Source organism: Natrix helvetica (genome assembly GCF_964273705.1).
Source record: "Natrix helvetica genome assembly, chromosome: 2".
In the NCBI taxonomy this organism is placed as follows: domain Eukaryota; kingdom Metazoa; phylum Chordata; class Lepidosauria; order Squamata; family Natricidae; genus Natrix; species Natrix helvetica.
In genome coordinates, this window is record NC_138552.1 from 152,851,240 (window position 1) to 153,139,597 (window position 288,358).

Here is a 288,358-nt window from a genome sequence, read left to right on the forward strand (position 1 = left end):
TGTTATGGCGCTAGGAGTTGTGTTCTCCATGCTTTCCCTATCTTGTTAATTTGTAAAAATACCTCTGGAGCCTATGAGAGTTTCACAAACCTTCTTAGAAGTAAAGATCACTCGAGAGGCTGCTTTTTTTTTTGGCATAATTGTTTTTATTTAATTAAACAACAAAAAATAACTGTTAGATGTGCCCAGAAGGCTTTCTGGCACCAAGAAAGTGAGTAGTACAGTAGTATCTGATATATTGTCTGTTAGTGAGAAGACACTTTAATTGGCTGAGCGGAAAAGCTTCTGCTACTTCCAGTGCTATTGGGATGAGCCATGGGAAAATAGATATGAAGAAGGAATGGAAACATCTCCGCTGTAAAAGCAGGGGTTTACTGAGCATATTAATTTAGGTGAAATGTTAAAATACCTAGCAAAGTCCGTGTGTGTTCTGCCATACACTAAATAAATAATTGAGCATCACTTTGGAGCTTTCACTGCGGAAAAACAAAATCAAATCTGAAAGGAAACTTGTACAATTAGAAAAAGAAGCTATAAACAAGATGTTAGAAAGACAGGAAGAACAGGAAGCAGAGGAAGCCCTGTATCTCAGTTGACCTCAAAAAATATTGCTGAGACTGAGCCCTAAAATTTAAGAATACTTCTCTTTCTTCCCCAAAAGAAAAGCACTCAGATCAGATAAAGGCAGCATCCATACTAATTGCTTATAATATCATGATATGTCATGGGACATCACAGGATGCAATCGAGTTTGACACCTGTGATTTATAACATTACAAGTAGTCTTCCATTTACAACCATTCATTTTGTAAACATTCAAAGCTATAATAGGTGGTTATTTGCGGGATCGTATCCTGCCCCATACATCCCTGCGACCAATTCGCTCTCACAGAGAGGGACTCCTCCGGGTGCCGTCCACTAAGCAATGCCAGAGGGCGGCGCCGAGGGGTAGGGCCTTCTCTGTGATGGGCCCAGCCCTCTGGAATGACCTCCCCCCCGACATTAGGATAACTACTGATCTCCGCTCCTTCCGCACGAAACTCAAGACCCACCTGTTCCAACTAGCCGGCCTGGCCTGAATTATAACTACATTCTCTAATCCCCCTGGACAATTTTAAACTTTAAATTCATTCTGAATTTTTGGGTATTTTAATTGTTTTAATCTTACCGTGTAGTTTTAACTCATGATTATTTATTATGTATTGTATAATGTTTTTGTATATACCTCCTCCTCGTCATTTGTTTGTATATTGAATTGTACGCCGCCCCGAGTCCCTTTGTGGAGAGGGAGCGGCCTATAAATTGAATTAATAAATAAATAAATAATAAAATAGTGCTGAAAAATGTGACTTGCAACCAGTCCTCATGCTTATGACCATCACATCCCTGGGGGTCATCTGATCAAAATTTGGGTGCTTGACAACTTGCGTATATTTACAATGGTTGCAGCATCCCAGGACCATGGGATGGCCACTTGCAACCCTCCCAGCTGGTTTCCAACAATTTGGAATTGGATTTGATTAATGACTACATTATTCATTTAACAATCACAGTAAACAGGTTTATAAAATTGGGCAAGACTCACTTTACCACCTCCTTGCTTAGCAATGGAAGTTCCAGTCTCAACTCTTTAATTTGAGGACTACTTGTACTAAAGTCATCCAGACCATTTTTATGCTGATATAACATTGGTGGTATGTAATGAGGAGTCCTATAATGTGGATATTCTTTGTATGCCTCAGGTAGTGGATGGGTGATGCTAGAAGGCACCCTGAGATGGAAAATGGTCAAGATTTCTAAATCCTAAGTGAAAACATCAATACTAGGACATAAATCATCATCATCATCTCCTTTTAATGACATAATCCCTTGTGGGGTGGAGCCTGGGCAACTGAATGGAGCTGAGGGCTTACTGGCCAGATGCCTTTCCTGTTGCCAATGCAGAGTTTTATTCAGCAGATATATTCTCATTGTTCCCAGACAGAAATATCTGCCTCTACTGAGGATTGAACTCACAGCCTCCTGATTGTGAGGCTCCACCTCTAGGCCACCGCACCACTCAGTGCTATAACATAAGTGATAATGATAATCTCATGATTTTTACTGGATTGGGGGATTTGAACAAAATTATATTACAGAGTGAAAAGGTGTTGAATTTCCTTTAATGGACGTGCCCTTTGAATAATTATAAACATTTTAGTATTGCTAAGGATGTTCTTTAGTCCCTTTAGTGAAAAAAGGGTGGTTAATTAAATTGTGATAATGCCTTGCCAGATGATTTAACATCAACATGATTACTGCCCAAGTGTAATTATGGAGGTGTTTTTTTTATTTGTTTGATATAATTATAATGCCATTGACCAATCAACTCAAAGATATAGATATGAACTGCATAAGTACAAACTTCACAGTTTGATCTCACAAGATTGATGTGAAAGTGCTTCATTTTAGAAAATAATTTCCCCAGACTGTTCATTTATTTGTGGTAGTATAACAAACAAATACTTCAGGATAAGTCTCTAAAAGTTTTCTTCTTTGGTGATGTCATGCACCAAAGCATGATATCACCAAAGACGCCATTTCCTTGAATTTTGTTCCAGGTAAAATCAAAATAGAATTTCAAGATAACTGTTTCTTTCAAGGTATAGAATAAATGAAACCTTGAAGGTTTTTTTTTAAATAAAGCTATTTACTCTACTGCATGGGTGTCAAACTCGATCGTTGTTCTGCCTTCCCTACATGTTAATCTGTGTGCAGCTCAACATGCAGCTAAACCCACCTATCCCCCAATAAAACAAACCGTGTGCATAGACCTGAACGAACAGGATATGGAGAAAATGGGGAAAATAAGGATACATACAGTGAGAACCAAATACAAGATAGACAGTATTGAGTTACTGCTGAACACAACAATTAATAAATGCAAGCAATTTAAAGCAATGGTATATGTGTGGGATGTAGGTTTGTCCTTGGATGACCATGTGCCACAGATTAAGATGGATTCTTCTTTGTGCTTCTGCCTTTTCCAAATCCTAAAGGAAATGGAGTCTGGCTTCCCAATGTGCACTTGTTTTGAGAGTGTGGGCTGATGGGTAAATGGGTGGATCAGCTTCAAACAATATACTTGGTATTTGTCTCTCCGGTCACTAGATGGGGCTAGAGAGCAACAACAATATATAAAGATTGTATGTTGGTGCATATTTATCCCTCCAGCCACTAGATGGGGCTAGCGAGCAACAACAGTATAGAAAGGTTATGTGCTGGGACATGACAATTGTGTAACGTGACATCATGTGATGTATCACAACGCATCCGGCCTGCAGGTTACCAGTTTGACACCCCTGCTTGGTATCCAGGTAGATTCTGCACACCTTTCCCCAATCAGATGATCATGCCTATTGAAGATTACTTCCTAATAGGAGTCATGAAAGTAGAGGATTTATTGACAGGTGATGGCCCTTCTCCTTAGGAGTAGCTTTCCCCCAGGTGAAGATGGCTCTTATTTTTACGGCCTCCTAAAAATAAAAAACCTTAGCTTTTTTCAAAAGACCTTCAGGAACTGATCGTGTACTATCATTGGTTCTAGAATGTTTATTCTTTAATATGTTCAGTTTAGCACGTATAAATTTTTACATCTGTTGTAAGAAATCTAATTCGAAGAGAAAAAAATGGAAATTTACAATAGTTGGGTTATTGTTGTAGTTGTTATAAGTTTTGTGTTTTCTCACTTCCTGCTTCCTGTTCAGTTTGGACATTTGCCTTTCCCATGCTGTCCTTGTCTTCGGTGGATTCCCCCTGACACACACACACACATTTCAAATAATTACCAAAGCATGTAAATTCAAAGCCATTCTGCTTTCTCTTTAATATTGCTAGATGGCTTTTATATTTTATCATATTTCAAAATAACAGCTCGTGTATTTTTTTTAAATGCTCATTGTCAACAATTTGAATGACAAAGAAAGTAATAAAGAATGCCAAAAGCAAAGAAGTGTGCAATACAATATTCCATTTTGCAGAGGGACTTTATAATGTTACATATAACAAAGGAGTCTGGCATAAGTGACTTATAAAACAATGGCAATTGAACACATTATATAGCATTTATCAATAGTTAATAGGTATTCATTCTAACTGAAAGATATTGCAACATTTGATTTGTACTTTTTTCCCTTTGTAAGCACAGCCAATCCTGTTTGACCCATATTCATTTTGGACACAGAGATTTGATTCAAGAGCTCTTCCCCTAAAGTAGGAGCATCTTTCCTATGGTGAAACTCTGCTGTAACAATGATATAAAAGGTTTATGCGGGATTCTGCGTGCAAAAAATATTTCAGTATGGATTGGTTCATTAAAAAATGTAATTAAAAGGTGGTATGAAATCTGTTAAATCAGCTGCTATAAAATGAAATTCAAGAAAGCAGTGGTGAAATCCACTTAACTTTGCTGCTGGTTAGGTAACAATGTGAGCACGCATGCGCTCTCGCTTTGCTCGCGTGAGCCGTATCCGTGCATGCGCAGGACCTTCTGTGCATGCATAGAGCATCAAAATGATGTCTGAGCGGGTGGACAGAGCCTGCTACCGAGCGTGCCTGCAAAGGTGAGTGAACAGCGAGGGGGAGAATCCACTTTGCCATGCGATTTAGATTAGCTAGAAAGCAGTAAATCCTACTTTCTAGCTAATATAAATTGGGCATCACAGCTGATCGTTGGAAAAAACTGTTCACCCAAACCAGTAGCATTTTTTTTACTACTGGTTAGGGCAAACCAGTCCAAACCGGGAGCATTTCAGCCCTGCAAGAAATATATATTTAAACTGATGTCCTCATAGAGGATAATCCTCAGATTACTATTGGTGGCATATTTTTAGATTAAGTCATTAGTGAAATTGAACGATCACAAGATAGGCAATGGCCAAAGTTAACTGAATGGCAAGGAAAATCAACAGATGCACAACATAGGTTACCTGAAATAAGTTCACATCTTGCAAAGCAGAATAGCCAAATTAATACAGCTATAGAACTCAGATTAATGATATTTTACAAACCCTTGATCACCCCAAGATACTTACAGGCAGTTTTTCCACACTTTCTGTCCACAAAGGAAGTTATTCGTATATTTTCCAATAGTATTCTGCCTTGTGTTAAAAATCAAGACTTTTATGTGGAAAGAAATCATAATGAGAGATATCCCAAAAGGAAATTCGGGTTAGTATTTGGATAGTGCAGGTAGTCCTTTTTCAGCTACTTGCCTCATTTAGTGTCTGGAGGCCTTGTAACAATGCAGTAAATTACCACGACATAAACGTCTGGGTCAAAATAACAGACAAAAGGGGAGATAGAGGTAGGAGTAACAAGTATCGTGAAGATATGTTTTCCAGTCTTTTTACAAAGTACAAAAATTCCTGGGGATACTGGGATGGGGGAAAGTTTGTCATTAATGCCATGTTTTCCCAAAAATAAGACAGGGTCTTATTTTCTTTTGACCCCCGAAATAAGTGCTTGGTCTTATTTTTAGGGAGGTCTTATTATTTTTGAGGTGCAGGAGGTGGCAAGCCTGGTCACCTTATGGCTGCTGCTATGTTGCATTATTTTCAGGGAGGGCTTATTTTCGGGGGAGGACTTATTTTAGTGCATGCGCTCAAAAGCCTGATTGGGCTTATTATCCGGGGAGGCCTTATTTTCATGGAAATAGGGTATACTTTTATATTTTCTAGCCACCTTCCTCTTTACTGTGAAAGTCTTTCAAACAACATGTCGGCTTCAAGTAGAAATCTCTGGTGTTAAATCGTATGATTTAAAGATTTCCATTCATTCCATCCATTGTTTTTTTAAGTTATTGTGATTTGACTTACAAAATCCCAAAAATGTTGGGAAGAGGCTGTAGCAAAGAGATTTCTTCTCCACCCAATTCTCTGTTAAGAGAATTCTAAACTGATAGGATACAGATAAAATATGAGTATCACTAATAAACAGCAGCTGCACAATATGGGAAGTTGGAACCTTCCACAAAATATCTTTTAAGATGCTTTTGGCAGAGAGTTCAGGATTGCCTTGACCAACACTTTCCCAGATGTACTGGATTATGGGCTCTCTCTGTTAGAGGTTCTCAAAATAATGCTTCACATTCACAACCACACCTGGCTTGAATATTACAATCAGCTCCATTTTATTTTGATTTCTCTCTCTCTTTCTCTCTCTGTCTCTCTCTATCTGTCTCGCTGTCCATGTGTATCATTTTCCTGCCTCGTTCATTTTCATTTCTCTAGCCGCCTTCTACTCTCCCTGCCTTTTTATCACTTAATACGTTTTCCTCATTATTGGCATTTGGGCTACGTGCTCCATCACAAACACCAAAAGACCAAATCAAGATGAAAAACAACAACGGCAACAAAAAAGCGAGCAAAAATATTCCCATTTCAGATGGAAGAGCAGATGGCGCTCTTGGCACTTCAGAGGGTTTTAAACTGACCCTGTGCACCAAGCCCGAGAAAGACAGACTGTCACCACTGACTGTGAAGCACTAAAGAGACCTGATTTTCCTATGCAATGTACAATAGCATTTTGCAACTTCTTCTGCCCAAATTGTGCACTGCAATGAAAATGAGAAATATCCACTCACACCAGACCAGAGGTGGGTTGCTACCGGTTCGCATTGGTTCAGGCGAACCGGTAGTGGAAATGGCGACTGGGTCGCTGAACCAGTAGGGACGGCAGACACACCACGCCCCTGAACCGGTTCACTGGTCACCACGGCATGTTTTTTTTTACATTTTTAACATTCTGTGCATGCACAGAACTATTTAAAGGCAACTGCGCATGTGCACACATCCCACCCCTGCACCAGACCATGCTAATCCTGAATCCTTGACATAACTGCCCAAATAATTTTTCTTCAGAAGCCTATAAATGTGTCTGTGAGACAGGATTTGTTGTATAGTGCAATAAGGTTTTCTCCATCTAAGAAATCAATGCATATACTTAGCAGTGTATTGTCTACAGTTTCACAGTTTCTACTAAAAACTCAGAGGAGCAGCTTCTGGGTTAGGGGAATGATGTATCATATAATATTCACTCTTCACGGCATTCAAACACACATTTCTTTGCGAACAACCTCCGTTGAACTTAATGGAGTTTCTTCCAAAGAGGCATAAATAGGATTGCAGCTATGGTTGATAGAGCACACTCAGTAGTTTGATTGCTTCAGTTCTAGTAAAATAAGAAAATTAAAATTTGTCGCTATGTTTTGTAAATCATAATTAGGGGAACCCAACCTTGTGTGATTTATTCAAGAAGCCATGTTAAGCAAATAATAGATTATTGCAGATTTCTATCAGCTCAAGGGCCACTGAATGGGCTTTTATGGGGTATAATGGGTGTCTTAAGACCCTGCAAGGCATTCTCATGTTTCTTTTTTTTTCTTTCTTTCTTTCTTTCTTTCTTTCTTTCTTTCTTTCTTTCTTTCTTTCCTTTTTTTATTCCTTCCTTCCTTCCTTCCTTCTTCCTTCTTCCTTCCTATCTATCTATCTATCTATCTATCTATCTATCATCTATCTATCTATCTATCTATCTATCTATCTATCTATCTATCTATCTATTTATTTATTTATTTCTTAGATTTTTAGACCGCTCCCTCTCCCAAAAAGGGACTCTATCCATCTATCTATCTATCTATCTATCTATCTATCTATCTATCTATCTATCTATCTATCTATCTATCTATCTATCAGCTATCTATCTATCTATCTATCTATCTATCTATCTATCTATCTATCTATCTATCTATCTATCTATCAGCTATCTAGCTATCATTATCTATACATACAGTGGTGGGCTTCAAAAATTTTTAGAACCTCTTCTGTAGGTGTGGCCTGATTTGTGGGAGTGGCTGGCCAGCCATGTGACTGGGTGGGAATGGCTTGCCAGCCATGTGACTGGGTGGGTGTGGCCAACTTGTAAAATGTGGTGAAACTCACTTAACAGCGCTCTTGCTTAGCAACCAAAATGTTGGCTCAAAAACTCTGGTATTTGAAGCACGCAAGTCTTAAAGCTGTCAAGTTGCAAGATCCTTGCACCCTAACCCTTTAGAAAAAAAAACCCAGGGGTGTTCAAACTTGACAGCTTTAAGACTTGTGGACTTCTCTTGTGGAGAATTCCTCCTCTCGCTCTTCATCTTGATGATGTGCAGACGGGCGGGGGGAGGGAGCTGGAACCGGTTCTAAACGGCACTGTAGATTTGTGGAACCTCTTCTATAGAAGAGGTTAGAACTAGCAGCAACCCACCCCTGATACATGCATGCATGCATGCATGCATGCATGCATACATACATACATACAGTATATTCTTCTGGGGAAGCTCTGAGGCAAAAAATATTGTCCATCTCCCTGTGGTACCTCAACCACAGTTTTTGTCTTCCTGGGTTAATGTAGTCTTAGAACTCAGACTAAGTTTCAAATTTTTGAATGAGATATATTATAATGTATGGCTGGATTGAACCTGACAGGGTTAATATTTTTATGTGCAGTTTGATTTCTTTCTTAAGGCTAGCTGTGTATCACTCAATATACAGAAACATAAAACCCAAGAAAGTTTCTCCGTCCCCTGTGAGAAAAATGGCGGAAGGACAGAGAAGGGAATTAAAGATAATAGAGAAGCCACCACGGAAACTGTGGTGTGTTAGATGGTGTGCCACTCACTAATGAGCTCTTTATCCATCATGGTTGCTGAAATTATTGAATTCATGCTGGCAATGGATGATTTATCTGCTTTGTTGCCACTTAAGGCTCATTATACCTGCCCGTAGGGTCAGACTGCTTAAAAATGTAGCATCTCTTCATGACTCCACAATTAATTTTGCTACCCAAGTAAAACCTTCTACTTCAGAAGGTGTCAACATCCCTCTTCATCTCTTGAGAGCCTGATAACATCGAAAGCCTGTGCTGATATTTGGGTGATTAATCTTGGAACTCAAGACACAATTCAATGTTCAGTTCAAGTGCCCTCATTGATTACAGATTACAGACAGTCCAGGAACTACTTTCAAATTACTCAACACATATAGGAAAAGATGGGCAAACAAAATGTAAAACACAGTATACTTATGGTTGTTAAGCCTGGATTTTAGTCTGTCCTTTTCAACCTAGTGACTCTGGGTAACCACAGTATAGAAAACATAAAATAAGAACAATAAAAAATAATTCAGAACAAGATAACCAACACTCCAGAATCTCTACGTTTTATGTAGACAAACTAGGGTGCAATATTAACTTTGTATTTGACTTACACATCCTACTGAGACTTAAGATGGTTGGCCTTTATTTATCCTATGGTATGAATGCAGACATTGTTGTTTGTTGACCAGGTGATGGCTTTGATTTGTGGAAAATTCAAGTTTAAGCTCTCGCATGACAACTGGATTCCTGTATGATATTGCACCAATCGGTTTTTTAACCCAATCTATCTCAGTAAGCTCTATGAAAACATAGATATTATAAGTGCAATAAGTCAACAAAAGGGCAGTTAGGTGTGCCTTTGGGTGATGCATGAACTCAGTCCAGAGTTTGGGATAGAGCCTGCTTTTCCCCAGAATGGAGTTGGTCTGAAGATGCTGTAGCTTTAAGGTTTACAGAGATCAAAAGAGAAGGAGAATCCACAAAGATTTCCTTCTTCCCTATTCCTCCAATGGAAAATGTATGTGGGATTAGAACCAGGAAGACTCTGGATCCAAGCCATCACATGCATATCTGAACATTACTCTTGTGTTATGGTTAGAAAATGAGCAGTCGGTATAATGGTATTTAAAAATAGGCAACCCTTGTTAGAAAAGAACAGACACGTTCAAAGTTTCACTTTCAGCCTCATTTTGTGCCACTTTTTGGCAAAGTTACGGAAATTTAACACACAATGTTCCTAAAATGCCAAACAATACTTTTTTCCCCTTCATCCTGTTTATTTGTTTCTGTTAAGCTTGTTCCCTATGGCTGGGAATATGATTTTTTCTTTTTGCATATTGCCATTCAGACCAGCTGCTGTAAAATTGCTATAAAAATACTCCCCATACAGATCTTGACCGTAGATCACTGCACCTAGACCCAGCTGCAGATGGATGGAGCAGCTGGTCCAAAGAGGTGCTGTTGCTCTCTCCCCTTGTGTGAATGCTCTCATACACACACCATCCACCACACACAAACACACACACATACACAGAGGCTTGTGTTGCATGAAGCAGCCCAGTTGTTTCCTACCCTCAATTCCTGTTCCAGCACAGCTTTCGTAAGTAATGAGCCAATGAATAGAAAAGAAGAAAAGAAAGCAGACCGAGAAGAATCCATTTGGTGTATATTTAACAAACATTCACAAATACTTCTTGACTGTACAGTAACGTTATCTGGACTTTGAGAAGCTAATGCCTTTTACAAAGAATTAAGATGACTAACACTTAGGAATAAACTGTTATGTGATGAGGCCTTTATATGAAAGGGAAAGGAAAGGGAAGATATTACTTTCTCTCTCCTTCGTGTACTTTCTCTCTGCACCTCTGTTTTTATCTCCTTTTTCAATATCTCACTGTTATGGGTTCTCTTTAAACTATACCCAATTTAATTGACTCAGTCTCAAAAGATCCATCAAAAGCACTGACCCTTAGACAATTGGGTCTAATAATAAAGGTTAGGGAGTTATTTTATTTTGAAAAATCTAAGCTTCCAAAGCAAAATATATAAAGGGTGAGTTCTTTCTGTCTATTGTCTTATGCTACTTATCTATTTCTACTTACAGTTATACAATGTTCGATATACCATATTCAATTATACTGTACTATTATCCACATTTCTGTGCTATAGTATGTACCATTTCTACTTCTGAGATTCTGTTATATAACTGCTATTATTTTACTACTACCAGAATACAACAGTGTTTTATTCTTACAGATCCTGGTCATCTTTAAGTCCTCTATCTCCGGGACTTCTACTACTGTTATTTTCTTCTTTATTAATGGGCCACAGTATTAGTGGCACTTCCGTAGCATCAGGCTTGGCTTGGCTTGACCTCCTCTTTTTTTCCCGGACTCTTCCATCTCTGCAAAGAAAAACCTTTTTTTCACTGCTTTGTGTTTGTTGTTGTTCTTTTGCTGTTCTGAGAATAAAACACACACAGAGACACAGAGAGAGAGACAGACAGACAGACAGAGACAGAGATTGGGGAAAGTGTGTGTGTGTGACAGAGAGAGGGGGGGGACTGGAGAGAGAGAAAGGGAGAGAGAGAGAGACTAGGGAGAGGGAGACTGGGAAGAAAGAGACTGGAGAGAGGAAGGCAAGGGGAGAGAGACTGGGTGCTATGTCCTCGACTTACGACCTGGCAGTCAGCAACAGCCAAGCCGCACCTGATTGGTTAAGACACAGCTTGGCTAAACGCGGGCTGCTTAGGTCTTTCCTATTGGCTGCCCTGCTTGACAGCTCCGTATAAATAGCTATCAAGCAGGGAAGGTGCTGAATCGCGTGTATATAGTTCCTACTGTTGTTTGTTGCCAATAAACGCTGTTCAATTACCTCAGCTGCCTCTCGCCTCATCCATTCGTCTAATCTTCTAAACTGGGGAGAGAGAGAGGGACTGGAGAGGGAGGGGGGAGAGAGAGAGACCCTGCCCAGCTGACATTGGAGGGCAGACTCAAATAGAATGGGCAAGAGGCAGCACAGGTGCCTGCCATTTTCTTAGGGGCCTGCTCTTCCCCACTCCCAAGCACTCCTTCAGTTGAAGGAGTGCTTGGTTGATTGGTCTGCTACTTCATCAAGGTCCCATCACTTCAACACTCAATTATCACTACTCAGAATATTTTCTCTCTCTTTTTTTTATTAGTGGGAAATTTTCATTTTTGGAGTTTTATGTCTGAAGTACAGTAATATGGTTCAGCCGCAGATCTGTTTTTAAGGCATGAGGTAATATAGCTCATCCCACAGATTCTCACAGGAAGCCAGAATTCAGCAAGCTTCGGTGCCATGGTGACCAAACAGAGCAAAGTTGTCAGTGAAAAGCACTCAAGTTGCTCTCAGGCGTCTTGTTGACATCAGAGAAAACACAGGTCCCTGGGGCCTTGAGGCAGACAGTTTTTTTATCATATATTTTTCCAAAACTGGCATTTGTCTAGCGCCAAGGGCGCTTCCTTCAAGCCCACTGTTCTTTTTACTGCTGAATCTCCACGATAAAATAGCCCGATTTACATTATATTTGTGTACAACACACTCCTCTAAAGAGCCCAATTCTATATGTGGTTTTCTGTCCAATATATCCCCTTTAGGTAGAAAGAAAAAAGCAAAATAAAGCACTCGTAGAAGGTGAATTTGTTCCTGAATTTGCCAAATAAGGCACTCTTGCCTGAAGCAATCTTTTGTGATACTTATGTAACCCAGTTTTGTCTTGTATCGTGTGCCATTTTTTTTAGAACATTTGATGATTGGGCATTAGAACTGTCACCCAAAGGTTAGTATTCTAAGGCACCACTTTCTGGTTCATATTCTAAATGTGTGAGGCTGAAGACCTTTGGGAGAGGTGGATTAAAGACTGGATCTGAGAAACGCTGGAAGAGGTGGTATACGGCCAATTCTGACAGGTTCTGGAGAACCAGTAGTGGAAATTTTGAGTAGTTCGGAGAATCTACGCCTGTGCTGCCTCCCAGCCTCCCAGCTGATCTTCTTTTGTTGCCCTGAACAGGAGAAGAGAGCTGGAAAGCAGGTTAGTGGGGTGGGGAGGGAATGGGGGATTTTGCAGTAACCTTCCCCTGCCACGTGCACCAAGCCATGCCCACCAAGCTAGGCCCACAGAACCAATAGTAAAAAAATTTGAATCCCACCACTGAAGCCCTCACCTGAGGATACTCTCCAACTATCAGAGTGACTAGTTTGGGAATGCATCTCTTGTGTCTGGGAAGACAACTATTACCAGCTTACAAATATTTTGCACAATATATGTTACTAGAAGTCATATTGCTATGAAAGTTGAAGGAAGACCTCAAGGAAATTAACTCAAGTTGTAATCTTAATAGGACTGGTTTACAACCCTTTGAATTTGATTGGTTACACACATTTTATTAAAATATATATATATATATATATATATATATATATATATATATATATATATATATATATATATATATATATATATATATATATATATATATAATATTATAAAAACAAACTGCAAGCCACTCCATGGAGAAGCCACTCTATGTGTGGTTTGTGTTCTACCAAACCACATCACCTCACTTCATCTATTTTTGTCCTTATAAAAATTGAATATATAAGCCATATTAAATGTTTAAAGGGGGGGGGGAGATAGATGAAGTGAGGTGAACATAACCCACGTATAAAGTGGCTTGTATATATTATTATGTAAAAGTACAAAAGTTGAGGTTGTATGTGATTATCTTACTCTACTGTACCAAAAAGAGCCAATGCTCTTCTTTTTCTTCTAATAATAAAATATTAGAACTATTAAATAAAATATTTCAACTCATAAACTATGAAACCTTTAAAAATGATAGCGCTGGGAAAAGATTGACTAATGGTACATTATTTAAGGTTGACTTGGCATTGGGTTTTAATATTTTAACCTGTTTAGTTTTAAGTTTTAATTTGATTTTATATGTTGTTTTAACTTTTGCTTGAGAGCAACCTAAGGTTTCTATTTAAATGTTTTTTTAAAAAATGAATGAATGAATGAATGAATGAATGAAGGAAGGAAGGAAGGAAGGAAGGAAGGAAGGAAGGAAGGAAGGAAGGAAGGAAGGAAGGAAAAGCCAGGTGAAAAACATAAGAAAAACTAAAGATAAAAATATATGCTATATAAAACTGAGTAAGAATTTCAAAGAAACACTAGATATAAAATTGATCAAAACTGTTATTAAGATCGAATCAAGAATGAACATAAGTATAATAAGAATTACAAATAATAGTAAACAATTTACAGCAGTTTATCTGAGCTAAAAAGTTTTATCTTTACCTAACAAGAGAGGCAACAGATCTTATATTAAAATCTCTCTCTCTCTCTCTCTCTCTCTCTCTCTCTCTCTCTCTCTCTCTCTCTCTCTCTCTCTCTCATGCCTATCTCAATAAGAGAACAGGTCTTCAAGGCCTTACGAAAAGCCAACAGGATCAGAATGATGTTCCAATTATGATGTTCCAATTATCCTGGGGGCAAGGGACCACAATAGAAAAGACTCTTCAAGGGTCCAATCAGATGGCATTCATAATGGACAGAAACTAAGCATTATGTTAAGAGAAATCAGAATTTTAATACAAGTCCATGGTAGGATTATAGCAAATGAATTGTTTCTAAGTTGAATTCAACTTGCAACTGCCTTATTTTTCAAATATAAAGTTATTCTTGACATTATTGCATACTCCCATAATTTAGTTTGCCATTTTTCCTAATGAGGTAATTACATGTCATCAAGGCATAAAATGTCCTGGCAGTTGTTGTCATATACAGCGCCAACTCCATTTACTTACTTTTAGGAATATAAGATTTAGTGATGTTTAACATAAAAACACTAGTAGAAAAGACAATTCCATTTTAAGATTTGTTTTGCTTTATAACAGCTCATCTCACAGAATTGTCTTTCATTAACTTTGTTATTGTTATATATGCAACAATGGTTGTTCTGGTTGGGTTCTGCATCTGTTTAATCTTACAGACTATAATTTGTTCAGTTTCTGAACTATATTTCAATTATATATATTATATATACATATAATTTCAACTCTGGAAAAAAAGCACTGTGGGGATAAGACACCCCTAACACCCCTTGGGGGGGGGGGTGTTCTGTTAAGATACAGCCTGTTGTGCCTTAAAATGGCTGTCATCCTTGCAGTCATATTCTTATTTTAGGATCTTTGGCCTGCCACACTTTCTATTATTTCACTATGCTGTTTCATTAGTGTAGTAGTTGGGAAGGGGGAACAGAAAGGAGTAGAATTGTGGAATGTGTTGTTGTCATTCTTTTCTAGAAGCCCAAGGACATCTTTTGTCTCCGCACCTCTGCACCTAACCAGAACCAGCTGGGTGGAGATGCCAGCGTAGCCGAAGAAGATTGGACAATGTGATGGACTTATGGTGTGGGGAAAAGATCATGAACTTTAAACTGGGTGGAATCCCAGGAAGTTTTCAGATTAGGGATTCCACAGTTCGTTGCCAACATGTCTGACTTATTAAATTGGAACTTTAAGGATAGCTCTGCCTTGGACTCTGATTTAATTCTGCATGATATTTGGAACGCTGACAATGGCTTTTACTGCACTGCTGTAAAAGGCCTTCTACTATACAGCGCAGTGGAGTTGCCATGGTAACAGCTTCACAGTATTCCACAAGGGAGCTCCCTCTGGTAAGGGGGAAAATCCAACATTAGAAATTACATTTGGTCTGGACATTTTCCCCCTATAAATAAATACCTGGACAATGCCGGGTTATCAGCTAATTTATTAATAAACTCCAGGATATTTTTTTAAATTCAAACATCCTTAAATCTTTCATCTGTCTCTATTTACAAGAGGAAAACAAAAAGATGTCCAAAACAGGTGTGGGATTGGGATTGGCAGCAAAACCAGTGGAGGTCCTGGTAGATTATTGGATGTGCCATAGAACAGAAGAGATAACATAGAGGCTTCCTCTAATTATAACTTCACATCCTTATGCACTAGATTTGTATTGAGTCAGCTGGAGAATTGAATCTTGGTCTCTTTTGCCTTAATCTAACTTTTAACGATGATCATTGCTATGTTTCGGATTATAATGGTATAAAAACAAATAGCTTTCTAAAGTTAAGAACACAAAAATTAATTTTCAGTCTCAATTCAAAGCTTGAGAAAAAGGACATGACTCAGGTCAAATTACTTTTGAATTGATTTTTCATTGCTTTAATAATAATAATAATAATAATAATAATAATAATAATAATAATAATAATAATAATTTATTAAATTTCTAGACCGCCCCCTCTCCCCGGAGGGACTCGGGGCGGTGTACAGGAATAAATTTAAAAACATACAAACATATATATAGCTAAAAGTCAAATTAAACAACCCCTGTACGAATTTATAAAAATTAAAAACATTAAAAGCAGACCCTAAAACCAATCCTAAAAATTTAGAAATAAAACTGAGGTGGGAAAGATGGAATTAGGCCAAGCCGGCTAGCTGGAATAGGTGGGTTTTAAGTTTCTGACGGAAGGAACGGAGATCCGTCGTTATCCTGATATCTGGGGGGAGGTCATTCCAGAGGGCTGGGCCCATCACAGAGAAGGCCCTACTCCTGGGTGCCGCCCTCTGGCATTGCCTAGTGGACGGCACCCGGAGGAGTCCCTCTCTGTGAGAGCGGATTGGTCGCAGGGATGTATGGGGCAGGATACGATCCTGCAAATAACTAGGTCCTGTGCCATGGAGCGCCTTAAAAATGATGGTCAACACCTTGAAACGCACCTTGAAAAGCCACAGGCAGCCAGTGTAGCCGCGCAGGAGAGGTGTTACGTGGGAGTAGCCAGAGACTCCAGAGACTGCCCGCGCGGCCGCATTCTGAACCAGCTGCAGCCTTCGGGTGCATCTCAAGGGGAGCTCCATGTAGAGAAAAGCTGTCTATGTTTATTATAGGCGGATTTTTTTTTTTACCTTTTGTAAATTTTAAATTTTGTGAAGGTTTGCCATTATGTGTCTGAACAAGTGTCAGTCTTCCTTTCATTCTCAAAACCAATATTTGATGAGAAAATTGATGTTGGACATATAAAGCAAAGGTCCATAGACATTTTGAAAGACAAATAATTGCCTGCTTTATATAAGCATATAAACCTTAATTAGTCACTTTCAATGAAAGAGTTAAAAAGCTGCAGGTAGGTGGATGTATGGTCTGAGTACATGCCAGTACACTGAACATATTTCCAGTCCATGGGATGTAGAAAGCTGGTGTTGATGTGCAACTTAGGCTCTCCAATCTAAAAGTTATCTTGTATATAATAATGTGAGCCCCGCCTGGAGTAAAACTGGCTTGGTTACATTGGTAATTTACCGTTAGCAAGGAATACTGCATTTGATAGAGAAACAACTGAGCATGGTAATCTAACTTATGCTTTCTCTATCTATGTGATAGAGAATTGATCAAAGCCATGATAGGTAATGGGGTCGATATTTATAGTTCCGTTTGTTGCTGACCATAGTATATGGAAGATTGTGACTCACAATGGAAGAGGGATTAATGATAAACATATGAAATAATGAATAAAATGAAAGAAAAATAGATGACATTTGCCTGGCCATGTGGAATTAATGTATACAAACAACATGGATATGAAGTTATGAGTTTAACTATGAACAAAAGGGCTAATGTGCATGTCAAAAACAAAAATTGGTACCTTCTAGATTGCATGTGTTGGAAACTGAGACTTCACAAGTTGTTGATAATTGTATGTTACACCCCAGTACATTACAATGATGGAAAAACCAGGGATATGTTTTTGGGACAATTACACAACATTCTGAATTAATGCAGTCCAGCGAAAGGGAACATATTCTGTTAAGTGAAATGGGTGGGAACGATAAAAGTTGTTCAACTATTTGAAAACCCAAGGAGGAATTAGAATGGCAATTATTGGGTAAGTATTTGCTTAGAAAAAGGCCTCTTTGCTTTGACCTTGCAAGCTTTTTGATGTGCACACATGGGAAAGGAATTAATCAAAAGCGCCGTTGATTTAATTGTGATGAAAGAGAGAATTATTCAAAGGTACAAGGCTGGTGAGAGAAAAAGGTATAGAGCATTAGTTATTAGATTCAAAAAAGAGGACATGGAAGAGAAGGAAAGAATCAAGAGGGAAAGTAAAATTAGTTCAGGAAGATAACATGCAATGCATATATGAAAATATATTAGATGTCTCTCCCAACAGAATGTATGCAAAAAGGACATATGGAAAAGCTATAGTAAAAACTACATTTAACAGAGTGGAATAAATATACTGCAAAATGAAGCTTCTCTCCTTAAGTCCTGCTACATTCTTCATCATGGGGACAATGAGATAATTCCAGGAGAGATGTCTCTGGAGATTTTTAGTCATCCAGGTCATGGTTGTCCGAAAGGTGCTTTTTTCAAAAGGCAACTCTCTTTGTTTTTCCTTGAAGATGTTTTGCTTCTCACCCAAGAAGCTTCTTCAGTTCCGAAGAAACTTCTTGGATGAGAAGCATAACGTCTTCAAGGAAAAAACAAAGTAAGTCCGGTTGCCTTTTGAAAAAAGCACCTTTGGAACTGCCAAGAAGGATGAGCAAAGAACACCCACCAGGTGTGCATCCCAATAGAATAGATCCTTAGCAGGGTCACCCAAAATATGAAAATCATCCCAGCAACAGGTGTTCTTGTAAGATACAGGTATGTGTTCTCTGGAGCCAATGAGAAGCCAGGACTTAGTCAAGATTGTTGTTACAACAGTTCCTGAATTCCTACAGGAAAAGTGGCAAGATGCTTTGACTCCAAAAAAAAAAGCTTCCTCTCTTTGGGAAGCATTAATATCAAGACATGTTGAAGCAAATCAGAATGATTTTGGACTGGTAGCTTTATGACTTCACCTAGCGGCAAGAGGCAACTGGACTTTCTGGTTTTTCTTTGAAGTTGTTTCCCTTCTCAGGGATACAACATCATCTATCTCCAATCCACCTCAAAGTCCTTCAAATTCCAAGAAGGCTCGACATCCATTTGCACCACTCAGGTGACCCTGATGACACAAATAAATCTCCAGGTGACCTTAAAGACTCGCTAAAAGAATGCAAATGACCAGCTGTCTGCAAGTAGTATAAATCCTTCCATTCCCCACCATCCAATCAGAGCTGAAGAAGCTTCTTAGATGAGAAGCGAAATGTCTTCAAAGAAAAACCAGAAAGTCTCTCGAGTTGCCTCTCGAGAAAGCATCTTTGGGACAATCATGGGCTCCAGGTAGTCAATAGTTGTTCTTGATAGTTGAAAACTGGGACTTATATTTATTATTATCCACAGTGGTATGCCCAACAGTTTCCCCCCGATCCCTTGTGGTCAATCAGTTCCCTAATCCTAGCTACTAATTCTTAGTATGATGTGGCAAATTTTAGCAGCGAATCAATCTTAACTGACCTCAGAAGCTATGTAGGCCCCAACCTTGGTTAGTACTTGGATGGAGGTCTGCTTGATGGTCCTACTATTTTTTTTTATTGTTATACTACTGGTAGGAAGTTAAAAATATCAAGAAATCAACAATGGCAAACCATGTTATAATACTGCAAACAAAATCACACAGATGCTGTCACTAGGTGTTAAATATTACTTATGGATATTTTCACTTTTTTTGCACCTATAAGAAATATTCATTCAGTTTGCATTTACAAAATCCACACTTCTAAAGCCATACAGAAATCAAAACTTATTCCACATTTTGACATTCCATTTCTTTCCTAAATGTTTAGCGCAGGGACTGTAGGGATGAATCTGTACAAAAATGCATGCATTCATGGAATAATTTAAGCACTGCATAATTTGATAGGAAGTACTAATAATAGGAAAAATATGTTGGGCAAAAATGCAGAACAAGTTCATATATTTAGAGAAATGTTCAACTATACTAATTTTAAAAACGCATGTATAATTGTATGTTTTCTTTCTCATTTTGTATACTTTTATACTACATTAAAAAATAATAATATTTTTCTCATTTCTTGCTGTTTCCTTCTTACCTTCCTCTTCTATTGCACCTTAATCCCACATTGCATCACTGAGACAAGTGTTGAAAACACCACAACACTGAAAATTAGAAACATAACAGGTGATTCCACAAAAGTAGGGAGACAGTTTGCTGTGATCTGTTCCTGTACTGATTCCTTTAGCCTCAAATAACTTTTCAGGTCTTTAAGACAGTGAGTGAGTGAGTGAGTGAGTGAGTGAGTGAGAGAGAGAGAGAGAGAGAGAGAGAGAGAGAGAGAGAGAGAGAGAGAGAGAGAGAGAGAGAGAGAGAGAGAGAGAGAGAGAGAGAGATGATCCAACATAACATGTAAAAATGAAGCAAAAGAAACTTTCCTCATTATTTATCACTATATCAGAAAGTATAACATACTTTTGCATAACAGGCTGCCCTTAAACACAAGGCCAATAAAACTAACAAACAAAGCATCCCACTTTGTACTTCCAAAATCATCCCCCTTAAGAAAAATGTGGGATCACTGAATACATGACAATCCTTCATGCCAAAACTTTTAACAGAAATCCTGTCCAGCTAAACTCACCTCAGAGACAACAGGCTCCTGCCTGCTGCAGGCTGGTTCTGTGAAACATACAACTAGGCAACAACAGGGGAGAAAAGGGAATTGATCTGAGCAAATAGCCATTTCCCACACAGTCCTTTTTTTGGGGTGGGGTGGATTGTGCACTAAAATATTTGGATTAGAATTAAAATATGGATCTTAAGAACAATTAAGAACAAGCTCAGGTTTCATACTTCTTCCCCCCCCCCCCCTTTTATTCTACGCAATATACTGTGGAAATGGACCAAAGCAGATGAATAATAAATACCTCCCAAAGGGAAATGGATTGGAAGGAGGCTGATTTATCCACCTATCCTAATTTAGTCCATGCCTTTTCTAATACACTGTACTGCTTTTTATATTCCATGCTTTCTTTAATCGGGAGGTTTGTCAATAATTCATTGTAGTCTCTGTGGGCCTTGTTTAAGCTCAGTGTTTAAGAAGAGTCCAAACTAATTTATTCTTGGAAAGAAGGTTACCAGAATCTAAAAGCTAATATGACACTGACGTTGAAAAGAAATCAATGGGCTAAAAACAACTGGAGAAATCTTTATAGAGCCTGGCCTAGAAATCAGGTGAGCCCCAGACCTCCCTTAGGCATGGAAGCTGCTGGGTGACTTTGGACCAGTCTCCATGACTCGCCTCACAGGGTTTTTGTTGTGGGAAAAACAGGAGGTGGGAGCATTAGGGGTTTGCCACCAGGCATGATAAAAATCTAATAATCATTATAATAATGTCAAGCCAAGTCCCTGTTGTTTCCAAGAAAATATATGGACATCATCACACACAATCCTTTCCCCCAGGTTAAGTCCACCTACTGTAAACTTGTAGAATGGGTTAGGGTTGCCCTATATGAATATTGTTGAGCAGATAGTTGAATGAGGGGATGCCCAGTTTAAATCTAGCACATTAATTAATGCATTATACTACATCATTAATAACTATTGTAAATTATTTAATTAAAATTAATAATTAATTTGAAAATAATTGCATTGCATGGATCATTAAAGAGATGTCTCATGATACAGAAAATGTTTAGGAATGTGTCGTGTGCTGGAATGATGGGAACTATAGTCAAAAAACGTTCAGAGAGCATCTGGCTAGGAAAAAAAACCATTGCTTGTGCCTGCTGCTCTGAAATGCATGAAAAAGTTCTATGCTGCCACCTCCTGGACAAAGTGTATTGATACAGCACTACTATGTACGCAGCACCAAGATCTAAACAAAAGTTGGCTGGCTGATTCAATTGTTCTTTGCAGATATTGGAGCCTAAGGTTCAAAAAGTCCCTTATGCAAAAGGATTTCTCTTTGATAATAATAAATTTGAGAAAAAGTAAAGGAAGAAAGTTTGCTTTCTGAGGAACCTGGATCTTGTACCCAATTATGAGTTCTGGCATCTCTGGTTTTATTGCTTATTTATTTCTATTTCTATTTTCTATCAATCAACCTGTTGTAGGGCATCCCCCAGTTACTAAATTCTTCTGAACTTTTTTTTCTTGCTTTCTTTCTTTCTTGCTTGCTTCCTTCCTTCTTCCTCCTTTCTTACTTTCTCTCCCTCCCTCTTTTTTCTCCCTTCCTTCCTTCCTTCCTCCTTTCTTTCTTTCTCTCCCTCTCCCTCTCCCTCCCTCTTTTTTCTCTCTCTTTCTTCCTTCCTTCCTTTCTTTCTCTCCCTCTCCCTCCCCCATTCTTTCATTCTTCTTCCTTCTTCCTTTCTTTTCCTTCCTTCCTTCCTTCCTTCCTTTCTCTCCCTCTCCCTCCCTCATTCTTTCTTCCTTTCTTCCTCCTTTCTTTGATCCTTTTCTTTGTTTGTTTCTTTCTTTCTTTCTCTTTGTCTCCCTCTCCATCCATCTATCTATCTATCTATCTATCTATCTATCTATCTATCTTTCCCCTCCTTCCCGTCTTCCTTTCTGTTTCCTCCCATTATAAAGAAAAGGAACAATGAGATTCAGGTCTGTTAGATCCAAAACCTGCTTTAATCTGCTCTGACCTATTACTGGAACATCTCCTTTGTTCACCAGAACATTGGTGGAGCAACCATGGAGGTAGAATTTCTCTACTGCAGATTGACAGGGCTCGTCCACAGTGTGGGCCTAACCAGGTGGGTGTCACATACTGTAAAAATTGTTTTGCCCAGAACACGAAAATGTGAGCATGCACAGCAGCAAACACACAGCTATGATATAGGACGGGATAGTGCCAGGGCAGGCAGCCGATGGCCAGATCTACCTGTTTGCCCAAACTGGTCCACATGGGCAGCAGCCCACCTCTGGGCCTAACTGTTCTTGAAACCCATCCAAGAGGCTATACAGCCTTAATAATCGCAAAATCCATACTAATTATGGCACTATAATAGGATACATCAGGCACTATCTTGCCAAAATTAATAGACTTTTGACTTTGTTGTAACCTAATTCTGGATTGAGTTAGATTTATAAATGTTATAAAATAATAAAAGCAGCAACATCCAAAGCTATGTTTTGAAAAGAAATCGAAAAATATGGCACAGGTTAAAGAATGGAGTCTAAAAGGCCTCGAGAAACTTTATAAAAATATATTTACTTAGTCATGCATTGACATTGAGATGGATTCCAGGGTAACTCTTTGGGCAAGTTATTGCATGAATCAATTTTTTTAAAAAATGAAGAAGAGCCATTGACTCCCAACCTAAAGGAAAAATAAATTTGGGTGAGCATGAAAGGTGGGGTTTTGGCTACCTTCATCATATAGATATTTCTGATGTATGACAAGAATATTCTCCTCATTGGCAACTCATTTACCTTACCTTTTACCTTTATTTCAATTTTTTTATACCGCCCCCTCTCCCCAAAGGGACTCGGGGAGGTGTACAGTCAAATGAAATAGATAAAATGGACTACAAACATGCAAACATAAAAACATAGAAGAGGAGGCAATACAACACTGTACAGGTAAAGCAGATAAAAACAATATATAAACAATCCTAAAAAATACCCAATTAAAATTACCCAATTAAAATATATCTGCCAAGAGGTATAATGAGGTTATAAATGGTCCAGGCCGGCTAAACGGAACAGGTGAGTCTTCAGTTTTCGTCGAAAGGAGAGAAAGTCGGTGGTGGTTCTGATATCAGGGGGGAGGTCATTCCAGAGGGTTGGGCCCATCACAGAGAAGGTTCTATTGGCACTGCCTAGTGGACGGCACCCGGAGGAGCCCCTCCCTGTGAGAGCGAATCGGTCACAGGGAAGTGTGTGGTAGGATGCGATCCCGCAAGTACCTAGGTCCTGAGCCATGGAGCGCTTTAAAGATGGTGATTAACACCTTGAAACGCACCCGAAAGACCACAGGCAGCCAGTGCAGCTCGCGCAGGAGCGGTGTTACATGGGAGTACCTAGTACTCCCAAAAATAGCCCGTGCGGCTGCGTTCTGGACTAGCTGCAGTCTTCGAGCACGTCCCAAGGGAAGCCCCATGTAGAGGGCATTGCAGTAGTCCAGCCGAGGCGTTACAAGCAGGCGGTGGCTCAGTGGCTAAGACTCTGAGCTTGTGGATCAGAAAGGTTGGCAGTTCAGCGGTTTGAATCCCTACTGCTGCATAACGGAGTGAGCTCCTGTTATTTGTCCCAGCTTCTGCCAACCTAGCAGTTCAAAAGCACGTAAAAATGCAAGTAGAAAAATAGGAACCACTTTTGGTGGGAAGGTAACCGTTCCGTGCACCTTTGGCATTAAGTCATGCCGGCCACATGACCACAGAAACGTCTTCAGACAGCGCTGGCTCTTCTGCTTTGAAACGGAGATGAGCACCGCCCCCTAGAGTCAGGAACGACTAGCACATATGTGCGAGGGGAACCTTTACCTTTATTCTCTTCCCACAATTGAAGCCTGCCTAAAAGGAAACTGCATTTATATTTATGTTAAGGAGGACAAGGTACTCAGAGACCCAGCACCAACATGGGCACAAGCTTGATGTAAAACTGAAACAAGGCCAGGCTAACTACGTGGTTTCACTTCAGGGAGCAGAAGCAGGGAGGAAGACTGCTTATAGACTGATTTTTCTTTTGACTATAAATAGACACAAATTCATCCTTTACCATCACCTCTACTAGCCAGCTGAGGGATCTCAGAAGCCTGCTTACCTTTGGAAGGGAGAAGGGAAAGAGCTTTTAGGCAACCAATAAGCAACCACCCAATAAACCGTTCACTAACCTACTCTGTTTCCTGTACAAAATACAAGGCCTGATCTTCCTGTCTAAAGGGAGCGTTTTCAATATACAAGGATCCTCACTAGCTATACATAAACCTGCAAAATGAAGTTAGTGGAGATGGCAGAGATGTCCTAGGCTACTATACATGACATCACTCCCCTCTACGCACACTACATACAGTAGGTATATCCATATAGTAGAGTGGTTAGAGAGCTTAATAAACAGCGAGGTCCAAGTTAAAAGCTTCACTGAGTTCTGAAGTTCCCTAGGAATTTCATTTTAATCCCTACCAGTATCTCTCAGCTTTGCTTAGTTCCCAAATATATGAGATGGACATTTGGCAAAGATATGGAAGAAGATAACAAATGTAAGAAGGTAACAGTTAATAGTGTTGTGTAAGAAGAATTTGCTGCCTAAAGTGACCCCAAATGAGCGGAAGGGGTTATAAATTATGAAGGGTCCTTGGTACTCTCTCAGCTTTGTTGTTTTCTTGCAGACGTTTCATTACCCAAACTAGGTAACATCATCAGTATGAATGAAGGCAAATGTATGGGCTCCAGGATAATGTTGCAGGATCGAATCTGAGTCGGTCAGGCACTCCAGCATGAGCCAAAAGCTTAAAGGATTAAAATTCTGGTCCCAGTGACTGACCAAATAGAGACAAGGTAAGGTAAGGTAAGGTAAGGCAAGGCAAGGCAAGGCAAGGCAAGGCAAGAGAAGAGAAGAGAAGAGAAGAGAAGAGAAGAGAAGAGAAGAGAAGAGAAGAGAAGAGAAGAGAAGAGAAGAGAAGATAGATCTTTCAGTCTATATTTCAAAGAAAGGTACACAACTAAATCATCCAGTGAGTTACTCAGCCAGGTGTCCCATGACCACCATCAATTGTTTGTAACACTGAAACTGAGATTAAGGTTAATACAAAAATGATGCAATTTCTGGTTAAATGGATAGAGACCTGGTTTGTTTCACCTAATAGTAAATCTGCCTCTGAAGAAGAACATTTGAATATCTATCATGACAGAGTTGGGTTTTGCTACAAAAAATAATAAGTTCCTTGACTGGGAACTTTAATTAACTGCAGTGCATTCCATCCTTACAACACGGAATTAGAAATAAGTAGGAGTACACTGTGCATATTTATTGTACATTACAGCAATTGCCTCAAACGATAAATCAATTGATTCCTCCATCAACTCAATGAAACACTTTCTTTTAAAAAAAAGTATCTTATTTTGGCAAATTTTTTTAAAAATGAAGAATTCTTCATATGAGCAAGTGGTCTCCATATTACTTATCTGGGAATATTTTTTTCCTGGAAAATCTAAAAAAAAAACACCCGGGGAGGGGTATAAAGCATTTCAGAGTTGAAATTGCAACATATCCATGACTAATTGTGATTCACATGTCTGCACCGTTATAGACTGTACTTTTAGGTGATTTTCAGTCAAATTCCTGCGGAAGGCATTTTTGAACCTCTGCACATTGTATATATCAAAACCACCTGGACAGATGTGTCTTCGGCCATTGCTATTACTTCGTGACAATCAAAATTGCATTCTTTAAATCATTCTAATACCTATCATGAAGGCAATGAGTTATGTCTGGATGCACATCACACTGAAGGGCAAGACACAGAAAAATAGAAATTGTCCCCTTGGATTTCCGGTTGTCTGGTGCGTAGTCACATAAAAGCTACGAAAACTGGAGGTTTGAATTTCACAATGAGCTGCCGTTTACACGCCAGGCCATTTTAGTCTTAGAAAAAGACGAAATACAATTATCATGCCTTTGGTTTCACAATAGTGTTGGAATCAGTTTTAATTCCAGGGAAATATATGAATAACAATGATTACTTGAAGAATGATGATAGTGATACTTACCAATAGTACATTTGTATGACAGATTATGTTCATATATGTTTTGCTACTGCAGGAATGCGCTTGGATCGATACAAAACACATGTATAAAGGCTGCTGTACCTTGAGCTAACCGTAGATCATAGAAGAAGAAGAAATACTGAGCGTACATCCTTTTACAGATGTTTATGATTACAGTGCGCAATCTCTGAAAAATATCTTTAAGTCTTCTGCAATGTGTTTTGCAATACTCTGTAATAGCTTCCAGTGGGATGTCTGTTCATCAAAATTGCTTTTGTATGGCTTTTGAGCTGTCCTATAAACAACTATAAAACAGGAGATTGATTGTTCAATATTTTGGGGAATGCAAAAGAATCACTAAGTTGAGTTTTGTAAGTCATTGCTTCTCATAGTAGCTTACTCTTACAGATTGGAGAATTGGGATGACTTCTCCTCATAAATAGATCTCAGGGGTTCTCAATTGTGACAGGAAGGGAAAAGGACTTACCTATGTAGCTGGAGTTTTCTTCTGCTGTCTGTTCAGCTCTAAGAAACTACAGGGGGAGAAAGGGGGCTTTGGATTCGTGTGACTGTATAGTCTTGCACAAGAGAAAGATTTTGTGACCTTTGTTCTTAAGCAATATAATCAAATGACTCAGATATGATTTTAAAAATTGTCTGGATAAATGGAAAAAAAAACCATGTAGAATAAAGGTAGATGAGCCATGGTGGTGCAGTGGTTAGAATGCAGTATTGCAGGCTACTTCTGCTGACTGCCGGCTGACTGCAATTTGGCAGTTCTAATCTCACTAGGCTCAAGGTTGACTCAGCCTTCCATCTTTCCGAGGTGGGTAAAATGAGGACCCAGATTGTTGGGGAGCAATAGGCTGACTCTGTAACAGAAAGCTGTAAAGCACTGTAAAACATTTATAAGTCTAAATGCTATTGCTATTGCTAGATAACAATCAAGTACATAGATTGCCAATTCCAAATAAAATTGGTAAAATTAATCTGAACGACATAATTAATTACCTGCTGGAGTAAAAGTCATTTTGAAACACATGCTGAGTTCATTGCAAAGAAAATTATATATGGAACAGTTGTGGGGTATTCTGCTTAGATATTGATAGGTAGGCTTATCTTTCTGACAAGAATTTGAGATAGGGAGAGAAAAACTGGTTTCTTCTTTTAGTTTTATTTATTTTGGTGTGGGTGTCCCACCCCCACCATCTTCCATATTTCATGCACTACTTTGAGTGCTGTCAGCTGTGGTCACACACTATCTGTAGCACTGAAGCCTACTTTTCACACCTCTCATTACTAATAATAATTGCTAGCTTTATTCCATCATGCATCATGGCCACCATACAAGTGATATTTTGTTGTGGTTGCTTTGGGGTGGAAAAAGCTAGCCTGCTCCCCTTAATCAGTTAACCTTGTGCCTGCTCATTCTTTCTGCCTCCCTCCTTCTCGTCTCCCCTTTCTTCTTTAAGATGAGAAGTGCAATTACATATGTTCCATATTGCTTTATTTGACCACAGAGAGGGCCACCAGATCAGAGTAGCTACACAGAAAGTTCTAATTTTTTGGCATCTCAGATATGGTACTGCTATTTAACATATGGCAACCATATATTGTTTTCTACAATTATATCACCTGGATAACAGGATAAAAAGTGCAAATAATTGATGCTCCTAGATGTGAACTGCATCAATACTGCACAAACTCAGTAAAGAGATATACTAGCCTAACAAACTGAACCAACACATCTGTTTTGTCTATGCTTTCACCAAGAATTCATGTCAACAATCCATGTCAGGCTTATCTTTCTGACAAGAATTTGAGATAGGGAGAGAAAAACTGGTTTCTTCTTTTAGTTTTATTTATTTAGGTGTGGGTGTCCCACCCCCACCATCTTCCATATTTCATGCACTACTTTGAGTGCTGTCAGCTGTGGTCACATACTATCTGTAGCACTGAAGCCTACTTTTCACACCTCTCATTACTAATAATAATTGCTACCTTTATTCCATCATGCATAATCATGTAAATAGAGCTGCCCACTAAATCGTGGTTTGTTTCTGAACGTTCTATGTATATCCCTTTGAAGTGACCTGATTTGGGGGTGAGTAGATTTTCTTGTTTAGCTGAGTTTGACCTTCATTCATTAATTGATTGGTTCCACTGATGTACAAATATTGGGAAATGATTAACCTCCAAGATAAAATGTGTCCATTTTACATATTTTGATTAGATGAATTACAAACCAGGTGATAAAAGTGCTGGTTGGATAAAGTTTTCAACATATTTCACAATAAAGATTTATACACAAGCTTGTATATTTGCCTACAAGGGAGGGAGGTGTCCAATGACCATGGTGCCTTGTAACTTCTCGACAAAGTACGATAGAACAATGAAAATGGTACCACATGGAAGTCTATATATTTATCTTCACTTTGAGAACAGCAAGGCAGATGGCTATAAAAAAAAACAAGTGGAAAATTTGCTTAGGTCCTATAAAGTACTTGGTGAAGACATGTCCCTGAAAATTCACTCCTTACACTCGCATTTAGACTATTTCCCTTTGGACTGTGGGGCAGTGAGGGATGAGCATGGGGAGAGATTCCACCAGTATATTGCAGGCATGGAGAAAAGATACCAAGGGAAATGGAGTCCGTCCATGCTTGCCAATTACTGCTGGAATCCAATGACGTGCAGTCAGGGGAGGCAGGGGAGGCAGAGCCTCACCGCTCTCATCATGAAAAGAAAAAAAATGTAAAAGGGAAAAGGCGAGTGCTGAGGTGAGGCTTAAAAAAGCCTCTAAAAAAGGGAGGACTGTGACAACTTTGATCTTTGCAAACATGCAAGCAAAATACCCCAAGTTCACGGTGGCGGGGACAGCAACTCCTTCCGCTGCGCTACGGAGAAGAGCCATGCTGTGCAGGAGGCTCCTCAGCACTAGCCTCAGATCAGCGCGAGCTGCGGTCCCCTTCATGTTGGCTCAGGAAGGAGGGGAATGGGACCGCAGCTCGCACTGATCTGAGGCTAGTGCTGAGGAGCCTCCTGCACACGCGGTCCCATTCACCTCCTTCCTGAGCCAACATGAAGGGGACCGCAGCTCGCGCTTATCTGAGGCTAGTGCTGAGGAGCCTCCTGCACAGGGTGGCTCTTCTCTGCAGCGCAGTGGAAGGAGTTGCTGTCCCTGCCACCGTGATCCGGGGATATTTCACTTGCACACTTGCAAAGATCAAAGTTGTCACAGTCCTCCCTTCATGATGATCATTTGATGACGTCAGTGCCTCACCAGCCATAAATCTCACCGCACATCACTGCTGGAATCTCCCCAGGAATGATCCTACTGCAGTTCACAAGAGAAAAGCCAAAAAGTGCAGTTTAGATACTGAATAAAGATGGAACCTTGTTGTTTAATCTGATTTTAGAGCTTGTCAATTTTTCATACAAAAAGCATGGAAATGTTATATGAAAAACTAATACATGAATGGAAAGTTATATTATTGGTATTAATAAAAAGATAAATTTATAATGATTGGTGTGGCACCACTCTCATTGCTATATCACATTTTGCAGAAAAGTTATGGAGCATAATCGCATATTCCCCTTGTAAGTTTGAATTATTTTGATGCAATTTTGACCTGAAGTTGTATCTTGGAAACTGGAGCCAATTAATACTCAGGACTTAATTTTCCTTTTTTAGTGACTCAATTCTGGTAAAATTAAGCTGCTTTCATTTCCAAGGCTTTCTCCTTGTAGACCAGTGTTCTCTTTGGCCCACAAGCAGTTTTACAGTATGGCTGTTTCTGATGATAAGCAGCACAAAGTACTCTCCATTTTTCCCAAACCAGGAAATCAAAGAGGGAATCAAAGCACCTTGGAAAATATGAACGCATGGAACACTAAATTATTGTTTATATTTATATCTGAGATAATCCAGTTTAAATTTCCAGGTGCTTTTGATAAATGGATATTTACACTGCCCCTTCATGCAGGACACGTTGTCTTCCAAATACTTTCAGCAATATGATTGGCATGAATACAAATCTTAAAATAGTTGTGTGGAAAAAAATGGATTCATTTTGCTTCAACTGTAAGCCATTTTATATTTATTTTTTTAAATAAAAATATATGTATTGTTATGTATTATTTTCATAAATAACTCAAGGCTGCAAACATAGCGAATAGTTTTTCCTACTCCTATTTTCCCCACAAAAATAAACCTGTGAGGTGGATTGAGCTGAGAGAATGACTGGCTCAAAGTCACTCAGCTGGCTTTCATGCCTGAGGCAGGACTAGAACTCATACACACCATAATGGGCAACCTTCAAAAACCATGGTTGCCTCTTTGATTTTCTCTGTGTATCGATACAATTTCTAGTCTGCATTAGTGCAAAGTTACAAAATGAAAAACAGACTGTTTAGGTCAATGATGGCTAACCTTTTTGACACCGCATGCCAAAAGCAGGGGGAGCGCAGGTGGGTCATGCCCCGTTCCCAAACATCCGGGTTGCCCGTAGGCCATTTTTCTCCCTCTGGAGGGAGAAAAACGGTCCAACGTGCAAAACGGAAGTCTGTTCCCGAACTTCTGGTTTGTGCTTTGGATTGTTTTTTGCCCTCCGGAGGCTTCAGGGAAGCCTCCGGAGGACAAAAAATGGCCGAAAATGAAAGCTGAAATCAGCTGGCCAGCACATGCATGCGCGTTGGAGCTGACAGGGCAATGCTTTGCATGCCCTATGAAATGGCTCCGCATGCCACCTGTGGCACACATGCCATAGGTTCACCATCATGGGTTTAGGTCATACCAACTTCCATCAGACATTCTCCCTGAATAGAGATCTGTCATGAAGCTTTGTTGTGGACAATGACTGCTTGCCACTGTAACAAGAAGGTAGACCTCATTGCCCTTTCCCACATTACTATTGTGGATAGGTGGCAAGAAATGCAGATCCGATGAAGGACTCCATACTTCAGAGCCAAGCAGTAGACTCCAGAGTTGCTCCTCTTGATCACTATTGCAAATGTGCAATCTGATCTGGGTCTTCTAATATTCCTTTAGTGGTCCAAAAAGGCCCTGTACTTTGAGAGCTCAGGTATTATTAAGCTGAGATTTGCCTCAATGCACAGCTCCTAATCATTTGTCCAGAACAGGACCAAAGATCAGGCTTTCATCTCACCATTAACAAAAATGGGATTTTATGCAAGAATAAAAAAGATTATCTGTGCCCATGACTTCCAAATCAGGAGATGCTAAATGTACATATTGCAACCATGTGTGAGCCATTGGTATTTCAAAGATCTAAGCGTTTCAAAAAAAAAACTTTGCCTATTACATGACTGACACCCCCTCCCCATTTCTTTGAGGAGAATGCAATATATTGTAAGTATGCCTGTAGCTATATAAAAGAGAAGAAATGAAATGAATTATGCACACATAAGAGAGGTTTTTTTTTAAAATGTAAGTAACATACACTGGAGATCATCATAAATTCAGTTTATAGTCTCTGTGGTCCACCTGAAAAGTCTTCTTTTTCTCTTGCTCGTGCGCTCTTTGAGACAATGGCAGCTTAGCAATAGTTCAAATCCTGACAAACAAGCTGTCTTTGACAGATATTTGTTTCTCTCCCTTGAGGATACATCAGGCGGTGGTTTTTCCGTGGCTTTATTTTAGCGAGAAAAGCCTTTGCACGAGTGCTATTAGAATACACAGGTGCTTGTAGTTTTTATGACTCTGGTGCGGGAGTTCACGTAATTAAATCTAATCTTCTTCCTGTAAAGAACTGGAGGAAAATACATTTCTAAAAACTTACAGCCACTCCAAAACAGCTCTGCATAAAAATAACCAGCAGATATTTGAGCAGCTATGCACCAAGCCCATGGGAGGAATTCCATCATTCTGTTTGACCAGCACTAAGCGACAGATTTCCATGGAAAATCAACTGGTCAAGTTGAGTGAAACAAAATTCCATTTACTGTATGTTCTAATCATTCCTACTTTCCTTTCTCAATGCAGCCCAGCCCCATATATTTTCACACATATTTCTGGTGGATGAGTGTCCTAACAGATTTAATAGTCTTTATTAGTGCCATACAGAAATATTATCCTACTTTTTTCCTCTACTGCATGTTAAAAGAGAAATGCTTTTCATGGTTTTTCCTTCCCAAGAGAGGATTATGTTGGTGAAATCTTCATGCCAAATTCTTGCATATTTAGGGATGAGGTGGCCAAGGGGATTGTATGAATGCCCTGTCCTATATTTACAGTAACCAAGGAGGTCTAGTGGTGCATTGGTTAGAATTCAGTATTACAGTCAAACTCTGCCCACAGCTTGAAATTCGATCCTGGTCAACCTCAAGGTTGACTCAGCCTTCCAAACTTCCAAGGATGGTAAAATGAGGACCCAGATTGTTGGGGGCAATAGACTGACATTGTAAACTGCTCAAAGAGGGCTGTGAAGCACTGTGAAGTGGTATATAAGTATGTGCAATCTCTCCAAATGTTTGAGTTTTTCTAACTTCCGATTATAGTTCAATTAAATCCCAAGGAGAGACATAATGAGAATGTTCTATCCATGGGTTTTCTTAGAAGGCAAATTTTAAGTAGACAGAAATGTCCAGAGTGATGGAAATACATGTAGCAGAAAGCAAGAACACCAACAGTAACATTTGCTACTACCTCCTACAGTAAATTCAAAAATACCATCGGAAGAAATGTGAAAGAAATTATCTAGGCTACTTAGCTCGAGCAGCAAAAGATAGAAAAACAGAAGGCAAGAAAATGTTTGAACAGTTGCAAGGCAAATGCAATGCAGTTAATAGATTTTACGAATTTACGAATTTGATGTAGAATATTGAGCTTCATGAGACTTGCATAATCAACCATTATTGATATGTTTTGGACTTGGATATTATTTAGTTGTTCATAATTTAATGTGGATTATCAAAGAATCATAGATTTAGAAGACTCTATAGTGCTTGTTCAAAGATATATAATAAAAATGATAGCTTTTGCTAAGTCATAGTAGATATTAGCATGACAAGCCAAATATCCATAGTTCTATTTGGAAATGCATTTCTCCTCATGGCATATTTGATATAAACACTAGCACCATCGATGGTGTGTTAAGTCATTTTTCTTTGGCCTTAATAGAGTTATATTTGACCCTGCAAGCACTTCTAAAAGTCAGCATGTTTTATTTCCAATTACTTTATTAATGTTAACTATAGTAAGAACTGGCTGTGCTGCCTTTGGGGTAGATGTAAGTCACTACGGTCCTCGTTTTAGGTAGCTCACTGAATCCTTTTTACTTGGCCATGCTTGATAGAAGCTGGTAGGAACTAAAGTCTAACACTTCAAGGGACATGTTTATCATTCTGTAGAATGGGGCAGTTTTCCTTGGTCCCCAAAGTCTTGCAGTGATGGACCATTGATTTCCAGCTTTTCACTTCTAGAGAAGCAATTGTAGTTTCAAGAAGATGATCTAGATCCACATCATGGCTAAATGGGACAAGATTAATTAAAAGATTAATCTTCTGTTCAAATAAACTCTCTCAAAATTTCAAAATACCACTTGTTGGCAAACATTCTTTGCACATGGCAGGGGTGGGTAGGAATCCAACCTCTGCACAATATCCTTATTCAGGAGCCTTTGACATCTGACTGTATAGGTTCAAATCCGGTCACAGATGGATAGAATGAATGGAACGTATTCAAGGTCTCGTTTCTATTCTCTACCTCCAGGATAACAACAGGGATTCAAAACAGCTTGTTCCTCTGCCATATTCTCCACTTTACAAGAGGGTTAGAAAGCACTTCTGGAGGGATCACCATCCAGGACAAGCTAAAATAGCTTTCTGCCACCTCTCTAATTTCAGATTTGCCATCAGGATCTGAGCTTTTATTTGAGTTTTATTTCCAACATTCCAACTCAACTTCCGATGTAACAACTTTTGCATTTATTTTTATTGTTGCTGCACAGAAATGTGAAACTAACACAGGAGAGAGACAAAACAACAGTTGCAAATTCAGCACAAGGAAGAAAATCCAATTATCATGTCTAAATTTGTTCAAGTTATTCAGAAACCTCACATTTTTAAAAAAAGGTACAAATTGTCACGGTCAAACCAAACTGTCTTCTCTGGTACAAATTCTTGCCAGGCAAAATAAATTTTAAAATATACAAGTCTAGATTTTATCAGTGTAGATCAACATGGACAAATCTACGATTACCATTTTACTGTAATGTGATTTTCAATCTGGTAGCACTAGTACAACTAGGAATACATCTTTGGTCCAAAAGTTATATAGCAAGTGTTCTGCCTTTCCCTTCCAAGTGAATTTTTCCCCCAGAAAGAAAAAACTCTGAGTGTGAGAATCCACATCTCCCCAGATGCCTTGGTGAATAAGAATGAGGTATGAGCCTTCCATTGAGGACCTATATACTGCAGGAGTCAAAAAGAGGGCTGTGGAACTATCTACAGATCCCTCCCATCCTGGACATAAATTGTTTCAACTTCTACCCTCAAAGTGACGCTATGGGGCTCTGCACACCGGAAGAACAAGACACAAGGACAGTTTTTCCCCGAATGCCATCACTCTGCTAAACAACTAATTCCCACAACAATGTCAAATAATTTACTAAGATGGTATTACTATTATTCTTCTCTTCCTTCCTAGTATCTATCTCTTCCCACTTATGACTATAACCATGTTGCTTGTATCTTTCAATTTATATTGTTTTTATTTGTTTTCTAGTATGATTTAATAGCTTATTAGTAATGTTGACTATCACTAAGTATTGAATCTTTTGATTCTTGATGAATGTATTTTATTCTCTTTATGTACACTGAGAGCATATGCACCAAAGACAAACTCCTTGTCTGTCCAATCACACTTGGCCAATAGAGAATTCTATTCTATTCAAGCCTCATCTGGACCAGTCCAACCTTTCTGGTATTCTGATATTTTAAAGTTCAGCAGAGTGAAAATGAGAATATTTACCTATCTTCAGTTCTTCCGAGGCCTTTTTTTTTAAAGCTCCCTGGCAAACAAATGGAGCAAAATTGTTCAGTGCAGACAAATGACTGTCTTAAACTTTGCCTTTGATTTGGCTTTTTTGGGGTCAGGATTTCCAACATCCTGTCTGCCTGTCTATTTCTCTGTCTGTCTCAGAGATCAATACCCTTTTCCAACCTTTCATAAGCATCAGATGCCTCTTATAATCATTATTACCTCACCTATAAAAGAGCATATGGCAATCGCTAAGAACAAAGCATCTAGAAAACTGTCTTACATCAAAATAGATTATTAGAACTTCTCCTAGAAAGTCTCAAACCAAACTAGTCTTTATGAGCTGCAATTAAAGTCATGTCTGTGCCTCAAAGAAGATGACACTGCCATTTGCCTACATGTCTATATTGTCAAATAGCAAATATTGTCAAATAGCAAATGTTTTTCCATTTTCACATAGCAACATTTTTCGACATTTTCACATGCTACAGATGCATCGAAACATTAACTTCCAGAATTCCAAAGGCCAAACTGAATGGGAATTTAAAGAGCTATTCTTAAAACAAAATTCACATGTAATACATCAAATAAAAATGATTACTAAACAGCATGGAAGGAGGTGGGGGAATCATTGATGGGTGACCCAAAAACTGAAAGTAAATATATAGCTGCTTCTAATTGAATGAAAAAAAAGAATTACAACAACAACAACAACAACAACAACAACAACAACAACAACAGATGATTGGACCAGGGAGAGGAAGGGTGAAAGGAGTTACCAGAGGGGTTGAGGGAGAGAAGAGAGAAAATGTTTCGAAAACCGAAACATACAATTTATTGACATTACGATACCTGGAGATGCCAGAGTCAAAGAAAAAGAAGTGGGAAAAAATTATGAAATATCACGACCTGGCTATCAAAACTATGCAATTATGGATGAAACATGTAATGGTGATACCCATTGTCATTGGGGCACTTAGTACCATGTCCGAGAATTTTATAAGATACATCAAGAAATTGCAGCTTTCTGCAATAACACCAGCGGAACTGCAAAAAACTGTGCTACTCGAAACATCTTATATTTTAAGAAGGTACTTGGTTGATACCTAGGACATTGGCAGCAACCAGTATCAACCATTAGCACCAGTCAATGGTATTTGAATTTTCAGTTGGCTGAGTTTCATGTTTAATGAATAAAGTAACTACTACTACTACTACTAATAATAATAATAATAATAATAATAATAATAATAATAATAATAATAATAATAATAATAATAATAATAGGATGATTTGACCAGGTGGAGGAAGGGTAAAAAAGAGTAACCAGAGGGGTTGAGGGAGAGAAGAGAGAAAATGTTCTCATGAGCGACACTTTCCATGTTTGTTGTGCAGCTGGGTAGCACCTGCCTAACATTTATACCGGATAGCTTTTATTCGTTTCATGGGATAGTCATCAAAAACATAGTTGAGAGATGGAGAAAATTCCAAGTATGTGTCATCACTTTCCTGGCTGGTGCAGCTGTTTCCTTAGGCACACAATGATGTTGTGTCATGAAGGAAATACACTGTCACTGCGGCGGACGGATAACACATTTGGTTTTATTGAGCCACTCTACAATAATGAAGGGAAATAATAGGCCCCAATATACTGTTCATTCAGTGGCAATGAGCTCTCACTTCAGCCTCTCAAAAACCCAGCAAGGAAGCAAACAACCACACACCAGCATAACTCTCCCCCCCCCCCCGAGAGAGAGAGAGAGAGAGAGAGAGAGAGAGAGAGAGAGAGAGAGAGAGAGAGAGAGAGAGAGAGAGAGAGAGAGAGAGAGATCATTCCAAATCACTTTCCTTCTGGACAACTTGCCCACTAAAAACTCTTATCCAGGATTTGCTGATGCAGCAGACATTTTTCAGCTGATCTCTGCCACAGAATTCGGTGTCAGTATCAGTGTTGCTCTTGGTAGATCTGGAGGAACTTAGAACTACACCGCCTTCAGTCTGACCTGAGCATAGTACACAAAATTTATCTGTTACAATGTCCTACCTGTCAATGACTACTTCAGCTTCAACCACAACAATACACAAGCACACAATAAATACAAACTTAACGTAAACCGCTCCAAACTCAATTGCAAAAAATACAACTTCAGCAACAGAGTGGTCAATGCCCGGAATGCTCTACCTGACACTGTGGTTTCTTCCCCAAACCCCCAAAACTTTAACCTTAGACTGTCTACTGTCAACCTCACCCAATTCCTAAGAGATCTCTAAGAGATGTTCATAAGCACACCATATGCCTACTGTCCCTGTCCTAATGTCCCCATTTATTCGTATCCATTTCATGTATTCAAAATCATGTTTATACTTATATATGTTATCTAATACATGCTTAAAGAAATAAATAAAATGAAAAATAAAGTGTTGCTCTTCATAGATCTTGCAAATGAATGCTAACATCTTTAATATATTGGGACTGTGATCCTGGGGATCGTGCCCAAGAACCTGGGCAAATTATCTGCAAATAAATATAGAACAGGTCTTTCGTAATCTCGCGCAAAAGTGCGAGATCTGAGAACAGTGAATATAGGAGTACACAGAAATTTTTGGTGTCATTGGAAATAGGCTCAGGGTTTTTTATGCTGTTCTACTTTTCAGCCAAATGGAGCAGATGTTTGGGTGGAGTTTAAATAGTTGGGAGGTAGATGAGAATGAGATAAGTTGGGATTCAGTGAAGCTCCGTTGTTCTTGAGATATTTGATCCAGGCTGTCAGCTCTGCCATCATGAAAGCTAGTTTGAAGGTGAAGCTGGGAATCTAAGGACCCACTGAAAATGCTGATGACTGTACACCTCCTTCTCAATGCAAGCAAAACAAAACAAAACCCTATGCATAGACTCATTGCGTCTCCTTTTTTTATCTCCCTTATAGCCCATCTCAAATTAGCCTTATAGCAAATAATAGCACCAAACTATGAGAAGCACGAAAATTTCATTCACTTTCTTTTTGGTAAGAACTTTCCAAGATACAGATTTTTTTTTTAAAAAAATGCAATGTTAGTAGTTTGATCATTTTTAGTTTGTTTTCTTCACTTTATGTGTATGTGAGAGCTATGCAGAAGGAAAAAAAATGAGAGATTTCTTTATTCAGGGGAAATGCACATGACTATAGTGTTATGGATGAATATATCTTCTTGATGTTTATCATATTTGGACCTGAGGGTAAAGGTTCATTCTCCAGGCTTGTGGGTTGGTTTCTGAAAGTTTTGTTACCAAGCTAGGTAATATCTTCAGTGGAGTTTAGGCAGGGGTGGGCTTCAAAAATTGTAGCAACAGGTTTGCTGCCCCGTTGCTGGGTGAGCGTGGCCTTGGTAGGCGTGGCCTAGTCAGCCTCTTGCAACACAGAGGGGGCGTGTTTTTCACCCTCCCCAGGTTGCGGAGGCTTTCCTCGAGCCTCTGGGAGGTCAAAAACTGCTTCCCCCCGTCTCCGGAGGCTCTCTGGAGACAGGAAAGTGGCCCATTTCCAGCCCTCCAACGGAACTTCTGGTAGGCCTGCTTTTTGCCCTCCTTGGGCTCTGGAGGCTTTTCTCGAACCTCCGGGAGGGCAAAAACTGCTTCCCCCGGGCTTCGGAGGGAAGCCCATTTCTGTACTTCCAGAACCTCCGATAGGCCCATTTTCCTCTCTCCCTGAGCCTCCGTGCGGGCCCTGCACTAACCTGCCATGATGAATGGGCCATGTAGAGATTCCTGGGAAGGGAGGAGCATGGTGGTACAGGCCAACCAGAGGTTGTATTTGGGAGTTCACCAAACTGGGCAGAATCCTAGCTAGAGGATCACCCAAACCCGTGCGAACCCCCAGCAGCCGAGCCCTGAGTTTAGGGGATTTCAATGTCAGTGTTCTGTTGATAAGAGCTTCAGGTTTAGGTGTGTCAAGTGAGGGTCTTGCGAGAGGTCTTGTGATGGGTCAGCTGTGAGTCACAAGGGAGTCTTGTGATGAGTCAAGTGATAAAGAGCTTATCTCAGGTCAAGGTCGTTGGGAGGTGAACTGCTGGTGGGGGAGAATTGCGTGGGTTGGTTGAGGATCAATGCTATCTGGTTTGTTGTATGGTTGATTTGGATTCTGAGGGGTTCGTAGCCTGGTTGTAGGTCAATATGTCTGTTGATGGAATTGCTTGTGGAGTGCCAGGCTTCAATGAACTCATGAGCATGGTGAGTGGTAGCATGACCGATGATTTTTGTGTTGCTCCAATCGAACTGGTTCCGTTCAGGGTCTGTGTGGGTAGAGATTAATGATTTGGGATCGTGGCATTTGACTGCCAGCTGGTATTCATGGATCCTGGTTTTTAATTGATGTGATGTTTGTCGCACGTAGTATTGGCTGCATCGGTTACAGTTGATTTTGTAGATTACATTGTTTCTTTCATCCGTCTGGCAGAGTGTGGCTGTAGCAGTGGTGAAATTTAAATTTGTTTACTACCGGTTCTGTGGGCGTGGTTTGGTGGGCATGGCAGGGGAAGGATACTGCAAAATCTCCACTCCCTCCCCACCTGGCGCCAGCCAGAGGTGGCATTTTCTGGTTCTCCGAATTACTCAAACTTTCCACTACCTCTTCACCAGAACCTGCTGAATTTCACCCCTCGGTTGTAGGTTTGTGGCTACTGTTATTCCTAGAGGTTGGAGGATTCTGGCTGTCATTTCTGACACCCCTTTTTTGTATGGTAGGGTTAGTTTGGGACCTATTGAATTTAATTGGCACAGAGAGGGCTCTGTTTGTTTTTATTGCTCTGCCTGTTTCTCATTCTCTCCTCCCCCCCCTCTTTTTAGAGTTAATAAAATTGGCATATTTCTTTTTTGAAAAATAGAAAAAAAATGGAATTGAGTGTGGGAGAAAGTAAATTGGAGAGATTTATCCATTGCTAGGATGTTATGGGACTTGAAGAGGATGTATAAATAGATGCAACAAGTGATCCCAGGCTAAAGTGAGAAAGTTGCCTTTGAAACCAAGCTTTCAAGAATGGAAATCTCTCCTCCTGTCCCCTTTCAAATTCTTTCATTGGGATCCCTTTGACAACAGATGCTTTTAAAGATTGTGTTTTGTGTCTTTTCCTATTGTCATATTGTGAGAGAGGGAGAGAGGGGGAGAGAGGGAGAATAGATAGAGATAATGATTTGCAATCATCTGCTCTAAAACAAATCCCTGTTAAAAGGGCACCACAACTTCTGGGGGAAATGAAACATATAAAGGATAGAGTGTGCTTGTCAAAGATCATAATGGACCTTTGTAGCAGAGCTGGGAAGCAAAGCCAGATGTCCATAGTCTTGGATTTCCTGTACATCAATGAACACATTGAGGTTTAAAAATAAGGCAAAGAAGAAGGGAAAACTGCCATCTCTAGATCCTTAGGGGGACAGTTGTAGGTTTTAATGTGCTGCAAGATGTTTATGGAAAGAAAAGCTATCCCTGTTGTAAATCTGCCTGTCATACCTCTTATGCATGAATGAATTCAAAAGAAAGAGGTGGAGTGATAACGGCAATAAATATAAAGTCATTTTAATTCAGTTTGCAGGGGGGTGGAATTTACACATTCAATCATAAGTGTGCTATCATTCCTTAGTTCTATGTGTGAGAGAGAAAGAGAAAAGGAGAAAGACATGGGGAAAAAATGTGTGCTGTATCAGCATTCCATTTTTAATGCTAGAATATAGAGCTATAATGTAAGCTCTCTGCTGCTTTGTAACATAAAGTAGTACAATATTTATTTGTTGCCCTACAATTTGGGGAAAAAAAGCTTCATTCAATTTGGTACAGAAAAAAATATTTCACATTCGCCTGGTTCCTTCCCCCTCCCCCTGAGGAATTTTGGAAATGTTTGGAGCATTTTAGGGAGCATTTATTTGAGTGGGATGGAAATGTTTCTCCAGTTATTAGGACACAAGGTGGCTCAGGTGTGCATGTGTGATCATAAATCCCTTTCTTTTGTTGTACAATCATTTCAGCAATGGTCAGAAGCCATCTTGGCTTCTTTGCTTTAATTAATTGCCAAGGAAAACACTGAGAAGCAACACTTTTTTATATATAATCATTTGTATTAAAGTTCTAAACTACAAAGATAAAAATGAATACTAAAAAAAATATAAAGGAAAAGAAAAGGACAACGTGCAGAGGAAAAAAAGAGGTGCAGAGGAAAAAATATTAGGAAAAGAAATACATAAAGAACTGACTTCTCTTTTCATCACGTCAACTGGAAATAATTTCAGTTATCACCTTATTTAACATTTCAACCAAGGTTCCAAAGGTGCTTTTTTTCAAGAGACTGAACTTTCTGGTTTTCCTTTGAAGATGTTTCGCTTCTCATCCAAGGAGCTTCTTCAGGTCTGTAGCTCCCGCATTCAGCTTCTTCTTCACAGTTGAAGAAGCTTCTTGGATGAAAAGTAAAATGTCTTCAAAGAAAAACCAGAACATCCAGTTGCCTCTTGAAAAAAGGCACCTTTGGGACAACTATGTCCTAGATGATTGAGAATCTCCATAGATATTTAGTTATCCATTTCAGCCAAAGACCTTTTCACCCAAATCTCATCTTTGAGAAGTAGAACTTAATTAGATCAGAAACTAGTTCAGCTAGGGAAGATTAGCAATAGCACTTAGACTTATATACTGCTTCATAGTGCTTTTACAGCCCCCTTTAAGTGGTTTACAGAGTCAGCCTATTGCCCCCCCCCCCCAAACAATCTGGGTCCTCACTTTACCCACCTCGGAAGGATGGGGAGCTGAGTCAACTTTGATCCTGGTGGGATTCGAACTGCTGAACTGCAGCTAGAGGTCAGCTGAAGTAGCCTTCAGTAGTGCACTCTAGCCACTGTGCCACTTCGGCTTTTCTAGAGTGGTGCTAGTGTGGTGTGCAATGGAAAGAAAAACACACAAAAGTACAATAATTCCACCAAAAGAAATTCCAAAGCATTTTGATACTAAGCTCAGCAATGAAAAGAAACTTCTAGGGGAAAAGAACATTGTCAAATATCAGCCCAGTATTCAGAAGAAAATGACCTGGGGGGCAGCTGTATGTTGCCTATCCCACTCTGTAACAGATAGTATGACTTCCCTCACAAGCTCACATTATTCTTCACCATGTCCTTGGACACCATCCATATATCAAGGCAGTCTAGGTAACTCTCCAGTAAGGATTGTGCTCAGGGGTGAGTTCCGGCTGCCACTATTGCCGGTTCGCTCAGGGACGCCCCACGTGCCCACATGCGCAGTGCAACAAAAATTGCTCTGCGCATGCACAAAAGGCAAAAACAAGATGGCACAGCCTGTGGTGCCACCAAGAGAACCGCATTGGGGGGGCATGGCAGGCCTGGGTCGCTGCCAGTTCCAGCAACCCAGACGGCCAACTTACTACCGGTTTGGCCGAACTGGTCCGAACTGGTAGGAACCCAACTCTGATTGTGCTACTGTCTGAACAGAGGGTAAGAAAGATTGAGAATGAGACTTTTACTTTGGACAGGCAGCTGCCTGGACTACTTCTAACCCAGTGATGGCAAATCTTTTGGCTTGGTGGGATGTCAGAAACTCAGAAAATGTCTAACCTAACCTACTGATGTGTCTCACATACACACATAACCAAATAAAAGAGAAACAGTTCTCTTTCCATTCTCCCCATCTAGGCCACCCTGAATAGCCGCACCCAAGTCTGGGCCTGAAGCCTGGGCCTGAATCTCAACTTCCATTGCCTCTCAATACGGCCACATTGCACCATTCCCCAAGGCGTGCAACACAATTGCTCCAGCAACCCCATTGACTCAGCCTTCCTTCCTTCCGAGATTGGTTTAATAGGGACCCAGATTGGGGGGGGGGGGCTATATGCTGATTCTTTAAACTGCTTAGAGAAGGTTGTAAAGCACTGTAAATAGATTCAGCCTGTTTGGACCGGTTCGGCAGTGGAAATTGCAGGCAGGCCCGCTCACCCACCCCGGCTCTATGCCGTCCTATTTAGGCACATTTTTGAGGCTGGGCATATGCGCAAAAGGGGCACACATGAGCAAAGTGCATGCACAGAAGGCCAGGTGCATGTGTGAAATGGGCACGTGCGCCTGAAGTGAGCATCCATGCGGACAGCAAACCAGTGGTAACAACATGTGAAACCCACTGCTGACTGTGAAGAAGTATATAAGTCTAAGGGCTATTGCTATTATTTGTATGTTACTTGTAGGTGACTGCAATGGCAGGCACATATCAAGTATCAAAGTAGTTAAGTAATGCTGAATGAAGCAACAGAAAGGAATGGAGAGAAGACTACCCTATAGGACCGGGATGGTGAACCTACGGCACGCATGCCACAGGTAGCATGTGGAGCCACTTGTCAGGGCACACGAGGTGTTGACCTGTCAGCTGGCCAGTGCGCATGCGCGCACTGGCCAGCTGAGTTCAGCCTTTTTTAAAGCCATTTTTCGCCCTCCCCAGGCTCCAGAGGCTTTATAGGAGCCTGGGGTGGGTGAAAAGAGCCTCCCTCCCCCAGAGACCCTCCGGAGGCTTCAGGAGCTTCCCTGAAGCCTCCGGAGCGCAAAAAAAACGGCCCTATGGGCAAACCGGAAGCTCAGGAACAGACTTCCAAGTCACTTCCGGTTTGCTCGTAGGGTCCTTTTTAGTTCTCCGGAGGCTTCAGGGAAGCCTCCTGAAGGGCCTTGAAGACTCTGGAGGGCTTAAACCGACCTATGAGCAAACTGGAAGTGGCAAAAAAGGCGCGCCATTGCTGATATAGGAGCTTCTGAGAAATTCCATATTCCAAACTTTAGTGTCATTTTTCAATGCTCAGTTGTGGTTTAGCTTAGTCTCCTTCACTCAAACTGAAATTAAGGGAGACAAGTGGTTATTTGGGCAAGCTCTCTCTCTCTCTCTCTCTCTCTCTCTCTCTCTCTCTCTCTCTCTCTCTGTGTGTGTGTGTGTGCAAGCAAATTGGGTGTGACCTAGTAAGTTGAAGAAACCCAGTGCTATATATAGTACTTGTACAAACTCAGAATTCAGTAATTAGGTTTAACTTGTTCTGTAATGCAATACATCCCTATCAGTTTTTTTATACATCTGTGCATATGCGTCTCCAATTTAGGTTTCAAGAAATGTTACTTTAAATTTTGCAATATTTCTTTTTAATATTCAAAGGATGAAAATGTCATGGTTCATATTCCAAGTATGGTTTTATATAGAAAGAAAGAAAAATCTTCAATTCACCAAAAAGGCCTTCCCGTTTCTTTGTTTTTCCCCAGTCTAAATATAAACAATAACACCAAAACAAGTCTTTTCTTTTCATATGACTTCTAGCATCTTTTTTAAAAAAATCAGAAAGATTTTTCATGATTAAATATATTCCTGGTTATTTATATATTATGATCCTGCCTTTAGTGGGAAACAAATGCTATTGTGTAGATTGCAGTTATGCTATGCCCATATTCTTTTCATGGTGCAATCCAGCTTGGACGAATGTTTTATTTCAAAGGTAGGACTTGTAAAAGAAAATAGCTTAAATAATAAATAGAGATAGGATTTGGGTTTGTTCCTCCAACAGATATGTCAGATGCCTTTTGCTTTTCTCTCCCGCAATATGTTAATTTGGCTCCTGCATTGACAATTTTAAAAAAAAAAAAAAAAAGAAGAAGAAGAGTGCCGGGGAAATGAAAATGCAGCTGACACGCTTTTCCTTTGAAACTTCCCACTTCAATGAGCAGGTCCTGATCTGCTCCTTTTGTGAGGAAAACTTCAGGTCCAGCTGGTTCATAAAGGCATTGGAGCAGGGAGCATTCTCAGAACGGATAAGCTACTGGCTTATCTGGCCCTCCAGAGTAGGCATTGTAAGGTTGGATAATTACCCCTCACTCGCCCAGAGCCCCTGAGAAGCAGAAGAGAAGCAAAAAAGCACACCTGGAAGAGAGGGCCTTGCCAATCATACAATCAGACAGAGGCTATTTTGGCTTTGATCTCACCCAGCAGCCCTGAAGCAAGAAAGCACTCTGGGTGCTCTGAGGAGATTGTCTCAAGCGTCACAGCGTGGTGTGATTTTGAAAGACTCCCTCCCTCTACACCTTCTTCTCTGAAAGACAAGCGGGAAAAAGATTTCTTCCCTCTACACAATGATCTGAAATAATTATGCTCCCCCCCCCCTCCAAAAGCAGCCTTAAATCTGACAGTGCAGGTGAACAAGCATTCACAGGATGGATCTTAGAGAGGAACAAAGGGACCATATTTTGATCCCTTGTTTCATCTAAGAAAACCTTCCTTCCTTCCTTCCTTCCTTCCTTCCTTCCTTCCTTCCTTCCTTCCTTCCTTCCTTCTTCTTTCTTCTTTCTTTTTCTTTCTTTCTTTCTTTCTTTCTTTCTTTCTTTCTTTCTTTCTTTCTTTCTTTCTTTCTTTCTTTCTGTCACCATAACTATCTCTCTATCTTATTGTATGTCTGTATGTTGGACAAGGTTGTTTTGTATCTGATACATGCCATGCTATCTCTTCCCATGGCTGATGCTTTCTATAAAATTTACCTATATTAATATGCATGTCTGACAAACACCAGGATTTTATATGGCTCAACAGTGCCCCCAAGAGCATTTATTATGTTGACCCCAGCTGGGAAATCTGAATAAATTAGAATTCATCCTTTCTATCCCAATATTCCTCTCCAGCAATCATTTTCGTACAATGCCTTCACTGGTTTCAAACAAAAACAAAAGCCAGCTAAAACCGTTATCGTTCAACAAAGAGCTTTAGGCAACTAGGTTCATCAATCTGATTTACTACTTAGGTATCTTATATGAGGAGGGGGGGGCAAATAACTCTACCCCCTATAGAAATGTAAAAAAAAATCTGTGGGGATTTCTTTTAAAGAAAGACCAAGAAGAAAACTAATAGCATTCTAGCTGGAGGCTAAGAAGCTTCTGCTTAAGTAATGTTTTTATACAGGTTTTAAAACCCATGATCCTATTAAAATAAGTAATTTGTAATTAGGTTAATTGACTGTTGTTTTTGCTTAGAACTCTGTATAATTGTCTTTTTTTCTTTGTCCTCCCCCCCTAAATTTCTTTTAATATTTGCATATTTGTCTATATGAATGGAGGGCTTCTCATCAAAAGTTGCATTATATGTAGTACTACCCAGTTCAACAACAATAACAAAAACCCATTTCAAGATCTGCCCAAGGTTGCTAAGTTCCATATTCAGTAGAATTTCCTATTGGGAAGATAAGAACCTTTTTGTTCTTTTTATTGTTCTTCCTCTGAACAATTGAAAGAAGAGATCCACTAGTCGGAAAATATTCCAATCCACCCCAATTTCAGCAAGAACGTGATTCTGCAATGTTTTTCTTCTGCATCTTTATAATATCACCTTTATCTCATCATTTCCATCTTAAAGAGTCCTTAGCTGTCCCCATTTTAAAGAAGTGTTTTCCCACTTTTGATGCAATTTTGGAGAAGGATACAATTTAGTGTGCTTCACTAATAAACACAGACAAGAATTGGGATCTGCCCAGCTCCTATTAGCCCTTTTAAATGAATACAAGCATGCCCCGGCCCTCCCTTTTGATCACTATGGATTGCTCTTTGTGGACCTGTTGGTTAGAGCTGCAGGAGAGGCACAGCCTAGAAACTGCGAGACTGTGAGTTCTAGTCCTGTCTTAGCCAAGAATGGCAGCTGGGTGACGTTGAACACGTCACTCTCTCTCAGCCCAACGAGAGGTGGTATTCAGCCAGCTTGGACCAGTTCGGGCGAACTGGTAGTGGTGACTTGCGGGTGGGCTGCCCACCTGCCCCAGGTCTATGCCGTCCTATTTAGCCATGTTTTTGAAGCCATGCGCATGAGCAAAGCACATGTGTGGAAGGCCAAACACCTGCGCAGAAGGTACGCACGCTCACAAAGCGAAACCCACCTCTGAACTCAACCCACCTCAGAAGGTTGCTGTCGTGGGGAAAACAGAAGGAGGGCGATTTGTAACAAACAAACATCTAACTTCTACACAGACATCTGACTGGTATTTTCCAAACAATTGTCAGATTGTGCAGAGGATCTTCAGTGCTTCTATGAAAAATGCTAGACTTATCTCTTTTTTTAACTCTGTGTTTAAAAACATATAGTTTTTGCAAGAGACCACTAACAGGGTCAGTTTAAACCTGGAAAGAGTTGAATTCTGCCAGCTAAGCATTGCCAGTCCTGTCATCATAGAGGAAAAGTTTTCCACTACTTCTGCCAACAAAGGATTTCATGTGGCTGTTTCCTTATTTCTTGTTCCAGCTTTGGTGGCACTAAATGCCCTGGTGATGACAGCTGTCTGTTGACTGTCTACTTCCAGGTGCTGCCGACTACAATGCCAGAACGAGTGAAGGACAAAGTGTGCTCATTATCGATATATATCTCTGCTTTACCTTCACCCCTTCTCTGTCCTTGTTACTTGTCGGCTGGGCTATGTTTTAAACATGGGCTTGAATTCTTTTAGAAGAGTAGAAATTATCTTCTTCCTCTTCTCAGAACTAGCCTAATAAGCAGAGGTGCAGACAGGTGGTTGGATTGGACAGGAGCATCCCCTCCTACCTCACCCACCACCCTGTTCTGCACCTGCAACCGGTTGGGCACCTGGATGGGTGACTCAAGCTGCTATTCTAGGATGCTGGCACCCCAGGTAAATGGCCATTATCAACGATTGCTTGCCTGACAATGCATGGAATGAAAAAGGAAGCCGGGAGACATCTTCTCTTTGACGTGCCCATTATGGCTGTGTAAAGATAACATCCTTCATCAGCCTAGTGCAGTGTTTCCCAACCTTGGCCACTTGTGTAGACTTCAATTCCCCGAATTTCCTAGCTAGCCATGCTGGGGAATTCTGGGAGTTGAAGTCCACAGCTCTTCAAGAGGTCAAGGCTGGGAAACACTGGCCTAATTTTTGTTGCAAGAATGGGCAATGGGGGGGGGGGAGAGATGTCAGCACAATGTATGCTGGCATACTTTTCTGCTAGCTCAAGAAGTGGTGAATAGCTCTTGAACACAGCCATGGGAAAGAGCCCTCAGAATGTAGAATCTCTACATGGTATGACAAGAACTAAGTAGATGTCACCAGGGACGTGCGGTCAGGGGAGGCAGGGGAGGCAGAGCCTCACCTCACTTCATTAAATAATAGTATATAATATTATAATATTATAATATTATAATATTATATACATCCATCCGGCCGCGCCCAGGAGCTGTGGAGGCAGAAAGCGACTGGGTTCCAGTCGCTTTCATGCCTTCGTCATCCGGGAGCGCCGACAGCATTTCTGCCTCCGCAGCTCCCGGGCGTGGCTGGATGGAGGTAGCCAGAATGGCGCCGAGGCAGTCCGGTGGGCGAGCGACCGAGGATCAGGCTGCTCGCTTGCTCTTTCGTCCGCCCGGACTGCCTGGGCGTCGCTGTGGCTACATCCGTCCGGCCGCGCCCGGGAGCCGCGGAGGCAGAAATGTTGTCGGCGCTCCCGGATGACGAAGCCACGAAAGCGACTGGGGAACGACGAGAACCTTCCTGCCTCTGCTGGATTTCGCGCGCTCCTCGCAACTGCAATATGCAGTCGCGAGGAGCGCACAAAGTCCAGCAGAGGCAGGAAGGTTCTCGTCGTTCCCCAGTCGCTTTCGAGGACTGCGGAGCGCGAGCCGGCGGAGCACGCTCAGGAAGGCGGGGAATGGGATCACGTGTGCTGGAGGCTGAGGCAGCCTGAGCCTCCAGCACACGTGGTCCCATTCCCCGCCTTCCTGATGACGTCACCAGCCTCACCAGCCATAAACCTCACCGCACGTCACTGGATGTCACCATCCTGACTTAACAGTGAGGAGCTGTCTTCACTTGACTACGGTGAGAAATACCTGCTCTACCTCTGAGCCTTGCATTCAACGTGCAGGTTTTGAAATTATATTGACATTCTTTTCCCTCGAGTTTTTTTCCCTAGCTGTCCTAATTCTCAAAGACCTCGTCCCAGGCATGCTTTGCATGGCAGACAGAGGCAGAAAGCGAAATATGAGAATAAGCGGGGGATGTAGCCAGAAAGACCTTGGAGAGGGAGCGCTTGCCAAAAACATGTTAATGCTGACAGTGTGCTCATCCACTCCCCGTATGCTAATAAAATACCAGCTCAGCCTGTGGAAATGTTCAGGAAGAGATAAGCGCTGGTCATAATTCTTAGAGAGGCACCAGACAGAAAGAATTATCATCAGCACAACCTGAAGCACAAGGCTATCGTCAAATTTCCTCATCTTGATGCTCAGACTGGATCCATGATTTTTACATTTAACTTGATGGATTGTTCCAAAACTATTCAAGAGTAGCCAGAACTCAGAGAACAAAGGGCCGAAGGCGCTCGTCTTCCATGTACAAGATTACAGCCATATGGCTTTCTTTTATATCACCAGGTTGAGACATTGGCACAGACCCACAGATAGGATTAGGCAAGAGATAGAGGTATATCAACTGCCATCAATATAAGCTTCAGAAATCCCCTCCCCCCCAAAAAAACAAATATGTGTTGCATGTTTTGCACATTTGGATTTCATCCCGAGCTGGGAGGGGCAGAGAGAAAGAACTTCATCAGTTTTGCTATGGGAGATTAATATAGCCATCCCTCTGGGAAAATGTTGAAGGGAAAGAAGTAGAGAAAATGGAAACTGATACGGATGAACAGATGAATATTGGTTTAACATGGAAAGATTGGTTTTTATTCATCAACTAGCTGATAACCTGGCATTACCCAGATATTTATTTATAGGGGGAAAATGTCCGGACCAAACATAATTTCTTCTAATGTTGGATTTTCCCTCTTACCAGAGGGATCCCTCTTGTGGAGTACTGTGAAGCCATTACCATGGCAACTCCACTGTGCTGTACAGTAGAAGCCATTTTAGGGCACAACAGGCTGTATCTTAACAGAACACACAGCCTGAGGGGTGTTAGCACTGTCTTACCCACACAGTGTTTTTTTTTTCCAGAGAGTAAGTCATCTGTGTTCCAAATTTGGTTTAAATTGGCATTCCAGAGTTATGCTGGAACATACACATGAACAGAGAGAGGTATGTATGTATGTATAAGGTTTGAGGATAGGAATGTTTTCACTTTCTATCTCTTCCCATTCTTTTTTCTCATATTGTGTTCCAGATGCTCTCCCCCAAAGAAAAGACGGATAAAGTTGGATCCAGAGAGTTAGCCCTGCAGATGCCGAGGGCCCTTAACATGAGAAGCTGAGGCATAAAATCAGAGAACTGTACGGGTAATCTTCAATTTACGACCACAATTGAGCCCAACATTTCTGTGGCTAAGTGAGACATTGGTTAAGGTAGTTTTGCCCCATTTTACGACCTTTCTTGCCATGGTTCTTAAGTGAATCACTGCAGTTGTTAAGAAGTAACAGGGTTGTTAAATGAATCTGGCTTCCCCATTGACTTGGCGTGTCAGAAGGTCGCAAAAAGTGATCACATGACAGCGGGGCATTGCAACCGTCATAAATATGAGTCGGTTGCCAAGTGTTTCAATTTTGATCAACTGACCATGAGGATGCTGCATTAGTCATAGTGTGAAAAATGGTCATCTCACTTTTTTCATTGCCATTTGAACTGAGAATGGTCATTTAATGAACTATTGTATGTTGGGGACTACCTGTTTTACACAAGGCACAAAATGTTACTTGCACTGTAGAAAAACAAACTATTTATACCACAGTTGGGGCCATTAGGTACTACTGAATCACAAGAGTAAGAAATCAGAATAAAGGAGAGGGGAAACAAGGAGCTGTTAAGCATACTTTCCCTCCCACCAATAAAAGCTACAGATATTGCAGACACGGGCTTCAATTTAGAATTTACAATTTTCAAACTACAGAAATTTGGAGTTCCGCTCCTTCGTGGCCCCATCATCAATTCTATCCTTGTCTTCATCATGAGTTCCATTACTGGTTCGATCATTGACTCAAATCATTAACTTCATTGCTGGTGGCAACTTCATCACTGGTTCCATCATTGGTGTAGACACTGGTTGTGATCCCATCATTGACTCTGTACCCTTTTCTATTTTCCCCATCATCCTTTCCTCATCCTTTCACTCCTCCATCAGTCTTATTCCACCACATCTTCTGGCTCATCTCATCTGATCTCATTTCATCCTATCTCCATTGGAGCATTTTATTTAATTTGTCATTTTATTTCAAATTTTATATAGGGGCCCATCTTGTGTAACATAACTCAGTTCATGAACAGTTTTAAAACCTATAAAAATGATTTTTAAAAACCATAGAACCAACAGAGAAACTCATAGCACCTCCCCATGCAACATATCGCTCACACAGCCTCACCATACCCCAAGGCTGGTGGGAAAATCCAGGTTTTCAAGGATTTTTGGAAGATTAGGAGTCTGCCATATCTCAGGGGAAGAATGCCTTAAAGCCGGGATGCCAACAAGAAGAGGAAATAATTAGGAAAATCCTGACTTGCGTTGAAATGGATAAATTGACGGGGAACTGAAGAATAAAGACGAATCAGAATATTATAAGATCTGGGAGAAATTTTATCGATGGTTGGAACAAAAAAAAAAAAGGAAAGACCCAAAATAGGCAATGACCAAGATTTATAGAATGGAGATTGGAACTATGTATGAAACTTTAACAGTGAAAATGTGTAAGATAAAAACAAAGTAACATGGTTGGAAATACAATATTTTTATATTTGTACATACAGAATAGACCAAATGTAAATAAGCATGGTGGTTATAATGTATAACTTTATATCTTAGTATGTATGGCAAAGACTTTGCCAGGATGGTTACACTGTGTCCAATGTTTTAATTTGTGTTCAATAAAAAAACTTTTTTAAAAAGCAGGGATGGCAAACTTGCAACGACACCTTATCGTCACGTGACGTATCACAACTTTTTTTCCCCTTTGCTAAACGAGGGTTGGACACGGCCAGCGTGTGGGGCATCCGGCCCGTGGACCACGAGGTTGACACCCTTGCCCTAAACGAAAGAAGCTGCTATTGCCTAGATCCCATTAGATGGCAACATGTAAGGGATCTTGAGAATTCCCAGCTTCTACTACCTAGTGGAAAGGTTGATTCTTTCAAGGAGAAACCGTCCTAAAAATCATGTGGCCTTGTGCCAGGTCATTTTTCTCTGTGTATAGTTAAGAAGTCTAAGTAGCGCCTGACTGGTTCTCTGAATCAGCTGCTCAGTGCAAAAATCGAAGAGCCACGGAGGGAAGTCATGAGAAATCAGAGGAGAGGGGCGTAATATAGCCATGATGGTGAACCTATGGCACATGTGCCAGAGGTGGCACGGAGAGCCCTCTCTGCTGGCTCGTGTGCCGTTGCCCCAGGTCAGATCTCTGTGGCGTTTCTTTCATGAGCTTCTGTTTCCCTGCAAACAATGAAACAGAAGCTCACAAAAGAAAAAGTTCTTACCTCTTGCCATGCTGCCAGTGTTGGGATGCCCCGCCTCCCGCCAGCCAGCTGGTCATCGGATCTCTGCTGCTCATGCACGCATGTCCTCCCACATTGTCCTCGTGCATGTCCTCGCATGTGCACATTCACACGTTTGTGCACGCACACACCTTTCAGTTTGGGCAAGCACACGCAGTTTGGGCACTCGATCCCTAGAAGGTTCACCATCACTGTACTATAGCAACCCAAGGCCACCAACAGGAGCTCCACAAGTCCCAGGCCATTCCATGTTGTTACCCTGCTCACTGCCAAAGCACCCCAAGAAGTCTGTTGATCAAGTTTTGTGCTGGGAGAAAGTGGGGAGGGAAATAGAGAAACCATTTTAACATCAGATCTGATTGGGGAAAAAAAAGTTGAAGCTAAGAGCTTCAGTTATGATCTGAGGATGAGACAAAGGCTGCATGTAGGGAGGGACCTATCCTTAAAGAAAGCTTAGACAGTAATCCCACCCTCTGGGAATTTGCTCTCTAAAGCTACATTGACCCCAAACCCTCCTTGCATCTTGCAAGGCTCTTTCAATGTGGCCTTGGGACTTATTGTGACTGCAGGCAGCTATCAGCTGTTTTGTGGTGTGGCGTGGCATGGTATTTAATTGAGATTCATATTCGTTTTCTTGTTTATTCTTTTATTATGCACTAGCAAGAGCCAGGTAATTGTGTTGGGGTGTGCATGTGTGGATTTTTGTTTTAAATTTGATTGCCAAAGGCTGTAATAAAAATATTCATCCAGTCAGATTTATTTTATATTATAGCTTTTTAATTAGTTTTTATGTTACATTTCAATTAATGGCTGGCTGGGTTTTTTAAAAACTGTTACTTGTGTCTACTTGAAAAACTATGAAAGGGAACAGAAGAGATCATGGTCTGGTATTTCCCCCCAAAATATTTGGTTTCAATCATTTTTTTTTAAATCTTATGTTTATGTTTTGTTTTGTTTTCTTAAACTAAGAGTAACAATAGAAAACACTTCACTGTTTTTTTGTTTTGTTGCTTTCTGTAAAGAAAGCAAATATTCTTGGAAAAAAGTTTTAAATTACCATTATTTAGCATGTAAAACACTATTAACTAGTAAAGAAAATATATATCCATAATGCACCCAATCACCATAAATGATCACTCTTACATACAAATGCATTGCTCTACGTACCAGTACTATACATATATTTGTACGTTGCCTGTTAAATATTTCAGTAGGAAAGCCATTTAATATCCTTTTATATTGTGTGCAAAGGCTGCACCCTGCTGGTTTTCAATAAAATAAAGTGGAAGTATGAGGGCTGCTTTGTTTTTTAAGTTGCTTGTAAAAGAAATAGGATATATAGCACAATTTTAAAAAATCCGTTGGGATCCTAGCCATTTGGATTACCAAATAAATTATAAAATAACTAAAATTTATTGAAGAATTAAATACATACCTAAAGGGCCTTTGGTTGGAAATATTACCATGTTTCCCTGAAAATTTTCTTTTGACCCCTAAAATAAGCGCTTGACCTTATTTTCGGGGAGGTCTTATTATTTTTGAAGTGCAAAAATGGTCACCTCATGGCTGCTGCTGTGTTGCAATATTTTCAGGGAGGGCTTATTTTGGGGGAGGGTTTATTTTCAGGGGAGGGCTTATTTTAGCGCATGTGCTCAAAAACCCGATTGGGCTTATTATCCGGGGAGATCTTATTCTCAGGGAAACAGGGTAGCATATCAATTCCCATTCAGAATATTTATATGACCCACCTCCCATCGTGTTGAAATAATAACTGAGAATTATATCCCAGGCTTGGCTTTCTCCTATGGCTGATACAAACATGGCCACATCTTCTCAGCAGACATTAAAACAATTTCTTTTTCAGCTTCCTTCAACTCAATAATGAGCCGGAGGAGGGAGAATAGGTGAAATTAAATCCAGACAAAGAGATGATATTGTAAAAAGCAATTGGACTTGGGGGTGGGGAGGGGAAAAGGTGAGGCCTGTTTGGGATGGAGTTGCACTCTTGTGTAAAGGACAGATTTGCAGTTTGGGGATGCTTTTACACACCCAGTTTTCCCTGGATTTGATTAAGATTGTGTTTGCAAAGCCAACAGTGACCTTTTCCCAGTGGTGGGATTCAGTTTTTTTTTTACTATTGGTTCTGAGAGGATGGCTAAGTGGTCATGGCTAGGTGACCATGTGACTGGGTGAGCATGGCTAGGTGGTCATGTGACTGGGTATGGTAGGATGGGCATGGTTGGTCGTGCGACTGGGTGGACGTGGCCAACTTGAGGGTGATTCTGGCTGGCACCAGCTAGAATTTTTACTACCAGTTCGCCCGAACCGGATGGGACCGGCTGAATCCCACCACTGTCTTTTCCTAAACTGGCTGGACTTCTCTATGGTTATCCCCGCTTGGTTACATTTTGTCTTGACAAGGGCCCTACATGCTATGTGCAGACAGCTTTATGAAGGGATCAGAATCGTCTTTTGTGTAAATTGCAATGGCCAGGCTTGTTGACCAATCCTAAGTACAGGGATATGATGTTCAACAGAGGATCATTATTGAAGGGACTGGATCCCCTGCTATGTTGTTACCGGCCCGGTTTCCAAGGTCTGTAGGACAGGAAACTTTGAATACTTTCCCTGTCAAAATCTCAGCTATCTAATACAGGGAGCCCTCGTTTGGCAACCACAACTGGGACCATGAACTTGGTCATTAAGCAAAGCCATCACTAAGTGAAATTGTGACTGGGCTTATGATCTGACTTCAGATTTCCTTCACTGTACAGACCTGCAAAGGTCATGAATGTGAGGCTTTGCCATAAAGTTTACTGTTTCACTACCCTCATAAACTGCAAATGGTTGCTAAATGAAGCCGTCACTAACAAAGGCTATCTGTATGCAGAAGATGACCATCTCCTCAGTCTCACTCTGGTTCATCTCTTGGGGTTTAGAGAAATGGCAGAAAGTTTTTTTTTTCACTATGCTTTTAATTGTTAGCAGAACTGATTTGATTTTAATAGGTATTGATTTATTTCTGGCTTAATTTTAATTGCGCTTTTATGCCTAACATTTTCTAATTTGCTAATGTTAATGATTGCAAACTCTCCTGATAATGTAAATGATAATGTAACATAAGTTATGAATTTCATAAAGAAAGTGCAAAATGAATAAATAAATCTGTGCTGACATTGCAGGGAAGATACCCAGTGTAGTACTCATACTTTTTTTTTTTTAAAAAAAGAGCTGACTGAAAACTGACAAATTATGTTTGAGCCAGAAGTAAATGCAAAATAGGCCAATGCAAAATGTTTGGCTACGTCAACAGAAATGTGACTTCTGCTCCTGCTTTGGTAAGAACTTGTTTTGAGTACTCTTGTCTGTTTCTCGCTTTACACTGTAAAAATAATTTGGAGAAACTGAAAACAGATTCAGCAACTGGAGATGATCAGGGGACTAGGACTTAAGGAAACTTGAAGGAGTCTTAAGGGGGAAAAAAACCTGAAGTGGAAAGGAATATGATTTCCATACTCAAATGTGAAAGTGGTATGAGATCAATTCCAGAGTGCAGAACTCAGAATGAAGGGTTTAAAGTTACATGAAGAGAGACCCCAATGGAATGCTAGCAAAAGCTGAGAACAATTCAACAATGGAACCAGCAACCCACAAGACAATGGATTCCCCTTGCTTGGATGTATCGGTAGTCCTCAAGATACGACCTATGTACCTGCCTTTGTTTGTTTGTTTGTTTTTGTTTGTTTGTTTTTATTGGATTTATATGCCGCCCATCTCCCAAAGGACTCAGGGCGACGCACAACATTAAAAAATGCACATCCCAAAAGTTAAAAAGAAATTAAATACATATCCCCCCCCCCAAAAAAACCCCAAATTTATAGTACAATACATTTAAAAATGAGTTAAAATTAACAGGCCAGGCCGGCTTGCTGGAAAAGCCAACTTTTTAGGGCGCGTCGGAAGGACCGGAGGTCAGGGATTATGCGAAGCTCCGGGGGCAGCTCATCCCAGAGGGAAGGCGCTCCCACAGAGAAGGTGTCCCCCTGGGGGTCACCTGCCGACCCTGTCTGGCCGACGGCACCCTGAGGCGCCCAACTCTGTGGGATCGTACTGGACGGTGGGAGGCTACTGGTGGCAGTAGGTGGTCTTGTAGGTACCCTGGGCCTAAGCCATGGAGCGCTTTAAAGGTCATAATTAATACCTTGAATCGCACCCGGAAAACAACCGGTAACCAGTGCAGGCCGCCTAAAAGGGGTGTAACATGGGAGCACCTAGGTACCCCCATGACAACCCACACGGCCGCATTCTGGACCAGCTGAAGCCTCCGGGTGCTCTTCAAGGGCAGCCCCATGTAGAGAGCATTGCAGTAGTCCAGGCGAGAAAGGACGAGGGCATGAGTGACTGTGCACAGAGCATCCCAATCCAGGAAGGGGCGCAACTGATGTACCAGGTGAACCTGGTAAAAGCCCCCCCTGATCACGGCCGTCAGGTGTTCTTCTAAACTAAGCCGTGCATACAGGAGGACTCCCAGGTTGCGAGCCTTCTCTGAGGGGGCTAAAATTTCTCCCCCTATCGTCAAAGATGGAACAAGATGTACAAATCGGGATGACGGAAACCACAGCCACTCAGTCTTGGAGGGATTGAGCTTGCGCCTGTTCCTCCCCATCCAGATCCGCACAGCGTCCAGGCATCCGGACATCACGTCGAGGGCAACATTTGGGTGGTTTGGGGTAGAGATGAAAAGTTGGGTATCATCAGCATATTGATGATACCGTACCCCAAAACCATGGATGATCTCGCCCAGCGGTTTCATGTATATGTTGAACAGGAGGGGTGAGAGAACCGACCCCTGGGGCACCCCACAAGTGACGCGCCTGGGGGTTGATCTCTGCCCTCCAGTCAACACAAACTGTGACCGATCAGGATGACATCATGGGGAGATGGAACGAGATGACATGTCCACAGGGGGAGGGCAGCCGGCAGTGTTCAAGGGGGTGACAGGAAGCTTATATCCATCATAAAAATAGTCGGTGTTGGGGACAATATGTAAGGGTAATGGACAGCTGTCCAAAATCGCTGCCAAGATCTCCAGGACAGGCCCATGAATATCACCCCTGACAAAACCTGTTAAAAGAGATACTCCTCCTTTAGTGATTGTAAATGGGACTGGCAACCTGATTGTTAAGCAAAGAATTGAGTTGTGTTTTTTTTTTTATGATAAACCTTTACTAAGTTAATCATTCAAAACTGAAACGTGCCACAAAACACTGTAGATCATACTAGTCAACATTCCTTCCTCTTATTAGAGAGCAGTGCTGGCAAAGAAGTTAATTGTCCTCTTTCACTCCTTTTAATAATTGTCATTTTACAAATGACAGTAGAAACATGGTGGCTGTGATCGCCAAATAAGGTCAGAGCCTTTGAAGCAGTTCTTCTGTCCACCGTTAAAAGTTATTTCCCTGAATTGTGAGAGGAAATGACACAGAAATGTGCATATTGATTAAGACCCTCCCCTGAGGTAACACAAGCTAGGGAGAGGGCTGCCGGTTACTTCATCTCCATTATGAATGTGTTCCCTGCATATCCAAACAAGCACATACATGGACCTCCATGCATGCAAGCTGATGTCACACAGTTCATGTCCTTAGATGAGGACAATGCAGGGAAAGCTCATTTCAGTTGAAGAGAAGCAAAACACTGGATTGGCCAAGGAAACCTTCACTCTTGCTCCCGACTGTTGGGTAGATTAGAAGCCACCTTAAGGAGCCAACCTTCATTGCTAAACCATTCTTGGTTTATTTTTCCTGGAAGCAAGCAGACAAAGTGCAGTTTGTGATAGAAGGTCAAGCTAAAAGGTAAGGTAAAGGGTCGCCTTGCACATATGTGCTAGTTGTTCCTGACTCTAGGGGGCGGTGCTCATCTCCATTTCAAAGCCAAAGAGTCAGCGCTGTCCAAAGACGTCTCCATGATCAGGTGCCCGGCATGACTAGACATCAAAGGCACACGAAACACTGTTACCTTCCCACCAACGGTGGTCCCTATTTTTCTACTTGCATTTTTACATGCTTTTAAACTGCTAAATTGGCAGAAGCTGGGACAAGTAATGGGAGCTCACTCTGTTACACGGCACTAGGGTTTCGAACTGCCAAATTGCTGACCTCTCTGATCAACAAGCTCAGCGTCTTAGCCACTGAGCCACCTGGTCAAGCTACAATGGAATAAATTGATAGCTTTCTGGTTTATGAGCTTTCTCTGGCAACAGAATGGGAGTCTAATCTGGGGGGGGGGGGAACTCCACCTTTTCATAATCCAGAGAGGGGAAAAGTCACAGAATGTTTATTTCTCCCCATTTCAGAAAGCTATTGGTGGCCTTATGCCAGTTGAATGATATCTTTTTGGGCAAGACAAGGTGCTGAGAAGCTAGAGAAGGTAGCGGAAAGTGAGAGCAGAATCACTATATCTTTGGGGGCGTCTGTAAACAGGGAACACTGTCCATTACCAATGATATCACTATCCCTTAAGAATATGAAGTGACATCACTGGCCACCACCACTTGACTAGGGAAAGTAGTGGTTAACTCTGGTTGCACGTAAGTACAGCTCCAGAGTAGAGTAAGTCAAGGGCTGGGGGAAAAACCCAAACAGACAGAAGAGAGATTCATTTAAAATATCTATTGAAATTACAAATAAAACTCTTTGATATGATTCCAAAGTACAAAACAACATTCAAAGGCATTCAACAGCTCTTTTATACATCACAGTGTTAGTGGCACAAAATGTAGTTACATTTCAAATACAGGAACAAAATGTATTTCTTTTACTGTAAGTCAACATCATTTATCGATATGTAGGACTCTTCCATGCTTCTCTATACAAGATTTAAAAAAAATAATCATGGTTCAATGAGCAGGGATGATTCAACTGTATGGCACATACCTAGATCTAATATTTTTGGACTCCAATAAAACAGGATTACATGTGTAACAAAGCAGGAACCAGCAGGGGACTTTAGACACAAAAGACGAGTTTTGTCATTTGCAGAATGCATTAGCAAGCACGATGGTTAAAAATCCCTTAATGCCACTATTTCCATTACACTTTGTTTAGGACAAAACCCTTTGTAAAACTAGTTTGCAGGGTATTTTGCATATGCACAAATTTACAATGGCTCTCAAATTTGCTCATGCTTCACCTTTGGAGGGCCCCCGGCATTCCTGCAAAATGATTCAAAGAGAAGCTACTGCAAATGCCTTGTTTCTTTACATAGGTGTCAGGAGGAGTGAGGACAAGAGCTGTTGCAATGGCCTTTGTGAGCTTGTACCGTGATATCCTGACACACATTTCATCGTTTGACCTCACTGCAGGTAGGAATGGATGCCTACCGCTTGTTGGTTTGCTTCGGTTGCCTAAAACAATTCTTTTTTAATTTATGCTAAATGTCAAGAACGTGGACGAGGTGCAAAGATTCCAGTTAGGATCACAATAAGGATATTTCATCTCTCCAATTCCCACTACTATTTTGAAAGGATTGCTGTGTCTTGGATGCCAATTATGGCTAGGGTTTTCCACTGGTGCCAGAGACAAATGTCACTCTTTACCTCTGCTAATCATCTAAAAAAATGATAAACGGGAAAACGAGAAGTGATTTCATTTTTGTTACTAGCAAAAAAAAGAGAGAAAAGATTAAGACAATGCAACCAATGGATTACATTTTTGTTACGGGAGGACAGAAATGGCCAGAATTGCATTAGATAACGAGTACAAACCCTCAGCCCAATGGTTATGTCCTTATTGTGCCACAAAATATTTTCTCTTTCAATTGTCTTACATAGGTATTAAATATTTTTTTCATTTCCGGGTTTCAGTTGATTATAGAACATTTTGAGCTAATGCTTTCCTCCTAATTTAATATCTACACTTTATAGTTTTCACCCAAAACAAAGTAATCAATGGTGAGTTATCAACTGTAGCCAGATATCCATTTTATGGCCTTTCAGAAGAGAATATTAGTCAAAATATAAGGAAAGGGATCTAAAGAAGATGAACTTCAGGGTGAACAAAAGAAACAGGTAAATGAGACAAGTGATGTTTCCTGTCATCAGAATGGCCTGATTCCTTAAAGATGAAAATTAGTTCTGCTTCTTTCATGGGTCCCAAAGCAGAGTCCATGTGGGAAATGATGGTGAGTGTTATGACTTCAGACCTACTGCCGAAAGAGAAATCATAAGCCTCAGACTTTCCTGAAATTTAGAACACGCTTGGCTTCTACAAAGTATTTTTTTCCTAGTTATGTAAAAGGATACCAGATTAGAGCAGCTCTATTTACATGTAGCAAATAGGTAATAAACAATAGGTATAAACAAATCTAGGTAGGAAACGAAAGGCACAGTTGGACCAGGCTGGCAATCAGGGCATGGTGCATATCCCTGCCTTCCTCAACTTGGCATCTCCCAAAGTGGCATATCCTATTGGCCAGCCCCCAATCATCCCAGCCCCTTCCCCTTCTCTTCTCCCCTGCTATTCCTCTACTGCCATGGTGCCAATTCCCAGCCTGGCATATTCCTGTTCTAACAGATTTTGTCTCTTAAATCTGAAGTCCTCTAAACTGAGATCTGTTAAATTAAGGATTTAATATCACCTTGATGTTTAAAAGAGTCTTGATTATGTAACAGTTCTGGGCCATATAACTCAACCATAAAACGTTAAAATCCTCCCTCCCAACCCTCAAGCAAATTTAAATTAAAAAAAGCAAAATGCAGACATATCCACCTATTCAGCTTACATAGATTTTCAAATACTAGTAGGCAGAAATGGCACCTTTTAGTCTTGAAAATCTAAGGCCTGGGGCACCTATCTGGATGCCATTATTTTGTGTCAGGAGGAGAATGGGCACTGGAGATGAGACAAGAATGCTTAGACGTTTCCCAATTGCAAATATTAAGAAATTGATTTTAATAAACAGATATTGGAAGTCACATCTAAAATTAACATATTATAATTGGTAACGGGTTTGCAAAAACCACCTTTGCCATGGGTAAGAACCTCTCCAGTTTAATGTGAATAGATACGTGAAGATTTTCATCTGGGTAGTGTCACTCAGTTCCAGAGAATGCTGTCCTCCAGAGAAGAAGGAATGACTCAGATCATTGATGCACATACTTCCAATGTTCAGCTTGTTTTCTGCCAGTCCTTAAACTGTTACCCATAATCTGACTGGTGGATAGGAAACTCTGGTATCAGTAGTTCCTAGAATTCTGGTGCCTCACCTCTCATTCAAAGTGGAATAAGGCAAGACGCTAACAAGATTAAGTGCAAAAGGGTGGGGGGTGGGGTTAGGAAATCGACAGCGATGATGAGTAGGTCCCGTCTTCATTCTCTCTAAGTAGGCAGAGGGTCATCGTCTCCTTTACTACACTTGCATTTGCAGCAGAGGACAAATGGAGTCGCGAGGAGAAGAAAGGGCGATGCCACTAGTAACAGCAGGCCGAATCCTGCAAAAATCCCCACAACCTGCATTAGGAAAAGAAAAAAGTAACACAGGTGAAAAATGTTCTTCTATTCTGCTTAACAGGATGAGAATTGATAGAGCCCTATTAACTGTTCGGCCCACTATGTTTTCATCTTTTGGTGGAGGACCACATAAGAATAAGAGTTAACTGGAAAATCTGGTTTCCAATTGGAGGGTGCTCCCATTTCTTCCTCTGTCAGTGAAGGTAGAGATAGAGGAAGACTAATCATATGTGGGGAAGGAAGCTTTGGGGCGAGAGGAAACAATTATTTCTGATATTCAGACACCGTCAGTAGAAATGCAAGAGGAAAGACTGGTAAATGTTTTGAGATTCCTTTACACAAGAAAAACATCTCCTTTTCCCTTTCATTATTCCCTTTTGGAACAGAAATTGTTTCCACTAGTTATGCACATTTCCAGGGCTCCCCCAAATCCCTGGACTTCTTGTGGACAAATGAAAAGGCATTCTGTGAATCCAAATTGACAACCCAACTGGCCCTTGAGTCTTATACTGCATGAATCAAAAAGAGGGCTATGAAAATATTTACAGACCCCTTGCATCCTGGACATAAATTGTTTAAACTCCTACCCTCAAAACGATGCTATAGAATACTGCATACCAAGACAACCAGACACAAGAACAGTTTTTCCCCGCACGCTATCACTCTGCTAAACAAATAATTCCCTCACCACTGCCAAACTATTCAGTAAGTCTGCATTAGTCTTCTCATCGTTCCTATCACCCATCTCCTCTCACTTATGACTGCATGACTATAACTTTGTTGCTTGTATCCTTACGATTTATAGTGATATTGTTTCCTGATTGCTTATTTGTACCCTATGACTATCTTTAAGTGCTGTACCTTAAGATTCTTGACAAATGTATCTTTTCTTTTATGTACACTGAGAGCATATGCACCAAAGACAAATTTCTTGTGTGTCCAATCCTACTTGGCCAACATAGAATTCTATTCTATTCTAAGAGCTTTGGAGAGTTCTGCTGTTTCAGATCACCCTCAACGGGGCACATGGCTTCTCCATCCATGCAAACAGTGGAGGCTGCATCCAACAGCACTTACAATTCTGCAGCCAATAAATGCTCCTTCTACTGAAGGAAAAGTATATAGTGATTCTAGCACTAAGACTAGGGACAGGTTGGGTTCCACAAGTCTCAGAACAGAGACATGTTTGGAGTCACCATCTGATCTAACAAGACACAAAGTGCAAGAATAAGGATAAGGACTAAAGAATTGCAGGGCAAATTTGGCATTAGGCAGATTAAAGGCAGTAGAGATAGAAAGGAGCAGCAAGGTCGTCCCTCATTTCTGAAGTATTTTAGCTTATGTTGATTCTGTGAGGTTGAATGAAAGCATCACAGATTTTGAATTTGGCAAGATATTAGATATGAATCTTGATCCTACTTAATGCAAGACTCAAACCTTCTGCTGAGCTCACCAAGAGTTTCTTAAGCAAAAGAATGGAAAGTAAAATTTTCTTGGTTTTACAAGGGACAACCTAAATGTTAGCACAGCAGAGTGAGAGCTCAAACAGATTCCCCCATAGGTGTTGAAATAATCTAGTCATATTTATTTTAAAGTCTATTTTCAGATTTTTTCCTTTCTCAAGGAAAAATTGAATCTATGTTAACTACTTAATAATATTTAGAGTTTACTATTTTTCATCAGGAAGTGAAAGTCCTTTTTTTGGTCACCAGATGGCAGGGTTGAACAACATTCACTTCTGGAGATTTAAAGCATGTTATGTAACTGCATACTTGGAAGTCCTATGCGGTTGCAAAAAATCCACATTATTTTAATTTTTCTAACAATTCATTTTGCAGAGGGGTGAATTTATGACTGCTTCACTTCATGAAAAATATTATGGCTTCCTCCTTCACAGCTGGCTGTGTTACTTTATCCATAATAACTATAGCAGCCATCCCTCTCCCTTAGGTTGTTGCAATGCTTCCAGGAGTATTTTAATTCCTTTCCAAAAGAAACCAGAGCACAATCCTAACCACTTTTCCTCCCTTCCGAACCACAAGGGAAGATGTTAAGACATGTTGAAATATTCTCTGGAAGCTCCCAGAGTCCAGCGGCAAAGGAGCAGCTGGATTCAGGCAGGTGAAACGATTAGAAGTACTCCTCTAGAACAGGGGTCTCCAACCTTGGCGACTTTAAGATTGGCGGACTTCAACTCCCAGAATTCTGGGAGTTGAAGTCCTCCAGGCTTAAATTTGCCAAGTTGGAGATCCCTGTTCTAGAAAGTCCTCAGGAGAAAGGACAAAGATATTCAAGAGAAGAAGCCCAAGGAAAACATTCCTCAACTCTTTCCATCCTGATAATCTTAGCAAGTATAGTTGGGAGGAGATAGTCTCTTCCCATACTCTCTGCTGTAAGTTAGGATTGCACTCTGTGATTCTTTGTGCCTTTGAGTCAGTGTTGTTTCCTAGTAACTGCCTGGATTTAACTCTGAAGTTTTCCTGCAAGGTTTTTTTTAGAAGTGGTTTGCCATTGCCTCCTTCCTAAGGCTGAGAGGGAGTCAAGTAACTCAAGGTTACCCAGCTGGCTGTGTGCCTAAAGCAGGACTGAAATTCAGAGTTTCCCAGTTTCTAGCCTGGTGCCTTAACCACTCCACAAATTGTGATCACTCTTGTGATTTTGCAACAAAGTTTATCAACAACAAAACTGACTGTAAAAAGTACAGTGACTGTGCAAAAGTAGTTAGCTAAGATCATTTTTTAAAAAAAAAACTATTTCCTATTTTCTTTGACTCATTTCTTTTATGAGCAATTACTCCATAAATATGGAATTATTTCATAATTTTTGAGCCAGAATTCTTTAAATTCACTTAAACTCTGCACAGTAAAGATAGAGAATCACCTACCTGTGTTCTGTGCCAAATAACCGATGCCCTTGAATGACCTAACTTGTTTCGGCAAGGTCCTTTGTCATAATGTATAAGGAGAAAGTCATCCTAGAAAAGAGTAGAAAAAAAGACTTTTTGGAGGTTTGGATGCTGAATCATGGCAAACGTTCATAAAGCTTCTCCTAAGAAAGGCTGGCAATATTCATGTCTACACTCATTAGGCACCAGCCCAAAATAGGCAAAGTGAAGTGAAAAGGTCACTCACTCCAAATGATGCAGATGCCCATAATGGCATAGCAATCATCAGCAACATCATTGTTCTTATTATCCTTGATTGTCTTTTGCAAATATGGGTGGAACATCAATACAGTTGTTCTGTAAATTGGTCTTTGATACTTGACATATTTCTTCAACATTGTGATTCTCTAATGACAATAATGTCATATGCTGTATATACTGTACTGTATAGTATATATGTTCTGTCCCGAGATATGCAGACACAGGCTTGGCTGTCTGTCATGACTAATTACGGAGATAAAGCCACCCCTTGGCTAGGAGCCTAGAACGCTATCTTCAAGAAACCAAGATTAGACTTACGGAATGCTTTCTCAACAGCTAGTAAAATGGACTGTTGTTTCCTGCAAAGATTCCCCTCCCGTCGCTCCACCTATAAACTCTTTGGGAGGGGCCACAACGGTAACCAGCTGTCCCTATTTCCTTCTATGACGTCTTCTCCACAGATGCTCCCTTCTCCTCTCAGCTCTACGCACACGCACATCAGGGACAACCTCCCTCTGTTCCTCCTCACTGCTCCCTGACTCAGATGCCACCTGGTGGCCAACAGGCTTCTCTAGTTCCTGCTCTGATTCCAAACACCCTCTAGAGTCTTCCTCATCCTCCAGAGCAGACCCATAATGGTCATCGCTGTCAGAGTCCACCAACAGCTCAGCCGGCCGCTGCTGGGCCACAACAATGTACAAATCCCAAATGTTAGCTTTTCAACTATTGCTGTCTTCCTGAAATGGTATTACATACCATAAATTCCTTGTGTGTCCAATCACACTTGGCCAATAAAGAATTCTATTCTATTCTATTCTGTTCTTTTCTGTTCCATTCGTTCCATTTCATTTCTATTCCAATGAATATGTATACAATAAATTGTTACTTCTACAAATGTAACATAATAATAAAGAATTTAATATTTAAATGGTTAACTTATCAATGTTGGTCTATTCATTTGTCGAATTTGGAATATCCTATAAAAAGGGTGTTGGTACTTACCTGATACGCTTCTTCTAATAAAGGGGAGATAGCATCCATGTAGGGGTTGACACTGTCCGTACTCTGATTGGACTGAGTCTGATTACTAATTAATTAGCAAGCCTTATAACCCCATCCTGGTGTGACTCAACCCAGTTTTTTGATGAAGGAAATAAATACAGACGCAACGATGTTATCCAACAATGGCTTTAGTAAGAAATTATAAACGGTACAAATAGTCTTGAACTTTTAAGGAGGTCAGATTATATACAACACTGAGGCACAGCTAGAACCAGTACCAGATGGGAGGGGCTGGATGCTATCTCCCCCTTGTTAGAAGAAGCATATCAGGTAAGTACCAACGCCCTTTCTCAATAAGGGGGAGATAGCATCCATGTATGGGACATACCCAAGCCCAGCCGTTCTCAAGGGAGGGAAGTAGACCATTCTAGCTGGTGACTCTCTGACCTGACCGCTTGCAGGATCCTACAGCCAAAAGCCACGTCCGCAGAAGCGAACTTATCTAGTTTATAGTGCCTGATAAAGGGCGAAGGGGACACCCATGCCACTGCCCTGCAGATCTCGTCCAAGGAAGCCTGAGCAGCCCACGCCATGGTGGAGGTGGCGCTCCTCGTGGAATGAGCGGTGATGTCCCTCGGAACCGTCTCCCCTTGCGATTCATATGCCATCACAATGCAACGCCTGACCCACCTGCCAATGCAAGCTACAGATACTTTCTGCCCCTGGGATGCGGGACAAAAAGAGACAAAAAGCGTCTCCATCTTACGTAATGGAGACGTACGATCTATATAAATTTGAAGGGCTCAGCATACGTCGAGAGTACGCCAAAGCTTCTCTAACGGATGCTCAGGCGCGGGGCAGAACTCAGGTAAGACAAGCTACTGGGCTTGGTAAAACCAGGATCCCCCCTTTGAGATGAATGTAGGGTCCAGGCGTAGTACGACCCTGTCTTGATAGAACTTACACAGGTCCTCCTGAACGGATAGGGCATGTATCACCGAGATCCTTCGGGCTGATGTTATCGCCACCAGAAAGACCAGAGTATCTGTAGGGAGACCTTGCGTAGAGGTTCAAAAGGCGGCTTGGTAAGGGCCTCGAGTACCTTGGTAAGTCCCAAGTGGAGTACCTGTGTACTAGGGGAGGTCACAGCTGTGTAGCCCCCTTCAGGAACCTCTTGACTGTGGGGTGTTGCGAAAGGGTTTGCCCCCCTCCCCAGGTAAGTACGGTGCCTAAGGCCGCCACCTGGTGTCCAATGGTGTTAGGTGAGAGTCCCCTGTCCAGCCCCTCCTGCAAGAACTCCAGCACCTGGGGAACGGACAAGCTCTCTGGAATGATACGCTTACTGGAACACCAATTAAAGAAAATCTTCCATGCGGCATTGTATATGTGTGTCATGGACGGCCGACTGGAGGCTTGAATCGTGTTAATGACTCTGTCTGAGTACTCGCCCCCTCTCAGAGCGAGCCGCTCAACCGCTAGGTGGTCAACTGGAGCCTCCGGGTGTTCCAGCGAACCCTGGGTGAGCACTATCTGTTCCGAAGGAATCCTCCAGGGCCGCTCTGACGACAACGACTGGAGGTGGGCAAACCATGGTCGCCGTGGCCAAAAGGGGGTTATCAGGATGACCTCTGCCCGGAGATTGATGACTCTGCGGATCACCCTGGGGAGGAGGGGAGGAGGTGGGAAGGCATAAAGCAGACCCCTTGGCCAGGGGCTGCGAAGAGAGTCCATCCCTTCCGCTTCCGGTGTGTGGAATCTTGAGTAGATCCTGGGAAGTTGTGTTTTGGAAGGGGTGGCAAATAAGTCACAATCGGCATGCCAAAATGTCTCGAAATCTCCTGAAAAAGAGAAGGGTGCAATCGCCATTCTGCTTGGTCTACCCTGGTCCTGCTAATCCAGTCAGTCTAACATTATCCACCCTGGAGATATGTTCAGCTGCTATTGACAAGAGCTCGGCGTCCCTAATCTCCCCTTCTTCAGAGGTGGGGGAAGGGCTGCGGATAAGGTCCGCCAGAGGCAACTGAGTAAGCAATTCTGTAGGCGTCCCTGCTCGTGAGACCCTGTCACCCAGCATAGCTCGGGTGCCCCCTGACTGTGCCCCTTGGGATCTCTCCTGGAGGCCCGCCGTGATGCCCTGCCTGATGGCCTCTGTGAGGAAGTCTTGGATACCTGAAGCCATTGGTGGGATGGCCGGCACTGGACAGGCTGTCGGCGGTGTGATCCATTGTCCCTCGGGCCGCAGTCGGGGTAAAGGTGGCCTCCGCTGGCCTGTGTTGTGGCCTGTGTATTGCGCTGCCCCAGAGGTATCCATAGGGAGCATCGGACTGAAAGGCCCCTGGCTGATCTCCAGCTCTAGAGGTGGCAGTGGGCTAGGCCGGCCCCCTGGGGCAGGAAAGGCATCAGCGTGTTGCTGTGTAGGCTCCAAGTCCTCCCTATGGGAGATTTTGGAGCTCAACTTCGATGACTTCTTGGCCTTGGACCCCTTATGAGATGAGGAGGATGAGGTCTTACTGGGCGCTTTTCCTCTTGAGGGGGCCTGAGGTGACAAACGTGAGGGGGGAGAGGGCATCTGTTGCCCTATTGCGAGAAGGCCCTGATCGATTTCAGCAGTGCTTCTGACGGCGCCTGCCACAAGGCCCTGTCTGTTGCTGTCAGCCATTGAGGTAGTCACCCAATTGAGGTGTTGAAAATGGCGGCCACGACTGATCTGGGCTCCGCCCCCAGTCAAAATGGCATTTGTGTGCTTTTTGGTTGATCCGGGGCCGCTAGGCCCACCAGAGGCTGCATAGGCCTCGCGGTTCCGGACGGTTTGCACAGGGTGCACGAGCTCCAGGAGTGAAACTGTTTTGCTCCCAATCTCTCCGGCGCTCAGAAGTAGCATCGCGCTGCTGCGTGTGCATCTGGACGATGGGAGAAGGCGCGCGTAGCGTGGAAATGGCTAAGACAAATGGCTGCTCCTTTCCCCTCAATTAGACAGTCACGACGTGACAAGAGTCACCGAGGTAGGAGATAATCGGGACGCACACAAACCTGTGGGCCGAGGCCCCTTGGCTATGAACTATGGCCTGGAATGGTTGGGCCAGAAATACTCACGGCCCCAAACCTCAGCGCAGCATTCAGCCACTTGTCGTAGAATGTTCAAAGTCACAATTATGAGAGAAAGTTGGATAACCCGATCGTCCCAGAGTGGACTGAGTCGGAAAACTGGGTGGAGTCACATCAGGATGGGGTTATAAGGCTTGCTAATTTATTAGTAATCAGACTCAGTCCAATCAGAGTACGGACATACATGGATGCTATCTCCCCCTTATTGAGAATGGCATTTAAAGGGTCTACTTTTTGGGTCCTGATTGCAGTAGTTTTAATGAACAATAATATTCTCATCTTAAAACAAAAACTTACATCAAGTGATTCCAGACAATACCAGCAGAAGGCATGCTTACAATTTTTACACATCATTTGGGCACAGCCTTCATCCCTTTCAATATAAACTTTGCATTTTGGGCAGCGCTTGATTGGAGCATCATCTTCTTCCATTTTATAAACAGAGCTGGAAGAAACAGATTGATTATATTAGTGAACAAATACTCTTTCAGTACGGGTCACTTTCAAATTGAAATTATTTCTGTGTGGCCCAATGGTGAAGACTGCCACCTCCCACTTGGAAGGTTGAGAGTTCAAACCTAGTTATTGGCAGATGTTTCTCTCTCCTAGTTTGCAAAGAAAAAATATTTGCTCCGAACCCTATGTAGGCATTAAGAAGGGCACCCAGCCAGTAAATGCTCAACTCTATATAGTCGTCCAAACTCTACCCTGAATAGGGACCCCAGGGTCGTAAAAAGGGAGATATACAACCATATTCAAAGACAGATTCTAAGACCATCCTTTAGTTTTGTTATTCAATCTAACTGGATAATGCTAAAAAGTAATATCTGCACAGTAACACAGGGCAAGATTTTCATTTTTGGAGCATGCTTATAATGCTACATTGCCTATAAAAGAAGAGAGGGTTTGCCCTGCAACATCATGATGTTACTTCTTACTTGCATCACTCTGAGCCCCATGTCCTCTGCTGTGGTTGTTACTGATACTAAGGTTAAAAAAAATCCAGTAAACTAACAACAAGCCACCTGAGACAATAGCGATGAAACCAGCCTTGTGAAAGCTAAGTGAAAAAGCTGCTAATAATATGTTGGGAATACAGGCACCTCACTCAGTAGCTTTGTACCTTGTTTCCCCTGGAAGGAAGCTGACTGGCATATTCTCTTGGCATCCTTGTCCTGGATGCCAGTTAGATTTGCATGCTGAGCAAAACTCTATGTCACAGACTTTGCACTGCACCAACTGGGGGCTCTGAGGTCCTGATTCCTGAAGCTGGCAAACTGCTTGGCAGGAAGAAGACGGGCACCAAGTCCGACAGGGATCCAAAAGCACTTCTGTTAAGGAGATAAGGCACAGTTGAAAAAAGCTGTAATTTAAAAGCAGAATTAATAAATTTAATCTCTATGGAGGACTGGGATAATATATTAGATATCAATAATCTGGTATAAGGCAGTTGCTTAAATCCCAATGACAAAGGTGAAGACTTGGAATTGTGGAACACAATGAGGAATGTCCAGTGTCTGATAACACTGCATTCTAAAGTTTTCACTAATATAGAACATGCAGGGAACAATGCAAAGATTTTATTTTCAAATACAATGAGAAAGCAAAAAAAACCACGAGCTATTCCTGCCTCTGTTTCCTTCCCACAGTTTCTACAACACCCCATGCACAGTAGTTTCTTGGAAGAAGAACCTACATTCATCAGAATTTGGTTTCCCTTAATAAAATAATGTTACATATGGTAAAAAAAAAAACCTTTCCCACACCACCCTCACAAAAGAAAAACAAACTGCTTAATCACCTTATCCCCAGGAGTCCTTGGTGAGAAAAAAAGAGTAATTGAAAAACTCTTTGCAACAACACCTCTCTTCTCGTAGCCATGAAAACATTGCTTGAACCTAGTCTATCATCTTGATTTTTAATAACACAATACCAAAGATACTATAATGATCTCTTATATAAATCTTCTTTGCCATGCCTGTGGGGTGACTTTGTTTTAACTATTTTTATCTCCCCAAATTAGAGCCAACCAAATTTTGTATGGGCATGAAATGTCGGTGAGTTTGGGGTAGTGGTTAAGACATAGGAACAAAATTCAGAACATGATGAGTTGTAGTCTGCCTTAGCCATGAAAGATGCCAGTCATTCTCTCTCAGGGTGTTTGTTGTGGAGAAAATAGGAGGCAGGAGTATTATGGATGCCTTCCTTGAGTTGTACAAAATAAAGGCAAGATATAAATCTAATGAAAAATTAAATAAAAATCACCTCAAAACACTCCCCGTGAATTATATAACAAGAAACAGAAATATTCCAGAAAACACTGAACAAAGCAGAATAAAGAAACTTGGAAAAAAATGGAACCAAATTATTTCCCTAGTTTGGGGCGAACTATGGATTCTAGATTGTAAGCACATACGATACCTCTTTCAAATTGTAGTTTTTTGTATCTCTGCATGATTTCTGATGCAACCATACACTCAATCTGTTGAGGAGAGAAGAAGAGAGAAATAGTATTTAACATAACTATATTGTAACATCAGATAAAAAGGAACGTAATAAAAAAAATCATGATTTATAATTAGAAGGGAGAGTGACTATAATGTAAAATAAAGATGTAGAGGGAACGTACTTCATTTTCTTGTAAATGCCCTCGTTTTGGGCAAGCAGCATCAGGACAGCTAATTGCTGTTTCAAGACCTTCCTTGATCAAAAGCTCCACATACTGTTTCAGGCACTGCGAAAAGTCAGGGAAAAGAACTATAAATGCCACACAGTGACTGGAAGATATATACAGTAGAATACTGAATACTTTTTCAGATAATGAAGTCAACCTAAGCCTTAGGAGTTAATTCACAGGAGTAGCCTAATTACGGTACATCTGAGCCCTTTTTGTGCCATTATCTGCAAAATTCGTTCCAATAATTCTTTGTTAACAAAGATACAAGGTTTGCTGAGTGAATGCTTCACTCAGCAGGTAAGTCTAAGGAACTTGAATGGTTCCAAATTGGATATCATGGTCAACCTATAATTTGAAGTCAGAAATACCCATACTTAGTCTTTCCTTATATCCGAGTTCCACTTCAGTTTCTTGTTTTAGGTTAGTTTAGTTTTAGTCACTTGGTCATTTCCCTTCCCTTCACTTTCCTGATTCCTTTCCCCTTTCCTTTTCCAAACCACAATTGGAACAGTTTGCTTTGGTCTACATTGATGCAGCTTTCCTCTTCTTGTCTTTGCTTGAAGAAGAAGAGTTGCACGCAAATGAGATAATACCACCTACTAGCAGAACCAATCCAACAGCAAAATTTGGTCTACTGTGTTATCATCTAGTTATTAGCTGTTCAATACTTCAAAGGAAACCATAAAGGTCACCAGAGACAGCAGGGTCTTACATGGTCCATGTTTTTTGCAGGCAGTATAATATCAAACATACTGTTCCTGCAGCTCATAAATGTCACTCGTTTCCTTACTTTCCCTCTGAATAAAAAAAGATAGGCAAAAACTTGGAGAAGGAAGCAGTTGTTGTCCTCTGATTATGTGCTAGGAAAAAGAACATGGGTGCAGAATCACATATTGAGTGAGGACCATAATGACTAATTTAAGGAGAACTATACTGTATTATGGCATCTTATCTTAACAGCTGGAGTTGCTCCAGGTGCATTTCATAAGCAGAATTTTGAAGAAATTGCTTGTTACATTTATGAACAAAACCAAAATATGAAATATGATTCCATTCTGTGAAATGTGTGGCTGAATGGATCATCTTTTTTATGAGCTGCATTTAGTAAACATTAGTTTTCAAACTTTCAATGAATTCCCATCTCCCCATTCGTGTCAATGGAATCCCCAAATGTGCACTGTACATTTCTAATTCTCCTAATAGGAAATGAACTTCTACATCCCCTGGACTTCCGTAATGTCTTCTTCTGACTGGGAATGACTGTCTTGTGCACAGAATGTGCAGTTCATTGCATAGGAGCCAGATGGGAACTAATGATAATTACTTCCCAGAGTGAGACACCTGTGTAATTATTATGCCCCTAGATGGTAAAAGTTTTCTGTTTATATTGTAACATCCTATGAGATATTCATTTATAAAAGTTAAGAATGTTGAAATACTTCTGATTAAACAATGTATTGCCTGATGAGGATATTCCTTTGTGATTAACTACTATAGTACACAATGTCAGCCCTGGAAGCCATCTTTTTTGTTGGAGCTTCGGGGCTTGCACATTTAGTGGCTGGGAAAGTGGGAGGGGGGATAGCAAGGAGTGGGGGAGGATTAGCCATAACAACATTCCTTTCTCTGGGAGTCAAGGGCATTCAGCCTGCGCCTGGATGGGAGTGACTGGGGATTGTCTACGGTTTGGACAGTGAATTGATTGGACCATGTGATGGACCTGTGGGTGCAGGAGTTGGATCTTTGACTTTCTTTTGGGTGGGGAAAACTCAGAACGCTCAGATTTGGGTTTTCCCAGATGTGACAATATGACATCGCTAATAAAATGGAACTTTGAGGAACTTCAAGCCTCGGAGACTTCTTTCGTTCGATGTGTTACTTGGAACCCTGACACACGAGTTCTCATAACAAAAACTATTATTTGACCATTCAAGATCAGTAATAAAACAATAATCTTAAAACATTACACACACACACACACACACACACAGAGTCTATTGTTATAGAAATTAAGCTTTTGGTGATGCGGAAATTTTAGGAGCCTCAATATTTGCTGCAAAATTTTGAAGGTTCATATGAAAATTGTATGGATAACAGTGTGAATCAAGAAAAAAAACTGGTAGCTGCTATCCTAGTCAAAAGGTCAAAGAATGGATTAGGAGTACATGTTTTCTATCACTTGTAAGGATGAATTTACAAGTCACAAATCCAAAGAATGGGGAAACATGATAAAGTTAAAAGAACTCTTAGTCCACCTTCTCTTTATTTTCTCTATAGCAGAATAGTACAGCTCAATACAATCAGGACACTGCAAAATTCTGCCTAACCCCACAGCAGGCAGTCATTGTTTCATTCATGCAACCTCAGTACTATGCTAATCATGGTACTGGCTGGCCAGAAGAAATTTCTTGCAAGCGTCACCACATTATCTAATGCAGTGGCATAATCTGTAGGGGATGGATGGCAAAAGAGTTTTTCTCTTCTCACAAGAGCTCTACTGGATTTCAAACTGGATCAGTTGATCAGATTTATTGTCTGTTTAACTGAATAGCATTTTCTGTGTGGAAATGCACTTGTTAAAAGTAAAATATTTCACGGCTTCCAAGAAACAACTTAGATGTGGATAGAGAGATGAATGGCTGAGAAACTAGATGGAATTATGGGCCAGTTTTTAGGGCTGTTACTGAGTGTTGCTGAAAATATTTAGAAAATACGCTTCTCGACTTTTAAGCTGTATTTGAAGAACTCACTTAAGACTGTCTGCATCTGATTCAGACATTTATTCTTATAATTTTAGGTAAGGGTGAAGGAGAAACTACCCATGTTGGCCCCATTCTTCCATCATGACCTTTTAGCTCTGTTCTTGTCAACTGGCAGCTTTCATCTAAGACAATGTGGCTTGCACAATACGCATAGCAGCCCTAGAGAAAATGTGCACAATGTGCAATACTTATTTAGATTCCTAAACCTCTAAAAACATAACCAAATTGTATGTTGCAATTTGAGAGAAAGGAAAAAATAAGTAGTGTATTTTATCAATTCACTGCTTTTCATTCATTTCAGTGAATTAATTGTAATTTAACATTCAATCCAGTTTAGGATTCTTGCTGTTGTTTCAACACCACACATACAAATGCCAATCCTCTAGATCCATTCCACCTTAATGCCAAATCACCCCTTGGCCTGGAAAATGTTGTTTACTCTACGGTGTAAATCAGAATAAGCCTGGAGCAGGCTGAGAGATAAATCATAAGAGAAAACGCAAGAGCCAAGAACAGTCTGTGCTATGCAGACAATCTATCCCCTCCCCCATTTCCATTCATTGCCACAAGGGAATACGTAGAAAGCAAGGTTTTGTATGTTAATTGTTCAGGAGTACACTAATTGATCAAACGTGTTTGATAATTATTATCCTCTGAAAAGACCGCTTCCTGCAAATGCTCATGAATTTCAATCCCCAATCTCAAAGTAATTCATGTCCTTTAAAGCAGGATCTGAATCTGGCAGTAAACATCAAAAATGACCCACTATGTAAGTATAGAATAAATAGAAGTATAATCTTTATTGTCATTGTACTTAAATACAACAACATTGGGTTTTAATCTCAAAATTATAACAGAAACGAAAAAAGAAAGAAAAAGAAAAAAAACCTAGCGTGTGCATGGAGTGATTGTGGTTGTATTTAAAAGTCTCACAGCCCAAGGATAGAAACTATCTTTAAACCTGTTTATTCGGCTGGCTATACTGTGATGTCTTTTCTTGATGGTAGAAGTGCAAAGACTGAACAGAGTGTGAATCATCTCTGAGTATCTTCCTTACTCTGCTAAAGCAGCGAGATCTGGCGATGTCATCCAGTGGTGTCAGAGGGCAACCAATGGTTTCTTGTGCCGAATTGATCACTCTCTATATAGTGCCTTCCTGTCCGCAGCTGTTAAACCAGCGTACCATACTGTAATACAATATGTGAGGACACTTTCTATGGTGGACCGATATTGTCGATATTGTTCCAGAATAAAGTTAACCACAATCTACTTCCTGTTCCAAAGTGACACTATTGTGCTAATGTGAGAATTAGACTATTCTTTAAGAGGTTTTTATAATGGCTTTCCAAATATTGCCAAGGGAGTGAATTTTTTATATTTGTCATCGACTGCCTTCCCAAAGGAAAGCAGCCTTGAAAGCTTCACACGCACTACAGTTCTCACCCCACGGGCTAAGAAACATGACAGCGTTGGGTAACTCTCATATATGCATACATGCAGTTCTATACAAAGTTAGTGGGGGGGGGGAAAATCTGAATTATCTCAATTTTAAAAATGTCCTAGGACAGATGTTTCTGCATCACTATGTCAAGGTAGAATCAAGTTCAGCTCTCTGGAAAGGGTGGAGAGGAGAAAGATTAGAATGCTCTAAGTCAGTGATGGCGAACCGTTTTTGCCTCGGGTGCCAAAAGCGTGTGTGTGTGAGAGCAATAGCATGTGCATGCATACTGACACCCATGATTCATTGCCTCCTCGCAGCAGCCCCCCCATGCACATGTGAACCTCCACGCTCCCTCCGCCCCTGCATACACCCCACACCCCATTTTGGTGCTATCAGGCTTCACTGAAGCCTCTTAGAATCAAAACGGCATGTGGGGGGCTGCCCCCCACCGCACATGGTGCACTTTTCCCAGCAGAGACCCAAAAATTAGTTGGGCCATGGGAGGCGCGCACTCAAGCACAGTGGAACTGACCTGAGTGATGTTTCGCGTGTCTGCAGAGTTGGCTCTGTGTGCCACCTGTGGCACGGGTGCCATAGATTCGCCATCACGGCTCTAGGGGCAAATGCGTGCCACTTCCGCTCACAAAACTGTAAACCACCATTTATGGTTTGTTTTCCAGAGGCCAAGTTAGGCTGTAATATTTTTTTCTGTTTGGAATAATCCATAAAGAGGATTTATTTACAATCCCCCTCCCCCCCCCATCTTATGACCAGAGGTATACTTTGCACTAAATTAATGCAACGTAGCAGTTAAAAACAAATCAGCAATTTGGGCTGACAGCAGATGGTAGATCAAAAAAAGAGAAAGAAAATAGAGGACAACCAGTTTGTAATTGAGTTTTTGTGTGATATGAAGACAAAAGCATATAGTATATTTGGCCACATATGGTCACTCCAGAGCAATTTTCTTACAGGACCACTTAAGACACGTGTAGCAATCAATGCAAATGAGATCCTATGCAATTTGTCAAACTTGGCACTCTGACGTTCCATCTGTGCTTAAATTGTACTAAACACATAAACAGATTGATTATCGTTGCAGTTGTCTGAAGCCAAAAAATTTACAGAAACAGGAAGAGACGGGAGAAAATATGCCTAACATAATTCTTATTTTCATTGCTAATATTTGGAAAATACTTCAAAATAATTGGGGAGATGGTGGAGGGAGATTGGCTGATTCAATGCAAATCCTGCATGGTTGCCTAGGCAACACCAGAATGCTTTCTTGCCTTCCGTTGCTGACTCTGCAGCAAAGAAAAGGTCATTTGACTATGCCAGGGGCACTAGCATATATGAACCTAGTTAGACGCTGCAAGGGGAATAGCACCCCATAGCTATCCCTGAATGTTCAGCTGCCATTTGTTTTATCTAAGTACTTTGGGAGAAAGGGGCGGGGGGGAGGGGGAAGACTGCCTGGCTAGCCCAGTGCAGTGTTTCTCGGACTTGGCAGCTTTAAGAGGCATGGGGAATTCTGGGAGTTGAAGTCCACGCCTCTTAAAGCTGTCAAGATTGAGAAACACTGGCCCAGTGTGTGGCTCCCTTATTAGATGAGGGCAAAGATTCTGTGCTTGAAGCCAATTCGTTACTTCCACTACAAATAATACTGAAGCAACCTTTTTTTTTTAATTGGATGGATACAGTTCAACCCCCGCATGTTTTCCCATCGCTGTTGCTGTCAATACATTTATGTGTTTAATCCAGATGGATTTTCTGTTCTCTGGCATGTCATTCTTTGAAACCCAGATGTCAGAGCTGCAGGCAGTTGTTTAACAGATTGTCTTTTGCTTCTCTGCCTAAGAAGATCATGTAATTTGCTTTATCTTCTTTTTTTCTTTCACATGTGTGGGCATATTTAGCTAAGACAGGCATGCAGGTTAATTAACACCACTCACCAAATCAATGAATAAATGATATGCCACCCCCCCAAAAAAACCACAGAGACTTTCAAAATGCAGGTCTTAGACTCAGGCTCATATAAACATATGCCTGTCCTGTTCTTATCTATCACATCACCTTTCTTGAAAAATACTCACGAAGGTAAATGTGGGAATAGGAGATTGTGTCAGCCTCTATATTGCTTGTTTACTATCGGCTGCCATAGTAACAGGGAGGGAGGGGTTTTTCGGTATTTGGGAGGGGAATCGTGCCCGAGGTGATATCTCGATGAAGGAGTTTTGTTCTCACCATCTTCTGTGCATGCCGACTGGTCAAGCCAACCGTCTTCAGCATACCAGCTGGATGAGGCCACCTAAAGTTGCACCCCACATGACACACCTTGGGGGCTGGAGATTGGCCATTTAGCTCAGGGTTGTTGGGGGGAGGGATTTGGGTAAACTTTTGATATGTACGAGTTCACGCCATTTAGCCTCAGATCTTGCTTTACTTTCGCTGTTTTCACTTCATATCCAGTAAAAGTACCTTTACTCTAAACCAATGGTTCCCAAACTTTTTCAGTCCACTGCCCCCTTGGTGCTACAAACTGATCCTCAGTGCCCCCCACCCAGTGGTGGAATTCAATTTTTTTTACTACCGGTTTTGTGAGCGTGGCTTGGTGGGCGTGACTGGGCGGTTTGCACGACAGAAGGAAGATAGTAACAGTAAAATTCAGTAAAACGCATTGACATATATATCATTAATGCAGTTTCCTATCTCTTCCATTGACATAATTAACACCTTTTCATAAGTAAAGTTCAGTTGTCTCTCTCTCACCTCTCTTCCTCCCTCTTTTCCCCTTCTCTCTCCCTCTTTCTTCTTTCCTCTCTTCCTCTCTTTCTCTTCCTCCTTCCTTCCCCCTTCTCTCCCTATCTCCTTCCCACTCTCCTTTCATACTCTCCTCTCTCTCCATCTTTCTCCCTCTCACTTTCTTTCTCCCTCCTCCCCTCTTTCTTTCCTCTTTCCCTCTCACTTCCTTCCTCCTTTTCATCCTCTCTCTCTGACTTCCTCCCTTCCTCTCTCCTTCTCTTTCTCTCTCTCCCTCTCTGCCTCCCTCACTCCCTCCTCCTCTCCTTGTGAAAAAAGAAATAGCTTGAAAAAAAGAAAAACTTTTCCCCTCCTTCTGGCTGCTCTGTTGCCCCCCTCCCCCGCCCAGGATTTTAAACTGAATGCTAGGCTCAGCTCTGCAAGGGAGAGCCCAGACAGAGGGAAATAGTTTAGAAAAAAAGAAAAACTTTTTCCCTCCTCCTGGCTGCTCTGTTGCCCCCTTCCCCTGCCCTGGATTTTAAACTGAATGCTAGGCTCAGCTCTGCAAGGGAGAGCCCAGACGGAGGGAAATAGCTTGGCTGGGGCGTGGGGGAGGTAGCTAGAATAGAAGCAAAGGAAGACTCTCACAGGGCAGAGATCTGCTGGGCTGCGTGGTTGAGATAAGTGAGGGAACCAGGGAGCAGCAGCAACAGCATCTGTGCCTCTAGGCAGACGAGGTACGAAAAGGAGTGAGTGGGAGGGGCGGGAGGTGAGGGTGGAGCCAGTCAGTGGTGCATTTTACCGGTTCTCCAAACTGCCCATAATTTGTCCTACCGTTCAGGAGAACCGGTCAGAACCGGCTGAATTTCACCCCTGCCGGAAGTGCTCAACTGACTGGCGACCAACAGAGCCCCAGGCAGAATTGCGCCCTGCGAGGGGGCCACCTCCAGCACTCCTCTGCCACCTCCCTTGCCTCTTAGTGCCCCCCTGCCATTGCCCCTTGCCTCTTAGCACCCCCCTAACTCATCCCACCACCCCCCAAGTGGCAGTACCGCCCACTTTGGGAACCACTGCTCTAAACAAATGGAGTTGGGGGTTTCCTTTCTTGGTTATTGAATGAGGGACGCGTGACAGGTTTTATCTTCCCCAACTTCTTTGTGAGATAATTGACAGAAAATGGCTTATGCCTCACAGTATGGTTGAATAGGGAACTAATTTTTCCATCAACATTGCTTTTGCATAACTTTAAATTTTTATACCACTCGTCATCTTCTGTGATGAACTGTGATGTTAAATTCCCTTCCCCCCCCCCTCCAGTAACTCTATGAAGTCTATTATGCTAAGAGGTCAAGACTGGGTGACTCAAGTTCACTCAATAAAATTTTTCATTAATTCGGAGGAACTGATTCAAGTCTCTTATGATTCCAAGCAGGGAGAGAAAATCTTTCTGTAGTTTTTTTTCCCCGTGACCTGGAGGGGAAAAAAATCAGCTTCAAAAGTTAGCCAACTAGAAATTTGTGCAACAAAATGGAGGACATTGGGGTTTTGCAAGCTTTAACTTTATCTGACTAGTTTAGACACTTATAACTTGCAAAGACCTGGGGTCATCCATTTGGTTAGTCGGCTAACTTTTGAAGATTCCTGCCCCCCTCCAGTTTAAGGAGAAAAGCTGCAGAACGATTTTCTGTCCTTGCTTTCTTGGTTCCGCTACTCTCCAGCCTGCAATCAAGGTAAGGGATAAAGACAGCAGAGGGTGAAAGAGTTTAGTTTTGGCACCTAATTGGGGTGGGATTGGGGAAATCAATAAGTCTGTCCTTCCCAGCTTCTTTTTTTAAAAAAATTGTTTGTTGAACAAATGTGGCTTTCTAGGAGAGGGGAAAGAGGAGAAGCAGGGAAAAATTTTTCGGAAGCTCGTCATGAAACTGCCACCTTTTATCCAGGCCTGGCAGAAGAGCTTTGCAGCCTCCCAAAGCTCCCAAGCTGATCAGCAACCAGCTGACTGGTGCAGAAAGCTCCGAGAGGCTTTCATTTTGCCCCCAGAAAAGCAGAGTTCCCTTGGCAGGAGGAATGGCAGGGGCAGAATTAGGAAAGGCAGGCATGCCCAGTACTTTCCTTCTCCATTGTTTCTCAATGGCAAGACAAAATATCTGTGCGGTAGCTGGCATTGCAAGGCACCCAAGGGACGGGAAGTGGAGCATGGGGTATCTCAGGGGAGGGAGGCCTCGAGAGTCCTGAAGCAGGTGGGCTTGTGCCTGCACTAGGCCTCCCAGGATCTCCCCACCCTTAAGCTCCACTTAACGACCCATGCATTCGTTTAACACATGGGTGTCAAACTCAATTGCATCATGTGCCATATTGTGACATATCACAACATTTCTCTCTTTTGCGGAGCTGGGGTGGCTGTGGCCTGCGTGGGACGCATCCAGCCCGTGGGCCACCAGTTTGACAGGACTGGTTTAACAAACGCACTGGAGAAATCAGGGCTGGCTGGTTATTATTGAGGCGGTTCATTTAACATGGTTCCAAATTCTGACCTAATCGGCAGGCTCCATTATAATTGTAACTCGATAACTACAACCATGTATGTAACGTGTTTCCCCGAAAATAAGACAGGGTCTTATTTTCTTTTGACCCGCAAAATAAGGGCTTGACCTTATTTTCGGGGAGGTCTTATTATTTTTGAGGTGCAGGAGGTGGCAAGCGTAGTCACCTCATGGCTGCTGCTGTGTTTCAATATTTTCGGGGGAGGGCTTATTTTAGCGCATGCGCTCAAAAGCCCAATTGGGCTTATTATCCAGGGAGGTCTTATTTTCAGGGAAACAGGGTGCTCATAGTTGAACTGCGGAGTCCTGGGTGCACTTTGAGCTTGGTCTGCAAACAAACAACCAAGCTCAGAGAGCACCAAAGACTACACAACGATTAACAATATCTCACAGAAACATCTAACCTGGTGAACAGCCAGGGCTTAAGGGACTTCTAAAAGGTTATCATGGATGAGGCCAATCTAATCTTGGAAGGGAATGGTGTTCCAAAGGGCAGGTGCAGTGATGGAAAAGGTTTAAGGCCTTGTGTAAGAAAGACATTTCTTGGCAACACACTGAAAACTATGTGATATTACAACTGGTATTCTTCCATGTTTAGAAAAACCTAGAACTAAACATTGGTATCTGATCCAGGAAGCTTTCAGTATTAGCCTTAGGAGAATTATGTATTTCCTGTTGGTAAATAATATCAATCTTTTCTTGTTTATAGTAAATAATGACTTTTGATTGTTTAACTGATTACCTAAACTTTAAAAATAATTGGTAGACGTTCTCAAATTAGCATAAGAGATGTATAATTTAATGACATCTACCTCAATTTATATTTTATTCTTCTTATCCAGTGTACTTTTTAAAATTTACTCTTTCGTAGATAATATTTCGAGCATAGTATTTTTAAGAGAATGAAAAGAACAACATCTAAACAAAAATAAAATCCATTAAAGAGACAAAAAGCCTTCACTAAGAGGGCTCTGTGGGATCATATTTTCCAGATTTCATCTCCTTAGGTTGTGTAACTAAAGAAAAAATTGTGCTGACTTTGGTGGGAAATGAAAGAAAGCAAAGGAATTAAGCTTATAGTATGTTTAATGCAACTATAAATTTAAAATATGCCTCTCAAACAATGCCCCAAAGAATAAAACATGGCCCTAATATTGCCTCCCACTCTTCTCTGACTTCTTGATTTTACTGCCTAACCTGCTTCGATCTTCAGGAACTTAAAAAATAAAACAGCAATAACAATGAAATATGTTCTCTTCCCCAGCTGTAAAAATCACCCTTCCTTGTTCTAACCAGTACCAGTTTTTAAAAAACAAGGAGTGTGGTTGTACAAACTGCTTCGGTAATGCTGCCAAAGAGCTTGAAACATTTTCTAGAAAAAATGTTTTTATTTAAATCCTATCTTCTCAGTGTAGACTTAATAAATAAACCTGACCAATGACAAAGTTTTGGGTCCTCCCCAGATAGAATCCTCATTCTCTTTTCTAATTTGTTTGTCTAGAGATGAACAAAAGTATATATAGGAAATATATTGCCTATGTCCAGGACAATATAGCACTTATACTTGTCTAAAAATGTATACTTTTGTGTGTGCTCATCATAAATGCTGCTCCTCCAACTACAGTACAGGTAATCCTTGACTTATTCATTTAGTGACCATATGAAGGCACTGAAATAAGTAACATGACCATTTTTCACACTTATGACCATCTGCATCATCCCCGTGGTCACCTGATCAAAAGTCAGATGCTTGGCAACTGGTTCATATTTATGACGGTTGCAATGTCCCGGGGTGATGCGATCCCCTTTTGTGACCTTCTGACAAGCAAAACCAATGGGGAAACAAGATTCACGTAACAACTGTGTTACTAATTTAACAATCACAGTGATTCACTTAACAAATGTGGCAAGAAAACCCGTAACATAGGGTGAAACTCACTTAATAAATGTCTCTTAGCAACATGAATTGTGGGCTCGATTATGGTCATAAGTTGAGGACTACCTATATTACAATTTTGCCTACACTTATACAAACATGACTCTTGATTACTTTGATGGCAGTTTAGATGGATGTGGGCACAGAATTCTTTGACGTTCACTAACCAGTGTACAGAAGATGCATTGGCATTGTGCTATTGTTGTCATCTGCTCCACAGGATACTCCCCAAGGCAGAGTTTACACAACACAAGAGGATCAAGCACCAAATCCCAAGTAGGTCTGTATCTGGCTGTAGTCATTGCAGAATAATCTGAAAAGGGAAGGGAACAGTATATCAATTTTTAAAAAATCTGTCACAATTTCACATTTCCGTTATTCTGAATATAGTAAAATGTTGTCCAAACAATTTTTCAAGCAGACATGAGCAGCATGAAGGTCATAGATAGCCCTGTCAACATCCTTTTATTTGTCACTCTGAGTTTCCCGACTTTGTACTGCCAAAATAATAACCTTTTTTTTTTTAAAAAAAGGCAAAATATACTTTGATGAATTTAACACACATATTTTATTATTTTCCATCATTCCCAAATGTTGCTGTTGATGTCAGTCTGTGGGCTTTGGCCTGGGCCTGTCCTACAGGAAGACTAATTTTACTCAACAATGGGAAAGGTGGATCAAACGAATAAATTGCCCTAAATATATCCATTCACAATGGATGAAGTCAAGGGAAAACCTATTTGTTGCTTACTCTAAATGCCAGTTTGGTACCCTGATTGTGCACCTAAAGTGTTTTAACCAATCAGAATATTAATCACATCCATCACAACACTATGAAGCCCATCAAAATTTCTGTTTTAAATAGCATTTTGGATGTAAACATTCAAAGAAGTTCTAATGCCTTTTTTCATATCACTACTGATTGTAGGCAGAAGCCTTCAAGCATTACACAATCACTTTTGTGATTCCTCTACTTGCTAAGGAAACAAGAACTATTATTCAATTCTTGGCCACCAAGAGGTATGGGGCTTGTTTTTTTTCATTACCATTGGCAACAACTAGATAGAAAACAAGACAGAAAAGTGGGGGAAAGGTCAAGCAATCTTATTTTCTGGGGTGTTGTGGCTCATTTCTTCTTGAATTTTGTTCCAAAGGGGGGAAAAAAAGAAATAAAAAGTCATTGAACAGATACTAGCTTCAACTTGAAAATCCACTGTGATTATGTGAAGTTGTGTGAAAGTGTACTGTGTTTGTACAGGAAGGAGGAGAGGGAGAGGGAGGGACAAGAGAGAGGAAGAGGGAATAATTATATGTATATTAAACCACAAGCTCTTAGTTTTCTCCTTCTTCTCCTCCATAGTTGTAGGGCTTAGGATAATCTGAGTTTGAGTCAAGGAGACACTAAAGTGACAGCAACAAATATAGCAAAGATAACCATGGTGGAACTAAAGCAAACTTGGTGCTTTAAATGGGATAGTGTGTACATCTATTTTTGTTTTATTCATTCTTGACTGTATCCCTTTCCATTTTACCACATTTCTTAAGTAAGCCGTTCCTATTGCACTTCAGTTTATTATTGTATATGGTAGTCTTTTGCTTCTTTTTCAACTATCATTCATTCCAGGCAATAGCCCACGTTCTCTCTACAACCTTTCTTTCAAAATCTGAAGGTCTTAAAATGTTCCCATTTCCTCTTATAACGAGATTATGTTTTCTAACAGGTCCTCTTTTTTTCAACAGTATGAAACCCCACATGTAACATACATTTCTGAATTACAAAATCATACGGGAAATTGCAAATGTGAGGAAAGTCTCATCCATTTCTACTCAAATAATTACCTTACAGTAACTTACAGTGAGTTACTATAGTATTACCCAGTATGGTCTGTTATTAATGCTGAATTAGATATGTAAAACTCAAATCGATTTCCCATTGAGTCAGTGAGATTAATGGATAACATTCCTCTTGAAAAACACTGAAATGGGGACAGATCACCAACTAACAACCTCAGATCATTCTAGATTTTTTTTTTGTATAAAAACCTCCTGTGATGGAGTACTCATGTCTTCAAGAGGCAGGTTGTTCCACTGCTTAATAGTAATCACAATCAGGAAATTCCATATTTTGAGTTTGGATCTCTCTCAGTTAAGCTTCTATTCATTGGATCCTGTTCTACCCTTGGGCACTGGAGAATAAATCCATATCGGTTTCCCTATGACAGGGGTCCACCCAACCCCCACTTCGTTTACTGGCACTGGGCCACACATGGCATGCCAACAACTGGAGTGAAGCCCCATCCGAGGGATGCAAGCAGCTCACAAAACCATGCCCACTCTGGTCCGCAGAAAAATGTCTCTCCATGGAACCGGTCCGTGGTGCCCAAAAGGTTGGGGGCCACTGCCCTATGACATCCCCTCAAGCATCAGAAGATTGCTCTCATGTCTCCCCTTAGTCTTTTCTTCTTCAGGCTAAATATGCTGGTACTTTTAACTCATCTTCATAGGATTTAACCTCCAAGCCCCTTGTAACTTAAAGGAGAAAGTAGCTACTTTATACGTATGTAATTTTACAATTCATGGGATGCCACTGTATTTTCTACTTCACTACTATTACAGCTAAGCATAAAATGCACACAGGTTGCTGCAAAAAGGAGATTTGTTGTTTGTTGGTAAGAAAAAAAAATGTTTCATGTAATGCAGGTAACAAAGAAATCCGTATACCTGTCAAGAGCCAAGAGGTAATGGAACACACAGTATTTTCAAATCTAGGGTTGTGTTATTTCCTGTTGAAAGTACTACAGCAATAGCTTTGTGCATTGCCATGTAACTGTTAAGGGCAGAGATTTTTCATTAGGAAAAAGAACACTTGCCTTTCCCTTTTTCTATTGTTAAAGAAGGTCCATAGGAAATAGCAAAACATAACAAAAATTGATTTATGTCTTTCTCATATTTTCAAGACAGTGGGGAAAACAAAGCACACAGTGTGGGCTTGTACTTGGAATTTTAAAATTATTTAAGAGCTGCTTCATTTCTTCTTTCTTGCTTGTCCACTAAAATCAATCCTCTAATTCTGACAATCACTCCCTTTTTGTAAGCAGAAGTATTACTCTGGCCTTTTGAACAACTAGCTGTCACTGGCTGCAAATCCGAAGATAACTACTAAACTAAATATTGCAGGTATGCTATTCTAAAACCTGTTTTTCTGTTGTTAATTATGAGTAGAGAATCCTGCAAAAGATTATCAAGAAAGTATCACAAGTATTCCAAGTAAGCCTTCAGTTAAGACACTCTGCCTTCTTTCCTACTGCAAGCTATTCCTTCCCAGAGAAGTTTTACAAGAGAAATAATATTTGAGCTAACTTTACATATGGCTGTCATTTATTTAATAAATGTGAGCCATCCCAGGGACAGTAGCTAAAAGGAGATAGAAACATAGAAAAAAACGATACATAAATAAATATTCCAATGACCAAACCAATGCAGAACTGCACATCCTTAGAAACTAAATACTAAAGTAAATTACCATTTACTTTAATTAATACTGTCATATAAAATGGGTGATTCAATAATATTTCTGATGCAAATTTGTGGCAAGAGTTTCAGAACTTTAGAATATAAATATTTTACTCTTTGTCTCTAGAATTGAACCACTGATTTCTTATTTGCGAATGGTTCAACCAAATCCGCTCGCTGGTTATAATGCATGAACAACTAATATACAAGCTCTGCATGTTTATTTTTTCAGTGGTTGAATAAGAAAATATTGTTTGAGAGAGAAAATAGATTTCAATAAGTATTGCATATACATATAAATTTAAGATTCAAAGTAGTTATCTACTGTATGTTGTATTACTAAGATTAAAGAAATGAATTAAAAATGAGGAAACATTCAGCCACTAACACATAATCTACAAAACTCATATAGGGGAATTAAAAACAGGAAAGTAGATGGCCTTTAATAAACAAATCCTCAGTGACAGTGTCTATGCCTCCATCCCAGGCCTTTATCTACTGGAATATTGTGACTGTAATTCGGGGCATCCATAGTGATAGTGAACAACATGGGAGCCTAAGTAGGAAATGATGTCTCACCCCCATTTTAACATGCACTGCACATATCACACATATATAAAAGGAGGCAAATCTTCCATCTTCTGTTTGTGGCACCATTTTGATGCTGTTGACCATTAATGTAGCTGAATTAACTAATGTGGGAGAGGGGGCGAGGGAAAGAGGGAGGGGAGGAAGGGAGGGCGAGAGAGAGGGAGGGCGAGAGAGAGATGACACCAACAGATAAACCATAAAATTGTAGTCTGTTGTTCATGTTTTTCTCTCTCCCTATTTTTGCCTGCCTATTGTCTCATTTTTTGCTAGTTATTTTTTTTAATGCTTGCTGATCTTTACAGGTGCAAACTAAACTGGAAATTACTCCCAGTAATTATCCAAGATGTCTGAAATGTTGCATTTACAGAGCTTCTGTTGCTTAAAACTTTCCAGCTCTGATTCCAATGGCCTATTTACCTGGGAAAGTCCAAGCAAAGGCCCTCCTGCTTCCAGGTGCAAGGTCCTTTAGCGTCACAGTTTGGAATGTCTAAATGGATAGTTATTTGAAAATTTTCCAGTGTAATAAACTCATAACTGTACTTTTCAAGTTTTATAATTTGGGAATTATGCATAAATTGCTACAGTCTGATTCTTTAAAAACAACATTACTTGGGTCTGGGTTAAACATTGCCCTATTAAATGCAAATGTTTCAGTTACATCAATTTAAACAAAATGAACGACAAATGGGGCTTAAACCCAAATATCTAGGATTTTTAGCATGAATTACAGGAAAGCGTCTAAAATTATTTCCTCCAAATAAAAAACACAGAACCTTCATGAGAACTAAATGTAACCATGGAAAGACAATGTCATTTCTACTGAAGGACTCTGTGATATGAGAAGGTATCTCACAAAACATTGCTGACCCTCCTAGAAACACTGCCCATAGGAAAGGGGGGGAAATAGTGAGAGTATTCTAAACGAACTCAAAAAGGAACTATTCATGGTATCTCAGCTGGAAGGAAAATCATAGCAGACCAATTTGTATTCCCAAAAAATCAATCCACTGAAATGACTACTTTTGGTAATTTAAATTGCCATGCATTAGCATCTAAATTGCCACCTTAGAAGGAGGCGAAGGTGAAAGGCCTTACCCACCTGAGAATCCCATGGCCATTTGCAGGAGCAGCAGCTCATGACAGTTTCACAGTAAAGCTGAAACTTAACATAAACCAAATAGAACCTGGGCCTCAAGATTGCCTAATGACAGCATGTGTGTGATGTCACTGCATATATTTTGGTGTCACTGGGCTTACTGCAGTTGATACTCAGTTCTGATTAGACTCTTCCTGCCAGTTTAACCATTTGTAGGCAAAAATCATATCCACTCTATATTCAGGGTAGCCTTATTGATATTGATGGGATCAATTTTAAGCATGCTGCAGCCTTATTTTAAGATCAAGTGTAGTTACTTTTTTCTGAGTGCCTCTTCTTCAATTAACAAAAAGTCCAAACTCCTCAAAAGTCAGATGACTTTTTTTTTAATCCTTATTCTAGTACCACACCTTCTGTCCAAACAGAATTAAAACATTTGGAAGTATCAGAAGTGGCAGGGCTTTTATAGGTTTCTGCACACAAGCTACAAAAATATCACACATTAGAATGGCCAGGAATCAGTGATGCCCACATCTTGAAACCCTGCCCAACTTCAGTTCATTTGCTCAACCTTCCCTTTGGACAGTGTGGCCACTGGCATTGGTACTGGATGCACCAAAAAGGCAACACATCATGCCACCCTGTGCTGGCCATGCTCTGCAAAGCAGGACAAGTTGTCCTGCCAAGAAATTATTCTGGGAAGAATTTTCCTTTAAGGCTGTTTTACCTTTGCTAGCCTACCTATGTCAATGGTAATATTTGGGACTGAGGGAAGGGTGCCAACACAGGGCCTTCCTTATTAAGCCACTCTGCTTATTATAAAGCACATGCTTGTGTGTTTCATAGTTCTGCATTCCAAGGAATGAAGGGCCTGTGGTAGACCATCAAATGAAATCCTCCTTTGACCGTGTCCCGATGTGACATCCAACATGCCCGTACTTGAGCCTCAGTTAGCCACAGGTTTTTATTTTAACGAGAAAACAGATTGTGTTACTATTATTACTTCTTTTGGATTCCATCACCTGAGGGATTGGGGGGGGGAAGGTAAAAATACTCAGTTATTTTAGCTGTTTACCATTCAATCTTATTCAGTTCAATTGGGAAGAGCATAAAAGACCACAACTTTAAAATATCAGCAGCTGGCATCCTTTTTTTTTCCTTCCAGGAAAAAAAAAGGTTGTTGAATTTCTATTTATTTCAGAACCTTAACCTTGGGTAAGCTAGGCCAATTAAGGTTGAACCACAAAGAATGGTAGCAATGTATAGGATAAAAGCATGCAGGAAAAATTCTACTTGCCTCCTAACAAAACAAAGAGGCCCATTGTGACAAATGATTTTATGTCTCATTGTTGTAGGTTTAGGTTTATTGGCTACTGTGAATGCTATGTGCAGGGAAGGGATCAGAGTAGTATTTTTTAGCCTCAGCAACTTTAAGATGTATGGACTTCAGCTCTCAGAATTTCCCAGCCAGCATGAAAAACACTGAGTTAAATAAATGCATTCGTGCAGCTGGGAAAGTCAATAAGAATTAACAAATCTCGTCTTTTCTGACCTCACCATAGCGATTTTGGGGAGTGCCTAGAAGAGGTTGGCTTCAAGCCCCACTCACCCCCCAACAGATTTTGGAGATGTTACAGTTGTCAGGCCTGGAAGCCATCTTTTGCATTGGGCCTTCAGCCCTGCCACATTTTCTACTGTGGGAAAATGGGAGGGGGGATTGTATGGAGTATGGGAGATATATGGTCTAAATAAAATTCCTTTCTCAGAGAGTCAAGGATATCTTGCCCTGCACCTGGAGTGGTGTGATTGGGAGCCATCTTCAGTTGGGAAAGTGTCTGATTGGGCCATGTGACAGACATGTGGGTGCTGGGCAGGGTCTTGAACTTTCATTTGGGTGGGCAAAACCTGGAAACTTTCAGATTCAGGTTTTCCCAGATGTGCCAATATGACATCTCTAATAAAATGGAACTTTGAGGAAACTCAAGCCTCGGAATCTTCCTTCCTTAGGGATGTTACTTGGAACTCTGACATTAATTCTGAAATTCTGAAAATTTCCAGTTGTAAATAAGATCTGATTCAGGTACTATTTTGAAGCCTGCTTTCTAAAAGAGACCATCAGGGCCATGCTTTAAATGCTTGCCTTTTTCTAACACACATAAAACAGGAGTGGTTGTCAATCAGCAGGTATTATTTCAGGAAGAAGGAAGACAAAAACTTTTAAATAAACATTTCATTGGAAATTATTAAGAGGCCACAGCTTCAACAAAACCAAAAAGCACAGTCTAAAAGACAGCATTTGAGGTGGCGATTTAAAACTCAAAATTCAGTTTACGCTCTCCGAGGTCAATCTAAAAACCAAAACCCACAATGCCCTGCCCTCTCTTCTGAGAAGACCACAGATGGAGAAAGATCCCAGTAACCCCTTTGAGTCATGTGGTAAAACAATTTCAGCTCTGGGGGTATACTCAACTATTTAAAGCAATCACGTTTTGCCAACAATGAATCTTTTTCTGGGGCACACTTTTTCATTATTGCCTTTTCCTATTTACTTTAATGACTACTGTTTCCTTAAGGACAGCTTTATGGCACAGAATTACCATCCCCAATGTAAAAATAGACCTTGGCTTCCAAGAGGGCACCACCTCAAGTTTTCTGTTTCTAAAACTGTACAACCTAAATTACACTGGACTGCTTAAGTTAGCATTTTCAAGTTTCCCCCCTCCCTGCAAACCTTCTCACTAAAAGACACCGATATGTCAATGAGAACAAGGATGGTAAGACACTACTGCCTCAGTTCTGCCAGTCATCAACAAGTATGATCAATGCTATTCACTATTATGTCCCAGTCTAAACCCTGTCCGAAAAGGAACCACCAAATAATCCATTTCCTCTGAAACCACAGCCTGATTACCATTTCCCTAAAATTTGAGGAAAAATGTTGAGAGTTGTTAGGGCCAGCAATGAAAATCGTCCATGGCTATTGGATCATTCAAGACAGGCAAGACCATCCCCTCTGACAAGAAGGCTATCACTACAGTTTATTCTCATATTGTTCTCTACAGCAGTGGCCTCCAGCCTTTTGGGCACCAGGGACCAGTGTCAGGCCTGGCAGCCATCTGCAGGAAGTCCAGCATTGGGCCTCCAGGCCTGTCACATTCAATGCTGTGGGAAAATGGGAGGGGGGATTATATGGAGTATGGGATATATATATATATATATAGTCATAACAACATTCCTTTCTCAGAGAGTCAAGGACATCTTGCCTTGCACCTGGAGTGGTGTGACTGGGAGCATCTCCAATTTTGGATGGTGCTTGATTGGGTCATGTGATGGACATGTGGGTGCTGGGCAGGGACTTGAACTTTCACTTCGGTGGGGAGAAGGACGGTTGGTCTTACCTGAACGGTAGTTCTCTGTGCACTGTGGGAGACTCTATACATGGGTTATAACTTCTGCCTATTAGCCCCGATACTGAATTTGAAGTGTTTAGACACACTTCCTAGCCTTGATTGGATCTCAGTTCTTAACGAAGGTGTAGGTCATCTTAAGTCTTTAGAATCTGATGTGGATCCTGGACCGTCTCCTCAGGGAGGGAATGGAGTCTCCCGCAGTGCAGAGAGAACTACCGTTCAGGTAAGACCAACCATCCATCTCCTGTGCACTGTTTGGAGACTCTATGCATGGGATGTACCCAAGCATAGATATTTAAGACTGCTTGATAAAGGGTGATGGTGAGGGCCCAGGTTATAGCCCTGCGAATGTCCTCCACTGACGCCTGAGTTGTCCAGGCGGAAGTAGTGGGGGCACTACATGTCGAATGCAGTGAGATACGGCTCTGGAATGCTGCTCACAAACTAGGGCTATGCCAGCCCTCAACCACCTACCAATCGTAGCTGGTGAGACTTTCCTGCTCATTGTGGCAGGCTGGAAAGACACGAAGAGACTCTCAGTGTGCCGGAATTCAACTGTTCGTTTTATGTAATGATGAACTGCTCGTCTCACATCTAACTTGTGCCATCTCTTTTCTGTCAGATGGAATGAAAAGTCTGGCAGGATGACCTCCTGTGCTCTGTGAAATCACATATTCACCTTCAGGAGAAAGGGCGGGTCCAGTCTTAGAACAATCCTGTCCAGTCGGATGAGGCACAGATCTGGATGGACGAAAAGAGCTGCTAGCTCTGAAATTCTCCTGACCGATGTTATGGCCATGAGAAAGACTACCTTGATGGTAAGGAGCCTGAGAGACACGGATTTTAATGGTTCAAAGGGAGGGCCCGTAAGGGCTTGAAGGACAAGGGAAATGTCCGAGGAGGGATACCTCTAAACTACAGGTGGGTGTAGGTTGATAGCCCCCGAGAAAACTTTGTACCTTAGATGGTGTGATAGGGAACCGGAGCCCCTGACAGGTAGAACAGTAGCAATGGTGGCCACTTGCCTCTGGAGCGTACTGGGTGCCAGGCCCTTAGATAGTCCACGTTGCAAAAAGTCCAACATGTGTGGGACGGTAGCCAAAGTAGCGTTGATGTGTGCCCCTATGCACCAGTTGCTAAATGCTTGCCACAAGGCCTCATAGATTCAGGTGCTCGAAGCATGTCTTGAGACCTGGATGGTAGAGATGACATCCTTGGAGAAATGGCGCCTTGCTAAGAGATCCTCTCAAGCCCCAGGCGGTTAAGTGGAACTCCAGTTCCCCCTGGCTGAGAGAGATTCTGGGCTCTGGTATCCTCCATGGGGGAAGGATGGACAGGTTGAGCAAGTCCACGAACCACGGTTGTCGCAGCCATTGTGGGGCGACGAGGATGAGATCTGCTCTTTCAGCAATTACCTTCCTGATGACCCTTGATAAAAGGGGAGGGGAGGGAAGGCATACAGAAGGCCAGGCAGCTGGTGACTGTGGAGAGCATCTGTGGCCTCTGCCCCTGGGGTCCGAAACTGCCAAAAGAAGCGTGTCTTGGTGGCAACGTTGTCTGTCATCAAGAGGACATGGCAGCCGGCTATGCAGTAATGGAACCATCAGAGATCCAGGTGTGTGGCTCTGAGCTCCAGCCAATTGATGCTGTTCTCCAGCTCGCCTTGAGACCAATGGTCCTGGGCCAGCTGAGTCTGGAGATGAGCCCCCCAGCCGAAGAGGCTGGAGTCCAATGTGACAGTGACCCGATTGGGTTCCCTGAACAGGTTTCCCTTTTGGATGGCCTGGGACTTCCACCACCATAGGGATCTGAGGACTCTGTGTGGCACTCTGATTGTTGCTAGAGACATGGCAGCTCCCACTCTCTGGTACAGGAGAAGAAGCCATTGCAACGGGCATGTGTGAAGGCGAGGCAATGGCACTATATCTATGCAAGATATTAGCTTCCCTAAAAGACGGGACAGCACATACTTGTGTCGAGAGGTGGCAGTGTCCACAAGAATCCTTATGCTGGTGCAATGGTCCTGGGAAAGGATGACCATGGACAAGTTGGTATCGATCACTGCGTTCAGATGGAGAAAGTGGGAGCTGAGAAGTAGGTGACTTTTCTCCATCTTTACAGAGAAGCCGTGACTCACCAGGGACCAGAGAAAAATGTGTAGGTCTCGATGTACTTGGCAGAGAGAGGATGATTGGATCAAAATGTCGTCCAGATAACATAGCAGGCGAATGGGAATTGACCTGAGTTGGGCTGCCACAACTGCCAGGATCTTGGTAAATGTCCTGGGGGCTGAGAAAAGGGCAAAGGGAAGAGCCCTGTATTGGTAATGGTGGTTGCTGTAACAAAACCTGAGGAATCTCCTGTGGAAAGGTCTGATGGGAACATGAAGGTAGGCCTCCTTGAGGTCAATGGATGTCAGGAGGTCTCCCTTTTGAATACAAGCGAGGATAGACCACAGAGATTGCATCTTGAATCACCTGTAAGCTGCATATCTGTTGAGCCCTTTCAGATCCAAGATCTGAAGTCTAGTGTCCCCGGGAGGAATCCTGTCTAAGATTTGGTGTAGTCACATCAGGGATGCTCTATTAAAGTATGATGCGGCAGTGATCACCCTAATCACCCAGGAAGAGGACAGATGGGCCTTTCGAAATGAAGCTTCCACCTTTTTGTCCTCCACCTTGAGCCCTTCAGCCTCATCAGACGGAACGAGAGCTGAGGACATGAGTGAGGCCACTGGGGCATCCACTTTCAGCCACTGGACAAGAGTCTCTAATTCTGGAGCTGAAGAATAGAAACTCTTATCCGTGCCACTGAGAGCTAGAGTTTGGTACCTTCTATAGGGGTTGAGCCTTCCCAAATAATTCATAAACAATAGTAACCAATCCACAAGAGCATAACAATATCTTCAAGTGAACTACATCTGCCTTTTGGCCCTTTGGCTGCCCAAAGGCTTTGCACATACAAGGTAAGCTGAAGTTGGGATGGTTGGGGCATCTTTATTGCCCCTCGTTGTCAGGACAACTTATCATTAGAGTTCAAAAGATTTGGGAGGTCGGGTCTGGGCTAGCTGACCTCTTTCTCAATCAAGTTTCCCCTTAAGGAGTAAGGATTGGAATCTGCATCAGGTTTCTCTTTCTTTGTTAGGCCACATGTTTGGCCTTAACAACAGCAGATCAGATTACATAGGTTGGGAAAGGGTGGGGTTGCTTTATCATGCGATTCCTGGATCCCTTCCCCTGGAGCTCAATTAGATGGAAACAAGGTCGATCTTGCTTTCAAACAAGGGGAGAGAGGAAACATGCTTTTCTAACTTTGCAGGATCTGCTTTCTCAGTGTATCAGAGAAGAACAAAAACAGGCTTTTCAGAGCAGATTGAATCAGCTAGATGGTAGACGCGGCATTTCTCATGGAACTCTTGGCCCCTTTTTAACATATTTTCTTAATCACAACAGAGTCCTTCATCTCAGGAGAGATAATCAGCCTTTCTCACTGAAACGGGATGTTTCTCTTTGTTCCAAGAGAGGGAAATCCCGGCAGCTGACTTCAGTTAGACTGCAAAGAGTTTGGGATTCAACTTCAATGTCCCTTTTACTCAAGGGGAGCTCAAAATAACCTCATCTTTACACTGTTCTGCATCGGGTGGTTGCCACCCCCATGCCTGCAGAGGTAGAAGGGAGGCTTGAGGAGAATGCCCCGTAGTGAGGGGGACTGCCATCCCCGGATAGAGCCCCAGATGCCTGAGGTATCAATGGGAATCCTTACTTACTAGGAGGGATCCTCCTCTGTGATCGCATCAGGCTCCAGACCAGGAGCTGATGGCCTTATGGCAGATGCGCCCTAGGGCTTTATGCCCCTACCTTTCATATTTAGAGGCAGGTTTGGGAGGCTTGGAGCCGGAGCTTGCTTCTTTAGCCGCCCTGGAGGAGGTGTGCTTTATTTTGCTCTTTGCCTTGCCGCCCCCACCCTTGGATGGACCTTCAGGGGTAATCTCTAACTTGTTTGTAGGCTCTTCTGCCGCTCCAGTGAGGTTGCTGGCTTTAGAAGCGAGGACTTGATTCCTGCCTGTGTCTTCCGAGTTGCAGGAGGCCACCATCTTGGGCCATGTGCGGACTCTCCTCCCCCTTCTTTTCAAAGGGCACTGCACAGCAAATACAACAGCCCTGCCGGTCAGGGCTTTGAAAAAGTGGCTTGTGCTACTAAGAGCTGCTCTCTCCTGTGGCCTCCTGCTGTTTACAGCAGCTCACTGAGGGTGTTGCCACCCCCTCCTCCAGCTGCTTTCCTTTTTCTTTCTTAAAGGGAAAGTTTTTTCTTAAAGGGAAGACCTTCTTTAAAGGGAAAGCCTCAGCAGCGATCTGAGCCTCGTTGCCCTGTTTGGGCTTCTCCGGCTAGTCAGGCACTCAGAAAAGGATTGAATAGGGCTTGCATAAATTGTGATAGCAAGGTTGCCAGAACACAGGATGACAAAGCCCGAGGTGTCGAAGGGAATCCTCACCTGGAGGGAGGGGTCCCCTTCTGCAGCCCTGCCAGGTGAAGAGAAACCTAGTAATCTTTCCTCAGATTCCAGGCCAGGGGGAGGGGGTTCTTCCTGCTGCTGGCCTTGTGGCTGATGAGCTCCAAGGCTTAGTATCTCTGCCTTTCATACTTGGAGTTAGGCTTGGGGGTTTTGGATCCACAGCCTGCCTTTTTAGCCCCCTTGGTGGAGATATGCTTCCTTTTTGGCCTCTGCCTTCCCTCCCCCATCTTTGGCTGATGCCTCCAAGATGGTTTCTAACCTTTTTAAGGGCTCCTTAGTGCCTCCGGTGGTTGCTGGCTGCAGGGCTGAGTGCTTGGCTCCTGCCGGCCTCCTCTGAGCTGCTGAGGGCTGCCATCTTGGACCACGTGGTTTCAAAATGGCTCCCGGCTCCAAATTCAAAAAGCTCCTCTTTGCTGGAGCACGTGGAAGCGGCTTGTGCCTTTGCAGGCTGCCACGCGGCTTCTGCTGCCGCTGGGGGCTCTCTCTCACCTTCCCCTGCCTCCCGCAGCTCTTTCTGAGCCTCTCCGGCTCTCACCTTGTTCTCTGGCAATTGCTGCCACCGCGGGCGCTCCAGGGCGTTTTAAAACGCCGCGGTTCGTCGCTCAACCCGAGGGAAGCGGTGGAGTGCTCCGGCACCCTTAAAGCCTCCTTGCGTGTCGCCCTGGCTGCAGAGTCCTCTGCAGAGCTCGCATGCCTGTCTTTGATGAGAGTCCTCACTTAGTGCCCTGGGTCTTGCTCTGTGACCTGGGCTGTGCGCCGCCTTAGCGGTTGCTGCGCCGGCTTTCTACCCCCGCTGGGGGTTTTCTCGGCCTCTAGTGATTGATCAGGCAGCATGGAGGCAATTTCCATCACTTTTGCAGCAATTTAAAATTTTTCCTTTAAGTGTCTTCAGGATCTCAGGATGAACACAGCCGTCCATTGATGGACTGAGTCTATAACTGGGTTGAGCCTGGTGTCCAGGATGTGGCTAAAAGAGCTTATCTGACTAAGTCCAATCAAGAGAGGACAAGGTCAACCCATCCTGGATACTCCTCCCCTCGCTATGGAGAATGATCTTGCTCTGCATGTTCCTGAATATCTTGCAGGTCTTCTTCTGTCCCAACTTCTAGTGCGTGAAATGTAGCCCAGCAAGCACCAGTCATCAAAAATCAAAGAAAAAGTAGATAAGAAGACGTTGCCTTTCCTTCTCTCAGTGAAATCCACTCCACACAGTTATTCTCAACATGCAGCATTTCTCCACCACATTTCAACCTCTTATCTGTCTTTTCATCAGCCTTCAGGAGGCAAAGAAAGAACTAAAATTTAGTTGGTTTACATAATACGCTTACCTTGTCGTAAAATGAAGAAGCAAAGCCAGACACCTCCATGCAGATAAAGTATATATTTATTTATTGACCATCCAACTTGCAAAACCTGACTTTAGGCAACCCACAGTGGCTTAGAAACATAAAAACAAAGGAACTAAAAAAAAAAACACAGCACAGCAAACATCTAGTATAACTATGATTAACCATCACATCTTCCTTACCAAGTCTTTCTTTTCTGAACTGGTTCAGCTAAAGCCTTGGCTCAATGCCTAGGATAAGAATCAGGTTGTCATGGCTTTATGGAAAGTTTAATAGAGTCCGGGCCATCTGAATCCTAGGGGAATACTGCGCCATAGAACAGGTGCTACAAAAGGGAAAGCATACTCCTGGGTCTTGCCAGGTTACCTTGTTTTGTAGAAGGAACTAAAGCATGACTAGTTTGCTGTATCTCATGGGGCGATTTGAGTTAATGGGAAACAGATGGTCCCAGAAATAAGTTGGCTCTATGCCATTTAGTGCTTTATAGACAATAGTCAGTGTTAGATTCGTAGTGAGGAGACTGAGGCAGCGGTCAGTTCAACGTAGGTTTATTAAGGAACAGGCTAACTGACAACGGACAAAACGCGAGCCGGCTGACAGCTATTTATACTTACAGCTGTCAGCCGGTAGAACCAATAGGAAACCTTGAATTCTCCCGCCGGCTGGAGCGCGCGCCTTGGCCAATCAGAGGGCTTCCTCCGAACGCCCTCTGCTGGCCAGGCTCCTCAGTACTCAACACCCCTTTCCCCCGGATTGCGCATGCGTAATCTTCCAAATATCTTGGTCGTCTGCGCACGCGCTGGGAACGCCTTGGCATAGTTGGTGTGGCGTTCGAGGAGGAAGGAGTGTCGGCCCCGCCCGTGTGACGAGGCTCTGGAGGAGTGGCCGCGACAGGCCCAACCCTAGGAGATGGATGCGTCAGAACAGGTAAGGAACCAAACGCACCGGGGGCAACCTGTGACGGCTCGGAGCTAGAGTTTTTTGTACGGTTGGGCCGGCAGGCGGCGTTGTTAGGGCCTGGCTGTTTCTGTCCGCTGGCTGCAATTCCGGGAACTTCTGCCGGTCGTCGCCGCAACAGGTCTACATGGCGCCTCCAAGATCTCCCATCGTTGAGGAGGACCCTGTAAGAGCAGGGCCCTGTTACATCTGAGATCTTTCCAGGCACCCATTTGGGTTCCCCCGCATAATTCCGGGCGAAAACTTCCTCCCCCACTAGAAAGGATCTCGGGGAGGTGGAAGGGTGAAAGGGGGGGGAAGAACAGAGAGGATGCAGGCGGTCTAAAGTAGACCTGAGGCGACGACCCATGAGTAGCTCGGAGGGGGCTTTGCCCGTGGAGGAACAAGGGGTGGTGTGTTGGGTACGGAGGTACGTGTGAATGCGGTCAGGCCAGGGTAGTGCTGCCATACGGGCAAAGGCATCTTTTGCAGAACGGACCGCACGTTCCGCCAGGCCATTGCTGGCCGGGTGATATGGTGAAATTGGGGCATGGCGGATGCCCAGGGAGGTGAGAAAGGATAAGAATTCGGAGGAGGCGAATTGGGGCCCGTTATCGGAAACGATAACATCGGGCAGCCCATGGGTTGTAAAAAGTGAATTGAGAACGCGGATAGTGGCCGCGGAGGTGGTAGAGGTCATGGGGAATAGCTCAACCCATTTGGACCATGCATCTACCACGACTAGGAAGGAATGGCCATCAAGGGGACCCATGAAGTCGACGTGCAGTCGACTCCATGGGCCGAAAGGTTGTTCCCACTCGCGGGGAGGTGCGGTGGGGGGGGCAGCCTGCACTCGCTGGCAGGCAGAACAACCTTGAACGTAGGAAGAGATGTCCGCATCCATAGACGGCCACCAGACATATCCGCGGCCAAGGGCCTTCATTCGGACAATGCCTGGGTGGCCGTCATGGAGGCGAGACAGCACAGAGGCGCGCAAGGAAGAGGGAATAACGACGCGGGAGCCCCAGAGGAGGCAATCCTGCATCACTGAAAGCTCGCAGCGGCGGCGGAAAAAAGGCAAGAGGAGGGGGTCCGTAGAGTAAGCCGCCCATCCTCGAGTTACGGCGGTCATAACTCGGATAATGACAGGATCGGTTGCAGACGCCGCAGCTATGTCCGAGACGGACATAGGAAGGGACAAGTCACCGATTAGGGAGACCTGAATCGTAGGAGCCGGGTCACTAATGGGCAGTGGCAAGGGGCAGCGGCTTAAAGCGTCTGCGTGGGCTATATGACCGCCAGGGCGATAGGCAAGATTATAGGAATAGGCCGAGAGGAATTCAAGCCACCGTAACATGCGCGGGGAGAGGATGGGAGGAGTGGGTCGATCCCCGGCAATGATACCCAGAAGGGGCTTGTGATCAGTAATGAGGGAGAAGTGACGACCGTATAGGTAGTGATGGAAGCGCTTTACTCCCGCAACGGCAGCCAGCGCCTCCTTATCAAGCTGGCTGTAATTGCGCTCAGGCCTTGATAAGGTGCGGGAGTAAAACGCTATGGGCCGCTCCGAGCCATCAGGAAAGGAATGGCTAAGAACAGCGCCCACCCCAAAAGGAGAGGCGTCACAAACTAAAGTCAGTGGAAGGGACTCGTCATACTGGGCGAGGACTGGAGGAGTAGTGAGGGATTGCTTGACAGCCGCGAGCGCTTGCGCTTCGCGGCTGCTCCAGCTCCAAGGGACTTTGGTGTCCAGGAGGCGGTGAAGGGGCTCGGCCAGGGAAGCTTTGTGGGGAATGAAAGAAGCATAAAAATTAAGAAGCCCCAGGAAAGCTTGTAGCTCTGCTTTAGATTGGGGTGGGGGGGCAGCTAGGATGGCGTTAAGTTTTTGTGGATCGGGGTGGATGCCCGCGGCATCGATGCGGTAACCTAGGAAGGTTACAGCAGAGACCCCCAGTTGGCATTTTTCGGGCTTTAAGTGGAGTCCCGCAGCGCGGAAGCGCTGTAGGACAGTGCGCAGCGTCTGCACGAGGCTCGCAGTGTCGGGAGCTGCAATTAAGACATCATCGAAGTACGGGGTGACCCCGGGAATGGCATGGAGTAGGCGCTCCATTAATCCTTGGAAAATTCCCGGGGCCACGCTGACTCCGAATTGCAGCCTCCGACATTTGAAAGCCCCGCGGTGGGTTACTATGGTTTGCGCAAGCGCGGTGGGTTCGTCAACGGGCAGCTGCTGATACGCCTGCGCGAGGTCTAATTTAGCGAAAATGCGCCCGTTGCCTAATGTGTGCAGAACATGCTGCACCACGGGCACAGGATAGGGGTGCGCTTGCAGGGCTTTATTTAATGTAGATTTAAAGTCCGCGCAGATCCTCACGGATCCGTCGGACTTAAGGGGAACTACTATTGGAGTTTCCCATGGAGAAAAATCCACGGGTTCCAATATGCCTTGGCGGATAAGTTTATCTAGTTCCGCGTCTACCTTGGCTTTAAGAGCCAGCGGCAGACGGCGAGCCTTCAAGCGTATGGGGGCTATAGTAGGGTCGAGGTTCAGGGAAATGGGGGAACCTGTATAGCAACCCAGGGAGGGGCTGAAAACGTCAGCGAATTCAGTTAGGAGAGCAGAGAGAGAATTAGAAGAGGGAAGAGGAGAGGGAAGTAAGGAATGCACCCCCGCTATAGAGAGCCCTAGTGCCCTAAACCAATCTAGGCCCAGCAAAGAGGATAGAGGGTTTTTTACTATGAGGAGCGGAAGCCTGGCGTGGCGGGAGCCATAGTTAACATTAAATCTGCCCCAACCCATCAATTCAATGGGGTTTCCCTGATAGTCTCGTAGTCGACAGTCTGGGGAAAATAGGCTTGAGCGCCGGATTTTAGGTAGTAAATTGTGAAGTGTGTCCCAAGACATGATAGATTTAGCTGAGCCCGTGTCCACTTCCATGGAAGTGGTTACCCCCTCTAAGGTTATTGGGAGGTACAGCTTACCTCGGCCCTCCGCAGAGGAAGAGGCCGAGTCCACCAGCCATTCAGGAAAAGCAGTGGCCGGGTCGCCAACGGTGAGGGAATTTTGGCGACGGCCAGGTAAATTGGCTGGAGAACGGGAATTTTGAGGAGGTTGGTGCGGGAACCGTCTGTCAGGAGGCACGGAGCGGCAGACGGCGGCCAGGTGGCCTTTTCGGCCGCAGTTGTGGCAAAGCGACTGACGGAACCGACATTGAGATCGTTGGTGGCGGCCGCCACAACTCAGGCACTGACGTCCGTCTCTTGTGGCGAGTGACTGTAGGCGGTCGACGGCCTGATCGACCTCATTCTGGAAGGTAGATGCTGAGGATTGCGCGTAGGAGGCGGTGGAAGCCGAGTACGGAGAAGGCGGTACACCAACAGCATGAGGGTGCTGGCTGAGGTGGCTGAAATCCGGGGTGGATTGGTCAGCCATCTCATAGGCTCTGGCATCATCGACCGCGATTTTTAGTGTTAGTTCCGGTCGTGCGAGGATGCGGCGATGTAATTTTACGTCGCGGAGTCCATAGATAAACTGCTCCAACAGCGCTTCTTCTAAATCGCTGAACTCGCACAGACTCGCCTCAGCCCGCAGAGCAGCAACGTACTGGGCAATGGTTTGGCCGTCTTTTTGTATGCACCGTCGAAAGTACTGTCGCCGGGCGAAACGAGATGGTGCGGGCTCGTAGTGATGTTTGAGGCGAGCCATCAGGTCTTCCCATGGCAGCGAGTTTGCTGGTTCTGGGGCAGCGAGAGCCCTAGCAGTGGCGAACATCTCCGCGCCACAATAATTTAGGAAGATGCCGCGTTTTCTTTCCTGAGAGAGATTAATGAGGTCATGGGCTATGAGGAAGCAGTCAAACCTCTCTAGAAACGCTTCCCAAGCCTCAGCCTCTGGCCTGAAAGGCGAAAAAGCGGCGGAGGTAGCCATTGGTGGCACGATGAAGGGGTCCGTGTCGCCCGTCCTCGTCGCCAGTGTTAGATTCGTAGTGAGGAGACTGAGGCAGCGGTCAGTTCAACGTAGGTTTATTAAGGAACAGGCTAACTGACAACGGACAAAACGCGAGCCGGCTGACAGCTATTTATACTTACAGCTGTCAGCCGGTAGAACCAATAGGAAACCTTGAATTCTCCCGCCGGCTGGAGCGCGCGCCTTGGCCAATCAGAGGGCTTCCTCCGAACGCCCTCTGCTGGCCAGGCTCCTCAGTACTCAACACCCAGTATCTTGAATTGTACCTGGAAACTTACTGTGGGCCAAAGTAATGGTGTTACATGAGTGTAACAAAGTGGACCCATAACTACTTGGGGTTGCTGCATTTTGGACCAGTTGCAGCTTCTAGATGCTCTTCAAGGGCAGCCCCTTGCACACTGCATTCTAACAGTCTAACTGACAGGTGACCAAGTCATGAATGACTGTTAGTTGGAAACCCGCAAACCAGCAATAGGCACAATTAGCACACAAGATATACCTATGAAAAGAAATTCTTGGCCACAGATGCCATTTGTTTTTTAGCAGGCATTGAGAATCCAAGAAGACCCTCAATGGCTCAGAAGCGCATTTAGAGAGCACTTCTTTTCAGGACTGGTGGGTGAAGGATGAGCTTCTGATATATATTTTTTTCTGTAGCAGGGGATTTTCCGCAATAATTGCCATATGGAAAACTTTACGCTACTAGAAAACTTTATTTTTTTAGTTAAAATGCAGTACCGAACAACTTCACTTTAAAAATAGTATATTGTCAGGCCTGCAGTTATGTTCCTTTCAGGATTTTTGGGTGGAGATGCCAGCGTGGCCGAAGAAGATTGGACCATGTGATGGACTTATGGGTGTGGGAATAAGATCATGAACTTTCAACTGGGTGGAATCCCAGGAAGTTTTCAGATTTGGGATTACACAGGCGTTGCCAACATGTCTCTCTTATTAAATTGGAACTTTAAGGATAGCTCTGCCTTGGACTCTGATTTAATTCTGCATGATAATTAATTAATTAATTCTCTTTAGATTGAATATAAACGAAACTAGATGAAAAAAAAGTAATTTTCAACTATAAACTTATCCTAGTGTGTGGGAAAGTTTTTCAATTACAAAAAACATAAGGACAGGGGAAAAATTCTTTGGAAAAAAAAAATCATCACTAAAAGCCATTCTTTTTTCTGCATTTAGCAACCTTCAGGGTTGGGGGGGGGGAGGGGTGTTGGATAGCATTCCTCCAAATGATGTTTTGCTTAGTACAAGTCCAATCATTTGTACAGTGTTTCCCCAAAAAGAAGACAGGGTGCAGGAGGCCACTTTACCTCAGCCCGTGAACCAGCTGATCCAGAGAGGGCCGGAAGTTTTGTCTCTATTTCTGGCACATTCTTGCCAGCCCTAGCATCGCTGGGCCTGCCACTCTTTTTGTGGTTGCCACTAAGAGGAAGGGCATGGTAGCTGGGGTTTGTGGGAGTGGCCTCTGTGTGGCCGTTCTGCGTGGATGGTAGGTGCATGTGGAGCACGTGGGGCATGTTTCCCCTTTCCCCCGTAGGAAATGGCAGGGACCAGTTGCGCATGCATTTAAATATTTTTGGGGAGGGCTTATTTTCACTGAAGGGCTTATTTTAGCACATGCGCCCAAAACCCCAATTAGGCTTATTATCCAGGGGGGGTCTTATTTTCAGAGAAACAGAGTAATAAAGCCAACATTATTTCAGTTAGTCTTTTTTTTCCAAAGAATTATACATATTCAAGTCAGGAATAGACAATCAATTGCCAGGCCAGATTAATAGATGTTCAATTTTATGTCAATCCTTGTTTTTAACAGTATTGTTTTTACTGTATTTTTAAACTCAAAAAAGTCATACTTAAAATGATATTATATACATTTTGTTTCCAAAATTCATGTCTTGTCCTTATAAAACACACTTTGTGTCACTAAATTGTATCACTAAATTTAGAAAAAAGTGAATTGAAAGTTCCAATTAACATATGAGTCTTTAGGAAGTGAACTAAAAATACTTTAGCATCATTAAAGACAGTATTTATACACAAAACAACCAAGAATTGAAACAAAATGTAAAATCTGATTCCAAAACCTTAAGAGTTGTTGTCTAAATGGAAATTACTGTGCTATGTCTTCATACCAACCATACAACTCTCCCTGGTATTTTTTAATCAGTGAGAGAACTTATGAAGCCAGTTCTAAATGTGTTCATTCTAGACCACACAGCACAATTAAAATCTACTTTAGCTTTCACCACAATTCAGTGATAGATTTCTTCCTTCCCTTTAGAGGCAATTTAAAGGTGGGGGATGACCTGTGTAGGCAAGGTTATAGTTATACTAGTAGGAAACTGTTACTGCAGTTATACTTCCAGGATTACAAGAAATGGCTCCACTTTTCTAGGTGCAACTATAATACTAGAAGGAGCTGTAACTAACTTGTATGAGGCACATCCTTTCACCGAATGTATAGCTCTAAGAACATTAATGAAAAGTTTTGAGGTGCGGAAAGCTTTCTTCCCCAATGGATGTCATTTTTTTATTTTAAACATCAATGCTATATATTAGAAATCACAATTGAAATTTTCCTGTCCCCAAATTAGCTTAGTATGGCCTGGTGAAGGTCACACCTGAAATGGGATAGGCAATGTCATTGAGTCACTGCAGATTATGTCTTAACCCAGGCTGTTTGTTTGTTTGTTTACTTGTTTATTATCACATATATATAACTACTCATTGAATACTCTGGACATTGTACACAATAAAAAAAATCCAAATAGTGATGATAGATGTTGATGCACTATTAATATTACCTAGTTGGGTAATGAAATGTCTGTATAAAACTTTAATAATTAATATTATTAATGGTGGATAGCTAATTAAGATGTAAGGGAATTATACCAACATTATTAATTGTGGATAATTAATTAAGTTAAATGGTTTTTATTTAAAAAAATTGAATTTGATGATGTATGTTGCATACAGCAAAACAGACCAACAAATGAAATGTGAAATGGCAATTTGGTTTAACTTTGAAGACATTTTAAATGAAGAGACGAAGATGAAATGTTAAAGAGTGGGATGGGGAATTTGAGAAACATATTTAGCAATGGAGTTGATGTTATTGTAAGAGATTAGAAATTAAGAGTGATTAGTGATATTGTTTATGTATTAAGAAGAAAATAAGTTTAAGATAAAAAATATGGAAAGAGAATAATATGGTGAAATTGGAAACAGATCTGATGTAAAATGGATTATGTATATGAGAGGATGTACAAGAAAAGATCCGGACAACACTTTGTTCATAAAATATGTAAAAAAAATTGCAACAAAAAAGAAATGTATGTATAAAACAATCAACCTCAGAGAGCAACATGGATCCCATGATCCAAATACAACGGCTTTAAATGTAAAAAGTGCATTAGGTTTTGGGGACAGCCTAGCCCAGGTACAGCAGATTTATACAAGGCAAATGGATTGGGGGGGGGGGGGAGAAGTAATGTGCCCAATTCATTTTCTCTTATTGTGTAGGTAATATAAATGATAAGTTAGGCATTTTGAGTGCATTTGAGAGACTTCCGAAAGTTTATTTATTATTTATTTTATTTGATTTCTAGACCACCCCCTCTCCCTGGAGGGACTCGGGGCGGTGTACAGGTACCAAATGAAAACCATACAACCAATAATAAATATAATTAAAATCGAATTAAACTTTAGACCCCTGTACAAGTTTATAAAAATTAAAAAATTAAAAAACTTAGCCTTAAGACCAACCTGTGAAATTTAAAAATACAGACTGAGGTGGGAGAGCTGGAATTAGGCCAGGCCGGCTAGATTAAACAGGTTTTTAGCTTCTGGCGGAAGGAGCGGAGGTCCGTGCTTGTTCTAATATCAGGGGCAATGTCATTCCAGAGGGTCGGGCCCATCACAGAGAAGGCCCTTCCCCTGGGCGTCGCCCGCTGGCACAGCCTAGTGGACGGCACCCGGAGGAGTCCCTCTCTGTGTGAGCGGATCGGCCGAAGGGATGTGTGGGGCAGGATACGATCCCGCAAATAACTAGATCCTGTGCCATGGAGCGCTTTAAAGATGATAATCAGCACCTTGAAACGCACCCGAAAAGCTACAGGTAGCCAGTGCAGCCCGCGCAGGAGAGGTGTTGCATTGTCTTATGCACTGCTTCAGTTATTCATTCAGCTCATATTCTTAAATTTAAAAAAGCTTAAAGATGAATGGAGAAATCTGCATGTTAATCAATAAGTCACAGAACTGAGACTGGGCTCGGGAGTTATTATTGCAGTTAAAACTCCCATCTAAAGAATATCATTTTTTTCATCAATCAGGCTGAACAGCCAAATATGAGGTATTTTTCACATTTGATGTTTGCTTGGTTAGGCTACACGGGACAAGAAACAGCACTTTAATTCAACTTGTTGCACACTTATTCTGTACAAGTCAATTCAATACAGCTAAACTGAAATGCAAAAAAGTCAAGTTTTCATCTGGAAATTCATTCAGGCATCATCCCAGCTAATTAGAAATAAAGAGTCAGAAAAAGCTGTAATTTTCTAAGAACAGAGTTTGAAAATTACTGGTCTAAGAAACGAATAATTAGCAAAATGTCATCACTGTACGATTTGTATTATATAAGATTACACAATACATAAAAGCTCTCTCAGCTGGTAACAAAAAATTAGCAATTTGCTTCATTAATTCATTCTGTGGATAGCAACACATTTAGTGGTATTTAAAAAATGGGATTTCTGGTGTAAAAGTAAAATATTATTATGCTGACAGAACGTAACAAAGCAATTATAGTTTTACATGAAAATTGTATCTGCTAAGAGATAAAGGCTCAAACTAATGTGCCTAAGGAAGAGCCCTGTTGGATCAGTTCAAGGCCCATTTTTGGACTGGCATTTTGCTTCTCATCGAGGCCAACCAGCAGCATTAGGGTTGCTTGCAAAGAAAGCAAGAGAGACACTCTCTTCTATTCATTCTTCTGCCCCCACCCTGCACACTCAATCTTCAAGCCAAGTAAACCTGGGATAGACCTACTATCCTCCATGACTTTATTAAATCTGCTTTCAAAGGCAATCAAGGCAATAGACATCACATCACATTGTAATGAATATTGCAAATTAATACTTTGCTTGCTTTCGTCTGTCTTAAAACTTTTCCTGATAAACATCATTGGACAGTTACCAGGCCTAACGTTTTGAGAGAGGAAGAAAATATCACATTACTTTCTCATCACTTTTTCTGTATTATGCATGATTTCATATATTTTAATGATCCCCTCCCACCTCCCTTTTGCCTTTTCCCAAAGCTAAAGAATCTCATGTGTTCTCGTCTGTCCTCTCAGGAATATTGTTCGGAGCCTCTGATCATTTTAGTGATCATTTATGCTTGCCTATCGCCATAATAAAGATTTGATTTAATTTGTTGCCCTCTTCTACAATTTTTCAACTCTATTCCAATATATACATAATTCAGTGGACTTTGACCTAAAATTTCCCAGAATTCCTTTTTAAAAACTGTTGTCACATTAGCTACTTTTCAGGACACTGAGGCTAAACCTGAATATTGTACCCTTTCCATATTATTGCTAGAATATTAATAATTGCTAGCAATAATACTATTGCTAGAATTTCACACTGAGTTTTATGAATTTTGGGTGGATGCCCCAATTTATTATTATATAGTTTTTCAAGATATGCTTTCTGCTTTTTGAGTTTCCTTTCTCTCCTAAGAAAAATCAGAGCAGGTCCAGACATATGCCTTGTATCTTATATAGTGTGGGAATTTAAAGACAAATGCAGAATTTAAAGAATTCGTTGTCTTTCAACAAATTTCCAAATTCCATCTACAATTCCAATGTCCATCCACCTTCAACATTTCTTTCACTTCTTCATCCATTTCTTGAAGTGAGTTTTCTTTTCTTTTACAGCTTCCTTAACACTATTAGAAAGCCATGCCAGCTCATCCCTGACTTAACTAAGCTTTTCTTACATCCTGATTGAACATCAAATATTTTAATAACCTCTGGGCATTATGAAGAGATTTGGCATTTTGCTACTTCCTTTCAGTATTTTTTTTTAAAACCCAGGCCTCGCAAGTTTTTTGAAAATTCCCTCTTACTTAAATTACTACATTGAGCTCAGCTGGCAGTTTTCTATTTTGCACAGTTACATCTCATGCCAGATCACATTCACTCCATGGGATTAAGTATAGAGTTACCTCTCCAAAACTGTTCAGAATAGGCATCCGTTGCTAATCATCAGACAGTTAAAATGAAGTTGTTGTGATGTCAGGCAAAAATATTTAAGGAGTGGAATTTGCATTGTGATGCCTGTTTTGTCATTTGTCCACCCACCCACTATGACACATATGGTTCTAACACATAGTCATTTAGTCTGGGTATGTTCAAATTTATTGAATTTATCAGAATAAATTTGAACATACCCAGACTATGCTACAGTATTGCAACAATCTCTCTTGTATATCTTTCTCTTTTGTATGCCTTTCCGATTTGGCCCATTATTTTAACTGGAGTTTCCATTTCAAGATTTCTTGGATACATGAAGCAGTATAAAGTACTGTGGATTAAATAAATGCCTGTAAAATGTAGAACTGGTAATCACTGCAGTGTTGATCTCTGAAACTGCTCTCTACAAAGCACTTTTATACTACTGACCCAAATTAAAACAGTATTGGATGGAATACAGTCTACAATTTGTTAAGCAACAGTTTCATTAGTCTCTCCCAGAGTTGTTAAATGCAAACATGGCAAATATAGATTTAAACTAGTTGGATCTGTTGCAGTTACAATTTGGTTCTGATACACCATCACAGTGTGGCAAACACTGATTTGCACATAAAATAAAGCATGTGGTAGAGATGTTGCAGGACTGTAACTTTCCAACTACCACCGAGGAAGTAAAATGACTGAGTCTGTACTTATTTAAAGCATTTGTTTGCAAGCAAGTAGTTATATATATCAAAGGAGCCTTCCAAATTGTCTTTCCTATTTTTTTTCTTTTTTGTAAGTACACAAGAACAGCTTCTCTAAATTATATTTTACCTTCATATATGCTAGTTAGAAATAGTTTATCATATGATTACAGCTTACGGAGAGTATACTGTGTCAAATTTCCTGGCCTAGAAATTCAGCTTGCTCCTAGAAAAAAATGTGCTTCTATGTTATCTTACAGCACAGTCCAATCCCGTCCCAGAAGTCCCGCCACGTTCAATTTTGTTCACTTCCAGAAATACAACATGACAAAGTTAAAATTATTATTAGGCACATTCTAATGGCTCAGTGTTACAAAAAGAAAGATGTCTGGATAAGTGTAATGCCAATGCCCCAAAGTTAGCAATGCTATATTAGATGCTGCAGAAACTTGGGGACGGGACAGATGGTAATAACTTCAGCCATTTACTTAATGCATTTAATCAGCTTGTAAATTGCTGCAAACATGCAGGAAATTCTGAGTGGAACAAATATTTGGCACTCTACTCACTATTATGAGAATTCACTCCTGTTTCAGAGCAAAAGTAATTTATCTCACTAAAAGATTTCCCAATGCACAAGCCTGGCATGTTATTTTTGTTCCTCTTTTAAGAATTCAGCACTCTTGGAGATGTGACTGTGTTGGTGCCACGTACTACCATATTTGGTGGACTTGTAAAAAAGTTAAAGCATTTTGGATAAAAATATGGTGGGTTATTCAAAATATTTTGAAAAAGAGGATAAAGTTCACACCCCAGTTGTTTTTGTTAGGCATAGTTTCAGACTGTACTGTCATAGAGACTAATCTGATCTTGAACCTAACAACGGCAGCAAGATTGTTGGTGGCGCAATACTGGAAGAAGGAAGAGTTGCCCACTATCCAAGAATGGACGTTAAAAGTAGTAAACTTAGCAGAGATGGCCAAAATTTCAGTGCATTTGAAGGATCACTCAGATGAGAAGTACAAGCTGGACTGGAGAAGATGGATTGACTATATTCAAAACAAATACCGGACTAAAAAATTTCAATTAGCTTATGAATGAAGGCATAAAGAATGTTACAATTTATTCAAAGTTATTTTAATAAAGGGGGAGTTAAAGCACAAGAATAGTAACATGTTAAAATTAGTTAGCTTATGTTAGCGTATGGTTGTTAAATGTTTATACCCTGTATTTTGCTCTAGGGGGTCGGGGGAGGGAGGGGGGAAGAGGGGACGGTAAGGGGGGTGATAATTGTAAAATGTATTAAACATTTTAATAAAAAAAAAGAATTCAGCACTCTATGGCAAGCTGGGCAGCTAACAGGGGTGCCCCTATCCAGGGATGAAATCCTCCCAGTTCGGCCAAACAGGTAGGAACGATTGTCCTTGTTTCTGTGAACCGGTATTAAAAAAAAAACAGCTTCAGACATTTTTCGGGTGAACTGGCAGAGAAAAAAATGTTTTAAAAATCTAAAAAAATAGCTTCCGACGATCACGCAGCTTACAACTGAGCTTTTTTTCACTGAAAGTGAAAAAAAAGTTGGCCACGCCCACCCAGTCACATGATCCTACCAAGCCACGGCCACAGAACCGGTGGGGGTGGGGAAATAGATTTCACTACTGCCTTTACCACTACAGTCTCTTGGCATGCAATAAATCTATAGAGTCTTGGCACAGAGGAGAAGGAGTGAAGGTTGGAGGCAGAGGGCCACTGACTTAGATTTCTCCACACAGCAAGCACTGAGTCTGCCTGGATGCGTTCAATGAAGCAGCTTTAATGTCTTACAACTGCTCCAGAATTTATATCATCAACACCTAGGGAGATCTTTCTCCTTTCCAATCTCAGTAAAATTTGCAGTGCTTGGTCAATTGTGTGAGGGAAAACAATCAGCTCTAATAGATCAATTCATTGTTTCCATTATCTCTCTCTTTTTCTCCCTCTCTCTATTTCCAAGCTAGATCTCGAACTGGGCTTGGTTATTGAGTCATTTTTTAAAAAAAGGAGAAATAGCACGGGATCAATTTTCCTTATGACTATTCCGTTGCCTCTGGGGCAGCAGGAAAATAAAATGTCACCAACATCGCAGCTTGAACACAGACATTCAGAGGTTTATTTTAAGTGCATGTTTTTCTTAAGGGCGTTCTATTTATATAACAAATCAAATCTTTATATTCAACTTAAAGCCCGTGGATTTTCAGATTTACATTAGATGCTAAAATTCTTAGTGGGCCTGAAAGAAGTTATAAAACTAACTTGCTTATGTGAGTCATTTGCCAGAAGACCCACTCTCTTTTCCAAAAGAGTGCAGAGAGGAAGAGTGAAAGTCTGATATTTGTATTCTTTACCCTGCCCTAAAACTGAGTTCTTATCCAAGGAAGTGGGAAACCTAGCCACAGATTAAGAATACAAGAACAGTATTTTCATTTTGTACTCTGATAAGAATTTATAAAATCTACTCTTATCAATTGGGTAATGCAATGAGAATACAGTTGGCTTTTTTTTAATTTTTGTGTTTTGTCAGTGTTTTTTTTTTTTACACTCTGAGGAAGCAATAAGAGCAAAGAATTAATGCTGTTTCGGTGCTCTTATCGCAGAGGTGGTATTCAGCAGGTTCTGACCAGTTCTGGATAACCGGTAGTGGAAATTTTAAGTGGTTCAGAGAACCGGCAAATACCACCTATGACTGGCCCCACCCCCATCTATTCTCTGCCTCCTGAGTCCCAGCTGATCAGGAGGAAACCTGTGATTTCACATGAACTTTTGAAAAACAGTAGGAAAGAAGTCTGAATAACAAATGTGCATAATGTATGTATAATTGCAACAGAATGGTATATTAGTTGGTAAATTCCTCCCACGGATGAGCTTTAGCATAGACCATCCTAAAACTGTGCTGTATGTTAGCTAGGGGAATTATTTGTAACAAGCAGCTGCCAAAGCGATATACAATTTTGCTCTACATTTAATTGAACATTACTATGTCTTGCTTTATTGTCTTGCCTGTATTTTCTGCCTATATTAAGTTTAACAGTTAACATTATTTTTGCTATTTGCTTTACTTAATAAACCCTTTCGGCTTACAAGCTTCCTGCCCACATTTTAATGTGGCAAAACAATGACAGAAAGCCAAACACAATGTTAAAAGAAAACCAGAAGGGCTTTGACCTGGATAAGAAGAGGAATATTCATATTAAAAAAATGAAAGAAATGGAATAATTTTTGGGCAGTTCTGATTTTTCAATCATTTTATTTAATAACCTAATACAAGCATGTCTCTTTCAGATAGTGAACCCATTACACAAAGTGAGGTTTGATGTTATTATCTTATTTTCCGGCACCAAAGGGAGTTGGAAGTCAACATTTTTTCTTTCTTTTTTTCCCCTTTCCCTCTTATTTTCCTACTGTTTTCTTTTGTATTCTTGTATTTCATATAATAAACTAATTAAAAAAAAATAAAGGGAACTGAGGAGAAAGCACTCTTCTCCTAGGCTCAAACAAGACTTTAAATCATGTGAATGGAAATTAACCTGCATGATTATTGATGCCATATCATAATTCTGCCTATATCTCATCAACTGTGCTTGAATACTCCATATGCTCATCATACCCAAGGGGTACAAGTCAGAACTGCAAAATAAAATTCTGTATAGTGATGGCCAGTTCAGATACAGAGAAGAAGCTGCTTGAAATGCCCTGGGCAAACACTAGGGGAGACTGGCAATTTGGCACCCGAGGCTGGCATGGATGAGAAACATTCAAGTCAACTGGAAGAAGCAGAAGATAAGAGGCTGAATCCAGGTCCTTTTCCCAGCCCTAGAACAGGTAGGGCTTTGGGCAGAGGAGATCTCGAGAGCTTTGAACATGATAAGGGCATTCCATTGAAGATCCAGCAAGTCTCTCTTGGGGGAAACTGCTCCATTTGCTAGAACACATTTGCCTCCTGAACATAATGCCCAAGAAAGATTTTTTTCTTAGAACCCAGACAGCTCATAGTCCACATTTGGACTACTTAAGTTTTAGACCATGTCCTCTGCGCATTTCTGTGCACACTTCCCCTCCCCCCAACTCCGCCACTTTGGACTCTGACTACTCATTACATGTTGACTGTTTAGGGATTTGGAGCTTTTCTGCTCTGTATATTTGCACACAGGCCCTATCTACCACTGCTTGTATTTATTAAATCATAAGTAAAGCTTCTTGTAATTACTCATCATTGTATGTCTGACCGGACAAGTATTCATTTTCTGATTAAAACCTTCCCTATTAGACTATTCCAATCAATATTTGGACAAGATAAATCCTACATCTGCAAATGGAAATTGATTTTAATTAAAATCCAGTTATTTAACACCCAAGTTAATCCAAAAGGCAAAGATGAAATTGGGTGAAATACATATAAAAAAAGAAGACTTATCAATGCTGGTATCACATTCCCTTAAAATCCAATACTTCTCACATAGGTTACATATCCCTTGCCTATGGCTGCAACTTTTTTAAAAAAAAAGCTTTGAGACTTAAATTTGATGGCATATTTTTGTACTTTAGCTCTCAGATAATGCAATTTCTTAAATATGTATTTCATGGCAATTTCTTAAATATGTATTCACAGATAGTGCTGCCATCAAATCTTCTATCAACAGCCTCTCTCTTTCTCTCTCTTTCCAGAGATTTTGACCTAAATAAAGAGGCTATAAATACATTCTACAAGAAGTTGGTAGTCTCATAAGAAAAAAAGCATGCCTAACCCAACAATCAATAATAAAAATTAAATATGTATTTCAAGTTTATAAAGCAGAGTTATTTTTCAAATATAGGTAATCACACTAAAGATGGGGGAAGCAGAAGAAAGTGTACTTTAAAAAAGAAACATTCTGATAGTTAAAACTTCCAACGTACGTATGCAGTTTAAAATATTGAATAAGGATGTAATCAGGACTAATACAGGATCAAAAATAAGAAACAAGACCAAAGTGTTAAATTATATTCAAAACTGTGAACTGGAATTCTTTAACTAATATGTAAAGTGGCTGGAAAAAATATTTAACACCCGCAGACACTTTAGACACTTTGCAAGAAATAATTTAAGTGGCTTCATTTACAAGCCTTTGGAATATTTTGTCAAAGCTTCTTTTGAAGATAACCCACTAATTTGTGCTGTAGTTAAAATTTCAAAATTTAGATTAAAAACTGGAAGGTTTAGTTTAGTTCCTTCCTGCCTGCAGCCTCTGCATAGTAGAGAATAAGTGGTAGCTGCTCTCTGAGGTTAAAGCAGAGGGTGCACTTTGGCCCTGACAAAACAGCTTTAATTTGCTAAGAAAGATGGGATGACTCAAGCACATAAATAATACCTCTGAGATAAAAAAAGTAGGCCTTCCTGTGAAACAGGAGGAAGAAAGAAAAATCCAGCTGTTTCTGTACTGCTGTGACCAAGGAGAAAACTATCATAGAACATTCTTAATCCTGAAGGATTCCCTGACTGTGATACAACTGATAATTTTATCTACATGGGTAGGAAAAAGGCAATAACGTCCTCCCATCTTTTTTTTTTAATTACTTGAGGAATTGGTAGGAGGGGAGCTTGTTCGTTCTTCATTAGAATTATCGGAGCATCCCGTCAAAATCTTTCAGACACCGGGTAGTTTCGTTGTGTAGCTACTGCCAAGTGTGAGAACAGAAGTCTTAATCCCAGCAAATCATCACCTCTTCGTATTACTGACCTGAACATGCCCCAGCTATTTTTAGATTGTGAAGTCTTGGAATCAGAAAATGGCTTTCTCTTGGCATAAGCAAATGTTTCCTCATCACTGGATGAAAACCATGTTAAAAGCCCTCAATCTACCACTCACTATTCATTTTTAGCACAGGGAATCTTATGGTTTCCAAATCCCCACTACCACTCCAAAGCTACAAGATGTATCAACCACAGGCTGGCATCAGAATCTAATAGCAACTCACGTGCTCTTTTGGTGCCCTATTTTCAGGTCTACCACCACCATGAACAATGCTAATGGACAGATTTACATCAGTGGAGTGCACCTTCTCTGCTCCTGAAGAGTTTAATTTTACGCTCTCTCTTTTCTCATTTGTTTGCCTGCCAGTATATCAATATACCAAAGCTATCCAATTCAGTTAGTTGTGTGCCCTTTAATGTTTTTGAGGGTTAGTTACAGGGGTGGGATTCAGTTGGTTCGGACTGTTTCGTGCGAACCGGTAGCGCCAGTAATCAGTTGGCCCTGCTCTATTCTGTCCTATATTTCCTTGAAGCCCAGCTGATTGCCACGTCTCAGCTGTTTTACTCACCGGGGCTGCAGGAAAAGGTAAGATTTACTGATTTGAAATGCAATGTCCGCATGCACAGCACGCGTTTGGGGCGCGCGCATGCAAAGCAAACCAGTTGTTACACCGGTTGAATCGCACCACTAGTTAGTTAGTACTTGCCAGCCTACTTACCTTGCCTTGGAAGAACAAGGAAATTCAAGGAGTCAAGGAAACTTACAAGGTGGCAGTGAGAATTAACCAGATTTTTCAAGTGACAAAATTTGGATGGAACACTAAATAGATTTCCAGATGCCTTACTTAGTTCAAGGAGGATATGACCATATTCCTGAGGTACAATATTAAACTTTCCTGAAAAATAACCATCTGAAATCCAGTGTTACTCCAATAATGATGCCATTAAAACGTGTGCATGTTTCTAAGTAATTTATATATTTGTCACAAAGTAGAAGGTAGAAAGGCACTGCTTTTACTTTGCCATAGGTGTGTGGTTAATTTGGAAAATAGTTCAAGAACACAAGCAAACAGGGCTCATCCCCTACTGTGAGAGAGAAACCAGAAGCAATGAACATAAGTATATGAAATGAAATGAAAGTAAATAATTTCCCATAGCATAGAAATCATGGCAAAGAGGAAAATAGAATCCGTGGAGCACAACCGTAGAATGACTGTGTTTATTGTAACCAAATCAAGGGGCAATTTCGTGGACAAACTTGTCTGGGCTTGGAAGCTAAGCAGAGGCAAGCCTGTTAGTACTCAGATGGGAGATTACCAAGGGATTTTGGGGTTGTAGGCTACTCTAGGACATCAAAAGTCATCCCCCGGGAAAAGCAATGGCAAACCACTTCTATAGTTTTGCCAAGAAAACTGCATTTGAACATGTCCATGATCTGGAGTTCAACAAAACTCAAAATGACTTTTTTACACAATTGTCATTCCTAAATTAAGTATGTGAGGCAGCGGTGGGTTGTGCATTTAATTACCACTGGTTCGCCATGTGCATGCCCGTTTCGCAGGCACGTGAAGTGGGCGCACATGTGCCTTCCACGCATCACCCGGCTTTCCGTGCATGCACCCGGACTCAAAAATATGCCTAAAAAATATTATATACACAATTCGAAACATGTTATCTGGTCCATCTTAAAGCAAAATGGGGAATGGCTTTGTATTTATCCATAGTCCTATTATATTTTATACATTAAAGGCTTCCAGGCACAATTGGAAAACAGGGAGAGAAATCATTTCAACTCTGACAAATGGACATTCAGGGATAATAGTAATTTAAAAACGGCAGGTAAAACTATTCTTTCTGTTTTGAAATTGTAGGCAAGTTCAGTTATTATACTTTAGAACAGTTTACAGTTGGTTAAGTTTTTAAAACTATTTCATTGCACAAGGGTTTTGGAATGCCTAGAATTGTGAAATCTTACTGTATTAAGTCAAAACGTCTCCTTTTTCCACAATTTGGTTTAGATGCATTAATGGTGTTTAAAAGTCCCAAACTGTCAGTTTTAGAATGTATCCTAGATTATTCTAACTGTACAGTATTTTCAAAAACAACTATTGTAAAGCAATGCATTAGACTAGATGTTAATTGTTTGTAAGAACCCTGGAATAAAGAGATAGAATATTCATTTATTAATATATTAGTAGCCAAAATTCTTAAATATTATTAAATTTACAGGTGAAACTCAAAAAATTAGAATATCGTGCAAAAGTTCATTTATTTCAGTAATGCAACTTAAAAGGTGAAACGAATATAAGAGATAAGACTCATTACATGCAAAGCAAGATAGTTCAAGCCGTGATTTGTCATAATTGTGATGATTATGGTTTACAGCTCATGAAAACCCCAAATCCACAATATCAGAAAATTAGAATATTGTGAAAAGGTGCAATATTCTAGGCTCAAAGTGTCCCTATCTAATCAGCTAATTAAGCCATAACACCTGCAAAGGGTTCCTGAGACTTTAAATGGTCTCTCAGTCTGGTTCAGTAGGAATCACAATCATGGGAAAGACTGCTGACCTGACAGTTGTGCAGAAAACCATCACTGACACCCTCCATAAGGAGGGAAAGCCTCAAAAGGTAATTGCAAAAGAAGTTGGATGTTCCCAAAGTGCTGTATCAAAGCACATTAATAGAAAGTTATATGGAAGGGAAAAGTGTGGAAGAAAAAGGTGCACAAGCAGCAGGGATGACCTCAGCCTGGAGAGGATTGTCAGGAAAAGGCCATTCAAAAGTGTTGGGGACTTTCACAAGGAGTGGAGTGAGGCTAGAGTCAGTGCATCAAGAGCCACCACACACAGACGGATCCTGGACATGGACTTCAAATGCCACATTCCTCTTGTCAAGCTGCTCCTGAACAACAAACATCAGCAGCGTATTACCTGGGCTAAAGAAAAACAGACCTGGTCTGTTGCTCAGTGGTCCAAAGTCCTCTTTTCTGATGAGAGCAACTTTTGCATCTCATTTGGAAACCAAGGACCCAGAGTATGGAGGAAATATGGAGAGACACACACTGCAAGATGCTTGAAGTCCAGTGTAAAGTTTCCACAGTCTGTGTTGATTTGGGGAGCCATGTCATCTGCTGGTGTTGGTCCACTGTGCTTCATTAAGTCCAGGGTCAACGCAGCCATCTACCAGAAGATTTTAGAGCACTTCATGCTTCCTTCCTCAGACGAGTTCTATGGGGATGCTGACTTCATTTTCCAGCAGGACTTGGCACCTGCCCACACTGCCAAAAGCATCAAAACCTGGTTTAATGACCGTGGGATTAGTGTGCTACCAGGAAACTCGCCTGACGTGAACCCCATAGAGAATCTATGGGGCATTGCCAAGAGAAAGATGAGACACATGAGACCGAACAATGCAGAAAAACTGAAGGCTGCTATCGAAGCATCCTGGTCTTCCATAACACCTCAGCAGTGCCACAAGCTGATAGCTTCCATGCCACACCGCATTGAGGCAGTAATTGCTGCAAAAGGGGCCCAAGCCAAGTACTGAGTACATATGCATGCTTATACTTTTCAGAGGTCCAATATTGTTCTATGTACAATCCTTGTTTTATTGATTGCATGTAATATTCTAATTTTCTGAGATGGTGGATTTGGGGTTTTTATGAGCTGTAAGCCATAATCATCACAATTATGACAAATCACGGCTTGCACTACCTTGCTTTGTATGCAATGAGTCTATCTCATATATTAGTTTCACCTTTTAAGTTGCATTACTGAAATAAGTGAACTTTTGCATTATATTCTAATTTTTTGAGTTTTACCTGTATCTTATTATTGTAAAATGAATTCTTAAAAAAATACTCAGTAAAGGGTTAGGTTCTTTTATTTTTATTGAACATTCTGGACTGAAAACATTTTTTAAAATTGGTTAATCATTATGTTGGAAATAGCAATAGCACTTAAACTTATATCCCGCTTCACAGTGCTTTACAGCCCTCTCTAAGCGGTTTACAGAGTCAGCCTACTGCCCCCAACAATCTGGGTCCCCATTTTACCCACCTCAGAAGGATGGAAGGCTGAGTCAACCTTGAGCCTGGTGAGATTTGAACTGCTGAATTGAAGCTAGCAGTCAGCTGAAGTAGCCTGCCACTCTAACCATTGCGCCACCTCGGAAATATAAAATAAGGAAGATGAATATGACTGTACCTCTCAATTATATATGCCAAACTTGGGATTTATCACTGTATGAAAAATGATGCAATTATCAACAGAGAAAACAAAAAGATTGTTGGAAAAATAGGTCCCAAATTTATAGTCCTGGATCACCACCACTTTATGAATGGGCTCTCTATCAATGTAATATACTGATCAATATTATTCCATTTAGCCAAGAGTTAATAGTGTACCTAGGGGTAAATAATCACCTCTGAATGTAATATCATTTTCCTGTGTGTGTGTGTGTGTGTGTGTATGCGCGTGCGCATACACTTTATGACAGCTTTTAAAATTTCTTTTCTCTACAAAACAAAAATAATAATAAAAATACAACCCCCCAAAATATGTTTGGTAGTACCAAATACCACCAAAAATCAAAACTCTTCATGACAAAGCAAGAAATCAAACTGAAAAGCATGTGCTTGTAACCTCAATTAATTCTTAAGAGATGCCCCAGCCTCACCAATTCTTAGGTTAAAATCTCACACGGATTAGAGTAAATCAATTTTCAATGGGTTTCCTCATGACCCAGAGTGAGTCGACAATCATTCTCACTTAGCTGTAATGTCAGACACAAGGTGCTGACTAGCTCTTGACCTCCAGATTTCGCTTCTTCAGATTGGGAGATTTAAGATCTGCTCTGTGTTTAAAGACAACCAATGATGGGTGCTTTCCCCTGATTTGAATAACAAGTACCAATACAGAGATATTTCAATAAAGCAATAATTCACCAGGCAAATAAATAGGATTGAAAAATGTAATGTAAATATGTAGAAGTAAAACATGGCCTGCTCCAACCGTGATCCTGATTCTGTTTACTTTGTAATATGGCTATTTTGTTCTTAAAATATTACACTCCTGGAAAATTATGCTAATGACATTTGTATTTTCTCTTACCAATGGTCAGAGGAGCTGACCACCATAGTATATAGCGGTGATCAAAATCTCTGTCAGATTTTATATTTTCATTGAATCCAAATTATATTTAAAAGTTTTGCATAGCACAAAAGCAGTCTAATAGTGAGTGCATCGTTTTGTGCCAGACATGTGACTACACCCAAGGTTTTATGGTCTTCTCTCACTGAAACATGTCATCAGCACCTAACAGTAAATGTTCCAGGACACTTCAGAATCCATTCATCCCATGGTAATAAGGAACAGCCCAAGAGCACATTAGGTCTAAAATACTTAGAAGAATTACTCATGTTGGCCAGAAGAGTTGATACAAATAAAGATAGTTGCATGAAAACTATAAAATGGAAATTCCCGTAGTATTTCTTTGCACATTTACTGCCATGTTTAGAATGCTTTCCTAAATTGTGTTGACATGCCAAATTTCCAACGGAAATGTGGAGGAATTACTGAAACTGAAAGTGTAAAATAATCCTGACTCATATCCTTAACATCTGAAAGCAAAGAAAGCAATGTCTCCATAATCACCGTAGCCTAACTGATGTGTATTTCCCTTTTGTTTTTCCCATTCCTCTGAACAACTAACACAGAAATTTGGCATTTCAACAAAGGCTAGGAAAGTATTCTAGACATGGCAGTAAATGTGCAAAATTGGATTTCACATCTTGTGGGCTAGTGGAGAGACAAGGTGTGCTTATTTTCCTCCTACCTAAAAAAAAACTGTGACCATAATAAAGAATGCTTCCATATTCTATCTGCTTATTCCTTTCTCTATCCCTAGAGTTACAAGAGAAGACTGTGATGCATTCTCAGCATGAGGAAGGTTTGATGTCCTCAAAAGCAGGGTGGGAGAGTTAATGAACTGTTGATTTACAATAATTATGATTAGGCTGATGTGCTCATGGCCAAAGCTTTGGTCCCAGGTTTCTGGGAGGGTACAGGCCCAGTTGAGTCACAGTTCCCAATAGCAGTAGCAACAGCACTTAGACTTATATACCTCTTCATAGTGCCTTATAGCCCTAAGTGGTTTAGAGTCAGCATATTGCCCCCAACAATCTGGGTCCTCATTTTACCAACCTCAGAAGGATGGAAAGCTGAGTCAACCTTGAGCCGGTCAGGATCGAACTGCCGAACTACTGGCAATCGGCAGTCAGCAGAATTAGCCTGCAATGCTGCATTGTAACGGCTGCGCCATCATGGCTCTATACTTGAAACGTGCAAGAAAGGAAGCTTTGGTTGACAGGTTACAGCTTCTATCTTTTCCCAATAATCTGGGAGTTGGTCTACCTCATATTCCATCAGCCTGGCCCCTCCCTGAATTTATTGGAGACTGACTGACTCACTGCCTTGACCATCTTCACTCCAGATTGCTTTCACAAGGAAAGAGGAAGGGCAAGTAGGCAAAAGCCAACTCAGAAATCTGTTCATTTGGACTCTCTTCCTTTTCCACAGTAACATTACCAACAAAAGTCCTGTAGGAAAGAGCCTAGATATCAGAGGTGGGTTCCTACCAGTTCGGACCAGTTCGGCCAAATAGGTAGTAACTCGGCCAGACACATGACCGAACCTGTTCTATCCTTGGTGGCGCCATCTTGATTTTCTGTTCTGCACATGCGCAGAACAATCTTCATTGAAAACATTTTTAAATGTTGTACACATGCGCAGACCTTTTTAAGTGCAAATGTGCACACATTTTTCGGGCACTGAGCCAGTAATAATGCCTTCAGGAAGCCACCCCTGCTAGAAATATATTTGTTTTAAAATATTAAAGAAAGATTGCTAGAAATATTTACAGCAATCCCAATTGCCAGTGGCAGATAAAATCAACCGTTTTGATATTTCTCATCTCTCAACATATATGTGAGTGTGTGTATAACTGCCAAACACCACTCTCTAAAAAAAGGGGCAGCACCAGGACAAAAAGAATTATATTAATTGAATTAATAACTGCAGGTGAAAAAATATAATATACCACTTAGAACATTACAGTAATTGTACATACTAACCACTTTCTTGCCTACATGGAAATGTCTTAGTACACACAGACACCTCCTCCCTTCTTCCAGCATAAACAGGCAAAAGAAAATGCATTATTTATTAACATTTGTTAAACCTGCCTACTCTAGCACAGGTAGTCCTTGACTTAAAACCATCATTGACTTTGGAATTATAGCTGTAGGTTGCACCCATCATTAAACAGGCCATCACATGATAGCATATAATTTTACCACCTTTTTTGTGGTGGTGGTGAAGTGTTGATTTCCAGTTTTTTTAAAAAACACTGTCACAGTCATGTGACCATGATACATTGCAAATGGCCATAAGTGCCAAGCACCCAAAATGTGATCACATGATCATGGGGGAGGGGGGCAGCTATCAGAACTCCAACCCTAGGTCATAAGTAGTTCTGGAGAAGTCCACTGTAACTTCAAATAGTTGCTAAGGAACTGATTGTAAATTGAGGAATACCAATAGATTCTGGGGCTTGGGTGGGGGAAACATAAGTAAAGAAAAATAAAGACGTGCTATTTTCAGAGACAGACGGTCATAATTCACTAAATAAGTAGTTCCTCTGATTTGTAGCCCATTCTTCAAGGGCATTGATGGCATACTGTTTTGTCCATCTTGTATTCCAGTGGTAAAGCTTCCCCTCCTCTGGAAACTTCATTTAGTGCAACCACGTTAAAGTAGAATAAAATATGGATTAAAATATAAGAATGAAGACGTGGCATAAAAGGAACAGTTAGAAGCTTGCTTAAAGGGACAGGGAAATGTCATCAGCCTTCAACCACAACATGTTCCAGCAAATGTCCCTATGTCAAAAGTCCAAAACCACAAGGTTCAATTAAAGTTCGTTAATGGCACGTAGTCCATACCTGTAACAAAAGGAGAAGTAAGACCCCCATCTCCTTATAAGGCTTTTTCCTCAAGGTAACCAATAAGAAATGAGTAAAGTGTTTCCGTGTTACACTGTCTTTGGGAATGTATAAGAATGCGTGCATCAATAATAAAGATTGTTCAGAATTTGCAATGTTAGTCATGGGCTAACGTTTCTGAATCTGGCTGCCAAATAAACGTTTCCTGTATCCTGAGAAGTCTAAGCCTGTCATTTTCTGCAACAACGTCACATTGCAAATCATGAGTGGGGAATAACACTTTTAGAACTTACATTACAAAGGGAGCTTTGTGACTTGTGGTGCAATTGCATTATCAAGCCATTACATGTGCACTATATATTATCATCACAACAATGTTTACTCTGCTCCCTATTTGTAAATATAATTCTATTTACAGTGTAATTATTTACAATTGCTTCCAACGTTTGTAAGCCATCTGGGGGAGGTTTATTATCCTGAAAGGTGTGACATAAATAACTGTCACTAATAAATGATAGAAATAATTGTCACTAATAAATGATAGAAATCATATTCAAAGAGAGACAGTTTTGTGTAGTGGTAGACACCAGGCTAAAAACTGGGAGATTGTGAATTGTCATCTTAGGCATGAAGCCAGCTGGATGATCTTGGGCCAGTCACTCCCCCTCAGCCCTAGAATGGAAACTGTGGTAAACCACTTCTGAAAAACCTTGCTAATAAAACCACAAGGACTTGGACAGGAGTCGCCCAGAGACAAATAATACTCAGTCAAGTGGAACCTTAGGAAAAGGGACAACACAGAGGTCACCTGGACACCCGCACATCAAGCCTACCTGGACTGACTGCAACATGGACTGCAAGAGCACTACCTCCTCTGCATAGCTTGTTTGGGCAACATGAGTGATGTGCACACACACACACACACACACAAAGAAAACACTGATGAGGACACCCTTTCTGTATTCCAGAAATGGGAAACTATGGCCCCTTTATGACTTGTGGACTTCAACTCCCAGAATTCTCAAGAATTCTGGGAGTTGAAGTCCACAAGTCATAAAGGGGCCATAGTTCCCCAGCCCTGCTGTATACAAATGTAACCTTGAAGGGACTGAAAGCCGAACAGTTCGGCCTTCTTGCTTTCCCATACGAAGCACTAGGTAAACGCCATTCCCTCTTCTTGAATAATGATTCTCAATTACGCCGTACCCCGCTGTGCGCTAATGCTGAATCACAGGCAACGCTCAGAAGACATTCAGGTGCCAGGAACCGAGACATTAATAGGTCAAATAACAACAGCTTGGGAACAGAGCGGATTATATTGGGGGTCTATGCCAAAACTGAAAAAGGGGAATTTATCTATCATTTTTTTTATGGCCAGGCCAAGTATGTTACTATTTCCTCAGTCACATTTCCAGCCTCTAAGAGCTTTGCCATCTAGGAATGCCCAAGAAGGGCAGGGCCTGTGCGTGGCCTGAAAGAAATTCATTTTCCTGGGAAAAGTAATTGACATTACAGCTCTGAGGCTTTTTGGCTCTGTGTAAACACACAAGTTTGTTTACACAGAGCCAAAAATTTCTGGATCTAATCCTGATAGTTCCTGGCACTGTGATTATAAAGGACAATCCAGCAGAGCAGTCTAACCAAAGTTTTCCAAATCCATACACTGAGGAAGAACCAGAATGTCCTGAGTAAAAACAATTAAAATCCATTGGTCGGTGCCTTTCATTAAAGAAATAATCACACATATACATATATACATACATACATACATACATACATACATACATACATACATACATACATACATACTTTGTTGCAGCCAAGTAATGAAGAGAAGTAGTAACATTAGCAGAAACCAAGGTGATGCCAAATTCACATCATCACATAAATGCCATAGATTTTTAAGACATCATCAAATGTTTCTTCATTTGCCCCCACATGCTTTCTCAATACCCATGGAGAAGAAAACTGGAAAAAGGGCTATACATGCATTGTAAGACTGGTTCAACCGTGCATATTCAGCATTTAGTAACTCAAACATTAAATTATTGAGTTCTATCAGCCTTTTCCAATCTCGATACCTCTCAGTGGGGAATTTTGAGAGTTAAACCTTGAAGGAGCCCCATTTGAAGTGGCTTCAATGTACCAGAATCCCATTGTGGAAGGCAAGAAAGTCTGATCATCACTAATATGGGTAGTCCTTGGCTTATAGCCATATTTGGGACCAGAATTTCTATTGCTAAACAAGGTGGTTGTTAAGTGATTTGCATCTGATTTTATCACCTTTTTGCCATGGTTGCTAAGTGAATCAGGCTTCCCCCATTGACTCTGCTTGTTGAAAGCCAGCTGGCTTTCGAATCTCACCAGGCTCAAGGTTGACTCAGCCTTCCATCCTTCCGAGGTGGGTAAAATGAGGATCCAGATTGTTGGAGGCAATAGGCTGACACTCTAAACCACTTAAAGAGGAAAAAGCACTTTGAAGCGGTATATAAGTGCTAGTGCTAAGTGCTTAATACATGCCACATGTCAAGTGCCTGAATTTAGATCATGTGACCTTGACGATGCTGTGATGGTTCTGAGGGCTGATTACAAGTCATTTTTTTCAGCACCATTGTAACTTCAAAACTTCGCTAAATGAATGGCTGTAAGTCTACAGGACTACCTGTAACCTGATTTTCAATGGAATGAATTCACAGAGTTAGCGGCCATCTAACCAGAGATTCAAAGAAAAATTAAGAGATGTATGGAAATCATGTGTGGAAAAAAGCTTCATATGAGAATTTTCCAGCTTCAGTTCAGGAAGCTCTAGCACATATAACATTTATAAAGTTGGAGCAAAAACAAAATGCAAAACCTCAGTTTTGGAAAATAGCTTTCTGTTTGTAGCTCATAAATTCCTATGTTTCCAAAGCTGTGCCATCTGGTCCTTGTTCCCAAACATGATTTAAATTTTAAAGTTCAAATCGGGCTAGAATTCTCATTCTCCAAAAGTCCAGACCTGAAAAAGAGGCACCATTCTGACATATCACTCCTCAAAACTCAGTAGAGTTGCTAATGTCACCACCCTTTCCTTCCTTTAAAATCCTTTGTGGAGAACAGCACGGTGATTATATAAGGAAACAACTCTTATGTGAGGCAAAAATTAGTGATGTTTAATGTTGTAGTGATGCCATTTATGGTTACGCTTGTTCTAAAAATGTCCAGAACAAACTTCCCCGAAGAACCTAAATAGAAAACAAAGACTCTTTATACTGTATTCCTTCTTTAAAAAAATATTGAGAATTATACTACGGTTTTCTGTACTGTAGGATCTGACAAGGAATACTATTAGAAGCACTTATTTTAGGACATCTTAGATACATGGTGGTGCAAAGTGTTTTTTGAAAAGGTACTTCAAAGTATTCCCTTGTAAAGGAGAAAGCCCAAAGCCGCCAGAAGATACAAAATTTATTCTGCTTGGAACAATATAGCAGCATTAGTAAAACAGTACATCAGTGTATTCAGAAGCATAAATCTGTCCTCCCTGCTGCGTTGCAGAGCCTGGCCTTCACACATAATAATCAATCTGGAAGCATAGATAGCTGAAACAAAGATAGATGGCTGTTTTATATTACATGGAATTGAATTCAGCTCATAGAGCAATCTGAGACAAATGGATAATCAGTTGCATTTTTTTTAAAAAAAGGTACAACATAAACCTCAAACAAATTTCCCTCTTCAGAACTCAAAGGGAGAAGGAAACTATCTACAAGTTTACGCTGCAAAATAGGATTTCTCCTCAGCCTTTCAATACACTGTCACATGCAGGGAATTCTTACCCCTTAGTTTGCATAACTGACTGCAGACAGCTATAAATTACTACCACCGGCAGTTTTCGCCCTGGGGGCAGACATCGAGAGTCAGCCTTCTCTTAAAGTTGAGTTGAAGCCTTTCCACCGTTCTAATGGAAGCGGGAGGACATCTGGTGACATGATGATGTCACTGGAAGGAGACAGTCCTTTGGGGCAGTGGTTACCAAATAGTGGTCCGCGAGAAAATTTTGATGCTTCGCAGAAAAAAATATTTGCATTTTTTATATTTACTAAATAGTATTTATCTTTTTTTTAAAAAAAAGTCATAATAGTAGTCCGCGGGATTTTGAATTATGAATTTAGTGGTCCCTGAGGTCCGAAAGATTGGTGACCCCTGCTTTGGGGGATGAACAGGTAAAAACAAAAGCAGCAGGACTTTGAGAGGCAAAGAATTCCAATCCTTAGCATCCTCCAAGCTTGGGGGGGGGGGGGGACCCATACAGATAGTCCTCGATTTATGACATATTTGAGCCCAGAATTATGATGGCAAGTCATGTCGGTTGTTATCACGTGACCAGGCCTGATTTTATGACTTTTGTGGTGGTTGTTCAACAAATCACCATGGTCATTAAGCCACGGTTGTAAGGAGAACGCTATGGTCATTAAACAAACCCATTGCCTGGAAATTCACTTTGCTGGAAATTGGAAGTAAATGTCAGTTTCCAGCAAAATACATCATAAATCATGGGCATATAACCGTGGCACAAGGCAGGCTAAATGGCAAGCGCCAGATGTAGAAGGGATGGGGGGGGGGTTGTTGGAATTTTGAATTTGAACTGTAAGTACTTGTGTTTGGATCCACTGTAATTTTGAACAGTTGCTAAACGACTAATGGTACATCAAGAACTACCTGTGTCTGTGTTTTTCATAACCTTAATAACAGGTAAAAAATACAGGTGGTTCACCCACAAGGAGTTTTCTGATCTTAATTCCATCCTTAATTTTGACTTCAGGGGAATAAAAATATAGCCGTTGAAAATTATTAGTTCTGCAGCCATGTTTCAGCAGTGGGAACTCAAAAGGTCTGGACCTCAGTAGTCTGTGCTCTATCCACCCCTGTCCCAAAGTACGTTAAATCACACACGCATCTGATGTTAATGTTGTATCTGAATACACCTGGAGCTTAGCAATATTATGGCAAAATGCTCTCTTTTTAATGAGATACTCCAGATAGCACTGGCCTACTACACCTTACACTCAGTTACAAAAAAACGAGACCAGCATTGGATGATATTTTCACTGGATATTTTCAAGAATCGCACGAACCTGCCCTAAACTTGATCTGCTTCTGCCATACTCTTACAAGAAGCAGCAATCTCTTTCTCCTCTCCCACTGGGGTGTGCATGTGGCAGTGCTGGGATTCAAAAAAATTTACTACCGGTTCTGTGGGCTTGCTGGGCATGGCTTGTGGGAATGGCAAGGGAAGGATACTGTAAAATCTCCATTCCCTCCCAATCTGCTGGGATTCTGGAGGCAGAGAATAGATGGGGACAGGGCCAGTCAGAGGTGGTATTTACTGGTTCTCTGAACTAGTCAAAATTTCCGCTACCGGTTCTCCAGAACTGGTCAGAACCTGGTAGATACCACCTCTGATATGTGGGATAAGCACAATATGTAAAAAAGCAACACTACAATCACCAATTAACTAATTTAAGATCTAAGATGAAGCTGTATACAGAAGAACACCTGAAATATGTGTGGTGCTAAGTGTGGAGAAACCTTGGCCCTATCCCTTCATCTCATTTTTCTTACTCATTCCTTCGCTCCTCTTTGGCTTGCTGGTGTATTTGTTTGTGGGGAAATGAGTGCTAGATATCTGCAGTGAAGAACTTCTCATACAATTTGCCATCTGAGGTTTTTTTTAAAAAAAAACTCCAATTCGCAATTCTCAACATTTTATGTCAGCAATTTCAATGTAATTAGATGGCCAGATGTGGTCCCAACATGAAACTTCATTATGGAGACACATACTTGAGGATGTGAGGGCTTCTTGCCATTCGAAAGTACAAAGTGTGCATTTGTGGGTTAGTGCACTAAATCTGAAGATATAATTTACCAAGCCCACAGTCCCACTTTGAAATAAAAAGGTGGGGAGGGATAAACTATACACTAAAAATAGTTAGTGAATCAGCAGCCATGTGAAGAGCAATTATTGGTCGTCGTCCCCCCCCCCCCCAAAAAAAAACTAAGATTGCTAACTTTTTTTCCTGGCAGACTCCTGTGCCCTCACCGCCTACCTGGCATGCAGAAATGAAGCAGATGGTGCTTCCTCCATAGGTTTGCTCCCATGCCTAAAACTGAAAAAAGCTGCTTTTCAGGCAGCTGTTAAAAGCAAAAGAATTTGCCAAAAAGGACTGGACGTTCTTCTATCAGATTACAGGATGTCTTGTATCTAAGAATTGTTTCATCTCCCACACTGCAATATATAAATATCTCAATATTTTTCAGAGAGTCACTGTAGTAATAATCTCTGTATCTCAAAGGAGCCCAGGCAATTCTCTATAGAGTTTCCTTTTTGCAGAGATTTAGCTCTATTGTGCTGTAAATATCTCCAGCAGTGCACCTTCACATTTGTAACAAAGGAAAAGGAAGAAATCTAACTACTTTTAGCAGCAAAAAGGGAAAATGGTTCCTACATAATAAGGCTATGACTTAGCGCTACTAAGAGAACAGCGGAGAATTGGAGGAAGAATTTTTCAAAGAATGTTAGGGCTCCAAACTCCAAATGGAAGAATCATAAAGATAAAAAGTTTGTTGGAATAAAAGAGAGTTATAATAAAACTAGATTTTTAAAAACGGTAACCCAAAATGTTGATCAAATGCAAGTTCTATATAAACCAAGGTGAAAAAAAACCCAAAAGGGAGGGTGGTGAATTAGATGGCAAGCCGTCATGCCACTTTAACTACTAAGCAGACATATTTCTGAATTTCACTTTCATTCATCTAGGACAGTGGTGGGCAACCTTTTTTTTCAACTGAGCCAAATCTCGCCAAAACCACGATTGAAATTTATTTTGAGAGCCACATTTTTAAAACCGAAAATATATAGGATGGTACACTGTTTTTAGTTTCAATAAACTCTGGCATTTGAAGCATGCAAGTTTTAAAGCTGTCAAGTTACAAGATCCTTGCATCCCTAACCCTTTAGGAAAAAAACCCCAAGGGGTCTTCAAACCTGACAGCTTGAAGACTTGTGGACTTCAACTCCCAGAATTCTGAGAATTGAAGTCCACCAAGGGCATCAATCATATTAGCCCAGGGATCTGCAAAATTGGCTCTTAAGACTGGTGGACTTCAACTCACAGAATTCTGAGAATTGAAGTCCACCAGTCTTAAAACAGCCAACTTTGCAGACCTCTGTGTTAGCCCAAAGCCTGGCGCTGGGCGGGCCTTGCTCCCCCATTGGTGGAGCCCCAAGAAGCGAGGAGGGAGAAAAAGAGATGGAGGCCAAGGAGCTTCCCCCCCGCCCCCTCCCAGCAAAAATCTAACCGGGGAGCTGGGCGGGCAGTAGCAAATTAGCTGATCACGCCGTGTGGGCAGTAGCAAATTAACCAATCATGCGGCGTGATTGGCTAATTTGCTACTGCCCGCCCGGCTCCCCGGTTAGATTTTTGCTGGGAGGGGGCGGGGGGAAGCTCCTTAGCCTCCGTTTCTTTTTCTGCCTCCTCGCTTCTCGTTCCCGCCCGACTTCAGGATCCTCCCTAATCATTGTGGGTCGAAAAGAAAAAAGGGAAAGGGGCGCTTGTTTTGAAGTGCCTGAGAGGAGGGAGGGGAGCAGGCGCCCGGCACACAGAAGAGCCGCATTAAAATGTGTAAAGAGCCGCATGTGGCTCGCGAGCCGCGGCTTGCCGACCACTGATCTAGGACAATGGCCCCCAACCTTTTGGGCACCAACTTTCCCATGGAGAAAAGTTTTTTCCCAGACCGGAGGGGGGGCGTCGTTTTCCATCCTGCATCCCACAGATGGGGCTTCACTTGTTCCTGTGGACTGGTTTGCTGGCATGCTGTGGACCGGTACCAGTCCACAGACTGGGGATTGGGGAGCCCAATCTAAGTTACAGAATCTACATTAGCACAAGGAACAGACTGCTGTTCTGGGTCACATGCAAAGTCAGGAACTATCTGCTAAAGAGGAAAAGATTTTGCCTTTGAAAAGACAGGCGGGGAATCCCAGGAGAAAAGGAACCAGAAGCTATATGCTGAGGTTGGTAAAAGACAAGGAATCTCTTTAGTCTCTGTTAAAAATAAAGAGTCAGTAAAAACCTGGATGGAGAAGCTTGGGTAAAAATGCTCAGGAAAGGAATCAGGAACCCTACTTGCATGCATGAAGTCTTCCAACAGCACAGGTAACATTTTTTAGATGAGCTAGAAATAATGCATAATGTTGCTTTTTACCAATGTTCCTTCCTATTGATCCTTTAACAAGCCACCTTTCTATGCAAACTGGCGCCTTTTCATGTCAGAGTTGCTTTTATATTAGTGGCAGATCTATCATCCTTTGAACTACTAAGAGTTTTATGTTCTCCTGCATATTCTTTTTAATTGGACATTCTTTTCAGGTGTCTGTGTTTTGAACCATTCTGTATTCTTATCCCCTCTACCACATCTAACTACTTAAAAATTAAAAAGGGGCCACCATATTCTCCCTTTTCTTGTTTCAAATGAAGTTTATTCTCTTTATTCCTTGTGGTATTGGTCTCATCCTACATGGGAGAAGGGTTTGGTTTTCATAATCGTGTTTCAATGCTACAAGGCCAGGAAATGCTTGTGCTAAAGAATTTCCCTTTTATTATCCTCCCCCCCCCTCTTTTTTTAAGGGGAAAAAGCATACTGCGAGGGCTAGAGTTGGAAGGGATGACATCAGGTAAAGACATACCTAGGAAAATAGATAGAGGCAGCATTAATGCTGCACCCAAAACAAGCAGTACAGCTAGAGGGGATAGAGAACTTCTGGGAAGCGAGACCACCAGCCTTCCACATGATGGGTATGATTTTGCTAGTACAAGGAGTAATACTGCAGTAATACTGACAGATGTAGATTAAAGGGCAACATCTAAAAGAGTTTTCACACACCCTATCTAACGTGGCTTGTAGATTCTTGAAAGGTCTTTATATTGTAAAAAATGGGAAGATAGAACAATACCGCCTAGTTTTAACAATAAACTAAAGGTCTGAGTTTCTTCTATATTAATATTAGATGGGTCATTTAAATAATGATTTCTACTTAGTTTATTTTAACCATGGTTTTATACATGTATATGTTGTATTATTTTTATTCTTAGTTTGGTTGTTGTATGTTTGTTTTTATATATTTATGTTGTTGTTGTATTTCATCAAATGAAGAAAGCATTTAAAAGCAAAGGGTGTGTTCTTCAGAATAAGCCATTCAACTAACAGTACAATATTATGCACGTTTACTTAGTAACATGTCTCTTTCATTTCTATGAAACCAATCCCCAGGAAAGTTTGTTTAAGGTTGATGCCTAGTTTACCAAGCATAGCTACTCAGACATTAAGCCTCCAAGTCTCATGTAGTTCAAACATGAAGTAATATGTAGACTTTACTCCAGCATACAGTTAGCATACTTAACCTCATTTAAATCACAGCCTGTCAGTTCCAAGTGCCATTTAAAACATACTTTTGTCTCTCAAATTCTTACCGCTGAACATTTCATATGAAGAAACCTGCATAACCAAATCTGCAGGCTCAGCACTGATACCATCAAAGCATAACTGAGGATGGATTTTCTTTTTCAGATGTTCCCTTAACTATCTTCTTCCAGTTTCCCTGCAGCCAACCATGAATATCTCCTTGCTTGATTTGAGTGGGCTTCTGCAAGCTGTTTCAGCAAAGCTGCTTTTAAAATATGTATGTGTCTATTCATGCTGAAGAATTAGAGGAACTAGAGATTGGTTAATCTTTGCATTGGAGGACGCAAGGTTTTCAATAATTTTTTTGAGTTCCGGTTCCGGCGACGGCGGCGACGGGCAGCTCTTTGCCCGCTCCGGCTCCCCGGTGGGCTTCCCCACTCCTTGGAGGGCACAGGACACCCCGCAGAGGGGTCCTGCCGGAGGGGCGGCATCGCGGAGGACTCCTGCAGTGGCGGCAGGCGGCGGGAGGTCTCTCGCGCGCCCAAGGCACCGGGGAGCAAGCTCGGAGGGCGCTTCGCGTTCCTGCGCCTCGCGCCTCGCTATAAGCCAACCGGAGAATGCAACAATTGAAGGAAGCAGCTGCGGTGCGGTGAGGTTGCTTCTCTCTTCATCCCTTATTCTGCATGAAGAATTACTCAGCTTTTTAAAACTTTAAAATAACTTTCGGAGCATTTTGGAGGTGCGGCTGGAGGGAGGGGGTTTCCCCCCCCCCTTGGACAAGCGGCGAGGAACAATTTTGCTCTCAGCCCCCGGGGAAGGAGGAGGGGGGAGAGCCAACGAATGAAGCCTCACTCAGGCTGAGATGATTTTCTTTTCAATTTAATCCTATATATTACAGTGATTTGAGGACTTTTGGAACTTTTTAAAACTTTGTTATGCCTCTGTGCCCAAAACTGGCAGGGCAAGATGGCACACTTCCGTTGTCTTTATGAACTGTGAAACCTGACTCCACCTTTAAAATTCAGGCTTCCGGTCTTTGTCTCCGTGTCTCCCAGAGGAATCTCTTGTGGATTGGTATTTTTTAAACTTTCTAGGGGAAATTTTCTATCTATTGCCAGACTTATTGGAGAGATTCTCTTCTGCCTGGTTCTTCTGCTCCCGGATTCACCTGGCTACCCTTCTTTTCTAACTGTTTATTTCATACTTGGACTGAACTTCTAACGTTATAAAGGATGGCACCCAAAAGACCCCCTCCTGGAAAACCTGGTTTTGCCACTTCTGCTCCAACATCCGCAACATCCAGTCCAGCCACACAGTCAAAGATAACAGAACTGATGCAACATAAGACTACAGAGATGGACTTTCAACAAATGCTTCAACAAATTTTACAGGGCTAGGAGGAAATCAAGAAACAGCTAAGGGAAATGAAAGATGAAATTAAAGAAAATCAAGCCCAAATATATAAGAACTCACAAAGACTGAATCTTGTGGAAGGGGGGGTGGAGGAGGTGAGGGGGGTGGGGTAGAAGCTGTGCAGAAAGGGAACAAAGATCTTGACATCCAACAGATGAAAATAGAATTTGAGAGAATGTCCTATTACCTTAGATTTCAAAATGTTATAGAAGAAGATGGGGAAAACATAAGGGACATCATGATAAACATCCTGGCTGACTATACACACAAAGAAAAACAACAGATGGGGTGGGATATAGACCTGGTTTATAGAGTGAACTCAGCTTATGCTAGAACTCACAATGTACCCAGGGAGGTTCACATTAAATTTCTTAGAAAAAGCACAAGAGATGAAATTCTGGGTGTACAAAGGGGGCAAGCATTGACATACCATGATATGGAGATAACCATTCTGAAGCAGATCCCTAAGAAGATTAGAGAAAAAAGGAAGAATTATTCGCAATTAGCGAATAAATTATACCAGAAAGGGGTGTGGTTTAGATGGTTGATGCCTGAAGGTATGCTGATATTCTGGGAGGAGACAAGAATTAGAATCAATTCACCCATAGAGGCGCAGGCCTTTATGGGAAAAAACAGAACACTCCTAGAAAAAACACGAGACACTACAGCGGACACGCAGGACACGGGAGGGGCCAGAGCTCTGCCAGTGGAGGGAGATGGGGCAATAGCAAGAAGACTCAGATCACAAAAATAAACAAGAAAATCATATTATTATAAACTGACCGAAAGTGATAATGGAATTATATCTGGATTTTATACTGTAATGTCTAATCTGATTGAATTTAGTAATAGAACTAATATGCTGATTGTAATTAATTATATACCAATGCATTATATATAAATGTATACTATGAGTATGGAGAGAGGGGCGCCTGTCACACTTTGCAACTGCCATAATTTGTATACCTGTCCATTTACCCTTTTCCCTATAAATGTTGAAAAACCAATAAAAAATTTTGTTAAAAAAAAAAAATAATAATAATTTTTAAGGCACTTCCACATATTTAATAGCCAGAAAGGAGCAGGGTGTAATATACAGTCCCTCCCAAGATCCTTTCTAGGCTAAGTTTAAATTCTTATCATCTTCAACCATCATTGCAGGAACAAACTTCGGGAGCAGATTAGGAGTTGGGCAATCACCACCCAGTTAATTCAAATAACTGATAGAGAAAGGTGGGAGGGGAAGGGATTCTACCGTAACCATCTCCCCTATTATCACAGAATTTTGTATAAGCATTTATAAGGAAAGAAAAAAAAAGATGGAAAATATCCTCCCAAAGCATATATGATTTCACAGAACCAGAGTCCCACTTCTTTAAAGAGACAGTGGAATCTATTTATGAATCCAGACAATTTTTACTAAATGACCCCTCCTTATACAGCCATGTAGGTTGGTCATTTTTCTTTCTCCACCCCTTCAACTTGTCTTGCCAGAAACTGACAGCTGCTTCAGCCAGTACAACTGAAGATTTCTAATGGGAGGGATGCACGTTCCCCTTTATTTCATCCATCCTTCCACCTGTTCACACCCACTCCAAGCTCTCCTTTAACCAGAGGTCAGGGAGTAGGAACTGGTGGCCTCTAGTTATTCCTAAATAACAACTCTTAATAGTACACCACTATGATCAATGTGAAGGATACTGACAGAGGATCGGGACCAGTGCTTCTCAACCTTAGCCACAAAAGTCAAAACTTCCATTTCCTCCATCAGTATGAAGTCGGAGGACTTGGTTTTTTTCTTATTTCTGCATATTAAGACATTGCTTATATAAGTAAGATTGAAGATTATACTCCTGCAACTTGGTGCCTTCTAGATATATTAAACAACCCCAGCCAACATGAATGACAAAATATTATCAACCTTAGCAAGTCAGAAAATCTACAAGGGGAGGTTTCCTGTCATTATAACTCTTACTCCAATCTCAATGTCTTGAAAGTTAATTAAATATTTCTATATTCTATATTTCTTTCTATTCCATTAGCTCTCCCCAAACAATAATGTATAGCCAAGATTTATCAAACCTAGTGTCGTTTTTTTTCTCCCTACAGAAATTCTGTTGGTAGAGAGGATTAAGTTAGGAGATTGCTCTTGCAGATTCTTCCCAGCAAAGAAGTGCCAAACAATCCAAGAATTAAAGTAAATGAGAGTATAGATGCTGGCAGTAGTATGTGCTATCATCATGTCGTCTCAACTCGCCTCCATTGCTCATTCTAGAAATGGGTTGAAAAATATTTAATTTTTAAAAAAACATATTAGGATGGCAGCCAATTAGAATTATGCAAGCCAAATGGAGTTATGCATTAATTGCAAGAAAAAAGGTCCAAAATGACATTAAAGTCTATACGTACATATGCGCTAATACAAATAGTCCTCACTTAGCAACTCTCCTGTTTAGCAACCGTTTAAGTTGCAACAGTGCTGAAAAAATAACTTTAAAACAGGTCCTCACATTTATGACCATCACAGGGGCCCCAAAGTTACGTTGAGATTCAGGCCCTTCACAACTGGCGCACATGTATGACCATCACAGATCCCACAGTCACATTAACTGCCATTTGCACACTTCACTGCTGACTTGTGACAAGCAGAGACAATGGAGGAGCCAGAAATAAAAATCCGCAAGTCCCAGTCAACTGATGTCTCTCTCTCAGAGGCCACATCGCTTAGCGATGGATGTGCCAGTCCCAATTTTAAGCCTGTACATGTAACATACCTGTACACAGAGTGAGAATGGACACACCACACCATTCTATAATAAAGTTCTTTCCTTATTGAGTTCTGATTAATAGCACGGCCCAAACTGTGCAAGCAATCCCAAATGCCAATTCTGGGCATCTGTGATCTTAGCACTAATTTGGGAGCAAGTCTCTCTGAATTCCAGGGAAGTTGCTTTCCTCAGGGAATTCAGCAAATGTTAGCGTAGCACTTCGTCTATGATAGATAGATAGATAGATAGATAGATAGATAGATAGATAGATAGATGATAGATAGATAGATAGATAGATAGATAGATAGATAGATAGATGATAGATAGATGATAGATAGATAGATAGATAGATAGATAGATAGATAGATAGATAGATAGATAGATAGATAGATAGATAGATAGATAGATAGATAGAATGGATAGATAGATAGAATGGATGGAGAGATGGCAGTTTGGGGAGGAGGATGCCATTCTCCATCATCCTAACAAAATAAAGTAAGGGACAAACTCCCCACTGCCTCCAATAAGAAGACCCCAGTGGTCCAGGTTAGCGGGGGGGGGGGGGGCTTACTACGCCGCTAAGACTCCAGCTCCATCATGTTTTACCAACGTTCTTGTAAGTAGCGAGCCCGCTCCACGGATGACAGCGGAGCAAAGCTCGCCTCTAGCGCGGCCGCCTTTTGCAAATCGACGCCGCGCCCGGGGGCGAGCTTTGCTCCATCTCTTCGCCGGCCGCGGCAAACCCTTCCGCCGCCGCCCCGGAGAGGAGGGCGGCCTACCCAAAGGGATGCCGCCCGCAAGGAGCTCCCAACTAGCCCAGCGACGGCGACGCCTCACCCTTCTTCTCCTCCTCCTGCTGCTGCTGCTGCCGCCGCCGCCGTCCTCGGAAACGGAAAAGCCCGCCGCCTCGGCCGCTTCTGCCTAGCGGGCGCCTCCTGGGCTCTGCTGCAGCTCCCGCCAGGGTTTGCATGGACCACGCGCTGTGCGCCGCCCGCTCCTCAGGGGCGCGAGCAGCCTGGCCGGGGTGTGGGCGCCTCGCGCATTCTGCCGCTACTGGGCTGGCTTGCTTCCTTGCCCGAGGCGGGTTCTGCGCGCTTCCCTCACCGCAGCGGCTGCCGGCTGCTTTCTGCTCGTCTTGGCCCCCTCTCTCCTCCTCCTCCTCTCCTCCTCCTTCTGTCCCTTGAGAAAGGAAGGAGGTTGGGGGGGGGGCGGGGGGAGGTTGGGAAAGGGAATAGCTAATCTGAGCACAAGGGCGCCATTAAGCTTCTGTGGCTTTGCAGCCGGAGTGGGGCTGCTTTGAAGCGACCGCGAAATTGGGTGCGCCGCGAATGCCCACCGCGCGCCCCCTGCCGGCTCGCGGGGCGCAAGACAAAAGGGCAGAGGCTTCCCTTCAGGCAAGCTCAAGGGTCGGATCGCTATTGCCTGACTTCAGGCTCGGGCGGGCGGTGGGCGCATTGATGATCGGCTCGCTTTTGCGGGCTCCTTTCGATGATAGCCATCAGCAATCAATCGATCAATCGGAATAGAGCTGGAAGGGACCTTGAAGGTCTTTCTAATCCAGCCCCCCTGCTCAAGCAGGAGGCTCTGTACCAGAGATGTCAAACTCGATTTCATTGAGGGCAGCATCAGGATTGTGTGGCCAGGGTGGGCATGGCCAGCTTCACTTCACTGGGGGGGGGGGGCAATTGTGGTGGCCCGCGCTCTGCCAGAGAAAATGGGCTCCTGAGCTTCATTCATGGCTGGCACGGCCACCTGCAACCCTGTGCCAGTGAAAATGGAGCTCGGGAGCCCATTTTCGTTGGCAAAATCACCACGAGCCACTCCTTTATTGTTTCCAGGGTGGCCCCATAGGCTAATTCTAAGTACCCCATGGGCCGGATTCGACCACGGGGTCTTGAATTTGACACCCCCGCTCTATACATTCCAGACTGGTGGTTTGCTCTCCAGTCTTTCTTAAAAACCTTGTGTGGTGAGCACCTACAAATTAGGAAAGAAAGCCACTTCCACTGGTTAATTGTCTTCACTGTTAGGAAGTTTCTTCTTAATTGCTTCTCTCCTTGATTAGTTTCCATCCATTGTTTCCTGTCCTGCCCTCAGGTGCTTTGGAAAATAGGTTGACCCCGCTCTTCTTTGTGGCAGCCCCTCAAATACTGGAATACTCCTATCATGTCTTCCCTGGTCCTCCTTTTCTCTAGACTGGCCATACATGGAGAAATAAAAGGGCTTCCTTCTGAGCCAATCCCTTGTGTTTGGGAACAGTCAAGGTTTTGCCCTAGGAAAATGTATTGTGCTTGCTCCCTGGCTCAGCCATGGGATTTTATGAGAATTTTCATTGGAAAATGTAAAGAAAAAGGTGGATCACTTATTTTCCTGTACTCTTCTAACACTCCTCTCCTCCTTTTTTCAAATTCAGACTGTCTCAATGATTAACCAGAGCATTCAGTTGTAACCTAAAATGGACAAATGCTAAAAGACAAGACAAGGCTGAACTGTAAACTTTAACACTCAACCATCATTTTCTCTACATTGTCCCACATCCCCGCACTTGTTGCTCGTGACTGAGATATATTAAAAATCAGTAATCAGGGCAATCTACATTCCTGCCCACTCATGGACTAGAGGAATGTTTTTTTAATGGTAGCCATCTGAGTGTATCCTAGTTCAGGGATCTCCAACCTTGGCAACTTTGAATCTGGTGGACTCAACTCCCAGAATTCCCCATTCTGGGAGTTGAAATCCACTAGGCTTAAAGTTGCCAAGGTTGGAGACCCCTGCCCCTAGTTAGTTTTATAACAGGATTCATCAGATTCATCATTCTTAGTCTGAAGACTAAGAATCACTCTCCAATGTGGGCATTTGAAATTGACCAATGGACTCTGCAGAGGGTGTCAAGAGGAGGCAGGGGTGGACGGGAGAGAGAAATGGCAGAAGCTCTTCCTTTGGATACAGATTGCCTCCTTCGTATAGTATGTCCATTGTGATGTTACACATACCAAAGGAGTGAAGCTTGTGTCAGGACAGCATGATGCCACTGTCCTCACTTTTGATGAAAGCACTGGGTCCTTCAGACACCTCTCTATGTAAGAGAGAATGTTAAATGAGAAGAAATCTTTACTTGATCTTTAAAGTAAGAAACCTGAATATCTGTACGGCACCTGTAGTCTGTCTGTAGAGATTCTCAGTCATCCAAGTCATGTCCGAAAGGTGTTTTTTCAGGAGGCAACTGGACTTTCTTGTTTTTTTTCTTTTGAAGACATTTAACTTGTCCTCTTTTTCTTCAAAAGAAAAAACAAGAAAGTCCAGTTGCCTCCTGAAAAAACACCTTTTGGACTACACGTAGCCTGATTTACAACGCTTCATTTAGCAATGGTTCAAAGTTATGATGCCGCACAAAAAAGTGACTTATGACTTATGCTTGCATTTGACAACTATCACAGCATCTCCAAGTCATGTCACCAAAACTTGGGTTCTTGGCAACCAGCATGTATTTATGAGAATTCCAGCATTTCAGGGTCACATGTTCACCATTTACCAGCTCACTTCCAACAAGCAAAATCAAGGGGAAGGCAGACAATGTTACTTAATAACTAGGATGATTCATTTAACAACCCTGGCAAAATAGGTCGTAAAATTGAACGCAATTCACTTAACCGCCATATAGTATTTAGCAATGGAAGTTCCAGCCTCAATTGCAATTGTAAGTTGAGGACTACTTGTATATGATTTTTGATTGGTAGTGTTAAGAACTTTCTGTCTCTCTGGAAGTGTTGGTGTTACATTAGAACTGGAACTCTTGTCAACTCTTATGGCTACAGCTCCCAGAATTCCTGTGCCCCATAATTCTATAAGACCAAAATACATTCATTTGCCAATTTCCAAAATTACAGGTGAATAGCATGTAGCATTATAACATTGGCACATCACTGGATGTGGTAGTGGAATAGCATTCAGAGTGTTTGCATTCATATTTGCTTCTGGACTTCTTGCTCGAAACTGGAAAAAAAATGAAACTGACTTTATAGTCATGTGAAAAAGTAGGAACATTCTCTCTGAGTTCTGTAGTTTTATGTATCATGGCATAGTAAGAATCATCTGGTCCTTAGCAGTTCTTAAAAGTAAATACAACCTCAGGTTGTACAACAACACATGACATATTACACTAAGTCATCATTTATTTTACAAAAAAGAAAGCCAAAATGGGGAAGCCATGTGTGGAGAAACTAAGCACACCTCATGATTCAATAGCTTGCAGAATCCCTTTAGCAGCAATAATTATAAGTAATTTTCTGTATGGCATTATCAGTCCGTCACATTGCTGTGGCGGAATGTTGGCCCACTCTTCTTTACAACATTGCTTCAATTCATTGAGGTTTGTGGGCATTTGTTGATGCACAGCTCTCTTGAGGTCCCACCATAGCATTTTAGTTGAGGTCTGGACTTTGACTGGGTCATTGCAACACCTTGATTCTTTTTCAGCCATTCAGTTGTAGATTTGCTGGTGTGCTAGGGATCATTGTCCTGTTGCATGACCCAAGGTCAGCCCCACTTTAGCTGTCGGTCAGGTGATGGCCTCACATTTGACACTTTGATGTACAGAAGAGTTCATGGTTGACTCAATGACTGCAAGGGCCCAAGTCCTGTGGCTGCAAAACAAGCCCAAGTCATCACCATGCTTGACGATTGGTATGAGATGTTTGTGCTGTGTGCACCATAAGTGCACTGAACATTATGACCAAACATCTCTACTTTGGTCCTGTCTGTTCAAAGGACAGTGTTTCAGGAGTCTTGTGATTTCAGTCAATCAGAATAGAGCTAGAAGGGACTTTGGAGGTCTTCTAGTCCAGCCTTCTGTTCCAGCAGTAGACCCTATATTATTTCAGACAGGTGACTGTCCAGTCTTTTCTTAAAAACCTCCAGTGATGAAGCACCAACAGCTTTTGAAGGCAACCTGTTCCACTGGTTAATTGTTCTCACTGTTAGGAAGTTTCTCCTTAATTCCAGGTGGCTTCTCTCCTTGATTAGTTTCCATCCATTGTTTCTAGTGTTTTGGAAAATAAATTGACTCCCTTATCTTTGTGGCGGCCCCTCAAATATAGGAATTCTGCTATCATGTCACTGTTAGTCCTCCTTTTCTGTAGACTACCCATTCCCAATTCCTGCAACCATTCTTCATACATTTTTGTCTCCAAGCTTTTAATCATCTTAGTTACTCTTCTTTGCAACTTTTCCAAAGTCTCAACATCTTTTTTGTAATGTGGTGACCAAAACTGGATGCAGTATTCCAAGTATAATCTTACTAAGGCTCTATAAAGCGGTACTAATACTTCATGTGCTTTTGATTCTATCCCTCTGTTTATACATCCAAGGATTGTATTAGCTTTTTTGGTTACTGCCACATATTGCTGCTCATATTTAAGTGATAATCCACTAGGACCCCAAGGTTACAGTTACTGTTTTAAAACCAAGTTTCACCTAATTTGCCCTTGTACCTTTTCATTCCTAGACGTAAAACATGTTTTGCATTTGTTTGGTTGCAACTGTGCACACCTAAGTCATGCTGCCATGTTCCATTTATAGAGAAGAGGTTTTCTCCTGGCAACCCTTCCAAAAAAACCATACCTGTTCAGTCTAATTTTTCTAATTGTACTGTCATGAACTTTAACATAAAACTGTTAACTGTGGCCTTTAGAATCTGAGATGTAACACTTGGATATTTTGTAATTTCTCTGAGCATTGGACAGTCTGACCTTGGGGTGAGTTTGCTGAGATTTCCACTCCTAGGAAGATTGGCTACTGTGTTGAATGCTTTCCACTTGTGAATAATCTTCCTCACTTTAGAATGATGGGCTTTGAATTGTTTGGAAGTGGCCTTATAACCCTTCCCAGGCACTAACAATAGCTTCTCTAAGATTATTGTTGATGTCTTTATTCTTTGGCATTGTGTTAACACACACTTCAGTGCTGGAGCCCAGCAAATGCCTAAAACTTCTACTTTTAAAGAGGTAGCAACACTTGCTGAGGATCAATTGATCAAGGATGCTTGATCAGCAGCACCTGGTGGCTACTTAGACTCTTCATACTTATGGAAGCAGTAAAGATGTGCTAAGATTTTCACACACGGCTTCTCCATTTTGGCTTTTGATGATGTTGTTGTTGAACGAATGATGATTTTTTGTTGTTGAATGAATGATGACGAGGTTGAATTCGCCTACTTTTAAGAACTGTTAAGGGCCGCGGTGGTTCAGTAGCTAAGATGCTGAGCTTGTCGATAAGAAAAGTCGGCAGCTCAGCGGTTCGAATCCCTAGCACTGCGTAACTGAGTGATCTCCCGTTACTTGTCCCAGCTTCTGCCAACCTAGCAGTTCGAAAGCATGTAAAAATGCAAGTAGAAAAATAGGGACCATTTTGGTGGGAAGGTAAGGACGCTCCATGCGCCTTCGGCATTTAGACATGCCAGTCACATGACCACCGAGACGACTTCGGACAGCGTTGGCTCTTTGGCTTAGAAATGGAGATGAACACCGCCCCCTAGAGGTGGGAACCACTAGCACATATGTGCGAGGGGAACCTTTACCTTTACCTTAAGAACTGCTAAGGGCCAGATCATTTTTACTATGTCTTGATCGGTAAAACCACAGAACTCAGAGGACTTATTTTTTCACATGACTGTAGTTTTTGATGTTAAAAATGATTTTGTCATTATAGAAATGCCTTGAAATGTAAAGCAAAACAGATGTCGATGTTGTATTATTTTTTGTAATCTATTGGCTGTTGTATCATTTTTGTAATCTATTGCACTGAAGAAAGTCAAAGTCATTACTTTTCTTTCTCCCTTTGCTTTGCTTTCTCTTTTTCTAACTTTTGTTTCTTCTATATTTTTTATCTTATAAAGGAACTTACTAAAAAGTATTAATTGGAATGCTTGCATTCATGCATATTGATTGCTCCAAGGTTTTAAGTCATGAAGGTAATGTGGTTTGGGTGTGGACTTTCAGGCTTTATTTAAACAACATTGTATCTGAAGAAGGGCAATTTTTACTAAACTGCTGTGGAATGAAGTTCCATAATTGCTTCTGTGGTATTTTACATATTTGGGGGGAGGTGCACTTATGCAAGAAATCTACATGCATGAAATGGAAGAATGCTGGGCGCATTTTAGTCCCACTAGAGTTGAATATGATTATGGTTAGTGCAATAAAAATAAAGATTAAGAGAATTGCAACTTACGAAACCTTTTCAGTTATTTTTTCCTCAGTGGTGTACAGTATTAAATCTATACATAGAAACTGTGGCTTTGGTCTAAATTTGTGCCTGGCAGCTGTACATGGTTATCAAAAACAGTTTAAAAATGCCATATTTCAAACATTACCATGCTATTTAAGAGTAAATAAAATTACTAGCGATTATAAGGATTATAGTCAAGTTAGGTTTGAACATTTCAATTAATATTCAATCAATTAATGCTGAACATTATTGGACTACCCTCCCCCCCCATAAAAGCTTAAAGCAGTAATTAAAGAGATAATTCATACATTTGTGTTTATTACGTTTACATTAAGTTGCAGGTCTGGAGAGACTGTGACAGTTTGTTGCTGACTTATAATTCCCACCAGCTGCTGCCAGCATTCGTTGGATAGCAGCAGATTGTTTGTTTTTTTTACCGTTAGGAAAGCATGAGAAATATTTTTGCTTTATATATTAATGCAAGTAGTTCTAACTGCCCAAATCAGAATGTGAAATGCAGCTACTCTTTTCCTCCCCATGGTTTTATAATTTTAATCACGAAAAAACGCATAAATTACAGCAGTGGTTTTCAACCTCAGCAACTTTAAGCCATGTAGACTTCAACTCCCAGAATTCCCCAGCCAGCCATGCTAGCTGGGAAATTGCAGGACGCGAAGTCCACAAAACTTAAAGTCACTGAGGTTGAGCAATACTGCACTATGGGAATCTGCCCTACCCCTTCCAAGATAGATAGGCTGATATTAAGGGCAGGGGGGGAGTGCATGTGTGTGTGGGGGGGGGCATTAGGATATTTGAGAATCCAAACAAGTTCTGAACAGCAGTAAGAATTACACCGAGCGTGATTATCTTTTAACCGTTTTCTGTTGTTGGAAGAAATACCCATCTGTTCCAAGTGGGGAGAAAGACACTGGAAACATGGAGGCTGATTGGAAAGATGGTTGAATGGAGTAGAACAATCAAGCACATGGTCCTGGTGCAGCTGAACACATGGAGTGGACAGTGAAGGTTATTTATACTCTCTCTTGGTCCTTGCCCTAGAGCTTCCTGTTTCTGTGGCAAGGGCATGTATTTTATTGGTTTCTATCAGACTCCCATGGGGCTATGCAAGGGTCATAGCTGATTTTGTAGGTTATCTGAGTCAAGCTTGATTGAAGCTTGGGCTGATGCAATGAAGGGGCTTTGTTGTGCAGTTTCTATTGTGGCTGAATGGCTTTGCCCTGAAGGATAATCCCATCATCCTGGAGCTGAAGGTCTTTTGTTTTGTAGATAGGCTGGCCCAGTCCTTCTCAATGGGCACCAAATATCTGCTGGGAGCAGGGGAGATGAAGCTCTGAACTTCTGTCTTTAGAAACATGTTTCTCCTTTAGGGAAAATATAATATTCTGCCTTTTTGATATTTCCTAAAATATTTCATTATTCCAAGAGGAGCAGGTTCTAACTTTCTACACGATATATTTATGTGTCAGAAGAACAACGTGTTCTCCTCATCTGATCCTCCAAAACATGGGTGTCAAATTCGATCATGTGGTGTATCACAACGTTGTTTGCCTTTATGGAGCCAGGGTAGGCGTGGCCTGTGTGTGATGTATCCGGCCCACGGGCCGCCAGTTTGACACACCTGCTCCAAAACAATTTAGCTTAAGATTAATAGGTGATAAGGTAAGGTAAGGTAAGATTACCTTTATTATCATTTTTTACTGTGAGCACACTGGCCCACATTAAAAATGAAATTCTGTTGTCTGCTCTCAAAAGAAATTATATATCTACCCATACACATACATAACCCACATATATGCATTATATATACCCTGTGCAAACTGCTCAAGCATCGCTTACATGCTATGTCCTAGACAAAGGAAGTAATCTACCAATCATCTTTTCTTCCACCCTCACTACTCTCTTGGTAATGCTTCCAAACCAGACAGTAATGCAATATGACAGGATGCTCTCGATCGTCCCTCTATAGAGGAACAGGGAAGGAAGATGTACTCTTTTCATGCGATGCAAAAAATGCAGGCCCGGTTGTGCCTCCTTCACTAGTGTCTCACTTTTGAGCGACCAAGCTAGCCTGCTTGTTAGCTCCACACCCAGAAACTTGAAGCCGTTCAGCATCTCCACAGGTGAATCATTAATACACAGAGGTGTGTGGCTGTGCCTGCCTTTTCTGAAATCGACAATGATCTCTCTTTACTCTCTAATAGGCAAAAGGTTTGTTAGTGCAGCAGCCAAAATGGTTAAACATAGACATGAAAGGTTTTCAGCCTTACCTGTGAACATAACTGTCAGCGTTCCAAATATCATGCAGAATTAAATCATTGTCCAAGGCAAAGTGATCCTTAAAACTCCAATTTAATAAGACAGGCATGTTGGCATTATGCTGTTGAATTTCAACTCTAACGTACATCCGGTGAATTCACCCAGTTAAAAGTTCATCATCTATCCCCACACCCCATAATTCATCACATGGTCCAATCTTCATCTTCCACGCTGGCATGTACACCCCTCTTCTTCCGGCCAGGTGTCGAGGTGCGGACACAAAAGACGACCTTGAGCTTCTAAGAAATCCATAACAATACATTCCACAATCCTACTCCTTTCTATTCCCCCCTCCCAACTACTATACCAATGAACCAGCATAATATATATATATGTTTTAAATATGTGGCAGGCCAAAGATCCTAAAAGGAACAGAATTACAGGCCTGACAATAACAGGAGTAAGAAAACCAATTTGGGATTGTGGTTAAGGTGTTGGCCTAGAAAATAAGAGACTGTGTTTTAGTCCTGCCTTAGGCAAGGAAGTCAGCTGAGGGATTTGGGCCAGTCACTCTCTCAGTCCAATCCACCTCATAGGTTGTGGGGACAATAGAAGGAAGGAGAATTAAGTATGTTTGCTGCCTGAGGTTATATATAAAAACAGATGGCGTAATTATCTAATAATAGTACCACTGCAAATATTTTAAGCATCAGAGTCTAGAGCCATGATGGTGAACCTATGGCACGCATGCCAGAGGTGGCATGCACAGCCCTCAATGCGGGCACACAAGCCGTCACCCAGCTCAGCTCCGTCACACATGCGCACGTGCCTCCCATCGGCCAGTTCATTTTTGGGTCTGCCACGCATGCGGGAAACGCACATGCATGCGCAGGGGTGGGGGGCAGCTCATGAGGTACAGCACCCCCTGTGCCCCATTTTTGGTCCCAAGAGGCTTCAGGGAGGCCTGCTAGGCCCAAAACGGGCTGTGGGGGAGGAGTGTCGTGCACGCATGCATGGGGGTGTGTGTGTGAGGCACCTGGGGGTGTGACATACCCATTGCATTATGGGTGCAAAAAGATTAGCTATCACTGGTCCAGAGCATATTACTTCATTTCTGAAATGGGACCCTTTTCCCTCTTTAAGACTAAATATTAAATGGATAGACCACATTTATGACAATATAAATCAATATAAATAAGTCTTTCCCCCCCTTCCAAATAGAGATCAAACATTTAAGTTGACCAAAAAATATGTAAGAAATAAGTAAGTTTGATGTAGAGGTTTAAGTATATCAGGCTAGAAACTAGGAGACTGTGAGTTCTAGTCCTGCTTAGGCATGAAAGCTGGCTGGGTGACTTTGAGCCAGTCACTCTTGCGTCAGCCCTGGGAAGTAGACAAGGGCAAACCATTTCTGAAAATCTTGCCAAGAAAACTGTGGAGTAGTCCAGGCAGTTGCCAGGAATCAGCACCAACTCAAAAGGCGCATACAAAAACATTACATTATAAATTCCTCTAACAGATTGAAGTTTTTTTTTTCAACAGGGATGTAGCTTACCAGTAAGCATTATTGGTATATATCAGTGATAGCTAACCTTTTTGCTGTTGAGTGCCAAAAGTGTGCTCGCGCATGTGTGACAGCGCTTTCCCACGCCCTCACCCATAATGCAATATGCGTGAACCCCCCACTCCCTCTGTGCTGTACATGCACTCTGTCCATGCACGCGCAACCCCCATCCATACACATGACTCCCCCGTGCTCCCCCCACCCATACACCCCACCCCGCCTTGCCCATTTTTGGCTTCCAGGTTGGTGCAGGAGGCTTTCCAGTCCAAAATGGGTCTTGGGGGAGGGGGCTCGCATGCTGCCCCCTGCCCCATTTTGGGGCCTGAAAGGCTTCCTGCACCAACCTGGAAGCCAAAAATGGGTGAGGGAGGTGGGGCGCATGTGTGAGGCCCCAAAATGGAATGCGAATGCCCCCCATACATGCGCAGCAGAGACCTGAAGACCAGCTGGCCAGCAGGAGGTAGGCATGCATGAACAGTGGAGCTGGGCTGGTATATATTATCACTGGTAAATAAATGTTGCAATCGCTATAATTGAATGAATAGGGTAAACTGGAATTGTCAAATTTTACTCTCTCCTGCTTTGAAAATAATGTAAAATCTATCCCAAAATGCAAAGTAAGGATAAATATGAACGTTCCCTTCAGTCAAGTTTGATTAGTGGTGACATGCATATGTGAAAAATGGAACTCATTTACCATTGCCAGAACTACGTTTTACTAGGAATTTTGTTGACTTTTCTGTCTAGACTGAAATTCTGGCTTTTCCTACTCATCTCCCATCCAAGTTCTAATCAATTCAGCCCTGTGTGATTTTTCCAAGATCAGCCAAGTAAATGATAGGAAATTACTTTTTTTAATTACTTTTTTGGTGGTGGGGGATGTATCCTATGCTAATGCACAGCAGCTGGGACTAGAAAGGATTCCTTCTTTCGCTGATGGTGCCCAAATCAACTCTGGAAGGTGGGGATCAACAGATATAGATCTGAAGGGGCCATTAGATGCAGGTAAGACACACCATCCCCTTATATGCATAGCCAAAGCAGCATTCTGCATAGCAACAGAAATGTCTCCACAAAAGCAGCAGTATGGGAATAAACAAACAAGAGGCAGCTTTTAAAACCTGTGTTAGAAATGAACTTCTTTATTACTATAGGAAGTTAGCATCCAACCCCCTCCTATAAAAATGAAATATTTTAGAAAATATTAAAAAGAGCAGATTTCCTCTAAAAGGGAGGCAGAAACTCAGCGTCCCATCTTTGTCAATGGACCATTAAGGCCTGAGCCAGTCTATTCTACATAACAAAGATCTACCTCCTTCAGGCAGAGCCATAATAGGAATTGCCCAAAGACCCTTCATTACATCATCACCCAGGCAAAGGCTCAACCAAGCCTGGGACTCAGGACACCTTACAGAGTTGCCCTTGCATGGCCCCATGGGAGCCTGACAACCAATCAGATTACAAGCTCATATTCAAAAGCCCAGAGAAGGCATAAAACCCAGGCACGCTCAGCATCTCTTCCCTTTTTTTGCCCAGGACCTCAAACCACATGGTCCTGTCCACCATTAAACCATCTTTCCGAGCAGTCTCCAGGTTTCCAGTGTCTTTTTCCCCACTTGGAACTGAACCCAGAAGGACATTTCTTTGAACATTACCAATGAACTGATCAGCTGAATTCTAGCATCCTGCAAAAGGAAATCTATGAATATAGACTGGATGAATAAATCAGAATGAATGAGTGAGTGAGTGAATTGAGTTTGCAGGAAAAATTACTCAAATGACATACATTTAAAATCATGTTTATTGAATTTATATAGCTACTAGCCTCCATATATGATTCCCGGGAGCTCACAAAGAGTTAAAAACAATATTAAAACAGAAACATTATATATATATATATATATATATATATATATATATATATATATATATATATATATATATATATATATATATATATATATATATATATATATATATATATATATATATATATATATATATATATATATATATATATATATATATATATATATATATATATATATATATATATATATATATATATATATATATATATATATATATATATATATATATATATATATATATATATATATATATATATATATATATATATATATATATATAAAAAAAAAAAAATGAAAACAATATGAACCATAAAACTGTATCACAAAATAAAACATATCTTCTTTTATTTTTCATAGATTACTCCAAAAATATATTGACCGTCATTAGTCATAAGAAAATTCTGTTAAAAAAACGATGAGTGGAAATACAATAAGAGCCCTTGGAACCTCTCATTTCACTTCCTCAATTTGCAAACGAAGATGCAGGAGCCAGTGCTATACTTTTACATAGTATTTTGAGGTAAGAAACACAGAAGGGGCCTCAAATTGGTTTTCTGCAGTATTGCAAACAAAACTCACACCCCACACCCCCAAACAACAGTACCTTAGAAAAATGCAAATAATACTGACCCCGGATAGTCCTACTCACGTTGGCCTTTATTTTATCTTCCCACTCTCATGCTTCTCCTAGAAACATTAAAGTCACTTGAAAATTCACAACTCAATTTGAAAATTGTATTGATTTCATTTTCAGTAACGCACTTGGGATAACCATGGCAACTTAAGAGTTCTGCTGTACCTTCTTTTTGCTGATAATTTGTCCCCAACATCTTAGTTTAATTATCCTGACCTTACATAGGTAAATTGGTATCGATGCATTTGTGTGTTGAAAAAAGAAAATCACAAATCTTTTTTAAAAAAATTATTTTATATAGAAGCAGCCTACTGGCATTAAATATTTCAAAATTCATCTCTGCAATCCTACAACACGGCAGCAGCAAACCACTTGTCTCCCAGTATTCCATGTTTGACTATTGGACAAGTGTCTTTCTAAAGCCAACATGTTCTGTGTGCTGGTACAATTCATTGTTTGTGAACAAAACTATTACTTTTTCTTTTTTTGCATAAAGCAACATTGATATAGCGCCATCTACCTAGAGTAGCTAGAATGCAGGGCAGTTTCTTTCTATTTAAAAAAAACAACCACCATTGAGCATCTTTGTCCGAAGAGGAGAGTAAAATAAGTACACTTTGTGTTTGCAGATGTTTCCAGCAAATAATACGTTGGATCACCACTGCAGTGCCATATCTGCTTTGCTCCAGACATATTTGCCTCCTCGCTTGAAAAACATATTTTCATCAAAGCCACTGCATTGTATAGCATTTTTTACCCCTACATCCAGGATGGACCGAGAAGGCTCTTTCCGGCCATTTACGCAGTTGAGAAAACGCATCTGGGAAAAACACAAAGAAAAGAATTATAGCAGAAGAGAATTAACATCTGTGTACAGCTGTTCTACCAACCCACCAAATCGCTTGAAGTTAGTGCCTAATTCCAATCCTGCAAATGACTTCACGTAATTATATTAATGGGAATGTGATTAATATTTAAGGCTCTGAATGATACCAAAACCCATAATGTATTTGTTTTTAGCTCACATGTAAAGATTTCACAACAGATCATAATTCCCTTCCTTCAGTGCCATCGTAATTTTGTACAGTCACTGAGTGAACAGTTGTTTGTTGGGGAATAGAAATGAAACAACAAAAACAGCAACATAGACCAAATTTGTTAGGAATGTAAGCTAACAGTTGGGTCAGCAATATATAAGCCATGATAATAGTATTGTTTCTTTAAGTACTTCTGTAAATGTGATTGGTTGCTGTTACCTCAAGCGGCCATAAGATGGAGCCAGAATGACTGTTAGCTCTCTGTTAGATGCTGATCAGTGGATACTGAAAAGTCTTCTCAGAAACCTTTTATACTGAAATTTAGAGGAGTCTACAGCCATGATGGCGAACCTATGGCACACATGCCACAGGTGGCATGCAGAACCATATTTGCCGGCACGGCAGCCTTCAGCTCCAGCGTGCATGTGTGCGCCAGCCAGTTGATTTTCAACCTTCCAGAGGGTTGGGGGGAGGCTGTTTTCACCCTCCCCAGGCTTCAGGAATGCTTCAGGAAAGCTTTCCTGAACTTCCGGTTGGGTAATTTTTCGCCCTCCTCAGGCTTCAGGAAAGCCTCCGGAGCCTAGAGAAAGCGAAAAAACATGCCCAACAGGTCAAACGGAAGTTCATTTCCAAACTTCCGGTTGTCCTGTTGGGCCTGTTTTTCACCCCCTCCAGGGTCCAGAGGCTTTCCTAAAGCCTAGGGAGGGCAAAAAGGGCCTCCCCTGGCTCCACGGAGAGCTGGGGGAGGCTGTTTTCTCCCTCCCTAGGCTTCAGAAAAGCTTCCGGAGTCTGGGCATGGTAAAAATCCCCCCCATGCAGGGGTTGCTCGCGTATGCATAATGGGGGGGGGGGTTATCACTCATGCATGCCCAGGTGGGGGGGGGTCACCCGCGCATGCCCAGCTGGGTGGGCACACGCGCGCAATAGCGTGCACACACTCAATTTTGGCACACTTTTAGAAAAAGGTTAGCCCTCACTGGTCTATAGTTTCCCAGGCCAATACATGTTTGCAGATATCAATCAATTTGGTCTTTGCAAAAACTAATACCTCAGTCAAGATATGGAGTGGACAAATCTTGATCTCAAGACAAACTGCAGAAATTATTAAAAGAAGAGTTTCATCTGGAGGTATAGTCTCCCACCAAAGCAGGGGAGTTAGGCCAAATCAATGTATACTCCAAGTTGTAGAAAGAAATGAATTTATTTGAACTTCAAAATTTGCTTCAACCTATCCAGTTGTCTGTAACCAGGAATTAAAGATGGCCATCAAAGGACTCAGAGAAATGCTTACATATGCAGTATCTCGATATTGTACTGACTGTCAAAAATGTTTCCCTTTTCTTTTAGCTTATTTATCTCAACATCTCAATTAAAGTGCCTGAGTTTTACGTATGTGCATAAAATGTACAGTGTACTGCACATATGTGCACTGCTCTACTTTTGTAAACACTACAGAATGCACTTTTATTCCAGTGCAGTGGGTTGCACTGAATGCAGTGGACTTACTTTTGAATAAACACATAGAGGATTTTTTATTTAATGGACTTGGAATGGGGGGGGGGAGTTAGGAAGAGAGTCCATTAGTTTGTGAATCTATTTTAAATTAAAGAACATATTGAGGGGTCCTTGGTGCTCTCTGAGCTTGTTTTTTTTTTTCTTGCAGATATTTCTTTACCAAACTAGGTAACATCATCAGTGCTAGTCTAGCAGTGATGATATTATAGTTTGGGTAATGAAATGTCTGCAGGAAAAACAGCAGAATTCAGAGAGCACCAAGGACTCCTCATTTGAACTCTGAGTTACACATTTTCTCCTTTATTGAAAGAATACACTATTCACAGCAGCACTATCATATAAGTGATGTAAATGACATTATTGCATCACATTGACGATCTTGCCCAAATCATATAAAACGATGTAAACACAATGGAAATTTCCATCTGTTGTATCCAAAATCAATGGCTCCAAGGTCCACCAAATCAGGTTTTCCCCGTATAAGGGAGATTTATACCTGAGGACTAATATTTGATTAGCTCTGTTTAATACTAAACTGCAATATGCTTTGTTGATTTCAGCGGATTATACTTCCAAGAAGTATAAATTGCGATCCCCCTATGTCAAGGACTGGAATAAAGCTCTTGATTTCAGAAACAGGAAAAAACAAAAACAAAATACAGAGCAAATAAAATGACAAGCAAAATGACTTACATATTCATCCAGAATTAAGTAGGAATCTCTCATCTGTGAAAAGATGGGAAAGCAACAACTTTAATTTACCATAATGTATAACTATATATTTAGTGGGCCCACGCCCCACAGGGGGGCAATTTGATTTTAAATGGGGGCAATTTGAACCTTGTTTAAACCAAGTTAAGGGTCTTTTAGGCTTCTTCCGCGTGAATAGAGTTCACTTTTTGAGTAAAGTAAGAATTACATGTCACCGGGGGGGGGGGGGAGTATCAGGATTTTAAAGATGCTTAGGTGGGGCATGGCCAAAAAAAGGTTGGGAAACACTGATTTAGAGAGTGAGGCATAAAAACAGGCTGGGTGACTTTGGGCCAGTCTCTCTCTCCTAGCTCAACCCATCTCATAGCAGGGGTGAAATCCAGCAGGTTCTGGATAACCGGTAGCGGAAATTTTGAGTAGTTCAGAGAACCGGCAAATGCGACTTCTGGCTGGCCCCAGAGTGGGGTGGGAATGGAGATTTTGCACTATCCTTCCCCTGCCACACCACGCCCACCAAGCCACGCCCACAGAACCGGTAGTAAAAAAAAAATGAATTTCACCCTGCCTCACAGAGTTGTGGAGAAAATAGGAGGAGAAAGGTATGTAGGATATGTTTGCCATCTTGCATTATTTGTAAAGTAATAAAGGTGAGATAAAAATCTAATGAAAAAATTAAAAAAAAACAATACCACATTTCATTTACAGGTAGTCCTCAACTTAGTAACATGATTGAGCCCAAAGCTTGTTGTTAAGTGAGTTTTGCCCCATTTTACAACCTTTCTTGCCCCAGTTTATAAGTGAAACACCACAGTAGATAAGTTAGCAACCCGTTTGTTAAGTGAATCTGGCTTTCCCATTGACTTTGCTCATCAGAAGGTTGCCAAAGGTGACCCTGGAACATAGCAACGGTCATAAATATGAACCAAACACCTGAATTTTGATCATAGGGCCATGGGGATTCTGCAAAGGTCATAATCGTGAAAAACAGTCATAAGTCACTTCTTTCAGTGCCAATGTCATTTCAAACGGTCACTAAATGAACTGTTGTAAGTCGACATCTATGTGCTTCATAGAGCTTACAGTATTTTTTTTTTTAATTTTGAGCTGTTATTTCAAAATAGGGCAAACTAAGTCCTTAATGTAGACTGTGCAAATTAAAAGCTACCTGTGCATAGAGAATTAAATTAGCAGAGAGAAAGAGCCTGTCATGGAAACCTGATGTGACATAACATCATTTCGTGCTATGATTGCCCACACCTATAACTACTATATTTCCAGGAAAGAGAGACCGTAGAATTCTGATGGTTTAAGCAAGTTCCTCAAAAGAAGAACGCGGCAAAACTCAACATTTAAACATGAAATTGTTCACATGGTATAAAATGATGAGTGTAGAGCTTTGGAAGGAGTATAGGTATTCTTAATTTATGACCACAGTTGAACTCAGAGTCTTGGTCATCAAATAAAGCTCTCATTAAGTGAGACATCATACAACTGCTTCGTCAACAACTCAATCCTTGTGCATCTAACTGATCATTTAGAGAAAATCTGGGCCATGAAGTGTATAGGGTCCAAGGTAAAGAATGGAGGGTCCTGGGTGGGAAGGGGACCCACACTTGGAACCTAAAAATCCTCCCTATCAAAATCTAAATAGAGCCATGGCGCTGAAGGAGTTAGAATGCAGTATTACGGTTGTAATTAAGCAGGTTGTACCGTGACAGGTGATTTTATTTAAAGAAAATTAAATTTTTTGTTAAGCCGTTAAGTGAATCACTATAGTTATTGAATGAATTCATTGCCTACAATAGGTGTTGTTTTCCTGGAAATTGGAAGTAAATGCTGGTTTCTGGCACACAAAAAAAGGTCATAATTTGCAATCATCTGACTGTAGAATGCAGCCATAAATAAGGGCCCTTAGACTGTGATCTGTGGGGGAAGGGACAATAATCAAAACTTTGAATCGAGGTTGAAAGTACTTTTCTGGGTTCATTTTAACTTCAAACAGACATTCAATGACCAGTCATAAATCAAGGACTATCTGTATAATAAACAACTCAAGGCAGCAAACATACCTAATACTGCTTCCTCCATTTAATCTACTGAGTTATAAAAGAACAAATAATTTTTAAAAATATAATCCAAATTGGGGGGGGGGAGGGAAATCAAAGGATGGGGAAAAGAGTTGTTTTCATTCCTTTAATAAGTCTAAAATGAAACAAACTGAGATCCTAGAAAAGATACAATTCTGTTGAACCCAGCATTAATTTGTGGTTTTGCAAACTCTAAATTTTTCCTCATGAATGTCCCTATTGAGACTATTCACAACCAACAGTTATGTGATGCATTAGAATATTACCCTGTTTCCCTGAAAATAAGACCTCCCCGGATAATAAGCCCAATCAGGCTTTTGAGTGCATGTCCTAAAATAAGCCCTCCCCCCAAAATAAGCCCTCCCCGAAAATATTGCAACACAGCAGCAGCCATGAGGTGACCACGCTCGCCACCTCCTGCACCTCAAAAATAATAAGACCACCTCAAAAATAAGGCCAACTGCTTCTTTCTGGGGTCAAAAGAAAATAAGACCCTGTCTTATTTTCGGGAAAACACGGTATTACTGTACCATGGTACATTAATAGTGGAGTTTTATATGTCTAATTATTATAGTGGACCAGTGCTTAAGAAATGATTAAGTCATGACTGTTAATTTCTGATGCAATTGCTTGCAACAGTGTAAATAAGAAATGTGCAGCAATTCTCCTTGTTATAGTACTGGGCATTGAGACTCCCAACAATACAGATCCAAAACTACAAGCATTTTAACAAATCCCCATTAAAAAAAAGCTTTCCTGTAGCAAAAGAAAAAAGAACCTAGTTAATTGCACTTTTGCTGTAAGCCATCAGCATTAAGACTTCTAATGCCAAACAATAAATATATTGCTTTCAAAGTGTATGAACAATCAGAATGATTACCTTTTGATTAGATTCAGGGACTAAGCATGGGAGATCTTTATGACGATGCACAAATCGTTCAAAATCTTCATAGCTGATGATGAATCTTTCAGCTTCTCTAAGAGATTCTTCCCCTGTATTTTCTCCTTCGATGAGCAAGCACTGAAATATCTAGAAAGCATCAAGTATATGATGATTAAGAGAGAACTCTTGCTGGTCACAATTGCTGTGCAATAGAACAATACTACCAAGAAAATTTAATGAAAGCTTTTAATTGTGTAAACCAGTTGTCGGGCAGCATATACATGTATTGTTATTATACAGTATGGGTAATTTGCAATTATATCTATAGCCAAAGACTGGTGAAAAGTTCAGCTTCTGGATTTTGTGCTTGAGATAGAAGTGTAGGAAGTTAGCACCCACCCCAGTTACCTGCGGGATCGCATCCTGCCCCATACATCCCTGCGACCAATCCGCTCGCACAGAGAGGGACTTCTCCAGGTGCCGTCCACTAAACAGTGTCGGAGGGCGACGCCTAGGAGCAGAGCCTTCTCTGTGATGGGCCCAGCCCTGTGGAATGACCTCCCCCTTGACATCAGGATTACCTCCGATCTCCGCTCCTTCCGTGTAAAGCTCAAGACCCACCTTTTCCATTTAGCTGGCCTGGCTCAACCATAGTTTTATCCCATTGCTCCTGACAGTCTTTTTTAAATTTGTAATTTTAACTGAGGGTATTTTAATTGTTAATTTTAATTCTATTATTACTATTGTATGCATTCAACGATTGTTACCTCCTCCATGTACATGTACGTGTATGTGTTTGTATGTATTTGTATATGTATTGTATGTATATGTATATTTGTATGGGTTTTTATTGTACGTTGCCCCGAGTCCTTTTTGGAGAGGGAGCGGCTAACAAATTAAATTTATTCTATTTATTCTATTCTATTCCTAGAAAAATGAAATATTTTAGGAAATATTAAAAGGGCAGAATATTTCCCCTAAAAGGGAGGCAGAAACTCAGCCCCTCCCCCCTCCTTTTGTCAATGGGCCCTTAAGGCCTGGGCCAGACTATTCTACATAACAAAGATCTGCCTCCTTCAGGCATAGCCATAATAGGAATCCCAAAGCTCTTTCATTACATCATCACCCAGCAAGGCTCAACCAAGCTTGGGACTCAGGACAGTTTAGAGTTGCCCCTACCTAGCCCCATGGGAGTCTCACAACCAAACAGAATACAAGCTCAAATTCAAAGCCCAATAGAGGGTATAAATCTCTCTCATCCCTGCGCCTTTTGCCCAGGACGTCAAACCATGTGATCCTGTCCACCATTAAACCATCTTTCCAACCAGTCTCCATGTTTCAAGTGTCTTTCTCCCCACTTGGAACTGAATCCAGATGGACATTTCTTCCAACAGAAGAAAATAAAACTTTTGATTCTGAGTTTTGCTGATTAGATAAGTTTGCTGTTATAGAAATGGCCAATGCATATTAGGTATATAAAAATAAAAAGTTGGGGCTGAAATGTTAGTATTTTAGTCTGTTGTGCTAAAAAGAATCGGAAGTCAAAGCTTTTGTTTCATTTTCTACCTTTAACCTACATGTCTTTCTCTTCTCTTTCCCCTCTCTCATTTTTTTATTTTCATTTTGTTTTTTATTTTATAACTCGATAAGCTTATAAAATTATTAAAGAAGACTGATGAAAAGTATTAAGTCTAAGCATGAATTATTGGTTAGGGCAGTGTTTCTCAACCTTGGCAACTTTAAAATATATGGACTTTAACTTCCACAATGCTAGCTGGGGAATTCTGGGAGTTGAAGTCCACACACCTTAAAGTTGCCAAGGTTGAGGAACACACTGGGTGTTGGTTGGTGTGCAAAATGCTTCAGACTTGAATTGTTCTGAATTGAACTCAAAACATATTGTTCCAAATCCAGAGTTTCTTGTGTCTGTACAAGAACACTATTCTGAGTATGGATCAGCTCTTTTGAGTTCTTTAGAAGCATGAATCAGCTTGAAACAACTTTGGTATAGTGGGAACCAGTGCCCTGATTACACAAAACATCCAATTTTTAATGTTTAAAATTTTCTGTACAACCCTGATATCGGGCTCATCTTTCCGCTTAATGAAATATTCAGATTAAAGTTATGGAATACTGTAGCAATAATTATATTAGTCTCAAGCAAAGCTAATTTGGGTGGCTATCCTGTTTCATAGGGTGCTCAGCGGTTACAGTCCCCTCTGAGATGACTGTATTGAGATCAGAGATTTATATTAGGAAGTGCAGATGGTAAAAAAAAAAACATTTAAAATTTTGAGTTTCAGATAGAACTCCATTTTGATTACAATATAAATCAGAAAAGAAAAAGGAAGAAGAATGAGTTATGTTATATTTGGAATAAGTAAATATTTCTATGTATGTTCAGCAAAAGATGAAAGAATGGTTTTCAAAAGAGGCAGATCCTTATAGTCAACTAACTTACTGCCATCTAATGGATGCTGAAGACATTGTGATATATACACCATGAATGGGGATTTCTAAAGACCCTTCGCCAAAATGTCAAGGGCAAATAACCCTTAAATGCAAAATAATTAAAAAATTCCTACTTTAGGACTCTGCAGATTGCAGCGGCCAAGGTATCATAGATCAACACCATCACTATAGTTTTGATGATGGTTTATATTAACCTAAGTTGAAGCAATTTAATAAAGATATGATTGGCAGTAAATTGATGTCTAATGGTAAATTTCCAAGTGATGTACAGCAGATTCTGACTCTTAATATTTTAGCAATAGTAACCATAAAATTATTTCCTTCATCAGGCCAAATTAGAAAACTGAAAGCAAAATGAAGAATGCTGGGAGTGATAAAAAAAATGCATGGATGGATGTGTCTACATGTATATCCATACATGTGTCCTTAGCTTCTTTTGAAGAAACTGGTGGATTGCAAATCCTTTAATTTAAATTATATTACTTTGCATCAAGTCGAGATTCCTTTAAGGGACTGAAGTTAACTTTTCCAAGAGGTCAGAAAAACAATGGACAGGAGGGCAAAAAATGAACCAGGTCCATGCCACACCCACCCACCCACACACATGGACAGCTTTTTTAGAATATGAAGGTGTTGTTTTCTTGGCTTTAAAATATTTTAGGGGTCCTACCCATTATAGCTAATATTTCCCACTTCACAATACTAAAACTTATGCTGTCTCTTTTCTGCTCTTACCTTCCAGCGGACAGGATTTAGAGCTTTGATCTTCTCATTCATGTCTTCTTCCACATTGAAACGATTGATCACGGAATTTATCTTGAAAGCAACATTGTACTTTTGGCACCACATCTTCAGTTTTTCAAGGTTTTCAACATGATTTTTCTTTCCTTGCCCTCGGCCAATTAAAACATTGACTTCTTCATTGAAGCTATCACAAGATACAGCAAGAATATCTAGATATTCTCCTAAAACAGATAGAGTTCACTAGTATTTAATACCATCAGCCAATTGTCATCTAAATGTATCAAGTTCTAGTTGTGCGATGGCGAACCTATGGCATGTGTGGCATAGGTAGCACACGGAGCCATATCTGCCAGCACGCGAGGTATCAGCTCCAGCATGCATCGAACAGCTGATTTTGGCCTTCCGGAGGGCTGGGGGAGGCCGTTTTAAACCTCCCCAGGCTTCAGGAAAGCCTCCAGAGCCTGGGGAGAGTGAAAACAGGTGGCAAGGAAAGCCTCCAGAGCCTGGGGTTGCGTGCACAGGTGGCAAGGGCACATTGCATTGTGGTGTGGGCACGTGCACATGCACTATCACACACACGCGGACAATTCTGGCACACATTTACAAAAAGGTTTGCCACCACTGTTCTAGGTGAATAACCATTACTGTGATTATAAATATAACCATAATTTATTATGCTATGTTTAAACTGCTGTCTTACTGAGAATTACAGTAGAACATAACCTAAAAAATTAAAACTCTTCTCCTCTGCATCCTCTTTTATCACTTCAGGTGTCAAGGGAACCAGAAATACTAACATTATTTATTTGAAATTACCCTGTTACAAATAAGTGCTTTCATATTTTGTTATTTATATCTCAGTAAACCAAACCGGATTTAGAATATGGAAATCAACATGAGATTTGTAAAATGGAAGTTAAAATATATCTGTCGATGGTAAACCCCCAAATCCTCAAATGACAAAAGTAACCACTGTTAAAATACTACAGGGAAGAAACCATGAAACAGCATTTGGTGGGTTAGATTCAGTCTGTTATGTGAATCCAGCAGTAGCTAGAAATCATAATCCATGGCTGAACATGCTGTGCAAGCATTATGCGAACCAAGTGAAGATCTCGGAATGGTATAAGCATAAAATTCTCAAACAGAGAGATACAGATGTGAGATTATGCCATGCCCTCCTATATGTAATTTTAAATGATTTCGGCCACCATCACATTAGAGGGTAGTATATCATTTACTGCCAAGAAAATAAAAGATGCTTGTTCCTAGGGAGGAAAGTTATGGAAAATCTAGACAGCATATTAAAAAGCAGAGACATCACCTGCCAACAAAAATGCATATAGTCAAGGCTATGCTTTTCCCAGTTGCAATGTATGGCTGTGAAGGTTGGACCATAAGGAAGGCTGAGCGCCAAAGAATTGAGGCCTTTGAACTATGGTGCTGGAGAAGACTCCTGCGAGTCTCTCGGACTGCAAGGCCATCAAACCAGTCAGTCCTAGAGGAGATAAACCCTGACTGCTCTTTAGAAGGCCAAATCCTGAAGATGAAACACAAATACTTTGGCCACTTAATGAGAAGGAAGGACTCACTGGAGAAGAGCCTAATACTGGGAAAGATTGAGGGCAAAAGAAGAAGGGAACGACATAGAATGAGGTGGCTGGATGGAGTCACCAAAGCAGTAGGCATGAGCTTAAATGGACTCCGGGGGATGGTAGAGGACAGGAAGGCATGGAGAAACGTTGTCCATGGGGTTGCTATTGGTTGGACATGACTAACAACAACAGTATCATTATGAGAACTTCTATATATACCCTCTCCTTGCAAGTGATGAACACCAGGACATGAACAGGTCCTAAAAATCTAACACCTTAAATATAATCATCTAAAGTGCAAAGGTCTCGAAGTTCAGATTTTAGTAGAGGATTTGAACCAGTGGTGTGATTCAATTTTTTTTTTACTACCGGTTCTGTGGCTGTGGCTTGGTGGGCATGGCATGGCTTGGTGAGCGTGGCAAGGGAAGGTTACTACAAAATCCCCATTTCCTCCCAATCAGCTGGGACTTGGGAGGCAGAGAATAGATGGGGGTGGGGCCAGTCAGAGGTGGTATTTACTGGTTCTCCGAACTACTCAAAATTTCATGCTACCAGTTCTCCAGTCCTACCACTTCTGGTTTGAACCCCACATAATAATTTCTGGCTACTAACATCTGTCAATTTCTTAACAGAATGAAATCAGTCATGTTGTGCTTCCTGATAGTCAGTGTCAATGTGAAAGTAGTGAGTAATTAATAAACAAACAAACACACTTTTAAAAATTTCATTGGAAGCTGTCTAATTCCAAGTCACACAATTGGTCTATTAAGTACAATATTGATTGTAGTAACTGAAAGCAGCTCTCCCAATTTTGAAACCTCAGATTTTCCAAGGGCAAGAAACAGCTTTTTTTTTTGGCTGACCTAACTTGGGTTCTCTTAAATAAGAAACAAATATTCTATCTCTGAGCTATTATCTTTCCCCCATACTGCCAGTGATAACATTTATATTAAGCATTGTACATTTGGCAGTTTGAGGCAAAGAATGAAAACAGACAAAAAGCAATGTTTTAGGAGCCTTATTTTGTTATTGATTTTTCTAGGGGTGGACAAATTTCAAAAACTAAACTGATCATTTTACCTCCCCGACTGGAAAGATTTTTGCTCTGCTGCCAAGTTCAACCCAGCGCATTTTATTGGAATCACAGCATACCAGTTCAAAATGCCACCCACTGAGCTGTGCTCCTACCAGAATATTCCATTCAATGTTGCATCCTCTCTTTCACATCAGACAATCAGAGAAAGCTCTTTGCTCATTAAATTGGGTTGGGGATGGGCCAGTGGTGGGTTCTGAATCCCATTGCAACCAGTACAGTGCAATGGGCCGGGCGCCCACCACACACACAGCGCGTGCATGCATACTTGCTGCCCATGATGTTCCGTGATGCCTCCGCAATGCTCCAGCTGCTCAGCGGAGCATTGCGCAGGCATCGTGTGCTCGGTACGCCTGCGCGGAAGCCCCCAAAACCTCAAATACCGGTAAAGAGCATGGGCGGATGGGCCCTCCGGAGCACTGTACCAGAACGATACCTGGTGCTCCCAGCGGGCACTGGTATGCCCAGGCATACCCATCATATCCCACCACTGGGATGGGCGAATAAAGAAGTTTATTTCTTAATATTTTATGAGGTTTTGGATAGCCAAGACTATTCTCTTTTTGATGGTTACATTCCTTTTATTTTTTCATCCAGTTAATCAGCATAACAAATATATTATGAGCCGGGGTGGCACAGTGGTTTGAATGCAGTTCTGCAGGCTGTTTCTGCTGATCACCAGCTGCCAGCAATTTGACAGTTTTGAATCTCACCAGGCTCAAGGTTGACTCAGCCTTCCATCCTTCCAAGGTCAATAAAATAAGGACCTAGATTGTTGGGGACAATAGGCTGAATGTGTAAACCTCTTAGAGAGGGCTGTAAATGAAGTGGTATATATGTATTTTTTGGACTATAAGACGCAAAACATGGCCCGTTTTTTGCTCATTTTTGCCCCCCCTCCCCAGCCCTCAGGATCACTTTGCAGACCTCCCAAACCCTCTGCATGTCCATTTTTGAGAAGTGGGCAGGGTTTTTGGAGGCCAAAAAATGCTGTATTCAGTGTATAAGACGCAACCAGATTTTCACCCTCTTTTGGGGGGGGGGGGGAAAGGTGACCACTATTACTATTTTATAATGCTAAAAGAGTTGCTTATAATTTCTCTTACCATAATATTTGAACCATTTCTCTTTAACCATACTTCCATTGGTCACAATGCTAACACTCGGCAACTTTAGCTCTTCCTTGCAAAATTGGACCAACTTTCCGACAAACTCGCCTCGCTCATGCAGAAACGGTTCACCACCTGAGAAGTTTATTTTCTCCATACCTGGGATGTGCCAGAAAGAACAAGAAAGTGATAGGAACATTCAAGCAGTACACCCACTGCAAGAATTATTATTATTATTATTATTATTATTATTATTATTATTATTATTATTATTATTATTATTATTATTATTATTATTATTATTAACTCACTAGGTTTTTAAAACTATTTTTCTCCTACACATGTACACAGAATGTTAAGTTGGATGGTTTACATAGCTCAGTATCATTAATATGCTGTTTTCTTCACCGTGGTCTCCCTTTAAATATCTTTTGTGGCCATGAACCGTGGCCATGGTCCTCTCCCAAGACTTAACTCAAAATTTAAATATAACATTTTTTTTCAAGCCTTTGTGGACATCCTGTGACAACATCGTGGTCTCCCAAGGCTCCACGGAGCACAGGCTGAGGACCAGTGATGTAGAGTTTAAATGAGGCATTTTCTCAACCCAGCCAAAAGATCCCAGACATTAGAGGTGAAGCCACTGGCACGTCAAATATGTGTCCCATCACTGAGCTTATTTCGTGTATCTCTTGCTCTCTTAAGAACTCTATCCATTTCCCCTGAATTATATCGATGTCTCCTGGCTCCCAGAGGTATCACCATACACAATGGGAAGAAAATAAAAACAAATCCAATAGAATCTGGAACAAAAACACCAAATTCAATAGATCACAGTTGTTAAACATTACAAAGGATCAAAAGTGCAAAATATATGCAAAAATAGCCATTAAATTATCTGGAGCTTGATTTTCAGTACAGTTACAGAGAACAAATAAAAGCAAAGACTTCCTTGAGTCAATTTCTCATGACTAATGAAACAAACAAAATGTGTAAAAGTTATGATATTTACTTACACAAGCCCATTTAAATTATCTCAAAGTAAGCAAAATATCTTTGCAATCCTTAGGGCATGTGACAACTTTTGAGCACCCTTAATGTTTGGAAAGATTAAAAATTTGACACGCCCTAAAATATGCATGCGAGCCAAAATGGTATATGTTGTGTGTGTGCGCGCAAGCATGACTTCAAGTCATTATTGACTTCTAGCACTGCTTGGACTAGTTCCTGCTGTTTTCCAGAAGTGGTTTGACATTTCCTCCTTTCTAGGGCTGAGTGGGAGTGACTGGCCTAGGTCACCCAGGTAGTTTGTGCCCATATGCAGATTACAATTCATGGTCTCCTAGTTTCTACCCCGGTGCCTTAGCCACTACATCAAATTGGCTGTCATATGAGCATTCTCATGTACTTTTCTTGATTACAATTTGGAGGACATTATTATGGTTTGTCGCAGTCAGCCCAATGTTTACACTGGATTGCTATTTTCGTCCATCTATTAAGTCCTTCCCCAGGACACTGGATAGGCAGATGTTTCAATGGCGTTCATTATATCACTGCAGGATGTAAGCTGTTCAAAGTAAAGCTGCCTTTTGCAATTGACTGATGGTGATGTTGTCAATTCTGATAGCTGGAGCCTGGGATGGCGAACCTATGGCACGTGTGCCACAGGTGGCACACAGAGCCTTTGGCCAGGGCATCCGAGGCGTTGCCCTATCAGCTGGCCAGCGCACATGCATGCGCTGGCAAGCTGAGTTCAGCCTTTTTTAAAGCCATTTTTCGCCCACCCCAGGCTCCAGAGGCTATATAGGAGCCTGGGGAGGGTGAAAACAGCCTCCCCTTACCCCCCTCCCGGGAGGCTCTCCGGAAGCTTCAGGAGCTTCCCTAAAGGGCAAAAAACGACCCTACGAGCAAACTAGAAGTCACTTCTGGGTTGCTTGTAGGGTCGATTTTAGCCCTCCGGAGCATTCAAGAGCCCTCAGAAGGCTTCCCTGAAGGTTTGCTTGTAGGGTCGTTTTTTGACCTCCGGATCCTTTAATGGAAGCCTTCTAAGGGCTCCTTAACGCTCCGGAGGGCTAAAATCAGCCCTACAAGCAACCCGGAAGTGACTTCTGGTTTGCTCATAGGGTCGTTTTTTGCCCTTCGGGGGCTTCAGGAAAGCTCCTGAAGCCTCCAGAGAGCCTCTGGGGGGACAGGGAGGCTGTTTCCTATAAAGCTTCTGGAGCCTGGGGAGGGCGAAAAAAGCATGCAAAAATGGGGGGCAGCACCTGTCATGCGCGCATACGCGCGGGGGGTAGTGCATTGCATTATGGGTGAGGCACGCCCGCACATGACCCCCTGCGCTACCCCACTTATGGCACACGAGCCAAAAAAAATTCACCATTGCTGGCTGGAGCAATCAAACTGGAATAAATGTTGCTCCAGTTGCTTTTGGGATTGTACCCCAGGTTACAGTTGTTTTGGGTTGTAACCCATATTGTACCCTAGGGGTGCCACCTTTGCTTTCTTTTGCCACAGTCGTACTATTTCTATTCACAGATCTTTGTATTTTGTGATTTTTCTCCAGGTCTTTCTCTTCTATTCTGCTGTCTCCATGTACTGCAAGGCCACTGTCCAGACTTCGTTTTTCTTATCAAAAATGTTGTACGACAAGTACCTGAATGTTTCAATTCTAAACTCCCAGAGCATTTTGGCCTTTTCAGTTTCTAGTATGTTTATTTTGTGGTCCCACCAGTTTTTGCTTGCAGACAAAGGTATTTCTTGAAGATCTTCCAATACACCATTGTCATCACTTTGTCATGCTGTTGTTTGTAGTCAGTCTGTGCTATCTTCTTGCAACAGCTTGCCAGATGGTCCACTATTTCTTCAGCTTCTTTGCAGAGGCGACAGTTGCTATCTCTGTGGTTGTCTTCTCAATTCCAGTTTTTCATTCATTTGTTCTTAAGGCTTGACCTTGTACAGCCAGCATTAGCTCCAGTCTGTTTCTTCAATTTTCCTGCGCTTAGCTATTGCTATTGTTCTTGTCCACTTTGCCTGCTACTTTTTTATGTATTGGCCATGTAATACTTGGCCTTGCCATGTCTTTTTTCTAGTCTTAATTTGATCTTTCTTGTAGGCCAGTTTGGTTTCTCCAGTACTTAGTAAACATTCATGGAATACTAACTTCAGGGCATCTTCTTCACTCTCCTTCAGATCTTCTTCTACCGGTAATGCTTTCCCCCCCTTCATCAGCTGTCTGGTATACTTACAACCTTCCACACCGACCTATTTCCTTGGTAAGTAGAGTCTGTCGACTTTGCTGTGTGGATGAAGTGTGTGACTCATTGTGATTTGTCTTCCTATCTAGGGTTTTTAGTTCTGCTTGAGAGTCACTTCCCCTAATGAGTTTGGACTCCAAGATCATTATTATTACTATATTTTTATTCCTGCCTTTTATATACAGTATATTTTTATCAGTTCAATGCAGCAAACATACTTACCATATTTTTCGGACTATAAGACAAACCTAGCTTTTGGGGAGGAAAACAAGAAAACAAATCTGCCTCTGCCTCCCAACAATTTGCCTCCTTGCAGAAAACAGCCTGGTCAGCTTCAGCACAGCCTGATTTAGCACAAACAGCTGATTAGTGGTTGGATCGGCGACCCAGAATACCGCCTATCAGCTGTTCCAGGCTGCCGGGATTGCCACTACGTATCGCTAGTGTTGCAGCCCATCGCCACCCCACCTATTGCCGCCTCCACACACTCAATTTTCTGTCTCAGTACATTCCATTTTCGGCCTCCATACATCCCATTTTTTGGCTTGTTCCAGGCAGTGGGTATTCCCATCGCTGCCTATCCTTGCCGCCTGGAATGGGCCGAAAATGTGACGTGTGGAGGCTGTAAATGGGACACGGGCGATGGTGATCCCCGCAGCCTGGAACAGCTGATTGGTGGTATTATGGGAGGCCAATCCAACTGCCAATCAGCAGCTCATGCTAAATCAGGCTGTGCTGAAGTTGAGCAGGCTGCTTGTTGCAAGGAGGCAAATTGCTGGGAGGCAGAGGCCAAAGGGTGGGGGCTGGCAGGTTGGGCTTCAGGAACATTTGCTCTATAAGACACAGATATTTCAACTCACTTTTGGGGGGTGGGGTGGGGGAATGCATCTTATATACCAAAAATACGGTAATACTCCTAGTTCTGTTTTTTCCTACAACAACCATCCTGTGAAGTAGGGTGGACTGAGTTTTGCCACTGCTTTTTTTCCTGGGATCTTTCTGACTTGACTGAAGCCTAAATATCCTGGTGATCTGCCTTATAAGACAATCCTTAGGAGTTTTTATTTTATTTTACTTATTTATCACACCAACCAAAGTCAGCTAAGTGGTGGACTAATGAGAATTCTGAAGTACAGTAAATCAAATCTGGATGTCCAATAATTAAATAAGGTTTTCTGTTTCAAAGTTGCTTATTCCTGTTAAGAACTGTGTGAAATGCAGAGGCAGTCATTCCCCAGCCCAGCTTAATTTAATACAACAAAAGTTTTGGTGAAACTCTGAAATTTAACAAATAGAGCATAAGCTCTATTTCTCTTTTGTTTTGCTGCAAAAGGTGCTGCTATCCTTTATTAAACTGATCCAGTGAGGTAAGTATTTCAAAAGAGACTCTCTGCACTGGTCCCCACATATAGCCCTCCGTAATATTCTCAAGGAAATCTTGCAAAGCCAGCAACAGAGCTGTGGGTTAGGGATGTAAAATGTGTGCTTTCTGGCATTTATTTTACACGGTTTGCATTGTCAGAATTGTTAAGTAATCCCCAGGATTTTAAAAGCTGAATTATGGCTAACTGGCCTCATTAACCAATTGATTAATAATCAATCACCAGAAGACTGTGAATTCTAGTCCCACCTTAGGCATAATAATAATAATAATAAACTTTAATTTATAAACCGCACCCTTTCCAAAACAGGACTCGGGGCGGTGTACAGTCATATTAAAACAGTATAAATACAAAATATGGATATACTTAAATATACAAATAGGTAAAAGGAGGCATGAAAGGGGGCTGGGTGATTCTGGACCAGTCATTCTTTCTCAGCCCAATTTACCTCACCCGGTTGTTGTGTGGAAAATAGGAGTGTGGAAAAGGAGTGTCTATGGAGATTCTCCATCGTTCAGGTCATGGTTGTCCCAAAGGTGCTTTTTTCGAGAGGCAGCGGGGTTTTTCTTTGAAGATGTTTCAGTTCTCATCCAAGAAGCTTCTTCAGCTCCATCCAGTAAAGGCTGAAGAAGTTTCTAGGATGAGAAGCGAAACTTCTTCAAAGAAAAGTCATAAAGATCAATTGCCTCTTGAAAAAAAGCAACTTTGGGCATGTTGGTTAAGTTCCTCCCCTTGGGTTATTTACAAAAATAATAAAGGTGGAATAAAGCAATCTAATAAATATTCAAATACTCACTAAATATTGAATAAATATTCAAAAGCAGCATTAACATCCTTGCCAAGAAAGGAGGAGGAGAGGAAGGAGAAGGGGAAGGAGAAAGAGAGGAAGGAGAAGAAGAAGGAGAGGAAGGAGAAGAGGAAGGAGAAGGAGAAGGAGAGGAGGAGGAGCAGGAAGGACAGGAAGGAGAGGAAGGAGAAGCAGAAGGGGAAGGGGAAGAAGGAGAGGAAGGAGAGGAAGGAGAAGGAGAGAAAGAAGAAGGAGAGGAAGGAGAAGAGGAAGGGGAAGGGGAAGGAGAAGAAGAAGACCTTAAACTTTCATCTAGTAGTTTGGTACCCCAGAAGCGTGAAGCAAAGATAGAGGCGGTCTGGTGCCCTCCCACGATATTTCGGAGGACAGATGCGCTCCATCCCCAGCGATCAGAGCGAGAAAACCCTTCCGCCACTGGTTCAATTTCCATCCCCTCCGTAGCTATCCGGAACCAGCAAGGGACAGGCTCACTTACCCGCCTCTTTGAGCAACCGGAGCCCCCTCTTAGCCACCTGCAGCGGCAGGACGAACGAGGTCTGGGCGGTGTGGAAGCAGAAGCCGCACTTGTAGTTGCACTGGCGGGTGAAGTGGTAGTTGACGCTGAGCGGCACCGGCGGAGTAAGCGCAGCTGAGCTCGGGGAGACTCTGCGTCGGAGCGGGCCCCAAAAGCATAGGAGGACCAGCCGGCTGCAGAGAGCCCCCAGAGCTTGGAGCAGGAGACGGAGGAGCTGGAGGGGAGGAGGCAAGTGCATCGCGGTGCCTTCGCGGGCTTCTGCCTGGGGATTGCGGCGCTGGAGGGGAGAGCGCGGCTTTTGAAGGGCCGGAAACGGCGGGGATAACGCCGCTCAGCTGATCCAAGTTTCTGTTTCCTTTACGTGGAAAGTGCTCGGTATCGCTCAAGGTGACTAGACTCGCGGCGCCGTTGGTGTTGTGTGTGTGTTGTGTGCTGCCAGGCGGAGTTCCGAGAGGAAATGGGACCAGTTTAAGAAGCTGGAAGTGGGCAGCATTTTAGGACTTGAAGGTTTCAGACCAGAGGTCCCCAAACTTGGCAACTTTTAAGACTTGTGGACTTCGACTCTCAGAATTCTCCAGCCAGCAGAGCTCAATACATTAGTGTCTGAATCATTGACTCCAATGGCTTGAAGGGACACCGGAGGCCTTCTAGTCCAACCCTCTCTGCCCAAGGCAGGAGTTCTTATACCATTCTGGAGAAATCTTTGCTAGAAAATCCCCAGCAATAGAGCACCACAACTCCAGGAGGCAAGTTGTTCCTTTCATTAATCATCAGAAAATTACTCCATTGTTCCAGGTTGGATTTCCCTCTTATGATCTTCCACTCATTACTTCGTGTCCTGCCTTCAGATGCTATGGGGAGTAAATAGATGCTCTCTTCACTGTGACAGCCCATCAGGTATCTCTTCATTAGGCTGAGCATACTTAGTTCCTTTAATTGATCATGGTATGACTTGGCCTCCAGGCCTCTTTTCACCATTGTTGATCTTCTTTGGACTCTTTCTAGGGTCTCACATCTTTTTTGTATTATAGCGACCAGAATTGCACGCAGCATTCCAAGTTATGCATTATTCCCAGTGTGGGCTTACTCAGGGATAGGTTCTGGCAGAGACTACTGCTGGTTTGCTTAGGGACATGCTGCTTGATGCACAATACAATTAAAATTAAAAAAGCATGATGGACCAGAACTGACTAGTGCCTAAGTGGAAGGAAACACCAAACTACCCAGATGTTTAGAGATTCTGCTGAAGTTTATTCTGTGAACAGTCAAGGGTAGGGTTTGAAAACAAAAGTAGACACTTTGGAGCCTAGGCAGCCCAAACTAAGAACTCAAGGCAACATTGACAATTCAACATTCAAGAGTATGAACTCTGAACTTTTTCAAGAGTTTGAACTTTTTAAAAGCCATTTTTCGCCCTCCCCAGGCTCCAGAGGCTATATAGGAGCCTGGGGAGGGTGAAAACAGCTTCCCCTGACCCCCCCGGGAGGCTCTCCGGAGGCTTCAGGAGCTTCCCTAAAGGGCAAAAAACGACCCTACGAGCAAACCAGAAGTCACTTCTGGGTTGCTTGTAGGGTCGATTTTAGCCATTCAGAGCATTCAAGAGCCCTCAGAAGGCTTCCCTGAAGATTTGCTCGTAGGGTCGTTTTTTGTCCTCCGGATCCTTTAACGGAAGCCTTCTGAGGGCTCCTTAACACTCCGGAGGGCTAAAATCAGCCCTACAAGCAACCCGGAAGTGACTTCTGGTTTGCTGATAGGGTTGTTTTTTGCCCTTTAGGGAAGCTCCTGAAGCCTCCAGAGAGCCTCTGGGAGGACAGGGGAGGCTGTTTTCACCCTCCCCAGGCTCCTATAAAGCTTCTGGAGCCTGCGGAGGACGAAAAAAGCAAGCAAAAAATGGGGGGCAGCACCTGTCATGCGTGCATGTGTGCAGGGGGGGTTAGCGCATTGCATTATGGGTGAGGCACGCCTGCGCACGACCCCCCTGCGCTCCCCCACTTATGGCACACGAGCCAAAAAAAATTCGCACTTGCTGGCTGGAGCAATCAAACTGGAGTAAATGTTGCTCCAGTTGCTTTTGGGATTGTACCCCAGGTTACAGTTGTTTTGGGATTGTTTCCCGGATTGTACCTCCATTTGTTTTGGTGTTGTAACCCAGATTGTAGCCTACGGGTGCCACCTTTGCTTTCTTTTGCCACAGTCGTACTATTTCTATTGACAGATCTTTGTATTTTGTGATTTTTCTCCAGGTCTTTCTCTTCTATTCTGCTGTCTCCATGTACTGCAAGGCCACTGTCCAGACTTTGTTTTTCTTATCAAAAATGTTGTATGACAGGTACCTGAATGTTTGAATTCTAAACTCCCAGAGCATTTTGGCCTTTTCAGTTTCTAGTATGTTTATTTTGTGATTCCACCTTTGGGGAGAGGGGGCGGTATAAAAGTCTAAATAAAAGTAAAAGTAAAAGTTTGCTTGCAGACAAAGGTATTTCTTGAAGATCTTCCAATACACCATTTTCATCACTTTGTCATGCTGTTGTTTGTAGTCAGTCTGTGCTATCTTCTTGCAACAGCTTGCCAGATGGTCCACTATTTCTTCAGCTTCTTTGCAGAGGCGACGGTTGCTATCTCTGTGGTTCTCTTCTCAATTCCAGTTTTTCATGCATTTGTTCTTAAGGCTTGACCTTGTACAGCCAGCATTAGCTCCAGTCTGTTTCTTCAATTTTCCTGCGCTTAGCTATTGCTATTGTTCTTGTCCACTTTGCCTGCTACTTTTTTATGTATTGGCCATGTAATACTTGGCCTTGCCATGTCTTTTTTCTAGTCTTAATTTGATCTTTCTTGTAGGCCAGTTTGGTTTCTCCAGTACTTAGTAAACATTCATGGAATACTAACTTCAGGGCATCTTCTTCACTCTCCTTCAGATCTTCTTCTACCGGTAATGCTTTTTCCCCCTTCATCAGCTGTCTGGTATACTTACAACCTTCTACACCAACCTATTTTCCTTGGTAAGTAGAGTCTGTCAACTTTGCTGTGTGGAGGAAGTGTGTGACTCATTGTGATTTGTCTTCCTATCTAGGGTTTTTAGTTCTGCTTCAGAGTCATTTCCCCTAATGAGTTTGGACTCCAAGATCATTATTATTTCTATATTTTTATTCCTGCCTTTTATATACAGTATATTTTTATCAGTTCAATGCAGCAAACATACTTAACATATTTTTCGGACTATAAGACACACCTAGCTTTTGGGGAGGAAAACCAGAAAACAAATCTACCTCTGCCTCCCAACAATTTGCCTCCTTGCAGAAAACAGCCTGGTCAGCTTCAGCACAGCCTGATTTAGCCCAAACAGCTGATTAGTGGTTGGATCGGCCACCCAGAATACCGCCTATCAGCTGTTCCATGCTGCGGGGATTGCCACTGCCCATCGCCGGTGTTGCAGCCCATCGCCACCCCACCTATTGCTGCCTCCACACACCCAATTTTCTGTCTCAACATGTTCCATTTTCGGCCTCCGCGTGCCCCATTTTCAGCCCATTTTTGGCTTGTTCCAGGCAGTGGGGATTCCCATCGCTGCCTATCCTTGCTGCCTGGAATGGGCCGAAAATGGGACGTGTGGAGGTGAGGATGGGTGATGGTGATCCCTGCAGCCTGGAACAGCTGATTGGTGGTATTATGGGAGGCCAATACAACTGCCAATCAGCAGCTCTTGCTAAATCAGGCTGTGCTGAAATTGACCAGACTACTTGCTGCAAGGAGGCAAATTGCTGGGAGGCAGAGGCCGAAGGGTGGGGGCTGGCAGGTGGGGCTTCAGGAACATTTGCTCTATAAGACACAGATATTTCAACTCACTTTTGGGGTGGGGCGGGGTGGGGGAATGCATCTTATACACCAAAAAATACAGTAATATTCCTAGTTCTAATTTTTCCTACAACAACCATCCTGTGAAGTAGGGTGGACTGAGTTTTGCCACTGCTTTTTTTCTGTGATCTTTCTGACTTCCTGACTGAAGCCTGCAGCTTCAAAATATCCTGGTCATCGGCCAATTATAAGATATTCCTTAGGAGTTTTAATTTTATTTTACTTATTTATCACATCAACCAAAGTCAGCTAAGTGGTGGACTAATGAGAATTCTGAAGTACAGTAAATCAAATCTGGATGTCCAATAATTAAGTAAGGTTTTCTGTTTCAAAGTTGCTTATTCCTGTTAAGAACTGTGTGAAATGCAGAGGCAGTCATTCCCCAGCCCAGCTTAATTTAATACAACAAAAGTTTTGGTGAAACTCTGAAATTTAACAAATAGAGCATAAGCTCTATTTCTCTTTTGTTTTGCTGCAAAAGGTGCTGCTATCCATTATTAAACTGATCCAGTGAGGTAAGTATTTCAAAAGAGACTCTCTGCACTGGTCCCCACATATAGCCCTCCGTAATATTCTCAAGGAAATCTTGCAAATCCAGCAACAGAGCTTTGGGTTAGGGATGTAAAATGTGTGCTTTCCATCATTTATTTTACACGGTTTACATTGTCAGAATTGTTATGTAATCCCCAGGATTTTAAAAGCTGAATTATGGCTAACTGGCCTCATTAACCAATTGATTAATAATCAATCACCAGGAAGACTGTGAATTCTAGTCCCACCTTAGGCATAATAATAATAATAATAATAATAATAATAATAATAATAATAATAATAATAATAATAATAATAATAATAATCTTTAATTTATTACCCGCACCCTTTCCTAAACAGGACTCGGGGCGGTGTACAGTCATATTAAAACAGTATAAATACAAAATATGGGTATACTTAAATATACAAATAGGTAAAAGGAGGCATGAAAGGCGGCTGGGTGATTCTGGACCAGTCATTCTTTCTCAGCCCAATTTACCTCACCTGGTTGTTGTGTGGAAAATAGGAGTGTGGAAAAGGTTTGTCTATGGAGATTCTCCATCGTTCAGGTCATGGTTGTCCCAAAGGTGCTTTTTTCGAGAGGCAGCGGGGTTTTTCTTTGAAGATGTTTCAGTTCTCATCCAAGAAGCTTCTTCAGCTCCATCCAGTAAAGGCTGAAGAAGTTTCTAGGATGAGAAGCGAAACTTCTTCAAAGAAAAGTCATAAAGTTCAATTGCCTCTTGAAAAAACAACAACTTTGGGCGTGTTGGTTAAGTTCCTCGCCTTGGGTTATTTACAAAAATAATAAAGGTGGGATAAAGCAATCTAATAAATATTCAAATACTCACTAAATATTGAATAAATATTCAAAAGCAGCATTAACATCCTTGCCAAGAAAGGAGGAGGAGAGGAAGGAGAAGGGGAAGGAGAAAGAGAGGAAGGAGAAGAAGGAGGAGAGGAAGGAGAAGTAGAAGGAGAAGAAGAGGAAGAAGGAGAGGAGGAGGAGCAGGAAGGACAGGATGGAGAGGAAGAAGCAGAAGGGGAAGGGGAAGAAGGAGAGGAAGGAGAGGAAGGAGAAGGAGAGAAAGGAGAAGGAGAGGAAGGAGAAGAGGAAGGGGAAGGGGAAGGAGAAGAAGAAGACCTTAAACTTTTATTTAGTAGTTTGGTACCCCAGAAGCGTGAAGCAAAGATAGAGGCGGTCTGGTGCCCTCCCACGATATTTCGGAGGACAGATGCGCTCCATCCCCAGCGATCAGAGCGAGAAAACCCTTCCGCCACTGGTTCAATTTCCATCCCCTCCGTAGCTATCCGGAGCCAGCAAGGGACAGGCTCACTTACCCGCCTCTTTGAGCAACCGGAGCCCCCTCTTAGCCACCTGCAGCGGCAGGACGAACGAGGTCTTGGCGGTGTGGAAGCAGAAGCCGCACTTGTAGTTGCACTGGCGGGTGAAGTGGTAGTTGACGCTGAGCGGCACCGGCGGAGGAAGCGCAGCTGAGCTCGGGGAGACTCTGCGTCGGAGCGGGCCCCAAAAGCATAGGAGGACCAGCTGGCTGCAGAGAGCCCCCAGAGCTTGGAGCAGGAGACGGAGGAGCTGGAGGGGAGGAGGCAAGTGCATCGCGGTGCCTTCGCGGGCTTCTGCCTGGGGATTGCGGCGCTGGAGGGGAGAGCGCGGCTTTTGAAGGGCCGGATAACGGCGGGGATAACGCCGGTCAGCTGATCCAAGTTTCGGTTTCCTTTACGTGGAAAGTGCTCGGTATCGCTCAAGGTGACTAGACTCGCTGCGCCGTTGGTGTTGTGTGTGTGTTGTGTGCTGCCAGGCGGAGTTCCGAGAGGAAATGGGACCAGTTTAAGAAGCTGGAAGTGGGCAGCGTTTTAGGACTTGAAGGTTTCAGACCAGAGGTCCCCAAACTTGGCAACTTTTAAGACTTGTGGACTTCGACTCTCAGAATTCTCCAGCCAGCAGAGCTCAATACATTAGTGTCTGAATCATTGACTCCAATGGCTTGAAGGGACACCGGAGGCCTTCTAGTCCAACCCTCTCTGCCCAAGGCAGGAGTTCTTATACCATTCTGGAGAAATCTTTGCTAGAAAATCCCCAGCAATAGAGCACCACAACTCCAGGAGGCAAGTTGTTCCTTTCATTAATCATCAGAAAATTACTCCATTGTTCCAGGTTGGATTTCCCTCTTATGATCTTCCACTCATTACTTCATGTCCTGCCTTCAGATGCTATGGGGAGTAAATAGATGCTCTCTTCACTGTGACAGCCCATCAGGTATCTCTTCATTAGGCTGAGCATACTTAGTTCCTTTAATTGATCATGGTATGACTTGGCCTCCAGGCCTCTTTTCACCATTGTTGATCTTCTCTGGACTCTTTCTAGGGTCTCACATCATTTTTGTGTTATAGGACCAGAATTGCATGCAGCATTCCAAGTTATGCATTATTCCCAGTGTGGGCTTTCTCAGGGGTAGGTTCTGGCAGAGACTACTGCTGGTTTGCTTAGGGACATGCTGCAAACGCGCTTGATGCACAATACAATTAAAATTAAAAAGCATGATGGACCAGAACTGACTAGTGCCTAAGTGGAAGCAAACACTACCCAGATGTTTAGAGATTCTGCTGAAGTTTATTCTGTGAACAGTCAAGGGTAGGGTTTGAAAACAAAAGTAGACACTTTGGAGCCTAGGCAGCCCAAACTAAGAACTCAAGGCAACATTGACAATTCAACATTCAAGAGTTTGAACTCTGAACTTTTTCAAGAGTTTGAACTTTTTAAAAGTCATTTTTCGCCCTCCCCAGGCTCCAGAGGCTATATAGGAGCCTGGGGAGGGTGAAAACAGCTTCCCCTGACCCCCCCGGGAGGCTCTCCGGAGGCTTCAGGAGCTTCCCTAAAGGGCAAAAAACGACCCTACGAGCAAACCAGAAGTCACTTCTGGGTTGCTTGTAGGGTCGATTTTAGCCCTCCGGAGCATTCAAGAGCCCTCAGAAGGTTTCCCTGAAGATTTGCTCGTAGGGTCGTTTTTTGTCCTCCGGATCCTTTAACAGAAGCCTTCTGAGGGCTCCTTAACACTCCGGAGGGCTAAAATCAGCCCTACAAGCAACCCGGAAGTGACTTATGGTTTGCTCATAGGGTTGTTTTTTGCCCTTTAGGGAAGCTCCTGAAGCCCCCAGAGAGCCTCTGGGAGGACAGGGGAGGCTGTTTTCACCCTCCCCAGGCTCCTATAAAGCTTCTGGAGCCTGGGGAGGAGGAAAAAAGCAAGCAAAAAATGTGGGGCAGCACCTGTCATGCGCGCATGCGTGCAGGGGGGGGTTAGCGCATTGCATTATGGTGAGGCACGCCTGCGCACGACCCCCCTGTGCTCCCCCACTTATGGCACACGAGCCAAAAAAATACGCCATTGCTGGCTGGAGCAATCAAACTGGAGTAACTGTTGCTCCAGTTGCTTTTGGGATTGTACCCCAGGTTACAGTTGTTTTGGGATTGTTTCCCGGATTGTACCTCCATTTGTTTTGGGGTTGTAACCCAGATTGTAGCCTACGGGTGCCACCTTTGCTTTCTTTTGCCACAGTCGTACTATTTCTATTCACAGATCTTTGTATTTTGTGATTTTTTCTCCAGGTCTTTCTCTTCTATTCTGCTGTCTCCATGTACTGCAAGGCCACTGTCCAGACTTTGTTTTTCTTATCAAAAATGTTGTACGACAGGTACCTGAATGTTTGAATTCTAAACTCCCAGAGCATTTTGGCCTTTTCAGTTTCTAGTATGTTTATTTTGTGGTCCCACCAGTTTTTGCTTGCAGACAAAGGTATTTCTTGAAGATCTTCCAATACACCATTGCCATCACTTTGTCATGCTGTTGTTTGTAGTCAGTCTGTGCTATCTTCTTGCAACAGCTTGCCAGATGGTCCACTATTTCTTCAGCTTCTTTGCAGAGGCGACGGTTGCTATCTCTGTGGTTGTCTTCTCAATTCCAGTTTTTCATGCATTTGTTCTTAAGGCTTGACCTTGTACAGCCAGCATTAGCTCCAGTCTGTTTCTTCAATTTTCCTGCGCTTAGCTATTGCTATTGTTCTTGTCCACTTTGCCTGCTACTTTTTTATGTATTGGCCATGTAATACTTGGCCTTGCCATGTCTTTTTTCTAGTCTTAATTTGATCTTTCTTGTAGGCCAGTTTGGTTTCTCCAGTACTTAGTAAACATTCATGGAATACTAACTTCAGGGCATCTTCTTCACTCTCCTTCAGATCTTCTTCTACCGGTAATGCTTTCCCCCTCTTCATCAGCTGTCTGGTATACTTACAACCTTCCACACCGACCTATTTCCTTGGTAAGTAGAGTCTGTCGACGTTGCTGTGTGGATGAAGTGTGTGACTCATTGTGATTTGTCTTCCTATCTAGGGTTTTTAGTTCTGCTTGAGAGTCACTTCCCCTAATGAGTTTGGACTCCAAGATCATTATTATTACTATATTTTTATTCCTGCCTTTTTATTTACAGTATATTTTTATCAGTTCAATGCAGCAAACATACTTACCATATTTTTCGGACTATAAGACACACCTAGCTTTTGGGGAGGAAAACAAGAAAACAAATCTGCCTCTGCCTCCCAACAATTTGCCTCCTTGCAGAAAACAGCCTGGTCAGCTTCAGCACAGCCTGATTTAGCACAAACAGCTGATTAGTGGTTGGATCGGCCACCCAGAATACCGCCTATCAGCTGTTCCAGGCTGCCGGGATTGCCACTACGTATCGCCAGTGTTGCAGCCCATCGCCACCCCACCTATTGCCGCCTCCACACACTCAATTTTCTGTCTCAGCACATTCCATTTTCGGCCTCCATACATCCCATTTTTTGGCTTGTTCCAGGCAGTGGGTATTCCCATCGCTGCCTATCCTTGCCGCCTGGAATGGGCCGAAAATGTGACGTGTGGAGGCTGTAAATGGGACATGTGGAGGGCGATGGGCGATGGTGCTCCCCGCAGCCTGGAACAGCTGATTGGTGGTATTATGGGAGGCCAATCCAACTGCCAATCAGCAGCTCATGCTAAATCAGGCTGTGCTGAAGTTGAGCAGGCTGCTTGTCGCAAGGAGGCAAATTGCTGGGAGGCAGAGGTCAAAGGGTGGGGGCTGGCAGGTTGGGCTTCAGGAACATTTGCTCTATAAGACACAGATAGTTCAACTCACTTTGGGGGGGTGGGGCGGGGGAATGCATCTTATATACCAAAAATACGGTAATACTCCTAGTTCTATTTTTTCCTACAACAACCATCCTGTGAAGTAGGGTGGATGGAGTTTTGCCACTGCTTTTTTCTGGGATCTTTCTGACTTGACTGAAGCCTATAGCTTCAAAATATCCTGGTGATCTGCCTTATAAGACAATCCTTAGGAGTTTTTATTTTATTTTACTTATTTATCACACCAACCAGTCAGATAAGTGGTGGACTAATGAGAATTCTGAAGTACAGTAAATCAAATCTGGATGTCCAATAGTTAAGTAAGGTTTTCTGTTTCAAAGTTGCTTACTCCTGTTAAGAACTGTGTGAAATGCAGAGGCAGTCATTCCCCAGCCCAGTTTAATTTAATACAACAAAAGTTTTGGTGAAACTCTGAAATTTAACAAATAGAGCATAAGCTCTATTTCTCTTTTGTTTTGCTGCAAAAGGTGCTGCTATCCTTTATTAAACTGATCTAGTGAGGTAAGTATTTCAAAAGAGACTCTCTGCACTGGTCCCCACATACAGCCCTCTGTAATATTCCAAAGGAAATCTTGCAAAGCCAGCAACAGAGCTGTGGGCTAGGGATGTAAAATGCCTGCATTCCGGCATTTATTTTACACAGCTTACATTGTCAGAATTGTTATGTAATCCCCAGGATTTTAAAAGCTGAATTATTGCTAACTGGCCTCATTAACCAATTGATTAATAATCAATCACCAGGGAGACTGTGAATTCTAGTCCCACCTTAGGCATGAAAGGCGGCTGGGTGATTCTGGACCAGTCATTCTTTCTTAGCCCAACTTACCTCACCCGGTTGTTGTGTGGAAAATAGGAGTGTGGAAAAGGTGTGTCTATGGAGATTCTCCATCGTTCAGGTCATGGTTGTCCGAAAGGTGCTTTTTTCGAGAGGCGGCGGGGTTTTTCTTTGAAGATGTTTCATTTCTCATCCAAGAAGCTTCTTCAGCTCCATCCAGTAAAGGCTGAAGAAGTTTCTAGGATGAGAAGCGAAACGTCTTCAAAGAAAAGTCATAAAGTTCAATTGCCTCTTGAAAAAAAAGCAACTTTGGGTGTGTTGGTTAAGTTCCTCGCCTTGGGTTATTTACAAAAATAATAAAGGTGGGATAAAGCAATCTAATAAATATTCAAATACTCACTAAATATTGAATAAATATTCAAAAGCAGCATTAACATCCTTGCCAAGAAAGGAGGAGGAGAGGAAGGAGAAGGGGAAGGAGAAAGAGAGGAAGAAGGAGAAAGAGAGGAAGGAGTAGAAGGAGAAGAAGGAGAAGGAGAAGGGGAAGGAGAAAGAGAGGAAGAAGGAGAAAGAGAGGAAGGAGAAGAAGGAGAAGAGGAAGGAGAAGGAGAAGGAGAGAAAGAGGAAGAAGGAGAGGAGGAGGAGCAGGAAGGACAGGAAGGAGAGGAAGGAGAAGCAGAAGGGGAAGGGGAAGAAGGAGAGGAAGGAGAAGAGGAAGGGGAAGGGGAAGGAGAAGAAGAAGACCTTAAACTTTCATCTAGTAGTTTGGTACCCCAGAAGCGTGAAGCAAAGATAGAGGCGGTCTGGGGCCCTCCCACGATATTTCGGAGGACTGATGCGCTCCATCCCCAGCGATCAGAGCGAGAAAACCCTTCCGCCACTGGTTCAATTTCCATCCCCTCCGTAGCTTCCCGGAGCCAGCAAGGGACAGGCTCACTTACCCGCCTCTTTGAGCAACCGGAGCCCCCTCTTAGCCACCTGCAGCGGCAGGACGAACGAGGTCTTGGCGGTGTGGAAGCAGAAGCCGCACTTGTAGTTGCACTGGCGGGTGAAGTGGTAGTTGACGCTGAGCGGCACCGGCGGAGGAAGCGGAGCTGAGCTCGGGGAGACTCTGCGTCGGAGCGGGCTCCAAAAGCAGAGGAGGACCAGCCGGCTGCAGAGAGCCCCCAGAGCTTGGAGCAGGAGACGGAGGAGCTGGAGGGGAGGAGGCAAGTGCATCGCGGTGCCTTCGCGGGCTTCTGCCTGGGGATTGCGGCGCTGGAGGGGAGAGCGCGGCTTTTGAAGGGCCAGATAACGGCGGGGATCTGATGATCGCCGCTCAGCTGATCCAAGTTTCGGTTTCCTTTACGGGGAAAGTGCTCGGTATCGCTCAAGGTGACTAGACTCGCGGCGCCGTTGGTGTTGTGTGTGTGTTGTGTGCTGCCAGGCGGAGTTCCGAGAGGAGATACTAGAGGAAATGGGACCAGTTTAAGAAGCTGGAAGTGGACAGCGTTTTAGGACTTGAAGGTTTCAGACCAGGGGACCCCAAACTTGGCAACTTTTAAGACTTGTGGACTTCGACTCTCAGAATTCTCCAGCCAGCAGAGCTCAATACATTAGTGTCTGAATCATTGACTCCAATGGCTTGAAGGGACTCCGGAGGCCTTCTAGTCCAACCCTCTCTGCCCAAGGCAGGAGTTCTTATACCATTCTGGAGAAATCTTTGCTAGAAAATCCCCAGCAATGGAGCACCACAACTCCAGGAGGCAAGTTGTTCCTTTCATTAATCATCAGAAAATTACTCCTTCGTTCCAGGTTGGATTTCCCTCTTATGATCTTCCACTCATTACTTTGTGTCCTGCCTTCAGATGCTATGGGGAGTAAATAGATGCTCTCTTCACTGTGACAGCCCATCAGGTATCTCTTCATTAGGCTGAGCATACTTAGTTCCTTTAATTGATCATGGTATGACTTGGCCTCCAGGCCTCTTTTCACCATTGTTGATCTTCTTTGGACTCTTTCTAGGGTCTCACATCTTTTTTTGTGTTTTAGTGACCAGAATTGCACGCAGCATTCCAAGTTATGCATTATTCCCAGTGTGGGCTTACTCAGGGGTAGGTTCTGGCAGAGACTACTACTGGTTTGCTTAGGGACATGCTGCAAACGCGCTTGATGCACAATACAATTAAAATTAAAAAAGCATGATGGACCAGAACTAACTACTGCCTAAGTGGAAGCAAAAAACCAAACTACCCAGATGTTTAGAGATTCTGCTGAAGTTTATTCTGTGAACAGTCAAGGGTAGGGTTTGAAAACAAAAGTAGACACTTTGGAGCCTAGGCAGCCCAAACTAAGAACTCAAGGCAACATTGACAATTAAACATTCAAGAGTTTGAACTCTGCTGTCCTAGACTTTTAGCTGATCTCAATCAGCCTTCTACCCTCAACTGTAAACATTCAAGCAACTCATTAGTTGGGTGTCTCCCCTCCCCCCTTCTTCCCACTTAGGAAGATTTTCCAACCAGAAGGATCCAGCTGCCTTCTCTTCTTGGGGAATGAGTTCAGGTTAGGCTAGGCCAGACCAGGTAGAATGGAAGAGTGGGAAGTTTGCTTCTGCAGACTTCATAGAAGTAATCCATCAGGTATTTTCTTTGGGGGTTTCCTGCTTATTGTCTTCAGAGAACTTTCTCAATCTTCCTCCACACTGCCTCTTCAACAGAGCAGCAGGCCCTGAATCTGAAGGCACTCATTCACAAGAAGAATGGAGGGCTGCTTCCCCCATAAATGTGTGAAAATGGTATGTGTGAGGACAGATGGTTGAATCGCGGGCACCTCTAAAAAGCAGAATAACCCATACATTGGTCACAGAAGACCATGCAGGTAGAAAACCATATTTTTATTTTTATATCTTCTGTGATAAGCCGAGGGACAGAAAGAGGGAGTAGTGACCTTCCTCCCATATTTAGGCATACCAGGGGTTGTAACACAAATACATACCTATTTCCCTGGCTCAACTGAAAAGGAAGTGAGCCCGTGGCTTAGTGGCTAAAACTCCTGCCTAAGATATATACAGCCCAGGTTCAAATCCCAGTAAGGGTATGGCTAGCTGATGAGAGCTAATTAGCTCGAAATAGATCTATACTAGTCTCCCTTTATTTATTTGTCAGTACAAATACAACACAAATATAAAAAGGCAACATTAAAAATAAAAATATGGTTTTCTGCCTGCATGGTCTTCTGTGATAAGCCGAGGGACAGAAAGAGGGAGTAGTGACCTTCCTCCCATATTTAGGCATACCAGGGGTTGTAACACAAATACATACATACACACACACACACACACACACACACACACACACACACACATATATATAATGTACGTCTTTGGTTGTTCGGGTTTTCTCCTGCGTAGAATTGGAAGTATCTTCACGACGTTTCAATGAAGTCTCATTCATCATCTTCAGGCTGGTGCTTCCAGCTTGGTGCTTCCAGGAGCAATGTGAGATCTCAGCCGGTTCCTCTTTTTAACTGCCAGTGGGGGTTTGAGCTGATTGGGTGGGAGCTTGGCTGCATTCTGATTGGGTGGAGGTGTATTCTGATTGGTAGGTGGCTTGGCTGTGCTCTGATTGGATGGGAGTTTGGCTGTGCTCTGATTGGATGGGGGCGTGTTCTGTTTGGGTGGGGTCCTGGTTGTGCTTGTGTTAGTCTGAGTTGCAGAGGGATTTGAGCTGATTATATATATATATATATATATATATATATATATATATGTATGTATGTATGTATGTATGTATGTATGTATGTATGTATGTATGTATATATGTTGTATATGTTGTATATGATGTATATATGTATATATGTATATATGTATATATGATGTATATATGTATATATGTATATATATGTGTGTGTGTGTTGTAATTGTACTGATAAATAAATAAAGGGAGACTAGGATAGATCTATTTCGAGCTAATTAGCTCTCATCAGCTAGCCATACCCTTACTGGGATTAGAACCCGGGCTGTATATATCTTAGGCAGGAGTCTTAACCACTAAGCCACGGGTTCTCTTCCTTATCAGTTGAGCCAGGGAAATAGGTATGTATTTGTGTTACAACCCCTGGTATGCCTAAATATGGGAGGAAGGTCACTACTCCCTCTTTCTGTCCTTCGGCTTATCACAAAGACCATGCAGGCAGAAAACCATATTTTTATTTTTACTGTTGCCTTTTTATATTTGTGTTGTAATTGTACTGATAAATAAATAAAGGGAGACTAGGATAGATCTATTTCGAGCTAATTAGCTCTCATCAGCTAGCCATACCCTTACTGGGATTAGAACCCGGGCTGTATATATCTTAGGCAGGAGTCTTAACCACTAAGCCACGGGTTCTCTTCCTTATCAGTTGAGCTAGGGAAATAGGTATGTATTTGTGTTACAACCCCTGGTATGCCCAAATATCCTGCCTAATATGTAATACAGCCCAGGTCCAAATCCCAGTAAGGGTATGGCTAGCTGATGAGAGCTAAATAGCTTGAAATAGATCTAGACTAGTCTCCCTTTATTTATTTATCAGCACAAATACTATATATATAGTTGAGGGGTTAATTTGAGTTCAGTTTTTATTCCTTGTATTCCCCACACTTCCTGTTCCTGCTTTCCTGTCCCACTTTATTACTCTTGTTTCGCCAGGGAACACTCCTCACCAAGGACACTGATAGAGCAGCCATGACTCCTGCTATGTTTTTTTCCCACCCACAATGACAGGGAGTCTAAATTGCCAGGGGAATTCTAAACAAAATATCTGGAATGAGACTTAATTTTTTACACAAACATTTATGCTCCATTTTGTAGCTGATACCTCAGTGTCAAATCTATACTATTTGTTTAAGTATAAAGGTAAATCTGTGATTTTATTTTCACGCTGCGATTATCTTTTTGTTTTTGGAAACTAACATAGTTCCCCTTATGTTTCTTTCTTGTATCAATCAGAATTTAACACTTTTTATACTCCTAAAACTTACGTTAATTTTGTTCGTTACAATATTAGTTTGCCACTTCTTGTCACAGAGTATATTTTTAGACGCAAGATCAATATGTGTGTATGTACAGGTAGTCCTCCACTTAAGACCACAATTGAGCCCAAAATGTATGTTGCTAAGTGAATGCATTTGTCGAGTTTTGTCTCATTTTATGACTTTTCTTGCTAGTGTTACTAAGTGAATCATTGCAATTGTTAAGTTAGTAACACAATGGTTAAGTGAATCTGGCTTCCCCATTGACTTCTCAGCTTCTCAGAAGGTTGCAAAAAGAGGACCCCAGGACACTGCAATGGTCATAAATATGAACCAGTGCCAAGCATCTGAATTTTGATCATGTGATGGTCATGTGAAAAATGATCATAATTTTCACATGCTGTTGTTAAAAAAAATTCAGTTGTAACTGTAGCTGTTGTAACTTTGAATGGTCACTAAATGAGCTGTTGTAAGTCGAGAACTACCTGTCTAAATATGTATAAGAAAACAACAAAGAAAAGAGGCATTACAGTACAGATATTTTAGCCTGGCCTGGCCTATACTCTGTTCCTTTCTCCAGTATAAAAAGTTGGGATTAACTTCAAGTACAGGTAGTCCTCAATCAGTGGTGAGTTCCGGATCCCGTTGCAACTGGTACAGTGCAACAGGGCCAAGCATCCACCACATGAATGTGTGCAGCACGCGCACATGCGTCCTTACCTCCTGCGATGCTCCACAATGCCTCCGTGACACTCCAGCTGCTTGGCAAAGGGTCACGCAGGCACTGTATGCTCCGTGCGCAGAAGCGCTGAAGAGCTCAAATACATGTAAGGAGCGCAGGCGGGTGGGTGGGCCCTCCGGAGGACCGTACCGGAACAGTACCCAGTGCTCCCGGCAGGCACCAGTACACCCGTACCGGGGCGTACCGGTCGTAACCCACCACTGTCCTCAATTTACATGAGTTTATTTCATGATCATTCCAAGTTACAACTGCACTGAAAACAGGGACTTGTGCAGACCATTGCAGCATCCCTAATTATGTGATCAAAATCTAGACAATAATGTGCAGGTAATGCTTGACTTCTGACCATTCATTTAGGGACCGTTTGAAGTTTCAACTATAAAAAACTGACTTATGACCGTTTTTCACATGACCATTACAGCACCCCCATGGACATGTGATCAAAATTCAGATGCTTGTCAAATGGCTCATAGCTATGATGGCTGTAGCACCCGAAAGGGGATGTAATCACCTTTTGGGACCTTCTGACAAGCAAAGTCAATGGGGAAGGTAGATTCATATTAAAACCACATGAGGAATTTTAACTACAGTGATTCATTTAACTGTGGCAAGAAAGGTGGTGCCATGAGGCTAAACTCCCTTAACAAGAGTCTTGCTTAGCAACAGAAAGTTCAGATTCAGTCTTCTATCGTGTTCCTAAATCAGCTCTCCTCTGCCAGTTTTTTTTTTCCATATGTTTACAGCTGCTGTGATTATTCTCCTGGAGGTAATGTGAATGAAGGCCATTGGTCGCTGCTGTGGTCTCACTTAAATAAAGTTTGCTCTTCCAGTGGGCCTGACCCATTTCCCCCCTCTATTTTTTTTTGTTTTTTGCTCCCTTACCAGGCAGACATTACTTAAACAAGCTGTCTCTCTTCCCGAGCTGTTTTTCTCGCCAACTCAAAGGCCAACTTAACCAACTCAGTTCCCTGACCTTAATTGGTTGATTAGAACACCCTGGCAGCTGCTGCTTGAAACTCACCAAATCTTAAATCAATTTCACTCTTGTAGTCAGGTCAGGAAATTGGTTATAAATGCCTGCATTGGTTAGAAAATGATTCCCCCCCCTCATTGTTTATTACCATTGTACTTGTCACTGACACTAGCTAACTAAGCTTAGTGTGAAGGCCATGGTTTTCATAGCTGTGAAAACTGGGTCAAAGATATTAAATGAAGAATAAATGCTATATATGTAACGTGAAGGCAAGAGCCATCAAAGAAGAGCTGGAAGAGACTTGGGAAAAAAAAGGAGGATTAATTAAAAAGTGGCTGGATGCTTTCTGATAAGACCAGTAGGTCTTTACAAGAAGTCAAAGATGCAGTTAACTCTGACAATTCTGATGACATGTTCATCAGATTCCAAAAAGTCAGAACTGACTGAGAAACAAATTAAAGCAGAGGTGGGGAACCTGCAGCTTTTGAGATATCACTGAACAACTCCCAGTAGCTAATTGGCATGGCTGATATTGATGGATGCTGAGAATTGTTTCCATAGCATTTGAAGGATCAGAGGTTTACCACGGTGCTAAATGCATAGCAGGATTGAACCAATGTTCCATGTGTTGATCCATTATCTTTAATATTCTGTTACCATAACTCTTGAGAATAGACATCGAGTGCAGATAGTTATGTTTGTGCAAATCAAATATTCAGTTGAGGAATTTCAAATGAACAGGATTTTGTCACACATACACAAATAAGCTTTTCTGAATATTTGGAGTTAAGTCTTGTTTGGTTTCTTTGCTGTTTCATGTACTATAGGATCTCAGTTAAAAAATATCTCTCGTTGATGGGGAGGAGTCTAGGGGCCACAAAAAATGAGCTGGGGAACTGCTGTTCCTGGGCTGCAGCTTGCCACTTCTGCTTTTTTGAAGTATTGGAGACTCCCATTTTATTGAGGCTGTGCAATATATTTGCAGAACAAGCCACCCTAATTGCATACCAGATTAAAAGTTGTTTTCAGAAATTTAAAAAATTGTAAATGTACTGTGTTGGCTACCAAACCACTAAAAATTCAACACTCAACATGCTGTGGTTTAATTATCAAGTTGGAAATCCTCCTGATCCCAATTTAGCAGAAATTTGTCAGAAATCAAATTTCATAGGTGTTTCTTTTTCCTATCCACCCTGTCCAATTTCTGCAGCAAAACTAAGACGACTGCATTCTGGGCATATGTAGTTACAGATGCTGCTGTGAAGAGGAATAATGTTTGTTTTGCACATCAGTGTCCAAGGCAGTTGGGCACTAATTCAAATCAACACCCTGTGTATAAAAATGGGGGCACTCTTTATTTTGTATGTTAACATTTCCCCCAGAAGATAGGAACGTTAATCTGATGTACTCACATACAAAACTCCAGCAAATGTTGTGCCTTCTCTTTCATCACTGGACTGCCATCTATCAGAAAAGAAGTAGGGGAGTGTTTCCCAACCCTTTTTTGGGCCATGCCCCACCTAAGCATCTCTAAAATCCTGATGCCCACCTCAACCCAGTGACATATAATTCTTACTTTACTCAAAAAGTGAACTTTATTTACGCAGAGAAAGCCTAAAAGGCCATTAACTTGGTTTAAACAAGATTCAAATTGCCCTCATTAAAAATCAAATTGCCCCCACCCCGTGGGGCATGGGCCTCACATTGGGAACCACTGGTGTAGGGTCTCCTGCTTGAGCAGGGGGGTGGACTAGATGACCTATAAGGTTCCTTCCAATTCTGTTATTCTATTCTATTCTACTCCTATTCTATTCTGCTCTGCTCTTATTCTATTTTATTTTGTTCTGTTCTAAATTTATTTGCATTTGCTTCGGATCCCAACCTTTTCTTCTTCTTCTTCAAAACAAACGAAAGGCAAATTTATCAGAGGCGCTCGCCTGCTTGCTAATACTCAGATCTCTCCGTGAACTTTCACAAAAAGTTCACTTTCGTGAAAGTCATCGGCTTCATTTCCCAAATCCTCTCGGTTTCCTTTTTTTCCCATAGCGTTCCCCTATTCACTTTTGCACAGGGTTACTTGAATCCTAACTTCCTCGTGGGTAAGTTTCGGTTTCCTGTGCAAAGTCGCAGAAGGGGGGGGGGGGTTTGCTTTCGTTTCTCCGCCGGTCTCTCCCTTTCCTCCTGGCGGTAACAGCAGAGTCGGGCGACTGTTTTGGTCCACTCGTTCGTGGATCTGCCGGCCGGCCCCTAGGCGGCTTCTTAAGACGCTCCCGGTTTCGTTTCTCCTCATGCCGCACCCTAAGTCCCTTCGGCTGCTACAATTAGCCATGGATAGGCTGCTCTCTGCGAAACAAGCGGGCTGGCTGGATCGCTCCTTCGTGGCCGGATCGGCAGGGGCGGAGATAGCCTATTTCACCCTGAGCGGCGCCGGAGAGCAGCCAGCCCACCGCGCCAGGCCCGGCTGCTTTCTTCCCCCTCCGGGCAGATGCTATTCCTTCGGCGTCCCCGTGGCTCCAAACCTGCGGGAGCGCGTCCGGGCTGCCCGGCTGCAGGGGACATTGCAGCGCCGGCTGGAGGAGGCGCCTTGGGGCGCTCGGGGCCGAGTCCTGCCGCTCCTCTGCTACGGGCGTGGCGGAGCTCTGCTGGAGAAGGGCTTCTTGGTCCAGGACGAGCGGGGGCTGCCGGAGACGCGGGCCTTTTTGGACGAGCTCTTGCGGGGCCTGCTGCTCCCGGCTCACCTGTGCGTGTACGAGGAAGGCGAAGGCGGCCGGCTGGGCTGCACCTTGTGGGGCTTCCAGGGGGCGGGAAAGGAGAGCGAGCTGCTGGGCAGAGCGAATGTGGTGGCCGCCGAAGAAGCGGAGTTCCACCCTGCGGTTCCTCACCTTCTGGGCAACACCGTGTTCAGGTCTCGGGAAGCTGCCCGACAAGTGCTGGAAGAAGTAAGTGTTTAGGACAGAGGCCTTCAAACTTGGCAAATCCCAGCATAGCTGGCTGGAGAATTCTGGGATTTGAAGTCCCCAAGTCTTAAAGTTGCCATGTTTGGGGACTCCTGGTTTAAGGAGGCAGAACCAGCCCTCCTTGTCAGGACTACCTGTAGCAGAAGCACAGGTAGATCTTGACATGCAGCAGTTTGTTTAGTGACTGTTCAAAATTAACAACGGCATTGAAAAAGTGACTTGGGACCATGTGTCTCACACATACGACCGTTGCAGCAGCCTCGCCGTCAAGTGAATTCAGAGGCTTGGCAACTGGTTCGTATTTATGACAGTTGCAGTATCCTGAGTTCATGTGCTTGCTTTTGGCAGTCTTCTGACAAAGCAAGTCAATGGGGAAGCCAGGTTTACAACCATTCTGCTAAGTTAACTGCAGCGATTCACTTAACAACTGGAGCAGGAAAGGTCATAAAACGGGGCAAAACTCACTCAACAATTCTCTTGCTTGGCAACAAAACTTTTGGTCATAAGTTGAGGACTACCTATATACAGGGGGAAGGAGGGTGTCTCCGGGCAAGTGAAAGCCAAAGAGTGACCAGGTGGCTTCGGTGGATAGAGTGATGGAAGAGGTTTGATAGAGTTAGGAGATCGTACAGGGGAAACAGCCTTGCTTGGGTCTAAATCAGGAGTGTCCAACCTTGGCAACTTTAACACCTGTGGACTTCAACTCCCACAGTTCCCCAATAGCATGGCTGGCTAAGGAATTCTGGGAGCCTACAAGTCTTAAAGTTGCCAAGGTTGGATAGCCCTGATCTAATCAGTAATGGCACCAACAGAGGAACCCTTTTTTCACATTTCCAGAACTTTGGATGTTGGGGAGGGGGGAAGGGTAGAGGGGGATGATGATAAAGTAGGCTTGATGTTGCAGCCACACCATTTACCTTTTTTAAATACATAAGTTAGATAAATTATAAATTGAAAAAAAGACTCAGTCAGATCATCTAGGACTAAGTGTTTCACAAACTTGTAAGTTTTACAATGGGCAGACTTCAACTCCCAGAATTCCTCAGGCTGCATAATGAAGTGATAAATCAGAGCCCCTCAAACTGATCAATACCCCAAACGGATCAATCATCAAGAGTCAATGTTATTATTCATAGTATTTATTAGGAAACATTGTGTTAATTAAATAATTTTCATAAATTCATGAAGCAGTTGATAAGCTAAAGGCTTTGAGGCCTTGTGTTAAATAGACCTACATGTGCCTCCTGCAAGAGGCATAACTGGATTAAATTGCAATGGCAATCATGCTAAATTGCAATGGCAATCAAAAGTTGTCATGGTTTTCTCCAAGAAGCTCTTCATATCTTGGGCCTTGACATCCAGTGTATATAAGCAGTCCTCGACTTACGACTGGTTGCTTAGCAACCATTCAAAATTACAAAGGCCCTCTCAAGGATGGGCTCATGGGATCACATTTTGGGAACTCCGCATTCGACCTGCATTTATAGCTTTTTTTCAGTGTCCTGTGGTTCAATGAACTGCATTTTATGCCTTTTTTAAATAAAAAAGTAAAAACTTATTTACTTCAGGTTTTCAGCAAACTCAGCCCACAGCAAATAACTGGTTCGCTTAAGGACCGTGGCATTCGCTTAACAATGGCCACAAAAATAGGGACAGTCACAGGGTGACCAGCTCTGACTCTGTTGTAAAGCTAAAGTTGTCTCTTTTGTTTTTGGTTGCTTGGGTTAATTGACTTTTTGTATGCTTCACGATATAATATGAGAGCCTGTTTGGTGTATAGGTTGTCCTTGACTTATGATTCGTTGCTTAGCGACCATTTGAGGTTATGGTCGCTCCCCCAAAGAATGTACGTATGACCCAGTTCCGATGGCTGCTCCCTCTCAATACCACATGACTGCATTTTGAGTACTTGGCAACTGGCTCATATTTAAAACCGTTTGCAATGTCCTGCAATCACATTACTGTGATTTACAACATTTTTACGAGAAACCATTTTTCACTTCCAATTTTACACAAGAATGACCCATAGCAAACAATGTGTTTGCTTAATTTGTGGAGGCTGTTTAACGACCATGGTAGTTGCTTTATGACCGCAGTGGTTGCTTAATGACTGCTGTAAAAAGGGTCATGAAATTGGGTTCGCCATGTGAATGACCCTACCTTAAATTCATCATGACTTTCAGCTGTAATGGGCCAGCTCCATTGCAATCGTAAAGCAAGGATTACCTGTAGTGTTAAGATATCTGTCTGGACAGAAGACTGAGCTCTAATTCTTTCTACCAGCTGGATGACCTTTTGCCAGTCGCATTTTCTCAGCTCTGGAAAGGAGACAAGGCCAAACCATTTCTAAAATATTGCCAGATAAGCTGCAGGCAATTGCTAGGAGCCAAAAACTTATTCAAAGGCACAGAAATAACGCACACACACCTCCCCCAGTATATTACTTTCACCTGGGTTGATTCATTCATGTCTATTTGAAGAAAAGGCACTAAATTACATTCAGGAACTCCTTTTCCATGGCACATTTGGAATACCATATATGAAATAATTATATTAACATGTGACTTTTAATGATGCTTGTTTAAATTTCAGGAGGGTTTTTGCTTTTAGTTATTGAACTATCAAGTAACTGACATAAATTTGTGATGCATACGCACACATACATATATAATGTTTTTATGTATGCTTATTTTAAAACCTGCTAATAAGATAGACAATATATATGTCGATAGTTAATATATATCTAAAGCTTTACCAACGGTATTTCTATTGGAACAGAAATTAAATATAATGTTCATCAAATTTGATAGAATTGTAGTTCCTATATCTGGTGCATTTTCACTGTATCTATAATCTTTTTCCAACATGGCAATTGAAGAGATCTTGTTAATCCACACCTTAATTATTCAGTTATCTATTTGTTTCCAATATTGGGCAATTATTTTAGCTGCTAAAATTAAGTAGTTTACATTTCTCATTTTTTATTTAGACTCAAAAATAAATTCAGTAACTCTGGGTTATATACAATTCTTTTTAAATATGATTTTGTGTCCCCCCCCCCCAAATAAATAACTTTATTGCATGATTACTACAAATGAAGTAAAAGATAACTTATCCAAAATTTGGAAGAATAATATGTACAGGTGCCAATCTGCCTAGAATCAAGTGCTAATGATGTAAAATCTTCTCAAGAATTTCTTGCATTGAAACCTGGGTCAATCAACCTGATTTCTATAATGCCTGCCAATTTATCTCCTCAATGAGTTTACCAAAATGAGTAACCTAAGCTTCCTTAGTTTAAGAGGAAGAGGTAGCTCTCTTGTTTCTAACTTCAATAGTAACCTATAAAGTTTTGAGATTGTTCTCTTTAGTTATTCTGTATAATTAAGTATTAAGTTCTCAAAATTAGTATAATACTGAATTGTTCAAAGTCTAACATCCTTAATGCCCAGTAGAAATTTAATAATTAACAAAAACAATTGCAACTTTTCACTTACTCATTGATGTATGTCTTGTTTATTGAGGGGTTCCCTATTGGTATAGAAATCTTTTATTCTGTAAAAGTTGTATCTTCTCAAAAGTTTTATTTGAGCCAGACTATGGTATTTGTCATGGGTTTTTTTATGTTATTAAAGCAGTTAGAATAGAAGTATACTTTACCAAGGCCTTTTGATTTTTGTTTTTGAACAATAAAATGTTTATTTAAAGGGAAAATGTATGAAAAATCCTTGTGGGGAATGTAAATTGTGTATCATTATGCAAAACATGATACCATATTGTTCAAACTTAGTTTTTCAATATCTGCATTCTATTTGTACCCCGGAATGTCTTGAACAGGGATTATGTATGTTTTCTTGAAGAAAATATGGATAAAGGGGACATGGATACATATTCCAAAGAACCTTATAAAATGTGCAGGTTTAATTGCACAATATCTTTTAAATTAGTCCAGTCAGACTTGAGGTTTTTTAATGTGTTGCTTTCCTATGATCTACCCGTTGAATGGCCAAGTTATAGCTCCTATGTGGAAGACAGAGATTTCGGTATCTGTCTCTTGTGAATGTCAGCTGAATTTCTTTCAGGTGACAGAACTGTTGCTCAGGATGCAGGAGCCATGTTCTTTAGTCTACCTGGCATTTCAAGTGGACCTCATGAGCATTGTTCCTTAAGTACTGCTTCTAGTCCTTAGAAGAATCAATGTATCTTCTCGTTACAGTGCACTTCAATAATTCCTGAATCCAGACTGATTCTAGAACTCGTGGATAAGTGTCCTAAACATCCAAAGAAAGGAAATTTTCCTGTAATCGTTATTGAAGGACTAGATGCAACAGGTAAGAAAAAAGACATATTTTTAGGAAAGCATAAGCTGTTCTTTGGCTGACACATTTCATATAGCCGTGATGGCGAACCTATGGCACGTGTGCCACAGGTGGCATGCAGAGCCATATTTGCCGGCACAGCAGCCCTCAGCTCTGTCACGCATGTGCACGCTGGCCAGCTGATTTTTGGCTGTTTTCGCCCTCCCCAACTTCAGGAAAGCCTCCAGAGCCTAGAAAGGACAAAAAACAGGCCCAATGGTTGGGTTATTGGGCTGTTTTTTGCCTTCCCCAGGCTTCAGGAAAGCCTCCGGAGCCTGGGGAGGGCAACCCCCCCCCCGTGTGGGTGGGGCGTACATGCGCATGCAATAACAGGCACACAATTTTGGCATACCTTTAGAAAAAGGTTAGCCATCACTGTCATATAGTATCAAATCAACTTACTTTGTGGGTTTGCATAACACTGAACTGAAAGCAGGGTTTGTGCAACATCTTAAAACTAAAAAAAAAAAATCAAGTTTAAGAGCAGACAAGTGAGCACATTAACATGTTCTCTTGTCTGACTGTTTCCTAGGCAGCATCTCTTCCCCTCTTTTCTCAAGATCATTCACACAGTCTATGATAACTGTAAGATTTTATAGTTTAGTGCAACTACTTTAAATTGCACTCAGAAGCCTCTTGAGAATTAAAAGCTGGGGAAAGGATGGTAGCCCCTATGCTTTTTCCAAGTTCAGTCAACAGACCATTGGATTTCTTCCCTTTGTCTTAAAAGGCCAATTATTTTCTCTCTTCAGTGGAGGGGAAGGACTAGAGTATCTCCTTTTTTTGTGTGTAACTAACAATATATCTTCCTAATGGGTATGTGGACTGACAATCTGGCATCCAATCCTAATTTGTTGCAGATGCTGATAAATAGGATCTCAATTTGTAAATAGAATACATTGGATTAACTTGCTTAAAAATTCTTCCCATTGAAAAATACCAGCAATTTAGCTACTCTATGTAATTGTTTACTTTTTTACCACTGCCCTTAGAACACTTTCACCAGGCTTGAGAGTTATGGATCTTTTGAAAATAAATAAATTGTAGTTGCATCAAAGCAATAAATGAATAAGGAATGCAAGAGACATACTGCCCAGAATTCTTTGTAGGTGATTAGTTATTTTGGAGGTCATTAGAGTGTCCAAATTAGCAAGAAAATAAAATCGCAACAATTAAATAGAAGTGAAATGTGTTTGATAGTAATTTGAGGACTAGTGAATAGATGTTAAGGTTAGTAGAAAACAGAAATCTTTGTCATATGGCAGGGTTGTGTAACTGACAGTGTATGGATCAAATATAGCTTGCAAATCCATCTTTCTACCTCCCTCATAGTTCCCTTGCCATTCTTAATACAATACAATACAATAGTAGAGTTGGAAGGGACCTTGGAGGTCTTCTAGTCCAACCCCCTGCCTAGGCAGGAAACCCTATACCGTTTCAGACAAATAGCTATCCAACATCTTCTTAAAGACTTCCAGTGTTGGGGCATTCACAACTTCTGGAGGCAAGCTGTTCCACTGATTCTTGTGAGGATCATAGGAATTGTAGGCCAACATAATGTAAGGGCACAGAGTGAGAAAGGTTGATATACATTAATCTGTTTTAGTTCATAAGTAATGCCAGGTGACTATGCATTATTTTCCACCTTGTTTAGTAATTCACTAAACAGCATGCTGTTTATAACAATACCTAGGAAATGGCATTCTACTCCTGCATTAGTTTATTTGACCATGGTTTATTGAATAATGCCCAACTGGCTGAATTTGAACATAATTATAGTTTGTTAAAAACCACGATAGGATGCACACTGAATATTAAACCAAACAGATCATTTTATGGCTTAGCAGAACGTGTGATTTGTGAATGAGGCCAGTGGATTCATGCAAATAGTGGATTAAACCCTTTTGTGAAGTTTAAATCCTATCTATCTTAATCCCAGTTCATTCAGTGCAGGTACAAGAAAGTTGCTTCTTGCCTTCATGACATCTCTTCACAGCAGGATTGGTGGCAGTTATGAGGCAGTGTTACTAAGGAAGTAAGAGGATTCCATCTTCACCTCTTCTTCCTTCAAGTCACAGCAACTAGCAATAGCAATAGTACTTAGACTTATATACTGCCTCACAGTGCGTTACAGCCCTCTCTAAGCTGCTTACAGAGTCAGCCTATTGCCCCCAACCATCTGGGTCCTCATTTTACTGACCTCGGAAGGAGGGAAGGCCGAGTCTACCTTGAGCCAGTTGGGATCGAACTGCTAGCAATTGGCAGAATTAGCCTGCAATACTGCATTCTAACCACTGCGCCACTACGGCTCTGCCAAGAGAATGGCTGATAGTTCTCCACAAAAATTTATTTTATCTGCAGATAAGACAGGGAGAGATACAAACACAGTAGACTATTGTCTATGATACCAATGATCTAATCTAAATTCTTGCAAACTCGATCGATTCCCCTGTTGTGTCATAACTAAGGGTGACTTTCTTTCCTGTACCAAATGTAGGCAAAACAACAGTGACTCATTTTTTGAAAGACTCCCTGAATGCTATACTCTTGAGGACTCCTCCATCTTGCGTTGGCCAGTGGCGGAAGATTTTTGATGATGAACCACCACTCATACGGAGAGCCTTCTATGCACTGACTAACTACATCGTGGCTTCTGAAGTAGCCAAAGAATCCTTTAAGTCACCAGTGATTCTAGACAGGTTTGCAAAAACAAAGTGTTTCCAATGGAAGAAAATGTAGTTCAGAGATGAACCTTGGGACTCTTTGAGCTTGGCTGTTTGCTTGCAAATGTTTCAAAACTGGCTGCACAAGCCGCTCCATATAGACAGGGAGCAACCCCACATTTACCTGCATAGATGGTGTTACATAGTTGGATAGTGAAACGTTTACAAGAAAATAACCAAACTCAGAAAGCATCAGGGACTCAACAAACATAAATTACCTTCATTGAAAAAATGTCCTGCCTTGTTAATTGTACAAGTTGTGTTTTTAGTATTTTATGAAAGACTAGCTGATAACCCAGCATTGCCGATATTTATTTACAAGGGGAAAAAGTCCAGGAAAAAGTCTGGACCAAACATCATTTCTAATGTTGGATTTTCCCCCTTACCAGAGGGAATCCCCTTGTGGAGTACTGTGAAGCCATTACTAGCGCAATTCCACTGTGCTGTACAGTAAAAGCCATTTTACGGCAGTACAGTAGAAGCCATTTTAAGGCACAACAGGCTGTATCTTAACAGAACACCCCCACACACCCGAGGGGTGTTAGGTGTGTCTTACCCCCACAGTATTTTTTTTCCAGAGAGTAAGTAATCTGTGTACCACGTTTGGTTGAAATTGCTCGAGGCGTTCCAGAATTATGCTGAAACATACACACACACATAGCCATTGATAGATAGATAGATAGATAGATAGATAGATAGATAGATAGATAGATAGATAGATAGATAGATAGATAGATGATAGATAGATAGATGATAGATAGATGATAGATAGATAGATAGAAGAAAGGAAGGAAAGAAAGAAGGAGAGAGAGAAATAAAGAAAAAGGAAGGAAGGAGAGAGAGAAAGAAGAAAGAAAGGAAAGAAAGAAAGAAAGAGGAAGTTACCATGCATTTTAATTATCTATTGCCTGTGGTTATTTTACTCTATTACAGTTCTGAACTTTCGGAATAATCAGTGGGTATATATATACTAGAAAAAGAAAATGGCAAACCACTTTTCAAAAAGTTTGCCAAGAAAACTGCAGGGACTAGTCTAGGCAGTCCTCTGGGGTCAAAAGTGATTGAAAGAAATAATTTTCAATTAATGGTATCAAAACAACCATGGACTTTAGATTGCTAAAAAGGACTTGTATTTGTGCTTTTAATTTGTGTTCCCATCTGTATTGAATGAAACTGAGGAGCTTCCAAAGCAGCCAGTGATATAATGGATGCTGTGGCTACCATATCTGTGGTACAATAAAGTATTAGGATATAATGGTTCTTAAGCTGATACCTTGAATTTGACTCCTTTGGAGTCTTAAAATTTTCAAATTATTTTTAAAAGTAGTAAATTTTTAGATCTCTTTTGAGGATGCAGAGTTCACTTTTGTTTCTAAAATACATCAGCCATTCAAATTATTTTTTTCTTCAGTCATGAAAAGGGTAAACTATATACAGTTTGGTACAGTATTAGTATTATGTTGGCATCTATATGAGTAAGATACAGATAGGTCAAAATATAAATACACCTTTAGTCACCATGTGCGAGTAGGCGACAATATAGATTTTCTAAATAAATTAATAAAATTAAAAAATACCTTGCCTGATCTTTCAATACTTTAATTTCCCAAACTTAGTGAACCACAGAATGACTTATCCTTTAAACTGACAAAACAAAACAAAATAAAAGTAAATTGTAAGAAAGTGTTTTAACGTGGTATTTGTTTAACAGCTGCCTGGAGAAATAAATACAGTAACAGGGGTACAAGAGGACTTAAAGCCATTTATTCTTCTTCAGTCTTGTTCACTCAGAATGACTAATTCTGATCTTTATGTAATTTATTGTGTCTGTGTGTGTGTATGTGTCTGTATCACTCATACATCCCATTACATTCAAATAACTTAACATTACGAGAAAATTGAATTTTTAAAATATCAGAAAATGAACTTTTTAAGATTTTTTTTCATATTTATGTGTTGTATTCTTGTATCACATTGAATTTGAGTCTGGTGATCATACTGCAGTCTGAAGAAAAGTACCTGTACAACCAACTCTGTTATTTTCTGACAAAATTTTAAGGAAAAATTTACGGTGCTGCAGTCCAAGTCTTCACAGAGCTTAGTTTGTGTTTTAAGAAAATCACTTTGCTTGGTTAAGGCTGTATGACAAGATCCTTGTGAAGAGAAAATGAGGGTTTAAGTTCCTTAAAACCATTCAGATCAAATGAAAAAAAATATTTATATACTTGTTAAAATTTACATACTGATCCATCCAACAAGACTCAAGGCAACTTACAAAAATGCAACATTAAAATACGAATACCCCACATTATAGTCACAATACAACAGGAGACTTCCCCCTCACTCTAATTTTACTCTCAAAGGACTCCAGCAAAGCTAGTTTTAATAGCTTTCGGAAAAGCGAGTAGTGTGAATTCTAGTCTTTGGAATGATGTTCCAGAGAAGTTGGGCTGCAGCTGAGAAGACCTGTTCCCTGATCCCTGAAGGTGACATTCCACAAGAGAAGGAATCCAGCCTATCCTTCCCCAGGACCATTTTGTGGGAGGCAGAGTTGTCTTCACAGTTCATTTCATATGCAAGAATTGATGGTTCTAGAAGCAAAGAATTATAGATAATCTTGGTCTGAAACTCACACTAATGCCTTTGTTTGGACAGATATTGGCACAGCACTGCAGCATACGCAATTGCAACTGAAATAACTGGGAAGGTGCAAAATCTTCCTCCACCTCATCACTTGGTGTATCACTGGCCTGATGATCTTCTGAGTCCAGACATTGTCTTGCTGTTAACTGTTAGCCCTGAAGAAAGAATCCGGAGGCTACAGGGACGTGGGATCGAGAAAACAAGAGAAGAGGTGGATTTGGAAGCGAATGATGTCTTCCGTCAAAGGTATGTACTAAAATCCAAAACAGGGTGCCACTATATTCCTTATTAGCAAACCATGAAAATCTTGCTCTTTTTATGCTAAGGAAAAAGTGTAATAGGGGTTGATTAATTATGGGAAATTAATTATGAATATCTTGGGGAAGAGTTATGTACTGGTTATCAGACCTGGAAGCCATCTTTTGCATTAGGGATTCAGGCCTGCTACAATTTCTACTGTGGGAAAGTGGGAGGGGGGATTATATGGAGTATGGGAGATATATAGTCTAAATAACATTCCTTTCTCAGAGAGTCAAGGCCATCTTGCCATGCAACTGCAATGGTGTGACTGGGAGGCATCTCCAGTTTTGAATGCTACTTGATTGAACCATGTGGTGGAAATGTGAATGCTGGGGCAGGGACTTGAACTTTGGTTTGAGTGGGGAAAACCTGGAAACTTTCAGATTCGTGTTTTCCCAGTTGTGCCAATATGACATCTCTAATAAAATGGAACTTTGAGGAAACTCAAACCTTGGAGTCTTCTTTCATTAGGGGTGTTACTTGGAACCCTGACACTGGTTTTGGTGGACAAAAAGACCCTTAGAAGGGTACATGTGTGACATTGCACTTTTCAGGGTCTGCTGCCTTGTATGGGGGGTCCTAAAATACCAAGTAGATTAGCTGCAAATAGTAACCGCTTCAGTCAGATAAGCCTTTGTGTTTTTAGATGAAATTGTGCTCCATAGTAATTGAAGCTGGAGTACACTACTGTATGTGAAATCTTGGGTTCTTAGGTGAACTCCATAATATATCCAAATATTTGAAATACAAAAACTAAGCCAGGCTCTGATTCTTTTTAATAATTGTATCTATGCATATGTATACAACTTCATGAAATCTTTGAATTGTTTCCAAGTAGACAATTCGGCTCACTTTCAGATCAAAGCTTAAAATTAAAGCTTTGCAAGCCCTATTAAAAAATATTTCCTTTTCGGACAACCTGGGATGACATGTCAGTTTGCTTTATTTTGGATTAATGGCTAGCTGAATCCTTCCGGTGAAGTATTTAAATCACAATTCATGGCTTCTGAAGTATATACTACACTGAAAGTTTTGCAGTTGGCTCTTAGTATGAATGCGAAGTTTTTCTACACTTAGTAATGCTATGTATTTATTTGAATAGAGTTGAAGAGGCTTACAGAAGAATGGAAAATCCAACATGTCATATCCTCGATGCCAATCCTCCTAAAGAAGATGTTGCCAAAGCTGCTCTACATTTGATTAAAAATCACTTCCATTTCCTATAGCTGTTTGTGTATACACTATTGTCAATAACTATCAGAATCAAAATTTCCCATAGAAAACAGGTGTTAATATTTTATGAACAAGTGAGAAGCATAAGGCAAGACAATAAATAGTTTTTCATATGGACAAGCTAATTTTTAAAATATGTAATCATACTGAAATGTACTACCGCTAAAGGAATGCAGTTGTTACTCTTCATAACTAAAAACAAAATATGTACACACACATTCATCATGTAAACTGGCACTAAATTTGTGTAGATTTTCCAAAATATTATCCTTGTTCTCAGTCTGAATTAACTTTGTGGCAGTATCGCATAGACAAGTTATAGCAAGTCTTTAATGAGGTGGGTTATCAAAAGGTAGACTTAATTAAGGACTTGAACATGAATTACTATGGTCACTGGAGATGAAATTCTGAATTGAAATGAAAAATAAATGGCGTCCAGGTGTCCTTTTGTGTCCTCCCATTTTCTTGCTATATTTGTTGGAAATACTTCACGCTGCAGGAAGGAGAAAGAAGTGCCGGTTCTTATTTTAAAAGGAAGAATTTGTGTAGAGCAGTGGTTGGCAACCTTAAAACACTCAAAGAGCCACAAAGATCCTAACTGGAAGCCTCCCGTTCGATTCTGGAGCCATCTGGAAGTCCGGTTCCCCCACCATAGAGTCTCCTAGCGCAACATCATTTTTCCCCTGCCAACTGGAAATCTGGTTTCCTCCTCACCATAGAGTCTCCTAGTGCGGTGTCCTTTTTCCTCTATCTGTTCCTAATTGAAAGCCCTATTAATTATGGAGCCGACTGGCGACAGAGCCAGAGCAGAGGGATGAAAGAGCCACATGCAGCTCCAGAACTGTGGGTTGCCGGTCCCTAGTGTAGAGGAATAGCTGTGCAAAGATTCAAATCAGTTCTAGTGTACTGTGAAGATGTTATTTGTCTAAGATTTCACTTTCAAATAAGAGGATTAATTATTATTTGATAACCTGTGGCCTGTTGGGTCATTGTTTCAGAGATAAAACGAAGAAACAAACAGAATGACGAGAAGTTGTGTCATGTTAACCAATTTAAAAGAGTGACAGAATATAAATGACTTTTGTGCAGGAAAGATAATAAATATAGGTGCCTGGAATACCCTACTAGAGGGATTCTACTTATGGCACCTGTGTCTTGGATAATTTCTTCTAACAGAGCAAAATTTCCACTGTGCCTTTAATCAGTTTCCACCATTAACATTCCAGAGTTTACAAGGTTAAGTTGAACAAGGTTAACAGTTGTGCTGCATTGTAACAAGGCAATTCACATAGCAAACCCATATTTTATTTTGCTGAGAATAAGCCTATGGACTCAATGAGAGTTACAGGTAGTCCTTGTTTAGTGACTATTTGCAGCCATGGAAAAGTAACTTTACAATTAGTCCTCACACTTATGACCTCAGCAGGTAAGGAAAGCTGAAGCAAGATTGCAAGCACGGTTGCAGTTCCGCTTACCTTAATAACCGAGTTGGCAATGCCAATTGGTGGTTGCTAAACAAGAGGATCTGTACTTTTTTGAACGGTCATATACAGTATATATTGTATATAGAATTGACAATCCAATTTCAATTCTAAGCTTTGTGATTCTTGATGGAGTTGGTTCTATGGTATGGAAATGACTGCCACAATTCATAAATTAGCTTCAGTGTAGAACATAAGCGGCGCGGGTAAGTTTAGTATACATGAAGGGTTATCTTTGAATTTATATAACTTTGTAGATAATCCCACTAGAGGGCAGGAGAGAACTAGGCATCTCAGGATCTATAATTTAGGCAACCACAGTTGCTTTCTAACAAATATTTTTCTGCCCTTCCTTTGGAGGGTAAATGACAAGAGTGAAAAGGTTCGGATGTACCAGAAGTATCTCATTCACGGTTGGACACTGGGTCATGCTACCAAACAAGACGATGAGCCTGGCACGACTCTAGGAAGATTTCCTCTCAAAGGCAATAGGATTGGCTGAGAAGCTTAGGCGTACTCCGTGCCAGGTTTCTAAAATGAAATGACCTGAAAGCATTTCCTTTTAGTCTCTGTTTTGCTCAAAGGCTACATAATTATAATTAGTAAACAAACAAAAAAACATTCAAAATCATTGGCACCCTTCAGTCACAAAAGACTATGGTATCGTGCTCTGGAAAGAGGTCCTAGTAAAACAGCATCTGGTGTGCCTAAAAAGGCCAATTCGAGAGTGGCAATCCCTTCCACACTGAGGGCAGATACATTCTGTCCCCTGCCCAGCCCCCAGATTTCGCTGGTTCTCTGCCCCAGCCCACCGAATGAGTGTCTTTCAATGCTGTATGCAAAGCTGGAGTGTCCTCTCCAGAGCACAAGGCCTGGGTAGATGAATATGGAAGATAGACTGTTACCCAAGCAGCAGATCCCCCCTCTCCACATTGCTGAAATAGTCCAATGGAACGGCAGAGCCGATACGATTGGTTCCAGCTGCATTGCAGGAGTTGCCAGAACATGGTTGTACACGGTCATGAACTTCTTCCGGGACTCCAGCTCTGGATTTTGCCTCGAGGTTAACTCCTGAAGACTTCTCCAGGAGTGGATATAGCCACAAGGCAGTGGAGATTTGTAATCAGAGTTTCCCTACTCCTAGAAGGTGGTTCTGCCGCTTTATCTGCCATTGGGGCGTAGAGCCCTCTTCCGCCTTCAAAACTGTGGACCGTCTTCTCCTGTAACCCTGGAAAGGGGCCCTTACGAGCTGCTACCAATCAGGCCAGCTGGACCAAGCTTTTTTAAGGAGGTGTTACTCCTCCATCACTCACCCTTTGCCCTGGCTTGTAATTTTGTGAGAAAGGGCATAATTTAAGCGCTGTATTTAATTTCTATCAAATGTTGGTTTTAAGCTGGCATGCTATTTAAAGCCAGATGTGACCCTTAGCCTCACCCCCCAAAAAAATATCTGACCAAGGAGAAAGGGAGAGGCATAATCAGAGCTGTGAACATGTAAAAAAAGGGTCAGGTGAGTTGCCTAAACTCCATTATGAAATGTCAAGATATTTTGTGTGTATAATCATTTTATTTTATTCCAAAACTTAAAATACAAATTTTGAAAAAGAAAGATCAAGAGATTTTAGATTCCCCCTGCCCTTTCAAAGAAGGCCTTCATGTGCATCTCTACATACAAATTACACTATGCAAATATACGCAAAGTTGCTATAGGGCAAACCTATGGCATGCGTGCCAGTGGTGGCACACAGAGCCTTCTCCGTGGGCACGTGTGCCGTCACCAGCTGCTCTTCAAGTTTCCTGCAAACACACCTGTGCCGGCCAGCTGATCTTTGCACATGCCAGAGTGCCGGAAACCCGAAGAACAACTGGCCAGTCTGAATACACACGCTGGCCACCTGGTCTTGGGGTTTCCAGCACTCCGGCACACGGGAAAACCAGCTGGCTGGTGTGCATGCGCGGCCCGGAAGCCATAAGACCAGATGGCCAGCATGCCTATGCTCATAAGCCAGTTGGACTTTGAGTTTCTGGGGCTCCAATACATGTGCATGCTCCAGTTTAGGCACTTAGTGCCGAAAAGGTTCCCCATCACTGCTATAGGGGCCCTGTGTCTGTTTCAAACACTTAGCTTTTTCACGGGCCTATATGCACAGGCTATCTTCAAATTTTCCTAGGAATAGCTGTGTTCATAGACCTGTCGGTTTATATGTGGAAATCCTCTATCGTCTGCTGAATTCTTATTTAAAGTCTTCCTGTTAAAGCGGCCTGTTCTTCTCCATCCTCATTATCAACTAGTTCTATTCTATAAAAAAGCATTAATTCAGCCTGGAGAAATGAAGATCCTTGGAACTCTTAAACTATGTCATAGCAGGTCCATCCATGTGATTCCATAATATAAAAAAAGCTCTGGGTCTCTGATGTATTTTATTTTAATGGAATTTGCTTATACTGGTATAATGTGGCAAATTATTTCTTCCCCAACCCCCCAACCCCCCCATGGACAATCAAACGTCTCTATTGACTGCATCTTGAGAAATACACCAGAGGATCTGCTGTTTTTAAACCATTTATGAATGCCTTAAAGCATTTTTTTTTAAGCCAAATTGGTTCATTAAGGAAAACACATGGGCTCTGTAATAATGTAATCCTGGAAGAATTTTCTTTCTCTCTGGCTAGGAATTTGTTCTTTCTTGACCTAGAATTGTTGTTCTGGTGTAAAAAAAACTGCAAATGGGTTGTTACTTTATTCTTTGAAAGATGTGATGTGAAAGGACAAAAAGCCTCACTGGCAGCTTTGTAGTTCCGACTGCTTGCTTGCTTGCTTACTTGACTGTTTGAATATGTGCTGTCAAGTCAGTGACACTATTTTTTCCACAACAATCTACCCCTAATGTGGCCTTCAAGTTCCCAATAGTGCATGTTGAATATGGTAACGAGGAGGGAAACCTCGGGTGTAGGTTTCCCTCTGGTCCGCCTGTCTGGTGGAAAGTTCCAGTTTTAAAGGGATTGGTTCGCGCAGCCGGCAGGAACATTCAAGGAATCTCAGTGGCTGAGCTGTCAGACAGCTCCCTTTACAAAGAAGGAGCTGCCGGACAGCTCTGGCACTTGTATATATGCATTTACTCAATAAAGAGCTGTTGCATTAGCCACGAGTCCCGTCTTTTCAGTCTCCCCACATACAACAGTGCACCCATTGCCACTGTTGATCATACTCTTCTCCTCTTTCCTTCCACTCTCACCAGCATTAAAGCTTACTCCTGAGAGCTAGGACTTTGTTCACATAATGTATCTGAAGTAAGGTAATTTGAGTCTGATCAGTTGTGCCTCAATTGAGAACTCTTGAGTTGATTTATTTGATGATCCCTTTGTTTGTCTTCTTGATTACCAGTGATCTTCTCAAGAGTCTTCTCCAACACCATTATTCAAAAGCATCAATACTCAAACAATAAGCTCAGACAACAGCACCAAGGACTCCCTAGAAATGTCATGTAAACAAACAAACAAACAACTAACCTAGGATGTCTTTGATTCTCAAGGCTGGAGAAACAACACACATATGTCAGTTGATTTGAAAAAAGTGGGGGCAAGAGCCCAGAATTTATCTTTATAACAGCTAAATTTATATGTCTTGATTTCTGGGTTCTGCAGGATGCAGATCTTTTCTTCATCTTTCTGATCTGCAATAACACAACTTATTTTAGCAGTGCCATATCAGTAAAGCAGGTTCCTGAATATGGCATTGAACATCTAAGTATTAAGATTTATTGCTTTGTTTCCTGTGATGCCTGATGAGCCCACAGAAGTTGGTACTAGAGAACAAATGGTTGTTTGGATGCAAGCTGGTATCTTCTGGAAAGGCAGAGAAATCATGGAGAGTTCCCTGGGGAAAAAAAGGAAACCAGCTGTTATACTGAAAAGCCTACAGTCTATTAACAAACCAGGATGAGAATCAAGATCCAAAAAGCAATTGCACGTGCTTGAGAAAGGCAGGTTTTATTTAAACGTGTTAGCACATACATAACATACAGCGGTGGGTTTCACATTTTGTTACCACTGGTTTTCCCCACGCACGTCCACCCGCTTTGTGGGCCCACCCGCGAATTCCACTACCAGTTCGGGTGAACTGGTCCAAACCAGCTGAATACCACCTCTGATAACATAACAACTTTATTTAGTATTTTTGTGTCTTTTAACAAAAATAGCCATTGGTGGGCTGCTTACTCAGTGAAGCTATTACAAAAGGACAGTGATCACAAGTCCCACTTCACAAAATGGGCTAGAATATAGACAGACATGGCTCTCCCATACTGAAGTACATGAAAAATAACTGTAAATACCAGGGTCCTCTCAGGTTGTATGTGACCAATATAAACAAACAAACAAAGCAAAACAAACAAACACGTACATCTGAAATTTGAACTCCTGACTCCCTGCTTCCTAACAGTGTGGGAATGCACACGTACTGAAACATAAAGAAGTTAGATACTATTGGAGGAGGAGCCGGAGTCGCCACGATACGACATGTGATCTCAATGCTCTGAGATTGCAGTTGACACTTTTGCCACTGGGTGGTCCAAATGGACCTAAACCGTCTCACAGAGATGGTGAACAGGGAGAATACGTCTTGTTGGTCTCAGGGACATCGCAAAGTCCCTGATTGATCCAAGAGAAAGTTTTCAAGCCAGTGAAAAAAAATCCAGCCATGGCTGACAAAGTCGGGGCAACTCCAAAACGGAAGGATATGGAAAGAGAAAGTGTTTCCAGCTGGTGAGGAAATTTTATTGTTTTAAGAGTGACTGCCTATAAAAAACTTAAATTCAAATTGGAGAACAGAAGAAATAAGCAGCAGAATTAAATTTGGAATGGTTTTTGACAAGGTGTTATCTTTCTTTTTTTTGAATGCTATCTTCACGGACGGAATTTATGTAAGACCTTTAAAACAAACAGACTAAGCCTTCTTCTATTTTCTTTTTTTTCCATTACTCTCTGCAACCTATGGTTCAAAATTCTCCTCTTTCGTTACTGTGGGTGTTTTTCTAACTCATTTAAGAATTTGACTTTCTTTTCAATTTGAAATACAAAAAATATATTTAAAAAAACTTTGCAACATTGTAACAATAGCACTGCTACTTCGGAAGCTAGAACTTTGTGTATTGAAAATGAAACACTTTACTGTCTCTCACTGATTATCTCAGCTTGGCACTTCAAGGTCATACTGCTTGTTTACAGAGAGCAATAAGAAGAAAAGCACACAGATGTTCCTTTGAGGTACTTTTAACTAGAGAGAGGTGAAGATAAAATGATTACTGTGAATTGAATTCTAACCTTTGCTAAAAACTTCAAAGCTAAAATAGCAGTGTTTATTAGTTGAAAACAATGGCGCAACTTCAGCAGGAGAAAGCCTGCAAAAGATATTCTCAGAAATACAGAAATTATCAAATACATTAGAGGATTGAGAAGAAGTTGGATGATTTAGTACAATTAACAGCAAAATATGACGGAGAAGTTAAAGATGTTTATCAAATGGATAAAGTGGCAGTTAAAATTCAAAAAACTGAAGATGAAAATGAATATTAAGAAATTAAAACTCCTGATATTTATGGTGATTGGTTTGACTCTGAAAATGGAAAGAGTGGAATATTGAAAGAGGAATTAAATGGAGGGGAAACTTACTTCAGATGGCAAGATACAGAAGAAGAAAAAATAAAAGAATTTATGGATCTAAAGAGAGAAATGTTATTAGCAATAGTTTTGATAACACCACTGACAATTAAATATAAGTGGATTAAGGAAACAGAAGAACGGCATCGAAATTACAGGAGAGATTTTATAAGCAAAGAGTTGCTAAGAGGAGTCTATACAAAGTTGATTAAAGAGAAGATAAGAGGACTGATACCACAAACAGCAGAAGATATGAGACTGCTTTGTTACTGGAAAGATACAAGTTGATAGATGGAAGAGTATAACTTAAAACTAGCTAAACTTAGTGAAATTTAGTGATAATAGATATAGTTAAACAAATAATTGATAATGATAATAATGTATACAATGTGTAGTGTCATGATAAGCAATAATGGGATATGAATATTGAATGGTATCCATGAAAAAGCTGATCTTAACTGTCTATTGATGTAATTTGTTTCCTCCTCCGTGTATGTATATGTGTTGTATATGTATGTACGTTTGGTGTTGTTGTTTATGCTCCATTGTACGCCGCCCCGAGTCCTACTTGGAAAGGGAGCGGCTAATAAATCCAAATTTATTATTATTATTATTATTATTAAAAGAAGATTAGAAACCCTCTTGGATTATATATAAAGATTAATTAAAAAAGAACTAAGTTAGATATAGTTAAGTTTTGAATATTAGGGGGAAAATGTTATGATACAGGATATAGTTAAATAAAGGAGAGATAATGATAATAAGGTGTATATATAGGCATGGATACAACATAAGGAAATTGGATGTAAATTGCAAATAATGATTTGGAAAGAAGGATTAGAAAATTTTGTTATTGAATATTATGAATGTTTAACTAGAATAGGACATAAAGATTCAGTGTTATTGGAAGATTTTAGAAATAGTAAATGAAATGCTAGTATGTGGTTATGTATTAAATCTTGGTATATTTTATGATGAAGGACGTTTAAACATTTATAGTCAAATGTAAATGGAAGTATGATGATGGTAATATGTATAAATTAGTTAAGTTAAAATACTTGAGTTAGTATGAATTATGTTTGATGACTGTGGAAGAGATGCACAAAAGCCTTTTGTAACCAACTGATACATTTTCTACAGTATGCAAAAAATATTTTATGTGTTGTGTTTGTTTTGAAAATTATATATATATATAAAGAAATTAGATACTCTGCAAGGATGAAAGTTACCCCATTACTGAAATCAGATGAATAAATTCTGCAAGGATGAAAGTTAGAAAATTACAGTACCGAAGTCAGATAAAGAAATCCGCTTGCAGGTTTTATCCCACGGGCTGATGGAGGGAGCTGGAACCAGTTCTAAACGGCACTGTAGATTTGTGGAACCTCTTCTATAGAAGAGGCTAGAACTGGCAGGAACCCACCCCTGACACATTGGTATAAAAAGCCGAAATACATAAATACTTTTCTGACCAGAGTTGACCATAGTTTCTTACAGGAAAGTTTTAAGAGGCATTCTCTCGTTTCAGCCCAGCCTGTGTTTCTACTCCAAGAAGCTTCAGTTTTATTTAAATAAGGACTCAGAGGTACAGATCCATGATTTTTCTTCCAAAGATCTGGATGGAAGGGAGGGTTGTTCTTAAGCATAAATTAGCACCTGCATTAACTCAGGCATGAATTAGTTCTGACTTTAAAACTTATTCAAATAAGAGAACAAATCAGTCTCGCTATTAGTCAAACAGGAAACACATAATTTACAGCACATTAAATTTCAATCAGTGCTTTAAAAAAATGGTTCATGGAAAGTTCAGGACTTAGGACTTAATATAGTAGTGTGTGAAAATGTAACCAGTTCTGCATACCAGATAGTCCTTGGTTGTTTTATTTCTTGGCAGGGGTATTTTTTTTAAAAAAAATTCTAGACAAAAATGCCATTACTTCGTTGAAAGCAAATCTGACAGGAGCTATTTCGGGAAAATATTTCTCATATTTAACTCGGTCTCCACTTGCTGGAGACACGTGGACACATGAGCTGACATGCACGGAAGGGAGATGGATGGAAGAAGCTGCAAACACTTGTTTGTTCATTCATGTATAAAAAGTTATCAGCACTTATATAAAATTGCACGTTGCAATGGAGCAACCCCTTTACAGGTTTGTTGTGTGTGCAATGTTTTCTTGCAGAAAGAAAAATAATAACATTGATCCACTGGGGATCATATCATCTGCTAATAGACTAAATTTCACTAGCTATTTATTAATCCAGTGAGTGTTGACAGTCAGTTCATTTATTTGTTACTATTTTTTTTTATTGCATTGCTGTTGCTTGTGCTATTGTGGCCATCCCCAGAAGCATCCCGAGACACTCAAAAATGGGACCCGCCTAATTTGTCTTAACATCTGCCTTACAGCAATGGAAGAGAAGTCCATTCCTTGGCATGATGGGTCTCTACTCTGCTGTGTGAAGTTGAATGTCAATATACAGTCACCTTAGTGGAAACCAAAAGTAAACCAAATGGAGATAATATGTGCTGGGTAATAGAAGTAACTGTTTTGCTTTAGATCTCGGTGTGCTAATGAAATTCACCTTCTTGCCTTGGGTCCTCCTTCCTACACTACCTGGGAAAATTATCCTAATTCTGTAACTTATAAAAGAGGCGGGAGGAACTACAGGGGACCACCTAGGGATGCAACATTGTTGGAAGATCAGAAATAAACTACCGTATTTTTCAGAGTATAAGACACACCAAGATTTTGAAGAGGCAAATGAAAAAAAAAAGGTTTTGCACTCTGCAGACCTCCCAAAAACGGCCCGTTTTTCGTGAAAATGGGCCCTTTTTTGTCAAAAAAAGGGCATGAATAGCCTTTAGGCAGCTTATAGAGTGCTCCTGTGGGCTGGGGGTGGAAATCGAGCAATAAACAGCCCGTTTTTCACTCATTTCTGCCCTCCCCAGCCCCCAGGAGCACTCTGGAAGCCTCCTAAGGGCTATGCATGGCCATCTTTGTGAAGGGGTGGGGTTTTGGGAGGCAAAAAATGCTGTATTCAGTGAATAAGACGCACCCAGATTTCCAGCCTCTTTTTTGAGGGAAAAGGGTGCATCTCATACTCTGAAAAATACAGTATTTAACCAAATACTGGTGGTTTAGTAATAGTAATAGCTCTTAGACTTATGTATCATTTCATACTGCTTTACAGCACTTTCTGAGTGGTTTACAGAGTCAGCCTATTGCTCCCAACTATCTGGGTCCTCATTTTACCCACCTCGGAGGGACGGAAGGCTGAGTCAACCTTCAACCACTCAGTATTGAACTTCTGGCAGTGGACAGAATCAGTCTAACCATGCACTACCATATGGGGAATAGAAGTAAGAATAGAAGCCAGGGGCAAAACCCATCCATCTCTATCTGTCAAAATAGGTTGGGATATTTTTAAAAGTAGGTATGGCATGGTTTGCTTTGCAAGAGGCCCTCCACTCCTATTTCCATCTTTGGAAGTGTGTGTGTGTATGTGTGTAAATACAAAAGAGAACGAGAGTCCAAAATTAGCCTGAAAAAAGCAATTTATTTTATGTTATTATTTATTAATCAAAATTATAGACCGCCTTACTTATAATTTGCAACTTTATATACCTGACAAGACTTAAAATAAAAAATTAAAATTAGAAGTTTAAAAATTTAAAATGAGAAAAAACCCAATGTTTCCTTTTCATTCTGGAAAATAAATTTGCTGCTTGAAATCTGGGCACTTTGCTACCAAATTTCAGCACAATTTCTGTGTGATAAAAGGCCACAAATAGTGTTTCGGTGGGTGCCGGGACTGAATTTTCACCCTTGAGTTACAATCACAAATGTATTTATTTTACAGCATGCGTTTACAGCCATAAGGGGTGAAAACTGGTTATACAAACATAAGCTTGGGAAATTGAATTTTGTTCTAATATAACAGCCTGTAACTTGCAAGTCTATTGAATTATGACCTGCATGCATCCCTCTTTACATTGCCCTGGAGGTGATCTTCCACTTTGAGAGGACCTCTCATCATTGTGTATGTGTGTGCTGTTGTGTGCAACATCATGATTCATCTCTTTTGTGCATACGGGGTAGGATGCTTGGCATTTATTTGAAGGGCATCACTCTGCTATAGATTAGATGCGATTTCAAAATTTGGAGCATCTCCAAAATCTTACTATTGAAATTCTGCTTAATGCAGCTTAACCTGCATTAGATAATTCTACTACAAATTTGTTAATACAATATGCATTTGATGTGATCTTTTGATGTGATCTTTTGTGCCAGGCTAAATATATTTTTTCAGCTGACATTGATTCCAGGAATAAAAGAGCTTTGGGTAAAATATTTGATTGGATCCCTGAATCCAAACACACTTAGAACAGAGGTGGTATTCAGCAGGTTCTGACCAGTTTGTGGGAACCGGTAGCGCAAATTTTGAGTAGTTCGGAGAACCAATAAATACCACCTCTGACTGGCCCCACCCCCATCTATTCTCTGCCTCCTGAGTCCCAGCTGATCAGGAGGAAATGGGGATTTTGCAGTATCCTTCCCCTGGAGTGGGAAAGGAATGGATATTTTATAGTATCCTTCCCCTGCCACACCCACCAAGCCATGCCACATTCACCAAGCCACGCCCACAGAACCGAGAGTAAAAACATTTGAATCCCACCACTGACTTAGAGCTTCCAAGCATGTGGCTTCCCATATTTCTTCAATCCTTTTTCAAGACCATCACTAATTGAACTCACTTTTGTCAAAGTGAGAAAGACAACATAGGTTTAACCAGTTTGGGGGCTCTATCAGTATCTGGACCAGGGGTGGGTTCCTGCCAGTTCTAACCTCTTCTATAGAAGAGGTTTCACAAATCTACAGTGCCATTTAGAACCGGATCCAGCTCCCTCCCCCAGCCCATCTGCACATCATCAAGATGAAGAGCAAGAGGAGGAATTCTGGGAGTTGAAGTCCACAAGTCTTAAAGCTATCAAGTTTGAACACCCTGGGGTTATTTTTTTCTAAAGGGTTAGGGGTGCAAGGGTCTTGTAACTTGACAGCTTTAAGACTTGCACACTTCAATGCCAGAGTTTCTGAGCCAACATTTTGGTTGCTAAGCAAGGGCATTTTTAAGTGAGTTTCACCCAGTGGTGGGTTTCAAATTTTTTTGGAACCTACTCTGTGGGTGTGGCCTCCTTTGTGGGAGTGGCTTGCCGGCCATGTGACCTGGTGGGAGTGGCTTGGCAGTCATGTGACCAGGTGGGCATGGCTAACTTGGAAAATGTGGTGAAACTCACTTAACGATGCTCTTGCTTAGCAACCAAAATTTTGGGCTCAATTGTGGTCATAAGTTCTTTTTCTTTCTTTCTTTCATCTCTCTCTCCCACTTTCTTTTTTTCTTTTTCTTTTTCTCTCTCTCTCTGGCTCTTTCTCTCTCTCTCCCTCTCTCCCTCTCTGTCTCCCTCTGTCATTTTCTCTGGGTGTCTATCTGTCTGTCTCTCTCTCTGTATCTCTGTCTCTCTCTCCTCCTTCCCCCATCTCTGTCACTCTGTGTGTGTGTGTCTGTCTGTCTCTCACTCACTCTGTGTGTGTGTGTGTGTGTGTCTGTCTCTGTCTCTCCCTCTGTCTCTCTCCCCTCCCTTCCTCTCTCTCTGTCACTCTGTGTATGTGGGTGTGTCTGTCTCTCACTCATTCACTTAATCACTCACTCTGTGTGTGTCTCTCTATCTTTCTCTCCCTCCCTCCCCCTCTCTGTCTCTGTGTGTGTGTGTGTGTGTGTGTGTCTGTCAGTCTCTCTGATTCCCTCCCTCACTCCCTCTCTCTGTCTGTCTGTCTGTCTCACTCACACACACACACTGTGGTCACCTTGTTGAGTGTTCCAATCACATTTGAAACACTCAACAACTGGCTTGCATTTATGGTATTTTGCAGCATTCTGCAGTCATAGGACCAAAATATATGCTTTTAACCATATATTTTGGTCCTATGACTGCAGAATGCTGCAAAATACCATAAATGCAAGCCAGTTGTTGAGTGTTTCAAATGTGATTGGAACACTCAACAAGGTGACCACAGTGTGTGTGTGTGAGTGAGACAGACAGACAGAGAGAGAGAGGAACAGAGAGGGAGTGAGAGAGGGAATCAGAGAGAGACTGACAGAGTCTGACAGAATCAGAGAGGTACTTTTAACTACCTGGCAGCGGCGTTTTTCCTTGGGGGGCTCCTCAGAACATCCTAAGGCTTCGGAGGGAAGCCTCCAGCCCGGAGCAGGAGCAAAGCCCCTTTTCCAACTGGCCTTTCCTCGCTTGGAGGGCTTTGGAGGGAAGCTTCTGCATAAGCCCGGGCGAGTGACAACAAGTTCCCACCGTTACGAAGCCTCGGAGGCTGTAATTTTCTGAGCTGTGCGCGCCCGCTTTTTTTCCACGGCGTGGAGCAGCAGCGAGGTTTGTGTGGCCGGCAATCACTCCAAATGCCATCCGGGAAGACGAGGAACGTGAGGGGGGACCGTTGACGGCCTCCGCAATCATCGCTCGCCTCGTTGCTGCTCCACGCCGTGGAAAACAGGCGCGCGCGCACAGCTCAGAAAATTACAGCCTCCGAGACTTCGTAACGGCGGGAACTTGTTGTCACTCACCCGGGCTTCTGCAGAAGCTTCCCTCCGAAGCGTTCTGAGCCTCGGAGGCTGTAATTTTCTGAGCTGTGCGCGCGCGCTTGTTTTCCACGGCGTGGAGCAGCAGCGAGGTTTGTGTGGCCGGCAATCACTCCAAATGCCATCCGGGAAGACGAGGAACGTGAGGGGGGACCGTTGACGGCCTCCGCAATCATCGCTCGCCTCGTTGCTGCTCCACGCCGTGGAAAACAGGCGCGCGCGCACAGCTCAGAAAATTACAGCCTCCGAGACTTCGTAACGGCGGGAACTTGTTGTCACTCACCCGGGCTTCTGCAGAAGCTTCCCTCCGAAGCGTTCTGAGCCTCGGAGGCTGTAATTTTCTGAGCTGTGCGCGCCCGCTTTTTTTCCACGGCGTGGAGCAGCAGCGAGGTTTGTGTGGCCGGCAATCACTCCAAATGCCATCCGGGAAGACGAGGAACGTGAGGGGGGACCGTTGACGGCCTCCGCAATCATCGCTCGCCTCGTTGCTGCTCCACGCCGTGGAAAACAGGCGCGCGCGCACAGCTCAGAAAATTACAGCCTCCGAGACTTCGTAACGGCGGGAACTTGTCACTCACCCAGGCTTCTGCAGAAGCTTCCCTCCGAAGCGTTCTGAGCCTCGGAGGCTGTAATTTTCTGAGCTGTGCGCGCCCGCTTTTTTTCCACGGCGTGGAGCAGCAGCGAGGTTTGTGTGGCCGGCAATCACTCCAAATGCCATCCGGGAAGACGAGGAACGTGAGGGGGGACCGTTGACGGCCTCCGCAATCATCGCTCGCCTCGCTGCTGCTCCACGCCGTGGAAAACAGGCGCGCGCGCACAGCTCAGAAAATTACAGCCTCCGAGACTTCGTAACGGCGGGAACTTGTTGTCACTCACCCGGGCTTCTGCAGAAGCTTCCCTCCGAAGCGTTCTGAGCCTCGGAGGCTGTAATTTTCTGAGCTGTGCGCGCGCGCCTGTTTTCCACGGCGTGGAGCAGCAGCGAGGCTCTGCGAGGCGAGCGATGATTGCGGAGGCCGTCAACGGTCCCCCCTCACGTTCCCCGTCTTCCCGGATGGCATTTGGAGTGATTGCCGGCCACACAAACCTCGCTGCTGCTCCACGCCGTGGAAAACAGGCGCGCGCGCACAGCTCAGAAAATTACAGCCTCCGAGACTTCGTAACGGCGGGAACTTGTTGTCACTCACCCGGGCTTCTGCAGAAGCTTCCCTCCAAAGCCCTCCAAGCGAGGAAAGGCCAGTTGGGAAACGGGCCAGAAGACAAGGAACAGCAGTGGCGGCGGGGAGTCAGCCCAGATGCAAAAAAAACGCCAAGGGGGCGGGGCCGGAAATTACTTCCGGGTTCATTCTTCAACCGGTTCGCACGATCCGGTGCGATCCGGTAGAAACCCACCACTGGTTTCACCACATTTTACAAGTTGGCCACGCCCACCCAGTGACATGGCTGGCAAGCCGCTCCCACCCAGTCACATGGCCGGCAAGCCACTCCCACACGGTCACATGGCCAGCAAGCCACTCCCACAAAGCAGGCCACACCTACAGAAGAGGTTCTAAAACATTTTGAAACCCACCACTGATCTGGACCATTCCATAACCAAAAGAAGAGACTTCCACAGGTGGTCCTCAGTTTACAACAGTTCATTTAGTGTACCTTCGAAGTTACAACCGCACTGAAAAAAGCGACTTATGACTGTTTTTCATACTTACAACCATTGCAGCATACGACCCCCATGGTCATGGGATCAAAATTCAGCCGCTTGGCAACTGGCTCGTATTGATGAAGGTCATGTGATCACCTCTTGTGACCCTCTGACAATCAAAGTGAAGGGAGAAGCCAGAGTTACTTCACAACTACATTACTAACTTAAGAATCGCAGTGATTCACTTAGCACCAGTGGCAAGAAAGCTCATAAATGGTGCAAAGCTCAGTGAACTATCTCACTTAGCAACATAAATTTTGGGTTCAAGTGTGGTCATGAGTCGTGGTCTACCTGTATTTTGTATTTGCAATTCAATTAGTGACGTTCAGGGAAGGTGTATCCTTGATGCAGGATGATTGCTGTATCGTTTCTTCACTGTAGTTTAAGAACATGGCGACAGAAACACTGTAAAAAAAGGGGGGGGGGGTTTCACTGGCACATCAACCATACAGCACCATTATTTCAGACCTTCAACTGCTACAGTTCACAAGTAATGCTTGCAGTGCTCTGAAGTTCTTTTTTTCTCTTGCATCCATCACATTTATGCCTTCCTCTACTGCCAAAGCGCTCAGAGCTATGTACACATGTCCTGCTCTCTTGCTTGTGCGCTCTCCATATCTATGCTTCTCATCCAAGCAGCTTAAATGGCTAGACCAGCTTATCCTTAGTAGTAGAAGGCCATCGGATACTTTCTGGAGCATTGTCCCTGCCCTAAATTGTATTGATTTTACTTGAAGCAAAGATTTGTTTCTCTTTCTCTTACCATGGAGGAATCTCACGCCTCTCACACCAATGAAACTGTCACATAGCTTCACATAAGATCAGGAACTGCCTACCTATCAAATATCTTCCTGTGGTACTTGTGACTCAGCTGGGATACAACCTAATTCATTGATTGAGATGTACCGTATTTTGATGTGTATAAAACGCTGGGTTGACAAAATCAGAGATGAGGAGGTAAGCCATCTGGGAAAGCCAAGGGAAATCATCAAAGCCATTAAAAAGCTAAAGTTAGACTATTTCGGACATGTGATGTGACACCCAGAAAAATACGGCATCCTTCACTTAATCCTCCAGGGAAAAATTGAAGGCAAACGAGATCCAGGCAGAAGAAGAACATCATGGCTTCAAAATCTAAGGGACTGGTTTGGACAAAACCCAGCAGCACTTTTACATGCAGCTGTTGATAAAAATAGGATTGCCAACATGATTGCCAATGTCCGATGATGGATATGGCACAAGAAGGAGAAGAAGATGCCCCCATGTTTCATATAGTTTCTTGTAGAAAACACACTACAAGCCATCACTGTGCAGAAGCCATCTTGTTAGAGTGAGTAATACAACAAAAGAACAGGAAATGCATCACAGGAACAATAGAGATGAAACCTAGACTGGCAATGGGATACAGGAAGCAACTAAAATAGAGAGGAATGATAGAGCTGCATATAAGATAAAGGCTCATCTGGCATGTGCACCCTTCTCCTGGGCCTCCTGTGTATAAGACACACCTCAATTTTCAAGTAAACACTTTAAAGAAAAAGTAGAGTCTTATACATGGAAAAATACAGTATTTTAATTTATAAACTCCTTGGGTTCCTTCATAACTTCAGTTACTTTCTTTAATATTGTATTCTAACGAGGTGTGAATTCTATTCCCAAGATGAAAGTCAATAAAAGCAAACCTTGTTGCTGGTTTGATCTAGTAATGGTATCCTCTTTCTTCACTACCGGTTTAGTAGCGGGAGCGCGGGCGCCTGGGCATGCTCAGAAGGTCCATGATGACATCTGGGTGGGTAGGCGTAACCTAATGCCTCTGCCATTACTGGTTCACCCGAACTGGTGCAAACCGGCAGAATACCACTTCTGTTTGATCTCCTGTTGATATTTTCATTGGATTATTACCAACATCATCTCTTCTGAAACCATCTTGCTTTGAGGATTTCACTGAGCTCAGGAACCTAAAACCAGCCCTAGAAAAGTAAAATAAAATAAAAATAAAGTAACCTAAAATACGGCAGTATTTGGATAAAAGGACAATTTGGATGGTATTTAAGCCAAAGCAGGATGGCTATATCTATTTATCCTTTTCTGATTCAAAAGCCTCTGTAAGCACTGTGTCCATTATATACTTGAGTAGCCCTTGGCATATAGCTGTCCCAACTGATCCAGACTAGTGATGATGCTTTCTGTTCTGAATGAATCTACGGTATTTATTTGTCAACCTTATTCCGATTTTCACTTGACTCAGTCTAACTCAAATTTCCTTAAGCTAGTTTATTTATTCCATTTTATATTATTTTTGATTCCCTTACTGTCCTATGTTATCCTGCCCTTACCCTTCTTTTCACAAGAGACACATTTTCCCCCTTTTAATGAACCTATAATCCCTTTGCATTGGGGTGGAGTTGGAGTAAGTGAATGGAGTTGAGCGTTTACTGGCTGGATGACCTTCCTGATGCCTACGTAAGCTCACAGCAAATATGTTCCCTTTGAGAGAAATATCTGCTGATTGAACTCACAGTCTCCTGATTATGAGGTGAGAGCTCCACCTCTAGACCACGACACCGCTTCACACAACAGACACATACTATCCCACAATTTTCTTTTCTTTAAAGAAAAAGAATTTTTTTGATTTTGATTTTTTTCTTTGAATTGTTATTTTATTGTAGTAGTTTTCTATTCACCCCATAAATATTTTGTTTCTATTTTTCAATGAATAAAACTATTATAAATAATAGATTTGTATGCCAGTTTGCTTTTTCTCTTTTGTTATCCTTATATGTAGGATTCTTCCCACACTGTCACTTTTTGAGCCTCGTAAGGAAGATGTAGGGGCAGGAGTGGGTTCCTGCCAGTTCTAAACTCTTCTATAGAAGAGGTTCCACAAATCTACAGTGCCATTGAGAACTGGTTCCAGCTCCCTCCCTCCACCTGTCCGCACATCATCAAGATGAAGAGCGAGAGGAGGAATTCTCCACAAGAGAAGTCCACAAGTCTTAAAGCTGTCAAGTTTGAATATCCCTGGGTTTTTTTTCCCCCTAAAGGGTTAGGGGTGCAAGGGTCTTGTAACTTGACAGCTTTAAGACTTGCACACTTCAAATGCTACAGTTCCTGAGCCAACATGACTGGAGGATGAATTCTGGGAGTTGAAGTCCACAAGTCTTAAAGCTGTCAAGTTTGAACATCCCTGGAGGTTTTTTTTCTAAAGGGTTAGGAGTGCAAGGGTCTTGTAACTTGACAGCTTTAAGACTTGTGTGCTTCAAATGCTAGAGTTTCTGAGCCAACATTTTGGTTGCTAAGCAAGAGCATTGTTAAGTGAGTTTCACCACATTTTACAAGTTGGCCATGCCCACCCGGTCACATGGCCGGTAAGCTGCTCCCACAAAGGAGGCCACACCTACTGAAGAGGTTCTAAAAATTTTTGAAACCCACCACTGTGTAGGGGTGTGTGTGTGTGTGCGTTTCAATATAGTAGCCACAATCACAGGTGGAAGAAACTGGATCAGGTCTTATCAAATTGCCTTTGCACCAGGGACGTGCGGTCAGGGTAGGCAGAGCCTCACCGCTCTCATCATGGAAAAAAAAGGGAAAAGGGAAAAGCCACGGTCCCCTTCATGTTGACTCAGGAAGGCGGTGTGCAGGATAGAGGGAGGTGCAGGAGGCTCCTCTAGCCTCAGCCTCCCTCCTGCACACGTAGTCCCATTCCCCGCCTTCTGTCGGGTTCTGACGCCGGAGTTCATGGTTCCAGGGTGAATGCGCATGCGCATGCACGAGCGGCTCCCTTCCTCACACTGAGCAATGGCAGATTTGCGGGAAGTTGCTCGCGAAAGGGCAGACTTTTCGGACCGTCGGTTACCGTTTCCCTGCCAGCTCGCTCACGAAAGGACCCTGGAAAGCGAGTCGTGGCTGGCGCCTTGCTAAGAATTCCCCGCCTTCCTTCCTGATGACGTCACCAGCCTCACCAGCCATAAACCTCACCGCACGTCACTGCTTTGCACACAATCCTGAGAGTCTCAGAAAGTGGTGAAAGTAAGCGAAACAGGCAGAAACTACAGTCAAACACTTGGCTGAAGTAATGAATCACACCAAACCCCAAAACACCTACACTTCTTGTTTTAACAATTGTATTGTCTCTTCATAATTAATTGTCTGGTTTTTCTGTCAATTTCATCCTGTTCTGGGGAAAATGAAAACAAAAACAGGGGAGGCACTCAGATTTTTTTTTTTTTAAGAAAGCAATTGGAATACCTTTGCACTAATTTCTGTGGAATTTAACATACTTTGTGTCTTCATATTCTTTCACGTTCCTGCAAAGAGTTTCATGTTTTAGATACCACTTACAGCTTATAGTTTTCCAGCCTGGAGGGTGTGTGTGTAATGCTCCATTTTTCCCTTCTGAATAACTTTCTATTTCTTCCCCATTATATTATTATTATCTCTTTCATTCATTAAAGATGAAACTCAGTCAACTGAACGTTTAAAAATGTGTCAAAAATACCATTGACTGGTGCTAATGGTTGATACGGGTTGCTGCCAGCGTCCTAGATATCAACCTACATATTATTATTATTATTATTATTATTATTATTATTATTATTATTATTATCATCATCATCATCATCATCATCATCATCATCATCATCATCATCACTATCATCATCATCATCTCACTGTTTCATTGTTTTCCCAGCCTCCCAAAGCAGGAGGGTTTCACTTCCTAGTTGTCAAATAGTGCTTACGTTATTTGGGCTTTTTGGAAGCTGAGGGTGCCACCTTTCCACCTGGTGTGACTGCACCGTTTAATTAAATTTTAATTACCTTAAAAACATAATGAATCACAAATAAAAAAGTATTAAAATTAATTATTAATTAAGCCAGGTCTTCCTAGGACAATGTGGGGCATGCTCTTAATAGCATAATATTGAGTCTATGTAAATAATATGGTAGCTGGCCAGAATTTCATCTATTTGGCTGGCGGCCAAATAGAAGTCTAAAGCAGTACATTTAAAAATGCATGTTTCTAGGGTATAATTTTCTAAAATGGTATTTCTGCTTTTCTGTACAGGGCGGACTTTGAAATGATAAGATTGTAATCAGAAAGAATACATTATTTATTCTCCTTAAGCAGCTACTGTAGTTCCTTTTCCAAAGGAAATTTCTTTGAGCGTCCTCAACTATGTGATAATGAGACTTCTCTCCTGCTTAGAGGTGTTCATCCCAAAGTGTCAGAATTGTCGGAAACAAAAAGCAAGATGAAAAGCAGCTCCAACTACAACAGAGGACAATAACGTCAGTCCCATAAAGGCCAAGGAAGGAGTGGTAGTATTGCCACTCAGTAGAGCTGGAACAACTAGGAACAATAGAATAATTGCATTCCTCCCTATTTGCATCTAACCATGGTGTGAACGAGGAACACAGTGGCTCAGTGGCTAAGATGCTGAGTTTGTCGATCAGAAAGGTCGGCAGTTCGGCAGTTTGTGCCGCATAATGGAATGAGCTCCTGTTACTTGTCCCAGCTTCTGCCAACCTAGTAGTTTGAAAGCATGTAAAAATGCAAGTAGAAAAATAGGGACTACTTTGGTGGGAAGATAACAGCGTTCCATGCGCCTTTGGCATTTAGTCATGCCAGCCACATGACCACAGAAACGTCTTCAGACAGCGCTGGCTCTTTGGCTTTGAAACGGAGATGAGCCTAGAGTCAGGAATGACTAGCACATATGTGTGAGGGGAACCTTGATCTTTACCTTATGCTCATCTCTTATTTTGTGTCAGGGCTTCATGATTTTATCTTCATCAAATCTCTCCAGCTGAGGCACCCAGTGGGGATGATGGGAGCTGTAACCAAACACATCTGGAGGGCATCAGGATGTGCATGTGTTTTGCCAAGGAAGGCTATTGCAAAAAGTATGGCTTCTCCGTTAGCCCTTGATACAGCTAGCAACGTTCCAAACCGGATTTCTGTTTTCAGTCAATATGCCTAATTTTTTAAAAAATAACTAGTGTAATAACCCAGTTCTGGAGGACATTTTCTTAAAGGAAGGGGGAAACAGGGTGGGGAGAGAAAGGAAAATGGAAAGTTTCTGCAGCTGGACATATTTAGTAACCCAGAACACTGGGTGCCCTATTATGTGTGTGGATTTAGAAAGAGGAAGAAGGTAGGGCTGCAATATTTGGGACTCCAGAAATCTGGATTATTTGATGGCACAAGAGCCTGTAGTTTCTCACTTATTTGGTGGACTGGTTACAGCATCAGGCTAGAAACCAGGAGGCGGTGAGTTCTAGTCCCACCCTAGGCACAAAGCTAGCTGGGTGATCTTGGGCTACTCGCTGTATCTCAGCCTGAAAAGCGGGCAATGGGTTCTGGATCCACAGCTACTCCAGGAAGTCTCAGTACCAGTCTTTGAATGTGTAAATACATAATAAGAATAAGAAAACACCTATAAAATATTTTTTCTCACTTGCACGATTAAGCAAAACACCTCCTTTGCTGCAGCATTAAATGCTAGGTTGAGAATGGATTTAGCAATTGCAGCTTATGAACCTACATGTTCTAATATGTATATTATTTTTCCTTGACAGAGATATGAGGGACAAATGATTGGAGAATGAGCATGATCTTTAGGAAGTACTAGATAACCAGTACCTCTTTGGGTCATCGTTTCAAAGGCAAGAGGAACAGAATGACAACCGGTGGGCAAAAAAGCAGTAGGAACAGGAGAACTTCCAACTTCTTGTTTTCTTACCATTGAGTTTCCTTCTGGGAAGCTGACAGGGACATGCAAAACCTTTCCACAAGGAAAAGGAAAGCAATGGATGGAAACTAACCAAGGAGAGAGAAGCCTAGAACTTCTCTCTCCTTGGTTAGGAGAAATTTCCTGACAGTGAGAACAATCTTGCCTTCAAAAGATGTGGCTGCTTCATCACTAGAGGCTTTTAAGAAGAGACTGGATAGCCACTTGCCTGAAATGTTATAGGGCTGTGATGGCGAACTTGTGGCAGACGTGCCAGAGGTGGCACACAGAGCTTCCTCTGTGGGCACATACATGCCGTCGCTCAGCTGCTGTTCCGGGTTCTGTCGTGAACATGCATGCCGGCCAGCTGGTCTCTTCTGGGTTGTGGTGCTCCAGTGTTTCGGGACACGCATGCACATGCTCCAGTTTCAGCACTTGGTGCCAAAAAGGTTAACCACCACTGTTATAGAGTCTCCTGCTTGATCAGGGAGTTGGACTAGAAGACCTCTAAGGTCCCTTCCAATTCTGATGTTCTATCTTCCTTCGTTCGTTTGTTCGTTCCTTCCTTCTGTATCTGGAGGCATTTGGGAAGACATAAACCTACCAAAGGTAATTTCTAAACAATGATAGACACCTGCTGCTGTGTTACATGGCATTGGGATTGCTAAGTCTCCCCTCCACAATACTGGAGAAATTGAATGACATGCCAAGCACTTCAATGTCTCTAGTCACAAATAAAGTATACATTTTAGAGCATATAGGTGCAGAACTGTAGTTGCATTAGCCATGTACTATAGTTTGTTGAATGTCTCCCCAAAACATAATGAAAGAAATCAAATGGGTAGGAAACCTATCTCAGAGATGATGATGAATCCATCTTGTGTGTGTGTGTCAGTGGTGGGTTTCAAATTTTTTTAGAACCTCTTCTGTAGGTGTGGCCTGCTTTGTGGGAGTGGCTTGTCAGCCATGTGACTGGGTGGGAGTGGCTTGCCAGCCATGTGACCAAGTGGGAGTAGCTTGGTAGTCATGTGACTGAGTGGCAACTTGTAAAATGTGGTGAAACTCACTTAACAATGCTCTTGCTTAACAACCAAAATGTTGGCTCAAAAACTCTGGCATTTGAAGCACACAAGTCTTAAAGCTGTCAAGTTACAAGACCCTTGCACCCCTAACCCTTTAGAAAAAAACCCCAGGGATGTTCAAACTTGACAGCTTTAAGACTTGTGGACTTCAACTCCCAGAATTCCTCCTCCAGTCATGTTGGCTCAGGAACTCTGGCATTGAAATGTGCAAGTCTTAAAGCTGTCAAGTTACAAGACCCTTGCACCCTAACCCTTTAGGAACACCCCCCCCCCCGGGCTGTTCAAACTTGACAGCTTTAAGACTTGTGGACTTCAACTCCCAGAATTCCTCCTCTCGCTCTTCATCTTGATGATGTTTGGACGGGTGGGGGGAGGGAGCTGGAACCGGTTCTAAATGGCACTGTAGATTTGTGGAACCTCTTCTATAGAAGAGGTTAGAACTGGCAGGAACCCACCCCTGGTGTGTGTGTGTGTGTCTCATCCCTTCAAAGGAGGATCCAGACAATTTAGAGAAACATCTATTTCCTACCCTTGAACTGTGGATTGCAGTGACCATACACTCTTTATTATAAGGGCCAGCCCTTTATTCCAGAAAGCTGCCTTTTACATTGATTTATTTTTCAAAACTTTATTTTTTCTTTTATTTTGGTCATTTAACTTTTACTACTCTCATATAGCCTTTTTATGCTTTTGAGATATTTTTTTATTAGAAGATGCATTTTTGTAAAGCTTTTCTTATTACGGTTGGTTTTTTCCTTTACAAACCAAAGTCATAAACATAAACAATGTTGTCTTTTATCCTCTTTCAGATTTTTCCGTTTTCAGGTTCAGGTCCAGCAAGAAAATATGGATGCCATAACTATGAGGCACCTTTTCATCCCTCAGCTCTTCCCCCAAGCATTGATTTGCTGCAGTTCTGGCTACAATCCCTTTCTAAGAAGGCACTTCTTTGACTTCAGGAACAGTAATTGAATAGCCCATTGTTAGTTTCCTGCTTTCCCCACGGTCAGAGAGGAAGAAAATTCACTTCTGCCTAGAAGCATCTTCTCTTAATATGAATTCTGTCTCTTTCTGACTTCCGCATGAAAACAACACCTTCCTTTCCCTCTCCTTTTCCCCCCCAGAGACCCTAAAAAGAATGGCCAAGTTTGTGGCTCAGGAGCCCTAAGATCAACAGACATATGGCTAGCACCTGGCTGATGTTTGTGATACCCTAGGAGGGTGACTGCCCTGGCTGGGGGAGTGGGAGCAGGGGCACCCCAGCTTTGTTTACATAGTCCTGAAGACTATGTAAACAAAAAAGACGACTCCTTTCCTGCCATTAGAGACAATATATATACACACACACACACACACACACACACACGCACGCTGTGATACATTTACTGGACCTTTCCTGCTCAGGTTACGATGAAGGAACTTGATGCTGACACTGCCTTTCTCTCCTCTTCTTCAAGATTAAATTCTGGCCAGATTGACAAAAGATGCTGTCAAAAAATTGGCCAAAGATGTTGCCTGATTCACTGTTTTTTAAAAAAAATTATTTATCTTTATAATTTTTAATCTTAACTTTATTCAATTTCTTAATTGTTAATCACACTTTTAGCATGTTTATAAATAACTCAAGGCAGCAAACACACCCAACATTTCTTCCTCCTTCTATTTTTCCTACAACAACCATCCTTTGAGTTGGGTTGGGTTGAGAGAGTGTGCCTGACCTAAAGTCACGCAGTTGGCTTTCATGCCTAAGGCAGGACTAGAATTCACCATCTTCTGCTTTCCAGCCTGGTTCCTTAATCACTAGACCAAACTGGTTCTTCTTTCTTACACATTATATATATATTTTCTTCTACATTCTCCCCCAAATTCCCCATCAGGCTGAGGCCTGCTCTGAAACTTTTTATATCCACCCCAAAGAGTAAGCTGTACTAGCAGTAGTAGTGGCTTTTGTCTGGGTTCTTTCTTTTCTGGAAAAATCAAATGCAAGCTATTATATATATGGAAGCGGCAAGAGTGACTGAGGTGAAATGGCAACTTAATATAAATCTTTATTAACATGCTGACGGCAACTCCAGAACTAGGCTAAAGAACAGTTCCCGCTTGACAGCTTTTATACCCCAAGCTGTCAACGGGGCGGCCAATCAGGAACAACCATGCACGGACACGTCTCATGAAACAGGGACATAACACACCTTTCCCCCAGCTCAGCGCATGCATACTCTTGTAGGTATGCAGGGCGCCTGTGGTCCATCCTGATCGTCTTAGCTGCAGGGTGGCTTCCAGAGATGGAGCATGTTGTTCTTGGGGAACTCCCTGCGACTGCATGGACCTATCTGCTGGAGATGTCTGCTCCGGACATGTCCTGTTTCATCAGCTGAGTCCGGCACCAGGGCTGCTGTTGAATCATTATGAACTGGTGTGGTTGCGGGAACGTCAACTGACAAACTGGTGATTTTAATGGGGTCTAATGGAGGCCAATCGAGTTGAGAGTGAAAAGAGGCCTGTCGCCATCACAGCTGGTCCACGTGATGGCGCCAAATGCGGCCATCACTCAGGCTGACCCTGTAAGAGCAGGGGCTGGTTAGTTGAATTATGTGTTCAGGAAGCCACTGTGGTTCACCCCCATAGTTTTGTGTGAAGACATGGTTGCCCACTTGAAATGTTCTTACTGGTCTGGTGGGTGCCGGCGGCATATTACTGCTGTAACCTGGGTGCAGATGGTCTAGATTTGTACGTAAATGACGACCCATTAGGAGCTCGGCGGGGCTGCAATAAGTGGTTGGGCATGTAATCGTGTGCTGGACTAACAAGTATTTATCTACCATGGCCTGCCAATTGCCAGGCTCCAGCCTAGCATGGGATTCCTTAACAGATCTTATGGTCCGCTCCACCATGCCATTACTAGAGGGATGGAAGGGGGCGACCAGGGTGTGGCGAATGCCATGCCCGGCTAGGAAGTTCTGGAAAAGAATGCCCGTAAATAGAGGCCCGTTATCAGACACTATGGTGTCCAGGAAGCCATGAGTTGCAAAAAGCTTCCTCAACACCTTAATCAGGGCTTCGGAAGTGGTCACATGTCATAATAATTACGTCTACCCACTTTGAGTAGGCATTGACCACTACCAAGAACATCTGCCCCTGGAATGGCCCCGCAAAATCCAAATGGATCCTGGACCACGGGGCCTTAGGAACCTCCCATTCTCTGACCGCAGTGGCTGGAGCCACTGGACAGGACAGCTTACACTTTTGGCAGCCCTCAACCCAATGGCTAATGGCCTGATCAAGCCCTGGCCACCATAACTCCTTACCTGGACCTTCATCCTAACAATGCCAGGATGACCGTCGTAAAGACAGTGCAGGATGGAGTCCTGCAATCGAGAAGGCATGACAACCCTGTGGCCCCACAGCAAGCACCCATCCTGCACAGACAGTTTATGCTGTCTGTTCCTATAGGAGAGGAATCGGGAGAAAACTGGTTCCATTGGCCAGTCTCGTTTGACCCAGTCCAGGACTTGAGCCAGCACGGCATCCCTAGCAGATTCCCTGGCAATATCAGCAGCTGAGATAGGGACAGCTAGCTCTTCAACAAGGAGTACTGTCAGGCCCGGGGCAGGGTCAGCTTCAATCCAAGGAAGAGGGCAGCGGCTCAAGGCGTCATCATGCCCTAACTGTTTTCCGGGGTGATAGACTAGCTTATAATTGTATGCCCCAAGGAACATGGTCCATCACAACATCCTTGGAGAAAGAATTGGGAGTGTCTGTTTATCCCCTGCTAGTAACCCAAGTAAGGGTTTATGGTCAGTTATAAGTTCAAAGAAGCGACCATACAGGTAGTTGTGAAATAGTTTGATTCCAGCTATTGCGGAAAGGGCTTCTTTGTCTAACTGACTATAATTTATCTCTACAGCCAAAAGGGTGCAAGAGAAATAAGCCAGGGGAGCCTCGGTGCCATTGGACAGCCGGTGGCTTAGTACAGTGCCCAATCCAAATGGAGAGGCATCACATGTGAGAGTGAGGGTAAGTGGTCGCTGTATTGCATCAAAACAGCGTTAGAGGTAAAAAGAGCTTTGACAGCTGCAAGTGCAGCGGCTTCCCTGGCTCCCCATTGCCTGGCTGCTTTGCTATCCAATAGTCGATGCAGGGGTTCTGCCATAGAGGCTTTATGGGGCAAGAAGATGGCATAGAAATTAAGGAGGCCCAAGAAAGCTTGTAGCTGAGTCTTATTGGTAGGCGTTGGAGCCTTCTTAATTGCCTCCAATTTATAAGGAGTAGGGTAAATTCCCTTAGAATCAATTAAATAGCCTAAGAATTCCACTGAGGGAACCCCTACTTTGCATTTGAGTTTCAGGCCAGCTTTCTGAAACTGTGAAAGGACAGTCCTCAGCCTGGCTAGGAGCTCAGTGCAATTCCTTGCGGAAATCAGCACATCGTCAAAGTAGGGGACAACTCCAGAGATCCCATGGAGCAGTCGCTCCATAAGACTCTGGAAAATCCCTGGGGCAACACTTACGCCAAATTGAAGTCGACAACAGCGAAAGACTCCCCGATGTGTAATGATGGTCTGCGCTTCCACAGTGGCATCATCCATGGGGAGCTGTTGGTACGCTTGTGTGAGGTCCAATTTGGCGAAAATGGATCATTGTCCCAAGGTGTGGAGCAGATGTTGGACCACGGGGACAGGGTACTGATTAGCCTGCAACCCTCTATTTATCGTGACCTTATAATCAGCGCACAATCTGATAGATCCATCTGACTTCAAAGGAATTACGATGGGTGTCTCCCACTTAGAGTTATCTACTGGCTCTAGGACGCCCTGAGCAATCAATTTGTCCAGCTCGGTGTCTACCTTTGAATGAAGAGCCAGAGGCACCCATCTAGGTTTAAGACATATTGGAGGGAGTTTAGGATCCAAGTTAAAACTAATTGGAGTCTCTGTATATTTACCTAGCTGCTCATCGAAAACGGTGGCGAATTCCACAGCCAGGCTGCCCAGGTCATCAGCAACAGTGGAATTGATGCCGGAAACACCGAGGCCTAAAGCATCGAACCAGTCCAAACCCAGTAAACTGGGAAGGTTGCCCTGGACTACAATTAGAGGAAGGCGGCCATTAAAATTAGGAGTGGCCACTCGGAATTTGCCACTGACAACAATTGGGATGACATTGCCCTGATAGTCCTGTAATTGGATGAAACATGGTGACAGGCGCTTCTTGGAAATAGTAGGCATCAAGTGCTTAATTGTGACCCAGGAAACAATTGATTTGGCAGAGACGGTGTCCACCTCCATGCTGCAGGGAGCGCCCTCAAGGTGGACACTTAAGTAAATCTTGTTCCCTGACGCCGCATTGGTTTGGCTGACAGCTATGGCAGGCTGCGGCTGGTCGCAGCTGATTGCGAAACAATCTTCCCTTGCTCGGGTTGCCCTAGCGGAAGGTCTGCGGTATGAATATGAATGGTCCGACGGCTGGTTTCTGGAGGGAGAAGGAGCCCGGAAAACCTTGGCCAGATGGCCTTCTTGCCACAATTGCGGCAGATGGCAGATCTAAAATGGCAGAATGCACAAGCGTGGCTGCCGCTGCATCCAGCTCAAGGGCTCAGAGAAGCCTTCTTTTTGGCTCTTCTAGAAGTGGGCATAGTAGACCTGAGGCGGCATATTTTATCTTCCTCAGTCTCAGACATGGAGTCCTCATCCACCTCCTCATAGTAGACGTTCTCGGACTTGATAGGTGCCCTTGCAGCATGGAATTTCTGAATTTCTGCTGAGGAATGGTCTGACATTTCAGCCGCCCGAGCCTCATCAATAGCCGACTGAAGGGTTAATTCAGGGCGAGCCAGTAGACGGCGTTGGAGCCTCAGATCTCGGATCCCACAGACTAACTGTTCCAGGAGGGAGTCATCTAAATTTGGGAAGTCACAGTACAAAGCAGCAGACTTGAGAGAAGCCAGATAATGATTTACTGACTGACCCTCCTTTTGTATTACCTGCCTGAAGGAATATTTTCAGGTGATACGGGAGGGCCCTGGGGCGTAATGTGCCTTCAGTCTTTCCAGCAACGTCTCCCATGGCACGGAGTGAACGGACTGAGGGGCAGACAAAACCTTGGCCATTCCAAACATCTCGGGGTCGCAGGCATTTAGAAATTTCGCTCGCTTCATGCTGCTAGGCAAACCAGTCATATCATTGGCCTCAAGGAAGCACTCAAAGCGCTCTATGTAGGCTTCCCACGACTTGGTGGTCGGAGAGAAAACCGCGAAACTGTTTGAAGTAGCCATCCTGAAAAGGACGAGCGGCTGAGGAGATTGCCTCACAGTTAGCGTGTCAGTGACTGCGAGGCGCAGTCAGCTCGTCATGCCTCAGTTCTTAAATGGTGACTTAGCTCTTATTATTTGTCTCAGCCTGATCCCACCTTCGTCGCCAGCATTATATATATGGAAGTGGCAAGAATAACTGAGGTGGAATGGCAACTTAATAGAAACCTTTATTAACATGCTAACGGCAGCTCCAGAACTAGGCTAAAGAACAGTTCCCACTTGACAACTTTTATACCCCAACCTGTCAATGGGGCGGCCAATCAGGAACAACTGTGCACGGATACATCTCATGAAACAGAGACATAACACAAGCAAGCCACTTCCTTTTACCATTATGCCATCATTTTCTCAACCATCGCTTGTTAAGAGGGTTCTCTGCACTTTGCTGGACCAATACATCCCCAAACCCCATAATTTTAACCTAAGGCTGTCTACTGTTGACCTCACCCCATTCCTAAGAGGTCTGAAAGGGGCATGCATAAGCTCACCAACGTGCCTTCCATCCCTGTCCTACTGTCTCCATTTATTCGTACCCATTTACTGTGTTCATATTTATGTTTATACTTCTACCTGTTATCTTTTACATATTTGACAAACTAAATAATAAAATAGAATAAAATAAATAGTGTTCCAGTCAAGGCAAATACTTCCTCTCTGATTGGTCCTTCCCACCGCAGAGGAAGGTTGTTTTTTTCCTAGAGGGCAGTTTAGCATATTGTTCTGCCATATTGCTCATTCTGGAACACGTTAAATCAAGGGTTTGGTTTTAAAATTACCCTGCCCTACACTTTTGACAAATAGGGCCATTTATATAAGTAGTCCTCAATTTATAACAGTTAATTTGGTGACTTTTCAAAGTTACAACGGCATGACAATAGTGACAGATGACTATTTTTCACACTTATGACCATGGCAGAATCCCCATGGTCATGTGATTTACATTCAGATGCTTGACAACTGACTCATATTTATGACAATTGCAGTGTTCAGCAGTCATTTTGTGACCTTCTGACCAAGAAGCAAAGTCAGTGGGGGACCCAGATTCACTTAACAACCATGTTACTAATTGAACAACGGCTTCATTTCACAAATGTGGCAAGAAAAGTCATAAAATGGAACAGATTCCCTTAACAACATAAATTTGGGGTTCAAGTATGGTCATAAATTGAGGACTACCTATACATGTTGATGATTTTATTTAAAAAAAAGTAAAAAGGGTATGCACTATTGAATGTGCTGTCACATGACTGACTAAACTGCCCCCTTCTCTTTCCCCACTTCTACCAAAAGGAAGGATCCCTCACTTTTCTGAGGGAGACAGTTACATTTACTGGCAATATCTGTCAATATAAACCACCTCAGTGTTTTTATTTTCAGAAGGCTGATTGTGCTGCACCATTGACCCAAGGCTTTGCATGGTTTCCATCATCTAATGAAAGAAAGATATTCTGGAGGAACTTTTTCCCCCTCACCAGGAACCTGTGAGTGAGCAAGGATTGTATTATTTTTCCGCAAAACTCATACCTATCAGCAATCTCTTTTTTTGCTAGCTTAAGCAAAATGACGACAGGTGTCTTCAGGGCAATTCAGAATACCTGGCTCCATTCCCTTTGCTCTATGCGTGTCAGTAGATGGCAGCATTATCCATATTTTTTCAGGGAGAAACTGTTTGGACAAATGTGGATGAAAAATTAATAAGTGGCATCTAGAAACACTTGATGGCCTCTCAGGTTGTGATTCATAACGTGGTAACCAGATGTTGCTGAAGAAGGATCACCACCCAGGTTCATTTATTTTCCTCAAGAAAACTAATCCATATTTTCAAAACAGATTTCCTCCTAAAAACTTCACCAGAGTTTCCATAGGAAAGGGTGGAGAGCTGGGAGCCTATTCCCGCAGGATGACTTTATCCTAGTTCAAAAGCAAATCGGAACCTCTGTGATCCCATGGTGTTGTTTCTGAATGAAAACCGAGCCAGTTTATTTCTAGCTCAGCAATGATAGATTTCAAATGGCTAAAAAAAGAAAAAAATCAGTTTTGTTTCTGTGGGTTGTGACAGTCCATTTCTCTATTTTTGCTCCCCCGTTCATTTTCTTGGCTCACCGTTCTGTTTTTATACTTACTGCTCCGAGGAACTGCTAGGACTATTTTGCAACAAGAGAGAAAGTGCAAAACATTATTGCTATTTTTTATCCAGAACAGGACAAAGGGACTTTTATTAATCCAGGTTTTTCGGCAACAATCTTGGCTCAGCGTTTGGAGGTTGACAGTTTGCAAACGATCCCAGATCATTTTCAAATTGCTTTCAGGGAATAAAAATAGAGACAGAAAAAAATGCCCTAAGATAGGTGCTTTTTTAAAAAAATAATAATTAATTTAGCCAATCAACAAACTACAGACCAAGTCAGGGCAACCTGGATGGGTACAATTAAAAGTAAAGGTAAAGGTTCCCCCCACACATATGTGGTACTTGTTCCCAACTCTAGGGGGCGGTGCTCATCTCCGTTTCAAAGCCAAAGAGCCAGCACTGTCCGAAGACGTCTCCGTGGTCATGTGGCTGGCATGACTAAACACCGAAGGCGCACGGAACGCTGTTACCTTCCCACCAAAGGTGGTTCCTATTTTTCTATTTGCATTTTTTATGTGCTTTCAAACTGCTAGGTTGGCAGAAGCTGGGATAGGAAACTTTCTGATCGACAAGCTCAGCGTCTTAGCCAGTGAGCAACTGCGTCCCTACAATTACAACTATCAACAATTACAGTATCATAATTGTAAGGAACTTGTTTTCAGGCAGCCATGCAAAGGGTGTATGTGGGTCCAGATGCAGATCCGCTAAAATAAAAATGGTTTGCAATCTTGAGAAGCACCGTGGACCATAAAGAAAAGAAAAGAAAGCAGATTAGGTGTGATTGCGTTGGGAAAAGATTCTTCTTGTGCAGCCAAATTTTTAAACAGGGCCAATTAGTCAAATAATAAGATCCAGAGTCAGGAGATTCCATTAGAGAAGCAATTTCCATTTTCCCATTTCCCCCTTTTGACATGCTGATAAGTGCCAGCCCTGCAGGGTAGGAAAAAGGTACCACAAAGATTCCTGAAATGCTGCTGCACTGTTATAAGATATAATATCAGACTCTTAAAAGCCTACCAGAGATATTATCCTTTTTGTACAACGTGAAGGTGCTTATTCCCAGTTCCCAGGGTTTAATTATCAGAGTAAAACTTCCAACTTTATTCACAGAGTCTAGATGGCACTACGATATCACTGAGCTAAAAATGCAAAATTAAATACATTCAGAATCTTTTGAGGTTGTCTCTCCCCTCCATCTGAGTTAGGTAATATGTGTTCTCGCTTTTCCTTAGCATTCGTACTCTAACAGTTGTGTGTACAATGGCAGGAGAAAATGAATTTCCTATTTTGCATTTGAAATAGTATGCATCATTTTTAAGGGTGCTTGTGGTCCAAATCAGAGGTGGGTTGCTCCCGGTTCGGCCCAGATCAGGCGAACCGATAGTAGCGGTGGTGGGAGGCTCCACCCACCGGCCCGGATGCTTCTGCACACACACTCAAAACAGTAGTAAAAAAAAATGGAAGCCCACCACTGGTTCAAATGTACAATTAAGTTCAAGTTCTAAAGTAATATTGTAGCCCTAGAAATGAGGAATGCTCACACAAGGCAAGACTGTCATTTTCTTTCCTAATCCAGAAGCAACCACTCAATAGCTTATCCTGGACACAACACATGTAAGGCATTAATTCACCCTGAAATTATTTCACTTGAAATACTGTTTCAAGACGTTTCTGCTAAGGAATTGTCAGACTAAGATCCCTCAAGCAGCAAAGAAAGAGTACAGAAAGACTATCCTTCCACATCTACATCTGATTTGAAAAGCAGATGTCTGTTTCAGTCACCACTGGATGACACTGTTGCTCTGCCGAGAAGAATAGGAAAAAAATCCTGCTTTGGACAATTAAAAATAAGAAGTAAAAAGCATATATTTCAGGAAGGGAAGATTCTGAAAAATGCTTATGAAATTGGATGCCCCACAATATCTTGCTGGTGCAAGTTTTATTTTTTTAATCTTTTCCTTCTTATATTGTTTTGCTTGGGACTGAGATGCTGGAGACCAGATTTTCCAGATCAAGAGTGTGGAAAAAACTCTCTCCCTCTTCCCTCCCTCCCTCTTTCTCTCTCTTCCTCCCTCCCTCTTTCTCTCTCTTTCTCCCCCCCTCTCTCTATGCGCGTGCACGCGCATGCACACACACACAGTAACTTCAGATGTCACACAAGGCGGCTTTTCTTACAACCTCACTTAGAAGATTAAAAATAAATTGAAGCATATGTCACTTCAAAGAGGGCAGAAAAAGGACATCTGCATTATTTGGGCGCATTAATGGAAAAGATCTGTTGTGCCTTGATTTGAACTATATGGCCAAAGATGAGATTGGGACATTTGCAAAGGGAATGCCTTTTAAATGATTTTCCAATTTCCTTTAAGAAAAAAAAAATCTGGAGAAAAACCTGACTTGGATTTCTGTCGTATTGTTGGTAAACTCAGCTTTCACTGTTTTAACTCTTACAGTTTTACAACGAGAAGAAGAAGAAGAAAAACATATCAAAGCGATTTTTTGTAAATATGTAAGGGCTGCATTTCACTGGTATAAACAAGAGCAGTGCTCCTGCCTCCAGCTAGGCCTTATCAGCTCTGACCATCTACATGACTGCAAAGCAACTACCTTTGGCTTTGCTGAGATTGTAGAGCTGATGGCCTGTAGACTTTGAAGCCATCAGCCATTTATCCATCTCTCTCCCCTCTCTCCCCACCACCAGTCCTTTCATCACTGATCAAACTGAGTAAACATGGGTTGGAAAAAGCCCCATCTTAAATTCTCCACTCCAAACACAACAGCCTACCAGTTGTTCATCATTGCTTGATGTTGAGGAAAGAGAAAAGTATATTGGAGGCTCACAAAGATTTCAGAATATGAATAGGTTCTCGTTCCTCCACTCTTCCTTCAAACAACTGAGCTTTGCGTGTCATTGTTAGGTGCCATTGTGTCATGTCCAAACTCTACTTGGATGAATGTTTAGCTTCTCAACCTGTCCCTAGCTCCCAACTATCCATAGTTCATTCATTTTATCTGTCGTCCTTTCTTCCTCCTCCTTCCCACTTCATTTTGCCAAGTATACTTTTTGCTACTTCACCGTCCACGTATGTTTCTAAAATATGTGAATGTCTCATTCTGATTGTTACTTCAAGGAAGCGGAGTATTTTTATATGACTCGGGACTGACTGTCTGATTCTTTTTGTATCCCATGGAACTCCAAACAATGATGTTTCTCTTGTTCTTCTCAGTTTCCACTTTTCAGTCATTAATTTCTAATGGAAAGACCTTTGCTTTAACTTATACTGATCGTGTTGTCACTGAAAAGTCCTTATACTTCTTGTTTCAATTTCTTGTTGTCTTTCTCTCCAGAGGTTCTCTCCATCTTTATCTACTCCAAGAAGGCAAAAATGTCTATCATCTTCTCTTCTTTTCCCCTCAGTTGTGGGTTCACCAGTCATGCACATTGATCTTGGTTAGCCTTCTTAATATTAAACTAATTTTCCAGTTCATAATGGGAACATAACCAGTGGTGGGATTCAAATTTTTTTACTACCTGTTGTGTGGGTGTGGTGTGGCTTGGTGGGTGTGGCTTGGTGGGATAAGGTAAGGTTACTGCAAACTCCCCATTCCCTCCCCACCCCACTAACCTGCTTTCCAGCTCCGTTCTCCTGTGCAGGGCAACAGAAGAAAACCCAACCGATCAGCTGGGACTCCAATCAGCTGAGACTCCGGAGGCAGCAAATAGATGGGGAAGGAGCTAGCCAGAACTACTCAAAATTTCCGCTACCGGTCAGAACTGGCTGAATACCACCTCTGATCATAACTGAACTCTCTTTTTTCTTTTTTGTTAACACCTGTGTCACTTGATTCATTAGTGTTTAGGTCTCCAGTTTCGTCAACTTTTTTAATCCTTTCTTTTTTTATATTTGCTGTGTCTGTTAATCCCCTAGACACCCGTATCTCATTGTCTTTCATATCCTAAATCATCATGTTCTACCATTTCAGTCCCTGCAATAACTTCTTGTTTATTGTGGATTCCTTAGAAGAATAAACAGCTGTTGTGGGACACTCATTAGCTTAAACATCTTCTACACACTGGCATGATTTACAAGTAGAGGCTTTGCTGTCATCAATGAAATAAAAATAAACCTTTTCTTTGTTCTAATTTTTTCTTCCCGTTAGCTGCCTGATCTCTTACCTTTTCTGAAATTTGCCAGTTTGTTTGGCAGCCTTAAGCAAAAACTTTAGTTGTATGAGGAATTAATACAATAATTTGCCTGTTCTCTTGGGGCTTCTTACTTCAGTACTGCTTAGGCATATACATTGATTTAAAGGCCACCTAGTCTTGATCCATGTTTGTTGACATAGCACCATTTTTTTTCCTGCTGCTTTAAATAGTTCAATGGCTATTTCATCCCTGCTTGAGGCTTTTCAATTTGACAGCCTGTCTACTATCTATCATACCTTACGGCTCTTAATTCGTTCTGTCTTTGCAAATATTTCTATTGTCTTGTAAGCATGTTTAGAAAAGGTCTAAGTATAACCTTTTTATTTTCCTTTAATCTCATTTCCTTCAGCTAGATTTCTTTCATGTTTATTTTTGATTCTTATTAACTTAGCTATGAGTTGTCAGTTTGGTGTAATGCATCAGACTAGAAACTGGAGGCGGTGAGTTCTAGTTCCATTTTAAGCACAGAGCCCAGGGTGACCATGGACCAGTCACTTTGCCTCAGCCCTAGGAAGCCACTTCTGGGGAGAAAAAGAAAAAAGAAAACTGCATGGATTTGCCCAGGTAGTCTCCAAGAATCTGACGTGACTTGAACGGAAGAAAAACCCATAGCTCTAAACTTTCCTGTGATTATTTGATTTTCTTTAAAAGATTGTTCATTTTCTGTTTCATTTATTTTCATTTGTTGACATTTTGGCTTAAACTATCATTCCTTGCCCTTTCTTGCTTGACACTGAAAGTCTATGTTTAGTGCAGTGGTGGGATTCAAATTTTTTTACTACTGGTTCTGTTGGTGTGGCTTGGTGGGTGTGGTGTAGCTTGGTGGGCATGGCTTGGTGGACCTGAAAGGGGAAGGATGCTGTAAAATCCACATTCCCTCCCGAGCAGCTGGGACTCGGGAGGCAGATAATAGATGAGGGTGAGGCCGGTCATAGGTGGTATTTGCCGGTTCTCCGAACTACTCAAAATTTCTGCTTCTGGTTCTCCAGAATTGGTCAGAACCTGCTGAATACCACCTCTGGTTTAGTGGTCAAGTATCTCTCAATGTTTCTATTCTCTTTTCCTCCCCCACCCTTCTGTTTCAGTTTTTACAGTGTTTGTTATCTCTTTCCATAAGTAGCAGGAGTTAAGCATGCTAAATATGTTCCTTACATTCATCTCACACTGTTTTTCCTTGTTCTCTGGTCTTATTTTCCTGGCACTGGGACAAGTGCTCTCTTTAATTTTTAAGTTCAACCTGTATATTTGTGACAATTATACATGATCTTTTCCATTAACCTACATTGAAAGTGTCCATACTAAATGAATTACATTTCTGATCTTTGGGTTAGTATTATATAATCCCTTTGATGTCAGTGTGGTTCACCCAAGGAGGTCCAGTTGTAAAATATTTATTTCCCTGAATCAAATTTAGTAGTAATTTTCTTTTCTTTTCAAAACTGTAAATGTAATCTGTATTAATCCATCTCCTGCAATATTCTGTTCACCTAATCCAAAAGTTCCTCTATTTCTTCAGTTTTAGCATTCCAATCACCCATTAGTAATCTTAAAGCCCTTCTTAGTGTTGACCTTAGCACAGTTTGATGTTTTATAGAATTTTTCAATATTTTCTGCCATTGCATTTGTAACATTGATGTATACAGCAATGGTGGGTTCCGGATCCCGTTGCAACCAGTATGGTCCAACAGGGCCCGGCATCCACCACATGAACGTGTGCACACACACGCAGTGCACAGGCGTCCTTACCTCCTGTGATGCTCCGCGATGCCCTGTGACCCCTCCACAACACTCCAGCTGCTCGGCGGAGCATCACGCAGGTGCAGTATGCTCCGTGCGCATGTGCCGAAGTGCCAAAGAACTCAAATACAGGAAGGAGTGTGGGCGGGTGGGTGGGCCCTCCGGAGCCCGGTCCCGGAACAGTACCTGGTGCTCCTGGCAGGCACCAGTACACTCGTACCAGGGCGTATCGGTCGTAACCCACCACTGGTGTACAGGGTATCAATTGTTTAATAGATTGCCTTAGTGATAGCCAAGAATATTGCCACTCCATTACTTTACATGGTGTCATGCCCTAAATACAGATACTAAATACAGCCCTCAATGTATGACCACAATTGACCCCAACATGTATGTTGCTGAGCAAGACATTTGTTAGGTGAGTTTTGCCCCATTTTACAACTTTTCTCACCACATGTGTTAAGAGAATCACTGCAGTTCTTGAATTAGTAACACAGTTGTTAAGTGAATCTGGTTTCCCCTTTGACTTTGCTTGTCCGAAGGTCACAAAAGGGGATCATATGACTCTGGGACACTGCAACTGTCATAAATGTGAGTCAACTGTCAAGCATCCGAATGTCAATCATGTTACTACAGGGATGCTACAGCACAGTCGTAAATATGAAAAATGGTCATAAGTCACTGCACCATTGGCACATCCAGGCTCTAAGGGAAGAGAGGCAGACTCAGGGCAATACCACATTTGTCTCTTTTGCTCCCCCAGCTGTTCATTTAAGCCCACTTCAGAAATTCCAATGGTTGGGCAATAGAGATGGATGATGTTCAGTTCATATTGTAGCCATAGCAAGACCTGATTGTCCATTCCCCTACTTTTTGCCATTCACAGGGAAGGCAAGACTCAGTGGCTGATCCTATGTGAACTTGTCTTTTATGCCTGGCTTTTCCTTTTAGAGATTGTTCCCATCTCACTAGCCCCCATGCCTTCCCTTTGCATCCCCATATATTTGCTTTTTCTTTCTTTCTTTCTTTCTTTCTTTCTTTCTTTCTTTCTTTCTTTCTTTCATTCTTTCTTTCTTTCCTTCCTTCCTTCCTTCCTTCCTTTTCCTTACAGAAGCTGTGATAATTAAAACAATTAGGTTCAGATTAGTCTTCGGTTTTTACACTCCTCTATAGTTGCATAGCAAAGAGCAATGGAGAATTCAGCTTTATAGGAACAAAATAGCAGTGTTCCTATATTGCAGACATAATATGTAAGTAAATGAACAAAGGGAAAGTAAGCTTAGGAGTACTGTGGGCAGGAGATGGGAAAGCAATGGCATGATGTTTCATCAACCTGGCAGGAACAGAAAGGGTATAAGGGTCGAATGGTGTATGAGCCTCTAGGCTTGAGGATTGTTCATTGACTTAACATCAGCCTCAAGTTTATAAAATTAGCAAGTGCCCATGATCAGAGAACATAATAACTCAACACTTCAGAATCAAATGGCTGCCTGAGGCAGCAACCAGCTGCTGGAAGGGTGGAACATGCCAACCATTGCAACCAATTAGAACTGGGACTACCACTATATTTTAACAAAATGCCAGAGACCATCTGCACTAAAGCAATTAATGCAATTTGGATTGGAAAACAGAATAGTTGATTCAAAGCTGGAAAACACAGGTTGGAGTAGATGGAGAATGAGATGTTCTGTTCCAGCACTAAGGAAGCAGTGATTGGCCTAACCTGGTAATGGGTCATGCAGAAAGGCTGGGTCTGCCTTGAAAGACTGATGAGAGTACAGATTGGAAGGCAACAGTTTTGAATCAAAGCTGGAAAATATCGGCACAGGTGTTGTGGCCTGTCGGCCTCTGGCCCCTCCAGCAGCCAAATCAGATGAGAAGGAGTTGTGAGAGTGAGAGTCAGCATCAAGGTAACCTGAGAGCTTTGAGAAAGAAGAAGGAATGGAAGAGAGAGAGAGAGAGAGAGAGAGAGAGAGGGAGAAAGGGAGGGAGGGAGAGGGAGAGGGAGCCTGGGCCATCTGTCAGCCCTCAGATGGAGAGTCAGCAGCCACCAGGTCTGGAGTTGGCTGATGAGAAAGAGGAGGAACAGCTGGGTCCAGTGTCTGACAAGAGGATGTGCAGAAGGCAGAGGAGAGGAGTGCAGTGGAAATCTCTGGGCTGATCCTCGGGACAGAAGAGCCACTGCTGTTAGCAAAGCCCCACCCTAGCTCTGGGGGTAAAAGGCAGGGGGTGGAGATGAATAGATGTGGCAGACAACTATTCATCTCCCTGGCAGACAGACTTGTTAGCTTGCAGTGAAAGAGAAACTTTTTGCCAATGTGTTGGCACTCCTAAGAAAGGAATCATTGGTTTAACTTCAGATGGTTTGTCATGTTTGGGGGACTAGATGCATTTGCAATGGGCCAAGAATAGAAGGAGGGCAATCTCATCCATTGCTGCATTCAGATAGTGGTCAGTGAATGGAATCCTACTGAGGAAGAGCCATGCAGGATGTACAGGCATGTCCACAGTCAACAGAAGGACTCTGCACTTTTATCTCCTTGTCTAAAGATTTATTTTGCACACTTCTGCTTAAAATTGCTTCTGTTGGTTGGACTGATATTTTCAATATTTTTAACACTTCCTCCCTCAGATCAATTTTATTTCTCTTCTGTCTTTGACCTTTGCAGTTCAGTTAATTATGTCATTCATCCTCTCCTAACATTCCTTTAAGTGGAGCATAGAATTAGTCAGTTGTCCTATGAAGCTGAACAAAATGATTTTGGATATTTTCCGATATTATATTTCTTCATTGGAAGCACCTTTCCTTCCCCAGTTTGCAGGTATTCAGCACTTCTGAAAGGGTTTATAAAAACAAGCCTGAATGGCTACCATGGGTCTTTTGAGTTAAATAGAAGTGGGAACAGGAAACAAAGGAAAGAGTTGGGCCAGGTTGGTGAATGTCCCAAACCATATAAAGGGAGAAAGGATTAACCTACATCCCCGTTTTGGCTGTCTTGAAGGGACGTGTAAGAGGAAGTGTTCTAGAGGCTTTTGATACTGAACACGGACTTTAGAATTTGGGGATAGAATTTTGCACCCAGGGTTGGAACCCAAATTTAGTTCCCGATATAGTTGGCCAGCAATGAGAGGCTTAGAATCATCCATGCTTTGATACAGAAAGTTAAGAGAGATTGTTATTGCCCAGAAAAAAATATTTATTTTTATCCTGCCTTTATTATTGTTAGTAAATGTCTCAAGGTAGCAAACATACCGTATACTCCTTCCTCCTTCTATTATCCCCACAACAACAATCCTGAGAGGGAATGACTGACCCAAAGTCACCCAGCTGGCTTTCATGGCTAAGGTGGCACTAGAACTCACAGTCTCCCATTTTCTGGCCTGGTGCCTTAAGCACTTAGACCAAATGGCTCTCAAGGTGAAAAATTATCTCCCAAATCTTCCAAACTTAGAAGATTCCAACATTGGCGAGAAAGATTGAGCTCTTCTTGTCAGAGATCCTTGATAGTTTGTGAGTTGTGATTTCCTTTTTCCATCTGTCTTATATTTCTGTTCCTAAAAGGGGCAATTTGAAAGAGAAATGCAATTGAAGGATGCATTGCTCTAGTAAAGTCTGCACCTTGATTCATGTAATTATTTGGGATGATGATAGAGTATGCAAGTGCCTGTCAACAGACTGAAAGAACATTTTACTTGAAATATCCATGCCAACTTTCACTGGCAAACCAAACAACATGTTAAATATATTCTGCTTTAGTTCCTGTTTTCTTTTTTTTAAAAATTGTAAGGGAATGATTATCTGGATCAGATTGGAATCACCATATGTAGAGCAAGGAAAGAAGTCTTTTTCTACTCAGCTTTCTAAAATCTCTCTTTGTTCACACACAGTTCCTTTAAAACAACAACAACAACAACACACCAAAGTTAAGGCTTTCTAAGTGATGATTAGGGGACTGGAGACTAAAACATATGAAGAACGGTTGCAGGAACTAGGTATGTCTAGCTTAAGAGAAAGAAGGACTAGGGGAGACATGATAGCAGTGTTCCAATATCTCAGGGGTTGCCACAAAGAAGAGGGAGTCAAACTATTCTCCAAGGCACCTGAGGGTAGAACAAGAAGCAATGGGTGGAAACTAATCAAGGAGAGAAGCAACTTAGAACTGAGGAGACACTTCCTGACAGTTAGAACAATTAATCAGTGGAACAGCTTGCCTCCAGAAGTTGTGAATGCCCCAACACTGGAAGTCTTTAAGAAGATGTTGGATACCATCTGTCTGAAACGGTATAGGGTTTCCTGCCTAGGCAGGAGGTTGGACTAGAAGACCTCCAAGGTCCCTTCCAACTCTACTATTGTATTATATTGTATTATATTGTAAGTGTAATAGTCCTGAATTGGTTGAACAGGAGGCAGGGAAGATAAATACATACGTAAAATGTGTATTAGCTAGTTGTTCTGGAATTATGAAAGAAGGAAACCGTATAAATACCATGGTTCCATATGAGTAAGCTTTGGCCCATTTAACCTAATTTGCAAGGAACTATCTGTTCTTCCACCTATAATAGCTATTTGTGCATCCATTACCAAAAAAAGAGAGGCTGCTATGAAAAGTATCCGGTCTGGAGTAAACCATGCATGAATTCCCTACAGCCATGAAGGCGAACCTATGGCATACGGAACCCTCTCTGTGGGCAGGCGAGCCATCGTCCAGCTCAGCTCCACTGTGCCTGCATGTGTGACTGCGTGCGCGCCTTCTGGCTGCCAGCTAATTTTTGGGTCTCTGCCATGCATTCGGGAGATGTGTGCACATGCGTGGGGGTGGAGGGTCATGCATACATGCGCAGGGAGTGGGGGGGAGCAGCATACCCCCAGCACCCCATTTTTGGTCCAGGAGACTTCAGGGAGGACTGCTAGGCCCAAAAGAGGGCACGGGGGTGGGTGGGTGGGTTTCGGGTGCACATGTGCGGGAGGATGGGGAAAGTGCAAGGGGGTTGCATGTGCATGTACATGGGGTCATGGCACATGGGGGGGTGTCATGCACACATTACATTATGGTTGTGGGCTTGCAAATGCTCACTGTTGTGCGTGCACGCACACTTTCAGCACACAGGGACAGAACGGTTACCCATCACTGCTCTAAAATCTTTAGGGCAGTGATGGTGAACCATTTTTGGCTGGCGTGCCATAAGGGGGGGAGGGCAGGGGGGTCGTGCATGGTCACACCTCACCCATAATGCAATGCATGACCCCCCCAGTGCGCATACACGCATGAGAGGTGCGACCCCCCATTTTTCCATGCTTTTTTTGCCTTCCCAGGCTCCAGAGGCTTTATAGGAGCCTGGGGAGGGCGTAAACAGCTTCGCCTGCCCCCCCCGGAGGCCCTCTGGAGGCTTCAGGGACCTTCAAGAGGCTTCCCTGAAGCCTCCGGAGGACTAAAAATGACCCTACGAGCGAACTGGAAGTGACTTCAAGTTTCTAGATTCTATCATATCTCAAAACTTAAAATGGACACCTGCAACCGAACAAGACAGACACAGACTTCAACGGATAATTAGAACTGCAGAAAAAATGATTACTATCAACCTGCCTTCCATTGAGGACCTGTACACTACATGAGTCAAAAATAGGGCTGTGAAAATATCTACAGATCCCTCCCATCCTGGACATAAATTGTTTCAACTTCTACCGTCAAAATGATGCTATAAGGCTCTGCACACCAGAACAACTAGACACAAGGACAGTTTTCTCCCGAATGAATCACTCTGCTAAACAACTAATTCCCACAACACTGTCAAACTATTTACTAAGACTATATTACTATTATTCTTCTGATCCTTCCTATTACCTATCTCCTCCCCCTTATGACTATAACCATGTTGCTTGTATTTTTATGATTTATATTGTTCTGTTGTTTCCTAGTATGATTTGATTGCTTATTTAGTAACCTATGACTATTACTAAGTGTTGTATCTTATGATTCTTGATGAATATTTTTTTTATGTACACTGAGAGCAGATGTACCAAAGACAAATTCCTTGTGTGTCCAATCACACTTGGCCAATAAAGAATTCTATTCTATTCTTTTAATTTATTATTTTGTTTTCTTTCACAACTGTTATTTTATTTCCTTCTGGTGTTTTTCTCTAAAAGTTGGGCATGATGAGATAAAATTTAGGACTCTTGGTTTCTGGAATGAGCTGATTTTGGTAATTTAAGGGGAACTGGAAATGGTGAAGAACTTGTTCAGAAACACCCATTTTCAAATGGAATCTTCCTGAAATACAATGATTTGGAATTAATTATTTCTGCAAAAATATATGTATTTCTTACTTGTCTTTTTCCTCAAGGAAAACATCAAGTGATCAATGAGGAAAAATAGGGGAAAGCCAGCATTTTTATGATAAAGTATTATAGTTTCTAACCTCAGCAACTTTTCTCGGGGTTCTTTAATCACAGTGTTTCAAAGGTGAACAAGAGATATTGCAAGACAATACAATGTGCAGTGCGCTCTCCTAGTAATTGCTGGGGGGAGCAGGAAAGATATATGAGGCTTCATAGATTTGGTGCTAGCTATGTGCCAAATCCCAGCCTTTCCCAGAACATGCCATGTTTTTGGAACAATTGGCCATTCTGAGGATGGTTTCCTGAAATGAATCTTCTAGAACAGGAAGTGACAAAAGTGATCCAGAACAATTCCTTTCCTGGAATATTGACTTATAGAATCAGCAAACTGCCCTTTTACATGCAAACTCTTAAGACAACAGATTGCATTATATAATACTTCCTAAACATATTTCCATCATACATGTTGGAATTGTTCTCCTCAGGTCAATGATGAAGATAAATGGGGAAAGAATTGGAGAGAGAGAGAGAGAGAGAGAGAGAGAGAGAGAGAGAGAGAGAGAGAGAGAGAGAGAGAGAGAGGAGGGAGAGAGAGAGATATTTCATATACATATTGTTGTTCTTGAAATTTCATTTAGTTCTATACCAAGTAGGAAAACAATAGCAATTTCTTAACTTCTAATCAACTTCTAATGATACTTAGTGTGAAATAAATAGGTTCTGCAATCCAAATCCTGATTCAGCCATGTGCTCTCAGCAATGTGCTCTCAGTATCCCCCCCTCAAAAAAACAATAACCCTGAAGTGAAGTGGATTGTCTTTACAAATTACTGAATTGGTGTTCTAAGTAAATCTGATATGTGCACACTATTAATAATATCTACCCTAAGTCAGATCAATTATTATCAATCAGGGGCATGAAAATTGGGACTGAAACAACTTTCTTTCTATGCTGCTCATTTCACTGATACAACTCTTTATATAGCCTTCCCTCATATTTCTCACCAACTGGGTAGAAGAATGGGGAAGCTTTAGATCAAAATGTATTGTTTGTACTTAAACAGCAGATATGAAGGACATCTGTAGCAGGTTTTCCCCACTGTGTCCTGCTCATGACCTTAGTTCTGTCCTTGAATTGAGGCTACAAATGGTTGAATACATTTAAGCCTATGTATTCATGGTTGTCTTTGGTATAGAGGCTGCTAGTCAAGCATAACAACATCAAGACAACTGTCTTGATGTATAAATGAATGAAAATAAGCATATTGTTACATTCCTTATGCTTTTATTTTCTTATATGGAAACCTGAAACAATGGTAAGCATTTAATGGTTGTCTGTTTGCAGAGCTAATATTTATTTTTGCTTGATTTTTTTAAAAAAGGTGTGGGGGGGGAGCTTGGTATTAGCCAAATGTTGACATTAATGTACATTAATTTTCTCTCTGAATGTCCTAGTTACTGGTATGATTATTTTTTTCATTTTGAAATTGGGAAAACAGGCCTTTTTGAACTGCACCAAGGATTAACATCTAGTTGGCATTGAAGTGGAAGAACAAGCTTTCCCATTTCAGCGATGTTTTTAGCGGTGGTTCTCGGTTTTCAGGACTGGAAATGGAAATGGTAATTCGAGTCACAGGCTGCCATTCAATCACCTTCCTAGCAAATGGTGTGACCGAATTCTTCAGAAGGATCTCTCAGAAGGATGGTCAGAAGCATCCTGTGAAAGGAGCTCGTTTTTTGTTTTAAAACCTACGGTGTTTTTGTAAAGATCCCCATGTTTGCAAAGTTTAACGTTCCGTGATTTCTGAGGACATGGCAGCAACCCGTTGCAACTCTTCTGAAAGGCCCTTGCTTGTCTGCCTGTGCTCACACAAAGGAGGGTTTGCTCTCTTCTTAGCAGAACATCTGTTATGTGTTTGGGAAAGGCAGCAGGAAGCCTGCAAAGTGAAATTGCAAACATTTGCTGATTCTCTGTGTAATAAGGGATGTTTACATCATTGCTTGCCTCAGTGGAAGGTCCAGGGGAGCTCTCCTAGATTTCCTCATCTAAGGAGCATGGCTGGTATGAATTTTCGTAGGCATTGGTTGCACCAGTAGATGAAAAACAGAGAGGAATGAGTCACCAGGATTTAATTATGGAAAGCTTTAGAGTGATGGATTTTTCCTCCCCTATTCATAAGAGTACAGAGGGGCGACAACAAATTGAAAGGCAACTGTTTTTTTTCCCTTTTGCAAAACAGTAAATAAATTAAAAAGCTCTGCAGTGAAAGTTTCTACTCATTTCATCAGGTCTGGTCTGTAAACTTTACCTGTAGAAATGGATGCACTGTACTTTATAATATGTGTTTTTATTTATTGTACGCCGCCCGGAGTCCCTTTGTGGAGAGGGAGCGGCTAACAAATTTAATAAAATAAATAAAATAAATAATGTACTGACTTGGAGCTAGGATCCTTGAGGCTCTGATGAAGCAGAAATCCTGAAATCTTCTTTAAGGTAAAGGTTCCCCCTCGCACATACATGCCAGTTATTCCCAACTCTAGGGGGCATGCTCATCTCCATTTCACAGCCGAAGAGCCAGTGCTGTCCGAAGACGTCTCCGTGGTCATGTGGCTGGCATGACTAAATGCTGAAGGCGCACTGAACACTGTTACTTTCCACCAAAGGTGGTTCCTATTTTCATACTTGCCTTTTTTACATGCTTTCGAACTGCAAAACTTGTCCCAGCAGAAGCTGGGACAAGTAACGGCAGCTTACTCTGTTATACTGCGCTAGGGATTCAAACCGCCAAACCGCCGACCTTCTGATTGACAAGCTCAGCGTCTTAGCCACTGAGCCACCGCTTCCCTACTGAATCCTCTTTACCGGTACTCTATTCCCTTTAGGTAATTAGGTTCCCTTTTTCAGCGTCAAAAAATGTCATTTAACTGCCAGGTTGTCTGAGGTTTCAGCCCTTCCCTCTGTATTACGGTACTTCAAGATCTTGTCCATATGCAAGCAGCCTGAAAAGTATTGTCCAGATGCTTACCTAGTATCTATCATTTTAATGTGAAAGCTTTATCATTATCCTTTCTGAACTTCTACAGGCAGTGGTCTGATTGAAACGACATTGTTTGGAAGTAAAAATTTCATAATTAGGTAGATTTGTTTAGAACTTTCAGAAGTAGCCTTGTGACGACATTCAGAGATCGTTGTGGTTTTAGAAACACAGCACAGCAATTTCCTCATGTCACATGTTCCAAACAATCAAGGTCTCTGCTTCATGTTGAGAATGACTAAGGTCTGATCTTGGTTACTTGTGAGAGTATCAAGCAGAGATGGTTAAAGGTGCCCAGTATCGCTCAACCTGATAGCTTGAGGATATGATGTCTTAACTTTGGAGTAATTATTATCTATAAGTAATTATTATTACTTATTATCACAGCAATAAAGTTTTAACCAATAGATTCTTCACTCACAACTATTTAGATTATTGGTCTAATAATTATTTTGCCTGTCTGTGGTTTTTGGGAACGCAATAGGGATGGGCAGACAGAGGGAAATATATTTATCAATTGCAATGTGGGCATGTGGGAAAAGAAATCATCAAAAGAAGACAATGGCCTCTTGTAAATTAAAATATAAACCTAAGATAAAATTATGTCATATTTGCAATAAAGATAGGAAAAAATAATCAGGATTGCCTTGGCAACCATAAAAATACAGCATAATTGGTGGCTGATCAATAGATTTTTTACAAAAATAATCAAAGAAGCAGCATCTCTTGTAACATTTTATGTACAATATTAGCAGGATCAAAAGAAGGCTGTGGCTAGCAAAAATAATGGTTAATAAGTAGTTCAACACAAGAAACCTGTGGTGGTGGTGGGATTGAAATATGTTGGAAGTAATTCGTGCTCTGACAGCTTTCCTTGGAGGATCAGGCTGATGAAGAATTTCCCAGGAAGCTTCTCTACACAAAGAATGCACCATCCTGCTCCCTGGGCTAAAGCAAATGCTGCCCTGGACAGCGGATGCTATAGGGGAAATATCTATTAAAGCAGGGGTATCCAACCTTGGCCACTTTTAGCCTGGAGGACTTCAACTCCCAGAATTCCCCATCCAGCTTTGAAGTCCTCCAGGCTTAAAGTGGCCAAGATTGGAAACCCCTGTATTAAAGCACAATTTAAGAAAACATAACAATAAAACATGTTATCCAGAATTTAATCTTATATGGAACTGCTCGCCTGCCATGTGATACAATGATCTGGCTGAAAGAAAAGCATGGATTTAATACCTTCCAGTTCCGTCTGTGGGGATTTGATGTAATACAACAGGCAAGGAAAGTGTCTTAAGCCATCGTCTGCAGCTGAGGTGTCAAACTCGCTTCGTCATGTTGTCATCATATGACGTATAGTGACTTTTGTCCTCCTTTCGCTAAGCAAGGGGTGGGAGGGACCAGCGCGTGATGCATCAGGTCTCTGGGGGCTGTGAGTTTGATACCCATAGTCTGCAGGAATTCCATCTCCCAGATTGGAAGCTCTTTCAAACATTCTGCAAATGTTGCCAGACTTATATATCACTTGACAGTGCTTGGCTTCACATTAAAAGCATGAAGCAGATTCCTGGTCCTGACAAAACCGCTTTTTATTAAATGAATGTGAATTCCTCTCATTCACATTCAGCAAAGGCCCGGTAAACAGTCTTTCAAAGGTGAAGTTATCTAACTTGGAAATCTGCCATGTAAATATTTTCCAAACGCAGTGCTGTGCAAGGAAAGATTTGGCACAGAGTCTCTGAGATTCACGGACAGATCTTCACACTCCTGAAATGAACTAACAACCTAACAAACTAACGAACAAACAAATGAACGAATTGTTTCCTGCAAAAACCCACTAATCTTTCGCTCCCCTTTTATTTCCTATGGGAGGGGCCATTCACCATCCTGCCCCATACATTGCTTCGGCCGATTCGCTCTCACAGAGAGGGACTCCTCCGGGTGCCGTCCACTAGGCTGTGCCAATGGACGACGCCTAGGGGAAGGGCCTTCTCTGTGATGGGCCCGACCCTCTGGAATGACCTCCCCCCGACATTAGAATGACTACGGATCTCCGCTCCTTCTGTCAGAAACTTAAAACCCACCTATTCCAGCTAGCCGGCTTGGCCTAATTCCACCTATCCCACCTCAGTCCTATTTCTAAATTTTTAAGATTGGTTTTAAGGTTTGTTTTTTAATTTTTATAAATTGTACAGGGGCTGTTTAATCTGGTTTTACTTATGTATTTGATTGTTTATATGTTTTAAATTTATGCCTGTACACCGCCCCGAGTCCCTCCGGGGAGAGGGGGTGGTCTAGAAATTTGAACAATAAATAAATAAATAAATAAATCCACCTGTGACTTTATTTCCAAGTCGACCCTGATTTCTTAGCTGTTCTTTTCTTCTGGCAGTTCTGCGCATGCGCATACTGGGAACAGCCTCCAGCTGTTCCTCTGCCTCACTGTGTCTAGCTCCGAAGGCAGCTGAGAACTGCCAGACGGCCTTGGTCCCCTCTCTGTCTCTGATGCAGAGCCCTCGTCCAAGCCTTCTCCAGCCTCCAGGACTGTCCCATGTTCCTCCCCAACCTCACTGTCCAACTCAGCTGTTAGCTCTGCTGGCCGCTGACAGGCCACAACAGTGCTTTACATCCATCTCTAAGCAGTTTTACAGAGTCAGGGTATTGCCCCCAACAATTTGGGTCCTTGTTTTATCCCTGCATCTAATACAAATTACATACTGCCTTGATTTTGATACTACCAAAAGTTGGAAGGTCTTTTGCATATGTGTGACTTTGATCTTGTTTTTGAAAAACACACACACCTTATCTAGCAAGGGGGTGTCTTTATTTCAGTTGTAAGCAAATTCCTGAAAATGGAGATAATCATGTTAATAGAGGATTGAGATGTATGGTGCCTACCATGAAGTCTGATGGACAACTATGGCACTGTCTTAATTGGTGTTTCACTCCATGCATGCAGTAGGGCAAATACTGAATTTGGTCATCTGTTTTGGTGACTGGATGCGTTTTCTGCGACTCTGTTGCTACGGTATATAGACAGTTTACTCTCTGGTCAGTTTCAAGCTGGAGACTGATACCAACCTCTATAAGGGTAAAAATCAAATAAATTGGTCCAACTTAAGTAACTGATGAATAGGTGTACTGAATGGGCTTGGAGAATTTCCTGCCTCATCCATCTGCAATGCTGCTGAAGCCTTGGCTGATCTATGGGGCATGATGTTGGTGCAAATGATTGACTATGTCTCCTGAGCATCCTTTTTTTCTTTCAACATAAGTCAATCAGCACCTGATAGGTAACAGATAGAAGATTGAAGAACATATGGAGGACTGAAGACAGAATGGAACTATCTTTCAGGTACATTGAAATCCACCCCCACCCCCATGGCAAAGGCTACAAGCAAGTGTACTTACTCCTCTGGTTTCACTGAGGACAAGATTTGGTGGGGGTGGGAAGATTAAAATATTAAAAGCTGACAATCAGCGGTTTTCATCACTATGTGGAGACAATCCTCAGTCTGATTCTTCTTGATTTAGGCACCAGGTTGGTACAGGTCATGGGGAGGTAACCTTAGCAATCATTTGTCAGTTTCCCTTCAGCTTGTAGGTTTCAAGGATATGAAAAGGGTAGGTTGGGGGAAGAGAGTTACCCTTTGCTTTCTTGGCCCTTGTCCTCCCCGGCTAATTAAATTGCTCAGTCTGGGACTGGCCTTATGGTTAAGTGGAGTGGATAATACGTCCTTGGAAGGTGGAATTTGTACTTGCTTGTTTAAAAGAGATGATGATCAGGCCTTTATTTTAAAAAGATCTCCCTTGACCTAGATTATAGGCCAATCTCAAATATTTTCTTCTTTGGATAAAATGATTAAGTGACCTGGCAATTCCAGATGCAACCAGATGATTTTCTGGCTCTATTTCAATCAAGCTTTCATCTGAGATAGGATACCAAAATCAGCTGTAGGAACAACCTTAAGAGCTTCAACCAAGACATACAAAATCGATAGGAGTCCGAGGCAGAAATGTAATTTGAGAAAGTGTTGCCGACTTCACCCTCCTTAGTTCTCTTGAAGATACAGGAAAAGGATGGGGGAGGTGCATTCAGACTTGTTGCAAAATTCTGTTTCTGTAATCTTAAAATAAAAAGTACTATTAGCATAATTTTAGCTTCCTATTCTGGTCTATCATGAAGGCCTGATGGGATGATCTATATTAGAAACTAGATGGAAGAAATTGTCAGGGTTCCAAGTAACACCCACAAACCAACGAAGACTTTATGGCCAGCAGTTCCTCAAGTTCCATTTTATTAGAGATGTCATATTGGCACATCTGGGAAAACCTGAATCTGAAAGCTCCCGGGTTTTCCACACCCAAAGGAAAGTCGAAGTCCCTTTCCCTGCAATCACATGTCCATCATATGGTCCAATCAATTCACTGTCCCAACTGGAGATGCCTCCAGTCACACCACTCCAGGTGCAGGCTGAATGTCCTTGATTATTAGAGAAAAGAACGTTGTTATGGCTAAATACTTCTACCAACTCCATGCAAGCCCTCCTCCCAGTTTCCCACAGACTATGTGTGGCAGCCTTGAAGGTCCAAAAGAAAAGATGGCCTCCAGGGTTGACAGAAATGCAGTCCCAGTTCTCCTGGCCATCTTTGGAGCTTTCATGCCATTAATCGTGGTATCAAATCTGCCAGGTTGAGTTTGGGGGGCAAACGCTTGCCGTAGTTTCATTCCTTGAATGTATCTGTGCATTCAAAACATATTGTTGAATGTACCTAATTTTTGATAACGGTCTCAAAGAAGGAGAAGAGTGAAGTCTGTTTAGGGTAAGGGGTTGCTCTTCCCTATAAAGGCAACGTTCTCAGTTCCTTGATCCACTGCTCGGCTCTTCACTAGACTCAGAGGTGGCAGCTGAGACAAAGAGCTAGAAAGTGTCCCAATGTTTTCATCACTCAGGCCTGCTTATGAAAGGCTTCCATGAGAACAACAACAAAAAATGAGCTTTTATGGCAGAGGGTCTGAAAAGCCACCTCTTCACTCATTTTAAACAAGCAAGTGAAAAAGTGACAAAAGAACCTTGGCACCATAGAAGGACAGAAAGCCAAACAGCCAAGAAATGGAAGTGGATAGGATGTCAGGCCTGCAGCCATATTTGCTTGTGGATCTCAGGCCTGCCACACTTTCTATTATTCCACTATGCATTTTCTATTGTGGGAAAGAGGGAGGGAAGATTGTACAGAGTTAGATGATATGTAGCCAAAACAAAAACTTTTCTAGAAAGCCAAGGTCATCCTTTGTCTCTGCACCTCTGCACCAGACTGGAACTGGATGGGTGGAAGCTGCCAGCATGGCAGTGGAAGATTGGACCATGTGATGGACCTGTGGGTGTGGGGGCAAGATCTTCAACTTTCAACTGGGTGGGGAAAACTGGGAAGCCTTCAGATTCGGGTTTTTCCAGATTTGCCAACATGACTGTCTTAATAAATTGGAACTTTGAGCAATACTTTGCCTTGGACTGTGATTATTTTTTGGATGCTATTTGGAACCTTGACATAGGACTTCTCACTATGAGAACTTGCCTATCTTGAAACTTATGCTGTGATTCAGAACATTCAAATATTCATAGACTGATTGGAGTTGGAAGTTTTTTTGCCTTTGCCTCAAGCATAGTCAAAACGTATTTGGCTGGTTTCTTATCCAGGCATAAGAATTCTAATTTTCCATCTATATGGAGCTGGATACCTAAACTCTCCTAATGTTCATCACTTTATGAGCCCCTCTGGATTAATGCTAATCATCACAATTCCATTTAGCATGGCAAATATATATCACACGATTCGCTGCCGATGTGTGCCTCTCCTTGGCCATTTTTATCACTTACAATCTGACAGAGAGAGATGAATTTGGGAAGGCATACATTTTTTTCTCTCCTGAGGTATAAATCTCCATTTTGGACAAACACACATGTACTCCCTTGAAAGATTAATTTATCTTTGCCAAAGACTTGCCAGGTCTTCAACCCAGAAAGGAATCCATATAGAGAAGAACAGATTTGTGACTGTGAATGGAAGAGGAGGTTCTTGGAAGTAGTCCTTGCCAGTAGTGGATCTCTGAAAGAATGTAGACCTGACCTTGGCAAGGGAGAAGGAATGATGGAACCATCAAGGTAGGCGAACTAGAAAAGATTATTCAAACCTGAAGAAAGAGGAAAGCAAGAGAAAGTCAGAATAATCCCTCCTTGATTTTATTTGGTACTAGCCGATAGCTCGGCATTGCCTGGGTATTTATTTTTTAGGGGGGAAATGTCCTGATCAAATGTAATTTCTAATGTTGGATTTTCCCCCTTACCAGAGGGAGCCCCCTTGTGGAGTACTGTGAAGCCATTACCATGGAAACTCCACTGCGCTGTACAGTAGAAGCCATTTATGGCAGTACAGTAGAAGCCATTGAAAGGCACAACAGGCTGCATCTTAACAGAACACACTTACCCAAGGGGTGCAAGGGGTGTCTTACCCCCACACACTATTTTTGTCCAGAGAGTAAGTCATCTGTGTACAGGTTTGGTTGAAGTTGCTCGAGTTATTCCAGAGTTACGCTGGAATACACACACACACACACACACACACACACACACACACACACAAACACACAAACACATGCACAGAGCGCTATATACATACTTACATACATACATGCATACATATGTGGGGTAGAGCAAAATTCTAACTTTGGAGATTCTATTCCACAGTAGAGTTTATTGCTGGAATATCTATTGCTTCTATTTCCTGACTTTGCCTTTCTCAGAGGGCTGACATCCATCTTTCACAGCGCCCAATGGAGAAGACTCTCTTGATAACTACTGTCACAACATTTCATGCTAGGCAGATACCATTGTCCTCTCTCCCTTTAGATTTGCTGCATTTCTATTGTTTGCAGGGTTTTAAACAGCTTTACCACCTAGCAGCTATTTTAGTAAATTGCTTCACCATTCAACTGTACTGAGCATGCCTTTGTTTTACTGTGACTTATACTGAGAACAGTTCTGTCAGCTGGCCAGTAAATCTGAGAAATGAATCATTATGATCCCCTGCTTCTGAAGGAGCCAGGGTTTGCGAAATGCCTTCAGACCTCATGTTTAGTTGGGTCCAGAGAAGACTAGGAGAAGAGTGAGAGGCATGAATGAAGGATACCCACAATAAAAGAATGGATGGTGAAACGAATGGTGTTGGCAGAGATGGCACAATTGACTATTTTACTTTTAAAAAAAGATTGAGTTTCTACCTTTACTTCTGCATGGAAACTTTTGGATTTTCTGCTTGAAACGGAAAGAAATGAAATTTTAATCTTGGTATTTGATGTCTAGAATGCTTGTAATGGTAGAGCAGTTCTACCATCTGTAAATACTGAGCTGTAATTTACTCTATTTCTAACGGTTATTATATTTCATGTTTCTTTCTGTACCGAAGAAAGAAATTACTTTAATTTTGTTTTTTCCCTGCTGTCCCCCTTTTCTCCTTAAATCTTTTTTCCTTGTTCTTTGTGTTTTATGCTTTTTTGAAATTTAATGAAGTTATACAAAAAAGATGGATGTATTAAGGATGGATCAATCAAGAGCACTAAAATATAATATTTAAATGGAATTGCCAGGTTTAGAGGCCTCTTGAATTTTTAGATACCTAGTATCTGAACAAGCTGGTACCAATGTCCTTGAAGGCACTTTCTGTAGATGCCTACAAAACAGGAAAAAATAGGACCCTTGGGTTAATTTATGGTGCTATCTAGGCACCTTTGAAGGTGAAATAGGCATGGTCATGGAAGGGAAAAGACTGATTTCAGCATTTGTTGACAGAAGGTTCATCTTGGACTTCTTTCTATATCAGACTCTCTCAAAACTCTAGTGCGTGGAGATACACAAGCATATTTTCACAACTTTTTTTTAACAGGTCAGCTGTAGGGAATTTTCTAGAAATGGTAGGGGTGAAATGCTACTGGTACGGACCGGTTCACCCAAACCGGTAGTAAAAAAAATGCTACCAGTTCGGGCAAACCGATATTTCCAAAAATCAGCTGTGACACATGCTTTATATTAGCTAGAAAGCAGGATATCCTGCTTTCTAGCTAATCTAAATTGCATGGCACAGCGGATTTCTCCCCCTCACTCTTCGCTTACCTTTGCAGGCGTGCTCGGTATCAGGCTCTGCCCACCCACCTGGATGTCATTTTGACGCTCTGCGCATGCGCAGAAAGTCCTACAAGCACTCACATTGCTACTGAATCATTAGGAAAGGTAGGTGGATTTCACCCCTGTATTAAACAAAGCATTGTTGTCAGGGTTTTGAGATTACAGAAGTGTGGATGATCACCTCTCACACCCAAGCTGTTTGAGAGAGGAATGGAGAGGAATGAGGAATGGAGATGATGCCTGTGTGGAAGTATTCCTAATGACATTTCTCAATATGAGGTATGAATTGGACAAAGTAAGGCAAGAACAAAGTGGCGAACTCATTAAAAAGGAAGGCAGTAATAACACAGGCACGGAAGATATAAATGCAGCAGCAGGAAAACTTGTAGATGCTGCAATTTAAAAAATATTGCACTGCCAACCGTTTTGATTGCAGAGCTTTTTGAATTCCCAGGAGAAATCATGAATAATCATGAAATGCCTTTATACCAGAGAGTGACACTCTTGGTGTCACTTACAAAAAAGCATCACATCCATTTACAAAGAAGCAAAGTGATGAACCTGTTCTCTTCTGTACCCTCTAACCTACACCCTGGTTGCATATAAAAGCTTAATTTATTTTTATTTTATTATGTTCTTTGAAATGTTAGATGCTCTTCAAAAAAGACCCTGGAATGAAAAATTCTAAGCATGCCTATTAACCCAAGCTAATAGAAGTTGGCATTTTTCTTTATTGTTTATCAATCCCCCATGTACCTATGTATGTATCAGCGGTGAGATTCAATTTTTTTTACTACTGGTTCTGTGGATGTGGCTTTGTGGGTGTGGTGTGGCTTTGTGGGCGTGTTACTGCAAAGTCCCCATTCCCTCCCCACCTCACTAACCTGCTTTCCAGCTCCGTTCTCCTGTTCAGTTCTCCGAACTACTCAAAATTTCCACTCCCGGTTCTCCAGAACCTGTCAGAACCGGCTGAATATCAGTTCTGGTATGTATGATGTATGTAAGTACATATCTGCTTCAAAGTAAGTGAATATTTCTTACAGTACCCCAAATAAAATCAGGTAGGAGAGAGAGAATTATGATCCCTCCCCCCCACAAGGACTTCTATACCCAACTAAGTGCCCAGGAATGCCATGCTACAAACCCTTGTGCTAATACCTCTTGATTCCACTTACATTTTATTTGCAACACCGGCTAATATGCACAGCTCTTTCAAAGCACACCGACAATTCTATTTTCCTGGGATGTCTCAGGGACTGCTCATTTCATTCTCTACTGACAGACTGTTCTTCTGTCTCATTTGGGTTATTTATAAGATCATCCATTACAGTGATAGGCCAGGGCTCTTTACAGAGGAGAATATAAGGGGGCTGGCCGGGTAAAGGAGAGAAAATGTTACTGTATCAGGAAAAAACAAGAGAGGAAGATATTCTTCATACCTGTATAAACTGGTATGGTTGAATCCAATATAGAAATCCATTTTCTCTTTTAAAGACAGTTCAATTATTTCGGAGTAGAAGCAGTAATCTCTCACAAAAAAGGAACAGATAGATAGCAGGCACCTGTCCAATTTGGTCCCTGTTCTTTTCTTTCAGTAGACTTTTCTTTTTCTGGTATGGGGACGTATTTACAGTCTGGTTACATTCAGCTCCCTTTCTTTGCACCTCCTTGTGATAAATTTATAAGTCCTTGGTTTCTGCTTGCTATACTCTATCATCCACGTTTCTGTCAATTGATGCCACCGTTCGGGAGCAGCTTCCGACAATGGACTGTGTCATCCCATGATGAGTTTGTTGATCTGAACAGAAATCATGGGGAGGAGAAGTAGAGAAACAAGCCTGATATTGAAAGAGAAAAAAATGCGAAAATAAAAGAACTGTTAAACATCCAATTCTTTTGCCTGGCAAATTGCATTTGGGAAATAACTTAGCAAGGCCAATCATCCACATATCACCAGTGAAAAATGCATGGCTAGTAAATCGTTTTCTACTCTTGCTGCAGGCAACTCACTTCTAAAATGTTCCCATGATTATTTTGTTTATTATACAGTATGTTAAACATATAAACTCTAATAGCTAAATATTGTTTCCAACAAGGTTTTTTTTAAGCAAGTACTTAATGATAGATGCTAAACTTAAATGTATTTTCTGAATTTATAGGGCCATCTATAAGTTAAGGAGGGATGCGGTGGTTTGGTGGCTAAGACGCGGAGCTTGTCGATCAGAAAGGTCGGCAGTTTGGCAGTTTGAATTCCTAATGCCTCATAACAAACAGAGATGGGTTGCTGCCAGTTCGGCTTGGACTGGCCGAACCGGTAGTAGCGGTGGCAGGAGGCTCCGCCCACCCGCCCAGATGCTTCTGTGCATGTGCAGAAGCATTGCTAGCATGCACGGGAGCACATCCAAACCAGTAGTAACAAAATTGGCAACACACCATTGGTAATGAAGTGAGCACCCATTACTTGTCCCGGCTTCTGCCAACCTAGCAGTTCGAAAGCATGTAAAAATGCAAGTGGAAAAATAGGAACCACCTTTGGTGGGAAGGTAACAGCGTGCCGTGCACCTTTGCCATTTAGTCATGCCAGCCATATGACCACAGAGGTGTTTTTGGACAGTGATGGCTCTTCGGCTTTGAAACGGAGATGAGGATCACCACCTAGAGTCAGAAACGACTAGCACATATGCGCGAGGGGAACCTTTACCTTTATATAACTTAATCAGTACCAATGTAAAAACAAAACAAAACTGCAAGCTCTTCTTTTAGGAAGAGAAATGCTTTGGTGCTTAAAGTTACATTATGTAGGGTAATTCATTACTCTGCAAATGACCCACTAGTGGAAAGTCTCCATCTTGCTTTCCCCATTAAGTGGAATGAGTGAAGACAAAGAAGTCCACAAAAGCTCCACCAGACCTTTGTTCCACCAAAACCTTCTACTTTATGTCATTCCAGTCTTTTGGAATTGTTTTGGATTATAATTTCCATCATCTCAGATTATTGGTTATGCTGGTTATGACGGTTCTGAACTGTAGAAGGTAGAGGGAATGGCCTTGAAGGCCAGGAGGAAGAACTGCTACCAAGACAATGGTCAGATAAGGGGGACTTGAACCAGTGGTGGGATTCAAAAATGTTTACTACTGGTTCTGTGGGTATGGCTTTGTGGGCGTGGCAGGGGAAGGTTACTGCAAAATCCCCATTCCCTCTCTACCCCACTAACATGCTTTCCAGCTCCATTCTCCTGTTCAGGGCAACAAAAGAAGATCAGTTGGGAGGCAACAGGGGCGGGGCCAACCTATTTGCCAGTTCTCCGAACTACTCAAAATTTCCGCTACTGGTTCTCCAGAACCAGTCAGAACTGGCTGAATACCACCTCTGGCTTGAACCTAGGTCAACATAATAGTTGAGTGAACATCTCAGGTAGGTACCTCCTTAGTTCACATGAAGACAACGGGGAGGCAGAAGGAAGTGCATTCAGACTTTTGTTACGGTGGCTTTACAATAAAGGTAGCCCTGACATACGTAGCATTGCTTTCTGTGCCTGGACTAAAGGGCTGGCAAGAACTGTCATCCAAAATCTTGGGAAGAATAGGCTGTCCCGAATAGCAGCAGTGTTTCAGAAAGGACCTTTCAGCTATAGCAAGCACTGAACCTAGAATCTTTTGTGTACAATACACGAGTGCTTTGACTGAGTTGTGTTCTTCAACTTCCCATCTTTTTGACCAGAATAGTTTTTTCTTCTTCATTTTGTCAAATGACGAACATGAGACCCGTCTGGAAAGCTCCTCCAATAGGAGGTTCTGACCGAGGCTTCCCAAGAGCCCGGAGCAAACACCTTGTCCCAACAAAAAAACCTTTTATTAATTTACTGTGAATTCTGCTCATTCACATCCATCAAAGTCTTTTAAGGGAAGATTTACAGTCACAGACCTTATCTGGCTTAGAGAGCTGACAGGCCAATATCTGCAGAACTTAGCAAGGAGTCTTGGAGAGCCACGAACCAATTAAACGAACTAACTGTCTCCTGCAAACGCCACTCCCCTTTCACTCCTCTTTTATTTCTTCTGGGAGGGGCTGTTCATCATCCACCTGTGGCCTTACTCCCAGGTCGACCCCTGTTCTTTAGCTGTTGCCTTCATCTGGCAACTCTGTTCATGCACAAACTGGGAACAGGCTCCAGCTGTTTGTCTGCCTCACTGATGTCTGACTCTGAAGGCAGCTAATAACTGGCATATGGCTTTGGCCCCCTCTTTGCCTCTGACACAGAGTCCTCATCAGAGCCTTCCCCAGACTCCAGGACTGGCCCATGTTCCTCCCCAACCTCCTCACTGTTCGACTCTGTTGCCAGCTCTGCTGGCTGCTGGCAGGTCACAACACAGCAAAGCTTGCCTATATATTACTGGGCAGCAAGTTAATTAATTTAAGGTATTTCTAGGCCAATTTTTAACAGCCCAAACCACCCCTGTTATATAATACAGTTCGATGCAATAAAAATACAGTAATCGGTTACAAAATTATATAGTAGCAAAACTGGACCAGTAATAAAAATTCACAAATTCAGTAACAAGCACACATATTAACAATTGAGGGCCAATCCAGATTGCTTATGGGTAACTTAGCTAGCTGGCCGATACAGAAGACAAGAATTCCTGCACATGGAGAAATAAATTCTTCAGAAACCCCACAGAACCATAATGTCAAAACCAACCCAACCCAAAGTAAAGCTCTCCTTTGTGATTTTAAAATACGTGAACTGGTAATAAACGGGTTCAACCTCAAACATAAATTCTGGACCTTGTTTTGAACACATTCTTCACATAGAGTGTCCCCAGACTGCCAGGATAGGAGGAAACAGGTCCTTAAAAAAAAAAACCATACAGGGAACCATACCATTACCCACTGCGACATTAATCCATTGAGATAGGACAGGGGATTGTGGACGTTGCAAAGAAATGAATTGCCTAGTGCTTGTTTAAAGCAAGTAACTAGGATTTCAACTTTCTGACCTTAAGAAGAACAGGCATAATCCAAAAGCCCGTTAGGCAATAACATGTAAGTTCTTGCAAATAGTGTAAGTAGATTACAAACATTCCTTTACTTTTATGAAGCACTCTGCCTCGGTGGTATTTAATTTAATAAAAACCGACTTGACATTTTGTTAAAAAAAAAAAAAGCAAGCAAAACAAATGCATATTAGAAATTGTTTTATTTTGTTTTCTAAAAGCTGTTTTATAAAAGAAGCTAATTATAAAGAGCGTAATTCCCTGAAGTATTTTAAATGTATATTTAAATACATTCTTAAATGCTTTTTTTTTCTTTTATGTACACTGAGAGCATATGCACCAAAGACAAATTCCTTGTGTGTGCAATCACACTTGGCCAATAAAGAATTCTATTCTGTTCTGTTCTGTTCTGTGCTGTGCTGTGCTGTGCTGTGCTGTGCTGTGCTGTCCTATCCTATCCTATCCTATCCCATGTACTGTCTTGGAAATTTTTGGATGAAACTTTTAGTGGGAATATTTGTGAGTTTAAGTGTTTTGGGACTAAGAATATAAACAGATTTCATAACCACATCTGGATTAAAAGGCAGATAACTATCCAGTGGCGTAGCGTGGGTTGTCAGCACCCGGGGCAAGTAATTTGCGCCCCCTAACCTGAGGGCGGCCCGACTGCAGCTGCCCCTTGCTCCGCATCAGTCAAGTGAGGCTCTCCATGCTGGCCTCCTGCCTTCCTCCCAAGGAGGAGCTCGACAGGGCAGCGGGAAAAGGCTCGACTGAAGGGAAGCAGGTGCCGCGGGGGTGGGAGGCGCACCGGGGGCTTCGGGAAGGCGCCGGCTCCCCGGGGCGCTCCAGGCAGAGCGGGAGGACGCGGTGGCGTTGCAGCCGCGGGCAGACGGAGCGCAGCGCCGCTCTCCTTCGGCTCCCGCGGGGGCGGCGCGGCGGGTCTTGGTGGCTCCGCTGGGAGGTAGGCAGTGCGCAGGAGGGGCCTGGGCGGGCCGGGGCTGGGGAGCTTAGTTCGCGGGCCAAGCCGGGCGCGGAAAGAGGCGGCCACAGTCCGGCAAAGGGCGGCGCGGGGCGAGTCAGGGCGCCCCCCCCAGATGTTGCGCCCGGTGCGGCCGGCACCCCCTGCACCCCCCACGCTACGCCACTGTAACTATCATATTCATTTCTTGCTCTTGAATGCTGGTATAGAGATATTGGTAATCCTTACAGAAGACTAAGATTCATGATACAGCATTGGTCCTCCAGCATAATATTTCCTATCCCTAAATCTTAATCAAGATATAGAAGATTTAAATTAGATTTCCTGTATGCTGTACTATGGAATTAATCAGTTTTTAAAAAGTGCAATTAGTGGCCTATCAACTTCTTACTTGTTCCTTGTGGTACTGTAGTTCTTCACTGTTTAGAAGATCTTTAGGAGATCTGGAAATACAACAGCCCATTCAGGACTTCTTAACCTCTGTATTGGGACAAATTATTATTGTTGGAAGTTGGCTTGGCTGCTTTTATATGAACAAATCAAGAATGATAGAGTTCACACTGATATCACACCTCGTTAAGACTCGGAAACCAAGCAAGGAGTGTTCTCTGGACTCAGGTTTTGATAATTTCTTGTGTAATGTTACATTTTTTCCCTGTCCAATATGTTGTCAGTTAAGGTCAGCGCCCAAGTAAATGGAATGTGTGGGAAATTCAAATACTGAAAATAACTGTCGAGATTATATTTTAACTGATTAATTTTATTAATCCTGAAAAAAGAATAAAGATCCAACTGGCCATTTCAAACACTGATTCATAGTTGGACCTTGTCCATCCATGGATGTTTCATTACCTCCTTCTCCAGCTTCAGGAAAGAGGGGTAGATCTATAGTCAATCAAGAATGATAATGATATTTCTCCTGCTACTCCTGCTACTATTACTACTACTAAGATCAGCTTTTCTCGCTGAAATACTTTTTAGCATTTCAGACTTTATCATCCTGACACAAAGGTATATTGCATCAAAAACATAAACATGAAAATGCCCCCCAACGTTTGACTTGCCAACACACAAAAATGAATATTTCAAATGTTACCAGATGTTTTGACATACAGACATGAAATGTTCACTTTGGATTGTTGATGGCATGCAACATTTCTTTTCAATATGTTGATTCAAATGTCACATCAACTTTCAGCATCCAAATTAACAGAATAATGACAATTGTTGAGTCATCTGCCACTTGAACGTTATTTTGTTTTGTAACTCAACGTTTGAACCGATATTTAAAAAATAGGAGCATTCTTTGGAAATACACTCCTTTGTGGAGTAGTTAGATTTAACAGAACACTAGGCACTTTTTCATTCTCATGTTAGGTATATAAGCAATAGTCTATTCAGCCACTGGTATACATAAAGCACTTACTTACTGTATATAGAATGAAAAACAGAGCATTCTCTTTTATAGCAATAGCAATAGCACTTAGACTGATATACTGCTTCACGGTGCTTTACAGCTCTCTCTAAGCCAGTGTTTCTCAAACTTGGCGACTTTAAGTCCTGTGGACTTCAACTCCCAGAATCCCCCAGCCAGCAAAGCTGGCTGGGGAATTCTGGGAGTTGAAGTCCACAGGACTTAAAGTCGCCAAGTTTGAGAAACACTGCTCTAAGCGGTTTACAGAGTCAGCCTACTACCCCCAACAATCTGGGTCCTCATTTTATTGACCTCGGAAGGATGGAAGGCTGAGTTTAACCTTGAGCCTGGTGAGATTCGAACTGCCAAATTGCAGGCAGCTAGCAGTCAGGGAAACAGGAAGGAAGGTTGTGTATTAATCTCCATGTAGTTTTTTTAAATATCCAGGGATGGTTTAAGAGGGATGTAAACAAAAAAAAATACATTTTAAAAATTAAAAAGGAAGGATGTTTCCCCCTCATTTAGAGATCTCATTGTGGGGTCATTGATCATCTAGGGGTGCCTCTTTTCACTTTTTCTTCTCCTTATCAAAAGTAGTGGCAAAGCTGTGCAATGTTTCTATTGTGCTTCACTTCATTGTAGACAATCCTTCCATCCTTCCAAGAACTTGCTAGTGCATATTCTTGCAGGCATCTCTACCCCGTTGAAGGCAACAACAACCCTATGAGGAAAATTGAGCTGAATGTACCCATGTCATTCACCGAGTTTCCATGCTTGAGGATGATCTTGACCTTGAATCCCCCCAGTCCTGGTGGAATATCTTAACCACTATAACACACCAGGTCGTGGGACACACTAATGGGATACAGTGCAGGAACAGAGAACACCTTTTGCATGTTATGGTTAAGCTTTGATTTTCTCCCCTCTCTGGGTAGATCAATATAGACAAGCTGCCGTGCAGATAGTGAGCTAGATGCATCAGTGGACTAATTGGCATATGGCAATATCCTATAGTTCTAAGGAAGGGAGAGGAGGTGGGGTGGTGGTGAGAGGTGTTTTATTTGTCTCTTCAGTTGGATCTGTTGCTGACAGTTCCAGGCCTCCTATGAGGCAGAAAGGGAAAGAGGCAGGTCCCAAGGAAGGGATCAGAAAGTCAGGTGGGGAATGGATCATTCTGTCCAGCTCCACCACTATTGTTGCTGTTCAGTTGCTAAGTTGTGCTCAACTCTTCATAACCCTGTGGGCCACAACATACCAGCATGCCTGTCCTCCGCTGTCTCCCAGAGTTTGCTCAAATTCAATATTTATTGCGTTGATGACACTATTCAACCATCTCATCTTCTGCTGTCTCCTTCTCTTTTTGCCTTCAATCTTTCCCAGCATCAGGGTCCTTTCCAATGAGTCTTCTCTTCTCATTTGGTGGCCAAAGCATTTGAGACTCAGCTTCAAATATGTGTCTGCCTTCCAAAGAACAATCAGGATTGATTTCTTTTAGGACTGATTGACTGATTCAATCTCTTGAATTGAATTGAATTTATTAGATTTGTTAGCCGCTCCCTCTCCACAATTGCTTAGCAATCCTAGAATTTTATTTTCTTCAGTTGGGGACAAATAACTCATCCTCAGGATAGGTCCTGCAGAGTTAAACTTGTGATGTGATAACCCTCACAGTGGGACACACTGGCACAGATGCCAGGAATAGGTGGCATATGCTTTAGGTGGAAGGGAGTAAAGGGGGATGGCTTTGAGAAAGATGGGGCTATCACAAAGAATTGTGAATTGTAATTAAGGAAACAGGAGAAGTAAAAAAAGTTCTATACATTTTCATGCCAGACTAATCTTACTGCATTCTTTGACAAAGTTACAAAACTAGTGGACCAGAGGAATGCTGTCGAATGCTGGACTTCAGTAAGGCATTTGACAAAGTAGACCATAATCTATTACTTGATAAAACAGAAAAACGTGGGTTAGACATCATTGCCACCAGATGGATTTGTAACTGACTGATCAACCACACTCAACGTAGTCCTCAATGGAACTGCATCTACAATGAGTGAAGCAGGGACGTGCGGTCAGGGGAGGCAGAGCCTCACCTCTCATCATGAAATAATAATATATAATAATAATATCCACAAGGGAGTTTCATATATATAAGAGGAAGAGGAGGGAGGAGGAGGAGCACGCGCGGGGCGGTGCCAGCTGGGTAACCGGCGGAGGCAGGAGGGTTCTCGGAAGCGCCAATAACCTTCCTGCCTCTGCTATACTTTGCGCGCTCCTCGCGACTACAATAGACGTCCAGAAGTGGCAGGGGCTTGATGACATCGCCGCAGCTACCATGCGCGGCCGGACGGAGGTAGCCAGAGTGGCGCCGAGGCAGTCCGGCGGACGAGCGACCGAGGATCAGGCTGCCTGATCCTCCATCGCTCGCTCACTCACTCTTTCATCCGCCCGGACCCCTCGGCGCCACTCTGGTCACCTCCGTCCGGCCGCGCCCAGCAGCAACATCGGCGATGTCATCAAGACGAAGTGGCTTGGAGGCGAAGTGCTTTTCAGTGCTTTTCTGTGTGTCTGGCGTTTAGGTAGATAGCCAGATGTCCTAAACGCCAGACGCACAGAAAAGCACTGAAAAGCAGCTGCTGTTGGGGATCGCGGAGCGCGAGCCAGCGGAGCGCGCTCAGGAAGGCGGGGAATGGGATCACGTGTGCTGAAGGATGAGGCAGCCTCAGCCTCCAGCACACGTGGTCCAATTCCCCGCCTTCCTGATGACGTCACCAGCCTCACCAGCCATAAACCTCACCGCACATCACTGGACTGAAGTATGCAGTGGGGTACCCCAGGGCTCTGTTTAGGCCCAGTACTCTTCAACATATTTATCAAGGTGGACGAGGAGATAGATAGGTAATTCATAAAATTTGCAGACAACACCAAGCTAGCAGGAATAGCCAACATTCCAGAAGATAGGCTTAAGATAAAGAAGGATCTTGACAGACTTGAACATTGGGTGCAATGAAATTCAATGGTGAAAAAACTAAGCTTCTACATTTAGGTGAGAAAAACAAAATGCACTGGTACAGTATAGATGGTGCCTTGCTCAATAGTGGTGACTGTGAGAGGGATCTTGGAGTCCTAGTGGACAATCACTTAAATATGAGCCAGCAGTGTGCAGCAGCTGCCAAAAAAGCCAACACAGTTCTAGGTTGCATAAACAGAGGGATAGAATCAAGATCACATGAAGTGTTAATACCACCTTATAATGCCTTGGTACGGCCACACTTAGAATACTGCATCCAATTTTGGTCACCACAATGTAAAAATGATGTTGAGACTCTAGAAAGAGTAGAGAGAAGAGCAACAAAGATGATTAGGGGTCTTGAGGATAAAACATAAAGAATGGTTGCTGGAACTGGGTATGTCTAGTCTAATGAAAAAAAGGACTAGGGTGGACATGATAGCAGTGTTCTAATATCTCAGGGGTTGCTGCAAAGAAGAGGGAGTCAAACTATTCTCCAAGGCACCCGAAGGTAAAAAAACAAGCAATGGGTGGAAACTAATCAAGGAGAAAAGAACTAAGGAGAAATTTCCCTACAGTTAGAACAATTAATCAATGGAACAACTTGCCTCTAGAAGTTGTGACTGCTCCAACACTGGAAGTTTTTAAGAAGAGATTGGACAGCCATTTGTCTGAAGTGGTGTAGGGTTTCCTGCCTAAGCAGGGGGGTTGACTAGAAGGCCTCCAAGGTCCCTTCCAACTCTGTTGTTCTGTTCTATTCTGTTCTACATTGTTTTGAGCTGGATTTTTTCCCCTTGTATTATTCTTAAGTTCCAACCTAGGAGAAACTCTGTGCTGTTTGATTTGATTGGTGGAATTTTTTGTTCAGCTGGCACAAGAGGATTGAGTCAACATCCTGCCTTCATTCAGCTGCATGGCTTCACACTGTTGGAAGAAACGCCCTTCTGGATTCAGTTCTAAGTGGGGAAAAAGACACTGGAAACATGGAGGCTGCTTGGAAAGTTGGTTTAATGGTGGACAGGATCACATGGTTTGAGGTCCTGGGGAAAAAGGTGATCACATACTTCCAGATGTTGGATAAAGAAGAGAAAATAGACAGAGATGCTGAAAGTCCCTGGTTTTATGCCCCCTCTGGCTTTTGATCTTGATCTTGTATTCTGATTGATTGTCAGACTCCCATGGGGCTATGCTGGGGCAACTCTCTAGGCTGTGTTTTGAGTCCAAGTTTGGTTGAGCATTGCTTCTTCCCAGGTGCCCTGTGGTGAGATCGGTAAAGGGCTAATACTATCATGGATTAATCCCATCACCCTGGAGCTAAAGTGGGGAGATCTTTGTTAGGTAGAATAGACTGGTTCAAGCCTTTTAATGGCCCATTGACAAAAGTGGGGGCTATTTAGAGTGAATCTGTTTCTTGCCTAAAAACATGTTTCTCTAGTTCTTATCCAAGGAAATATTATATTCTGCCTTTTCAATATTTCTCAGGATATTTCATTTTCCTAGGAGAGGGCTGGGTTTTAACTTCCTACAACGCTACGAATAATCTTCAATTGTTTTGTTTCTTTAACTTTGGGTCTTCATTATATCTCTAAACAGGTGTTATATTCAGATACATATTGCTTCCAATATGCAATCTACCACTTGATCAGATTACTTTATAAATAGGACCAGAGACTGCTGATATTGGCTGCCGGCTATCTGAATAACAAGATAAAATGGATGGTTTCCTTACACTTTGATTAGATTTTGTGTCAGTTCTTACAGTGACAGATTTACAAAAAAGTAATAAAAAGACAATGTAATTTAAAAATCAATAATGTGTTCTGTGGCAGTAGCCAAGCCCTCCATTTTGCATAGCTGGAAACATTGCACTGTAATATTGAATGCTCCTTTGTCGGTCTTCCCTTCAATGCATTAACTTTTAAGCAGATTTCTTGGAAATGTTTACGTTGGACAACTATGGCAACCTTTCTTGTGAACTGATTTCCATTGCACAATGTGCTTATTGCTCTTAAGATACCAGAACAAATGGTACAATTATGGGTAGGAAGGGTCTGAGACAAACCCACTTCTTTTAGCAACCACATTTTCCTACATTTGTGCAGTGACTGTATTGTATTGGAAAAAAAATAATGGACAAACCTGAAAAGGGTCATATGTGTGTAGGAAGTTAAAACCCAGCCCTCTCCTAGCAAAATGAAATATCCTGGGAAATATTAAAAAGGCAGAATATTATATTTCCATGCATAAGAAATGGGGAAATATGTTTTTAGGCAGGAACAGACTCACTCTTAATAGCCCTCACCTTTGTCAATGAGCATTAAAGCCTGGGCTAGTCTATTCTACATAATAAAGGTAGGATTAACCCTCTACAGAAACTCACCACAAGTCCCCCGGGGAAAAGTACATCAGTTAGCAAGGCAACCAAACTTGGACTCAAAGCACAGCCTACAGAGTTGCCTCTGTATGGCCCCATGGGAGTCTGACAACCAATCGGAATACAAGATCAAGATCAAAGGCCAAAGAGAGCATAAAACCAGGGACTTTCAGCATCCAGGCCCTTTTCCTTCTTCACCCAACATCTTGCATCATGTGGTCCTGTCCACCATTAAACCATCTTTCCAAGCAGCCTCCATGTTTCCAGTGTCTTTTTCCCCACTTGGAACTGAACCTAGAAGGATATTTCTTCCAACATATGGAAGATGTGAAAGAGGTTTATAAGAAAGAGGATGTATGGTCATAGTATAGCCAGCTAAGGAATTCTGGGAGTTGAAGTTCACAAGTCTTAAAGTTGCCAAGGTTGGAGACCCTGGACATAGACAACCCAGTCAAAGTTCAATAAAGTTCAATTCTTTATTTGCTCATACTGTTGGAAGAAAAAGCCAGGTCCAGTTCCAAGCTGCAAATGAAATGGAGGCTGATTGGAAAGAAAGATTCTGTTTATTGGTGAACAGAACCAACACACACACATAGCGTGCAGTTCTCGGACAACTGGCCAAATGATTGAATGAGTGGATAGATCTTGATAGGTTTCTGTGACTTTGACGTTTGAACTGTTCTGCGGGTTGTGCAATGAAGGGGCTTGTGTTTTTTTTGCTAAATGGTGGTGGGTGTCCTAAAAGGTCAGGTCCTGTCCTTTTTAATCCCATCACCCTGGAGCTGAAGATGTTTTGTTTATGAATAGCTTGGCCCGGATTTCTTAATGGGCACAAATATCCATTTCTAAAGACTTCTTGCATTTACTGAAGGTTGTTTTACTGTGCAGGAAGCTCCATTTCTCCTTTGGGGAAATACAACGTTCCTCCAGGCCTTCCTGTCCTCTACCATCCTCTGGAGTCCATTTAAGATCACGCCAACTGCTTTGGTGACTCCATCCAGCCACTCTGTCATTCCCTTCTTCTTTTGCCCTCAATCGTTCCCAGCATTAGGCTCTTCTCCAGTGAGTCCTTCCTTCTCATTAGTTGGCCCAAGTATTTGAGTTTCATATTCAGGATCTGGCCTTCTAAAGAGCAGTCAGGGTTGAGCTCCCCTAGGACTGACCAGTTTGATCATCAGTTCAGTCAGAACTGAAGAAGCTTTTTGGATGAGAAGTAAAACATCTCCAAGGAAAAACGAAGTCCAATTGCCATTGGAAAAAAGCATTTTGGGGGCAGCCATGATCTGGATGACTGAGAATCTCCACAGCCATTCTGAAAGAAGGCAGAATAGGACTCTGCATTAATAACGATGATGATTTATTAAGTTAGAGTCTTAAGGGATTGTGACAGAGTCTACTATTTTTTACTTGCTGTTGAACACTTCACATTATTATGAGCCACACAGAGAACACAAGGCCAGAATCTTTTAAATCATAATTTGTTAAAGAAGTCAAAATAGTATAATGTTAAGCCACAATGGCTTTGGGGGGAGCAGCACCGGTGCTCAGTTCTTTAGCGATCACTTCATGTAATGTGCAATAAACCAAACTATGTTTTCTCTCCTTTCTCCTTATATTCTGGTCCTCCTTAGAGTTCCTCTCCCTGCTACTGTGGGATACATTTCTAAGCTCCATTCACATTTGCATAGATACAAAAGCCAAATATGCAGGATTCCAGTACAGTTTGGAAATCTTGTTATAGAGACTAATTCAGGAAGGATTTTCTGAAGTATGTCTTCCAGGCAGGATTAGGTAACACAGTGCCTGCAGAACTTCCGAGGTATTTGCTACAGCTGATTAACTTTTTAAAAATAAAATAAAATGGGAAGGTGGCATATTGTCAGAGTGTAATTGCATTTTCATGTATATAATGCCTGTGGGCCCTGTTTAGGCTGCCCTTGGTATTGTTAGAAAATAAAAGTACTGAATGGCTTTACCCACTGTTCTGACCTAGGCTTCCTTATACAGTAAAACACACACAATTAAGTCCAAAAACCCTCTTTTTATGTCAAAGGCTGTGAATTATACTCATTCACAGCCCGTAATGAGTTCCAAATAGTAGTAAAGAGTTCTACAGCAGGCTGCCAAAATCCTTTGGGATAAGGCTGATAAGCACCCACCTTTATGTTCTTTGAAAACGCTGCCAAAGACTTCACTGGCTATTAGCTTGGCAAGGCCACACAGAGCAATGAGTCCAAATGCATTTTCAGAAGGTAAACTGACCAACATGAACCAAGTTGCTTCCTGCAAAGGCTCATGTGCCTTTGCTCCTCCTTTATGTCCTATGGGAGGGGCCAATCACCTCCAAGCCTTACTCTCGAGTCGTCCCTTCTGTTTTAATTGTTCTTGCTTTCTGGCAGCTCTGCACATGTGTGCACTTGGAACAGGGGGAGCCTGTTCCTCTGCCTTGCTGCTGTCCGACTATGGAATCTCCGGAGGCAGCACACAACTTCCAGATGGCCCTGGCCCCCTCTCTGCCTCCAACACAGAGCCCTCATCTGAGCCTTCCCCACACTCTAGGAGTGCCACATGTTCCTCCACAACCTCCTTGCTCTCTGACTCTGCTGTGAGTTCCGCAGGCCGCCGGCAGATCACAAACCCACATCTTTTGATTTGGAAGTGGGTCTGTTGCCTAGAGGCTGCTGAAAGGAACATTTCCTTGCCAAGGGATGTTTGTTTCTCTTGGGATCGATCTATCGTCTGCCTGCCTGCCTGCCTGCCTGCCTGCCTGCCTGCCTGCCTGCCTGCCTGCCTATCTATCTATCTATCTATCTATCTATCTATCTATCTATCTATCTATCTATCTATCTATCTATCTATCTATCTATCTATCTATCTATCTATCTATCATCTATCTTCTATCAGTCTCTGTCTGTCTGTCTGTCTGTCTGTCTGTCTATCTATCTATCTATCTATCTATCTATCTATCTATCTATCTATCATCTATCTGTGTATTTATCATCTATCATCAATCAATTAAATCAATTAATCAATTAAATCATCTATCTTCTATCAATCATCATCTATCTATCTATCTATCTATCTATCATCTATCTATCTATCTATCTATCTATCTATCTATCTATCTATCCATCCATCCATCCATCCATCCATCCATCCATCCATCCATCCATCCATCCATCCACCATCTACCATCTATATCTATTATATATTTCTTCTCCTGCCTCTCTTCTTTCCATCCATCCATATTTAAATTATTAAGATTGATCACACAGTCAGTCAGATGTTTAGACAGGATTTGCATTTCAATCCATCAATCAAGTCCTTCCCAAGGATCTGGGATAGGCAGATGGCATTAAATGTATCATCGCAGGATGGCAGCTGTTCCAACAAAAGCTGCCTTTTGCAATTGACTGATGGTGGTTCTGTCAATGCCAATGGTCTTCAAGTGGTGCTCCATGAAAGATAGTGGGAATAGACGAGGCTTGACACGCTGAGGAACGTCCAACTCACTTTTATTCAACAGAACGGCAGTAACAATACAGGAGATAAAATCAGCCCGGTCCTCTGCTTGACAGCTATTTATACGAAGAGCTGTCAAGCAGAGGAACCAATCAGAATAGCAGAACAGCCCGCCTTCAGCCAAGCCGCGCCTGATTGGCTAAGGCGTGGCATGGCTGTTGCTAGCTGTCAACAGAGGGAATCCCCGGTCGTAAGTCGGGGAGGAAAGGAATATAACACTCCTTCCCCCCCCCAGCGAGGACGCATGCGCGACTGTAGAGCATGCGTAGTCACGTAGGTACGCAGGGCGGCGTCGGACCTGCCCCGAGCACCTCAGAACGGGGCAGACCATCGGAGGAGGAGGTGGTGCCCGTGGAAGCTCCTCCCGGGAGGGAGTGGAGCTCCGGGCGCCATCTTGGAGGCCTATCCCAGGAGGAGGCGGAGACTCTGGAGCAGGTAGGCAGGGCCGGGGTGGCGTGGCCGCTGGCGGGCTTGAGTCAGGGAATTTTAAACTACTTGTAGGGTAGGGCTGGCCTGATTGTGGGAAGGCCATGGCGGGGAACAACGCTGGAACTGGTTGCCCAACGGGGGCTGGACCGCTGGAGGACTGTGGCCAGCGGAAGGCGCCAGGCCCAGTCTCGGCTTGCAGGTCTTGTGGAGCGGGCAACGGCCACGGCGGAGGGATCGGTTGCAGTGCCAACCCGAGGGCCTGCAGTTGAATGGTAGTGGCCGACGCTGCAGGGTTGTTGGTTGGATCCGGAGGCAGGCGACGCCTTAACTGATCCACGTGGTGGCGCCAGTCTGCACCGTCGGTGGTCCGGACCCTGAAAGAACAGGGCCGGTTACAGAGGTGACGGTGGCAGGCACCCACTTCAAGTCTCCCGAGAAGGCCCTCGCCCAGACCAGATCGCCCTCGAGGAAGGAGCGGGAAGGGGGCCCCAGGTTGCCCGGCTGTGCCTCTGAATAGGTTGGGTGCAGCCTATCTAAGGTGGTCCGCAGGTGCCGGCCCATCAGCAGCTCAGCAGGTGTTTTTCCGGAAAGGGGGCACGGGGTGGAATGCTGAACCAGGAGGTAAGCAGCCACCCTCGTGGGCCAGTCGCCCTTGTCCATCCGTCCAAGGGCGTCCTTGGCCGAGCGGACAGCGCATTCCGCCCGGATGCCCTGGGAGGCCAGGAATTCCTGAAAGACAGTGGAGGCAAACTGGGGCCCATTGTCCGACACAACGACGTCTGGCAAGCCGTGGGTGGCGAACAGGCGCGTTAATGCCCGGACAGTGGCCTCGGCTGTGGTGGAGGCCATGAGGATGAGCTCCACCCAGCGAGAATAGGCGTCCACCACGACCAGGAAGACCTGGCCTCAGAAAGGCCCAGCGAAGTCCAGGTGGAGGCGTGACCATGGGCTGCGAGGAATCTCCCACTCCAGTGGCGGGGCCGCCGGAGGCGCTGGACAGGAGAGTTGGCAGGTCGAGCACCTGGCAACCCAGGTAGCAATCTCGTCGTCCAGACGGGGCCACCAAACATAGCTGCGTGCAAGCGCCTTCATGCGAGCTATGCCTGGGTGGCCCTCATGGAGGCGAGACAGCACCTGGTCGCGCAGGATGGGTGGGATGACCACCCTGTCTCCCCACAGGAGGCACCCACTGTGGAGAGACAGCTCTAGCTGCCTGGCCTTGTAGGGGCGGTAGTCGTCGGACACCGGCCCCCCAGGCCATCCCCGCAGAACCCAAGCCATCACCTGGGAGAGGGTGGGGTCGGCCCGGGATGCTGCAGCCACATCACTCGCGGAGAGCGGCAAGGCCAGGTCCGCGATGGCCAAAACAGACAGGCAAGGCACGGTCTGTGGATTGGAGATTGGCAAGGGGCAGCGGCTGAGGGCATCAGCGTGTCCCAACTGCTTGCCAGGGCGGTAGACCAGGGCATACGAGTATGCTGCTAGGAACTCCACCCAACGGGTCATGCGGGGAGACAGGATGGGAGGGGTCGGACGGTCACCGGCCAGAAGCCCAAGGAGCGGCTTGTGGTCAGTGAAGAGCGTGAAATGCCGTCCGTACAAGTACTCGTGGAACTTTTTAACCCCGGACACAGCAGCCAGAGCCTCCTTGTCAATCTGGCTGTAGTTTCTCCCCTGGAGAGAGTGTCCGGGAATAAAAAGCTATGGGGGCTTCCGAGCCGTTGGGGAGGACATGGCTCAGGACAGCCCCCAAACCCATGGGGGAGGCGTCACAAGCTAGAGTCAGGGGCATCCTGTCACTGTATTGGACTAGGACTGCCTCTGACGTCAGCATGTCTTTGACAGCTGCGAATGCATGTGCTTCGCAGCTGCCCCAGCGCCAGGCCGCGGATCGGTCGAGCAACCGATGCAGCGGCTCGGCTAGTGACGCCTTGTGCGGCAAAAATGGCGCGTAAAAGTTTAAAAGCCCTAAGAACGACTGCAGCTCAGCCTTAGAGGCGGGGGTGGGGGCATTCTTAATGGCTGCAACCTTAGCAGGGGTGGGGTGGATTCCGTGGGCATCTATGGAGAAGCCCAGGAAGTCCACTTTAGGCACAGCAAATGAACATTTGCTGCGTTTTAATTTGAGACCCGCGCCCCTAAAATGGTCGAGAACCTTCCCCAACATTTCGAGGAGTCCTGAGCGGCTGGAAGCAGCGATCAGGACATCATCAAAATAGGGTACAACGCCAGGGAGCCCATGGAGCAATCGCTCCATGAGGCTCTGGAAGATCCCCGGGGCCACGGAAACGCCAAATTGGAGGCGGCGGCAACGGAAAGCCCCTCGGTGGGTGATGATAGTCTGCGCAGCCGCCGCTTCGTCATCCACCGGGAGCTGCTGGTAGGCCTGCGCCATATCCAATTTCGCGAAAATACAGCCCTGCCCCAGGGAGTGGAGCAGGTGCTGTACAACAGGGACTGGATAGGGGTTTGCCTGAAGGGCCAAATTGATGGTGGATTTAAAGTCGGCGCAGAGACGTATGGAGCCGTCGGCCTTCACGGGGACCACTATTGGGGTCTCCCATCGTGAGTAGTCAACAGGCTCCAATACACCCTGCGCCAGCAAACGGTCAATCTCCTCATCAACTTTGGCCCTTAAGGCAAAAGGCACCCTGCAGGCCTTCAGCCTAATGGGAGCAACCTGGGGATCTAGGTTGAGAGAGATGGGGGTGCCCTTATACAGCCCAAGCTGTCCGTCAAACACGTCCGCATAGGCGGCGATGACGGCAGCCACGTCAGGGGGCGTGTCGGAGAGGGAATACACCCACTGCACGGAGAGACCCAGGGCAGGGAACCAGTCCAGCCCCAGCAATGCGGGGACGGGCTTCTCGACCACCAATATGGGCAGGCATCCAGAAAACCCCCGTATTCCACCCTGACTGTGTAGCTACCCAGGGTTGGGATAAGTGACCTCTGGTAGTCCCTGAGGGCCACGGGGCAGGCAGTCAATTGGCGTTTTAGAACGCCGGGGCAGAGTGCATTAAAGTCAGCCCAAGATATTATGGAGCGGGACGAGCCGGAGTCCACCTCCATTACGCATGGGGCGCCCTCAATGAGGACTGACACCTTGATTCGGTCAGCACCTGCGGAGGATTGGTAGATTGCCTCAGCAGGGGCGGCTGCTGGTCCCGGCTCCACGGCGTAACAGCTGGCTCTCATGCGCGGCTGGCGGCGGGTCTGCTGCGGTCCTGCAGTCGTCTGTTGGCCGGAGGCTCCTTGGAGAGGTGGTGGAGGCAGCACAGCCCGGCAGACCTGGGCCAGGTGCCCTTTTTTGGAGCACCGGCGGCAGATGGACGCCCGGAACGGGCAGGCTGACCGGTCGTGGCTGCCCCCGCAGCCAGGGCAGGCTGCCGCAGTCTGGCGCGGTGGTCGCGGATTGCGGCGTCTCTGCAGCTCTGCCAGACGGGCCACGAGCTCTTCCTCCTCTTCAGCCGGGCTTGGCAAGGGTGCCAGCTGGTCAATGAGGCAGGTGCGGGCTGGATAGCTCAGCAGCTGGTGGCGGTCCATTTCTGCGGTGGATTGTTCGGACAACTCCACCGCCCGCGCCTCAGCGACCGCTTCGGCCAAGGTGATTTCAGGCTGAGCCAGGAGGCGCCTCTTCAGCCGGAGGTCCTTGACCCCGCTGACGAATTGCTCCACCAGGTTGTCCTCAAGGTCCAGGAATTTGCAGGGAATGGCCGTGGTCCTCAGGGACTGGAGGAACTGGCTCACATCTTTCTGCGGTTTCTGGACACATTGGCGGAACGTGTATCGTCGCGCTATCTTCGACGGGGTCGGGGCGTAATGACCTCGCAGTTTGGCCATTAAAGTGTCCCAGTCAAGTTCGTGGACTGGCAGAGGGGCTGCCAATGCCCGGGCGGCGTTGAACATTGGGGTTCCGCAACTGCTGAGGAAGAAACTACATTTCTCCTCCATCGGAATGCCCCGCTTCCCATTGGCCCTGAGGAAGCATTCAAATCGTTCTAAAAAGCCGGTCCATCCTTCTCCATCTGTCCCGAAGGGAGTGAACGGGGGAAGCGATGCCATAGTAGCTCGGAGTTGTACGGCTCGGGAAGCTGAAACTCGAGCGGAAAATCGCGGTGGTCGGGTTCCTTCAGGTTCGTCGCCTCAGAGCGATCCCACCTTCGTCGCCAGTGAAAGATAGTGGGAATAGACGAGGCTTGACACGCTGAGGAACGTCCAACTCACTTTTATTCAACAGAACGGCAGTAACAATACAGGAGATAAAATCAGCCCGGTCCTCTGCTTGACAGCTGTTTATACGAAGAGCTGTCAAGCAGAGGAACCAATCAGAATAGCAGAACAGCCCACCTTCAGCCAAGCCGCGCCTGATTGGCTAAGGCGCGGCATGGCTGTTGCTAGCTGTCAACAGAGGGAATCCCCGGTCGTAAGTCGGGGAGGAAAGGAATATAACACTCCAGATGTTTTGGGATATTATTATTATATACCCCAAACATGTGAAAACCCAGTTGCCGGTTTATTATTGTTATTAGATCCAGCATTGCATTGAAGCATTAACTTCAACACACATTAGGGTGATTCCCTTTTGTAATAGCTGGCCTACCTCCTTTCCTATTTCATTAACTCACCAGGGCCAGGTTTTGTTCCAGAGGAATAATGCTGTTTTCTTTGGATAGAGTTGTCTTGGAATAAAAACTGTCTTGTCCACTTACAGATCAGTGTGGTGTCTGCTTTCCAGTGGTGATGGGAATATTGTGGATGATTGATCCCAGATCAGGGTTTGCTTCAGAAGTGGGTTGCTGCCGGTTCAGCCCGGATTGGGCGAACCAGTAGTAGCGGCAGTGGGAGGCTCTGCCCACCTGCCCGGACGCTTCTGTGCATGTGCAGTTGCATGCTCGAATGCTCACACGTCCACAAGCGAACCAGTAGTAAAAATAATAGAAACCCACCACTGGTTTGCTTCCATGCTATGAATGTTTGTATAAAACAAAAGAGGGTGATCAGGCATCGCAATGCACATTCCATCTTCTTGAGAGAGTTTTTCCAATCATATACTCCCATATGAATCAGTACACCTTCCCAGTATCTTCAAAAGGCATAGTCAGTGACCATACAGGTTGGGATGATGTGAGTCCTTTATTCATTGACTGACTCTAGGCAGTGAACCACAGAATGAAAGCAATTCAAATGAACCTGACTGCAGACATCATAAAAATATAATAGAAGTGTGACATTAGCATTATAAAGCATCAGGGGGACTTCATTAAGCTTGGGCCAACAGCACAATGGAATAAGATCATTTTAGCGGGCAACTCGGAAAGAGGAGAGGTGAATGTACATCAAGGCAGAGACAATTTAAAATAATCAAACCCACTAGTGAGGAAGCCTGGTGTTTTCTCCACACCCTTTGCACCTCAAAAAAGGGAGCTTTCAGTAAACCTCTGTTGTTGCTTGAAATATCGCAAGTATCAGCCGGTAGAAAGATACCAGAGAGGCATCTTCTAAACTATGTTATATCCACAGCAAACGATGAGCGTTCCAAAATTTCATCAGACATGCATTGTTTAATGCATTTATAATGTATTTACCCTTAGGACACCCATAATTTCCAGGAGTCTGGATTAATTTGTTTTTTTGATTTAATCTGTAAAGGCTCAGAAAATTCATCTCTGGAAAAGGAAGAGCTGCAATACCAAAAGCCAAACAAAGATTCCATTTCACAATATCAGCCTGTAATGTCTATTATGCTGTCCATTTCCCTGAATCAACCTGGGAGCACTATGGTATTTAGGCTTGACTTTCAGTGAAGTTGAAGGGCAACATCTTATAAAAAAAAAATCCTGTTTCCCTAGTCGTCTCATCCTAAATTATACATGCTCAAAGTAAATAACTTCAGCAAAGAAGAAATTAATTAATGTAAATATGTAATAGCAAAAGACAAAAGAAAAAAAAACCTCACCAACCTCAAGAATTCATTGAACCACACATTTTTAGTAGCTATGTATCCATAATTTCAGGAGGGAAACACAGAAGAGTAATTCAAGGCAGCTTACAGGAACCAGATGGCAATCTAAGAATTGTTTACTTACTTCAGAGAAGAAAGAAAACCACTCCACAGCTACTAAGAAATTCTGAAGGTATGAATAGCAATGTCCTGTGTGTGTGTGTGTGTGTGTGTGTGTGTGTGTGTGTGCATGCGCCTCCATTCTTAACAACTTTATTTTATTATCCATTCATTAAATTTCCATTCATTTTGTTAAGCAATTTCCATTACGTCTGTTTCATTACCCATATTATCACGGTTTTCCTTCTCTTTTATTTTTATTGCTTTGTTTCTTCCTCCTCCTCCTCCTCCTCCTCCTCCTCCTCCTCCTCCTCCTCCTCCTCCTCCTCCTCCTCCTCCTCCTCCTCCTCCTCCTCCTCCTCCTCCTCCTCCTCCTCTTCTTCTTCTTCTTCTTCTTCTTCTTCTTCTTCTTCTTCTTCTAGCAATATGTGTTTTTGTTGCTGCCTAAACACCTACAGAAAATAGAGGTAAGTACCATTTTGGGCAGCTCTTGTATCTTATGGTCATGGTTTGTTCGGAGACTGCTACATGCTCTGAGCTGACGTTTGTTTCTGGGATCCTTCTCTCTGGAAAATGGAGGAAAGTGACTGGATCATCATCATTACCAGGGGTGGGTTGCTGCTGGTTTTACTACCAGTTCGCAACCTGCGCGCATCAGTGTGCTGCGCATGTGTCTGATGTTCAATGTAAATTGTTCTTCGCACATTTGCAGAACAATTTACAGCGAACTGTGCACACGCAATCACTAAAATCCAAAATGGCGGTGGGCCAGCAGCAGCAAGGGAACCAGATCAGGGGTGTGGAAGGCCTGGGTTGCTGCCGGTTCTGAATTCAGTAGTGAATTCCACTACTGGTTCAGCTGAATCGGGCTGAACCGGGAGTAACCCACCTCTGATCATTGCCTTCTGTATGGCCCATTCTTAAGAGCATTACCTCTTTCTGTCAGTTATACTTCTTTGCAGCCAAAAAGAAGAATAAAAATGAAATGCTTAGGTCAGCAGCACGAAGAAGAGTTTGAGTCCCTCTAAAGGACAAACAGAAAGCAACGAGCCTATTGCTCTAATGTGACTATTGGGCAAAGAAATCAAATGAACTCTAAATTTAGGATTTGGGATGACAAGCTGAAAGCCAAACAGAGAAAAAGTGGAAAAATAGAAAATGCACCCGAAAAACAAAAGGCAAAGCAACAAAAGAGAGACTGAGGGAGACAGATGGCTTGCTATGTATGCATCTCAAATTTTACAGAAGGCAAAAACAAGACCAAACAAGCCTGCAAAAAACATCTATGTGTCATGATCTGAGTGGATCCAATTAACACCACTTGACTTTTATTGGAAGGCCGACACTGAATGCCCTTTGGGGAAGCAATCACAGCTACATTATGTTGGGGAGTTTTCTTCGTTGCATCCAATGTCCGCCAGCACCAACATTTAGCTGAAACAACTAGAGGAATCAGATGTGTTTATAGCTTTTGACAATTTTATCCCCAATGACAATACCTGTGTGTGTATGTGTGTGTGTGTGTGTGTTTAAGGGGTGGAAGTGGATACAGAGAGAATTGATTCTTTAAATGAAAAAAAAAAACAGATTTCTTTTGCAGGATATAATCAAAATTGGCAATGTGTAGATTTGCAATGCAAGATGATGATGACGACGACGACGAAGCTTTTAGCAATGCTGGGAGAATTGCAGGTGGTAGATTTCCTCTCTGATCAAATGAAGGGCTGTTTCTGGATTCAGTTCCCAGATGTCATTTCCATGTTTCTTCACACACGGAGAACATCATTTATGTGTTTTACAGGCTACAAGAAAAACAGCTTTCACATCGGAGCCATTTTGGGAACATTAGCCTTAATGTAGTTGCAAGCCAGGAGCTCCCGAGCATGTAATGTATATTTGTATACTTCTTGTGTGAGTTCCTAACATGTCTCAGCTTCCTTTGCAAGATCACAGTAGGGTTCTTTTGGAGCATTATAAACAAGTTGTTTTCAAGAGGAATGCACAAGGACGCACTCATGGAAGTGAGCCAGAGCCATGAATTTAATGAAAACTTTGATGGAAACCACATTAAAGGGCAACATCAGCTCACAAATCAGCTCAGTAATTCCACATCCCCCCCCTCCATCCAGGTTAGTGGGGAACATGATTCATTGTGAACTTATTCCTTCATGGCCACCATTTCACAAAGTATCATTTATCAGTTTATCAGCCTCTTGAGCCAGAAAACAAACGGTGTCGTTATTTTTAATGGTATTTGGACACGACTGCTAGACATGCCTGCTTTCCGGCCGATCTATTGTATTTGTAAGGGAAGATTTGCTACATTTATAGGTATTTTACATTGGCTGCAAAGTAGTACATGCTTCACATTTTTATTTTAACTAAGAGTTAAGCTTGAAAAAGCTCCATCTACTTCACTAATATGGAAAGCTATAAAAGGGGAGGGAGTGGAAAATAAAATAAAACAAAGATTAAAATAATTTTAAAATTCCAAACAAGATGCATAATGCAATTGGAATTTTGAGGGTTCTAATAACAAACGGAACTAAAATTAGATTGTGAGAAAAATCAAATATAAGCTAAGTTACCATTGCTAGTTTCACCCACCAGGACTTCAAACATCTGAGCTTAATGTAATATGTGAATTCAGGCACATGTATGTCCCTTCAGCAGGGACACACTGTCAACTTGGATCTTCAACAGTCTACATGTACGTTTAGGAACTTGCCACATTTACACTTTTACCGTGTTTCCTTGAAAATAAGAGAGGGTCTTATTTCCTTTTGACCACCGAAATAAGCACTTAGCCTTATTTTCAGGGAGGTCTTATTATTTTTAAGGTGCAGGAGGCAGTGAGCGTGGTCACCTCATGGCTACTGCTGTGTTGCAATATTTTCGGGGAAGGCTTATTTTAGCACAAGCGCTCAAAAGCTTGATTGGTCTTATTATCCAGGGAGGTCTTATTTTCAGTGAAACAGGGTAGGTTTCCCTTTAAACGTTTACGTAAGCCCCGGGAGAACACAGGAAGGCAGATCAACTCAAAAAAGTTTAAAAAGAGATCCGGCCTTATGTTAGCTTGATTTTAATATGTAGATCAGTCTTGTTAAGTAATTAAGCTCCCTGTTAGGAGAGTGAGTATGCAGAGAAGCGTAATGAGAGTGATATGGAATAACGCGCACAAACCAGCATACAGAGACACTGAATAGTATAAAAATATAGTAGTTTACTATGTAGAAATATAGAGGTATTCAGAGTCCGGTTAACAGTCCAAGTCATACACAGTTCAGCAATTCAGTTATCAAATAGTCTCAGTTTAACACACAAAGTAGATAACAGTTGCAAACCACAATACCTCAAAATACACCTGATCAGCTTCTAACAAAACAGAGAGAGAACTAACAGTCATTCTGGCTCCCTCTTATAGTTGCTTGAGGTAACAAACCAATTACATTTCTCTAACATTTAAAGTAACAGTAAAATAATCATAGCTTATATACATTGCCAAGCCAAGCCTAGGGTTACATCCCTAACAAGTCTAAAATAACTTATAAGGAAGATTGAGAATAAAACACAGAAGAGGGCACTCTTGGCTAGGCTGGGCATATGCATGTCTTCTCTTTGTGAAATCTAAAGCTATAGCATATATACTATACTGTTTTTAAAGAAAGCTTCCAGACATAAATAGGGGTGAGCATGGCCCTCCTCACTTGATCTATTGGGTGCTTGCCTGGTTGTGTCAGAAGCATTGAAGCTTTAATAAATACATGGCAGCACTGTGGCTCTTGCTTAGATTAACCAGAATGCTTAATGCTACAAGGAGAGGGCTGGCATCTACCTCTTCCGATTAATTCCACATGATCCTGCTTATGGAATGCACTAATTAGTTTCTGAATCATTATCCTTGGAGTTCTGAAAATTACTGAAGCTCATTAGGATTAGATCAGTGCAGTTAGGAAAGATAAAAGGCCCAACACAATTTTTGAGATTCTCCTGCCACCAGAAATTAAACAATCCGGGCAAAATATTTACGGTGACAACGATTAACCCCCCCAAATAAAATGAAGAGTTCTAAGAGCACTTTTCACTGGCTACTCCTTCCTAGAACCTAATCACTTGGTGAAATAAAAGGAAATAAATATTTGTATTGTAGAAGAGAGATTGTGTGTTTAAATATTTTTTATTGTTATTGCTGTTAATATAGGTAAAGATAAAGGTTCCCCTTGCGCATATGTGCTATTGTTCCCGACTCTAGGTGGAGGTGCTCATCTCTGTTTCAAAACCGAAGAACCAGCGCTGTCCGAAGATGTCTCCGTGGTCATGTGACCGGCATGACTAAACGCCGAAGGCGCACAGAGTGCTGTTACCTTCCCACCAAACGTGGCTCCTATTTTTCTACTTGCATTTTTACATGCTTTCGAACTGCTAGGTTGGCAGAAGCTGGAACAAGTAATGGGAGCTCACCCCATTACATGGCACTGGGGATTCGAACTGCCGAACTGCCAACCTTTCTGATCAACAAGCTCAACGTCTTAGCCACTGAGCCACTGCGTCCCATTGCTGTTACTATATATTATTTTTATTATCATGTTTAGAATCACCAAGTGTTCAGAATAACAGAGTTGGAAGGGAACTTGGAGGTCTTCCAGTCCAACCCCCTACTCATGCAGGAGACCCTATCATTCCAGCCAAATGGCTGTCCAATCTCTTCTTAAAAGGTTCCAGTTATGGGGCCCCCACAACTTCTGAAGGCAAGCCATTCCACTGGTCCGTTGTTCTCACTGTTAGGAAATGTCTCCTTAGTTCTAGGCTGCTTTTGTCTCCTTGATTAGTTTCCATCCATTGTTTCTTGTCTTGCCTTCAGGTGCTTTGGAAAATTCCTTGGGATGGGTCCTGTTATGTGGGGTCTAGGGCACAAGAGGGAATATTTAGATCTGCAGTGACTACGTCACCTATATAGAGTTGGCTGGTAGTAATTAGAGCAGTGGTGAGTTGGCAATTTTTTTACTACTGGTTCGGGCACGCTCCTGCACAAGCTTGCTTGCGTGATGCTTCTGTTCATGTGCAGAAAGGTCCAGGTGGGTGAGTAGACCCTCCCGCCACCGCTACTACTAGTTCACCTGATCCGGGCCGAACTGGGATCAACCCACCTCTGAACTAGGGATAAATTGTTGACATGGATTCTTGGTGAAAGCATAGACAAAACAGATGTGTTGGTTCAGTTTGTTAGGCTAGTATATCTCTTTACTGAGTTTGTGCAGTATTGATGCAGTTCACATCTAGGAGCATCAATTATTTGCACTTTTTATCCTGTTATCCAGGTGATATAACTGTAGAAAACTATATATGGTTGCCATATGTTAAATAGCAGTACCATATCTGAGATGCCAAAAAATTAGAACTTTCTGTGTAGCTACTCTGATCTGGTGGCCCTCTCTGTGGTCAAATAAAGCAATATGGAACATATGTAATTGCACTTCTCATCTTAAAGAAGAAAGGGGAGATGAGAAGGAGGGAGGCAGAAAGAATGAGCAGGTGCAGGGTTAGTTGATTTAAGGGGAGCAGGCTAGCTTTTTCCACCCCAAAGCAGCCACAACAAAATATCACTTGTATGCTGGCCATGCCAGGACTAACTTATAATAATGAAAACCAAAACATGTAAAAAAGGTAAATAAATAAGACAAAGCAGAAGCCCAACTTCCAGGCACAATTCCCTTGGGCTTGTTTAGGTGTCTTCCGTTCTTTCTAAATGGGTTTTCATCTTCACAAAGTGTCCCATGGCAACCTACAGTTGGAGCTGGTAGGAAAATTTGCTGCAAAATTTTGGAAACATGCCAACGGTGCTCCTGAATGACTGCCATAGCAGCATTATTCCATTCCATTGGTCATTTCTACCCAGGGCTGCCATGCTGAGTCTGGGACCATATACTGATGACTTGCATCAAAAAGCACACTTTTGATGTTGCTTCTCACATATTCTTTTGATGCTCTCCAATAAGGAGTCTGTATTGCCTGTTTCGGTGGGCACATTTCCAATAAAAGCACAAGGCTGCAGCCACCCACCATTTTTTAATTTGTAGCCAATGCCTTGGAGGCATATGTGGGCTCAGAGGCACACTTGTAAACAATGATAATCGTAAATGTTAGCATTTGGCTATGCAGCATGTTAATCACTCATTTCATATTTGAAAGTGGTTTTTTTTAAGAAAGGCAAAAGAAGATGGAAAGAAAAGACCAGCCAGTTATCTGATGATACACTTATTATCTCTACTGATGAGACTACCAACTTTGCTTCCCCCACCCATGTTTCATATATCCACATGTTGATTTACAGATTTTCTCTTCATCTGATTCGTTTAAATTAAATGGCCCATCTTTTGCTCATTTTTGTCCTCCTTAGCCCCCAGGAGCACTTTGCAGGCATCCCAAACCCTCTGCGTGTCCTTTTTTGCGAAAAATGGGATGCACGGGGGTGGGGTTTCAGGAGACAAAAAATGCTGTATTCAGTGTATAGGACGCACCCAGATTTTCACCCTCTTTTTTGGGGGAAAAAGGTGCATCTTATACTCTGAAAAATACAGTAGGTCAAAAAAACGCAAAGGCGGGCCCAACTGATTGTCAGAGCAAACTGGTTTGCTCCTAGCTGATTGTCGGAACTACTGGTGTGTCCGAACCGGTCCGAACTGGTAGAATCCCATCCCCTGGATACCTTCCTTCAATCATCTCAAGAGTTGGGAAAGGAGACATCCGATGTATAATTGGCTTCCCTCTGCAGCTGGCTTTCACAAATTTGTTCCAGAAGAGGAAGAAAAAGTATGTTTGTGCCACATTGGCAGGCGGCTTATGAATGGGTCCCATTGCTCTAAAAATCCAGTGCTCCTCTTCCTCCTTAGTTGATTTACAAAACTGTCTTTATGAGGCTGAGTATCCTGGAAACCTTTTCTTTGAGCTCTGTCTCCACAGATCACCTGCTTCTCTCCCAGACGTGTATTTCCCAAACACATCTAACAATCCAGCACGGGCCAAGAAATTGACCCAAGCTATGGATGAGACAGATGGGGAGGAGGTATGAATAAAGCAATGACAGCATCTGCAGCCAAGCCTTCTGTTTAGGTAAATCAATGTAGATGAGACAAAGATAGGGAGGCAGCATTTTATGCCTTACTAGAATCTGGCCCAGAAGCTGAGTGAAAAATGAAGTAAATTTGTCCAACAGGACAAATGGTTATGTAGTTCAGCACTAAGGAGTATGCTTCCGCACCATTCAAAATTGCCTTGGTTTTATGTCTTTAGCCTCCCCTAGGAATCCCCAGCCCATGACTAGGATCCAGGAAAAGTTCATGGCAAATAAAAGGGCAATTCTGAATTCGCTTAATTAAGAAGCAAGTCTAAATGGTTTCAGTCTGAACCAAAAAAGGCATAGCTTAGGAAAAACTTCCAGCTCAGGAATGGAGAAATGCTTTGTAGGCATAGAAGCTGCACATTCCTCTGGGAAGATATTGGGAAGAAAATGTGATGATGATGATGATGATGATGATGATGATGATGATGATGATGATGACAATGATAAGGTTCTCACTTTTTCTATTAAAAAGCAGAATGACTAAAAAAAAACAATAATTAAGGCAGAAATTTAAAATACAATATAGGAAGTCCTTGGCTTATGACCACAATCGAGCCCAAAATTTGTTATGCTGAGACAGTTGTTAAGTGAATTTTGCCCCATTTTATAACCTTCTTTATCACAGCTGTTAAGTGAATCCTGCAGTTGTTAAATTAGTAGCATGGTTGTTAAGTGAAGTCTGGTTTCCCCATCGACTTTGCTCATCAGAAGGTCACAAAAGGGGATCACATGACCCCAGGACACTGCAACCATCATAAATATGAGTCAGATGACAAACATCTGAATTTTGATCATGGGACCATAGGGATGGTGAAATGGTCGAAAGTGTGAGAAAACGTCATATGTTACTCAAGTCAAGTCAAGTTTTATTGTCATTTCAACAATATACAGTACAGTACACAGTGAAACAAAACAACGTTTCCCCAGGACCAAGGTACTACAACAGACAACATAGATAAAATAGATAAAAAGAAAAAGAGCAGAACACAGAACTACATATAGCTCTAAATCTAAGAACTTAGAGAGTGTTGAGGAGTCTGATGGCTTGTGGAAAGAAACTTTACACAGTCTGGTTGTGTGGGCCCGAATGCTTCTGTACCTTTTTCCAGATGGCAGGAGAGTAAAAAGCGTGTATGAGGGTGAGTATGGTCAGCCACAATGTTTCTGGCTTTATGAATGCAGCGTGTGGTGTATATGTCCATGACAGAGGGAAGAACAACCCCAATGATCTTCTCTGCCGTCCTCACTATTCACTGTAGGGTCTTGCGATCTGAAACGGTGCAATTCTCAAACCAGGTGGTGGTGCAGCTGCTCAGGGTGCTCTCGATGGTCCCTCTGTAGAATGTTGTGAGGATTTGTGGTGGAAGCTGTGCCTTCCTCAGTTTCCTAAGAAAGTAAAGACGCTGCTGGGCCTTCCTTGTTATGGAACCGGTGTTGAGGGACCAGGTGAGATTCTCCGCCAAGTGAACACCAAGGAATTGGGTGCTCTCTACGATCTCCACGGAGGAGCCATTGATGTTTAGCGGGGAGCGGTTGTGTTCTGTCCTCCTGAAGTCAACAACCATCTCTTTTGTTTTGTCTACATTCAGAGACAGGTTGTTGGCTTTGCACCAGTTCATTAACTTCTCCACCTGCTCTCTGTATGCTGTCTCATTGTTCTTGCTGATAAGACCCACCACGGTCATGTCATCAGCAAACATTATGATGTGATTCTAACTGTGCATTGCTACACAGTCATGCATCAGCAAGGTGAACAGCATGGGACTGAGCACACAGCCC

General features: G+C 42.2%; 3 protein-coding genes across 5 annotated transcripts; 1 reads left to right on the forward strand and 2 right to left on the reverse strand.

The window, feature by feature from the left end:
• Nucleotides 1-59,451: 59,451 nt before the first annotated feature.
• On the reverse strand, nucleotides 59,452-138,644 carry RNF144A (ring finger protein 144A). 2 transcript variants are annotated; one of them, XM_081941117.1, is made up of 8 exons: nucleotides 138,220-138,644; nucleotides 83,822-83,967; nucleotides 72,186-72,290; nucleotides 71,978-72,038; nucleotides 70,665-70,887; nucleotides 69,854-70,001; nucleotides 65,189-65,278; nucleotides 59,452-62,304 (listed from the first exon to the last, which is right to left on the reverse strand). In XM_081941117.1, the coding sequence occupies exons 1-8, from the start codon at nucleotides 138,350-138,352 to the stop codon at nucleotides 62,173-62,175; spliced, it is 1,038 nt and encodes a 345-aa protein (XP_081797243.1). In that variant the 5' UTR covers nucleotides 138,353-138,644; the 3' UTR covers nucleotides 59,452-62,172. The 2 variants fall into 2 exon arrangements, with proteins under 2 accessions (XP_081797243.1, XP_081797244.1); XM_081941118.1 differs by having other exon boundaries at nucleotides 70,680-70,887; nucleotides 138,220-138,641.
• Nucleotides 138,645-150,626: 11,982 nt separating this feature from the next.
• On the reverse strand, nucleotides 150,627-170,438 carry RSAD2 (radical S-adenosyl methionine domain containing 2). Its single transcript, XM_081944409.1, has 6 exons — nucleotides 170,118-170,438; nucleotides 164,196-164,357; nucleotides 160,393-160,622; nucleotides 157,183-157,332; nucleotides 154,198-154,230; nucleotides 150,627-151,772 (listed from the first exon to the last, which is right to left on the reverse strand). Exons 1-6 carry the CDS (start codon nucleotides 170,392-170,394, stop codon nucleotides 151,608-151,610), a joined length of 1,017 nt encoding a protein of 338 aa, XP_081800535.1. The 5' UTR covers nucleotides 170,395-170,438; the 3' UTR covers nucleotides 150,627-151,607.
• An 18,946-nt stretch (nucleotides 170,439-189,384) lies between these two features.
• On the forward strand, nucleotides 189,385-201,877 carry CMPK2 (cytidine/uridine monophosphate kinase 2). 2 transcript variants are annotated; one of them, XM_081944870.1, is made up of 5 exons: nucleotides 189,387-190,158; nucleotides 194,393-194,507; nucleotides 197,032-197,233; nucleotides 199,913-200,146; nucleotides 201,303-201,877. In XM_081944870.1, exons 1-5 carry the CDS (start codon nucleotides 189,508-189,510, stop codon nucleotides 201,424-201,426), a joined length of 1,326 nt encoding a protein of 441 aa, XP_081800996.1. In that variant the 5' UTR covers nucleotides 189,387-189,507; the 3' UTR covers nucleotides 201,427-201,877. The 2 variants fall into 2 exon arrangements, with proteins under 2 accessions (XP_081800997.1, XP_081800996.1); XM_081944871.1 differs by lacking the exon at nucleotides 199,913-200,146 and having other exon boundaries at nucleotides 189,385-190,158.
• Nucleotides 201,878-288,358: the final 86,481 nt, after the last annotated feature.

Excerpts from the sequence above, each read along its gene's own strand:
- RNF144A (XM_081941117.1), bottom strand. The coding sequence starts at position 138,352 with ATGCAAACCCTGGCGGGAGCTGCAGCAGAGCCCAGGAGGCGCCCGCTA. Across the intron at positions 83,968-138,219 it reads GCAGGAGGAGGAGAAGAAGG|ATTATTCTGCAATGACTACA; the intron begins GTGAGGCGTCGC and ends TTCCCTTTTCAG. Across the intron at positions 70,888-71,977 it reads AAAACTACAATTTGAAAGAG|AAGTGCTTTTGGATCCCTGT; the intron begins GTATCGTATGTG and ends TCTCCTTAACAG.
- RSAD2 (XM_081944409.1), bottom strand. The coding sequence starts at position 170,394 with ATGCACTTGCCTCCTCCCCTCCAGCTCCTCCGTCTCCTGCTCCAAGCT. Across the intron at positions 160,623-164,195 it reads GAAATGGTTCAAATATTATG|GAGAATATCTAGATATTCTT; the intron begins GTAAGAGAAATT and ends TATCTGTTTTAG. Across the intron at positions 154,231-157,182 it reads TCCCTGAATCTAATCAAAAG|ATGAGAGATTCCTACTTAAT; the intron begins GTAATCATTCTG and ends ATCTTTTCACAG.
- CMPK2 (XM_081944870.1), top strand. The coding sequence starts at position 189,508 with ATGCCGCACCCTAAGTCCCTTCGGCTGCTACAATTAGCCATGGATAGG. Across the intron at positions 190,159-194,392 it reads CCCGACAAGTGCTGGAAGAA|TGCACTTCAATAATTCCTGA; the intron begins GTAAGTGTTTAG and ends TTCTCGTTACAG. Across the intron at positions 197,234-199,912 it reads TCACCAGTGATTCTAGACAG|ATATTGGCACAGCACTGCAG; the intron begins GTTTGCAAAAAC and ends TTGTTTGGACAG.